Source organism: Melozone crissalis, unplaced genomic scaffold (assembly GCF_028551555.1).
Source record: "Melozone crissalis strain CALT ecotype California unplaced genomic scaffold, PUWL_Pcris_2 ptg000016l_1, whole genome shotgun sequence".
NCBI lineage: Eukaryota > Metazoa > Chordata > Aves > Passeriformes > Passerellidae > Melozone > Melozone crissalis.
This window is the reverse complement of record NW_026535794.1, coordinates 27,581,040-27,824,832: the sequence shown is the minus strand read 5'-3', so window position 1 is coordinate 27,824,832 and position 243,793 is coordinate 27,581,040. Positions and strand designations below refer to the sequence as shown.

Here is a 243,793-nt window from a genome sequence, read left to right as displayed (position 1 = left end):
GTTTTTAAAACATCTGAAAATATAATTTACACAGAGAGGATAAAATTGGGGATGGACACTATTTACAATCTGATTTAGCACTCAATGCAAAAAGTAAAAGTATAGCAGAGTAGGAAAAGAAGCTAATTTTTTCAGCTGAAATAATTTATTTCTCCCAAGTATGATAAACTTCACTGAAGGGACTTCAGTCAGTGTTGTTTTAAACCCAAAAGTGAGATTTTTTTTTTCATTGCAATCTGTGAAGCTATCAGGCTATAAATATACCTCTGAGTTTCTTGTACATTCCCATTCAGTGACCTGCACAGGCTGAAAAGCAAAGGTAAATTGGAAAACAAAATTAGGACTATAGGAAGAAAAGTTATTTTACATGTTTATTACTCACTTAAAGGTCTAATGACACAGAAAGAAGTTATTTTATTTTGTTAGAATGAAAAGAATGGCATGAGGGAATTAGACCTGGGTAAGATGGCCTAATCAAGACAAAAACTTGACATTCATTAAAAGACAATGATCACATGAAGATGGAAAAGGTTTACATAAGGAAAAGTATAATGCAGCAAGAAACCGATTAAAAATCACAATACAAATGCAAAAGTAATTACTTCTGAAAATGTACCATACATATCAAAAAATTCTTGCCTCTACCTACTCTTCAGAAACATTTAATCACTGATCAGGAGAAATTTCAGAACTCCTTTAGTAGAACATATTTATCTAACTTTTAAGAATCAAAGCTCTTGCTCAGAAATACCAAAATATGTCTGAGTTATAACTATCCTTTAAGGATAACACTGTTTTGCAGAGTAAAACATAAAATTGCCCTATTTGCTTAGTAAATGCTACATGTGATGAATAACCCATCAGCTTTCTATAATGTGTTCAAAAAGCTTTCAGAATTTTATTGGTAAAGTACTCAGTTCTGACAATTCAGCTTTTAATGTAATCAAGAATATCACCAGGAGCTACTTAATTAATTCCCCAGTGCACCATGAATTTAATTTTCAATGACTTTATTGAGAACTTTTTTTCTTAATTTTACAATGAGAAACTATAACCACTGTTACACAATTTGCAAATATTTCAAACAAGACAGCAATCTCCTATTTTTTTGATTTTTTCTGTTCCAAATTCAGCTCCTGAGATGGATTTTCTGCTTCAGCTTCATTTTCTTCTTCCTGTAAAAGAAAATGAAAACCTGAACATTAATCAATTTATTGAAAAAGTATACTTTTTTTGCTTATGCAGATGTATGGAATTCAGTACAGTCTTTTGCTTTCTTTTGCCTGACTAATGAGCATAAAAATAAGCAGAAAGTCCTTTATTCAAGTGATTGATTTTGCTCAAGTGTTGAAATAAAAGTGATACAAAGTTTAAACAAACCTAATTGCCTACATTTATAGCAGAAAAAAATTTAATGAGTAAATATTCTGCTGACCATTTTACTGGACAGTTACATAAAGAAATTATTAAATCACACACAGATGACAATATATTCAAACACCTGCAGCAGAAAGTATTACACACCTTTCCTTTGTTCTTGACCAGAGGTTCCCACTAAATAAGTTCTGAATGCAAGAACTTTCATCATTGTACTAAAAATTACTTTTGAAAAGCATCTGCCATTGAAAAATGTTTCCTTTTTTTGCGACCAGATATGTTTACTTCACCGTTTGATAAAAGACAATAAATTTAACTTCAGAGACACTTTATGTGCTGCAGCATCGTATTTTTGTCCCATCTAGCATATTTTCTTGACAGGTCTGCCAATTTTCCAATTACTTGTACCACCATATGTTATCTGAAGATCAGTCAGGTCTAAAATAGGAAACATGAGCATGTCAGGCAGCAGCATGCTTACAATATTCTACAGCTTCAGCCCCAAGAGTAAGGCTCATAATTCACTATGGGTTCCTCTGGATCTCACTGAAAAAATGAAGTGACATCATAATGCCTGTTTCCATAGGAATGGATCCTATTTTGTGTCCAGTACAAAATCATGACCTCCAAAGTATAAATTATGGAAGAGTGAGAAAACTGTTTTGTAAGACAACTTGCAACTCATTACATCATGAACAGTCCTTATCACAATTTCAGAGTATGACCAGTTTTCTAGTCTGCATTTTAATTCCACTTACAGAGAATCTTCCACATTCCAAAAACACCAAAAAGAAATGAACATTTTGGAATGAAGAAGCATCCTGGCTGCTGTAACAGTACTCATCACAAGCCAACAGCTGAGAAAAAGGAAACACCAGGGACATTTAGGTGGGACCCCGTAATCAGGTGTATTTTCCTGATTTAAAAGAACATTTTCATTCTTGTAGGAAAATAACTTTATCCTTTTGCATCCTAGCCCTTCTTTCAGCATCAAAACATGCTTTGTAACAATAAGTATAATATTTAGAGGTAGAAAATATATAGGAAGACTACATCGGAAGCACAAAATAGAATGGCAGTAGAAAATTCATTTAAAAATGTGATCTGTTATGTAATAAAATGGGAAAGCAAGTTGTTCTGTTCAAGTAGCAGATACTCCAAGCCATCCCACCTCTGAATTCTCCCCCTTTAGGAGTCTGCCTAGGCACTGAGAAATCTTTACATAACTGACCTCTAAAAGCTTTTTTTCTTCTCTTTCTGGACTGCCATCTCTTCAGTTACCTTTAAAACAAGTAGTGCTCCCTGTGGCTCTTCTCATTTTGCTGAGAAAACAAGTGTGTGCATGTGTGTGAAACCAAACACTGAAGATTTGTTGAAATTAGAAGTGTAGAATATATTAAAGAGAGTGCAATGTATAGTATCCATACAGAGGTCAAACTTCAAATGAAAACACGCAGGGCAGAATCAGAAACAGCAAAGGAGTAGAATGTTACCAAGCTTACTGCTTACAGGTTTCAAAGGAGTACTGTGGAATGAAAAAACACTCACAGAAACTTTTGCCTGCTATGGAAAACCAGCCAGGTTATTTCATGAAGAACATGTTACTAAAAGAACAGCAAATCTGCATGTTTCTGAAGGTCCCTACCTACAGCAGTTGTATTCCAGCTGACCTCAGAGCCAACAAATCCACCTTCCTAGCACTCAACTTGACATTATTCTGATGCCCTGACTTGTGCTCCCTCATACAGGAATATAAACCCTACAACATCATTCTTTCCCAGAACTCTCCACATACTGCTTAAGGCTTCCTCTCCTCATGGATGGAGCATGCAGCAATTTCAGAGACGACAGGGCCATACCTTCACTGAGGACTACAAGAGGGTTAAGGCACATTAGGCTCAATACTGAATATTGGCTTCCTGGCTTATTTGATGGCAAAATAGTTTTTTATCCAATGAATGAGGCTTTTTTTAGAGAATCTTCTGCCTTTGTATAAATTTGAAATGTTTAATTCTGTGCTCAAAAGGTCATGCTTGCACTCTGGCAGAATTCCCAGGTTACAGAGCAGCTGCAGTGATCAGTGTATTCTGAGATGCAGAAATGATGGCTCTTGGTGATGGTAGCTCCAGGATTTGCTTAGGTTGAATACTCCAGATGGAAGCATCAACTTTGGGATATTTTGCAGAACTAATACTTTTCCTTTGTTGACTTCCTGTTGCTTCAAACAAGTAAAACATATTCAAACAGGTAAAATCTACCAGTAGAACATAAATTTGACTTATGTGGGCAGATTCCAATGTACAAGTCATCCAGATGCCTGGCTGATTTTTTTAATTTATTGGGTTTTTTTTGCATTTTTATGCCCAAAACCTGTCTGACTAGCATTGCACAGAACCAGGCTCCACATAAAACATCATAATTTTGTACAAGGTTTTTCACTCCATCTTGTTTTCCAAGAACAGAAACACACCTCATTTGGAGACAAAAGTTTGGTATCTCTGAACACAGGTGATTGCTGTGCAAAGTTCAGAGCAGTGATGTTTGATCTTCCTCACACCATGACCCAGCAAGGGGAGAAAACATTTTCTTTGTTAGACATGCCCTGAGCCAGATCAGTTCCTAGGCTGTGCACTGGCACATGAACAACAGTGCCAGCACAAACAAGATGGCAGAAAGGACTTTTGGGGAACACTGGAAAGTATGAACCACCAGCTTTGGCATTCATGCAGCTTTCTGCCAGAAAAGAAGTGACAGCAGAGGCCTCAGAATGGCAATGTCAGAATAATTTGGGACATGAACCTCTACAAATTATCAGAAGTGTTCTATTACTGCCAGTATGCTTGGGGAAGATCTGAACTGACAATTTAGAGCACATATTAACCATACCACAAGATGTGAAAACCCACTATTATTTCAGTTTGCTGACAATGCAAGATTTCTATGAAATGCTTTATCTATTTTATAGTAGCCCAAGAGGCAGCACGATGATTGCACAAAGAATAATGAAATGGTTGGAGTTTCCAATGTCATTAATAATGTTTGAATTTTCATCTACATAGCCTATATAGCCTAATTATCAAGAAATTATGCAAAACAGGCTGCAGATTAAATATATTTAATATATTTGTTTTAGTAATTACCACCTATCGTTATCATTATAATGCTTTTAATTCTGATGAATAGCAAAGGAAAAACTTTTATTTTTATGTTATGTTATCTGTTAAAAACCAGTCCATGATGGCAGCGTGCAAAGTTTCTATTACCAGCAGCTACACAGCAGACAAAATACTGAGTTCTGGTTTCTGCCCACAGAAATTCAGTTCACATTATTTTTATTAATATCTAACATCTCTTTTTATATTATTATTCGTTTTTCTTCCAGCCACCTATGACTCTTACAGCTATTGCTTTCTGCTCTAAAAATCCTAACATCAAAGCAGCTTTTCCTGGCAGATGTCACAAGTCAAACTTTTAAAGTAGTTCTCACCGTCGGATGCCAAAAATCAAACTTATCTCAGTATCTTGTGACTACAGAAAACCATAGACTCAAATATTATATAGTGAATACACTCACCAAAAAGATGCCTCTGCACAGATCTGATGACTGGAACAGCCAAGGGATGTGAATCCCTCAAGACTGTACTACTACTCCTAATGAAAAAGCCCAAAGATTATTTTAATATTGAAATGAATGAAGTTTACTAGTCTGGAATTGATGCTATTACAGACTTATAAAAGCAACAGGGATAAGGAAAAGTACAAAGTGCTGCTAAACCCAACACTTTGCACTGAAATGCCAGCTCAGGAGCTCCTCAAGCCACTGGACACCTCATCTGCATCCTGATGACATTGGTGGAGAGAGGGACCTTCCACATTAGTTTTCTTACATCCTTTGCCCTGGAATTCCATCCTTGTTTTCTCTGATGGAAACAAGGTACTGGATTAAAGAGTCCTTTGGGTGCTCTGTAGGTGTTCTCAAATGTCCTATGAACATCTCTTCTTTTTTAGTCCATACTTGGTAGCTGAGCATTTAAGAGTCACAGGAACAGAATGGGACCAGGAATTTAGAAACGAGACCCTAGAATCTGCCACATAATTAAATGTTTGATCTATTGCAGTATTAACCACTCAATAGCTTTGCTGAAGTTAATGAGAGCACTTCAATATTTAGATATCTTTAGGTGACAAAAACTAAAAAGGTAAGAGTCTGATTTTTTAAATTCTATTTCTAAAGTTTTGAGCTGACAGTTGAGAAAGACTGTGATACAATTGCATCTCCTTTGAAACCATTTTTAAGGTCAACCACATTATTCTCTGACCAAAGAATAGTGGATCTGAGACAGAAAGTTAATTTTGTATTAATTATTCCAGAATACTCCCCTGTAGACAAATTCTGGAATGAAAAAAGAAAAGAAAGAAAAAAAGCCTAGAAATAGGGGTTTGAGTATCCCTTTTGCTTTTTACCCCCTCCAACAAATTTCCTTCAAAATGTCTGAGAATTTATTTTTCCATGAGTTAACAAAATGAAATCTGGAAAATGACAGTGAATTAGACAATTCTTAACTCTACAGGAGATCTGACACTCTTCTGCAAATAGAACAGATCACACCTTAAGTAACTGTGCTAGGGCATGCATCAATTCCCAGTTCTGTTCATTGCACCACACCTGTAATATCTGGAGTTGCATTACAATGCTGACTATTTTGCCAACTGTAATCGATATTCTAAACTTAATAAACATCTATACATTAAGGATTATGCAAAGAATCATCTGAATAATAAGAAAGTATGCAAAACACAAAAATGCCTTGCTATAAGGAGGAATGACTAAAGAGTTGTCTCTGCTAGCACATAATCTAGAAATTGCATCTCAAAAGCACTCAGGGCCAAATTCTGATACCAGTACTTTCTAAAATATCTTAACCCAAAAGACTGTAATATAACTAACAGACTAAATTATTAAGGATCCCCAGCTGGCATTTCATCTACTGCCTCACAGAATCTAGCTAGGAAAAAAACACTTGGAAGTAGGTAAAAATACTTTAATACTCTTAAAAATAGATCAGGACAGAAGGAAATTTATTAAATACTAGAGCTTTTATTTGTGTTGTGCTTTGAAAGTCTAGCTTCCAAAGTCACAGGCCAAATTTGGAAGAAAATGAGTGTCAGGAAAAAACTGGGAGCTAAGATAGTGTCTCTGTTAAATCACCAAAAGGAAAGTATCCAGCAGTAAAATTCAAAAGTTATTTTAATTCCAAAGCCTATGTTATCTTCTTCAATAGTATTACTGACAACCCTTGTAATGAACAATGGTGCAAAAAAAGAGTACAAATGGAACAGTTCTTTACTAATGGATATTAGTAGCAAATATAAATTTCTTGTGATAGATGACAGTTTTCTGTAACCACAGCTCTGCAGTGATAAGGCAGCTGTTTGCTTCCCAAGAAAAGGAGACCCTTGCTACATGGATCATTTTCATAGTGACAGCCTTGACAAGTTTGACATTTGCTTCATGAAGAATTCTAAAGCAGCCATCAAGAAAATGCCCCCTTTGGGACCACTGGATATCTGACAGTTGTACCTTTTAATGCGCATTGCCATTAATTCTTACTGTCAGAGCCCACCAAAGTCCTACAGCACAATCTCTGCTGATCTGTACACTATAAAACAGAGGCTACGAAGGGACTAGCCATTACAATGTAAGTAAACATGACATCAATTAACTGGAAGCAGCTCTCCACCCCACTTTGTTGAGTGAAAAGAGCAATGCTGCAGTTTCCTTACCAAGCAGTACCAGCTGCTGAGCTCTAGGTGGCAATGCAAGACCAGCAGAACTACTTTTACACTAAAGCTCCTCTTTAAGAAGCTACAAGCAGCTGCATGTTTATCACAAACTCCTTTAACTCACACTGCTAGAAGAACTTTTAAAGTCTTTTGGAAATGTTTGTCAGTGTTCTGTATTTTCTACTTCCTTGTTGCTAATTCTGATTATACAGATAAATGTACCATCGCAAGAGCCCTTACAGTCAAATTTCATTTAACGCTTAGTACAGAAGTGGAATTTCATGCCAGATTTCAAATCTTCCATCTGTTCCTCTCCTTTTTAGGAGGCAACCATTCCACTGAGTGGTCCCTTTGGCTGACTGCCACTACAGTTGGGATGCTCTTCAGGGCAGGTGGTGCTTGAAACCCAACCATTGTTTTACAAGTTCAGCTGGTTCTCCTTGAAGAAAGTAGAGGAAGATGTTTCCTCTTTAAGAATTTGAGTCTCTGAAGGTTCAGGTTTATGAACATTCAACTGCACCTATAAATGCTTAGATATCACAAACCTGCAACATCAACTAAGAAAAAGATGAAAAGCAGCTTTAACAGGATTGTACCATGCCCATGTGGGACCAGTCTTCTTAATTTCCACTCCAGAGTGAGAGGGCACTCTAGTTTTTAAATTTGACACTGTCATGAATAAGATAATTTCTAAGGGAAATTTGTCCTTCAATTATAATAATGGCATCTATGCATATATAAACACATACACGGACAGCAAAATAGCACTACTTATGTAGCAACATAATAACTATTTTTATGTATTGTAAATTTAAAAGAGAAAGTTCTACTTTATATATATATATATATATATACATATATATATATATGTATAGTAGTATAATATATATTACATAATTTATATAGTATATATAATTATATATACTATATATATAGTGCATATAATATAGATACTATATATACGATATTCTGCAATACTACTACAGAATAATATTTCATAGCCTAGAAATGCATATAATAATGAAGATAATTTTAAATATTTATGGTTATACTCTCACCATATTTAGCCTATATATTTACTAAATTATAAGAAAAAACCTTATTCATGTTTGTATTCTTTATACTAAGAAATAAAATGGCTTCCTCTTACAATAGTTACATGAGAACAAAAGGTGCTCTAGCCAACAATAAGGAATTAATAGCTCTATTTCTTAGTACTACTTAATGGGAAAAAAAACCAACTAAGAAGCACAAGTTTAATTTTTAAGAGCTCAATTGTTAGGCTATACATGTATCTTGGTAGGTACTAAATGGCAGCTGAAGATTTTTTCATGCTTTAACTGTTTGCTCAAATAAGTTTGTGAAATATAATCTGCATATTATATGTGTGTATATATATATATATATATATATATATATATATATACTATAGCCCTTTATCAGAAGGTCTGAATGTTCTTTGTTTCAAAAATTATTAACAACATTAAATGGAAGGAATTTAACTATCATATGAAAGGAATAAATTTATCTCAATAACAGAGAAAATACAGACCCTAATGAAAATGTTTTAGGAAAAATGAGTGCATTGCATGCTTCTGACCAAAATTAATTAGAGTTTTAATGTTTTACATTGCCTCCATAATTCTTTAAATGGTGCATTTATTTCATAGTAATAAACATTCGGTTCATTAAGTAAAGTTCAAAATCTGTGTTACTCGCTACATTTAACAACCTTTGGCCCTCTTCTTCTGTATTTCTTGATTCAGGTTTCCAAAGCATTGAATAAGCAATTGAGGAACACAATTAAATTTCATGACTCTGCATATTTAGGATTCTTATTTCATCGAAGACAAAGGGCAATTAATCTACCATTCTGTACTGAATTTCAACTTTAGTGAGCCATGATAGATATTGAAATGAACTTACAGGAAATGCTTAATTAAATTACTGTAAAAAGCATAACTAAAATTTTTTCCTTCTATATGACAAAAGAAAATGCACATTTAATTGGAAAAACATACTGCAGTATTATAAATTTAATAACTTGGGAACTCATGAAAATATTGCTATAATGTGACTGATAAGAATTCAGAAAGCTTTTTTCTTCTTATTTCATCGGAACATTTCACCTGAATACAGCCATGAAATTCTGTTCAGGTTCAAGGCATAAAAGCTGGAACTTTCAATGGAGTTAATGTGATGACATTGCCTTCACTTTGTCATTTATTTTGGAAAATGTGATATAAGTAAATGTTGTAGAAATGACTTTATATTTGCTGTAATACTGAACTCCTATATTTAGTCACAATTCATGAAGTTGTCAACAAGACAGAAATGAATACAGCTGTAGAAGTAGATGAAGGCTAGACTGTGAGAGCAAACAGAATCTGTGCTACTGCTGAAGCATTTAAAAAGACTTATGCTTAAAAAAAAACAAGCAACAAAAACCCTCAAAATTTCTTTCAGCAGGTCCCCCAAAAACATACTGCTATTTAAATTTGGAATTCAACAACTATAACTAAACAAATGTTTCATTTACTTTAACAACTTTAATTAATTAAAATCCTCAAAAGAGCATATTAGGACCAGATCTGTAGCATTGCATTAGCAGTCCCTTCCATCTCTCATGGAAGATCTACTCTTTTCCTACTGTCCTCATTCATTTAATCTGAATTAACACAAGCATTACAGACCTACCCAGAAGGTAAAATCATTACTTTCCAACATGTACAAACACAGTTTAATTTGACTATATAGAATCATAGAATGATTCCCTTCATCCATTTGGCCACGGACTTGAAACCTAACAAGACAATAAATCCATGGTTTTAAAGGTTTGACTTCAGTTGGTTTGATGACAAAGGAAGTGTTGTAGGTTTGTTTCTATATTTTGACTTTATTGCTCTATTTGAAGGACCCTGTTCAGAGCCTGTAATCATGCCTAAACAGTCCTGTTTCACACAATAGTTCAGATCAGTTGCCTTAGAAACATCAAGAGTATATTGGTAAAAAACACATAGTCAATTTGGAAACAAAGTTGTAACATTTCATATACCAAGGTTTTAACAGTTTCACACTGATGAGTATAAATAAATAAATAAATAATAAAATATAATATGAATATAATTTTATTATAAAATTATACAACATATAATTTAATAATATGTATTAATAAATTATAAATATTATATATATTATAATAAATAATAATAGAATATTTAATCATATTATTTATATATAAAATATAAATAATAAAAAATTAAAAAAGAAAGAAAGAAAAAGTATCAGATTCAACAGCAGATCTCCTTAAAATCCTTTCCTCTTTGCATTTCCAAGTGAGGACTGAAAGCCAAATGTTATTTAATTCAGTGGGTATACTGAGGAATGTTTTGGTAATTTGTCATGATAGTGATGTTGCTTCACTGTAATTTTTTGAAGTCAGAATCAAATTAAATTCTTTCAACTACAAATAAGGTGATGTCCAACCATTTAAGGTTTCAAACATCATCAAAAGGAACTTTACCAAAAAAATGCCCTGTAAAAGCAGCATCTGCCTTCAAACATACTCTGAAATCCCTCCAAAACCTTACAACATAAGGTTATAACTTAATATCTAATAATATTTATACACTTCATGGAAAAAACCATAGTTGCCTTTCAGAAAATTAGAATCAAAATGACAGACCTCATCATGGTGCTGGCAGTCACTGCAAACAGGGCTTCTTATATGTTCATTGTGCACTGCTTTCTGATAAATTTGTAAGTCACTGTTTCACTAAAGCACATCAAAGTCATCTTTTGGTTTGTCAACAGCTTGCTTTCCATCTCTGCCTACCCTCCAACAAATCACACATAACACTCTTAGAAGAGGGGGAGAAAAAATACTTTGATGTGATTCAATTACTGAAAAGCTATATTCCAAAAGATTCCCAAAGCTGGGGAAATTTGGCTATAACTAATTAGTGTTTTGCATATTTATGAGAGAAGAGCTCATTACAGAGCTTACATTATAAATTGTTGTTTATGTGCTTTTTCCTTGACAGTCTGAAGTCACTTAATATCATTCACTGAAACTCCTTTTGAAACTCACTAAACTCTATGCCTCAGAAGGCTTTTTGTCTCCCATTTCATGATACCACAGTGTTTCCAAGACATAATATTCTTCACCATATATTCTTAACCATTAAGGGGCACAACTTGCAATCATACATGCATTGTTACATTTAACCCATCTGATTACTGAGCCGAACGCTACCACTGACTGGGGCTACGTATGAGCTACACCGTAGAAAAATGCTTCTCTGGAGTGGATACCAAGTTTAAACAGCCCCTGAATTAAGCAGAGTAATTTAATTATGGGCCATTTAAGAGGAAGTTGAGCTATTTTCAGATGTCTTATGTTTTCCTGTTATCCTAATGTAGCCACTCAATTGTCTCTACAGAGTTTCTGTCTGTCACCTTGCAGAGGGTCAGCTACGGCCCCATGGTGATGTTTGGTACTTGCTGCTCTCTGCTCTTGCTCAACAGCTGCTCCTGTACCTGTCAGAGTTACCTAACAACACCAAGCAAAAGCTTCCATCTGCATTCATTTTACTTAGTTGCAATCTATTTGGTTTCCTTCACTGGATTTTCTCTTTCTGCATATACAGGAACTGGTTCCCAGTATGGCTAATAAATGAAGAATGATTAAAAAGTGGCTAGCATCAAAATGTATATAAAACTATTTCAAATAGAAATATTTTATATTTTTTATAAAACAAATTGATTGTACAGGACAGACAAAAAAACCCCAAACAGTTATTGTAGCTATTTTATCAAAACAATACTGAGGCTTGAGTCAGTCTGTAGAGGTGTCCTTCTGAGCTGAGGTCATGGGGAAAACTCCCTCTGTAGGAAAAGCTGAGGAAACCCCTGGATTTCTGGAAAATGTCAGTGAAGAAGTAGAAATGGAGAAGTGGTACTTAACAGGTCTTCTAATCTAAAGGAGAGTCACTAACAGAAACCAGCATAAAGCTAAAGCAAGGTCTGAGACTCAGATGAGGAATTTCTCAGCTGATATCTCTGACATTTGAACCCCTACTATAATACTTGCTTGGCCTGGAGGGTGTGGAAATTGAACTCACTACTAGAATGTTAAAGAACTTATCCGTAAAATGTGAATAATAATACTTGCAATGTCAGGATGGAGCTCTATGCATGAAAAGATTTATATAAGTACTAAGTGCTGTCATTGTTATTACATTCAGTGAGTACAGAAGACTTTAAAAGCATTAACTTTTCCAGCACAGAACATCACCCATTCTTTCTGAAGCCAGAAAAGAAGACATAAAATGTGTAGTTATTCCAAGAAATTGTCTGGTTTTAAGTTCTGATGCTTATTTTTTGTGTCTAGAAAAAGTAAACAACCATGAACAGCAGGAATTTTATGATACATGCCATTTTATAATATTCAGCAACCTATAAAGTATATGAAAAACAGTTTTACTTCATAGAAACTTGTTTTTTGCCAGCAAATTATTTAATTGGAAAGATGCTTTGAGAGCAATCAGAAAGCAATACATAAAAAAGGTGTCTGGTTTGGAACAATGAATAGAGAATGGAGTCAATTTTTAAAATATAATGTAATAAGGAAGTAACTATCAAGTCTGTGCTAGTACATCAGCCAGTAGGATCAAATGAAATTGATGTGGCTCATTTTCCTTCTCAGAAGGAGAACCACCTGCTCTCCAAGGAGGACCACATTTTAATGGAATTTAACTTGTGGTCTGTCATCTCTCTGTGAAAACTGGCCATCTGAAGTTGGGTAAGTTTTTTTACAGGAATGTACTTTCATTTCATTTAAAAATTGTTATGACTGATCAAGAATTACATCCTTGGGAATAGAAACTTTTGGATATGCACCTTCTGATTTTTGATTTTTAAAAAGTATAATTTATGTTCCATCTTGCACCTAGAATTCAAACTTTACCCAATGGACAGGGGAAGTTTCAGACACAATATTCCTTTCATCCAAGAACAGCAATCATTCATTTGACCAAACAACATCACATTTTCAGACATGGTGAGCATTATCTCTATATATAACCCATATTTTCTCTTGAAAATCTTTATTTCACTGAGAGAAATAAAAGGCAGAATTTTCTTTCATATATTTAAAACTTTAATTACAGAAGGATCACTACTGATACTGCCCAACACATTAAAGTACTTTCTCTGAACAGAACTGTCACTACTACAGCATTTAAATTTACAAAGTGATTTCCACATGAATGGGATTGTTCCAGGCCGAAAACATTTTTAATACCATAAGCAAACAAGAGATGAATGCACAAAATGAACTGTTTAACAGAGGTTTATGTACCCCCTTGTGCATTGTATTTGGAAATGAAGTCCTTAAACTCAGGCAGAGGATTCTCTGTGGATTAGAAGAGAGACACGTAGTCCTTTCAGCAGCATCCTTTTATACAAAATTTGGCACTAACACCCTGTTTGCTTCAGCAAATTACTTCATGCTTTGTCCTTTTAATCCAATTTCCACCATAATATAGACTGAAGTGTTGTGAAAATACTAGAAGAGGATGCCTGGAAATTTATTGCATTAGAAATCTAATCCAGGTGGTAATCCAATCCCACACAGCACATTTCTCATTAACTGAGATGTTTGACCCACAGATGGCTTTATACAAACCAGCACTCTGCACTAGCTGTGGCTGGAAATAATTCTCACACATCAAGACATGACTCAACAAGGCAGGTAAGAGGCTAAGTCTGACAAGAAAAGGAACAGTGACTCTACTGAAAGCTACAATAATTGATTGTAACACTCATCCCAAGTTGAATAGCTCAGATTTGCAGGTTATTACAGCATTAGGTATTTTGCTAGTGCAGTCCATGAGACTATAAGCTCTCCTATCCAGCAAGCGCTTTGTCATTAGGTACTGTCACCTCTCAAGTGAAAGCACCACATGTACCTTAAACAGCCACCCCACAGCAGGCAGGAGACCACTCAGAAAAACCTTACTAATAGTTTACCATCACAGAAAATAGTAATTTCCTAGAATATAAACATTGCTATTTTTGGCTTTTATTTCTTGAACCGATTCTTTCCTGAAAATGACAGATGCTTGCAGATGCCAGCAGCTTGCCATGTATGTGTTCTGGCCAGAAAACCAGCATTCCCATGTTCTCCTTGTAGAAAGTCTGGGTCCATTCATGTCTCAAAGGCAGCACAAGGCTGCTGCTCATTGCTTCTGAATATTTGATTAACCAGGGATTTAAATAAAAAAATAGAAACCCAACAGTCTTTAAGAAACTTGAACATGATGGAAGCATGTCACTAAGATATTCCCATCACAACAGTGTCACATACCTTTTTATCATAGCCAAGCAAGGATCTGTTCATAGAAGTGTTTGTCTTTAACATGTCTTGGGCAGAAAAAGGAAAAAGAAAATGGTGTATACCCATATTAAAAATTTCTATCATTTGTGAAGCAAACATTTTCTTAATGTAGTTTCTTTCAAATTTGCCACTGTTACACTCTTCACAGAAAGGTAAATTTGTTCCTTAATAATTTCTGTAATTTTTCACAAAGTATAAGGTTTTGTGTATAAAGGGCATTTCAAAGGTATGCTGGTAAAAGGAAAAAAATGTGCAAGAAGGAGGAATACCCAAAACCCACATTCCCTGGTAATATTCTTTCCAACATGATTCAAACTGCATTTGTCCTGCACTGTGTCTCAGTAATAAGCCAGCCTTACTGCTTAATGAAAAGGATTTGCATCCCTGGCCTATGTAAAAATACAGGCTGTGTCTGTGATTCTCTTTTTCCTGTTGTTTCTCTGAGGAACTGAGGTGACAGATAAGATTTTTATTTTGTCTGAATAGTGCATTAAATGCAACACAGCCCTTCTCTACTCCTTGGGTTGAGTCCCAAACACATTTTTTCATTTCCAAGGTCTTATCCACTACAGAGAATAAAAGGGAATTTTCTCCATGCTCAATTGGTTGCTTTGAGCGGACAACTAGACAAAAGCTGATGAAAATAACGTGTCTCAATGTTGCTCCACTTTCCACCCACAAACTGCTTTCTTAATACGTGTAGAAATTCATACTTAGGCTACTTTCACCACCTTCAGGCTTGTTTCCTTCTAGCTTTCACAGCCTACTTCACAGAACTATCATCTTTTAACCAGGAAAGTTCCTGGAGATCCTTAGGATGACACTTAAAATCTTAGTATCATTTCCTTCAGATACAAGCTCTTCTTTCTTTCTTTGTTGCTGTTCTTCATCTACTTCCTTGAAAGAACATCTCTGGGTGCAAGAATAAGGTAGACATAACAGCTTTCCACTTATAGGTATGTTCAAGTTAGAGGACTGAATAGATTTCCCTAGAAAGGAAATTTCTGGCAGTTGTTTTGCTTTTTTAAGATTCAGAGTCATAATTTTTCCTCTAATCTTACATTTAAGAGTATTAAAGTGAAGAAACTGAAATAGGCACCAGTTTCCCCCCCTCTCTCTCTAAACAACTAAAATGTATTCTGGGACTGTGTTCTGACCAGACAACCACCACCCATGCAAACACAGTGACATATTTTTGTTGTCACTTTCAGAAGCCAGATATTAAAATATTTTAGAACTCTCATCATATTAATGTTTCATCACTCAGAAAAATTTCTTAGATTCCACAGGAATGAGGCCTAAGCCATGACACATGTCATGAGATATGCAGCAGAGGGATTTCATGAGATGTGCCACACCCAGCCCCTCTGATTGCTGAGGATGAGCTGGAAAGCAAGGGTGTTTATTTGCTGCCAAATTTCTATACTCTTAATGCAACAGATTCTAACAGTAATAACAGAAGCTTTTGTCTCAAGTGGTACACATTTTCTCAGGAGTGCAGCAGGTTGTGATCATATTTATATAAACTGAGATAATTTTTCTAACTAACTTCTATACATAAAATACATCTTGCTTTTACCATGCCAGATGCATGCGCCCCGCTAATCCAAAATATATTAAATGCATAATTGAATTTCATTTCCTTAGGGCATATGATTTCATAACCCATGGCAGGAAAGGATGAGAAGAGTCAATTAACAACAAAATGCCTGTCCAAACAAATGAAAGGCCAGACCTCCTCAAAAGCTTGCCTTGTGCCTTCTACATGAATGTTTATGAAGCAGTGATCTATCAAGCCCTTCAAAATCAAGCAGTAGATACTCTGCAGTTAACAATTTTTTTCATACTCTCTGAGAGGCACTGTCAAGGATATGTTGCTTAAGAAACTTTCACTTCAGAAAGCTGTAGGTGTATCTCTCCTGAAAGTGTCACTGAAATACCATTTTCAAATGCAAGGCTGGCTGACTCGCTGAAATTTCTAAGCCACGCACTTGCAGCTCGCTGGAATGCTGGTCATGAGAAGACCAATATGACCTCACTTCTGACATGTGACAGCCTTCCTTAATGAAGTTATTTGTGCCAGAAGATGTGAAGTGAGCTCCTCTGAAAACATTCTGAAGATGCTGGAAAACAGAAGCCACCATCAAATCAAACTTTAACAGATTTTATGATTCTGGAGTTTGCTTGCCTCAGAAGGATTGATGTATGTTTGAAAAGAGTGAGGTACCAGGAGTCAGCATGCCTGCTCCCTCTGCCATGAAGACATCACATTTGTTCTGCAAAGTAGACAGGATCTCATGGCTCTGCAAAGGATGAAGACAACCAAGGTCTTTCAGGACTTTCATTTCAAAGCACAAAAAGCTGACAAGTAATGAAATAAATGCATCTGATGTCTGAAGATACTGAGTTTACCACAACAAGAAAAGCCTCTGATATGTGCAGCTATACATATTAATAGCCTAATTCAGTTTTTGTCTGATGAACTCTTCCTACACTATCTAGAAGGCAATATTTTGAAAGATACACTGTGAATGTAAATTTGTCAGCATGGTTCTTCATAGCCAAAAGCCAAATGGATGAGCTGGCCTAAATAAGTGCCTGATTTCCAAGGATAGGATCCCACACTTTGATAGCCTCATACAGCACCTCCTTTATTCTGAGCCAGAAAGCAGTGGAACCTACCAGTCAAAGCAAGTTCTTATCCTGCATGTAGGCAAGCTGTTTGGATTGAAGTACTGTGTTATTTTGAGCCCTCTGACATGGCTGACCAGTGTACATAAAAAATATAATGTTAAAAAAGCTTCCTAAGACAAAGCATAACCAAAGGTAATAAATTAATTTCAATATACTCAGATAGAGAACCACTGTTAATTTCAATTATTGTGAATCAAATTCTTCTTTGCTTTGAGCTCTCTGAAAATTTGGAAATTTGCTTTCACAAGATGCATTTGATGGACAATAGAAGGAATGCCTAGAACATAACTCATCATCCTTATGTTCCATATTGATTTTAGGATGCAACAATGCAAAAATTCCCTAATACATATGGTACAAACATTCTGGCAAGAACAGTTGTCAAGCTGTTCTACAGAGTACCCATCCAAGAGTAAATTGCACTCTGTCTGCAAATAATCACAAAAGGTACAGATTCAGAGTCTGTAGGAACTGGAAATGTTTACTGAAAGAATTAAAATTGAAATTGCAAGTTGCTTTCAAGCTACTGATCATGAAGTATTAAACAAACTTTACTGCCTTATCATAGCAATTAATTTTTGTTTCCCATTAATGACATTCTTATCATGCCTTAGATATTAATGCAAATTGACAACAGCAAATACCATAAGATCACTTATCCATGTCACATGTGGGGACAAATTCACAGCTTTACATTAATGACCTTTCAAACGTACTAACTTGCTTCTACAATGGACTGCTTCTGTGATCTCTTCATAGAAAGATTCATTCTCACATTGTCCTTTAATATCTGATTTCTGAAGAAAACAATTATCACATTTCTAGGCAGCAGTTCTAAACCAAAACACTGGGTATACCCTACAAAATTATATTTTGATGCTTCTTATTAAATACATGACCTTACTAAATCTCCCAGCTTATTTCATCATCAACATGATCTGATACTAATTAGTGATTAAATTTATTGCTGGAAGACAACATTTGGAGTTCAAAGTAAAATTCTCACATACATCAGAAACAATAAGACTTCATTTCAGCTTTCTGCTTGTTTGCAAAAGAGATGTGATAGATGCCTTGGGTCTTTTGTGATGGGACTGGCTCTAAAAAAGCAATTTCACTTCTGACCAGGTACCTTGGAGAGTGCCTCTCTCAGAAGACTGCAAAGCCACAGCTGGAATTAGGGAGACAATAGCCATAAATGTGAGAGTTGCTGCTGCAGGACTTGGGAAAAGAGCATTCACAACAAAAGCACAAAACTTAACCACTCACCATTCAAAAGACTAGAGAAACATGGGATATGACATTTTAAAGTATTACAAATCAAATGGGTTTAAAACAATAATAAAGGGACAGCTGCAAATTCCACAAAACAGATGCAGGGTTTCATCACATACAACTTTTCTGTTGTTAGTTCCTTACAAATAGTACCAACACTTCCCTGCATTTTCTTGCCAAAGAAGCTGGAAGCAGAACTGAAAATGTGGTGAGATACCATAGTACTTAAAAGAACGGTAGGATTTGTATATAAAATGCTTCATTACAAGTGTATTTTGGATTCTAATTATTATATTATATTCTTATTAACCCAATTACTTTTCCATGTATTTATTTAAACATAATTATATACTGTGATACGTTCTTCTCCACCACTACATTTACTGCTAAGGCTAATTTCAACTAAATTAAGAGTTCATTCAAATACACTCAGTATACACATATTTAGTATTTTTTCCCCAGACTGTATTACTATTGTACAAAACAGTAAAGTGCTAGATATATCTTTAGTTTTCTGTAAGAATAATATGGGCACCTTTAAATTGACACTAAATGTGTATCATATTTTTCTAATGTCTTCTAAACATAATATTTGCAGGATTAGTAAGAAGTTTACTGCAAGCTTGGTTTAACTTTGACTTGACCTTCATTTTCTTTTTAAAAAGGTTTTCGTATTCATACATACATGCCCATTGAAGACAGGGTTAAACTTGTCTGAAGTATTTTAATAAAATACTGAAAACCTCCTTTAATTTATGGCATATATATTTTCAAGAAGGAAAATGCTGATATTATCTTGGTTATAAGCTTGCTGCTGAAATGATTTAGATATTCTTTTCCTTTTGCACAGTATCAGTATAAAGCTTTTCTTTGCATGCAATGAATTATAGTTGACACTTCAAACCTATTCTATCAGTATCTTCTAGTTCAGAAAAATGAGAAAACATAAATATTTATTCTATGTATAAAGAAAAGACACAAGACTCTGATAAAAATGATCCATTATGGAGTGATGAATAATTGTTACATGTGTCACACTTAGAACAGTAAAGGGCAAAAAAATTTGCCACTTTTTAATATGAGGATTTGAGGTTATTGTGCAAATAAAAATGCAGTCATTTCATCATAGTGAACTGATAAGTGTTTAGGCCCAGTGATTTTTGATGACATTCACTTCATGACTCTATGGATGATGAAGCTCCTTGATACAGATCCTTGGTCTGACTTGATAAAGCCTATTAATGACGTGCTTTAACAGTGGAAAAATATTTATACAAACAACCTTCCATTTTCCTGGTTGATATGTGCAATATCTCTCTTGTTTAAGCTTAAGTTTACCAATTAATAAGACTAGGAATTAATTTGTTCCATTCTGTGATCACTGTCTTTAATCTTGATTCTATTACTAACTTAAGCTTCTACATTATGTAGAGAAGTAGAGGCTATTACAACCTGCTCAATAATAAACACTGTAGGAAAAGAACTCCATGTGAAATTTCCAAATGTTTAAAAAAATACTATCAATCTTATGATCAGTCTTTCATTAAAAAAAAAAAAATTAGATTTCTTGTATTAAGTCCAAACTCCAGCCAAAATGGAGCAAAAATAACAAAAACAATTTTTTTTTTTTGTTTTTTGGATCCATAATGTCTGGTTTCATACTAGAAATGAAAACTCCTTGAGGTAATGATTTTCTTTTTTTTTTTTTCTTTTTGATTCAGTGTTTTTAACCATATAACTCTGATTGCAACACTGAAATGAATTCATGACACAAATTATGGAGCTAAAAACAAATACCCAAAATTACAAGTTATTGGGGTAAGATTGCCACAAGGAAAGTATAATATTTAATTGCATAGAATTATTTGCTAATCTGTGTTATGGGAGCTTCACAGACCATAACTCTGAAACCCTGTGCTTATTAAATTCAATACATATTGATCTAAATGAAAAGAAAGTAACATTAATGCAGTAAATAAAAAATAAGGAAGCTGTAAAGTTATAATACTCTGGAGAATTGGCTAAGACATTTTCTCAAAGTGCTACGCTTGTATTAAACAAGAAATCACAATTCATAGATGCTAACTAAGCTGAAAAAAATCCAGCCTGGAATCAACACAGCACATCTGCAATACTGCATTTGAAAAGTTTTAATTTTTGGCACAATTTCTTGGCTTCATCACTTCACATGAGCATTGGCAGGTTACCTTGTGACATAAAGAAAAAAGGAGCTACAATGGAGAGCAGCAAATATTTCTCTACTCCAGTTTCTTGCACATACAATGGCCCCACAGAAGACTGCATGATGAAGGGATGAACAAATCAAATTTACCCACATTTGTTTCCAAAATTAAATATTATATACAAGTACTTCAGAGATAAAGAAATTCCACCTGAAACACTTAGTATCTTATGAAGAATTCAGAAAACATTGGCTTTAGGAATAGTATTTTAAAGACCACACCAAGCTCTTCCACCTTTTGATTTGAGATAAAATAATTGAAATAAATGCCAATTCCAGATTTTCTCTGAGTTCTTAGTGCTTTTGCATGAGATCTTAAGGCAGGGATGGGAGGATCAAATGTATTTCACTTCATGGCATAAGAGAGATCTTGCAGTCATGCATGTTGTGGAGAAGGAAGTTTCCTCTACTTCATCTTTCCTACACTAACAGGGTAATTGGATTTAGTTTTTGGTAAGGTTTTAAAGTGCTTCCTCTTTTTGAATATCTTGATGCCTCTGCAGACACTAAAAGCTTTCTCAAGTAATACCATGACTTCAAAATTGGGTTATTTTTACTCTGCAGCTTATCAGGCTACAATATGAAAAATGGTGACTTTAGGATTATCTACACACTGAACAAAACTATCATCTTTGCCTCAATTCCCAATTCAAACATCACCCTTGAAACCACAAAGAGACTGTTAAAACAGGCAACATTTTGCAGAAAAAACATCTAAAAGTTTGCACAGCATGCACACATGCACACAAATTATAGTCTGTGGGTGAGTCTGTTTTTAAATGCTGACTGAGATTTTTTTTCCCAGAGCTAAATATATAAATAAAGACTGTTAGAAAATGAGAATAAAAATAAGCATCTAAAATGCCTTCAAAGTCTCTTCTCCTTCCCTTATGTTGTCTTTCTTCATCACTTAGTACCTTGTCTCCTATTTTGAGCATTATATCTCCCAGATTCAGAGATATATTAGACCAAATGCACCTTTATTATAACTGATTTTTTACATTTCTGCAATGGGTATTTTCTAAAGGCCTGTCTTTATGCTCCTAAACTCTGGACATTTATTTTCATAATACCCATGTGACAATATTGGATTAACAGAGTTTAGCTATAGCTAGTGCCTATAGGCAGTGGACAAAAAGTCTACTGAAAATTTGGGGGCAACTGTAGGCAAGTACAATCAAAGGACTGGAAAATATACAGGGAATGGTTCTATTGTCAGCTGTACAGATTTAAGGCAACTTCCTCCACTGGCAGCTCATTTTGGAATTTTGATTATAAGTCTCCCAAAGATTATAAGCTAGTACTTGAATTTTTTTTTCTGCTTTCAGATAGAATTCTCAGGTCATAATCCTAGATTTGAACTCTGAACTCATGGAATTATGGAATCATTTAAGTGGAAAAAAATCCTTTAAAATGCCTAAGCCCAACCATTGCCCTGCCAATGCCAAGTTCACCAGTAAACTATGTCCCTCAATTCAAGAACTACAAGTCTTTTTTTAAAATATCTCCAGGGATGGTGACTCAGTTATTTCCCTGAGGAACCTTTCTTTCAGGACATTTTTTCCTAACATCCTATCCAAACCTCCCTGGGCACAACTTGAGGCCACTTCTGGTCATGTCCCTTGTTAGCTGGGAGAAGAGACCAACCCCACCTCAGGGCAGTCTCCTTTTAGGTGGTTGTAGAGAGTGTTATGGTCTCCCCCAGGTTCCTTTTCTCCAGTCTAAACACCCCCAACTCCTTTGCTGCTCCTCCCAAGACCTGTGCTCCAGACCCTTCCCAATTCCATTGCCTTCTCTGGACATCCTCCAGCACATCTGTGTCTTGCAGTGAAAGGCCCAAAACTGGACACAGGACCTGAGGTGTGGCCTCAGCAGGGTCAAGTCACTCTCCTGGTCCTGCTGACCACAGTAACCCTGTTAAATCCAGGAGGTCACTGGCCTTCTTGGCCACTCTGTTGGCTCATATTCAACTGCTGTCACCAGCACCCTGAGACTCTTTTTTGCTGGGCAGTTTTCCAGCCTCTCTGCACCCTGCCCCTACCATTGCATTGGGTTGTTGCGACCAAGAGCAGGACACACATGGATCCCTGTACCTTGATAAATCCAGATCAACACTGGTAGTTTTTCAACAAGCAAAGTGTGAATATGCCTCTGCCCACTAATAGTCTGACAAGATTTCTCCTGATAACTATCACAAAAAACTTCACAAGGATGCAAGTGTGAACTCCAGTCCTTGTCGTTCTTGATATCAAATAGGAGTCTAAATTTTGTGTAACTAATCATCTTTGGCAAAAATTGATCCTAATTTGCAGAAAAAAATCAGGATTTTCATTAGTTACAACATTAGCTCTTAATTTCCGTCAATCTCCTGAGAAACCTAAATATTACAAACCTACTCTTGAGGGGTAATCTGGAATATGGCTGTTAAATGGGAAAAAAGTGTTCCTTCTGAAGGGATAAGTACAGGAGAACTGGCTAATACAGTAAATCCAGAAACACTAGTGAGTATTTTGAAGATTATTCTCATTTATTTTTTCCAGAGCACCCAAATAACAACAAGATCTCAGTGTCAGCCCTGGACCATGAACTGCAGATGCTGACACTGAAGAGGGAGCTCATGGTCCACAGCTATGCATGTCCTTCACCCCATGGATATCCCTCCAAGGTCTGCCACCCCCATGGATATCCCTCCAAGGTCTGCCAGAGCAGCCCACTGACACCCAGCTCACCCATCTGCTGCTCCAACAAGAGCAGCAGGGCAGGCAGTCTGTGAACACATCCTGCCCTTTCAGCAGCACCGTGGGCTCAGTCTGGTGGCCACTGAATTGCAGAAACCATCTCAGCCATACCTCTAGGTTAAAGCCTCTTCCAGGTACCCTGGGAATTCCTCTGCAAGTATCTGCCTTGGAAGCACTGGCAGAATCTATGGAGTTTTAGGCAAATAGCTTTAGCGAGGTAAGTCATGCAGTAGGCATACCTCCATCTTTATCGTGCATATGCAGAACTACAGAATAATACAAATCAGTCATTATGAGAGGACACAGAAATGTCTTAATTCATAGGAGGTGTGTGCTATTTTCCTGTGATGATTCCAATCACTTAAACAAGAATCTCGCCATAGTAAAACACCCTAGGACTGGCTAATGGGAAACCAGCTTTCCAAAGATATCACTCCTCACCACGGTCTAAGTCTCTCTGAATTTAACTGTATTTTCAGGAACACCTTCAGTTTCTAAGTAAAACAAAGACCATAGCTACAGCATAGAATATAGAATATGTAGTTCTGAATATTCCAGGTCATCTAGAGATTTTGGGAGACTATGATAGCTATGTAGCCATACTTAAAAATTAAATATAGGAAACTGTTCACTTAAAAAGGATTTAGCAATCAATGACAGCTATCAAAGATAATAGTGCATGTTAACCTACTTGATAGTCTTTAGAAAATAATATAAAATTAGTTTTAAAAGATTTTATATTCAGTATATATGTCTATCACAAAAATACACATTAACAGCAAAAAGATGTACTCTAACAAATAATAAATCACTGATCCTACTGTGCTGAAATATTTAGGCAATATGAACTCTTCAGTGTGTAAATATTTTGTTTAACAGTGAGAGGGATGTAAAGTAACAATAGTTTGGTAAAGCAGCATTGGGACACTATTGGGATTGCACTGCAGTTTAGAGATAACCCCAAAGCAACTGGGTAGAGAAAATCTATATAAGCTACATTATTAATGACTACTGACTGACCTCTGCTTATCTTCACTACCTTAAGGACATTGGAATCTTTGACTCTGTTCAAAGCTTCATTATCTCAAATCTAGCCTGTAATAACTTAAAAGGGTTCTGATGATATTTTCAACCTATCATATTAAATTAGGAAATTTCTGATATTATTTATCATCTACAAAAAAGATCACTGTTTTGTTCATGTAGTGCAGTGTGAGCCCTAATATTTACACGGCATGCAATGATCAAAGAATATATTAGCCTAATTTAAATATTATATTTAAATATTACAGGTAAGAGAGAACACAACAAATCCCTCAGGAAAGAAACAAAAAATAGAACATTAAGAGTGTGCCCATAATATATTGAAGAGAGAAGCTACACTTACTTTCCGCCAGGAAAGAATTTCCATTGTGCATTTCATGGGACACACAGGAAATGACAACAGTGGCTTACGTGACATTGCACCGTGCCACATCATGGATATCTCAAAGCAACACAGTCAAAGCTGACCAGATAGTGCACACAGGTCAACTGAAGCTCACTGACATCAGTACAACCATCAAAATCCTCAGCAGGTGGGATGCCCTAAACTTGAACTTCTTCCTATTTTCCCACCTAAAGCTCACTTAATTCTAATTTTCCAATCAATTTTCCACTCTCTTCCTCTATAAAAAAAATAAATCATGATTTAAAGCATGTCTTGAAGCTGAAAACAAAGCTTTCTTTACTCTTAGAATATAGCAAGTTGTTTAAAGCTCCAATAACTTTTTAAAGGGACTAAATGTAACAACATGCTAATTTCAAATTGAATTTACAAAAACTAAATTTGAATTTACAAAAATTAAATATTTCATTGTAGAAGCTGTTAAAGAAAAACGTGTCTCATAAAATATACAGTAGCTATAATTTAATTGATTCTTCCTATCCTATCAATTTTTAAATTGCTTCAGATTTTTTTAAATAAAAAAAGAATTAAGCATTATTTAAGGAAAGACTTTTTTTGCTCTTTGTAAGAATGCATATCAAACTTATCTGTCTTCAGAATATGAATACAAATTTGTACACAAGTGATTCTAAATGCCACTGCCTTCCTGCTTTCAATGCTGCTATTTTTCCAGAGAATATATCCACAGATCAATGACCCTTTCATATGATCTGGAAATGCCAAAGAATAATACCTCAGGGAAAATATTGTTTTCACTTGAGTTAAAATATTAATTTTTACAACTGAAAGAAAGCAGAAATCCTAAAATCTTTGAGAACGCCATCTAGAAAATGAATAGACCTGGCAAATTAAAAAAAAAGAAGGAATAGAGTAATTGTTCACAGAAAATAATCTCAAAATAAAGCCACTGTAATATTAATGAATCTCACAGATTAATAAACTGCTCATTTGGCAGCAATCACTGTAGCACATTTTTGCATGTTTGGCCATTTTTTCTTACTGTTTATTAATTGCATCTACTTGGAATTGATGATCTCCAGGGTACTTATCAGTGCTTATCAAGACTGATGAATGCATCCCAGATGTTGGAGTCATGTGGAGGGTCTATCCATGCACAGATCTGTGCTGAAACCCTGAATGTTTTCCTGCAGTGAACTTGCAGGCACTCCTGACAACAGAAATGCAGCTGACAGAGTAAATTCCAGGAGTGTCTCTCCTTTCCCCTCCATCACTGCATGAGAAAGACATTCTTATGCTGATGTGTGAGAATGTACAGATGATGGGGTATTGCTTGCTGCTCTAGGGGTCTTTAAATTCTTTTCTCTACCCCAAAGGAGGCTTCAGTATCACATTATAACACTTAATGAACTTCAATGCTGTGCTTTTCTCTGGGGTCCATGTGCAGACAGGATTTCTGAATTCAATTTTTTGGGTATTGGGGAGAAACCTCACAACAGTTATTTTCTAAATTTTTAGCACGCTTTTAAAATCTCTTTTAGAAATACGGATGTATGTCAGGCAATAAAGGAGAAAACTGCAGGGATTTTAATGGCATCTGCTTTGCTTATTACACAATAGATATTTTAGTCATCTATATATAAAGTATCTTTGTGAAACCCTTTAAAATATGATTTCAAACCAATGAATGCCATTTTCTATTTGCCTTTAATTTCCTCTCAATAGTAAGTTCATCAGAGTGTAACAATTAACTAACTTAATTAAGCTAACTTAATTATGTTCTTTCATAGGTCAATATGTAGAGGTACTCAGATTAATAGCAGAGCTTGTAAAGTTAATCTTCTTGTATAATGCAAATGATGCCCACTCATGTATTAAATACCTTCCTGAGTAACAGATGATATAGGACTGAATGTACTTTAAAGAAGGGCAGAGACTGTGAAAAGGTTAAATAAAAAGATGTCTTGAGTTTGTGGAAATTTTGAACAGATCTAATTCATTTTTTAAATTAATAATGTTCTTCTAAGAAGAACCCTCATTTCATAAGGCCATTTTATGCTTAAATATACATAAATAAATTTTGACTTCAAAAGCAGAACTGCATGACAGCATTTTCCAGCCATCTTGCGACCTTTATATTTAGTTATTAAGAAGATTACATAAAACAGTCATGTGAAGAGATTAGCAGGAAAATATGAATTCCTAACTCCAGAGCATTTACATGCTTAACTGTATTTCCCAGTTTATTTTATGGAAGAACCACTTCAGTAGTCAAAGGTATTATGTTCCTTTTCTCAGTTCATTATTAATTCACTTTTAACACAGTTAGACTCTAAGGCTCTTTAAGCAAGTGGCTTACAACTTTTGTTCTGAAATATTAATGGGAACTACAGTAACAATAATAATTACTTGTAGAAGCATGAAAAGTAAAATCAAACAAATCTCTTGAGTGCCAAATGATCTGAAAATGTGACTCAACTCCCTTGTTTTGATAAATGAGTCTGATGACTGGAAGACACTATAACAAGAAGAGTTGGATTATGGGCCAAATCATCCATAAGTAATTCTACAAGGAACCAAACATCAGCCTTTTCTACAATGAATCTTAGATCCAAAAAATATTCAAAATGCATTCCAATCCCAGGTCTGTAATCTGCTGCAACTCTTCTGCTGTCACTCAGAGAAAACAAAGAGGAGGAGTGCAATAAACATTATGCAATAAACACCTTCAGAATGTTTACTGTGAAGGAGCATAAAGGAAAAGAACCCAGAAGTATGAAAACCACCACTGCTCAGAAGCTTTAAAACCAGAAAGAAGTACTAAGAAATGTACTGGAAGAATCCATCCTATGTCTACCAGGATATGGATGGTGCAGATGATCCAATATGTTTCCTTCTCTTTGTTAAAATATGCCTTTTTTTTGTTTTTGTTTTTTCTTTGTGGTGTTTTGACTGTTTGCAGATCTCAGTACAGTAGCAGGTTCAGAGTACAAAATCACATATCAGTATCACTGCTGATATAAATGGGAATTATTTACTTACGATACAAAATAAGGAGTAAGTTATCACTTATGATTTTTCATGAGGAAACAGACTGTTAGGTGCACACAGCATGGACATTTACAATTATTTTTCTTAGTGAGGAAGCTCCTCAGAAGTTAAACAAAAAAAAAATAGTGGTCAAGATTAAATATGAGTCCAACTCACCCTATGTCTGTCACTAGTTTTTTTTTTTTTTTAATTAGCAATGGGTCAGAAAGAATGCATTTATAGCAACAACTGTCTGACACAAATTTTGTATTAAATGCATTCAAGCCAGCAGCTATACAGAATAGAGGGAATATATGGTTAGGCCAATGAAATTTAGAAAAGAATGCACAGGCTTTTCACAAGTGCAAGCATAACAGCTGTGCATTTATACATAAAGATACAAACACAAATATATTTTATCTAATACATTCTTGTGTTCTTTAATAGTGCAAATAATCTCTCTACTTCTTGATGGTGCTTATTCTTCATGATGATTATTTTCTGAAATGAATTATGCCAGTGATGGAAATTCAGTTATTCAATAGTCTAATAACAGCAGATGGAAAAAGTTATCACATGATGATTATTACAAACTTTCCCATGGCATTACTTTCAATTCAGTCATTTCAGAACATGTTAGATCATATTTTGTTTAAAAAGTAAAAATCTCAGTGTAATAAAATACTGTAAGGATGGACCGGACACACTGCTGATGAAATTCATAGCTTTGGGTTTAAAAAAAATTCTTTTTGTACTAACTTGAAATGCAAAAGGGACTGTTTCGGAAAGATTTCAGCCCAAGATCAAGGAAGGAGGATAAATCAGGAAACAAAAGACAGTATCAGCAGCCAATTGTATTAACAGAAATCATGCAACATTTCCTTCCCTTTTATAGGAAATAAAGCAGTTAAAACTGAATTATACAATCCTTTTAGGATGCTTGTACCATACTTACAACTAATGGCAGATGACTTTAGTGTGTGACACGTCTTTTTCTATCAAACAAATCACTATACCTTAGCTGTACATTACTTATGGAAAAATGCCTGTGCTCTATCCAGATAAACTGGAAGCACTGAATGTCTAATAGTTCAGAACCAGGTTAGAGGGTACCTATCTTAATCCTTCCTTAGCTAAGAACCACAACAATTTGCACAGCTTTTACAGTTTGAATCCAGCATCCAAAAAGCACCCCAGACACATCAACTATTCTGGTTCATATGCTATGAAAATATAATTTATATTTTACCCTAAAGTGCTCCATGCTTTGTATGCGCCTTTTTTTTTTCTGTTTGTTTGTTTTGGTTTTTTGGTTGAGGTTTGTTGGTTGCTGAATTCATTTTTCTATCCAAGAGAAAGGATAGGACAGCTTTTCCTCTGTATCTGTACTGTTCTGCAATGCAGACATTCAGATTCAGAAAGATTAGCTGTTAGCCTCTAGGCTTACACTATTAAAACATGATTAATTAATTTGCCACAGGATTGGCAAAGGAAATTAATACACATAACTCATGTACTTCTATTTTGCTTCTAATTAAACAAGAGAATATGCCTCTTATGAGACTCACATTTAAGGGAACTGTCAAAATCAGTATTTTCTTACTTAGATAACAAACCACTGACACCATCATCCCCCATGGACTAAAGGGCTGCTTATGAGAAATGGTATCAAGAAGACAAAGCCCACCCATCTTGCTCTTTAGACACATGAAAAAGGCAAAGTAAAACTACTTCAGCAACAAATCTCCACTTTCTTCAGCATCTCTGTATATCCATCAGAAACCAATGTAAATATATGTACCAATGCAACTGCCAGATGCAAAGTGAAGCTGACCACAGAACACAGAATAAGGGTCATGAAAGCTGATACACCAACCTTTCAACTTTATTGAACAATTGCAGTGTTATTCAAGGAAGTGCATTTGTGCATTTAAAACATTTTAAAAGCTTGCATCTTAAATAATCACAACATCCAGAGAATTTCCTTTCATCCATTCATGGTAAAGAATGTGTAGTATCAGAGAAAAAAGGGCATACTAATGTAACAGTGATGTAGTTCTGAATTTTGAAAGTCTTGTGGGAACAAAAATTCTACCCTAAGTATTATTACTGGAGGAAAACTGCTGAAACTATATAAACTGCTTGGAAATTTAACAAAATTACACTGAAATTAGGATGAGACACGTCTCTCCCCTTCCAAATGCACTGAATTCTTCTTTCAACGATACTTTTCAAATCCAATTCTTAAAAACTCCTAAGAAATACATACAATATTAAATATCAATCACATCCTTATTTTAGGATGGACACTAATTAAAATTATTCAAGCATTCAAATCTATACAACTTAAATTTTACAGAGGCTTGCACAGCTTTTGGAAAGACAATAAACTATCTTTCTAACTTTAAAGTCAGTTGAGTTACTTTATAACACAAAAGGTTTCTGCGTGCGAAATACACTGATGAATACACACACTTTCCTGAATCGCTAACAGATGATTCAGGACACCAATGAAATTCACAGAAAATTCACAATTGATCCAACATAGAATTAAATCTAACTTTGGAGCATCAAAAGTGGCTGGGAAGAAGGGCAGCAGTAAGAGGAGTGGATGCCATTCTGCCTTCCTGTTGAGGAGAACTCAATATTTGACCATCATTTCTAATAGGAGGAATGACTGGACAACAAAACAAGACCTCATTTGAGTGATTAAATTGCATCCCACAAATAATATCCTACTGATGACACAAGTAACTGAGGGTAAGATTCAGACTGTCGTATCTGAGAGGAAATCAAATTGTAAGCAGGAAATAAAAGTGCTTTATCCAAATTAATGTGGCAGTTCATGGGATTTTCCATACTTTCTCCTACTAGAAGTTGTGTCCTCACATTTGCAAGCCCAAGACTCTTTTTGAACACCATTCTCCACAACCTTTTCAAATTTTCTGCACCTTCCTGAAACCCTTTGCTGTTAGCCACCCTGCCTTCTTTACTCTTTTCTCATATTTCTCTATTCCACAGCTGCATTTGAGCTTTTCTTTAACAGCCCTCACCAATGCTGATGGTTTGAATTCAGATGAGTCATAAATTATACAAATATACACCAGTCAGTAGTCAATTCCACATATTAACTCATTAAGCAGATATTGAAAGATGTACCAGAAGACTTCAACAAAATTTAAAATAAAAAGGCATTAGCTTAATTCAAGCTCTGCAAACACTTTTTGGACCTCTTTTTTAGGGTGTAATTCACAAATGTTTGTTTATCATGGTGACTTACCCGTCAGTAACTTAGATGTTTTGTTTCATGGTGAGTTCTGAATTTGGAAATTCAGCATACTGCTGCTCCCCTCTCAAGGTCCCCTGCAAATCCAACCACAAAACTCTTTCTGACTCGCCTCTCTCTCTTTTGTACAAACTGCAGTAAATATGATTGGAGAAAGTCTCATTCCCTGATAAACCACATCACCCCACATTCAGTAAAACAGCTTCAACAGGAACCATTACTGAACTGTTTGTAAAATTTGAAAGGTGTATTTCCATCTTTTGATTCCCTGAAGCTTCCTCTCCCCCACAGCTGAGCTGCTTTCATTCCACAAAAGCAAAAACTGTACACCCATCTTCCTCTTAGTCACCTTAACAACTAACCATATTTCATTCCTCTTTCTGCAGGACTTTTCCTCTCTTTTTATTTTAAATCACCATCTGTGCTCTCAATTTTAATTTCTCCAGTGGAGTGAGGTAAATTGACACAGCTGAGAATTGAGAGGTAGATTCCACATCTCTCCACAGACAGAGGTCCCTTTGCTACTCAGGAATACACAAAAAAGTATTACTAAAAGCTTGTACTACTCTGTCCTCAGGACTGCTTAGATGTCATAACCTGACTTTCTATCTGGGAATATGCAGTGATATCCCAAAATAAGTGAATCTACTTGGTCTTATTCAAGGAGACACTCTTAAGAATTCTCCTGGCGTCACACTCTGGACCTTCCCTCTTCTTCAGACAAAGTGACAAGACTATCAGAGAAATGAAGATATTTATCTAAAGGCTGCACTAAACTAATAAATAGCATTGTATTTCCTATGACTAGCACTTCATACTCTCCTTTCCTGCAAAAATTACTGTCAAAAAAAATCTCAGAAAAAAAAACAGCAAAGACTAGTCCTTATGTACCTGGTACTTGATGTATTTTGAAGAGTAGTAATACAAACTAAACTGTTTGAATAAGCCAGGATTAAATGTTAAGGCTACTACAAAGGAAGGACTTACATCTCACAGGAAAGGTTAATTTAGGGATAATAATGGTTCTCTGGGAAGATGATTGCCATCATGAAATGAAGTTATGAGTCTGAATTCCACAGACAACATCTCCTCCAGCTATAGTGTAATATGATTGGGATGCACAGCAGGGACAGAAAACACCCTGAGTCATTGGCTGCCCTACCTTACAAGCACCTTTGCTTACAAAACCAGGATGTATGAACTTATGACTACATCACTACTACTACTATGACATCACTTTTTGAAATCAAGAAAACAAAGAAAGGCCCAATCTCAGGAAGAGTCTTTCCTTTGCACAAACCAGAAGTAAGACATACAAATTTTGTGAAGGATGATAAAAGTTTATATCTACCTACATACCAATGCACAGATTCTATTTCTGACTCTCCAATGTAATGAAGTTCATTTTGCCAGAATCTAACAGGGCTCCTGTTACTGTCATGGTGTGACAGATAGGAAGGATTTAAAAAAATCCTAATTACTGACAGTAAGAAACAGTATTTAAAAAGTAGCACATATTATGGAATATACTTGTAGGTACCATTAATAATAGTTCTCAGTTTTACCTTGGTCTTGCATGCTGTTTATATGGGAGTATAAGACAGAGCTGTAGCTTTAAAAAGTCTCTGTTATTAGTAGTACAACACTAGGCATGAAAAACAGAGGCAAATGTGTATTCCCCACCAGTTAATCTTGGAAAAAAACAGACACAGAATGTCCTACCTCTTCTGGACGTTTCTGTGCCACCGATATCAGCTCTTCAGAGCTACTTCTTGAGGTAGAGGGTACCACGTTACCTGGGGCCTCTGAGACCACCTCATTTGACGGCTCGGAGTCCTGAGGGCAACAGACACAAACAGACCCCTCAACAGCGTGTTGATGTGGCACGCCAAAAAAATGAGACTTCCCAGAGGAACTGTGCTTTAAGCACAGCGAGAGAAATAAAAAATACTTGAGGTCTGAAATTCTATTCTTTTTATTCTGGGCAACTTCTTATGCTCGAATGAAAAGCACCTGTCATATAATTTCTTTTGAAATAATAGTATTTTCTTCATTAGAGAATTTTAAGACTATTAATTAGTTACAGCATTTCAGAATTGCGAAGTTCTGAATAAACATGGTTTTTTACCCATACCTACCCCTGCTCCTGAACCGCAAGGAAGGGAATATTACATTTTGTCCACTTATGGCAGATGGATGCTTCTGCAAAACAGCTGGAGCCATGCTAGAAATGCCCCCAACAAATGTATTTTACCAGTCACTGCAAACCAATATAGCACACAACCTGGTAAAGTTGAAAAACTTAGTAGAGTTTTCTATCTTTTAGTAAATTTAACATTACAGTAAAATAAATAAAAATTCTTAAGTAATTTACATTCTATTTTCCAAATTGACTTGATTTTGCCACACAACATGACTGAATCATTCAAAATAAAAAAACACTTTAATACCTGCACTGCTTCACACAGAGGTTTTGATAACAGCATAGTTTGAGATATTTTAATGCAGAGAAAAAATCCATTAGTCAGTACAATCTCTACTGTGCTTGTAATGCTCATACAGAAAGTATTTTAGATGTCATCGCTTAGCAAGCAGAGTATCTGCTTTTGATATATCACTTTCTTTCTACATTCACTAATTGCAAGGAAATCAAGATTATACTTTTGGAAACTGCAAGCTGCAGAGCTCATTATTAAGTTTTCAAACATAACAACCTGTAAGAAGTAAATTAAAATTTCATAATGATAATATTCAGCAATTGCAGTTTAGCCCATTGCATAGAAAGGGAAAAAGTGAGCACTGGTCCAACAACCATTACTGAATCACACAGACACAGTAAAAGAATTAACACATGGAGGGAGTTTCCAAAGACTATAAAGTGGGAAAAGTACTTCTGTGCTTAAATATTTCCAATAAAGATTTTTTTATACCTTTTTCATTGTATCACCTCTCTGAGACTTAGAAAAAGGATGCTCTGGACCATTTTGTGCCATGACACTTTAAAATTCAGGTTTGGTATGAGGAGGATACTTTAGGAAAAAAAATAGCTTTTAGTGAAGACTAAAGAATGCCATCAATTTAAATGTTAACAGTGAAGTCCAACTGCCATTGCACTGAACTGTTTTATGGGCATAATGCTGGATCTGTGGAACAAAAGAAAAAATGAGGTATCTTGGAAGAATATCTGCCAAACAGAGTGAGCTGCAAGAAGAAACATCTCTAGCATTCAGATAATAAAAGTCTGATTTTCCCCATGCTATATATGCAATCAAAAGGAAATTTATAGCATGTTTATCTTGACAGCTCACTGGTTTCCCTGGACTTGTATAGGCAAGCATCTTCTCTCTCAAAGGCCACCTCAGTTTGGTCCCAGTGAACTATGATGTTGAAGATATTTTTCTTGTTTACCCAATTAGCCATGAGCTCATTCTGAGTATAGAACAGTACTGTTTTCTCCTCGAGAAAGTTAAATCAATGCCACTTATCAGCTCAATATGTTTCCAGAAGCTCTTCTGTGCTTCTTACAAAAACAAAAGTAACAAACACATCTGCTGGAAGAAAATTATACACTTGTCTGAATCTGTTGGTTCAGTGATTTTTCTCCTTGAATTCTGCTTGTATTTTGTACCTGAACAAGCTTTTGTTATGCTGCTATTACCTGTGGCCAGATAATGGTGGCAACCATTTTCAGTTACTTGCTTTTTTAAAGTAATAAACAGTGCTTTTCAAAAATTATCTGAGCAACTACAATTTGGTAAGCTTACATTTCCTGTTACATTTCTTTGTCTCAAGAAGTCCATGGATTCTTTTTTACATCAAATCTTGAGCATCTTCCTCTCCAGCAGCTTGGCCATCCTTCTCCTAAGAACCAGCTGGCTAATTTAATACTTCTATTTTTAGAAAGATGGATGGAAACCTAATTTGCTTTATTATTCAGAAACCATTCCAAGCAAATATGCTTCCCTTCCCAATTGCTCTGGTTTTATTCTCTCTTTTCACATTGTTTGTTGGTCAGAGTATGGTGCTAATGATGCCAAGGTCCTGGGTTTGATTCCAGTATGGGCCATCCACTTAAAGAGCTGAACTTGATGATCCTTGTGGGTCCCTTCCAATCCAGACTATTCTGCAATCTAAATATGCAACACAGGCAATCTGTGTTGCTCTGAACTAGTCTGACAACATGTGAAATACAGCTTTCAGAAAGAGACATATTCAGTAAGTGGAATGAGATCCTTTCACAGATCCATGATACCAATGGTACCAATAAAAATGCTGCAAGGTGCAAATGAGAACTTTTACAGAGCTGCTCCCAGGTGTGTTATGAATATGTGGCCAAGTGAGCAACAGTTTCGGTTAGAAATCCTGGTACTTTTATTCTGGCAAGAATACTGCTCTGAAAGAGTATTAGTATCATTTACACTTGTAAAGTTGAAAAACCACTACCACTGACCTGAATCAATATTTTTACCACGGAAGTGTTAAAAGGAAAAATATACTTCAAAAATAATTAAAATTTACTCTCCTGAAATCACTTTATTATTTTTTCAAGGTCCTGCATGATGAAAACAATGACAATGACACTATCATTGATCTGTCAGCCTCAGCTGTAGTAGTGATGGACGTGGTGGTTTATGGACATTTAATCACAGTAACTATTTTGGTACATGTCTTTTCTGGTGCTTAAGCTCTTCCCACTTCATTAACTCATTATTACATGTTCTAAACTACACAGGAAAAATCACAAATCTGTATTTTCACGTCAGACAGATCAATACATAGCTTTATAATGGATCACAGTATTTAGTTATATTAATTAAAAAATTATGGGGGAAAGCCATTAAATGGTACTTCCAGCTTCCTAAAAATGTAGAAATACTTTGTGAAAATACAAGTGCATTATAAAAAAAATAAATTCAAAATTCTCAGTAATCATTTTTTTCCTGAAAAATGCAGATTTTGATCAAAGCTCCTCAGAATACGAACCTTCTTGGACTTACAAAACCTTGAAGAGGAAATGAAATGTGTAGACATTTTGACATGTTTATGCAAGAAAGATATCCCTGCTTTTAACAATGACTCTTCTCCTGTGACCTAAATGCTCATGCAGTCTGATAACACAACTGCATAGGCTTGATCAATCTCTTTTCTGCAAAAAATCATATTTTAATTACATGTTGACAGAAATACATAACAAATCAGATATTCTAGTCCTGGGATGGAATGCTTACGAGTTTTTGCAGTATTCAGTTCTCTTCTTCCCTTCACTCCAATTGGTGTATTTACTTTTTGCATCTACCATACAGGAGCACACATTGTGCCTTCAGTTTTGTGCTTTTCTGTGCAGAAGGAACACTGACACAGTATGCTGAAAAATCAATAATGCATACAGAACAGATGTGGATTTCATCTGCAAGCCACATGAAAGTGATAGATTTCAAAGGGAGATGTTTATGTTTTATGCTATGCTGATGTTGTGGCTTAATTTAACAATTTCACTATTCTCACATTTTGCTTTTCAAAAACCAGACCTTTAATTCCAGATTGAGACACATACACAGGTATGCATGGTATATGAAAATAGGATGCAGATATGTATATACAAACATGTGTAGTCTGTATATACATATACAGTCAAAACACACAGTGAACATCATGGTAGCAAAATGCTGTATTTACCAATCCATGTTACTGTCAGCACAGATACTGACTTAACAAAATAGAAACCAACATTGCTTCTTATTGTAAAGAAAATGAAAAGCCAGTGTATGTTTTTATATTTTTAAACTATGCATAAAATACTTTCCTAAAAAGCTCAAGAATTTCCATTTGAAATACGATGATGGAAAAATAGTGTCTTAAACAGTGATCACACCAGCCTAACAGCCACTACCTTTTCTGCTAATGCTTCTTTAGAACAAAACTAAAATAGGATTGAAACAAATCCTTTATAGATGATTTCAAGCTGACAGGTTTGAGTACATTATGTTAACTTTGCATCGTTTTTCATCTATCATCCTTTACCTTGGTCCAGTTGAGAATTACACAAGTCATAAATTAGCTTTAAACAAGTTTTGAATCAGCCTGGAACTAGTTTTCAAATTAAAGAGCCGTCAGTATATTACATCGTACTGTCATTTTATTACCCCAATCAATTCTGTGTGGCCTGAGGTAGAAAGAAAATGGATGCTGTCTTCATTTGCAGAGGGTTTATCTCTCACACCAGGCTGTGAAAACATGACTGCAGTAATGAATTGGACGCCAAAGTTACTAACAAAGACTTCCAACAGCAACAAAGCAGAAATACTTGTCCCCCTTTAGACTTACAGAAGTGAGCAGGAAAAAAAGGCCTTTCTGAAACATGAAGACAGCTTCTTACAGTTGGAGCACTATGGGATGAAATTAGCACGTTTTTACTGAAGTGCTAAAGTGCTCACAGAGTGTCATTTCCAGCACTGAACAGAAAAAGCCTTCCTGGGTCAGACTCACAGCGTCTCTCCAGCCCAGACCATGGAACATCATTCCAGCAGCAGAGCAACCACTCCTCCTGTTCTTATTCTCATACCCCGGGGGCATGCTTTGAAAGTATTTGCAACATCTTAGCCAGAATTTCAGAAGATCTGCTGCAGACAAGATATCTGCTCCAGAGTTCACAGGTGGCCAAAGCAAATCCTCAGGGAGAAACACAGAGTTTATCTCAATCTCCTCACACGCAAGATCAATCACTTTGCTGTTCCTCAGATTTTACCCTGTGTTAGTTAATGAAGCAAGAATATGGGCTTTAAACTTTTAAGTCATGCTCCACAGTTGTAAAATTTCCCTTTGTCTTTTATTATGCCTTTGTCATTCTCTTCATGCTGCTTTTATTCAACATCTGACAATATCCTCTCTTCTTCTGCCCTCTCCAAAGATAGGAAATTACAATTGCAACCTCTAACATTCGTGGGCTAACCTCCTATGCTGCCAGTCACAGAGGCAACACTGTTGTTATGCCCTTGGCTATTTTCTCTCTCTGGAGAAGGGGATGATGACTTCTATGTTTATACACTGTTAACACAACAAGGTCTCTTTCTCAGCTCACTGTGAAACCACCTCAGTTCAAGCAATAAACGTTAAGCTGTCTCTAAAACTTCTGCCTTCTTTTAGAAACAGAAACAAAAGAAAAACCTTTTATAGTTATCTCTTTTCCAAATATAGAAATTAAATTACATTCTTTAGCCTCACACTAGTTTTGCTTTTTTCTTCAAACTCCTTTTGCAATATGAAGGACTTAATAAAGGTAAAGGTTTCCATAAAATACCCACCTGTTCCAATTTATTATCCCTTTATCTTCCAATAAACTACAGCACTGACAAAGTATACTTACATCTTTGAAATCTACCCAACTTTCCAAGTGCAAAAGGTGAATTCCCACATTAACTTTTGTTTTAAAATAAGCATGCTACTACTGTTAGTAATTTACTAGAAGTGTTTGATTAAACTATCAAAGGAACAGGGTCTTCTGTTTTCTCTGGATGCCTTCTTCAAATAGAAAAAAAATTATATCTATTTAAAGCTAGAAAGAGCACTCTCAAAAAGTTTTTTTTTTATCTATTCTTCTAACTTTATCACATGCAAATAGAAACAGAAAACAGAAGAACATTTTACTGTTTGAAGGTATTATCATTCACTGACCTCTGGAACCTGAATTAGTTTCCCCTTTCTAGCTCACATATTTTCTACATTTCCATTAGTCAGTGTTCTAATCCTACCTCTCATGGGACTGAATTCTCCACCTTCTCAATCAAAGTCTCCTGGATTATTGTATTTCCTTTTCACTTTCTCACCATTCACTATTTCCCAACATTCAAAAGTTATTCTTTTAGCTACCCTTTCAATAGCTGCCTTTTCTGATCCCAGAAGTCTTTGAACTGTATTAAAAATTATCTCTTAAAATGCTGTAATTAATAAAACCACATTAGAATACAAAAAAGGGAATTAAACTTCTAATTATAGCCACTCTAAACACTAAACTCATCCTGTGTGTATAAAATAAGGAATACAACTTCTCTGTTATTGCCATGGATTAAAACTACTGACCACAGATATAGTACAGCTTAAACTATTACCAGAAATTTCTGTATGAACATGTATGTCATCATCAGGAATTTTTAGAATTTCTTTTCTAAAGGAAAAAACCCAGTATCTATCTTTTTGTATGTGTGTTAAATGTCCTATATCCTGCATAGTTTGGTAATTATCTGGTGCACCAGAGTAACAGATTTTATACTAATATCCTTTTGCAGGATATTAATATATGGCAAGACTGCTGTATTATGCTATTATCAGTGCATGTAAGAGTAATTCAGTACTTTCTCCCTTTCTTTGTCCACACCTCTTCCTTCCTATGCATTGCTCTGCTATATTTTTCGTATTGTGAATTAGGTTACAGGCAGATGCCATAGCCTAAAAAGTTATTTTTGTCCTCATTTTATACTTGATGGAGTTTATAGACATTATTTTATTTAGTTCAAAAAGCTTTTAATGACAGTGCACACATAATTTATTACAGCTGGATCAGGATATTTAATTTTCCCTGTGCCTGTTTGGTACAGCTCTGACCTCTGCAATCTTTTTTTCCCCCATCCAAAAAAAAAACCTCCCAAACCCAAATCTCAGGAGCTGCAAAATAAATTCTCAAGCACAGCCCAAGCATCTAGAGCCACAGTAAACGTGGACTCTTGATTTTGCTGCTGCTGTCTCTCACACAGGTGATGTGCAGTTCACACACTATAGGTGTATGTAATATTCATCTGGTACATGTTTACTGGGGTATAACTCTGGGTACATGTTTACTGTGTGGCTGTATGTATGTTAGATAGCATTGCAATTACTGACTTGGACATATTTACAAAATTACATGGGCATTTTACACCCAACATTTAAAACAAGACTTTCTAAACAGCAGATGTACAAGATCATCTGGTATCACTCCTGGTGAGCAGTGCGGCAGCTACAATAACTCTATTAGTAAGGCTACATTTGGGGTTGCAATTGTCTCCTTCCTTAACCAAAGGAATTTTATTTTATTTCTTTCTTTATTTATTTAATTTTATTCCTGCAGAAATGATCAGGGGCAGATCATAGCATCCCTTCATATAGTCTTTCTAGAAGAAAGTTTGACCCAGCTGTATTTCTTTTCAAGCCATTTTTAAAATGCTCCAAACTTTCTGTGCTTTTAGATTACTGAGACAGTGACAACTTGGGAGTAAGGTACAGAAGAAAACTTACTTTCATCTCTTTGGGTCAAGCTGCACATTTGCACTATTTATGGTCAGAATAGTTTGCTTTAGTCTACTTCAGCAGCTTGGAAGAAAGCATACACAAAATTTGCTCACAATATTTGGCTAATTCTTAACTTGAATGAGAAGATTGAACACTTGAGAAGATCTCTGCTCCAAAAAGCAGCTGCTTTATTCTAACAAAAATAGAATGTAGCTCAAAAAAGGCTTTCTTTCAAGCACACAATCTTCAGATATTATGCATCAGCATGCAGAGTGTGTCTGTCAGATGTTGGAACAAAGCTTTAAATTGTACCATCTAACTTAATTCTCAAGATAGGGTCAGCACATTCACAGGGTTGTGGGGGGGTTTTTTCATCTTTGAGAAGTCCTTTAAGTAATATTTATTTAGCTCCTTACATCTTCATCAGCACTGATTCTTGCTTTTCGACTCCTTGAAGTCCAGATTTTCGCAACATAATGCAAAACAGGGTTATATTAAAATGTGTGATCACTAAAAGAATCACAAAATTGTCAAAGGCTACTTTTTAAATCAAGACTTGTTTTCATCTCTCCCCACTTCCAGAATTTTCTTCCTGTAGCAAGATGAAATAGAAAAATAAAGGGAACAGAATAAAAATGAATAGAAAAGAAAGGGATTGCTCAGTACATCCTTTTTTGCAGTTTAAGTTTATTACATAAGTTTTATAGCTCTCTAAATTAACTCTACATGGCACCCACCTGTTTTTTTCAGAGGTTTTCTATAAGCACTCTACACTTCTCCAGAGGAAAGTTCTCAGTGTGTCCTCCAAATCTACCTTTCCACTTTTGCTGCAATCCTATTTCTTAATTCATCCCATCCTCCCCTGTAAGGGTTTCTGTGCATTTTCCAAGTGGAATTTTCTCATTCTTATGAATGCGTGTGTGCTTACAGCTCTCCTTTTATGCCAAGGGCACTTCTTGTAGTCCCATTGTTTTTGCCTTCATGCTTTTCTCACTCCTGCTCTTTCTGTCCCTCTCTCTTAAAAACTACCATCATTTATTTTCAACTGATAAAGCAGAAAAGCAAAACATTAATTCAAAGCTATATTAACATCTCTAAAAGAATGAATTAAGTATAAAAAGCTTTCTATAAAAATATTTCCTACACAATATTAGAGATCTCTCTAATATCTGAATGTTATATCATATATGTAATATATAATATATATGATAATGAAAATATATGATATATAAAATATAATAATATTCTTTACATCCTTTGAGAAGCTTCAAACAAATGTCAGCAACACCATTTTGTGGGTGCCCTTGATTTTTTCATTCATGCTAGTCACTAGAATAATGAAAGAAAATTTCCATTTAACTTTATACTAGTAAACAGAGATACATACACTTATTAATTAAAGCAGCCAGATAAAACACTAGGATATTTTATGCTGGCACACTTAGCTGTCCTGACAATACGATGTTTACTAAAAAAGGGAATGAACAGCCCAGTTGACACAGTTTAAGATGTGATATTAATCAGGCATCTTTTGCTGAGCTCATAGGAATTGAAAGGTTACAACTATTGCTGCAGCTTTAAAGTACCCTCATAAAGGCCTGGAATTTCCTCATTCCTCCCTAATTAAGAACACTGCAAATGATACATGGAATGATGAGGCTAAATTCACACAAAATGTCAACTTTACTGCCTCATTCCTAGAAGCATATTTATATTTTCCCAGTGGTGTTTTTTTCCTAGAGATTACTCCTACCAGACAAAAATCCTTTTTTTCTCATCTGTACTAGAAAACATACAGCAAGTATCTTACTCTTAAATATGGTTCCTTATCACTGTAGATCAGATGCTTTCAGTTAAAAGCATACAGTGCTTATACAAATGGACAAATGATGAAATTTGGTACTCTAGCAATATAGATATGTGTGTTAATTTTTAGGCTTTTGATCTTGAGACTAGTAATACAGATTTCCACAAATTATCTTATCAAAATAGGAATAAAACCACTATTTTAATAGATGAAACTGAAACACAAATATACCTTTAATACTAGGAAACTGTGGTGCGACAGGAGCAGCTCTTTAGAGCAAAGCAGTTGGTGTTGACGACCAGCCAGATGCAGAACACATATTTCAAAGATACAGCTGGTTTGGTCATGAAGACAGCATGCCCATTAGCAGTCAGAATAGATCCTAGGCTTTAGTGCCCCTTGACAGAAACTCACTTTGCACACTCCTAAAACCACTCCATAATACGAAACAAAGCAGAGTCACTGGTGGCAACTTGGTAATTCTTTTCAAAAATGCATTTCTGACCTTAAACTAAATAAAATCCATCAAAATCAGCATATCAGAATGTAGGACCATTCAAGCTAGTAATAGGATTTTCCAAAATAACAGGGTATTTTAAATACTAGCTTCACTCAGAGTACAGCAGTGTAACCCTGGATCATCAACAGTTCCTCTTCCTCCTCCTCAGATTCACTGGAAACTCTCTGTCCCCACTTTTGTCCATTTTAATTTTTCCCAAATTAAAAGAGAAAATATAAGAGAGACAGACATATTTTATGCCTTTTTTTCAGACAATGGTTTGACTGCTGCCCTGAATTAACTGGTGAACACATCCCATATCATAGGGAATATCTCAGCTCACTTCCCTCCTCCTCTTCTTATGAGGGTTCAAAATAATATCCCCAAGGGAGTGCCTAAACCATTTTACTGTTCTTTAGCTGAAGCAGGTTGTTTTGCAGGGAGGGATGAGTCAGTGGGTAAAATGATTCATTGTCTATTAGCCAGCATATCTATTGTCTTCTGACAATTTTACTATTTTTATTTACAGGAGCTTTTCAGTCTCTGCCTATGCTATACTCAGAAAGCACATGAACAATCACAGGTCAATAGCTCATTTATTGAGAGAACTATTAACAGATTAATAGACTACAGCTCCCAAATCTCAATCTTTTTGTATTTTCTCATAATTACCTTTAAATGTTAAGATTCTTGAAGTTATCATTACATGAAAACAAAGATTTTAAAGACATTCAAGAAGTTTCTTACCACCAGCAAGTTACAAAACAAAATATTTAGAACATCAGTGTGTTCTGCAATTCCTGTCTTGTGCAATACATTTAACTAAACAAGCAGTGGAAATATCATGCAGTAGGAGAATGTGGTAGGGCAAATGCATATTCATGTGATATAAAATGTGCTTGTAAATATTAGTACCTCGTATGTATCCTTATTTATTGCATTGGACTGGTTACAGATTTAATATTCATTATGCCAATGACTGTATCACTCTGCTGACACCCTTCTATTTCCAAAAATAAGTATGTGATGTGATTACCTCACTCAAAGTACACTTGTGGGTACCTTCCACAGACATGGAGTTATCCTGCTATTTTATCTTCTTTTTGACACTTTTCTTTGCCTATTTATATCACATCTGAAAGGATACCATCTGCCCTTCCGTCTTCATGAGATTAGAAGCCAGAAAAAATTTTGATATCTACAGACTCCAAGGTTTTCCACATATAAAATCTTTTGGTAATGTTTGTCACAGCTTAAATATACTTAAGACTTTTCAAACACGCACAAAGATGTTTCAAACCACTGAACTAGATAATAATTTTCAACGGTTACCAGAGCCACATTTACTAAAACATTTAAGATAAACTTAATTACTACTAGAATTTAACAATGCTCTATACATTCTAAATGTTTTGTGAAAATCTTTTCAAAAGCCATCTTAAAATTCCATATAATTATTGTGCATTTTCTTGGTAGAACTGATTGTAATGCTCTTGCAGTTATATTCCCACACAAGCTATCTGCTGAGCCAATTTTAAGAGGATGGAGCTTTTCTGCTACAGAATGCTAAAATCCAAGTGATGAGACACTCCTTTGCAGAGAAAGTGGCTGACACAGCACGAATTGGCAATATCCAGCTGTCTTCTGGGAAATGTGATTAAATGTGGCTACTACTAAGAGAATTTCTGTTTGAGAATGGCAACTGAACCTCACTTCCACTATCTAACACAATGACAAAAAGCAAATCTTGGCTGTACTAAAATCCATTACTTACCTAGCACTTAATAAAATGGCACTTTTTTTGGGTTTTCCCTCTCACTTTTCTCTTTCCTTGTTCAATATGATTAGATTTGGCCCAGGCAGCATTAGCAATTTATACTGATGAGTGACACATTACTTAAAGTGACATATATGGCTACATTTCTTTGAAATACTTGAAAATAAAATCAACCTTGAGAGTAAACACGAGCACTTAATTGGGTAACTATGATAATGTGTTCAAATCTTATACACAGACCAACAATTAAAGATCTAATTCTTCTTCTGTCATACAGAATATGATTACAGGTGATGTGCTAAAATAATTTGCAAAGTAATAAACCTGGACTAATGAGGAATTAAAATATATAATTCTTCTTTAATTACATACCTTCTAGTTCTATGTAAAACATAAGACAAGAAATATATTCCTAGGTTAAGAAATTTATCTCAGAAATCTGTAAGAAACAGAACAGTACTTTGCAACATTAGGGTGCAACAGGATGCCACCAGCCTCCAGACATACCTTTGCACATCAGGAGTCCCTGTTTATGTCATTGCAAAGCACACACCTTGCAATCTCCTGTTGACTGCTTGATTCTTGATGAATATTCAAGAATTACTCACAATGGAAATGTAGGGTTTTTTAATGCTGCTGTCCTGGAAGCCTATCTCATCTAACTCAAGAATTTAATCAGGATCCAAAAGGTTTAAAAATTCAAGTCAGTTACAAGCTTTTTATTCATACTTTTTTCCCAGACATTACCAAATTCAACACATTCTACTAACTAAGTATAACAATTAAATTTCCGAACTGAGTATTAACTGGAAGTAGTGATGATCAATTACAATTTATTGCTAAATTTGTTTATGGCTCCACTGTCAGCATGAAGTCCCTAATTATCAATACCCAAAGAGCTCCTTATTTTAGGAACTCTAGAAGTAGGAAGAGAACTGGATTGATAAAGTAAATCTGAATGTACATCAGTGCTGTAAGCTATGATTCTTGGGAAGCTACCATGAAGCAATTGTGACACATATGTATCTTCCTTTTGTGACTTCGCTTGAAAAGGAATGTAAAATGGAGAAAATTTGCATTAAAAACCGTACTTCCTGTCTTTTACATTTCAATATAGCATCTTCAATATGCAAAATTCATTGTCACAATACTTCCCAATATTGTACATATCTAGAAATCAAATTTCAAAAGCAAGAAAGAGAAAGCCTACAGTTCTGTAAGGTGCAAGTAACCTTGTGTATTTTGCCCTTCCTATACACTACTCCTCTTTCAGCCTTCTCACATTCTTTGAGAATATGCATAGGTGCACACCAAAGAGGATGTATAAAATCTTCCTGTTGTGCTGTGCTGCTCAGAGCTCAAAAACTGCTTTTGTTTTTTATTCTCTCACGCTGTGTTAGCATAAAACCACATTTGGTGGCTTTATTTCAATCATGACACTAGGTGATTTCTGGATTTTTGTCAACTGCAGCTAGCTCCCAGCAGAGATTTCTTGCCACTCCGTACTACAGCAACGTAGGCTGTAATTTCATTTTGTCATGGCTTAGGAAGAGTAAGTCACGATTCAGCAGCAGAGCTATTACCCAGATAAACCATAACTGTAAGCAGATTTTCTTAGAAGCATAACCTAAAGAAGGTACAGAGTAGCAGCAGCATTTTGAACAGCTGCCCATGAAGAGATTTTGCTTCCTTATTCACTGCCTTAGAGTAAGTAATATTTATTATACATAAACTAGAGCTTCAGTAAATTAAATATTAGATTGTGTATGTTTAGATTACATGCATTAGAAATGTACAACCTCTATACGGTTTATTATTTGTTTCCAGTATTATATTAATCAGGTACCTCTTAAATGTTCCACTGGCAATTGGACTTGGGTGTGTATTTAACCAAAGCAATAATTAATAAATGAGTTTGTTTCTAATTTCAGCCATCCAGCTTTTTACTTCAGTAACGTATTTTTCATCACAACAAAGCAAAATGATCAAGACAACTTTTGAAAAGTAGGACTACTTCAGTCATAATTTGATTTATGTAATACAAAGCCTCATAAAAATAAATCTGCTTCATTTTTGTATTGTGTTTGTGTGGCAAGGTTTTGGCAGCAAGGCAGGGGGCTGCAGGAGTGGTTTCTGTGAGAAGCTGCCAGAAGCTTCTCCTCCATCTGATGGAGCCAATGCCACCTGGCTCTAAGAGGGACCCACTGCTGGGCAAGGCTGGGCCCATCAGCAACATGGATAATGTACTCAAGGATAATGTACTTCAGAAGCAGGAAAAACCTGCACAACAGCACCTGGAGAAAGGAGTGAGAAGAACAGCTCTGCAGACACCAAAGTCAGAGCAGAACGAGGGGCAGGACGCGCTCCAGGTGCCAGAGCTGGATTCCCCTGCAGCCCATGGTGCAGCCCATGGTGAGGCAGCTGTGCCCCTGCAGCCCAGGGAGGGTCACAGGGATGCAGAGATCCACCCACAGCCCATGGAGGGTCACAGGGATGCAGAGATCCACCCACAGCCCACGGAGGATCATGGGGATGCAGAGATCCACCCACAGCCCACGGAGGATCACGGGGATGCAGAGATCCACCCACAGCCCACGGAGGATCATGGGGATGCAGAGATCCACCCACAGCCCATGGAGGGTCACAGGGATGCAGAGATCCACCCACAGCCCATGGAGGATCATGGGGATGCAGAGATCCACCCACAGCCCATGGAGGGTCACAGGGATGCAGAGATCCACCTGCAGCCCACAGAGGAGCTCCACACCAGAGCAGGTGGATGCCCAAGGAAGGCTGTGATCCTGTGGGAAGCCTGTGCTGGATCAGGCTCCTGGCAGGAGCTGTGTCCCCAAGGAGAGAGGAGCCCACTCTGAAGCAGGTGTGCTGGCAGGACTTAGGAACCCACTGGAACAGTCAGATCCTGAAGGACTGCACCCTGTGGAGAGGGACACAAGCTGGATGGAGCAGCTTGTGAAGAACTACTGCTCTCACACTAAGACAAAGAACACTGTGCAAATGTTCAGCTTTGGAGAAAACTCTGTATTGCTGGGTTATTTATGAAAAAGAGCAAATGAAGGTAAGCAGCAAGGGATTTGTTCCTTCTTCTGCATAACAAAAAATAGAAGGAAGAAAACAAACTTGTAAACGAAAAAAATTTTGGACCAAGTCCCATTAAAATGGCTCTTTTCTTTTTCTTTTTTTTTTTTTTGTTGTTGTTTTTTACAAAAAAGTGTAATTTAAAACTGCAGTGCATATTTAAATCTCAATTTTCTATAAACATACCACAGGGAAAAGAGACTCTTAGCAGGTTTATTTTAACTGCTGGTTTTTTGTCAAAGTTTAATGCAAAAAAAAAAAAAAATATGTATTCTACTTTGCACTCCTAATTGGCAATTTATTTTTAGATTACTTTTTTGATCTATCCCAGTGTTATCTTTCAGAATCAGAAATTTGGTATTGCATTTGAAACAACAATAATACATTTTAAAAAATAGCCCTATATTACAATTTCTTCATTCTTTAAACATCTGGCTGGTATTAGCTGCACTATCATTTTTCAAAGGGAGACTTTTTCAGACGATGTTTTTTTTCATGTGAAAGACAATGCTATATTGTGTTTTTCATTTTCTGGCCATCTTTTTAATACAGTTAAGCTGCACCCAAAAAGTACAAGCACTAGAAGCCCCTGATGAGGACCTGGCAGTCAGCACCAGGAAATATTTGAACTGGTAAAATTGATTTTGATGCAGAGAAGAATTAAAATACTAAAAGTAACCACCTGTTCCACAAATTCTTTCCAGTGCTTAACCTTTTTTTTTGTTTGTTTTTTTTTTTTATTAAAACCTAAGCCTCACACCTAGACTACGGGAATCTTCTGCCAACTAAGTGCATCTGAGTTTTTGGATTAATTTGGGGATTTACTACCAACAAACTTATTCACTATTCATAAATCAAGTTCCAACTTAAGTTAATTTCAAGGCTGATTATTTTTGGAACATTTTATGGTATAAATTATTCATTACATAGATGCATGGTACCTGTGTGCCAGAAAATAACAGAGGCTGTGCCAACTCATTTTTTTAAAATATGATACCTGGGAAGCAAATATTAAAACACATTTGGCAATACTTCAGCCAGGTGATATTGCAATACACTAAAAGTCCACCTTTTTTTTTTTTTTTTTTACCATCTTGGTAGTAAAACCCATTTCTGTGCTAAGTTTTTAAAACAGGGCATAAGTGATGTAAGGGCTTGTTAAATTTTTGTATGGCCTTACAGATTTGGTTTATTTTCTCTTGTTCAATTTTAAGGAAATCACTCCAGTGACAATGTTTTACTGCTCCTCACAAACCTAGGAAGACAACAACTTCAAAATAATCAATGTTATCCAGTTGCTATATTAAAAAACATCTTTCTTTCTACGTCACACAAGAAACCAAAGTGCTAATTAAACTCTCCTAAAGAAACTTTAAAATATATAAATAAACACAAAAATGTCTAACTCTATCATTCTTTAGGACCATATCAAAACATAGATCATAATATTCACATCTGTAGAAGACAAATAGAGTTAGTGAATTCCACTATGTAATTTTTCTGTAAACTACCTTAAAATACTCCTAGGTTTTGGCTGAAAAATGTTGCATAGAAACTGAACATTTTTTCCCATTATATTATGTTCTGCTTGAAGCAGCAAGCAGATTTATTAGGAGTATTCTTTTATCATTTTTCAGCTGCAATGCTGGGTTCCATGATGGCAGTACATTTGCTTCTACGTTCTGTCCTCAAAAGAAGGTGAAACAATCTCTGTGATTTAAGGTGACAAAAGGAGGGCCATCCTTTGTCACAATACGTAACTGAAGCAAGTCTGAATTAATTCAAAAGACCTGTACAGATTTTTTTTTTTCATAGTTTTAAAATGTATTTTAGATAAAACTGTGTAAAATTGCATTGTATGGAATGATAAAATAAGCACATGTAAAACATATTTAGGGCAAGATTAAGCACTATATTACTACTGCATGCCAATCTCATCTGTTACATTCAAATAGGGCTTTCTTGTGTATACATACACACTGCCTCCCACTTCAGCTCAGAAAATTCAGCATTTTTACACACTGGGCTAAGGGATACCAGTTGGGCAAGAGAAAACAAGGAGAAGAAATTACCAAACATTTGAAAATGTTAATTTTGCCTAGCACTCATGTAGCTCTGAGGTGAGATGAAGATAAAATTCAATTTGTTTGTAAAAACTCAACTACTTCAAACATAAGGTCAAACTCCTTTTTTTCCCCAGTTCTGAAATGATTGCTTTAGCTCTCATGCCTTGCAAACTTTAAAGACAGACTTTCTCCTAATTCTCAACCCAAATTAATCCCTTTTAGTGACACCCAACAGCTAAATCATAAAAGGCAGGGGTCTTAGGAAAGAAAATTAAAAAATCATAGCATGAAGTGATTAAAGGCTGCAAAGTCACACAAAGCCAAAAAAGCACTTAAAGCACTGCATGCCACCTCAACTTCAGTATTTCCTACATTTTGGGAGGTTAACATTACCTCCCAAAATGTAGGGTTCATTGTTTAATTTTCAACACACTTATGTGAAACTACATATGTGAGGAAATGCTTCTCATGTTTGGAAAAAAGTCATAGTGAAAAGATAAAATTCCATAAACCATAATGAGATTGTCACCTGCACAATGCAGGAGTAGATCAGACACTTCTGCACTCCTCACAGACTTTCTTAACCACCAACCTTGTTTCTGATTAGAATAAAATTCCATGGACTACGGGAATTGAATTGTGTACTTTTTCTTTTCATCTGATCAAATTTAAAGGTTTGAAATACATTTTGCATATTAAAAATTCTTTTAAACTTAAAATATTATTTCAAACATTTAATAATGTAATATTACAGTGTCCAAATACATTTGCATATTCACTGTGTGAAAGCAAAATATACCCAAAGAAATACTTCTACCTGGCTAAAAAGCAAAATCATCCAAGATTTTTTTTTTTGAACACAAAATGTGTACAAAAATATATTACTTGCCAGGGTTGGTGTGTTGTGTATTTGCAGTTCCAGAAAATATTTCCTGAGGGGTTTAGATGAGAATTCCTTGCTGACATGTATACTGACAATTTATTTCCACTGAAAAAATGCAGTACAGTAAAGAAATGAAAGGAAACTAAACAGAAGTCTAGAGATGAGGCAGCTGATCCTGCAGCACTCAAATAATGACCTGACACATACACTCTGCAGTGTTTTGCAAAATAGATTACATGCAAAGGTGAGCAGATAGAAACTTAGCTAGCATGGTCAGTGTAACCACCATGATAACATGTTTAAACTCCTTACTGTCTTGGTCCTTGCTAAAGATTAAAATTGGAAGACATATGTCAAACAGTATTTTTTCACTGGAAGGCAACAGAAAGAAGCCCACATCTAATAATAATGACACCTCATAGTAAGATCTTATTGTACATAATTGAAAAAATGGTCACGCCACATTTATTCTTGCCAAATATTACCATGTCATGATATTGAATTATTTGGTTTACATTCTGTTTATCTTAAATTCAACTAAAACAAGTTGAAACAAGTGTCTATATTAAGCCTGAATACCACTAATGAAAAATACCAGGAAAATAATGATTGACAGTGCTGTTTGGCAGTCCTGAAAGTGCACTGTAATCCCTTCACAGGGTGAATGGACAGTGTTATAGAAATGGAGACCCTATAAGTTTATTTCAGCTTTCATGTGATATAACAAAATCTACAATGTTTTTGAGATGAGAGAGCTTGTCAGACCTTAGTAGTGAGCATCACCCATTCCAAAGAAGTGACAGCAAGTATTACCAGCAGAGAAGCTGCTGCCCTCATGCCCTACAGCAAAGTCACTGTCTGTCTATTATTTGACAGGCAGGGTAATATGGGAATATGCTATGCTGGTGGAAAAACTGACACAATTGCAGGAGAGTCCTGCAACTAGGATGAGCAAAATGGAAGTAGCATGGCCAATGTCTGTGCTAGATAACAATTTAAATCACATGTTTGTTACTGCTAAATTACATGCCTTGTACTGCTGACACCTGCAAGTGCTTGGCAAAATCTGAGAATAAAAAAGCATTATTTGCTGTCAGCAGAATGCAACTTTTCCTAAACATCTTAAATTGAATTTCATAATTAGAAGTAAAAACTAACAGCCATTATAATCTCAGCACTATGACCTCTCTTGTCATTGAAACAGTGTCATTTACCTACCAATTCTTTTCAAGGCCCTATAGTGCTAATGAAGATATGTTGTTGGGGAATTTTAAAACATGTATTATAAGGGGTTTAAACTGAACCAAAACAGATGAACAAAGTCAAAAGAATGAAAACTAAACAATAGTCTCCTTGGCCAAAGCAGAAAATTCAATCCCATTTTGCCGCTATAATCTATACTAGTAACTTCCCTGTGACACATCAAAAATTGGATGCAGTGAGTGACTGAGAGACTGAAATCATCAGTAGCTCAGGCTTGCAATTCATCCACAGGTCAGGCAGAGTGCAGGAAATTACCCAACTTTCTCTACACTTCTTCACTTCTGAGCTCCAAGCACACATTTGAGGGAATACTCCCTCTGAGGAGGGGTAGAAAAAGCCTTATCATATCAGCTCCTCCTGGCTGTGAAAAATCACAGATATGCAAAACACAATCCTAAAGCCATGCAGAACAAAGAATTTGAAAATTATGAAGTGCTGACAAGACAAAGCCCTAATCCTTTGAAAATAGGCTCACATCATGGCTGAAAGGAGTTTAATTTGCTATCATATTTTTTGAATTTATTACACTGCATAGTATAAAACAGAAAAAAAGCTAGCAAAAAAGGCTTTGGGGAACATATAGGGCAATACAGCTTTATCAGAGTAATTTCCCTGCACAGCTTTCTAGAAAAGCTACATGAAAGTGACTAAACAAAACCACAAGGAGTCCCCATAAGACAATTTTTTCAGTATCTTTCATATTCATCACATATTCCCTCAAATGCAATTCCACTTGCCTGTACTTGAAAGTGCAAGAGACTTTATTTAGATTTACTCATTAAAAATCTTTATGAATGAAAATCAGACACAAGAACATTTTTAAAATTTGTAATAATCACTGATTAACACAAAATGTATAACCATTCTACTGAAAAAATTAGTTTACTCTTTAAAACATTCTAGTTTTCAACACACCTTAGAATTAACACACATCCTGCAGGAAGTGAAGTCCATCATAATTAATTTAACTCATAAAGTAGCTAAAAAATCCTACCTGATACACAATGTACTAATCTCCAGAAAAACACAACTAGAAACTACAAACCTTTGGATTTTTCTGTTTGCTTGTAAGTCAAGAACACAAGAGACACAAGATTTTAACTCATGTTATCAGGATCCCATTTTACTTAAAGCAGGTGACAGAAATTCAATAACAGTTTTAATTCACTCTTGGGATGTCTCTTGCATGTAAGTGGTACTCAAGAAAGATTGCTTGATGTCCAAACTGTGGTGGACAGCTAATTTCCTGTGTCTGTCTCCCTACCTCCTTACAAAAGAACAATTTGATTAATCCCCCAGGGGAAACTGAATAACATATTTTTGCAATTGGAAAGGGACACTAGCAAGCCAAAAAATGATACCACTCCCTGAACATTCTGTATGTGCCAATCTTAAAAGTAAATGCATGACAGAGTTTAGGTATCCAAGAATGCTGACAAGTAACATATGAGAACATCTCATCACAGCTGTGTCCCTGTGTATCCAAATACTGAGGCACTTACTAGGTAAAAGATTCTGTGAAATACAAACAAAGTGGCAGCAACATAAAAATCTTGAAGACATTTAGAATACTCTTGTTTTTACATTGAGGTATCAGATGCATTTATATGCTTAGGAGATGCATAAATACACTTATGAAATAAATTGGAAAGTGTCTCTTCAGAGATTATGGTGATGACAGAAAAGAATGCCAGTGCTAAAGAAGCTTCTGTGCAGACAAAGAAAGAATCAAAATCTTCATTCTTTGAAAAGTCAGTACCATAAAAGAATACTATTACTTTCAGTATTATTAAAGAGCTAATCCATGTCAAAAATCTAGTTTGACAATGTTATATTTGAACAAGGCATGCCAATCAATATAAGGTATTGATAACCTTCATATGGATTTTCAGTGAAAGAAAAAGATTTAGTAATTCAAATCACCTTCCTTTGTTTAGAGAACACATGCATTTTCTCTGTCCCTAGAGGTTTGTACTGTGTAGTACTCCTGAAACACTTTTTCTTGTCAATATTACCAATGCTGATACAGTATCTGTACTCACACCTTTCTCACAGAGAGCACATCAAAAACAAGCATTTAACTAGCATAGTAAAATTTTCTTTACTGATTAAGAAGATTTCCATTTTGCACACACACTGTGTTTCTTGATACTGATTTTGAAGACAATCAGAAATCTTTGTTTTATGACCTTCTACAAGAACAAACCTATGCACATCATTTCATAAAAAACTCCATAAACTAAGTAAAACTCTGAAAACCAGGATACTTCAACTATTTTTAGGGTGCATTAACTTACTTTGGAGGATGTAGAGTCACATTCCTGACAAATCCATCCATAGCCAGTCTGTTTAGGAGACTTTTTCAAGGGAGGGTCGAGACAGCCAAAATGATAGCAAAGCCTGCATTCATCACACCTGCAAGAGAAAAACAAAATACATATTTATATTAAATGGTACTTCTGTACTATTTTAGACTGAGCTTCCCTGCAATCCTCAGCAGAAGATTTCCTGATCCATTATCATAATAAAGAAAATCTCTTTTCTATCAGGGGCAATTTTAAACAGCCACTTCAAGTGGATTCTGCTTAATCTGGAATATTCTGATGCAGACACTCACATATCACCTTTGTCATCATCTTATATAAATGACAACATTTCAAAGACTTGCAAATTAATTTTAAAAAATTGCTTACATTTTTAGATAATTCAGTGTCATTCACTGCCTTTTTCCCCCAGAGATTTTAACTTTTTTTAGACAGTGACAATATTTATTTTTCATAGTTTTAAGACACTGTTTTGCACATGTTGTTTTTCAAGAAAAGCTTTGTGAAAAATTCACCAACATATTAACTAACTCAAGTATAATTTACAGTGATGAATTACATTTTTTTACACCAGGATTATGTGGTTGATAAACAAATGTACAAAATATTTTCTCATTCACACTGAATTTTCTGGGAAGGGCATTAACTTAAATGGATTTCACTGTAATCTCTCACTTATGAATAAAAGTGCTTTGTGTACACACAACAAATTTATATTCTTTTTTAATAAACCCTTCCTTAGTGTTTTGCACTATGCATAGTCCACACAAAAAGTTCAAAACATACAGCATAGCTATTGTTAACCTACTTTTAATGTACCACAAATAGAAAAAATACTACAGTAGAACAAGTGTTTCATGAAGGGATTTTTAAATCAGAATAATAATAGGCTCAAAATGAGAAAGAGATTTTTTTAAAGCAAATTATAGAGTTTTTCCTATACCCTACTGAATTTCTCTTTATTTGCATATTCCCCTGTATTCCTTTGTATGAAAAGGAAAGCTTTTTTCAAATTTACTTTGCAACAGTCTCTTCATTATACAGTCTTAAAGTCCCACTCTCTTTCTCTACTTTCCTGGCCACTCAGTTTTTCCTCTATGGTATGTGCAAACACAAAAATGTCCAAAAATTGCAGTAATAGCATGGCACAGGCATCTTCAGATCAAAGACAGAGGGACATAACATTCTGTTTATCAACACAACAGACAGTGCATCACAGAAAGAGGATTCAACTAACAGCACATACTGCTGCATTAATAGAACACATTAATGTGGCTGCTCCAAGAATTAGTCTCCAAATAAAAACAAATAACTGTTTTCAATAAAAACAAGTAACTGTTTTCAATGATGATTGCTTAACTTCAGTGAATACTTTGTCCTTGCTGCCAAGGCTGGGCTTGCTAGCAGTCACAGGTAACACATGAGCACTGGTAAGGGTATGGCATGTAACAGAAATTAAAAGCAATAATCTGACTATCCACAGGATTCAACACTAGACTGACAAGGTTTTGATAATTTTTTGAAAAGGAGATACACCTTATTGCAATATATATCCTTAGGATGGCTTAGCAGTGACTCAATCTAACTCCAGCACAAAGCAAACACTTAAAATAGAAAACCATCCTCAGTTTTTAAAGACAGAGGAGTTTTAATGTTGAAATATATTACATAAAATCAGGAATATGTGTAGCTTTATTTCCTGTGAAAGGTCTATTAAAATAATAAAAAGGTTGAGAATGGGAGATGAGATAGGTCACACTCCTAAATCCCAACAGTGTATGTGACCTTCAGCAAAAGATTAAGCCTCCTCTGGGCCTCAATGTTCTCATCTGTAAAGGAGTATATTTTTACTAACCTATTTCTATATCTGGAATCTTATGCATGTAAGGGCTTGCACTTGAGCAGTGCTTATCAGAACTCCCTTCATATAAACTTAAGGATTCTCTTAAATAACTGAGAATAAAGAAACATACTATTTCTGACTGACTTAGGGTATTTTCAGGGTTTAATCCTCAAATCTACATAATTTAAACAGTGTCAATTTAGATTTTTTTTAATGAAGTAATTGCTTTCTATGCTTCTATGTTCAAAAGAAAACGTTTCCTCTTTAAAATTACACTTTGGCATCTCTTACATTTTTACCATTTTTAATGTAGAATGTGGTACTTCCTGACTGCACTTTCCTCCATGTTTCCTCAGAGTAGGCTGAGGGAGTTTGCAAAGCGGGGTTGAAATAACCATGACATTGTGAAATTAAATATAATTCTAAAATGCAATGTTTTTAACATTTATTGTCATCAATTTTTATCACTTCAGAGTGTTTAGTTCGGTAAAAGAAAATTTGCATTTTCCTAGAATGAGTTAAAAATATCCATATGAAGGTTTTCAGATACTAGTAACTTCTATCCTCATCTGCACAGCTGAGGAAATGCAAATGAGTATTTTCAGATACCAAAACATAAAAAGCTGCATGGTGATAAAAGACTAAGTATACCAAATATTTTTAAATGCTTGCTTCCTACTGCTTATTACTGGAATGTGAATTCTGTACTGGAAAACAGAAATGCACTGATTCTGAAGTTCCCAGAGCGTGATACTGGGAAAATGGATGAATACCACTGTACCTTGGTTAAAGATGATGCTCTAGCTGTCTGGCAATCATTGTCTGCTGAGACTGACTGGGGACAAAATGTGAAGCTTACACACATCACAGTAAAAAAAAAAAAAAAAATTCTAAATTCCTAATTCCAAAAGCAAACATTGCATCTAAGTTAAAATGGCACTAATAAAACAAGATTAATCCCTCAAGTGTATACTATTAGCTGTGTTCTTTTGTCTAGCAACATAAAAACGATAGAAATGCCACTGTCACATTCAGAAAATGAGAAAGTGACACAAAATACAGTGTATTTTTGACTTAGTTATGAATGAGAGAATGAAATTGCTGGGTCACAAAAGATGTCATGCTGCCAGTCTCACAGCCTGTCAGTAAATGCACTCACAGACCCATCACATTCCGGGCACCTACAGACCAAAGCAGTCGTGTGGCACCATCATTTACAAGAATCATCCTCCTATCCTGAACTTGGCTTAATGGGACAAACAAAACTGTTGGGATGGACAGGGGGGAAAGGAAAATAAGCCAATTCCTCCATATTACAGGCTGTTGAAATTTTTATCCTTGTGCATTCAAGGTCACACATTCAAATTTAAACTAGCAAATATTTTATCTTGCTGCTATTTGTGGATAACTATTTTTGTGGTGAAGCACATGATTTACAAAAGCCATTAAGTGGTGAACCATGTTCAGCAGCCTGGTTAGCTGCTGTACTGAAAACTTGTGGAAATAAAAGCAGAGCTCCACACAAAGACAACCTAACCTAACCTCCTAAATTACCTCTAGCTGACAGGTAATTGCTTACTATCACTGTTATAACAAGCCTGAAATTACTTTATGCATCAAAATTAAAAATCACTGTGTTCCTCATTCCAGCAATTAATGAGGATAGATACATGCCCACTAAATACAGACAAAATGGAGTGTGAAGAAGAAAGGTGAATTCTGAAGTAGTTATGATAAGAAAAAAGTTTAAAAAAACCAAAACAAACATTTTTTACTTAAAGAAGTATGGAATGGTCAGCTGCATCTTCGCAGCAAGAAAGCTTGATTAGGGATTTCCATACCTGAAGTACTTTTGCTTTGTTCTTTAATAGAGTGATCTCCATCTGCTCTTGCCCTTGGATTGTTTTTATTAGTTTTTTTAGCAGTACAGCTGGCTGTGCTCAAGCCCTATCGTGTTCATAATTAACTAATTATGCTCTAATCAATAGTGCAGATACTGATTTTACAATGTAAATGAGATAAATGAGATAATGGCTGGGGTCAATCTCATTTTATTTACAAAGCTCAGCACACACATCCAATTTCATTACATTGCATCTACCTGCACAGGAGGGAGTCTTATCAGTTGGCCTGCAGAAGTCCTCTTGCAAGCACTGGGGAAAAAGACCTGTGCTTTTACAGAGGAGCAGTGAATGCAAAACCCGCCCATCACTGGCACATCTGTAAGCCACTGGTTAATAGTATCCAAAACCACAAAGAGCTGATTCAGCCAGAGCGAGGAAACCTATTTTGCATTCACGAGACAGCATCACCCATCTATAGCTGTAAAAGTAATTACCTACATGTCCCTGAAACACAACATTAATAAGCTAATCTTTAAATACAACTTTCCAAATATGCTTCAGAGACTACAGAAAAATCTCACTTATGTACGCATCATTGCACACTGCCTGCAGTGTCGTGCCAAGAGGTACTGTGGTGAACAAAATACAAAATTGCAAGATATATATATATACTGTTCCTCATTTGTCACAACAGCTTGGAAAGATTTACTTTAATGGAAAAAAAAGATAGAAAACATTGATACATATCTCACCATTAGAAGTAGAGAGTTTGTCATGTAAGCCTTACTCGACAAACTCAGAATTAGTCAGAAAAAAATTAGAAGGAAGCTAATCCAGAATTTTAAACTCCAAGGGAACTGCAGTGGGATGCATGTGCACATACCCACTTGCTGAAGGCATATCACATAATGGCTACTCCAGCACCTGTGTAGATTTAACTACTGATAAGCATCATCCTTTGCTGGATTGTTTTGGACCCCATTTCTGACTAAAGGCTCTTAGCACCTTAGGAAGAGACATCTGAGGAACAGAGGTTTCTTCTCAGACACTGATCTCTCTCCCCTTTAATCCCTCAATGTCCAAGTGCTGAGTCACTCTGGAACTGCAAACAGACATAGACATGATTTGGGGTTCATTTTAAATTGCAGGACATTCTTGATTTCAGATGAGCAACTTAAAACCAGTCATGACAGCGTAAGTCACTGTCAACACTTGGTTTCATATTAGCAACTGTACAATATACAATAGAAAGGAGCACATAAGCATTCCCAAAAACCCAGAGTAAATCAACGTAGCTCAAGTGAATTCAAACTCTAGAAACAAAATTAATTACTTCAGCCTGGAGCAGCTGAGGAGTGCTTTCTGTGGCACCTCACTGCAACCAGACCACAGGAGTGATAAATTCTGGATGGCAAGAATGAACACTGTGTGGTGGGTTGCAGCAGCAACTCTTACATGACACATCAATGAAGCCACTTTCCTGTGCCCTTATTTAAACAGTAAAATTCAAGATCTAATAGTGAAATAAATGTATAGTCCTCTATTTAGTGCACTGTTATTAATGCTGTCCAAAAAGTACATTTATTCTAGTTACTGAGGGAGGAGCCCAAAAATGTAGCATGTTTTCATTATAGAATATAAGGATAATACTCATCTTTTGCCTGACATTTCTTGAAACAAAGTGAAAATAAGCAAAGGTATGACTTTGTGTCTTACTCTACCATTCTACACCAAAACTCTTCAATTCTGCCCAATTAATTCCAAAACAAATTACTTTCGTTTTGCTGTGATATGTCACAGTCAAACACAAACCAGAAGTGATACAGATTTATATTTAGACTCTGGAATATAGAACATAGATTCTTATCTACTCCTTTGTTTTTAGACAAAAAAATGATAAAATAATAATACTCTATTAGGTATAAAACAGAAAAAATTGGTTCTCCTTTTCCTGATTGCTACACTTTTCCCCTTGCCTATAAATGGCCTAACAACTAAAAATCAGTGGTCATCTTGCAGGTTCTGTTCTACAGAACAGTTTTAAGAAGTCTTCTCACATAGGCCAGTCAAGCTTTAGGTGACTTTACCACCAGGAGTGTGAGACATTTCTGCACTAAAATTCTTATGTGACTGTATATGCATAAATGGTTGATTAGCAGACCAGGATATAGACCAAGTATATCACTTCATCCAGGTACACAGGTACTTGTTATCCTGAAGGGTACTCAAATACACAGGTACTTGTTATCCTGAAAGGCTCTCTATCTTCATGGATGCTAAAAGTTCACCCACATTAAACTTTAAGGAACCTCACCCAATTTCAAAGTTAGATCTAACTTTGCAGTCAGGCATACACTGAGTGGCTGTAACAGGTGTCCTTCAGAGACTTCTGGATTCTAATATTTTCATAATTTTCATAATTTTGATTCAGGTAAATGAAATACTCTTTTCTGGGAAGGATAATGCTATGGTTTTACACTAAGTAATCGAGTCACTTTCTAATTTTTATTATGCCAGGTACAATGCAAGTATACAAAAGGAGATCTCTTATTTACATAGTTTATAATGGGAGATGACAGAGTAGACTATCACTCTCTTCTGTTATGCCTGGAAGAGAGAGGCCATGGCTATTGCTGAAAGGTGAGAGATTATACCAGATGAGGGGTGACTATTGCATTTTGTTTTTTATATCTACCTACTGCTGATGAAGGCCAGGTATGGCAAGATGGACACAAAGCCTGTCAAAGCATGGTGAGCTTACTGATCTTCAACTAGGAGTAGTTTCATGATAAGGTATCTAAGTGCTTTTGGACATAGGAAATTGTCTGATCTCCCGTTTACTTAAATTTCTGTCCAATCTCAAGGGCATTAATAAAAACAAATAAAAAAAAAAGAAGTCAATTATACCACAAAACAGCAAAAGAAAGCAAGCATTAATCTGGGCAGACATATGTGTAGCTTAATTTATTATGCTAAACCCAAAATTGCCACCTAACTAATTTAACTGATTAAAATTATTATTTTAATACTAAATCAACCCCCCCCCCCCCCCTATATCCAAAAACCTAACACTGATTATTCATGGGTGAGGAAGAATCTGCAAGGGCTATCATTGTATGTCATTCTTATGTAACCAAGATTTTTTCTGAACTGTCTACAAAAAATTTGGTTTATGAAACTTAAGTTTCCATGAACAAAATGAATTCTTAGAATGCTGAAAAAAAGGTGTATTTACTATATCTGTATGAGAACAGCTTTCTTTCAGCAAGAAATTAATTTTTCTCTCTCTCAGCACTGCAAAACCACACAACACATGGCTTTGTGAAATTAGTTTGCAAAATTCATTAATAGCCCACATATACAAGTGGAATAGAATGTTATGAATACTACTTCAGATGTGTTTGCTTTTGTTAATATACAGCTACAGTACAGAACTCCTATTTACAGAACTTTAATGTTTAAACTAAGAATTTCTGTGAAGACAATGACTCAAAGATAAATCGACAATGCATTAAAGGAATGCTACACCAATTACAGACACTGAAACAGTCCTTTGACAAACTGAAAAGTGTAAAATTTAAGAAGCTATTACCAAATGCTGCATTTGTTATATTCTAGTAATACATGATTGCATCAATAGTGCTACTCTCAGGTGTTCAGACTATTTACTCTACTGAATGTGTACTGTTTATGAACTTCTAGAAAAGTCCATTATAGTTTTGAATATTGCCATGAAACATCTTCCAAAAGGTGAAACATCAAGTGTTTGCATCTGGCTTTCAACCTAATGATATGGAGGAGAGAGGGAGAGAGAGAGGGAGAGAGAGAGATAGAGATAGAGATAGAGATAGAGATAGAGAGAGAGAGAAAGGGAGAGAAAGGGAGAGAAAGGGAGAGAAAGAGACAGAACAAAACTCTACAAGGAATCTGTACTGGGGAAAAACATAAAAAATACATCAGGAATTCAACTAAGGTTTTCAAGCATGCCCAGGAAAATATCAACAATACCTGAAATAGTATTTAACATGCATTAATCTGTCCTTAAAATCCTCCAATAGCAGAGATTACAGAAGTACCCTAACAAGAATCTCTAGTACAAGTATTCTTATTAGAAAAATTATTCTTATTAGAAAAAACCTTTCTATTGGTTAAATCATCTTGATACAATGTAGTTTATTTTTGGTCTGATCAACTCCGAAGAATATTTTTTTTCCTTCTTTGTACCAACTTCCTTTTTTAAAATTTTTATATTAATTTAGGCTTTTTTAACAGATTTCCTACCTTCACTAAATTAAAGAAATATTACTATTTTAAGCTATTTTTGTTCTTGTCTCCTGTGGTCTTCTTATCATCCAGTTCAGTTTGCTTTGGACCTTCCCTGTTTTTTACCAAAGTGGAAAGGATGCTAGCTGAGACTTTTCAAAGGGTGAGATACTGGACTTCTGAATATACAGGAGTATCTCAATGTGTTAAATGCAACACCCCTCTCTGTATGTATCAGGTTTGATCAGTTTGATCAATGTTCTGTGATCTGTGATCCAGAATCCCCCATGATTTTTTTTTTGAAGTCACTCCTGATACCATAATCACAGTGATCTGCCTTTTCCTTTCTGCATTGCATGCTTTTCTGAATACTTTCTTAAAATTTTCTTTTAAATTCTAACACTCTACTTCCTCACATCTTACTGTCATCACCTGCAAATGTAACCAAACACTTTATTTCATACCTAATATGCTAAAGTAAAAATTAACAAAAATATTGTAATACTGAATCCAGGAGAGCTTGACTGGAACCCAGAGAGCTGAGTATCATCTGACAGTGAGTCCATGGTAGCTGATTTACTTTCCTAATCAGCTACATATTTTATTGCAGCTTAATTAACAGAGTCTCTAACTTATTTAAAGGACTGTCACACACAGAATTATTTTGAAAGTCCTACTAATGCCAAGATAAGCCACATTTATCATTCTCTCCTATCCACAATACCTAGACTGTTTTTGTTTAATAAATGATCATTAATCCAAGTAAACATTACTTTTTCTTTTTTTGTTCCATAAACTCAGCATGATGTATGGGTAAACTTTTTTGCCCCCTTTGCTTACACAGCATTTGGACACAACCTTTTACTTTCAGAATACTGCACAAATGGTCAATAAATCTGGGTCTTTTCTTCCTAGAAAGGATTCACAAATATCCTCAAAGGTCAAATTCCTGCATTAGCATCTACTTCCTAGTGCAAATTTCTTTATTTTTAAGCCTAGTGCAAATCTCTTTATTTTTAAGGTGTCTTTGTATTTTTTGCCAAAACAGAATGATAAGCATTTCTGATAGTTCCAACACAAATCTTAACTCTGAGATTCTCCCATCCCCTTTTTAAAATGAAACGACGTGTTAGACATCAGGGTACTTTTATTTAATATAATATTCAAACATGAAATGCCCTGGTAAGATAAGACTCGTAGATAAGTACACATAAATTTGGATATTCTCCTATTACTTATTACAGCATTTAATTTTTAATTTTTAAAAAATACTTTCAAATGGAAACGTGCCTCGATAGATGACAAATCCCACCATATCTCAAGAAATTCAAAGATTATAGGTCATAAAGTTACAAGTGTGATTGCATTTGAGCAGAGCTTTTCCGAGCAAGTTCAAGATGAAAACGATGAAGATGTCAACACTCTGATACTGCAGATTTAAGAACTGGATCTGTACCATTTGAAGATCAAAATACTATGTGTGCATCTACCAGGATATATACGGACGGAGACGAAGATCTCAGCTGTCACGCTGTGTGATCAATTCTTCATTCCTTCCCCAACTTACAAAACAATTTCATGTTTGTATTGGGAGGACATAAGCTTGTACTGAACACTGCCAGAGAAGTAAGCCAAATGAAACAAATGCCTGCATATACTCAATTTTTTCTTATTTTTAAAAAAATTCTCAGACAGAAGTGTAGGTATAGTTCTGTTCACTCAAGTGTCTGGAGTCAGAAACAATTGGTTCATACTAATAAGCATAAAATCAATTTTTCCATGGCAAGTCTATTCTTCAAAATAGTATGTCTGAAGTGTTTTACAGGTCTCATTATCACCGAACATTTATTTTTTTTTAGGAAACAATCCTTTTTACAGTAAGGTCTATGTACAACACAGTGTTCTATATAGAAATGTTCTTATTAAACTGAAAATAAGTAGAGTGGCAGGCAGACGGCAAACCATTGCTTATTTCTTTCAGTATCACCATAGAGGAACACACAATATTTAAGTCCCACAGGCTTCTGTCACTCTTCAATGAATCCAAGCATTGTATAACATCATTTGCCAACGAAGCACAGGGGAAAGAGACATTACTTAATAGGACAATCCTGACAAGACATTTATCCGGGATTTTTCAACGATGCACATACAAAATGTTCCTGAATAGTGCAAAAAAATGCAGGCAAATTAACTACCTTGTCAGTCCAAATAACAAACCAATCAATTACATTCTATCCAAGCCTGACAAGCAAACTCAATGTTTTGTCATAATAAGCTTATAGTTGAGACAAGGTAGCTGTTCTCCTTTACTTTAGGTATTCTATTGAGAGCTTTATCCACATTTAAAAATCCTATTATAAAAGGTTTCCACGATTGCCTCCGAGGATGAGTTGTGGCAGAGTTGTGTCTCATGAAGGGTATCTACACAGTAAAGTGATAAGAAAAAAATATTAACATTGAAAGATCATAGCAGCTCTCCTCTGTCTTATGAAACATTTTAACATCACACTAAATTTAAGCAATGTTTATGCTCAAATACTTAGACACCCACACCAAATTTTCAAGTTTCCGAGTGTCAAAACATTAAACTGAGTTTAGTATAGCATCCTTATAACTCTTATAACTTTTTCTCAATACAGCTCAAAGAACAAAGGCAGTCCACCACAAGACAGAGAATTTTCTTTTTTTTTAATCATGAAAGCAACAATTTAATAGAAGTACGCTTGATTGTGAAGCTAGCATTTTACTCAGATTTGCAACCCACAGTAATGCACCATGAGAATGACTATAAGCACAAACATAGGTACTATGCTACAATCTTAAAAAATGCTTGTTTTACAGAATAGCATTTGAAAGAAAACAAGTCTTAGGATTTAGGAAGGACTAAGTAAGGGACAGTTTCTTTCAAAATGCATTGTAATAATTCAGCACATAAAAGGCTTTAGTCACTTCTGAAAAAATGTCTTTGAGCCAATAATTCCAAAGCCTTCAAAACTTTTTCTTTTCCTACTCGTACTTCCTGTCTTTTGACACTCATGACATACATACTTGTCAAGAACACTTTTTTAAAAATCAAGACAATTTAAAGTGCTGATTTTATAAATTTCAACTGTTTAAAGTACTCGTCATACAGCAAATGAATGTATCTTAGAGCATTGTGAGATTTTAATTAGGAAAACATCTATGTTGTCTTTAAGCTGAGCAGATACATTTTGAATGAAAGACCAATAAAAAGTCTCCATCACTACATTTGGTGGTTTGTTGTTTGGTTGTTTCTTTTTAATTTGAAATTTATTTAAGTATAATTGTAAATAAAAAAGAAACTGCTGTCATACTTGGATAAAATGTAACAGTCTGATGAACAGGAGCCATCTTGTTGCCTAATGTTCAAACAAAAAATCTTTTGCAACTGAATTTTAGTTTTGAGTATAAGGATTTTGAGTCTAAGAATTAGAAAGTACTTCTTCTAAGAAGTACCATATGAAAATCCACTCCCGATTCTCACTTCATTTCTTATTTGAGACATGACTGAAATTTTAAATTGGGTGTCTTGAACTGCAATCTACCGTGCAATTTTAAACTTTTCAAGAAAACTGAAGAAAAGCTTAGCTGCAAGACAGAAATACTCTTCATACTCATCTCATTACAATCTCCTTCCCTTACTGAGTGCAACTAGTTTTGTTCTGACAGCCTCAGTGCACCCTCACACGGGTGCACACTGAAATGCAGAAGCTTAAAGGGTAGCAGAAAAAATCAAGATAACCTGAAGGTCTCTGTGCCACCTCTACCCCCTCACAGCAATGTCAGTGGCGACAACTGCACCATTTCAGTCAGGTCATCAGACTGTCACAGGCTGCCCCATCTGGGCTAGTAGGGTTTGGGCAGGAATACAGCAACCCATACTTCAAATACTAGGGGTTTTATTTTGATTTCTCAAAATGAGTCAGTGAGTATGTAAATATGTGTATACACACACATATACATGTATGTATGACTACATATAACTGTACTGACATATAAATTTATATTTATAAATTATTTTATATAAAAATTTTATCCATGTAAACATGTTTTGATATAAAAAAACCAGCTTCACGGCTGAACCAATAAAATAATCAGTTACATTTTAATAAGCTCACAAATAAAAGTAATTAGGTACAAACAAGGATCTCAGAGGAAACCTGTAACTACTGAGAAAAGATCCTAATATTTTGTAGCACCTCAGGTAAGGCTGTAAGAACACAGACATCAAGTAGGAAGTGTAAGTAACCTACACCTGCACTAGTTATTCCTATTACGTTTTTATTGGTAACAACATATCAAGAAATTTAAAAGGATATTAGAATATTTACTCATATATTATAGGAAAATTATTTTTTTAATAGTTGGACAATTTTTCCATTTCTACTCTATTGAAAATTTAACTTGACATCATTTATTTTACACGTTCTAGGGTTATCTTCACCCCTCTCATGTTTGAAGCATTATTAATTAAGAAATCACTACTGGCTTTATTTAAAGATTTTTTTTGTTTTGTTCTAGCAAGTGAAATATTGGTAAAAGACAAAGGAATATGAATGCAAAAATACAATAGCTGGTAATTATTGCAGTTAATTGTATTATTGTAATAAAACAGCAAACTCATCTGATAACTGACTACTGCCCTGAGACCACTCACATTGATGACATTTCTCCTGCTCTAGTCTCTCCTTCTGCTCTTCTTTCATCCCTACACACCATCTGCCAGCCCTTCCTCAACAAAGAACTGCTCCCATTCCTGTACATCCATTCAAATTTCTACTCACTGAAGTAACCAGAATTGTCTGCAATAGCCGAACAGCCTCACTTAGGAAAAGGATTTAGTGAGCACAAAAATCTGAAATAAGGATGGTGAGCAAAACTGAACAGCCTTCTTCTCTTACCAGTAGATGCAACAAATATTAAGAAAGAAAAAAGCATCACAGATAATGCCATAATAGATGCTTTGAACAGGAAGGTTCTCAATTGCATATTTGGTCCTTTAGAAGAGTTGTTCTCTCCCAGCTCTCCTTCAATCCAAGACAAAAAGTAATTATAAAAGCACTTTGCTTCAAATTTTGGTACAGGGAGGAAGAAACATACCAACCTCTCTCCTCCCTAACCACACATGGCATCTGTTTCCTCACTTAAGTAAATATTATGTAAAGGGCAGGTGTCTAAGATCTATGTGCAGATTTCCTTTTCAAAAGACTATAGGACAAGAAACCCCACAAGTTATTTCAATACTTCGTAGTTTTCATTTATGTAACAGACACAGAAAATTGCAAATCACAGACAAACTTCATGCTTATGTCAGCAGTTTTGACCCTGATTCTTTTTTAGCCATTTTAATACCTGCCTTCATCAGGCTCAATGGCTATTGTAAGGGCAATGTTTCTGGCTGCTAACAGGGCACGAGTAAAAATACATTTTCAACTACAATGTAAAATCAGTATATCTTCAAGGGTCTGAAGGCAAGAAGCTGCATTAGTGTACCTTAGCAACTCTGAAAAATTAGGAATCTCCCACCAGGTTAAGTCTGCTAAGACTAAAGAGGAATTTGGGGTATTTGCGAATGGCTTTCACAAGGTAAAGATGCTAAGTAATATGCATTTTTAAAATTCAGGCTATCTCATCTCAGAAATTCATCTGTACCCAGCAGCTCTATTAAGCGAATGACTGAGCTCTTTAGAGGGGAAAAAAAACCCAAATCAGCCCCCGAAAACAATGAGCAATGATTGTAGACATTGCTAATTACTTCCATGTTCTCAGTATTGATCATGTTATAAATATTAATAAATGCTTCCTGAACAGTTACAGATTTATATCTGCTAATATACACACTGATTAGCTCGTAAAAAAGTTCTCTGCAGGGCAAAAGACCACAGTATCTGAGGTACCAATGGAACAGAAGAGCCCTGCTTTGTCTTAGTAATATAGTATTTATGGTAACATAAATACTATACATTTAGTGCTGGTCACTGTATATACGTGTTGACAGTCATGATTGACAGAATTCTGTTCTCCAAGTACTTCTATACCCACTTCAAAACAAGAACAGATTTTCAAACTACTTCAGAGGAAAACTGAAACCATTTCACATATATGATACCAATATTTTATTTAGTCTTTTGTATAGGATAAGTCATTTTCCTTCATTCTGTACTGTCTTTGTGAATATGAGCTTCCGAGAACCCATGAAAAATACACAGTCAATACGTTCAATACCCTACATGAAACCCAGCTTTCTCTTTTAAATGACTGCATTTACAGACCTTGTCACAACAAGGTCCCTGATGTTATCGAAGCAATTTCAAGATACTTTAATCATTGGCAAAACTCAGTGACTTGACAAGAGAAATGTGGGCCAGAAGACTTCAATGGCTTGAAAGGAAGGTTATTGAGTGATGTAATTTCGTTTGGATGGGACTGATTCCAATTGATCTGTTTTTGCAATGCATATCTTGCCTCTGCAGCTGTCTCTATCTGATTCAGTGCTTAAACTGCAAGGAGTGACTATCCCTTTCCACTTAAAGCAAAACCCTTCCTTCCTCCTGCTATTATTTTGAATGAGCATGAGGAGCCCATTTTCGAGTTTAATCTCTGTACTCACTGCAAAAAAAAAAAAAATACATTCAACTGAATGCCAACCCATGAATTCAACTGAGTCTTGTGATTGCCAGCGTATGTGTTATGTAAATAGAAAAACAGATCATAGAGCATTATGTTTATCATCATTATTATTATGAACTGAAAATATTGAGTTAGGTTTTGTATAACACAATCCCAACTGCACACTATCATGTAATCTACACTGTATTAGACTGTACTTAATTTCAGCTGAGTACTTACAGTCAAAAGAAAAAACGCCTGCTTGGTATGTACTAAGTATAATAATTAATAACTGGTTACGTTACATATGAAATCAAGTACACTTTTCCACAGTTGTAACAGAAAATAAGTGTAACATTAGGAACCTCACAATTTAAGTTAATTTTAAACTGCATAAAACCTAGGGGGGGTAAGCCATATATAGGGAGCTACAAAGCTTTGAGAGGAATATTGATAAATAATGTAATCATCATTATATGCTAATGAAACTGAATCAGGATGTGGCCCTAGATGTTGCCAGCAATATGTAGCTGACAGGTGAGCTAAGTTGCCCTTTATTCACCCAGCTTTAGTTTTATACTGTCTGTGCACACAAAACATGCTTGGTTAACAAAATGTGATTTGCTGGATTAGACATAAATGCGAGCTTTCTTCTGATAACTTAATGAGCAACGAAAATGGAGTTAAAGATCAGCTGCCAGTCCTTCACTGCCTTCCCAACTTCTTGTATCACAGGAGATGATAGCTCTGCTCAGTTTCACTTTTTATGTCTAGTCTATATAATTCCAGAGTTTAAGAGCTTTCGGGTGTCTATAGCAGCAGCAACATTCAGGCCACCCTGAATGCACACCAGACATGCCTGCAGAAACATTTTCAGAGAAAACACAACTGACCCTCAGTACCAGTCACTTTCAGTTCTGTTGACAGTAATTGATACAGAGTATCTTCTCTGTAAAATTACGTGTTCCAAAAATGGTAAGTAATTATGAGTTCATCTATCAGTAAACTCAAAAGCATAAGCTCAATAAAGATATGTACATTTTATATATTACACAGCTTTGTATTATGAGTACTGTCACTCAGTGTAACTGCTTCTGTTAATATGAGGACCCTGTACCCCTTCTTAAGTATTGTATAAATATATACTAGCATACCATTAATCTTACAGATCAAATATTTTATTGGAAGTAAAAATCTAAACTTCCTTCGAATGCAGAACTTGCTTATTATTTACAGACCATACTTTGAGAAACATTTTAACTAGCAGAGCCGTATAAATAAATTAGATTATAATATTCATTTGAAATAAAAAACCTGAATAGATTCTTTTAAAATAAAAGAAATGGTGGAAAGGATATTTTCCCCATTTCAGTATCTAAATCAAAGTCTTAAGTTGTTATTATTATATAATAATATTATAATTGTTTTCTTTATTTTTACAGAGAAGTGGATTAAGTAATTTATTGGGTTGCCTCTTTATCAGTGGGTAGGGATGAATTTTGTCAGATAAATCTAAAGTTTACTTAACTTCACTGTTTCAGTTTCAACACTGGACAGTCAACATTGAAGTCACTGGACTGTACAGTTTTCATACTAAGCATGACTATCACAAATGCTACAAAGCAAGCCAAGGTAGGAATTCTGGTTTCTTGCTCTGCTCCTCTACCAAGTACAAATATAAAACACAGATTCAGAGCTAGGAGATGGGCATTTTTTCCTCCTTTCAAAGTAAATAATTCTTCAACATATTTATAAGGGTTTTTGCCTCTCAAAACTCCCACTCCCATAAGCCTTAGAACTGTAACAGTTCTGTTGTGAGACATTCAAAAGTCTCCACAGGATCCCAGGGAATCTCTTCATCAAGTTCCGTATATCACAGTCCACGTCAAAACCTGTGCTCCTATGCTTAAGAAATCAATTATGATCCACTTTTATTTATAAATTAGATTGAAAATATTAATGACACTAATGATACTTTATGGCTTATTGGAACATTGAATCTAGAAACGAAATGAGGTGTAAGTACAATCTCTTACCACTGCTATGGGTTAAAATTACAGAAGAATTCACCACTTCTGCGTAAGGAAGACCACAGACAGCTGTATCATGGTTTTGGAAGAGGAAGTACTGGCTTGTCAAAGGCACTGCTAGGCTGAAGCTTGCAGGAAGTTGTCATGAAAGGGAAGGCTGCCCAATGAAAGGGGCATTTTTAGAAGAAAATTTACTCAGAGCTCAGAGAAATAAAGCAGAAGGGGCTATATGTATGTGATGCCTTTGAGCTCAATCCATCAACAAGCACAGTGAAAATTTGGCCTGAGACCTCCATGCCTACCAGTGTGACATGGGACAGAGAAGGACAGCTCACAGCAGGAAAGCAGGAAGTAAGGGTCTAGTCCATTTGGATATATCCCAGTCCACAGGAATTATTCAGTGTTTCTGAAATGGATGTTTGTTATGGCTGTCAGATTCCAGTGTAAAATCTAAGAAACACCATTGCAGCCAAGGCAGGACTCTGAAAACTGAAAAACCCTAAGATGAGCCCATCTTAAAGAGGTGAGATATACACAATAAAAAATTATAGTAAGCAGTACCTAGGAAATCATGGGTTGGTCCGCCCTGTCCCTGTACTGGGAAAGATCAACGGATCCATTGTCAAATACATGAAAGTAACTGAGAGCACTCAGCAAAAATTTAAGAAGGGCAGAGGGGTTGCTCATATTTGAAATGACAAATGACATGCTCTGTGAAAGAGGGAAGAGCAATGGTTGCAACACACCCAAAGGTGTCCAGTATAAGGCTTTTCTATCAGCCTGGTACAGCACCTTCCTGTACCAGAAAACAAGGCAGGCTGAATATGTTGAAAGCCAGCTGGAGTCAACAGAAGGCAATAGCTTGAGCTGTAGATGCTGTCCAGTAACAAAGTACCCCAGGGAGCCACGGGGGAGAGAACTGGTGCATCAGACACAGCATTGCCAGCCAGGCAAGGCGGGAATGGTCCTGCTCTGCTCTGCACTCACCTTGAGTGCTGGGGGCAGTTTTGGGTGTTGCAATTCATAAGAAAGATATTAAGCTATTAGAGAGTGTCCAAAGGAAGTCAATGAAGATGGTGGAGAGTCCTCAGGGGAAGCTGTACGAGGAGGGGCTGATGTCACTTGGTCTGTTCAGCCTGGAGAAGAGGAGACTGAAGTGAGACCTCACTGCAGCTACAACTTCCTTGTCAGGGGAAGATGAGGGGCAGGCACTGATCTCCCCCCTAGTGACCAGTAACAGAACCAAGGGAATGGCCTGGAGTTCTGTCAGGGGATGTTTAAGTTACATATTAGAAAAACATTCTTCACCCAGAGGGTGGTTGGGCACAGGGACAGGCTCCCCAGGGAAGTGGTCACAGCACAAAACCTGGCAGAGTTCAAGAAGTGTGGACAATATGCTCAGGCCCCTGGTGTGATTCTTGGGGATGGTCCTGTGCAGGGCTGGGATTGGACTTGATGATCCTGAAGAGTCCCTTCCAACTCAGCATATTCTGTGATTGTGATTTTGTGGCTCACAGTGCTACCAAGCTCTCATTAGTTGAGAGAGGGAGGGCTCTCACCACAAGGGCTCACAGCCACAACCTGCAGCTTAGAAGTTTAGAGGGGACATCAGCAGATGCCTTTACAGCACAAAGAATTGTGCAGTGAGCTCAGGGGTACTTATGTATCAGCTCTATGGGAACAAACAAATAAGAAGCTATGATAATTGGTTCTTGATATTCTAAAAACTTTCATTTCCAGTATTAGAAAACATTGCCAGTTCCTGTAGTCAGGATGGGAAGCCACGATGCTGAATAAAATCCTGTGATGCCCAGTGCATGGCTAAGTAGTGGATTTCTGTCAGTTATAAGGGATAAGAAATTTCCTTTCCAACCCTCTTACAGATAGTATCTGGCTCTATGTAAGACAATAGTGCACTATAAGAGGCACTGGAAACTGATTTATAATCAGTCTTGTTGTGCACAAATAGTAAAATATTGTGTCCTTGATGCCATCTTAAAATTCAATGGCACTAGTCATATTAAAGGCCCTTTTCTTAAGACTGACAGATGATTTCATATTCTACTGAAACCTAGACACTATAAACATTTCACCAAATAAAAGCCAGAAGAGGTTATACACATAAGTTTTTTAACTGGAAGCATATCTAAAGCATTTTGATAGCCATCCAAAAAAAACCAACCAAACAAGCAAAACAAAAAAAAAGCAAAAAAACCAATCAAGCAAAAAGCCAAAAACCCCACAGAAAACTATTATTATTCATTTATATTTACAAGTCCACAATAAAACCTTTACACATAAAGTGGCCTAAGGAATAATTTCACAGATGTGTTTACAAACAAAATAAAGAGTAAGAAAACAAAAGCAGGGGAAATTTAGTGCATTCACTAGAAAAGTTCATACAAATACCTGCATTTTAAAATAAGCACCTTAACACTGGACCTTTTTTTAATGGCCAAAAAATTTCTCAAGTTGATTGACAGATGTAGAAAAGTTTAACTTACAAAGCAAACATTTCATATATTCCATCATAATTTCATAGTTAATTTTCAGTCTTCAGTATTAAAACTTTCTATAAAGATAACAGTCTCTAAGTGGAAATGAACTATTTCTGAAAATGCACAAAAAATGAATTATGATTTTCTTTCACACTAGTCCTTAAGCATGCAAAATTTAGTAATAGTTTTTTTTCCAGAAGAAGCCAGAAGTTAACCAATAGGTATAAAGAATGGATGCATTTGTGTTATATCATAATCAAGCTAAAAGCTTGATTAAAAATCCCTAAAAGCATTCCTGAAAAGGACTATTTCAACAATATACTTAGAACAACATTTGTTTTAACACAGTTTGTCTATACCGTGGCCAAATGCATGCAAATAAATTTCAGACATAATACATACATATTAAAAACAATGACAAAGATAAACTGTATTATATACAAAAACCTATTAATTAATAGCATTTAACACCATGCCAGAAGTTTGGGAACAGTGTACCAACAACATGTTCTGTTTGTGAAACTCATTGCTAAGTATTAAAGAAATCACTTTCAAAAGAACTAAAAAAGTTCAGTGAAATCAAATACCACGATGTCCCTAGTAACAAGCTTACTTAAAATTTTTCTCAAATAATACAATAAAGGACCCTTAAGAAAATTATTTCATCATGACAAAAAATGAAAGTCAAGTAAAACATTATGCAGATTTTTTGCAATGTCATTACCACATACACAACTGTATTCGTGAATATTACTTTCAGCACGTCCACCAATAACCTAGTCTAGATAAAGCATGAAGTTTGTTTCAACTGAATCAAAAGAGAAAACTACCTTTGTAGATAGGAAAATAATAATTTGTTTGGATACACATATTCTTATTATATTCTGTCTTATTATATTCTGGCAGTAAAATCTATACGTAACAAACCTAAACCAAATGAAACCAGTAGGAAGAAGGAATGTCTCTACCCTGTAACATGCTGGGCATAAGGTGAATCAAATTATTCCATTTGATATTTAATTTCACCACTTTCCTAAACTTCTGTTAGTGCTGTTGTAGGGCACTTTCAGTCAGATCAGTAACACTGGTTCCCTCTAAAAAATGTCAGATCTTTAGTCCAGGCAGAACTTAGACAACTTTTAAAAACCATCAAAAGGAAGCTTAGGCTTAAATGCATTTCAAACAATGCATCTATAAAAATTTCTATCTTTAAAACTTTAATTTGTGAGAAAGATATGAAATAAAAATAATATTATCTATCATCCTGCATGACTTTGGAACTACAGGGTAGATTTAGCATTTTGTCTTATTAGTGGTCATAGTCAATGTGAAATGCCCTTGCTCCTCCATATTCCTTTTCAGTATTCTTTCCTCTCTAGAAGAAAATAACACAGAATGTGACTCTATCAACCCATTAGAATGACAGGCAGACAAAAGGTAAAAATGATGGAAACAAAGAAGTTGAAGAACTCAATTTCAGAAAACTACAAAGTGCTTGAATCTGTGACTAGACTTTACTAATTTCTGAAATATCTCCTTTCGTACTCATTTTTGGAGAACAGAGGAAAATGGAAAAAATGAAAATATTCCAAACTACTCAGCTACTTTATTTTTTTAATTAATAGGTCAAGATAGATGAACAACAGCATGTAGCATCAAGGAAAATGTCTAACAAAACATGGAACTTCAGAAAAAAACCCCTTTTTAATGAGGGGTGGGGATTAATTAATTAATTAATGAAGTTGTATATCAACATTGGTCTGCATTTAGAATAAAGAGTTTTAAGTATACAAAATAAATACATTGGAACTGTAACTATATAAGTAATGTTAATTATGCTTTAGCACAGTTTTTTTCATTAAGGCTTGATATTCATACTTTTTTTCTTTTTAATAAATATTTCTTTGCTACTTTTGTAAATGTTTTATTATAATTTTGCAATCATAATAAATATCTTCTGCTACCTGTAACAGTGAAGTAGTGAAAAAAAATTTACTAAGATATTATTTTCCAGTCACCCACTCCCCATTTCAGTGTCACTGACTTGTATTGACCATAGCAAACTTCTCATTTTCACACAGGATGCCTATCCACAACTATCCCTCACTGGTTCTTTAAACAGTTTCAGTATCCTCCCTCCTTTGACTAGGTGGTTTTCTTGTTTCAGTGTCTTTCTCTAATCAGTCCAACTTTGCACAAGTCCTGAAGCTTGAATAGCCTGGATTTTGCTGCCTCTGCACACTATTTAAATTCTATTTTTTTACATTTACTATCCACATTCAGGTCCTTCTCTAGTCCTAGTCCCACCATGATCTCCATACTGGGCTGTACCAGACAAACACATCTCTAAGCTTTGTCTGTCTGTAACCCTGTTTCATGCAGCACATCTGCAAGACTTGGGCTTAGCTTTACTGAAGAAACAAGTGTATAGTGCAAATGCTAAACTCTGGTAGGTGAGTAAAAAATTTCACCATGCCTGTTGATATGAAATGATACAGAGCAGCGGCTCAAGAGGAAAAAAAAAAACAAAACAAAAAAACCCCATGAACATTAAACCCTGTGAGAATACAGTGGAGAATCTGAGGATGGCAATTCAGCTAGATAAGGATCAGCCTGGTCCAAGGAGCAGCAGGGGCTGAAATATCTTCACCTTACCAAACACTGCCTGACCAGCAAAGCTACATCACACATCAGCACTGGGTGAGATATTCATACTGAAGCTTAGCCTAGCAAAATGCTACTCCTCACCACAAACGACTGCTGTGGATTCTTGAGTTCTGCACATCCTGCTCACATCTCTCATCAATGACAAAAGATGACCCAAAAGAAGGGAAGTGACACATGTCTCAACACTCACTGCCCCACTTTACTCTTATCACCTAGTGCAGCATTACCAGTCATTGATACTGTCCTTAACATCTTTCTTCTCAATCTACATTTCTGCTCCCTGCAAGTCTTGTAGCAACTCCAACTGTAGGGATAAGTACACTCAAATATCCCACAGCACACCAAGCACAATGACAAATGATCTAAAACCTGCCATACCAGGACTCTGAAACTATTTCTATCACAACATCCTTCAAAGCTTCCTTTTTCTCAGATTTCATGAACAAATTTCTCCTCTGTCCTCGGGAAAGAAAGGGAGGTCTTTGCCAAAATTCAATTTACTGATCAAAGACTTCAATTCACTTTTCTTCTTAAAGGTATGGGGAGAGGGACACCTGGGCAGACACGACATTTACTCAAATCTCACCTTAAAAATTTTGCCTGAAAACATCCAGCCTAAAAGATACATAAGAGACATGAAGAATTCTGAGTCCAAGTGATTTAAGTTTTACAAGTTTTTCCAAGTTTTAAAATAAGAAACTGAAAATGGGGTCTGGTACCACAATTATTACCACTGCCCAGTGTAGCTAACTTTCATCTGTATCAAGACTAGTTAAAAAATTCCAGAGAGTGGAACTTTGCTAAGTTCCAGTCATGGACATTTTGCTTGATCATTTCCCCATTTCTACTTTTGCTGGCTGTGAGTCAGTATTTCCTAACATAGTCATTGTATAGAATACTGTCTAGAATACATATAATCCATCATTCTTGATGGAACTGAGTGGTTAGATTTCTCTAATTCAGAAACAGAAATCAAAGCATGAATTTGAAACAAATGAATTGAAGCTAACATTCTAAAAGAAGAACCAAACTTTCATTAAAATGTCCTCCTGAAAAAAACCCAAACATTTTTTAGCTCATTCAACAATGACTTCTCTAATTAATTCCAGATTTTTTCCCTTGTTGACAAAGACACAAAGTCTCAAATACAAAGGCCAACAGAACCTGAGGCACTGCCTTTCCCAAAGGTCTGGCGGCCAAGACTGAAGGAATTCTTTTGCCTGTTTTGCCATTTGTATAAACAATGACAATGATGCGTATGTCTCACAAAATAGCGAAATTAAAAATAACACGTAAGACTCTATTAACATTCACAATTCTGGGGCTGGCAGAAAACATAAATACACTCAAGCTACTGAAAAAGACAACTACAGCAATATTAAATATTTTTCATTTTCTTCAACTTACTCATTAACAGTATGTATTAAGCTCATTGTCAACTCATTATTTTGTTTATGGCGACTAAAATTATATTTTGAACCTTAGCAATTTAACTTATAAAACCTACCAGGCTTCACATGAACTTTTCTACATGTAACTGTCAAAGGAAACCTACTTCAAAAATCTGGAACATGAATTAATCTACACTGAAAATACTGTGCTTCTTAATTTCAGAGTTGTATCAATCTTCACAACGAAAAAATTAACCACCCATAGATACACTTTATACAAATTTAAATACAAAAATGGAGGAAGCATGGCAATTTTTGAGGCATCTTGTCAAACAGTGAAACTAGATTTGAATGAAATATTAAAGTATTTTTGAAATGGGGATGAGACAATAAGAACTTAATAGTTCTTATTCAATTTAAACAGAATTAAATACATATAATATTACATGAAGTTTCAAAATAAAAGCCTTTTAAAGTTTTCAACATAAAAGTATTTCATGCTAAAACTTTCTGAGTTTTCTATAGTAAGCAGACCAACAGCTTAACTAATAATTATTATATACTACATAAAAAAGCTTATACAGAGATCTAAGCTTCTACCTACAATGTGAAAAAGAGGCCACAATAGTTTTGGTGTAGTTTAGGAATTCATGGCACAAACTGTTCAGATCAGGTCTCCAAGGAACTAGAAGAAAAAATCTTGCTGTTAGTACTCTTCCATCACTCCACAGAAAGCCAGCTGCTGTATTCCCAGCTTTGCTTCGAATTAAGAGAGTAGAAAGTTTAATGCTTAGCGTGTGTAAAAACTGCACCCACTACCCTACTTTGTGGGGTACTCCAGAACCCACAACAAGGGATGCAAAGGATATTAAAGGCTGACAATCCTCCTGCCCTCATGTTCTCCATGCCCCATGAGGGACCTTATTCTTCTAGTGCAACACCACCAGATTTTCCCTCCTCGTACTTCGCACTTCTTTTTTAGCTAAGTCTGGAATTTTAGCTGTGACATTATTTATGATTTTCTGGGGTTGGCAGAATTGGCAAAGAGCCCGTTGAGTTTTTTGAGTTTGGTGTCTCAGTCTGCTGCCAGGTTAGGTGATACAGCTTTTTTTAATACAATTTGACAGGCGACCCCTCAAAGCTATTGCTAGGGTGATATTCTAATTTAGTGAATTTAAAAGTGCATTTAAAAAATGGACTTTTCAAAGAGAGCAGAGGAAGGGAGTGGAACTGTGGATATCTTACCTGAACCTACATAGTGGAACCTCACAATAAGATGCAACTTCCAGTGGAAAACTGTAAACATTAGCATTGATAATTCTCCAGAATATTGCTCAATGAATTCAGTTTTTAAACTACAACTACAAACTACAGCTGTGACATGACTTTCCCAAGACATGAATTTAATAAGCAAAATTACTTTCTCATTCTTCAGTAGTGTTCTGAATGCTTGCTATATTGACTACAGGAAAATGTTTCTTTCATAACAAACTAAATTTTACCTTTTATATATAACAGATTTTTTTTAAATGGTTTATTTTTAAGGACAATAAATATACTTTTTCTTTTGACTTAGCACTGCTGGAATCACACCAAGAACCCTGCATCCAATTTCAGGGTCCCCAGTACAAAAAACATAATGGAGTTACTGGAGTAAGTCCAACAAAGGGACTATGACTGGCTGGAGTAAATGTCACACAAGAATAGGCTAAGACTGGAAATTATTTAGTCTGGAGAAGAGAAGGCTCAGCAAGAAGCTCCTCAGTGTTTAAAACAGCTGTTAGGGGAAGAAAGACAGCCACACTTCTTAGGGGTGCCCAGGGAAAGGACAAGGGGCAACAGGCAGAAAAACTGAAATAAAGGAGATTATTAAATATAAGAATGCTTTGGGTTTTTTTTTTCCACTCTGAGGAGGAACAAGCAACAGAACAAGTTGTCCAGAGAGGTTGCAGAGACTCCATCCTTGGACATATTCAAAACTCCACTAGATAGTGCCCTCAGTAACCTGCTATTTTACTTGTTTTGATTTGGGGGGCTCAGACAAGACCAGCTTCAGAGGTCTTTCCCAATCTCAAGCATTCTGTGACTCTGTTCTTAATAAAAGGAGAAATTATTTAGAAAACCTTTCAAATTTAAAGAAAATTGAAGTCCTGCAGTTTACTTATTGTTCTTTAATGTGAAAAACTAAGATTACCACTAGAGTTTTAAAAGCCCACTGGTTTTCTTATCTCTTTTTCACAGCAAGTGTTATTAAAAGAACTGTCAGTAGATACTAGCAGACAGGCTGTTTTTATGTAAATTTAAACAATTTTTACTATGACAAAATAGCACTTTTATTTTTCCTCTTTTCATCTGCTCTGCATTTTCAGACATTAAACTGCTGCTTTTGCAGTTTTTACATACCCATAGTTGCACATTCTCTCCAAAATGCAGAGACACTTCAAATAAATATTACTGTTCTCATCACTCAATAAAACTACTAAAGCTAGCACTACTGATTTTACTCAAGTAACCTTAATTTCTTAACAGATATTACATTTTTCTTTTTTCTTTCAAAAGAAGACAGTTAAGTACTTTTTCCTCAAGTGATCTTTTTAAACATCCCTCTACAAACTCACATACACTATGGCAGTTACAAGCTTCATCAAGGGAAAAAAATCTAAAACTTCCTTTCTCCTCCTGTCATTTATTAAGAAATGGTCCTCAATCCTGAAGTAAACAGCTCAACAAATAAGGTTACCCTTACCACTATTTCTTATGCTGTTTCTGAATCCTGTTTGTTACTCTTTCTGAACATGTACAAAAATCAACTGTTCGTTTTCAAGGCTAATCTTTTTTGTCCCGTTTTGTACCATTCTCAAATAACTTAACTTTTCCTTTTCTCAATTCCTGCATTGTGAAATGTTAACACAGAATATGCACTGCCAGGAAGCTGTCCTCAGCAGGGTCTAGACTGGATCTCTTCTAGCTTTCATGTGAAATTTTTGCATTTTCAGATCTTTGTTCACGACTTCAAGATTTACAGGATTTGAAAACTCGTTTCTCCTCCATTCAATAATCATTTACTCTCTGCCCTTGTTTTGCCTCATTTCCTTTTCTCAGTTTCCCAGAAGCTCTGTCTTGAGCAGCATTTCTATATTTTCCCATTTTTCTAAAAATACTTCAAGAAATACAAATAATTTAAATAGAAATATAATTTAAATATCCTAAAACCAGTTGAGGTTCCAAGTAAAAATTTCCATGGACTTGCACAGACTCCTGCCAATTAAGTCAGCAGATGGAATACTCTATTCCATCAACTTAGTGCCAAGTTCAATAACACTTATAAAGCACATTTTACTTCCAGAAAATTCTTCCACAAATCTCCTCATGTAGTCAGAGTTTCTATACAAGTTAGAGGACAGACAATTCAGAAATGCATATAGATTCTGTTCCCTCAGAAATAGCCCTAAAAAGGAAATGAGAATGAAATTCACAATTACAATGGACCTCACAATTTCATAAAGACAGAGTTTAGAGATGAATTTTTTTGTTTCTTTAATTTGTCTTTCTCCAGGCACAAACCACAAGTCTGGGTCAAGTCTGAGACAAGTCTCAGACTTGGTTGTGCTAACGAGCATGTTTTCAGTGAGATGCAACAATGCAGGCATGAGTCCCATCCATTAGCCGTTATGTTTTATTCACCTGGAACACTGAACAGAGATGGGAATGCCTAACTAAGAAGTCCATATCAAAAGGTCCAAAGAGACTTCCATTTTGAGTCCTGGGAAGGCTTAATACAGGCATACTTATAGAATAAAAGATTTAACTCCTCTCCTCTATTTCCCTAGGCAGCAACATCAGCACAAGGCATAATTTGTCTCTGACTTTTACTAACAAGAACACTTTAAAAAGCTATTCAAATTTATGAGATTTTTAAACCCAAGGATAAACTCTGGCCACAGTTTACACTGAAGTGAGCATTTTAATCCATACAATATTTTCTTACCAAATTATAATCAAGTTTCTGCTATGCAATTTTGGTGCTGCTATGCTAGCTTTTATTGCTGTATTAAATTGTTAGCAAACAGCTAGAGGCTGCCAGAACAATTTCATAACATCTATTTCATTTTTAATAGTCCTTTGCACGAAACAGCTCTGAAATTATTGTTTACATATTATGGTCAAATAAATGCCAACAAATTCTATTGTTTAGCTTACTGCCATTAGGATTTTTGCAATTATTTTAGTCTTTATTACAACGATATTTTTTAGAATTTAATAATTTAACTATCAGTCCACTAATATCACTGAATTATATTTGTTTTTACTTCTCATGCTAAAACTGAGTGATTCTTCAACTTTTAAGTATTGGTACCACTTTCACCTTTGGCTATCACTACCATTTCAGCTTCCTCTCAAAAACAAAAACAAACTCCTCAAAACTGGTTTAGCATATGTAGGATGCTGAAGCTTTTAGAAAGTCCTGAAGTGCTACCAGATGCCATGCAGTTTTTCCAAGACACATTCTACTTTTAAAATCCAAATGTACACATTAGTTTTCAGGAAAAGGAGAGAGCTAGTTGCTAGTGTTTCACTTCTAGTTACAAATATTTAAATTACAATGAACTGAGGTTCTCTTCCCAGAAGTTAAGACTACTTTGAATTTGTCAAAGTCAGCATGCTTTTTTGGTCAACGATTAAATAATGTGACAAATATATTCCAACATACACATTTTCTTTCAAGTAAGTTAACTGTATATACAAAATTCTGTTTATTTTCAGTGACTTTGCAGTCACTGAAAATAAACACAGATGCCGCCTCATGGAAACCGATTAACTTCCAATGACAAGAACCATCATCCAACACATTGAAATTGGATGGGAGAAGGATAAAATAAATGAGGTGCCAAGAAAACTTCACACATCCTTAAGAAAACAAAAGCAAAAGCTGTGTTTTTCAAAGATAAAATTGTATACTGTGCTAGAAACAAGCAAGGCTTTTCATCAGCTCTGAAACACGAAATAGAAAGCTGCCAAAGGATGCATGAACCACACTTTAGACAAGTAATTCTTTTGTCCGAGTATTCTTACATGTATTACTTTAGATGCAGACAAGCTCCTGTACAGCATGAATGGAGAGCAGCTCTCTGCTTCCTCAGTCAATAAAATTTTATCCTTTTCCAAGTGACAAGTGTTGACCCTTCATTGTATCATGTCTGCCCATGGTTTGCTCCCTTCTACAATCACTTCTAGCAATATACATCAAAAATGACAGGCAGAAATAACTGTGCTGCATGTGCTGTGTTATATAGCTGATGTGTAAGATTTCTGTGACTGTTAATTAGAAAGGATACTTTACTGAATTAGCATACTTGGCGTGTAATTACTGCAAAGCAGCAACATAAATTAATCTTACAGATCAAGGTGTTCAATATTGATGCCGGAGATAAGTGTATTTCTTTTCCCCCCAAAATCTGTACAATCCAATGTCAGAAACAACGTATATTTAGAGGGCTTTTGGTTTTAACTTTAAAGCAGAGATTTCTGTATTAGAATTCAAATGCTTGGCCACCCTCCCACTACTTTCCTAACCCAACTTTTGTTTCTTTTTAATAAGAAAGGAAAAAGTCAGCAAAACAAAATGTCAACATTAAATCATTTCACAGCATTTTGTGTCAGAAATGCAAAGGAAAATGTGCACATCATGGGAAAGGTTACTGTTCTTCCAGAACATCTTTTCATTTGGTTCAGGGCTCATCCTTCTACATAACTGTGCAGGCACTACCGATGGCTGTTCTCCCTGGGCTTAATTTGGCAGTTGAAGGATTGTGGCATTTTCAGGAAACCACAGTGCAGTGATTTTAGTGGTTATCCATCTGAAAGTAATGCTATGATTTAGAATAATTACTCTGTTTATGTGCAATGGTAAAAGTCAGTTACTACACCATATTCCAAAGTCAGCTTACACTTTACTGACTATTTCCCTAATACAACATCACATCATATGTCCAAGGGATCTGTCCAAGTCAGAATTAGAGGGATTCAGTGCTCCTGTTCCTCAGCAGTAAGTGCACGTGCAGTGCAGTAATACTGATGTGCTTTAACTGACAACTGGGTAAGGAAAGGAGCAGGAGGGAATGGGATGAACTCAGCTAGTTAATCAAAGCACTGCACATTAATTTACACTTGACCTTTGCATTGTTACAACCACTGATATGAAAAACAGAAACATATTAGTCTTCACTAAGAGCTTTTTCATATTCTTGAAGAAAATGTGAGCTTTACTTCTTTTTTCTTGCATATCCTTTCCATATCCTTTCTTCTCAGAATTAAATGAATGTTTAGGCCTTTTTTAAGATGAAATCTGTGATAGGCTTAAATATTTATCTGTGACTTTATAACTCTACCCAAGACAGCATGGCAAAATTCTTAAACTGCATGTTTCTCATTTCCACAAGACAATATTCAAGAAACACTTATTCAAATGACAAGATACGAAAAAATCTATTCAAGGGTAGATATTTAGGAAAAAAAATCTCAAGAAGACTGAGATTGTTACGAGGTAATGAAGTACTACTTGAAATATTCAGTGATACTGAATTCCTATCTTAATACAGAATCTTGTCTTTGGCATTTTAAATGGCTTGAAGCAAATCAGATGCAAAAATTTAATTTCATTGAGACAAGAATGTTAAGGAATGACACAGTGTAAGTAATAGCAATAGTCTCAGCTGTTGTAAACAAGATTCAGTTTTACTAATTGAAAGCAAAGCAAAATCTGAATCCAACCTTGTATATGGCACAGATGAAAGAAGTGAAAATTAATTTTAAAAAATCCACAAAAAATTTAAAATTATGCAAAAGAAAGGAACAAAACTAATAAAAAGGCAGAAAAAGAAATGAAAAATATAGAATTCTATTTTACCAAATCCTAAATTTTGCGTACAGAAAAAGTATTACTTTAGTAATAGCCATTAGTCTAGATTATTCCATCTGGAACTTCAATGACCACACTAGCAGGGAACTATGGTAAGACAAGTAGACCAAATCTAGTGGACATCAAATTCATGCTGAAGTATAGGAAACAAACCCTACAATTCTATTCCTTTTCCCAAAAACCAGACATTTTATAAGAACATTGATATTAATGTCACATTTCTCAAATTATCTATTTAGATGCTTTTATATGTAAATTATTTCAGCTATTTCAAAATAAAGTTCAATATTAAAACAAGGTTTTTCTTGTTATTTACACTGCCAAAAAAACCATGTTTACCAAATATATTCTAACACTGAAGAAGCTTTATGGCTAAATGGGGTTTTTATTGTTCTTTTTAGTTTTTTTAACTGTTTAAAACTATTTTCTCCAGTAAGAAGCTTTGCAATACCTCAGCCTATAGCACACTTAAGCGAAAAACAATAACATCCCAAATACATGTAGATTATCTTCAGCCTCTCAGGGAATACTACTATATGTAAGATTCTTAATTTACACCCAAATTAGCAAAAAATTGTATGCAACTGTGCTGCATTGATTTATTAATGAAATTATTGCCACTAATGCAATTAAAACCATATAATGGTATTATATGCCATATTAATAATGTGAAGAATAGCTCTGGTCAATGCTGAAAAAAGTGACTCAATATCCTTAAGATCACTGTACTCTAGCTCCTTTTCACATATGGGCTTCTTGGGTAGAGCAAAAAACCCCAAAACACACAAACCCCCCACTCTCACACTGTTTCAAGACAAAATTAATTTTGAGTACTGTAGATGAAGTTTTGCACCCAAACTGCAGGTCACCTACTATCAAAACCCCACACAGAGTAACTAACCACAGATCAAAGACTTGGAGAAGTACTGGGCAGCAGTAACAAAAATGGTAAAAAAACACAAGTGGAACAGTAAACATTATTCTTTTGCATATAAAGATTTCCTTCTCAAATAGCCCATAATTTACACTACAGTTCTGTGAAGAGATATTTAATTCAGAAAAGTGACTGCACAGATGCTCACTTGACACTAATTGTGACAAGTCAAAACTGATGCTGCAACACAGCATTTAAATGGTTATTGTCTCCTGCCACAGTCTTCTACCACATCATTTTATTACCTGGACATGAAAATTCTCATGTCATAAATTTTCTAACTATAAATTTCAGTCTTGGTGCTTATGAAGCAATGGCTCACTTTAACAATGCAAAACAACTGAATTGGTAATGAATTTGACATTTGCTTTCTGAGCATGCTGTACTATGACATGTTCTGATGTGGATAAGCTCGCTGCACTGAAAGTGACTGAAACTGGTTGGCCAGAATGAAAAAGTGAGTGACACATTCAAATCCCAACAGAATTGAATTATTTGATGCAATGTGATGTAACAAAAAAATCATAAGAATACCCACAAAAATAAGAAGCTGCTGACCCCATCCAGGTAGGTATTTGTGCAGTCATAACCTACTACTGGTAACCAGACTGGGAAATAATTGATAAGTCATCAGTGTCTCATCTTCCATCACAAACTGCAATTTCAAAATTTCTATCTTTTTTCATGAAATAATTTTAATCTTCTGAAAAAACAGCTCATTCAGTGACTGCTTCATCTAAAGCATTCACTCATTACTTATAGCCAGGAACTTCTATATTGTATTTTTTAATTTTATAAATTATTATAAATCCTAGTAGTTATAGAATACAAGAAAAGGAGCAAAGGTCTCTGATATATATATTTCCTAGGGCAAGCAGAAAAATAATAAATTTAACCTTGAGATATATAGCTGTCTGGGGAACAGATTACAACTGCGAAATAGAGTTTCAAGCTGTAATTTACAAACCCATGATTGCAGTAAAGACTTGGTCAAGCAGCTGTAACTGAAGGGGAAAAAAAGGATAATCATATATTAAAAGTTCAATTATGAAAAAATGGTAAAATATTATTTATTAATGGAAAACAAAGTAAACCTGTAGAAAGAGCCTCTTATTTACAAGTGGTTATCTTGTTGCATATTTCTGAAGCCCATGACACTGGTACAGAAGCTTTCTGTATCAACATACTTCCAATATCAATACTAAGAACTACAATTACAATTACTATAATACCTGAGGAGAATAAACCTCTACTGGTCACTAAGTTTCAACTGACTAAAGCCCAGTATTAACTGCAAGAAGATCTGACTGACAGATCAGTAAACAGCCCAGAAAAAAAGGGAAGAAAAACCATTGGGGAATGCTCACATTGCTCTCTCCTACTCACTTCTAAGAGGAACACCAACAAACCTCATCAAATATCACAATAATGCCCCAACAGGGTTTCAGAACTTTCCTAACACTGAAGAAAGACAAATATTCATTTTTCCTCTGTTCTTCCCAGCGTATTAATAGGAAATGTCACTAAATAACTGCCCCAAAACTAAATTAAAAAACCCCTTTTGTGGAGTGTACAGGGGGAATCACTTTCTAATTTTACAGCAGCCTTTGCTGTACCTGCATTTGATCAGAAAGCATGGCAGGCCAGTATCAAGAAACAAACCAGAGATGGAATACACATCAAAAACCAAAAGATAATCAATAACCAAGACCTGAACTTCTATTCTTTAGATTGTTTAAATTTTCCTAAGAGTTAAGCAGCAAAACAATCAAGGGAAAATAGTAACCTGGGCTTCAATTCAGATTTTTCTGTCTCATTTCAGGAATATAACAAACAAGCATACTAAAGAAATCCAGCAGGTACCAGGTAAATGGACTGATGCCTAATCAACAGAAAACCCAAGGGTCTGCCATGCACTTTTTGCAAATGTTCCAGGCATGAGCAGCTTCAGGCAGCTGCACAGCCCAAATCCAAATGCACCCAGCAGTCTGCTTCTAGAGAAGCCCTGAATGACAGCAGTACAAGTTTTATTACCAGACCTATGACTGACTTGTAGGCACTGGGCAAGAGAGCTTCAGAATGCCTACAGGGTTTTTTTTAATGTCTGCCCTAGCATATGAATTTATGGAAAGTGCAATGCAATGCAAATTTGGTTTGAATAAAGTCCTCTGTGAAGAAAATGCACATTTGTCATTGTATGTACTATCCTGCTATCTAGAATAGAAAAGAAACACTTCTCAGAAGGCAATACAATAACAAATTACGCAAAAAATGATCTAACAGGTAAGTCAAGCAATTAGGAAGTTAACTCACAGAATTAATCCCAGTAAATGATATAGCAGAAGTAAACTATACAAATAAATGTTACATTTTCTTTCATTCCCTTAGTTTATTCCAATAAAATAATGCATTTGTAATCCTCTGTAACACATAAGATTGCTGCAAACTGTGCCTTAACTAACCTTTTCCTTGTGATTAATCCCTACATTAGTGGTCCTGAACTTCTGCTGTAAATAATAGGCTTTCAATCACTATGATGGACTGTGAATTGCGTTGCAATGCATTTAAAGTCATGAATAATTAATGTACTTGTTCTGGAATAAACTTTGGCTCATGAAGAGATTCAAAACTAACAGCTGAACAAATAAGGAAGAAATCCCTAACTTGAAGTTTGGCATGCTCCTTTGCATGGAAATGTAAGAAATAAAAATGTGAAGATAAACCTATACGAGACAAATACAATTAAGGAAATCTGGTGAGAGACATTTTTGGACAGAATACCTCCAGAGGATTCAAAACAGACTGTCTAGAACAGACTTTCTGTCAAAAGCAGAATTAAAGCTGACCACTGTGTGCAGCTAAGCATGCAATCCTTTGCACAGCATAAATTACCATCCTAAACTTGTGATACATACATTTGTAGCACCAGAATTACAGAGGTCACACACCTTTAAAAGATTTTTCAGTTATAGTATGATTGGATAACTCATACTGTAGTCAACCTTAGAGTTAATTTTCCTCCATATTTTTTTATTTAGTAAATATGAAACTGCATACATTTTCTTTTTTTCCTTTCCTTCTTCTCACCTTCTCTGTCTGCCTTGATACAGTGACTGTATGTTCAACACATTAGACTGCTTGAAAAGTAAGAGTATATTGCAAAAAATAAGTACTTTTACATTTAGCTTATTTCCTAGTAAATATATGCATTAAAAATAAGTACTACATACATTCTTGATAATTTCCTTTGCAGATTTATGTTTTTTGAATACTTTATAACCAGCACTCAAATCTATGTTTTCAACAAATTCTATTTTCTATTCTTTCAAATACATGACCTTCATCTTTTGTACTCTCTCTGTAATGCTGAAGTCATAATTCTGCCTCAGTTACTGCAAAGCAAATGAAACAGAAAATTCTAACTTAACTGACAATACAGCAGAAAAACTCAATACACAAAACCACAAAAGAGTGCACTACAATATGCTTGCTCTAAATTTTTGGATGAAGAAATTGAATATTTCTCAGAGATTTCCTTAACCTGATTTTGGCCCATACAAGAATGATTCTGCCTCTCTCAAATCTACTATTGAGATGTCAATTTTATCTAATGAACTACATTCCAAAATATCACTCAGGCATATCTTAAAGCAAACAACAGATACGGTATTTAATTTTTTTTAATAGGAGCAGTTGAAAACTGGATTATTTTTTGAGAAGAGGCCACTTCTTTATAAGTGAAATCATTTAGAGGTCCTCTCTTGAAAATTTTTTAACTGGATTAGCTTGTGGATTCTTCTTTACAAAACTATTCTACACATTAAAATTACAGAAGTTCATCTTAATTTTTCCTTTTACCAAAGCAGATTATCCAGTAATACTGTGCTAGAAGCACTTTGTCTGTACAATGCTACCATATGGAGGGCAGGTTTTCCCTATCACATATTGAGCCATCTGAAAGACACTTCTTTATCCATGTTTCCACTAAATATGGTGACATTCTAAAGAGAACTATTGGAGAGCTATTTTTAAAGATTTGCATCAGTGAACTACAGCCTCATTAAAAAAAAAAAAAAAAAAAAAAAAAAAAAAAAAAAAAAAACCCCAAAAAACTAAACGGGAGGTACTTACAAATAAAGCAACTCCTCTGCAAGATCTATCATTCTAAGCAATTCAAGCAAGACTGTAATTAAGCACTCAGGAAACCTTTTAAATGTCTAAATCATATATATGACTTAAATAGTCACAAAATGAAAATAGAAGCATCATATCTAAATGCCTTCTGAAACAAACAGCAAAGGTCAGCTCTAAAAACAAAGAGAATCTTTAAAATTATTTTCTGAGTTTCTCAGAAAATTTACTTTTTTTCTCTTTTTATAAAGTGCTGCATCTTTATGCCTGCCCCATATCAAACCTATCTGCATCAAATATAAAGTATTTTAAAACCTCCATCTTTTACTATTCTTTCTCTCAAAACTCAGTGACAGGTCATTTGAGTAAAAAGATAAGTCAAAATCCACGCTTTCCTCTAATTACAGCTACAGCTTTCTCACTTATTTATAATGACAGTTACAGATTCAACTTTGCCTCATTTAAGTACGTGGTTTCAATTAACTTTTCACTGTTAGATCTGTAAATCTTGACACTAATTATTCTTGTAAAAGATTAAAATTGCAGGTTTACTTAGTTCAATGGAATTTACACAGACATGTATAGAAGAATTTATAAAATAAGTTCACTGTAATTTCTTAAAAAAAAAAAGGCATCACATAATTATCACAAGACTGATTCTTTCTAGTGGACAAAACCACAAAATCTAACCTTTCAGTTCTAGTGCATGCTACTATACTGAAAGAGCCTATCTATATTATCTGACATCCCTGATTAAATAGGCACTATCTTGACATGTCTATAATACATATATATGCTAAACTATTAGCATAAATAAATGCAATATGTCAATCAATAAGTTTTAGACAAAAGCTTATAATTAAAGATATCCTAATTTTTATCACTATAGTCACTAAGGCATAATTCCATCAGTTAATAGAGCATGATTCATCAGAATGAAATGCACTTTTTAAGAATAAATCCTTTCATATTTATTGGTTTTAAACCATATGAACAACAGGTTAAATAAAGCCACTGAACATATAGCAATTAATCCCTTAACCACCCAATGCTACTTAGAAGCACCTGAAATTGTGACTAAAAACCAATTCCAATAGTCATACAGTAAGAACTAGTTAGATTATATTTTTTGCCTCAAATTCATTGGTAAATAAATTATTATTATTATAAATTATAAATTTCTGCTGCATTATTTGAAATATGAAAAAATCCCTTATCTCCTCTAATCGTTACTCAGACAGCAACTCTGGAGTGAGGGCCAAATAAACTTTAGAACAATCTACAATTTTTAAAAGCAGATTGCCCAATTGTCAATTAACCAGCCCTGTTTGTGGTAACAGACAGCAGAAAAAGAGAGAAGGCTCTTAAAGACTATTTCCTAAATCTGCAGTTTCACCAGTTGCACACTTGTGCTTAAGTTAGTGAGGAACTTTTATATTCAGAAAAATCTCTTGTAAAATATAACCACAACCCCCCTTATCTTAGTTACAGATGGGTTAGAAAGAGGGAAAATTAAATCCAGTAATTTTAGCGATGAACAAAGACAATAATAAAGATCTGAGAAATTTTGGGCTTTACTAACAGATAGTGCCAAACAAACAGCTATTGAAAAAATACTTTGTTTTCCCTCCTTAACATTTCTTGCTTGCAAGAAGTCCTAAAATCTTGCATTTAAAACACTATTTCTACCACCACAAAGGAGTCCTGCATGATGGAACAGGGAGAAAAAAAGCACCAGTGCAGGCACAGCGTCACTCAGATCACTTTGTGATGATGCAATAGAAAAGAAGCTTCTGAAAACTTTCTCTGACATAGCAACACTGTGAGTCACTCCCCTACATCTTAGACTGCAGAGTTAACATAATTTAGAAATTATTAAAAGTAAGCCTCCACAGCTCTTTAGAAGCAGTGGTAACCTAAACTGGACAAAGTTCAAGCTATTTATAGATATTATGTGAAGAAAAGGAAGTTTTAATTTAAATATTTTTTAAAAATTAATAGAGAAAATAGTAAGACTTAAGGAAATATTTTTCAGATAATTATGAACAAAGGATTAGAACATAAACTCCTTCTCCTATGCAGGAGTACTGTTCAGTACTTAGTAATTACTTGGCCTAACTATGAAGGTGATTTTTAAGAGAACCTGTTGGGTATTGGTATGTAATATGTTTATTTCTGGCCCATCTAAATTGCACCTAAAATCTTTTCCTGTAGTAAGCAAAACACAGCAGTTCTTTCTACCATTATTTTTAATCACAACTTAAACATCCAGCTCCTCATGCCATTTTGTCATCTTATCATTTATGTCCTCCAGTGGGGTATTTTTAACATTTCTTAAAAAAGCTTGAAGAAAAAAACTAATTCACTGCCTTTTTCACAGTAAAACACAGCACATGTTTTACCAAGATTCCTTCCCACAACAAAATAGTCTTCCTGTCTCTTTTATTTCTTGTAAACCATAGGGCTTAAGAAAGCCCTTTATCTTGTCACGGGCAGATAAAAACCTGCTGCCACCAGTCATCATCAGCAGAACTGCATGAGCAATCCCTGTAACACCCCCCTCTGTTTCACAGTCTGGTTCTGAGCAGGATCTAAGATTTCCCAGCAGCAGTGGCTTGTCTGTATATGAGAGTCACAGTTACTGATGAGCTTGTACACAGGCACTCTGCCTCCAATTTGGAAATACAAATACACTCTGGCACACAACCTTGGAATTTTATCAACTGCTATGGTAAATCATATGTTGTGGCTGATACTAAAACCAGCTATTCTGAGTATGTACAAGGCATCTGTACCTGTGACACATCCTGATTATAAAGCTGTGTCTTGCTTGCTTATGTCATTAGTGACTCTGACCTTTCTCATAACTGTGACTCCCAGAAATAAACTAAAGTGCTTATTTTGGAGTACTCCTACCAGTTAAAAGCAACAATTATATCTGACCTAAAGAGAAGAACTTGTCCAGAAACATCTCATTGAAGCATACAGTACCTAAGTACAATACACTTCTTTAAATTTGACCTTATAAGATCATCCTAATGAAATCTCTGTAGATGCATTTTAAACCCACTTTCTCATTGATAATGTTCATGATTCTTCTTTCAAGAATTGTGAACAGTTTTTATAGCTTTGCAAAGATACTACAATGTGAGCTATAAAAAATCTGCAGGAGTTGTGGTCAATGGTAGCTATTTAACAGCAGCTATTCTATACTTTAATTAGATTTCTGCACCTACTAAAACATCATTCAATGGACTTTTTTCATTTCTTTTTCAGATAAGAAACATGATTATCAAACCCTTTCATGATCTGCATTAATGGAGGTAGCATTAATACCTTTTTAAAAATATAAATTCTTCACAATCCACATTTCAGCTCATAAAATTGTTGATTATTTTAATTTAATTACTTTTAGGATGCTCATGTAGCTTTAATATCATTAAAATGTTGGTTTATCTTTCTGACCTGCTCTAAAACATTGACAATTCACCCTGATGAGAGCAAATTAATTCTCCTGTGTTAGAAAACCAGATTATCTTAGTTATTTAAAATATAAATGTTTTTGGCAGATCAATAAGCGAATCAAGTCAGTATTTCTAATGTAATGTTACTCTAAATAAGGGGAGGAAATGTATCGTGTTTTCAAAAAGTACATTTTCATCATTTTAATCATGACAAAGTGTTAAAGATGGGACTTTAACTCCTCATAAGGTCAGAGTATCAAACCTACCTGACTAGATTTTCATTGTCTCCAGTGCCTTTGCAGGTAGCACACTCAGTCCTTAAATCCTCTGACTTGGGCTTCTTTTGCATCACAGACTGTCGTTGCCTTCTTTCTCTGGGAATACGTTCCTGTCACAGCAGAAGGCAAAAAGAAAGGAACAGAGGGGAAAGGAGGGAAGGAAAGCAAATATTTTCAATTATGGCATGGAAAGTAACACTTCAGCCCCAAGTTTAATTTTTTGCGAAATTGTTAAAAAAACAAAGAAACAAAGCACTATATTCCAACCTCAGTTTTTTCTTCTTCAGGCACAAAGCTTCGTTTTCGTCCTCTAGTTCTCTAGAAGAGAATATATTTAAAATGCAATGTTAGGTAACAGAAGGTTTTTGTTATTAATCTATTATTCCTAACAACAAAAACGTATCACAGGAGATAATTTAAAGCATTAGCTACAGAACCACTGCCATGCAACTACACTAATCAGTTTTAGGACAATAGCTTCACATTTTGAATATAAATCTATAGAACGAGCCAAAAAGTAAATATATACACTTGAGTATGGTAAGTCTTATTTTTAAAAAAACTGTCACTACAATTACAAATCTCTTACAGACTTTGCACAAACTTCCCAAAACTAGTAATTTGAATATTGATATGAACAGTGTATTAAAATCACTCACTGAGCACTAAAATGTGCTCTATTTAGAAGCCAAGTGATAAAACTAAAAAAAAAAATAAAGAACTTTACCAAAACAGGAAGGCAAAATACCTTACAGATTCTGAGGAGCAACAAGAATTAAAACTTCAAGCTTAGTACAATGGGTATATGGCAAATGCTCATAAAGCTGTAGCATATACCAACATATGACTGGTACACAACAGATCTTTCTTATGATTCTACACAAGAACTAGAAATTTTTTCAGTACTGCAGTTGGCAAAAAAGGTATTAATACCACCAATGTGGAGGACAAGGGGTATCCACGGACTGTACCAGTAAAAACCAAAGGTTTACAAGCACCTTTAAAGTTACTACATACAACGTGCACGAGTTCAGGTTCAGTCACTACATTTTATCTTTGAAACAGCAGCATTACTAACCTGCCAGTGTTATATAACTGCCACAAGGTGACAATATCACTCTTTCCTTCTTGTACAAAAAGGGAAGTAAATTAGAAGGAATGTGGAAGGAAATCAGAGACTATTCCAGTAACCCAAAATTTGTGTCTGACACACAGACACAACTAACATAAATACATAAAAAACCCATGAAAATTCTTGTTTTTATGTGAAAAAATCACCACATTAGGAAGCAATTTATCATATGATAAAGAAAAGCACTGTCTACTTTATGGTTTCTTAAAACTTTTTCTGAAGCAGCTGGTGTTCACCTCAGAAGAAGTAAAAAACAACTCATCAAAAAAATCTTAGACCAGTTTAGAAGCACAAGCAATCATAAATTCAATTCCAAAGAAGCTAACAGTATAATGATTCTCCTGTTTGGGTCCTCCTTGAAGGTGATTTGTACTAGCTTCAAATTGAAGACAGTTCTCTATTTTAAACTGTTTTACAGATTTAAATACTGCTACACTGCAAATAAACCTGCCACTTCAACACATCTATACCTTTATACTTCTGCAGATTTTGATCTGTGTATGTTAGTAACATTCTATTTTGGAAGATTTTTAGACAAGATTTAACACTCTAGTAGCAATGAACGTAGTGGAATGGAAAATTCTAGTCTATTTCATGGCTCTTTAGAATACTTTAATTGCCATTAGGATTCTCTTTCACATTTCCCTAAGGGTGATTTATAAAAAAATGTAAAACCTTATCTATTTAATACAATATATTAACTATGCATCTAGTAATTGAGGTGTTCTACATTCCACAAGCCATAAGCAGTGCCAAAATCTGGAAAAAAACATTTGCTACTGAAAACGGAATTTATCAATGTAATATTAGAGGTATTAATGTAACATGGGCTATGTGTCAGCTACATATTACACAATTCAAGGTCACTGCAAGTTAAAACTAGCCAAAAAAGGAGTTTGATCAGACAGCAGCACACTAACTGCCAATTTTACTCCTTTCAGCCTCTGGAATTAGTCCTAAGAACATTTACAAACTTGGACAATTTTAAGCTATGGATGCCCTCCTGAATGCAGCTGTGTAAAGATTATAAATAAGGCGGTATAATGGTGCATGCCAATGAAGGCAGTATTAAGGTCCTCACTCGTCATGTTTAAGCAGCAAGAGACAAGGAGTGCATGCCTTGCACCATCAGAGTAATGCTGTCTTGAAAACTTACACATAATTTGGAAATCTAGGTAATAATCACATTACTTTTGACTCTACACAGAAAGTATTACAAGTTAATAACTCAATTTTAAGGAATAATTAAACATATTTAAACTTCAGCAAAATGGAGACAAGGTTTATAATCAATTTAGGCACTTTTGCCAAGACAATGTTGATTTTCACCTGTTTGCTCTATAATGCATGATGCATATGACAAGGAATGTCACATTAAATTATATTTTCATTGTGCTTTCATCAGCTTTCTAAACCTTCAAACATACTTGAGTTTGTTCAATAATCACTAGGAAACAAACATTAAAATCAACATCTTAGTACACAAATTTGTAGGATATTTTACATGCTTTTAAAATAGCAATTTTATACTTTTTTTTCCAAATGGGCCTCCATAGTTAAACTTATTTTCAATGCTTCTGCTCAGATAATTTTACTATTGTCAGCATTCAACATGAAAAATAAGACCAAATTAACAACTGAAAATTGAATATTCTTTGATTTTCAGCAACCGCCCTTCAGTAACTTGACATTTGTAATTTTAAATATGTTGTCACTAAAGTTAACTTACAGGTCAGCAGGAAAGAATCATTTAAATCTGGATTACTTTATTCAGAATTATTCATTGCTGTTTGCCTCAAAGTACTGTGTTTTAAATTGCTCTTAATAATTTCTGTCATTAGCAGACTCAGAATGAAAACATCAGAGATTATAAATATAAAATATTAATGCTGCATGTACTTACCATAAACAATTTAAGTTTTGTTATTTAAAAGCAGCTAAGGGAACTTTGCTATTAAATGGCATATATTACAACTGAGATAAACTTGTTCATATTCAAAACTTGTGATGTTAATCCAGAAAAAGATGCCCATAAAGACAGTGATTTTTTAAAAATCAAAATACCTGGAAATTCGATACTACAGAGATTCCTTCAATTGAGGATTTCCCTGTACCATAAAATGGAACAAGACAGTTTTGTGAAATTTGTCCTGGCATTTCCAAAGTGTTTAAACAGTAAGTTGGGAAAGCAAAGTCATGTTATCAGCACTCAAGCAAAATCTCAATTAATGCCAGTGCTATCCCAGCAGCTTCTTTATTTTACTGCAGAAGGTAGAAAAGCTGTAAAACTTCCACCATTTGGGACAGACAACTCAGTCCAGATCAAAACAGAGCAAGGTGTGGATTAGAGAGATACAACCCACACAAGGCAACTGTGACAAGACGACACTTCAAAACAAGAATACTAATTTCAAAAAAAGTACCGAACAATGTAAAGTGGCTCAAAATATGTACCTATAAAGTTTTCTTCATGTAGAAATAAAAGATTTCTGTGAAAAATTATTTCAAATGTTGACATTTAATGACTGCTGACTGGCAAGTCTTTGGTTGTGTCTCATCCAAAATTCTGTACTGACACAGCTTTGGAATTCATTCAGTGGGCACTCCAGTAAGGGCAAAGTGTGTGATGTGCTCAGACACTTCCCTTACCAGTAACACTGAGACTCCAGCCACTGAGATCTGGAGCCCACAGCATCAGAATGGAATCACCATCCACTTCTGCTTACCACACAGGCAACTGAGGATTTAAAATTAGATGCCTATAGCTAAGGGCAGATTCTATATAATCTTAACTGCCCCAAAAACTCAGAAAAACATGCCAAGGTCATAATAAGTGCAGACTCAATTTTTCATTTAATTTCTTTCACAATTATGGTGGTGAAATAATTCAAATAAAGGAATGAATTGACACTAAAACCAGTTGAATTAATAAAATTTGACCTCCTGAAACAATATTTCTATTCCTCCCCTTCTCTAGTGACTTAACTTCTTCTCCAGTGCATCTAAACCGTACCGCCCAATGTATCCCAAAGTTCTCCGTGTGTTCCCCAGCTAAAGTGAGAACCTTTTCCATACTCAGGCCTCATCTTTCCCATTCAGCTGCTCCAAAAAACACTCCAACATTTTATCACCTTGAGGCATAAATAGCTCTCAATCAAATATTGCAATAATGTGTCTACCAATTACTAAAGGCAATGCTACTATAGTAGTAGACAAATGACTAACTTATTTTCATTAAAAAATCAAGTTAAAACTTGTAATTATTTTAAATAAACACATTTAGCTCCTGCATCACAAAGAACATATTTTACAGTGAACTGAAAGGGAAAAATAGTACCTTATTTCATTAGCAATACAACCCAAAGTAATCTGAGCAGACCAAGAAAGGTGAAGGAATTAAAACTAAGATGCCAGCATAAAACAGAATTATTTTTAAATAAGAACAAAAGAAACACTTTGATAAAAAAGTTAAAATTGCAAAAGATAAAATAGATTAAATTCTTCTTATTAGTCTCTTTTAGCATAACATTTTGAGGGGAAAGACACACCTGATCAAATAAACTGCTAATGAAACTCTTTAAAATCCTGTAAGATTATTTTCCTGGGGTAAAGAAATGGAACTGTTTGATTCAATGAAATCATCAAGATGAAAGCAAGCCATCTTTTCCAAGAATATCTTACCAAAGGTTTACCCTTCATAGCAATTTTAAGGCTTGTCCTCTGAAAAGAGCAATGTTCTGTATAAATGAAACTTAAAGATTGGCAATGTCCTTTTTTGTCTTTTAGTTCAAGGTTTACTATCTGTGGAAGTTAGAGAACAATCCCACAGTATTAAAGCATTCCCCATTTCACTTATTTCAGTTATTTCATTAACTCCTGATTTTTCATTTAATAGTTGGAGAAGATAAAATCCTACCTCTCTTGCTTATTGTTTTAAAAATTCACACAAAACATCACAAGAGTCCCTAGAGAGAAGCAGTGGTGGGCATCGCATGCAAACAGCAATTAAATCTGGAAAGAAAGAGCAGTAGGAAAAGGTCCAACATTGGATCATTCTGTCTAATCTAATTTGTAATTATCTAAGTTGACAGTTTCTACAATACTCCATAAAATATGTATCTCTCTACAATATAGAATGCAAGAAACAAAGCACAATTAAGAAAGAAGGTTAGAGAAAGCCTTGGAAAAAACAAAGAAAAAACAGGAGAATTAGAGCATACACTTCCCCAGCCAAGGGAAAGATAAAAAATTGGTTTCTTTCAGCCATTGTGTTTTGTGTCACAAAAGTATCCATATAAGCTGTGCAGCATTCTGCTGTTACAGAGTGGAAACTTGCATGTTGGCATAGGGAATTAAAAGAATCATGACTTAAATGGCTAAAAAACAGAATACCAACACAGTCAATGAATAATGAATGATGAAGTCATAAATGACACAATGTGACATAAATTAAATGAATGACGGATACAGGGTAATGCATGGGAGGAAATAGTGAACTCAAGACACTTCAAAAATAACAACATTAAAGAACACGGTCCAAAATGGAATGAAAATATGCTGAGGGAAAGTGTGATCAACAATGGGTTCAAACCTAAAAGTAGGAGAAGAAGAAAGACTGAAGTGACAGTCTCCATTTTGAACTTGGAAAAGCTGGAAGTGAATGCTTACATTTTGTATTTTTGTTTACAAGCAACAATATGAAAGACATAAAATGAAGAAGATTAGATAATGCATTAACTAAAAGATTTTGAATATTCTCAGAAAAATAAATTCTACACATGAGACAAATGAAAGACATCTGTAAACAACAAATAAAGCCTAGGATGAACCCTATAGTTGTTGAAAGGAGACAGAATGTTTGCAAAAGGAAACAAAGCAGCAAAGCAAAGCTGCAAAGGAAACAGTCTGTTTGGCATCACTAAGAGATGCCACAAGCTGACATGTTAGCTTCCAGGTGGGAAAGCACAATGGTGAACAGGACAGAAAGGGTGCCCACATGACCCAAGACCACTATGGCTGTCACCAAACCTCATTGTTATGTTTCACTGTTTGTGCCTTAAACCAGTTAATCCAAAGAGAGCAATAGAAGGCAGGATGTTCCCTTGGAGCACTTCTGTTTTGCCATTTGGAAGAAAAAGCCCAACACGATTGATCCAGAACTTGTAAACCAACCAAAATAGGAGAGGTGACACCCAAAAGTCAGAAGTATTTGCTCCTCATGAGCTTTTTTTTTGAAGTGATCCTAGAGGATAAAAGTGCATGCTGTCACCTATTTAATTTCTTGTTTTTCACAAGAAGATATAGAGGAGTTAACAATGTTAACAATACATGGAAAAGAATATGAAATACTGAAAACAACTGTGGTCAGTGGCAAAGGTTCAAGTCCACATAAATTGAACTAGTATGGTTCTGTATTTGATCTCATGTGTCACAGTTTTTCAGAAGATCAATGGTGATTTCTGAGTTTTTTCAAAACATTCCTTGAGAAAGAAAATATAAATGTAGCAGGTATTGGACTACAATGATATTTAAGATACATCTGACTTTCAAAACTACTCGTACTACAGTAATTTCCTTATTCTGCAGAAAGTCTGCAGGAGTTGTTTTGTGTTTTAAGAGGGCAAAATGTGAAGCGCTTTAGGTGCTTTGATTTTTGGAGATCTATAAACGTCACACTTCTTGTCAGAAACATCAGCACATATTGACTTATATTTCCCTGCCAGACCTGTGGCTACAGTGACTACTTGAAAAAGACACACAGCTGTCTTTTACACATGCTGACAAGCACAGCAAAGAGGATCAGTACAAGATTACAGCCATGATTTAATTCTGGATCCTATCTAAATTCTTCAGACATTTGCATTTCTATCTTATATCAAGTTGTAGCTGACATACTGACATTAATGATGTACTTCCACAGTTTGTTTTTTTACCTTTTATCAAACTATGGTTCATAGATAGATATAACACATATCAAAAACCTCCAAAACTCAACCATCTCACTTATGCAGCCTTTATCATATACTGCTAAGGATAATCCAAAAACAAATAAACAAAAAAAATCAGTAAACATTAGAATGCTATATAATCATTCCAAACAAAGAGGTCAACGCAGGGGAATTACACCACTACAGAACAGAAGATAACTCTGATATGAAACACAAGCCAAACAGAACACTCAGAAAATGGAAGTGAGGAAACTCACTCTACTAAAAAAGTGACTTAACGAAATCAGCGCACCATCAACAGCGTGCATAAAACAAATCACAAAAGCCTGTAAAAAAGCCACACAGGTAGAAACTGCACAGATAATATGTTCTCTATCCTGTTACACATTGACCATGATCATTTTGCCAAGACAGCAATTATTAATTCATGATGTCATCTATTCCTTATGAAAAATTAGAAATTGCAAATTTCCTCTGCCAATGAAAAGGTTATGATGAATCCAGTTGCAGAAAAAATCCTTTTGACTCCCTTTGCTTTGTTAAAAGGCAGAAGAAATGTTCAACTGATGGCACCCCATAGACATAAAATAATTTCAAAGACAGGTAAGGACTGCCATGTAGACACCAGATGGCACACTTGTTCAGTACAGATTAAAGTGAGTATCTTAAATGGTATATATCGCTACTATTCAAAAAATATCTCCGAAATAATTATTAAATTTTCCAGGAAAATGACAGTAATAAAAAGGAACTGTCAGATGAAAAGAAACAGCAGTTAATCAAAATATGATTATAAAAAGAAACAAGTCAACCATGAAGCTTAATTACATAGAATTACAATTTTTCTCTATTTCTTTTTTAGCTTCCATTGTCTTGAGAACTTTTTTCCTAGAAAATCAAAAATTTTGCAACATTCCTGCTGTCAAGCAAAACTATCACTGAGTCTATCAAATAATTTGTAACTACTGTTTCTCAAGCTGAAATAAGTGACAGAATTTGAGAAAGAGCAGGATTGACTTCTATCCTTTTTAACACTAATTTTCTCCAAAGTACATGTTTAAAGAACTGAAACAGAAGCAGAAAGACAAGGAGGCCAGAAAACCTCAGTTTTCAGGTGTTGATAAAACAAGTGATTCTTTCCTGGAAAACTCAACTTACGAGAACTTATTTGCAGAATTGACAGATACACTGGTTACCTTTACTTACAGAGAGACCAGTATTGACACCACTGGAATACCATTTGGAATACATTCATTTCTCCATGCCTTTGCTGCATGAAAAGCAAGTCATTTTTCATCTGCAGGTCTTTTTTTTCTTTCTTGCTTTCTTAAAAATCAAACCAACCAACTAAAACAATCCCCAAACTCCAAACAAAGCAAAACAAAACAAAGAAGGGGAAAAAAAAAGTCAAATTGATACACTCCATTTGCTTCAAGCATCGTGGAAGAGCTAGATCTTACTTCACTCTATTCTGAATTTGACCTGAAGCCAAAAGAGAGTCCTACATTATCATGTATCCATGTATTCGGCAAGCTGAAATAATTAGTTTATATATTTGTGACGTTTATGATGTTACGGTGTCATAGCCTCAGTTGAGCTTTTCTATTAATTGATAAAGAAAACAAAGTTATTTTACAACTTTCATTGTAATGAAAACTTTAAGTTTCAGAAAGTTGACTGAATACCGATTTTTTTCTAGAGCACACATGTTCAGTTGACAGCAATTAATCTTTAAATTCTGTATGTCAAAATCATAACTAACATAGATTTTTTACTGTTAAACAGAAAAATTACTGTGTGTTTCTCTGGATTATATACAATGCAATTACAGAAAAAAGATTTTCAGGTTTCAAATAGCAAAAATAAGTTTGGTATCAGAGCATCAGAATATTTCATTTACAGGCTTCAACAATTAAGTTACCAAAATTCTTTAATTTCACCTTTATAACACTGGGTAGATACCTGCTTCTCAATAAAAAGGAATTCAAAATGGAATTTCCACAAAACAAGCCACACAAAAAAACCCTTTAATATCCTCATTAAGTGTACCAGGCTCTGACAGCATTTATTGGAAGGTGGAATATTCAACAACACAAAGACGGAATATTGGAAGATCGAATATTCACAACACACTACTTCCAAGAACACACCAAGTGTCCCTTCCACTCTTAGAGCACACAGCCAGCCCCAGCAGCACAAAATTGCTTTAGAAGATGTTGTATGTATATGACATACAGGAACTGCATCATACTTCCAGACAACTGCATACATTGTAGGAAAAGCATGGGTTATGAAATCTTTAAAAGTATACTTAAGTTCATTTTTAAAAAAGGACAAAGGGAAAACCTTTATTTTGCAAACGTAAGACATCAGGCTAACAAAACTACTTTAGCAATGACATGTTTGATAAAAAAATAATCTGTGTATTCTTTTTTATTCTAGGATAGTAAATGAAGTCGAGAGATTTTTAAAAGCTGTGTTTTTATAATATAGATCACCTCAAATAGACTCTGAAAATCTGTCCATACCTAGCTGAGTAGAGTAAAACCATTAATCTCTCAATTTACTCCTGAGAAATGCTATTTGCATCTCTTTAGAGTATTTTCCATAGAAACAATCTATTCTATAATATTTATGAGGAAAAAAAAGTGAAAGAAATGGTACAGGCTAGAAAAGCAAATGTTAAAAAACATATTCAGATTTTAAGAAATATAAGGAAAGTGTTAATAGATATCTGGTTTATGCAATTAGCTATTGATTTATCTTAGTTATTTGCTAATCATTAACTATTAATTTTTGTGAAATTATTTAGCAGCAGAAATAATGATTTGTGATGCTTATAAAAGTGTGAAATTGGAATGATAAAGATAAAATTATAACGATTTTAAATAAACCTGGCTTTAAAAGCTATGCACCGAAATGCAAAAAATCTTCAAATGGTCTCTACATATGGCTTGAAATGTATAAAGCATAAACAATTCATTAAATTCTGTCTGCAAATACAGCCACTATACAAAAGAATTAAGTATAAAGCTTAATGTCTTGTTTATTTACATTCATTTGTCATTTGTACAGAGTAAAAGTATGGTATGTTTAAATTTACCCTTGTATATTCACTTATTTGGTCTAGGGAAGTTCAAAATCAGAAAGGTCTTGTAAACTTAAGTTACATTTTAATGCACAATATGATAGCTGCTGTCTCCAAAACAATGGAGTGCAAATGGCTGGGCTTTCTCTCTGTCTTCCCACAAAGAGAAACACAGACAAGGCAGAGATGTTTAATGCTTTCTTTGCCTCTGTCTTCAACAGCAACAACAGGCTAAGGGGGTCCCAGTGCCCTCAGCTGAAGACCATGGTTGTGAGAATGCAGAATTCCCAGTCAGCCCAGAATTTGTGTGGGATTCACTGCTCCAGCTGGTAAGTCTATGGGGCCTGATGGGGCCTTATTAGAGAATACTCAACTGTCTGATGTCATTACAAAACTTCTTTTGATGATTTTTGAGTAGTCCTGGGAATCCAAGGGGTCCCAGTTGACTGGAAGCTGGCAAATATCCCAGTCTTCAAGGGCAAGGAGGACCCTGGAAACTACAGGCCTGTCAGTCTCACTTCAATGACTGGTAAAATTATGGAGATTTTTCTGGGAGATACCGAAAAACCCTCGAAGGACAACAAAATCATCAGTCAGAACCATCATAGCTTAATAAGGGGAAAGTTCATCTTGTCCAACTTGATTTCCTTAGGTTATAGTGAGTGGGGTGACATCAGATTGGTGACCTGTCACTGTGAGGCTCCAGAGCACTTCATATTAGGCCCAATTCTTCTCTGCATCTTCAAAAACCACTTGAACACAGGACTTGAAGATATACTAAGTAGGCTTGCCAATTATACTAAATTGGGAGGAGCTGCTGACTCCCTCAAAATCAGAGAGACCCTGCAGAGGGTCCTAAATGAGGTATCTGGGCAATTGCCAACTGTATCAATCTTAACAAGGGCCAGAATCTGCACCTGGGACAAGGCAACCCTCAATGTATGGACAGACTGGGGAAGGAGAGGCTGGAGAGCAGTGCCACAGAAAGGGACCTGGGGGTCCTGGTCAATGGCAAGCAGAACATAATTCAGCAGTGCCCTGGCAGCCAGGAGGGCCTCCTGGGGGGATGTCCTGGGGGGCATCAGGCACAGCATCAACAGCCAGGCAATGGAGGGGATTGTCCCACCCTGGTCAGCACTGGGGCAGCCTCACCTCAAGTGCTGTGTGCAGTTTTGAGCACTGTGATATAAAAAAGATAAAGCTATTACAGCTATCAGAAAAAGTTCAAAGGAGGACTACAAAGATGGCAAAAGCCTAGAGGGGAAGACATTAAAGGAGTGGCATGTTTGGCCTGGGGAGGGGGAGACCTCATTGAAGTCTCCAGCTTCCTCACACAGGGAAGAGAAGAGGCAGGCAGTGATCTCTTCTCTCTGGTGACCAGTGACAACATTCAAGGGAATGGCCTAAAATTGGGTCAGGGAAAGCTTAGGTTGGATATTAAGAAAAGGTTTTTCACCCAGAGGGTGGTTGGGCTCTGGCACAGCTCCCCAGTGAAGTGGTCACAGCACCAAGCCTGACAGAGTTCAGGAAGTGTTTGGACAACGCTCTCAGGCACATGGATCAGTTCTTGGAGCTGATCCATGCAGGGCCAGGAGCTGGACTTCAGTGATCCTTGTGAGCCCCTTCCAACTCAGAACATTCTGTGAATCTATGAGTCTATATACATATACTGTGAAATATTTGAAAGGTAAGACATAGAAATACATAGAGCACTCACAGGGTTCTTTAGAAAGCTTATCTAGCATTAGGATACAAAACACTGTTCTGGCACACAATTAATGTAGAGAACTGTACAAAGGAGAAGCACCAGTCCAGACCCTGCTAATCTGCTTCAGTATTAGTCCTCTCACACTTCCAAATTACAGAAGGAAACTGAGTCTCTAATGTCATGCAGAAGCTGTGAACGCTAGTGTGCTCCAATTGTCACAGGTCTCTGGTCAGATGGTCTGGTTTTGGCTGGGATAGAGTTAATTTTCTTATTAGTAGCTGGTATAATGCTCTAGGATTTAGTATGTTTGGATTTAGTATGAGAATCACAGAATATTCTATGTTGGAAGGGATCCATGAGGATCATGCAAGCCCAGCTGTTAAGTGAATGCCCCATACAGGGATCAAACCCACAACTTTGGCGTTATTAGCACCATGCTCTGACCAGCTGAGCTAACCTGGTATCAGCAATGCTGACAGAATAATGCTGATAACACATGGATGTTCTGGCTGTTGCTAAGTTATGTACACCTCAAATCAAGGACTTTTCTGTGTTTCATGCTCTGCCAGGGAAGAGCTGCACAAAGAGCTGGAAGGGAGCACAGCCATGACAGCCTGACTGAACCGACCAAAGGGATATTCTACACCACACAACATCATGCTCAGTATATAAACTGGGGGAGCTACCCAGAAGGGGCCAATCACTGGAGGGGGAAACAGTCAGTGGTCAATGTTTCTCTTTTACAGAGAAGCCCTGCTGACAGGGCAGCAAAGATGTTATCTTGAAAATCTGTATGTTGAAGAAAAGCAGAGAACTGGAGAGAACTGAAACAAAGACCAAATTTCAAGCAGAGGAACAAAATCTTAGACTGATAGCAGTGTTTTTCCACAGTGTAACACCATACAGTGACAACACAGTATGCCACAGAAAGTCAATTAATCTCTTTATTACATACTACAATGTGTGTAGATATATTATGTAACACACCACAGCATGAGGGAAACACTTCAGAGCAATCAGACTTGTCTCCATTTTGCAGAGAAGAACTTTGGCAGTTATTACATAGGCTTTAGAACAAATCAATCTTGTATTCCTATGGATTTCTGAACAATGGCATATATTACTCCTTTTTTTATTACAACTATGAATGTCTTTCCTGCAATAATTTTAGTTCTCTTTAGTCCCAGAATCATGATTCTCCACACCCTAAGAGCACTACATCAGGTATAAAAAGAGAGAAGAGAAAGAAAGAAGAAAAATGGGATATCAGATACAAAGGGTTCAGTAAGCAGAACAGCAGGCAAGTCTTCTTTCTGTATGAACATAAGCATAACAACACTAAGTTCAACCTACCCAGGCAGCTGTAAGATTCTATGAGATCTTATGCTTTAGGAGAAAGGGTACTTTGCCTCAATGAGGAAAATAAAGAAGTTTCTCAAAATTTAATTTTGGATTACTCACACTCCTAACAGTCTGAGCTAAATTAATCAGCTTGGCTTGAGTCATTCCTAAAGTTCTGAGTCACAGACAAGGAAAGAGAAGCCATTAGGTAAATCAATGCTGTGGCCCAAAATTAAAACAAACATTTAAGACTGGGTCAGGAAAATACTTGCTTAATCCTATCAGTGTACATTAAGTAAGGTATCTGCTAGTATAATCATAAAATGTCTAAAAAGCTTTATGAAGAAAATAAAGTTGTGCTGCATGAAAGATGAAGTTTATCTAACTCTAATGTGAGAGGTTGCAATATTTCCTGATATTAAGAAATATACTGGAAGATGAACCACTTATGTCTGAAGGGATATGGGAACACTACTCATCCCATAACCTGGACCTAAATGCCCTTTGATATTTTTATGTTCTTTTTAAAGGTGGTATGACACATCACACATGAAAAGCCTTGTTTTCTGAACAAGTAGGAGAGAAAAACTTAAGGAAAAGTGTACAGTGATCAATAATAAAGCACTGCTTTCAAAGGAAGGAAAGATGCTAAATATTTCATCAGTACAGGAAGCAAGAGGTTTTGCTTGTCTTCTCAAAATTCTATCCACCATGAAAGTTTAACAAAATATACAGTGACTAGTAAGACTAGGAAGCCAAACAAACTGAAATAACAGGGTCTTGTGACAGTCATAAAATGTGCAGCCAATCAGCAGGCTGCCTGTAGATAAGGAAATTACCAATTATTTTACAGCTATAATTCAATATTTTTAAATCTACCCTAACAAGTGTCCTTACTACTACAGTGAAGAACAGCTATTAAAGCTAAGTTTAAGTGCAAACTGAATTTTTTCTTAAGCTTGTACAGCTCTTCAGTTAAGTACCGTTTATCCCAGCTTTCTATTTTAGCAAAACAGTATTTACCACAACTAAAAAAGAACTAAAATGAGAAAATGGAATACATAACAAAAAGAGAACATCAATCTAATTGAAATCCCTCAATTCAAAATGTCCACAATGTAGGTCATGTGAAACAATATTATTATGAATATGAGCCTCAACACATCACCTCCACCATCATTTACCGTGTTTCTGATTGGAATTTTCTTCGGTTCTGTTGGCACATCCTGGGGAACAAATTTCACTGGTTCCTTAATTTGCCTCCTTGATCTTTTGGTCCCATCTGGTAAGGTTTCCATGGCAATATCAGCCTCCATATCGCTGCTACCTGCCTGGTCACACTCTGAGCATTGCCTGCAAAGCAGAAGATTTTCTTTTAAGACTGCAGTCACAAGAGCAGAAAAAGAAACATATTGAAGTTTTGTGTTTAAGATAAATTCAAAAGTCAAAGTCAAGAAATCAAATGGACATCTAAAATGTACATTTTAAGCAACCAAGTAAAACACAAGTAAGATGTTCTTATTTTCCTGACAGTACTTAACTTTGAAAACCAAGATTCTGAAAGTAGGAATTAATCTTCAGGAAAAATGCTCCCTATTTCATTATTTTCATTCTACCACATCTTCATTTTTAAAGCTGCCCACTGATCTCTAATCTATTAATTACTGTAGCTGCTGCTGCAGTTTAATTATAGAATTATACAGTGGTTTGGATTGGAAGAGATCTTAAAGATCATCTAGCTCCCACCCCCCTGCCATGGGCAGGGACACCCTCCACCAGATCAGGTTGTTAATCTTTACAATGACACGCTGCTCAATTCATTCCAATAAGAGTATGCTTTAGTGGCAGGGATTTGGAGGACATGATTTTCACGAAAATAAATTTTAATATGCATTCCCTAAGGGAGTGGGTTTTAAATCTGAAAAAAATAGTTAGGAGAAAATTACAAATAAAGAAGCTAAACACATATATTAACAAACTTGGAACACTAAATTGAAAAAAAAAAAAAAAGCCTACTGAGTTTCTGAAAAAAATACAAAAATTAGGGATTCTAAAGTAATTCTATTGACAAGACAGGAATTCATCAGGATTTGGTTTTATTTGCAAAAAATCATTTTATGCAAGTCATAAATGTGGATGTTCAGTAAAAGCATTATATTCACTGGAAGAGCCAGTTTTAATTACTTCTCACACTACACTTCCAATTCAAAAAATTACAAGTCCATTCAAATAAAGTCCAATTCATCACTGTTCTTCTATTAAACATTTTTTTTAATAATACCAACCAAAAAAAAATCAACATAATCTTGTGCTATTAACTGGCATTAACAGGGATTAGCACATTAAAATTATCTAAATGATAGAGCAAATTTGCTTTGGAAGGAGACAAAACAAAAACCCCATGCATTTAATTATTTGACGTTAAATTTTAATACACATTTCCAACAAGAAGGCATATCCATCCTATATAAACAAAAGCACAAAGTCAGATACACATGTTGTATTTGAGTTTATTTGTTGCAATTTACACATTCAACAGGAATAGTTTTCCTGTGAACTTCAAGTGAGTGCTAACACAATATCACGTCCATCAACTTTCTATGTTTTTTAGTTCTTTCAAAGTAATCCAAGCAGTACAGTCTCAGATCTCTCCTAACTATACCAAAAGACACCAGGAGTCACCATGGTTTGCTACACAGACCAGTGGCTACCAAGTCAGAACAGAGGGAATCTAGTCATGGACTGGGTAACAGATCAGTGCAACCCTGACTAACTCAAGAACTTTCTCCTTTAACTTTTCCATATGTAAATTTTATAGAATTGTGGCTACATTGCAATGTTAAAAACATTTATTACCTCTTATCTCAAAAGAACTTAAGACAGGGTGAATAAGACCAATGAAAGTACTTGAAATATTTGCTGGTCTAGAAAAGCAGAAGAACAGGGTAGATTGCAGGAAAGATAACAGTTTCTCCCCTCTCTCATGTAAGTATGGAGTCTTTATGAAAAGCCAAAGCACAAGGAAGACAGTTTATATCCTTTTCAAACAGTCTGGGGCCAGCATACGACAATATAGTCCTGTATTCTTCCTCCTTGCTCTGGTTACAGAGCAAAGGGGGATGGAATTTTCAGCACTGTTTAATTCCCCACCATGCACATCATCACTGGGGGCGTGGGTTCGGCAGCAAGAGCCGAGCACCAAAAAGAGAAAATCTGCCATCTTGCTGGGATCTCTCCAGAGAGAAGGTGCTGGCATGAGCCGGCCCCAGACCTCTCTCCACCATTGTTGGTCCCCTTTTGCATCCCAAGCCCCTGCTGAGCTGATGCTGCAGAAACAGCCGGACAGAGCCCGAAACCGCGGCCAGAGCTGGCAGTGCCAGGGGTGCCAGTGCCGGGCGCGTGGGACCGAGTCAAGCTGGGCAAATGCTGCTGAACCCAACCCAGCACTGCGCTCTGGGAAAACCAACGGGAAGCACAATGCCTGGGATCTGGCTTCTGAGTTTCAGCCTGGCTCTTTGCTGCTTTCTTCACACTGGGGAAGGGGAAGGCTAAGCTGCAAGGGCTTTGTCCAGCTTAAAGCCTTTGTCCAGCAGCACTGTTTTTGGGAAACACTGTTTTTGCACCCAGAGGTGAATACCCTTTAGTGTGAAACACCCTCTCTATCTCATATACCTTTTGCATTTAATACTGTCTGTGGTTATTATTTGCTTTAGTAAATCTGTCCCCATTGCTCCTCCATTATCAGAAGGGGTGGGACAAAAGGGAGTAGCTTACTTGGAGTTTTGTTCTCTGTGCTTGATAAAATGAGCACATTCCTCTTTACAAGTCTCACTTTGCTACACACACAGTACTTGTTAACACCTCCAGGACTTAAGACACTAGAATATAGAAAAATATAAGGTACAACAGCTTTCACAGTGTCACTTTCTACAGTTATATGTTTGCATAAATTTGTGTGAATATACACACACAAATATGTATCCACATACACTAAAGTCAATAAGGGCACATATAGACCAAACTCCTATTATTTTAAGATATTATGGAGAAAGGCACTCCAGTGATGAAGGAGAGAGAAGCTTTAAGTAAAAATATTCTCTCCAATAATCTTCCATGTCTGCTTAGCTATAAGTTACTTTGAGTTTCTTTATTTTCATAAGATGCATTGTTCTTAAAGCAGTCCAACCCACAGCTTTAAGGTGAATTTCTATTTAGCAAGCATCAGAGAGCATGGCCCTCCATAACACTGCAGAATCAGTCATGTCATTAATTTATGTACTGGAAAGCACAACTGAAAGTAATTACTATGATCTGCTCATGCAGATGTAAGCAATTTCTATGAAAATGCTCAAAAATTCTATGAGCTGTTCTTAAAAAGCATTTATTTTGGTAAAAATATGTGCCATGTATAAATTAAAGAAAAAGCCTCCATAACTTAAGAGCTGCACTAAAAATGACACTGTTAAAAGAGAAACAAATAGTCATAGGGTTTTACAACAGTATTTGGAGTGGAGAATCCAGTTTCTTGGATCTACCACTCTGCCTGTATGATTTAAATAACTCCTCTTCTTTATCTCTGTTATTACAAGGGAAAGACACCATTTTTCTGCTACCTAGGTTCAGACAGTTCTGTAGAAAATACCCATGCAGATCACTAAAATCCTGAAGCTGCACTATTATCCTATTTAAATATCTTTGTGAAGCATTGTAATTTTTATGTTACTGAGGAAGACATTAAACATCTTGACCAAAAGATGAGGTACTGCATTCAACTTACTTAAATTCTGTTTTTATGAACAAGCTTGCTCTGAAACAGGTTGTGCAAGTGTGAAAGCAGTCAAAAATCAAATGCAATCAAAATTACAAAAACCCTAGATCTAGAAAAGAAAAGCAAAATCATACTATGATGGAAGTGAGAGTGTTGTGTGAATCACGTAACAAAACTTTATATAACAAATATATCAAAGGTAAAGGGGGAAAGGAGTTATAAACATCAACTTACAAGCAACCTCTTGATTTACCAGAATAGGCTCTACTGTTATAGTCAACCATGTCCTCCCATCCCTATTACAAAACAGACAAAGCAGTTTGTCTGTTAGCTCCCATAGAGCCACAGAAATGCTACTACAGATACACACTCTGGAAACAATCTCTTTTCAGCTCTTCTTATAGTTTATTCCAACACGGTTCTTGAATTTGAAGTACTCTTCCCATTCTGCTGTTTAATCCCAATACAGTAATAGGAAACAGCCACATGACTTCTTTTTGGCTGTGACACAGTCATGCTCACTTAATTTCAGCTCTTCAAGGACAAGCAGTGAACCTGCCACAGCAGGTCACCTTCAGAACTACTGCAACAATCTTTGCCTACCTCTAAATTAGCAAGCATTGCTATGCAGCATAAACAAAACAGCAGGAGAAATGGTGCCAAAGACTCAACTTTCAGTACACAGGTTTTGTTTTGCTTTTAGTCTAGACTTGCCTAATCTAGACCCACAGGGAAAATCAGTAGCAGGCAATAATATGCCTACTTCTAAAATGTGCCTACTGCTAAATTACTGGAAGTTTGTTCCATCAAGAACTCTCAGTACTGATTTGAAATCTCTTAATCATACAGAAAGTCTGATTAAGCACTAACAACCTACAGAAGAAAAAAGAAATTGGGTGATTTTGTTGTTTCTTCAATCTAACTTGGTATAAGAATCAGAGATAACTTCCCATTTCACAAACATCTTAAGTCAGTAGCAGTGAGTTGGGAAAGAGTATATTCAAATTGCTTAGCGAATACCACTACAGTGCTTCCAGAAAACAGTACTGGAACTGGTGTTTGGTGTTTAAAAAGGAAAATAAGCAGAGCTTGTTTTCAAAAGGAAGACACAGGTCTCCCAGACACACTCTCTGACAAATCACTTCTCACAATGTTTACAAGGAATTAAGTCACTTTGAACACAAGAAACAAGGACCACAGCTTCAAGATGACACCTAGACTCTATAAATTACACATGTAAATGACGTGGTGGAGGTGGAAAAAAGATAGGGCTGCTTTTATTCTGGAGATAAAAGCAGTTTACATGAATCTAATACAGCTGTCAAAAAGCTTCAAAGAGCACCTTAGAGAGTGTAAAGTTACAAAGTTTAAAAAAAAAAAGAAAATCTGCCATTTGCAACAACCTAAACATCCCTCAATTCGGACAACTGACAATACATAAATATGTAAATTACATTAAATGCATGTAAAAATGTATATTATATTAAATGTATGTTAAAATGCAAAAAACTCATGATTTAAAATTATTAACTTTATACAAGTTAATAATTTTATATCATTATCCAGTGACTCAGGATGAAGAGGTGCTGGATCAGTACTGAATGAACAAGGTCAGGAATATGAATGAATGTCCAGATACCACCTGAGTGTTCATGGAACTACTGGCCAGGAACTCTACAGCTCATTCTGTCCTGTGGCCAGTACTCCCCACAGCAGTCACCACTAAAATAACTTGGCCTTCTAGAGCAAAAATAAAACCAACCAACCTTAATACAACCATTAGTCCTTGTTTTGTCCATCTCAGTCCCCAATATTTCATATGCTACCAGAAGTTACCACCTTTTTTCAGCAATCTCATTCCAACAGAAGAAGCTAATCGTTGTTAGTAGCTGCCAAGTATTTTCTTAATGAAAATGCCAATATTGTACAATTAGATTTTGATTCATTATATTGTCTGCCAACACTTGTGCATTGCTTTAGTACCAGTTAAGAACATTCTCTACCAGGAAAATGCATCCAGAATGGTCAGGAGTATAAAACCACACAAGTTGTCAGCAAGAATGCTAAGACTTAGCATTATGATAACATGCTAATCAAAAAAAAATTTAATTGTTTAAGGAATAGAATTTCTAAGAAACTGAAAATCACAAATTTTTAAATGGAAGGAAACCACACCCTTTCATTGTATGGTTAAAAAAATCTGATCTAGGAGTTGGACTCAATCCTTCCAACTCAGGATATTCTATGATTCTACTTTGAAAGCACAGCATCAAAACAGGCATAAATTAATGCTTTAATGTACTATTATATAAAATAGTTTCTATGCTCCTCATCTCAAATCCATCTGAAATGAGGACAGGCTTTGAACTTACTATGGTACAAACTAGTGCAGGGTGTTCTGTTACCTTGAACAAAACTGTTACACCTCCAAACATGGAAAATTCTTAGTGTTAAGTGTTTTAAACCAGTTAAAGCAGTAAGCCATGAAACACTGGTGCTCACCAGGTCTAAATTCTTACTATGATTTCACTAAGACTAAAACTGTTAACTCATTTTAAATTTAACACTGAGGTAACAAAATATAATTTGTGCTTTCTTCAACAAATTAGCTTTTAAATACATAATATGCTTAAAGTTTTTCTCTTATATACTATTGGGTTTAATTTAACAATTTCAAAACCCTTTTTGGTAAACTGTAATTTAAACTATTAAATGCTGAGCCTGAAATGGATAAAAATTATAACTACAAATTACTCTATGTAACATCACACACATAACCTGTATCGCCTGGCATCCTCAAACACAATATAAAAGGTGAAGCTGATGGAATAAACTCATGTTAAAGTACTCATTGTTTAAATAAACATAAATTGGTAAAGTACATGACTGTAATCATAAAAACTTTTACAAGGGCTCAAGTTAGCTATTCTGAGTAAATTATTAGCAGTGATAATGGAATAGAAAGAAAAATACAAAGAAACAATTGATTCTTGATTACTATTTTAAAAAAGAACTAAACTCAATGTTTTTAACCACTCTTAAAGTCTTTCAACCTGCCTAGTGTTTCACGGAATTTCCCACTACACCAATTTTATTTTTCTGCTATGTTCCTATTACATCCTATACAAATATCTGAAAATACATGGCCCTCATCTAAAAAATATATGTCCTTTTCTTCATATCTTAATCAAAAGATAAAAAATGTATTCAAAACAGCAGGGGAGGAAAAACCTGCTGAACTCAAACTTGGATTAAGGGTCTGTTCTATGTGCTCTCCACTGATCCTGAAAAGAATACATAAAGGAATGTTCAATGATGAAAAGAATGCAATCAATGCAGCTCAATTTGTCTGCTATCATCTCACACTCCAGAATATGCCTGAGCTAATTAGAAGTAAAAGCCAAGTTTGTGATCTGAGATATAACTGAAGCATGAAATTTACAACAAAGCTAAGTTATAGCTTTGAAATGAAAGAGCTTTACTACCTAACCTCACCTATCCTTCCTTTTACACCTACTGAGAATTAGTCTTATATCTTTTGTACTGATAGCTTTTAGTGAGCTTTTTCAACTTTGTTAAAAAGCAGAATAAAAACCAAATCTCCTGTGTAAATGAAGAAGCTATCTAAAAATTTAAAATATAAAAAAAAGCTTCCACATAAAATAACTACTTGGCAAATTTGACTAAAGAGATCAAAAGTCTAACAATACAATACATTAAACAATTAAAAGAAAATTAGGTTCAGGAAAGTATTGGTGATGGTGAAAACCTTTTTGAGATTTTCATTTTTTAAATTTACTGAGGTAAATCCAGGTTTTGTAACAATAAGATACAAAAAAGAGAGGCCTCCCATGTCATGTACTGGCCATCTTGTTCTGCACACAATCTTCAAAACTAGCCAAAATGATGGCTGAAGTAAATATTTTATGCAAGTTCTTTAACAGAAAATTTAGAGACATATGAAGAAAAACAGAAACTACTCTTTTTCTGTTAAAATAGTTTTACTGTTTTAGAAGAAATTCTTATACTTTTCTGACTTTGTACCTTAACATTCAGACAAGGTGGTCAATGACTCCTCGAGATGCTGTACTCTAACTTCTTGCCAGCTACAAACTGTTTCTGAGTTTGCTGTAACACATTTCAGAGCAGTTTAAACATGCAGACTGCTAACACCATAGAGCAGAGCAAGCTAATTTTATGACAGTTTGGAAATCAGATTCTCTGCCACCTTATCATTTCTCCACGGCGCAACTTAGCTTTTGTTCTGCTCCACAAGCATGAAAGAACTTTAATTTGTGGAACTGTAACTGCAGTAAGTACAGTTATGAACATCTGTCATTGTACATTTGAGTCCTAAGACAGCAGTAAACCCAATACTTCCCATAGTGCAATAAACAGAGCTACTTACAAGTTTATTTAAAAATATTACAAGTATTTGCCTGAAGATCTCAACAGAGAGTTGCTTATCTCAGTCCTACCATAAACAGAAAACCAAGTCTTTCATTTCCCAAAAGTATTAGCCTATAATTTCCTACTGCTATTATACTGCAGTAATAACAACCACAGATGAATTCAAAACCCAAGAAAATTACAGCTATAACCTATTTTTACAAAGTGGCTAATAATGAGAAAATCTTTATAACTTCTTTTTTTTAACCTTGAAACATCACTGCTAATAACCTGAAAATAAAAATACTCCTCAAACTGCATTAAAACAATGTGTAATCCACTCAGAATTTGCAAGTGTGTTCACATTTACATCCTACTTTAAGTACAGAGACAGCACAGGACAGCACATTAACTGTGTTCTTACCAGTAACTGTTCTTGGTCTTCCTTGGCATCCTTGTAAGAGGTGGATCCAGGCAACCAAGATGATAATGAAGTTTGCAAGTGTCACACAGTAGCAGCAGGTGTTGATCATGGTTCTTCTTGCAAATTCCACAACTTTTCATGCACGCAGCAGAAAAACATTATAATTACATACTCATAAAGAACAAACTATACACCCCAGCACATTGTCCAGTTTTAATACAAACACTTGGCAACTTCAATTTGAATTTATCATTTAATTGCATAATTATGTTTTGGATTAATTTTGGAGGAGTTTTTTTAAGGAGCTTCTACCTATGTGCAGTAAAAGCATAAAAGGCTACTAGTCAGTGTTAGCAAAAAATGGCTTACAATTAAATTTTTGAGGACTTCTAATAAGTTAGTAATCACTCAATACTTCAGCAAAATATACCAGTGGCAAGTGAAAAAAAAATACGATAAATGCTTAAACAGAAAATTATGCTGCTAGTACCAATCTTGATAATCAATCACACACTTACTTATTCAGGCAACCACCTTGAAACAGGTCTGTGCTGCTGGTATGCTGGGCAATGTTACTCATTAGAAATTACACTTCCTTTTTGTTATTATTTTAGTGTAACTGAAACTTTAGTTGTTTTGAAAAGATAGGTGTTCACTGATTGCACTACAACATGGGAGGAACTGAGTGCATTTGAATGAAACAGAATTGGTGAAGCATGACTCCAATTATTTGCGTACATCAAAACTGCCAAATCCTCAGCCCACTGCCACATTTTCAAGATTTCTGGCAGCACTAAAATTAACTTTTGCTTGTGTAGAAATCATCCTCTTCCCCTTAGCCTTCTAGCTGGGCAAGACACTATTTGCTGTGGCTGGATGTCTGGCTGCTGCTCTCTAGATAAGCAGTAGGCCATGTCACTCCCCAGCTGTGGTGAGAAAAGAAGAACCTAGATGACATGTGTGTATTTTGCACAGTCACAGTCTGGGATCCTATTACATTTAATAAAAACCCAGTCAGTAGCTTCACCGCTTATGGAAGAGGAAAAAAGCTACAGCAGAGTAAGTCAATACATTTCATAACCTTGGGAATTAATAAAAAAATAGAAGTAGCAAAATTTAACACAAGCAAAAAGTGAGAATTCTTATATGGACAAGTGTTTTGTGCATCCAGGAATCGTGACTGAACAGCATCATCTCTGTTCTCAAAATCATCCACTCAGATGACAGCATTCAAAGAACAAAGTGCAGGCAGTTCTCACATCAAAAAAAACAAAGGACTCTTCTACTTCAGATGCAACAAGACAGTTTTGTCCTTAAAGCACTGCTAACAAATTAGCAAAAACATCCAAACTTTACTCATGTGTGATAGGGTGAAGAATTGACTACTATCCAACTTAGCCTTCAAAAATAAGTAAAAATGTGTCAACAACTTTAAAGCATTTTTTAATTAAAACCTGAAATAAACAATTTCCTCAGAACACTTTCCTGAAACTATAAATTACTAGATACTGTATCTATGCCGTTAAAATTTAATTACTTGCCTATAAAGTACTGCCGGAAGTGTGGATGCCTTTTGTGCTCCTCCTTCCTTTTTACTCGGTTTCCTTTCCTTAGGAGCCCGTAAAATTGCTGGTATGTTCAATTTCTATTGGATTTGAAGAAATGCAATACACATGAGTCTTGACACTTTCAAAGAATATTCTTCTCATCTCAATGCATGAAGAACAAGACACATAACAAGTGGGAGATTGCTTAGGTAACTATTTTACAGGCTACACATTTACCCCACTATGATTCTGTAAAATAGTCTTACAGTAATTTTTTCAAGTCAGTAAGAAACACACAGAAGACTAGCTTTTAAAATTTTTCTTCAAGCTTCCAATATAGGAATGGACAAGGATGCATTTCTCTAGGAAGCTGAAACAAGCAATGGCAGATTCATGCAAGTGGCAGAATACTCAGGCAGTTTATTTTCCCCAGCATTGCAGCTACACTGGTGCTCGACAGGTTAATTAGAAAAATTATCTTATTGGACCAAGCTCTTCACAAAGCAGACAAGACCCTCGTTGGGTTTCTACTATCTGCAGTGTGCTGGCTTCTCAGACAGCAACCATCTATCAAAGTCATTTCTCAGCAGCCCCATGGGTCTGCATCTGTTCAACCAACTGGAAAAAAATGTCATGCAAGCTGTGTAAATGAATTCTGCTCAGCTTTTCTTTCCTTTTTTTTCAAATTGAGTAACATTTGCATCAGGAATTGTATTTGCGAATACTTACTCAAAGGAAGGAAAAATAATCTTGGTTTAAAAGATATGTTATACAAGAATTCTTCTTTGCAAGCAGGAGAGGTAGGCAGACAAATGGAACTAGGAAAAGGCTGCATATCTTAGGAACTATTACTGCATAAAGAAAGTGTAAGGTTCGTTTTTGGAACAGTAGCACAAACTCAACAGCAATAAAGGGTGTACCAAAATTGTGAGTAATTCTATGTCTGCATTTCCACAGTGAACAGTTTCTTCAATCTTAAATCATAACTGGAAACCATTGCAATATCCCTCTCAAATCCAAAATGTCCATTGACATTTAATATCTCTGACATAAACATGTATGAAAACACTGCAAAAATTTTCACTTCTCTTTTTTCCCGTATCAATGGGAACAAAGATAATTGCTGTCAAAAGGAAGCAATCCACATCTTCTGTTGTCCTAGATATTTACATTCATTTGATCAAAACATTCTCCTCTGCCTAATTACACTTCATTACATATTCCACTTAAAAGGATTTTTATGTCATAAAAGCCATAAAGAGTTAACTTATCATTTGAAGCCTACAGTAAATAAAGACAACTGGAGATAAAAACCAGTAGGATTAACTCATGCTTCATGCTAAGGTTCATCACAGGTCAATCACTTACACCAAATGAAAGAATTTGCAAACAAGCACACTATTACAACAACAAAATTAGGCTACATGTTCCTAGTAGGTGGTTTGCAGAAGTCTAGGTACTTCAATCAGGAAGCATTATCCCCTGAGTAAAGCCTGGGTCTGATCAAATCAAATAAATTTATTCGGCCATAGAAGTGAAGTGGCAGAAACTAAAAGGCCTGTTCTTGGAAAACCTGTTCTGCTGTTTTTTTCTGTAAAGAGGGGCAAAAAACCAACCAACCTGTCCAATGATTCTACCCAGCAGAGCCCAAATTCCTTGCCCTTCATTTCGCAGTTTTCCATTCATATTTTGTAGCTCTTCCAAGGACTCACAAAGCTGAAAAATTAAAAGAAAGAAAATAGGCAACAGGAATGAAAATCCATTAAGAGTTATTAAATAAAATTTACTCAGCCTCTTACTTACCAAGGGTGCATTAATTTATTGTGGGATTAGAAAAACAATGAAACTCATATCAGTATAGCTGAGATTAGTAGAACCATTCATTAATTTAACAGAAATGAAACAAGAATTCAGAGCAACCACTTGCTTTGTAAAGTATTGAAGTATTTCAGCATGGAAATAAGTTTTCATAAAGTCAAATGGAAAGCAAAACTAAAATACAGGAACATCTTATATGCGAAGTCCACACTACTTAGGCAGCAAGATTGTAACAAGTGAACATATAAATAAATCAAAACTTTCTTTTGCCACACTCACAGAAAAAGAAAATTTAAAAGTAAAGGCTGTAAGCAAAAAAATAAAAAGTTTCTTTTTCTTCTGGAAGTAATTGTTAGGTTGTGTATTTTGGGAGGTAACTGTTAATTTGTTTAAAATCCCCAGACACAATTTCATTTCCCTTTATCATCCCTGGGCAGTTCACAAGGATCTCCTGCTACATTTTCCATATGTTCTCACTTAAAACACACACTAAACAGCTTAAGAATTAATAGGAACACCATAGTAACATTATTAACTATCACTTAATAGGCTGTTGAATTCAGCAAGAACTGCAGCATGTCATCTGTCACAAAAGGCACAGTATATCTATGTTTCAAAATAACTTAATATTAAAATATTTGGTAAAAATGCAAAAAGTTTTTTTAATCATAAGGATTAGTTCATAAAAAATTACATTAGCAACACTACGGGAGAGCATAGCCATAATTTATGGGCTTCAGATTTGTTATACCCTAAAAAGCATGCAGAGGACACTGTGGAGGTGTGAATACTGATTATTTCTGTCTGAAAAATTAGTCAAGTCATTAAACCTAAGCCCAACCGGAGTTGTAGTTGACATAAATAAATAAATAACACTTTTGAGTATCACAGATTACCGGTGATCAAGTGGGGCTACAAACAGAGAATCATGCAGGTTCAAACAGGTCCATGTGCAATTCGTTAGTGGAGCTCTCAGTAGGGTCATTTAAAGAACTTGGGTCCAGTCAACATATCACATTTCAGAAATTAGTATTATTTGTATGGGAGAAGACAGACTACTGAATATTTTTAAAAGAAAAAATAAGTTTTTAAATATTACTTTTAAAAGATCAACAGTTTGCATCTTATGTTTTTCTCCGAATTTTTTTCCATGGAAAGAAAAATTCTATCTAAGCTAATAGCAGCAATACTAAAATGGTACAAGGGTTTATCATCGCTTTTTCTTTACCTTATTATATTCCACATGAAGCTTTTCTTGCTCATTTTCTAACTTATCTTTGATGTTCTTCTGTTCAGCCATATTCTCCTGGATTTGAATCATGCGCATATTTCTCTCTATTTAAAAGAAAACGGCATTATTTCCTACTCTTGAATATACATTTTCAAGTTTTATGCACTAAAAAAAGTGATGCAATCTAAAGTAAAAAACTATAACAATATTAAGACACAAAGCTATGGCCTAGAGGTTTACTACACAGACTGAGTAGAATGAACAGTCTATTTGTATTTTGCTGCATAAATACTGTAGTTGTTTAAACTATGAACTTCAATCAGCATCTAGCAAAGAGTCAAAAGGTCATGCTATTCCACATAAAAATGGAGAAGAATTTAAGGAAAAAATATTATACCAAAAGTTACCTACTTCCTTCTTAAAGACAGTTCAGTCTTTTGTTTATATTTGAAAGATTTTACTCTTTTCTAAAGTGTCTTTAAAAAAAAAGGTTTCGGTGTAAACAGACACCACAAGCAATAATATATCTGACCTAAAATGAAGTCATAATTCACATTTATCTCCTATATACAATTAAGTACAGGGAAAATAAAAAAGCCAATGAAATAGCATAGCACAATGCAGCAAAGTGTTCTCTTTTTATTGAGAACAATAAGCTATTTTCACCCTACCAAGGTAATAATTCACAAAGTCAGCAGTGAGAGCTGGTTGTTTATGTTTTCTTCTTCCATCAACACTGGAACTTGTATCTGAAGTGTCCACTGGGAAAATGTCTGTGCTGATTCCCATCAGCTCGGCCTTGCGCATGAGTTTCCGTATGGCCGAAGCGCTGCTGGTCAGCGGCCGCGGCAGCTTCTCCCGGGGCACCCAGGCCTGGGGCCGGGTGGTGCGCGCCAGCTCCGCCTTGGCACGGTACTGCTGCAGCCTGGCATTGATTCGAGCCTGCAAGGAAGAATTCCACCCATTAAAAACATCAAGGAACGATTCAAAATTAGTTTTGAGCTACAATTTGGAACACATCTGCATTTTATTTTCATTTTAAGTGTTGCACAATCTAATCAATGCCATTTTCACTCCGGAGCTCTACAACTCAAGAAACAGACGTTGATACAGACATTCCATTTTACTTCAAAGTGCACACACAAACAACATTCTCCTTTCACTAGAGTTTTGGAGCTATGTACACATTTCTTGATGAGATTTCCCCATTGATGAAAGCAACAGATGACTGCTGGCTTTGAGACAACTCCTTCTAATAATGATAATTTGATAGAACTGTGAAAACTCACAACTGGTAGAAGCTTTGGTTGACCTACCACATATGCATATAGATACACATTAAATTGATGTTTATGTGAGCAACAAAAGTTGATGAAGAGCATTTGTACCACATTTGACATACTTTTGTAGGAATTCCTTTCTTGATGCCACTTCTCTTTATAAATGTTAAACGTACTGATTATAATTTGTCAAGAACACAACCCAACAGAAGTGAAGCAGACAAGAGAAGCTCACAATGTATATTGTCAATGACATCTGTATATTTGTGACCATCTGGGAGATCTACCCCAGAAGATCAAGCTGTTACTGACAGTTGGAAAATGCTGTCTTGAGGGAACTCTATGAAATGGCAATTCTGGCAGAAACTGACATCAACATACAAACCTTCAGAGGCAAGACTCCAGCTGACTATCAGTTAGAAGCTGTTTACTTTCCTGCACAAAGAAGAAACTAAACTAATGTGACTGCCCCACCATATGGTGTAAGATACTCCTGAGACAAAAGCAAAGGTGCGCATATACATACACACTATTGTTAAGGAACATCTCTGATTTCAAACAGAATCAATGAAGGTAGTACTGCAGACAGTTGAACATATTACCTTATCTAGGTCTTGAACATTAATGACCAAGAAACAAACCAAATACAGCTTACAGGCCAGCTCTGACCCCAGTGGCTTTTTTCTTGGACCCACAGGTGCAGATCCACCTACAGCCACTGCTGTACAACACCAAAGCCACCAAGAGTGAAAACATGTGGTTGTACAAAACATATGCAAGTGGTCATACTTGTATCAAGGTGCCTATGACACCATGTCAAGTAACTGCACCTGCAGTTTTCAGCAGTCATTCTTCAGTTTCAAAAAATTTAATCTAAATAATTAATATTAAAAAATTGCAGAGTTTTGGTTTGGGGAAAAGAGGAGAGAGAAAGGGAAATGCCGAGAACTTATCAGCATTATCAGCACTGCTTAATACATGCCTGAAAACAGAGCTAATATGCTCTGCTGGATCCAAACAGATATTGCACAACCAGCACTTACCATGATACTGGGCAGTGTTCATATTATTGCAATGTCTCTACTACACAGGTGCATTTCACATAACTGAGAGCCGAGTATATTCAGCAAGCATTATGAAACCAGTTTTAAAACAAGCTACATGAAGTTCAATATTCCAAAAAATATTTTATTCACAATTCCTCTACAGTATGAATTTGCTCATGCTCATTTTCAACAGCACAGATAATTTTAAATTAATATTCTCCTAATCAAAGATCTCTGAAGAACTGGAAAGGCAAGATTTTTTTTTAATAAAAAGTTTGATACTATGAAACAATATTTTCTTATCATTACGCTATAATTCTCACTTCAGAAAAAAAGCAGACAGTCCTCTCCCATAAATTATTTCCATTATTTACAGCATCTGCTACTTTCTACAAATAAATCAGGCATGTTTTGTTCAGGTAACAAGCTTCTTTTCTACACAGGTGTGATTTTTGCACGGAATGGAGTTCAGTCTAAGCAGTGAAGCAAAGTATGCTAGAAATTCCTCAGAATCAGAAAAAATAAATAAAAGACACACATTGAAACATGAAAGTATGTAGATTGCCTCAGAGGAATTGAAACCTTTGTATCAACAGGACTTTTATCAGCTGAGCTTCTGCAGTAACTAAACAGTTTTAAATGGATCTGTCACTAGACAGGGATATAGACTTGCCTAAGGCTTTCAGACAACTCCCACGCAGTAGCACAGACTCACTTCTTTGCATACATTATTTCTTTTCCTAGGAAGTCATTACTATGAAAACACCTGGCACACAGAATTCCATTTAGACCTACAAAATTGGAAATTTAGATAGAAATAGAAATGCCTAATTTTTTCTGGCCTTTTTTCTTCAGAATCTTGAAGAAAATATTAAACAAAATCTATGAATTACAATGAAAAAGTAATTACCAACTTTTTACTTCAAAAGCAAAGTAATATTTTTAAATTCAGACAAGCACAGATATTTGATATTTATTGAAACAGATATATAATATATATGATATATAACTATATAAAATATAGAGATAATTGTTCTTAGAGACCAAACCCTACAAACAGGTCAGTGTGCTGTTAAATGACCATGCACTATCAATATATTCCATATCTAATTTTCTACTATAATAACACTTTTACCTTCTCTTAATTTCTGTCTTGTTTAACATGGATGATTAATTCAGAGGCATTTGTGTCACGAATACAATACCTGAGCTTCTGGTGAAAGCTGCTTTTCTCTTTCCTGCAAGGACATTTTACAGTAAGATTGTAAAGCCAAGTAGTTCTTCCGCTTCCATTTTCTGTCTAACCTGTCCGCATGCTGTTTACAATAAGCAAAAAAAGGGTCAGCTATATCCTGTTTCAGAAAAAACAAAGGGGAAGGAATGAAAATAGAGTGAGACAAAGTAAGGCCAAAGGGCTCTGAACAGCAAAAACATTCTGGCAATCAGTTCACTTGTTCAAATGGGCATGCTTTTAAAAGCAACTAAAAAATATGTTTCTAAATCAATTTTGTCATGTTGATGTAATTTACAATATAAGGTGTTTTTCCATTGTTTTCATTGCATGATCCTAAACATTTCTAAAAGCATTAACAATTTAACTTTCTCCTAGTCCATCTCTGTACTATATTTGCATTCCCAGGAAAAAAATTCCAGCAAAATAAATTCCTAAATACAAATTCCTTCAACATATAACATGCATTAATTTCCTGTTGATTCACTGTGCCTTTTAAATGAAATCCTACAAGTGCTTAATAATTCTGAATAATATCAAAGGCAATATATTTGGTTTCTCTAATGTTTTTCCAATCATTTTGGTGGCTATACCCTCCCATTTTTCATTCCATCATATCTGCACACTATCATGGCTAGGTTTATAGCAACTTCAGCATCTGCAAACCCTGCAAGCAGACTACAAATAACTGAGCCATGAGGAGACATGGTTTGAGAAACAGATTTAATTGCCTTTGTAATTTCAAAAGTGTACAAACAACATCATAAATCTACAGACTAACAAAAACTTAAAGCAGTTTTCCTTCATAAAGTAATACAAATATTAATAAATACCTATCAAATTTTCCTTTATTCCACTTATAAAACATAGAGTAATAAAATTTACTCTGACTTTCCTTACAAGCACATTTTATTTTAAGATTTTCACAGTATGAGACAGCTTACTTCAAAAATTAGCTGTGTCCTAAAATGAGACTGTGTGAGACCTTGATTAAAAATTTGACTGCAGACAACATGTATCAAAATTTTAAGGTGGAAAGGCAAGCAGATACATATATCCAGAAGGAATTCACATAGGGAATTTAAAGACTCAACCTTACAACCTTAATAATCTATTAAGGACAACAACAATGAGGCTATCTTCCTATTTAGCAGTCCAACAGAAGAAAGTATTTTGTGATTCCTTCATGAATTCCTTAGTGGTCCACTGTTTGCAGAAACAAAAGTGTCAATATCAACAGTGAAAGTAATGCTTGTTTTTGTGTTACCTGTGCCACTTCCTAAGGCAAAAAAGGAAATTGTGATGCTATGAACATGACAGGCTTAATCCAAATGATACATATCAGGATGAAACTGGACAACCTAAAAGTACTTATACCATAAAAATGAATGAGGAAGTAGGAACTGCTAATCTGAATTGCTTTAGATCATATTGCAGGGGAAAAAAACGTTAAGAAAAGACATTAAGAAGTTATCAGGAGGTTATAAATACTTGCTATTTATTCTGATTCCAAAGATTAATGTTACAAGAAGCAAAGTCATAACTATGTACTAAAATTGAAGTAAATACTAAAAAACATGCATGAAAAAGTGGCATCAGAAATGTTTTTAATTTCTCAAGTTTCCTGTTTGGTATGAAACAGAGATTACTGCATGACACAAACAGCTAGGTAAGTATGTCACCTGATGTGAAGTCCAGGAAATAGAATGCCTGTCTGTATTGACTGACAGTCTGTTAAGCCAACCTCTGTGTTAACTTTCTCTGTCCTTTTTTTCCAGTCTGTTTCAAAAAATGCTCAGAGTGGACAAGTTGGTGAAGGGCTCTCCCTGAGCAGTTCCCTTACTCCCTCACTTGTTACCTACTTAAAAACTTTGTTTAGGACCTGTGAACAAAACAGTTACCATTTCAGGTCATCTCCATAAGCTTTCAAAAGAGATCTTTTATTCTATCTTTTCCATACCTACCTCTTCTGCTGCTGCTTCTGAGAGGAGGCCTTCCTTCTGAGCACAGGTCACATGGAAATAAGCTCTGCACATCCCAGCATCACAACTAATGCAAACACCAGTTCTGGCAAAACGAGGATCTTCACAAAAGCTGCACTCCTTCATAAAGAAGAATGGAAAAGGCGACAGTAAATTTTTCAGGTGCACTTTGCCTAATATTTGATAATTTACGTCATATATAGAAAAAACTAAACTGGTAGGTGACTCCTGTGTGGTACAGAAACCAAGTATGCTCCCAACAGCTGACACTACTTAAAGCTTTCTGCTTTCTCAACTCCCACTATTAATTTCATTCTCAACAATGCTTAAATAATCTAAACAGCATGTTGGATGAATTTTTATATTAACCTGCATGTACTGCATGTCCCTTCAACAAAACAACAAAATACCATCAAAGCAATTCAAGCACAATTAGTTGTATAACCATGGTATAAAAAAACCACCACTCCTCAGCAAACGTTCAACGAGTTCTGAGGACAAACAAAAATAAAAGAGCAGTGCTCTGAATGACTGGAAACCATAGATAATTATGTACATGTCCCTTGATAAGCAATGACAGAGATGTAAACAAGTGACAGTGCAGAAAAAAATACTTAAAAATCATAAATATCAGTAAGATGTGATTCACTTAATTAAGAAACCCTGGCTTCAGATATGTGCATTCTAGGCACAGTCACTTGAAAAACAACCAACTGACATCCCCAAATGCAACCTGGAAAAAAACAATTAACTTGTTTTTCAGTCAGATCAATTCCTCGGTGTCTTTCTCCACAATTTCAGACCAAATCCCTGTGCCAGCAATCTAGAGAAAGAGCAGATAAGCAGGAAATGGGAACACGCCCTGCTTGAGCAGTGCTGCTATCCGGTGCATAAAGATGATCTAAAATTATACAGGCATGCATTTCCTAGACTTCTACTTGCTGAATAGAGAGCAAAGCTGTCTATCACCTAGAGAAAATATCTCCATGCAGAAAGTTAAACAACAGAATGGAATGGTAAGGAAAACTCACTGACTGAAGAATCTCAAAACATCACATATGCCACACTAGAAAGGCACCCTTTAGCTGTGTAGCTGCAACACTTAACAGATAAGAAATTAAATGAAAAAACCTAATATATTAAGCTGGTTTTGAAGGAGGAATGTAGTAAAATAAGCTGTAACTTCCACACTTAATATAACAAACAAGATTCACAGCTTTCCAACAGTAATGAGTCTTCTTCACCTGTACAGGTCAGTTTCACCTTATTCACAGCAAGAAAAGATGCCCAAATTCTTTTCCCTGATCCTATACATCACTTATTAAAAAAAAAGAGTATCATTCATTTCAACAGCAATTGGCAGAGTCTGGCATGCTTGCCCCAACCTTTTACAAACATTTCTAAACAAGGCTAAATGCCTCAGCAGGCCCAGGCTCCTGATACAGATGCATTGTACATGGGCAATCCAAAGTCTTTTAGTCTATTTTATATATTGCATCCATTTTTAACACTGCACTACATATTTTCATTTAGTATTCTATTTAACAAGTAGAAAAAATTCAAGAAAACAAAAGTGGTTTCGCAGAAATGAAGCTTTAGAGCTGCAGACTCGGAACCAACCATATTTCCTCACATTGGACTGACAGACATGGCTTCTCCACACTGTCTCCACTGGCCAAACAGTATTTAGCAAAATAATGAATGCTGTCCTTTGCCCACTACAATGGTTTTCTGTATGGTTTGTTCATTACTTCTTTTGATCTGGACTGAAAACATTTACATGTAAAACAATTTTAACTTTAGAACCATGTATCAGTTCAAGTTGAGGGCCCTGTGTTGCTGTGGATTTTGGTAAACACTGCTTTGGAACAGCCTGTTGTATGCATACTGGCTTACATATAAACTCTAAAGTCATTCTTACTGAAGTACATCTGCCCCTTTCTTAACCAACTTAACCTCCCACTTCTCATCTTATGAATCCTCCTCGCTTTCCATTCACATTTTGTCAATCGGCCACTGACTTCAAAAGAAATTAGCACCTCTGTAAAAAATCAGGGAAACTGGGCAAAAACAGTGACAGAAATTATGGAGAATGGAACAGATAGAAAGATGGAGGCAAGAGCAGGTAGGCTGTAGGTATAACAACCATTTAATAAACTTTATCTCATTTTTAGTCCTTAACCACACTACAAAATTGCTACAAAAAAGAAAAATAAAGTTGGGAAGATGCATTTTATTCTATTACATGTAAAAACATAAAATACAGCTACTTGTTGCCACTACATCTCTTCTAAACTTACCTTTGCACCATACTTGGAATAATTCATTTCTGTTAGTGTTACCGGCCTCAGCTTGTCAATATCTCCAAATGCCACTCCTGGAACATAGAGGGCACAAACAATGTGGACCCACCTAAAACAGCGGACAAAATTAGGTTACTGTTACCAACATTTTGATCCTATATTATACTCACCATTTTCAGATTTCAAAGTGCTGTGTAAATGTTGCAGATGCTAGCTGAACCACTTGAAGGAAAGAAGATTAAAAGCAGGGATGGAGTGCCTATTTGGAATTCAGGAGCTCAGACACTGAACCACGGAGTAAGGCCTTTCAAAGGCACTGGGATTGCTCTGCCTGTCTGGACCAAGGGCTGGGCTACCACCACCTTTACATTCTCATGGTTCTCCCAAGGGCTCCACACACTTTTCAAGGAACATGAAAGGTGTATTAAGATTTTGATATTACTTATAAAGCTAAGGCAGACAGACATTTTCATAATGTGTCAGGGGGTAGGAAGGGAACAAACAAAATTATACAGGTAGTCACAGCAACACTGAGCTCTGATCATATAGCCATGAAGCACTTAGAATACAGACTTTCCACTGTTAGTTGCACTTGTTAGTTTCACCAAAACAAACTAGTTTTAAGCAACATCAAGAGGACTTGCATTCAGGAATAAACATATGTGAGTAGTATAACAGAAAGGCCTATCTGAAACTCAGATAAACAGATGTAGTTTACTTAGTTGTTCCCTTCTTCACTGGTCATAAAAAACTAGGGAGTAGGAGGTCTAAATCTTCAGCTCTGAGGGGCAGAAAATGAATCTGGACCTCAGAGTATAGTAATCAAATGCCACACGATGGTAAAGACTTCAGCCTCAAGACTGCTCTTGACAGGCATCTTCTTTACCTCCTGAAGCTCTCAGCTACTCAAAAATAGCCTTGCAGCATTCTTCTCTTAGTCTTCTTCGTCCATTGCTTTTGTAATGAACACTTTCTAAAAGATGCTCCTACTGTCACAAACCATCAGTTAGTGACAAACTCAAAATCTGTTCTGCACAGCATGCATGACTCAAATTAACTGAGACAAACTACTGCAAATAATCTTACTGTTTTATCAAAATTCAGGAAGTATTTGCTACTCATTGCATCAGGTGGGAAAAAACTGTAATAGATAGAGGGTCAAGATTGCTATTTTTTTGTTATTTTAAGATATGCAAGAAAATGGCCTTTCAATTGCAGACATTGTAGCTAACACTCTAAACCTATAAAGTCCCACATGATATATAATACAACTAGAGACTTCAGACATAACTGAGCTGAAATAGCCTCAGCAAGTGTGTTAATTCAGCACTTTACAATCTTCCTAGTCATTACTGTTTAACAGTAAATGTAACACTAGTGAAGACTAAAACTCTCTTCTGTTCTAATCAAATAATAGAATCTACTCCCTGTATTCAAGAAGACTCATGATGATGTGAGAAACATTTCTTCCCTTGTCTCTCTTACAGGGATTCAGTACAGACCTGTTACCACCTGCTAAAATCTGCACCCATGCTGCTGTGCTCTTTTTCCCAATCTTCTACCACTGTTTAGCCTATCTCTTCTTCCTCCTCCTTCCTTTGTACACCAATTTAAAAAATTCAGTTATACTGAATTATTCAGCAATAACATCCCAGACTGAAGTGCACGTAAAACAGCTGCTGTTATTAACTAGCTGCTTACAGAGGAGAGAAATACTGAAGTTTATGGTTATACAATTCAGGAGCTCCATGTAGCCCTAAGCAGCACACTTCTCATCAATGACCCTTAGACCTACAATGTTGGTCTTTATCACACTCAGATTTATTAATTTTCATGTTATTTATGAATCACATATCCCATCAGAAATTCCAAAAATGCGAAATGTGAAAGGTTCTGTAGAAAGCTCAAAAATACATTTATATTTCAGTCTTTACAAAAGAAAACTATGATCTTTCAATGTACAAAACTGGTGAATAGACTTTACTTACCATTTTCCCCCAAAACAGTCCAAGATATTAACTGGATAACAGAAAAATCCCAGTAACAGTAAGAAACTACTTAAAAGCCATTAAATTGCTTCACTCTGTAAGAAATTTCCCAGTAAATCTAACAAGTCTCAGCATTGACTGATCCATTGTGTCATATCTGACAAGATTCTTTTTACTTGTGTATTTAAAAACAAGTATTTATCCCGTGGTTAAATCACTCACATTTGGGATGCTAAGTAGTAAACTGCCTTAAAACATATAAACTTAAAACAATTAGAATGATGTATATCCCAAATACACATTTATATGCAAGAACTGCATTGTTTTGCCTCCACAAATTTTACTAGTGTTCTTCACATCCACAAAATTATTTGGTCACAGCACTGTTACCATAGGAAGAAGCAAAGAAAACTTAAAGATGAGTTACAACCTTGTGTTTAAACAATCTAATACAAATATGGCAGCCTGCTAGCTGCCAGAGAACAAGCTGAGACACTCAAGTGTTCTGCCAAACTTCTTGCTGCTCAGAAAGGGAGAAAACCTCATCAGTGGTTTTATTACAGTAGAAAGACTCCAGCATGCCACCACAAATCTCTAACTTAATACAATGTTACAGGTAAAATATCAGATTCTTCTCATTAGGATATAAAAAGTACATCTTCTGTCTGACTCCCCAGAAAACCAGTGGAGGCACAACCTATCCCTGCAGGGGAGCAATGGAGCACCAGGTACCACCTCTGCCCTTCCATGCTGTATCCAGGAGTGGCAACAGCTTGGCCTAAATCACCGCCATACTTTTATGAAATGTTCCTCTACTAAAAAATGCATATGCATGTGCTTAAATGCACATTTTGGTAAACAATATGATTTACTAAAATAAATACCTCATTGGCATGAGCATATTGTACTTGCTTTTAAAAGGAAATTTTAAAAAAAAGCAAAATATAACACACAGAATGAGACCTGCAACCTTGAGATAAATAGACTTCTTGTTTGTAAATAAAAACATCTGAATTCTGTACAGCTTCTTTTCTATACTCTTGCTTTAAATTAAGGTGTGTAATAGAGAACAAATCTTTATAAACAGAAGTTCTATATCTCCCACAATTATTATTCTTAACAAAAATCCAAGGTTCTGGTTGGAGATTTTTGATAGTAAGTTTTAATACAGTCTACTAAACATACTCTCTGAAGTTCAATATAAAGATACACATCTACAAGCAGCTGCTTTCTCAATTTAATTTGCACAGTTTTTTCATGCTCCACTGGTGTATTTAATGCTGCTGCACTCTGTAGGAGTTTATCTATGATAAACCCAACAGCTGGCTGCTTGCTTCATACTGACCTTCTCAAAATGTTTTAGTACATGTCACCCAAGTACTGCAGCACTACAGATTTAAACTGCCATTTCTGTGTGATTGGCACACAAGTGCCTCATTTCTTTAACCACCTATATGTGAACTCAGACCTGAATCTTTATTAAAAAACATACACAAGTCAGTCAAGTTCACAGCTGAGGCAGCTTCAGCTGCTTTTAATACCAGTTCTAAATATTTTCCTGCTCATTTATTTAGCTGCACATGTTTTAGAAGCTTGTAATTAAGACAAATTGGGTAATCAAAGAAGAATAATCTTCCTTGTTACTTTACCATCCATTTAGCTTGGAGCAATGATGACAGATGTTGATTAGGAAGGAAGAAAAACTCCACACTGAAACAAGGACAGAATTTATATTTTTGGAAAATAGCATTTTAAGAAGTAAAATTTCATAAATTCACATTTATACTTGTGAAACTGAGAGATTAATGTGAAAAGACTTCTGCTGAGAAATTAAGCACCTCACTATTCTAATTATTCACCTTTCATGTAAAAAGAGAGAAATTATTCCAATTCAATTATGAAGAGAAACTGACTAGGTTTGGTTTGTGTTATTTTGAGCACTGATGCTTATGGAGAATTTATTTTTAAAAGGTGGTAAGGGGATGAAGAGCAATGGTGAGGTAAAGGAATCTGTTACTCAGCAGTGCCTTCCTAACACATCAAGAATAGCACTGAATTGGATTACAGTTAACTGAGTATAATGGAAGCATAATAGACACTGCCCCAAGACCCTACCCCTAGTCTATGGTGCTCCCCTACTCTTGAGAATCCAAATTTATAAATAAATAATAAAAAGAGAGCACAGGAATTTTCACATTTCAACTAGTAAATAGCAAATTATATTTGGTTTTTTTTTCTAGTATATAACCTTTTCATCTGGGAGAATAAACTTATCCAGGATAGCAATATCATATTATCCAACAAATAAAGATACAATAACAATAATAAAATATTGTGATAACACCCACTGTCACCAAGGCAGGCATGTGCTTCTGCACAGACAACCAATGTAACAAAGAAAATACTTCCAGGTTAACCAAAAGAATACCACCCCTTCACAAGGAAAAAATTTAAGCAATTGTTAAAATGCTGACTTATAATTTCTACTAGGATAGCATGGAAAGCTATATTTATAGGGCTTAAACTGTTTGTAGAACACAGGAATAAAAAGGTTGAAATAAAATTTGCCAGCTGATATCAAGTCTCACATTTCCTGTTACACAATTGACTTATAGTCTTCAAGAGTAATGTTCTTGCCTTTAGAAGCATTATTATCACTACAGAAAACAACTGGAAAAGCACAATTTGCTTAGTTGTGTAAAGGCTTTATAAGGAAGATGCACATACATTCTTAAACCTACTACAGACCAGACACAAGGATCTGAACCCTAAAACCTTTTTATTGCTTTTTTAAAAGCATTAAAAAAGCACTAATACCTCCAAGGTTCAAAATTTTTCACTACAAACCTTGACTCATTTGTGTAACTTTTTTTTTTTTAAGCTTATGAAAAGCCCAGCACCTGAAAACTTTGCTTTTTACCACACACACGCAATTTATACAACCATAAAGTGTTTGGAAAAAAAACCTTAATTTTCATGGTCTATTGAATAAAACCAACCAAAGCAAACCGAAAACAAAAAAACAAACAAACAAAAAAAAACTTAAATCACACCTATGAAATCATGCAGCAAAACCTAGCAACACTAAGCATAAATCAGCCAGCACTGATAATGCAGCTTTTGCCTTTAGTACAGATAATTAGTTATCATTAATATGTATATCTTATTTTCAAATGTGACAGGAACTGAAGATATCATGAGAATTAATCTGCTTATTCTCAAATTAGACATGAATTCAATCCTAAAAAGAAGTAAAGAATATTCTCAAAAATCAAGAATAAAATCTTCATAATTCTAAACAATCATCATATACAAGATCTGTCTGAACACCTGTAGCACATTCTCAATATCATTTTGTTATGCTACTTTTTCTCATTGCCTGGCATTACTGATCCAGTCTTTTGCTCTACTAAAATAAAAACATGCAGTTTTTCTCCCACTTACAACCTACTTGAAAGTAGGATGAGCAGAGTCTCTACAAGGTATAGGAAAAAACTCAATCTTTTAAAGGTTAGATTATACCAAATTCAAAACATCATTTATTCAGTCTTACCTGCCTGCATCAGTCTCCTTGAAGATGCCATCCTGGTTGGGACACAATTCACAGCTAGGTGTGACACCACATTTGCATGCATCACAAAACCAAGGCTCTGTGGAATTTTCTGAAGCTGAACTCATGATAGAGTCACTCTCTCCATCAACCCCATAGCAACCTACACACAGGACAAATGGAAGATCAAACAAGAAGAGACAATTGTAGAAGCAGCTACTTGCCAGTTATAACTTCAGAGGGAAACATACACATATACAGATTTGGGGGAACAATTCAAGAGAAATACTTAGATACTCAAGAAAGTTTACAATTACTTTTGAAATTGTTATGGTTAGAGCAAAATTTACATTTTAAAGCGATTTTACATTTTACTTTACAGTAAAAATTTTACATTTTCCTTTACATTAAAAAATCACCTGTTTTATATGATTGTATTAGATTACAACAAAAAACAAGAAGAAAGAAGACTGTTTCACTTAATTCTTCTAGCTACATTTTGTGTTCTTACAGAATATCCATTAGGAAGAAAAGAAAGAAAACAAGTCTTGAAGCAACTAAAGATTTTTAAAAAACTCAATGCATTTTTTGAGTAAAGAAATATATTTCAAGAAAAAAGCAACAAGCTCTTCTCCCTGAAAATAAACATTTTTTGCAGGGAAGGAAGAGTGCTTGGATTTTCTTCTAGAGGTTCATTATGTCAGTAGAATCCAGTCAAAAATATGCATTCCACTTTTCCACTTTGCATTCAGCACGCAAATCAACTACAAAAGAATATACACATGAAATAAAGACTATTTACCTACTTTATGAATTGTAGAACTGACCTTAAGAACCCTTGTGTAGCTTCAAAACCAGAGTACAGTTTGTGGAGTACAAACTGACAATTCTGAGACACCACAATGGTGATTGATGAAATATATATATTTTTTTAAGCACTCTCATTTATACCTGGTTTTAAATTATAGCTATGTTCAATTATTCACTTTCTCCATTCCTCTTCAGTACAACTAGGGTATTCTTTATGACTGCTTAGGCACCTCTGCATGCTCAATTACCACAAATTTAGGAAAACAGATTCTTTAAAGTGATTTGTTACTTAAATTTTGCACAAGTGCAAAAGTTGTATTAGTACTACTACAAATGACAAAAAGATACTAAAGCTAATCACCACAAAACTGTTTTTTCATATCCCACATATTGAACATTTAGCTGCTATTCAATAAGAGAAAAAAATACCTAATTGTCAACACTTAAAACAAAGTGAAGACTTTACTAAAAAATTACTTTCAGCTATTTATCAAAGGCAGCAATCAAGTCAAAATTTGTGCTTTCAAAGCAGTAAAATTACTCAATTGTGCAATTAAATAGCAACATGATTTTTTACTTTGTTTCATTACCCGCTGGCTGTAATGAAACAGCAACAGTGCTCCAACTCCCCTTGCGACAGAAAGGAGGTCTGCATAATATACTGCAACCACACTCAGGAAATAAGCAACACTGCAGGAACCACTTAAGAAACATAGTCTTCCATTACAGGATGAGCCTCATCAATAAGAATTAAAATAAGATGACAGAATGTTTCTTTTCATAATAAAAAGCGTCCTAGAATGAAAGGACAAGTCATGTGCAGAAGTGCATTCACAGACAAATTTCATTAGGGATATACAAGATCATATAGCTCATGCGTAGAGTCACTCCATCTTCCTTATAATGTGGTATCAGCTTAAAGCAACATTCCACAAAGTATTTTTTTTTAATTCTAATAACACAATTTGGAATAGATGCCAGCAAATCTCCTTTTCAGCAATAACACTAATGTACAAACACATGGTCCATTGATATCATAGAGCTAATGAACCTATTAGTAATTCATTTAGACTTCAAACATTTTAACATTTTCTTAAAAGTACTCACTAAAAATTTCTTAACATTACCAATGAAGCAATTCTGTCCTCAATCCACATGGCAAAATAAAATCAGTTTCTTTCAAACGCTGATGCTTCTTCACCAATTGAAAGTAGTTAGATTTGCTTTTCTAGCCTAAGTGCCATCAGTCTACTAAAATTAGAATGATGACCTCCCCAAACTGTCTTACCTTCCTTCTGAAATGGTTGCTTTATAATACTTATCAGTCATTTATACCTGATCGTTTTTATCCTTCCTCCTAGAAAATGACACAAATGTGCTGCAATTATTTAGATCCTTATCACACGTGCTGGCATTAAACATTATTTCTATAACAATATAAACATATTTCATTTCTTAAAGTGGGGGGAAAAAAATGTCCATCTTTTTAACCCAATTTTTTTGCCCCAATTTGTATACAAATCTTAGTTTCAGCTTTAAAGAGTTTAAGATCTCTGACAGATAAGGAGACATTTACTCTTTTACCTACCTGGAATTTAGTAAAAGCTAAACACCACATTGTTACAACTAAAAGGGGTGGTCTTTAGCTGGAGAAAACAAACTAGATTACCATTAGTCATTGCTGATAAAAACATCAAAACAATCTGGTCCACCACAAAGCTGAAAGAAAGGAAATCTAGCATCTAAGACTGTTGCTGCCAAATAAAGCTGCTGAATCAAACAATACAAAACCTGCAATACAAAAAACTGCAATACAAAGCCTTGTTGGCTCTGAAGCTAGGTTTCACAGAACATACTTTGTAATTGTTCTTGAGTGACTTCTGGTAAGAGCCAATTTCAGTATACTCTAAAGTCTAAATAAATCATTAATATAAATTAAATTCATCATTTTAGAACCCTTAAAATGCTGAGTACAACAAAGGTTCAACTTACTACTACCTGCCTTATTTTGCCATGCTGGAAAAATTATTTTGTTCCTATTAACAAAAATTTTAAAAAGTATTATTTTCACGACTTCAAAATGCATAGATATGCAAATACAAAGCTGCTACTTGGTAAATCATTCCATCCTATACTGAAGATCAATTTAAAGTTGATCAATCTAATGATTCGGAATGAATTATTGGGAATTGCTGGTGTTGGAACAGAAAGCAACCTAAGGGCTTGCTTAGTAAAAGCATCAAGAGGTAATCTTTAGGCTCCCTCTAAAAGTAACCCAATTGTACAGACAGTATGACTACTTCAGGCCTGAAAGGACAACAGGGGGAAGGATACAGCACCTGTAAAGGACATTTCTGGTTCCTAGTATTATCACTGCAACTCTGACCTATTTGGTATTAAGTCAACCAGCTGCCCCTTTGACTGGAAAAAATCAAGTAACTTTTAAACACTTTGCTTAAAATGCATGCTGCCTTTCCTTAACATTCACAAAAATTCTGAAGTCTGGATCTTCAGAACACTCCTAAGAGCTCCTTTTGAACTTAAGTTCAATAAATCCTCATGCCTGCATACTCTTAGATTTCTGTATCGTAAATCCATTTCTGACACCTCTTTGAACACCATTAAGACTAAACAATAAAACCAGTTTAGTGTAATACTAACCTATGAATTCAAACACATGAAATTCAAGAAGGTAAAATTTTCACACCACTTACTAGAGTTCCATTAATGCCATCTATATATTACAATTACAGCCAAGTTGTCTGTTGAATGTATGTCATTAGACACAGAAAACAGACCTTTTTATTCCCTAATTTTGATATCATTTTACTCTGCCAATAGCTTATATTTTCATGTGATTGTTAATAAAAAGAAATTGCACACACTTTAAAATAATATCATTAAAACAACTGTACTGAAATTTATACCGCTGAGGGAAACAGAAATAGAGACCTAGTTCTTTTTGTGGCTGCAGCTGGTCCTCTGTTTCTCTGGGAAGGTAATTTTTTTGCCAGGGAGGGTATCTGCACGCACCAACTACATCTAGATATACTCTGAAATACAAACCCTATGGTAAACCCTACATTTGCAGAATTAAATGTTGTGAGATCACAATATTCAAAATATGTTTTATTCAAATTTTAATTGGACCAACAGTATAAAATAAATACATTAATAATTTCACGCATCATAAATTCAGAACAATATTTTTATTTAGTAAATGGAGAGTACTAAAGTATGTGATTTTGAAAAATTGATTTTTGTACCAGACAGCAGCAGACCACAGTAAGGGGCAAAATTAAAATGCAGAAATGTTTTGCTACACTGTAGAGCATATGGCAACTACACTCGCTTTTAGCAAGAGAATTTTTACTCTCTGACATACACATCAAAGTACAGTAAGAAACAAAGATGGGAGATGGAAAAGAAACTGCTCAAAAAACGTAGAACTTTTCTCATTTAACTCACAGCAACTAACCCAAGGACAACAACTGGCAAGCATGCTACCTACACTTGTGGCACATGCTACGATGTGTGCCAGACATCTTCAGACACACTGCAATCAAGATGTCAAAAAAACTGACAACACAGTTGGAGGTGTCCTGTTATTACAAGATCTTAGCACAAATGCGTTTATCCAAAATGACAGATTGGTGTCTAAAGAAGACTTTTACAAAAAGAAATGACAATTATCTTCATACAGAAGTAAAAAGTCTGAAAAGCAACTATACAAATTCAGTAAGAATGATTTTTTTTCTTGTTTTTTTGTGGGGGGAGAGGGAAGATGTGACAGGGATAGGCTGATGTGTGAAATGAGAACACATTTTTAATTGATGGACTTATTAATTAATTACAGGCTTTTAAAACTAACAGATGAATGCATTGTGTAAGAGTGGGTATGAAATTAGTATTGCACATATGCTACTTATGCAGTTTTAAAGGCAGTTACAATTCAAACCAGTTATTTACTCCACTAACCACAGATTTTTGGACGCATGTCTGCAGTGCAAAGACAGCTTTTGGATAAGTGACGGAGGCCATGCAAGTGATATGAACCTCACAGAGCAAACAGCTGTATTAGAAAGTAAACTGAATTTCTCACAATCTCAGAACTTGTCAGCAAGTCAAGTAAAGGTTCATTAAAGGTCCATGACTTTAGGTCTGAATGAAAACTCCCCTCTAACTCTTGGCCATGTTGCTCCCTCCATGTGAGCTCTGACACATGTTCCCAGAGGCACTATCATCCCTCTTTTATCATGGAAGACCTTATGTAACAGCTCATTAATGCAAGCAAGCAATCCAACAGGAATACAAGTCACAACTCAACAGGCAGCTGCTTCACCAGGCCCTCAAAAGGAAAAGGTGGTAGCATCAAATACCCAGGAGGGAGCCCTGGTGTCCAGAAGAAGTAGGTTTGACTCAGAGGAGTATTTTCTCAGCTAATGAATAACTTCACTTTAAAATTGAGGTGGCTGTCATAGAAAAACCTCTCCCAGTCACCAGAAAGGTTCTGAGGACAGAAATTTCCACTTGAACAGAGCACCAAGGCATAAGTCAAGCGTGTAGGAGCCCCTCCCAGTGAAGAAAACAGTAGTCAACAAGGAGAAAATAAGGTTTTCAGGGGAAGAACAACAAATTGTCAATATCATCATTATATGGGACCCTGAATGGGACACCAGTAGGATGTGAAAGGACATAATTATTTACCATGCTATAGAGAAGAAGAGAAAACAGGCTCATAATACCACTTGAAATTGCACATAAAAACTATGAAGAAAACCCCGGTGGTATTCCACCAGCTTGCTTTGGGCATTTTGGAATAAATCAGATTGCAGGAAATTGGCATATTTCTCCTCCTAAGTACAGGTAAACATCACTATATTGATTTCTATCCAACTCATAAATAAGAGATTCTTCCTTCAATACTGTGCTCTGAAAAATGCAAAAGCTCAAATATTTTTAAAAATTTCTAGACACAGCATGATACCTGCAGCCACAGCAATATATCTACTAAAGGAAAAAATAAAACCAAATTCTTGGATTTCAATATGTTTACAAAACACACTCGCTCATTTCTGGAACTTATTTTTCAAACTACCAAGCAGCTGCACATGAGAATACAAAGGACTATAAATACAGTCTATGTCTGTGGTCTGGGTATACATTTCCAAAGTACAGATCAAAGCCAATGCTATTGAGAGTAATCCTTGCTTCTATTAACATTAAAAAAAAAAATAATTCTCAAAGTTGCAAGCCATGTTTATATGATTAGATAGTAATTACTTTTTCAACTACTTTTCAATTTATTTTGGAAATCAGCAAAATTGAATGATTAGGCAGACAGGACCAAAAAGTAACTGCTGCATTGCATTTTAGTTTTGACTCCAACTTCTTAATGACAGGCTGTCTTCATGTATTACTCGTGCATTCAGAAGGAAATAGTCAGTCAGTGACCACTGGGCAGGAGTGCAGAAATCTCCAAGTCATTGAACATATGTGTATATATAAGATCACTGGATCAAACTAAAGCTTCAAAGGTTCCATTTTTTTTAATAATTGCTCTGCTTTTGACTGGAGTGAAATTAATCTTCTTCACAGCAGCTAACATGTGGCTATGTTTTGGATTTGTGCTGAACACAGTGATGATAATGCAGAGATGCTTTTGTTATTACGGAGCAGGATGTGCACAGAGCCAAAGCCTCTTCTATTTCCCCTACTGCCACACCAGCAAAGACGTTAAGGGTCCATGACAGGATGGGAGGAAACACAGCCAAGACAGGTGACCCCAAGTGACCACAGTGATACTCCAGACCATGTGACATCATGCTCAGTATATACAAAGTGAGGGGAAAAAGGAGGAAAGGAGGGATGTTTAGGGTGATGGAGTTCGTCTTCCCAGGTAATCGTTACATGAGACGGAGCCCTGCTCTCCTGGAGATGCTGAACACCTGCCTGCCCATGGGATGCAGTGAATTAATTCCTTGTTTTGCTTTGCTTGTGTGCATGGTTTTTGCTTTCTCCATTAAACTGTCTTTAACTCAACTCACAAATTCTCCAGATTTTACCCTTCACATTATCTTCTGATCCTGCCAGCAGGGAAATGAGGAAGTGGCTGTATTGGGCTTGGTGGTTGCCAGGGGTTTAAACACAACAGTAATATTCTTATTTGCTGCAAGCAAGTATTTAAAAAAATTACTGAAAAAAGCTCAGATTTAAAATAGCACTTGCCCTTACTTATCATTATAAGTACAGAAAAACACAGCAAAATAACTGTCCATTTCTATTGAAACTATATTCATACATATATAGCAATGAAACACACAAATAAAGTGTCAAGTAAAACTCCAAATCATTCAGCTTCAAATTGTTGCTGCGAAAATTTACATCTATATCACAGTCACCAATTACTTTCACATATACAGCTTGATTATTTTTCTCTAAGACTTCACCTATTCAAACAGAACTTCACAACTGCTTCATGTACACTTTCAAGTATTTATTATTAAAATGAATTGCAAAGAGCTAACTAAACATTTGGCCACAAATGTGAAAAATTAACCAACATGTATAGTCAATTACCTGGTACACCCTGTAGAACTTATCAGAACAAACTAAAATTAAATATTTTTCATTAATCTATTTTACTTTGTTCCAATGACAACAAAAGAAACACACATATTACACTCTTTGTATCACTGGGACTACAGGGAATCTTTGCCTGGAACACTGGAAAAAGAATAGCAGTAATTACTTTTAAACAGATTTTGAACTACTAAAATTCTAGTGACTTTTGAACTATGGGACTACTTTCCTCTAGAGGAAATCCAGCTATAATCTTACTTTTGTAGGGACAGAAGTTTAGTAAACTAAGTAAAATGAGGACATGATCTTTTGGAGATTTTTAAAGTACTCCTCTTGAATAAAAACAAAAAATTGCCATCATTTCATTCTAAAGTGGCAAAGGATCATTTTTCTATCACAATCATTCTTTACTTTAGGAACCATTACAATCATTAAATAAATCTTATGGAAAAATTTTCAGGGAGCTCCAGAACTTTAGAGTTTGGATGTACTGACTGGATGTAATGTTTGGGGAACTCTCAAGCATGCACTTATAACTATCAGCAAAAGATCCCTTTTTTTGTTCCGTGTGAGTTAATATTAGACTGTGCTGGGGAAAAATAAGATCTATAAAGATTCTATAAAACTAACTTCTAGATAGTTGCTGTATCTCAAATCAAATATATTCTACACATTACTTTCCAAAAAACTTCATGGATACAAAAGAAGGAATTCTGTATGACACAAATTTAGGATCCTAACACTTCTAGAAGGCACTAAGACCTGACTAATGCCCTCAAAGGCACTTGGAGTGTGATCCAGCTCATCATAAAGTAGGTGTCAACTGCTCTCTAAGTAACACTGGCAGTGTGGATTAGCACTTCAAAAGACCCAACAGGTTCAAGAGCTAGAAGCACATACGGACACACAATGTAGGGCATGTGAACAACAGGACAGAAATTCCATCCAAGGTTTCCTAAGTGACGTCAAGCAAAGAACTGAAATACATCCCAATGCATGACAGCTACTGTTCTCAAAAAGTTTTCTATCTTGTATGAGAAAATTGAAGTGTGAGTATGGGATTTACAAAACCACTTCCTACCTAGAAAGACATTCTAAAAAGGTAAAAAAACCCATAAATTAAGGGAGTCACATTAAATGAATGCTTTGTGTGCTTCAGAAAAATAAAAGCCTATTTTCTTTTTATTTCAAGAATTGAAGTAGTTTAATCTCATTTTCCTGGGAAAACTTAAAAAAAGGGGTGAAGGCCTGAAATGTACAGGATATGAGGAAAAAAGCCCCAACCTGATTAATGGGAAAAAAAGGTTTTGCTTTTTAACAAAAAAGGTGTGCCTCTCTGTGTTAGTATCTCCCCTAGCATCCAACCTCAAGAGAAAGAGCAATAACACACAATACAGTCTTATCTTCCACATAAAGCTGTTAAAATTCCATACATTCACCTAAATTATTATTCTAGTGTATTTCTGTAAAACCAGATCACCTACATTTATTACACACACAGTCCAGATATTGAAGGAATTAGCAAAACAACACCTTGAGTATGTTCTAACTTCAAAATTCTCCTGTTTTATAATGTCAGTGGAAATTACGAGGAAGTTGAAGACTAGCTGTTTTCACTTATAAATGCATGCCATGGAGAATACCCTTCTTCTTCCCTTCCTCTCTGCCATTTTGGTATAGCACAAATATAGGTGAAATAACCTTTCCATTAAGAAGGCCTCCTATTCTCTTATCTCCTATATGATAGCATAATTACCTTTTGTAATTATGCTATCAAATTCATATACTGAAACAGGTAAGACAAAACACATTAATAGAATATCCTAAAGTGAAAATACAGTGTATAGCTCCAATATTTGCACACTGTCATTCACTGTGTCAGTATCTGTAGACCACGTTCCATCCCACAGGTTCTTATATTTGCATTGCCAAGTAGAAGATGGGTGTTATAACACTAAAAAAAATCAACACAGTATTACAAAAAAAATACCCCCCAGTATTGAAAGGTGTTGTTTGAAGAAAGCGAGTCAAAATTTTATTAAAAGCAAAGCATATGCTTTCTTTCTGCAACAAGAATGAAGGGTTGTATTACCTTCATGCACTGTAATTCCACAGTTGTCACACTGGATTATTTCATCAGCATCTTCACTGTTATCTCCAAGACAAACGCAACAAATCAAAATATGGTCCATTTTCTGGGAACTCCAATTTTGAGACTTCTCAAGGATCAATGAGTCCTGATATTGAAAAATGGAGACACACGGGTTATGTCAGGAATTTCAATTTTATTTAAAGCAAGCAGAAGAGCTGTTATTTGCTCAATTTTTGAACAACAATCAAAAAACCATGGAACATCATTTTCAAAGGCTAGAAGCTTCTGTCTTGTCAAAATGCTCAAACAGTTCCTCCACGAATACAAGAGCTGGGATGCATGGATGTCAATGCAACCTATAGACCTGTTAAGATCCAGAGCTCAGAGGGGAGTCAAGACAGAAACCTCAATACAGAATCCTCAAGACAGAAATGTGTATCTTTGAACCATTTATAGTCTACAAAATGGAATATCTAAGAAGCCATTTAAAATCGAAATTTAAAAAAAGGCCAAACTTCCAACATTCAGAAAAGTTGTTCCATCTTCTTAAAATTTAAAAAAATCACATGGCTCTGAAAAATCCAAGAATACACAGCTAATGCAAGCCTGTCAAGTTTTCACTTACAAAAATATAACAAATTATTGACTCTGTATGGTTTTGTTCTAATGCAAATTTATGCATATCTGTGCAAAACCATACAATAATTTGTTAAAACTACACGTTCTTCTGATTACATATACAGGAGTAAGGATTTGCCCTGTTCTGGCAACCTACAATATGAAACACAGCTCTTAAATAAATTGTGGGTTTTCATGGGGAATTTTTCTAAAAAAAACGTGGAGAAGTGCTTCATAAACCAAAGTTTTATGTAAAATTAGTTTTCTTAATAAACATTGCCTTCTTACTATTACCATTGTGAGACAGGGCCACTGTCTCTACTGCAGTTTCATGGCCTCCATACATATTCATTTATTTTTATACTTGAGCTTGAACTACCTTTATTCCTAATATGAAGGCATATAAGGAAGTACGAAAATAAGCACAATAGTGAAAAATAACCACTGTGGTACAAAGAAACAGTAATAGCAGAAGCTGAGAGTTTGAATGAGTTTTTACACATTCAAAATGTGTGAAAATATTCCACAACTGCTGTGGCATCCAAAAAAAAATCAGGGTGAAAGATGCCCTCTCAAACATTTTTTTCTGTTTCCACCTCACCATTTATAAAATACAGCACCAACACTATGCCCAAGGGAACGGGAGCTCATGTATAAGTAGAAAAGAACATCCACAGAGTCACACTGCTTACAGGAAGGCAACTAATTGTGAAAAACAGAGGATTCCCTGATATGGAGCTCAGACTTATGGAGCATCTGTCCCAACATCCTCCTTTTAGGACAAAGCATTTTGAGGAAAGAAATAAACCTGGACATTACTGCAGCCCATCATTACCCAAAATACCCATGCTTAGCTCACCACCCACATTACAGCTGGGAAAATGGCAGTGGATGTCCCTAACTTTTGCAGATTAACTGTGCCATGGCACAGATTTCTCTGACGCATGTCACAACTCAGATCAGCTTTTTCTGAGAGTAACTTTGATTTAAACTGTTATTTGGCTTCACTGAGAGAAGTTTAAAAGACACTGGTAATCTCTACTGTTATAGAAGCCCAAGGTCTGGTAATTAAAAAAAAAAAAGAAAAGAAAACCAAAGTATTACTTTAAATTAAGAAACAGCAATGCATTGTAAAAACACTGAAATAACACCAGCTGTATAGGCAGTGAGAACATGGGCCAAAAAACATGGACCAAAAAACCTAAACAAAAAAGCAATGATGAAAGGGCATCAAATTTTTGTTCTAATGTTAGGATCCTCAGCCATTAAGGTTCACCTCATGGGAAAACAGCTACCAGGTCAAACAAACCAGCTGAGCAGCTTATTTTTCCATGCAGGCACGGAGAGGGAGTGATCTGCAAAGTGTGCTGCTCTCCTCTGCTTTTAGTCAATATAAGCACCTGAGAGACTCATCCAAAACATGGAAACTTTTACATATAACAGTAACTGCTGCAACTTCTGAGCAAGTCCTGCTCCCTACTGAATTGGGAGAAATTATTTCAGCTGGATCACTAAGCAACTCCCATTTCTGTGGTATTAATGAAGAAAGTGAGCCTTTCAAGCTATATGCCCACAGACTTTTAACTTTAAAGGGGAAAAAATTAAAAATACAACCACCACCTCACTGAAAATAGAAGAGTCCTATTTTTATATGAAGTGGTCCTATAATTATGAAGTGGTCATAATTATAAAAACAGAAAAGCACCATTTACCTACTAATGAAGCTTGACCTCATTAGGAAAGAAAGCTAAGTTTATATATTCTGTGCATAATACAATAGAGAAGTGTGTAGTATTTCATTACAGCACATTAAAATCAAAATACTCTTGTAATATGTAAACAAATAAAAACATCAGGAAAACAAGAACAACCCCTCCCCAACACCCTCCCTGGTTTCCATCCTCCAAAAATAAGCCAAGGAAAGAAAGGAAGAATGCATATAAAGGCCACTGCAATATGTTCAGAACTAATTACCTGGACATTCTTTCCTAAATTTATTATGGATTTGACTAAGAACTCAGTTTTCTAAGAACTCAGTTTCTGCAGTGTGATGAGACTTTGATAGATATATCTGCTAGAAGATGTTTTTTACTCTTTTCCATTTTTACTACTTTAAAATATTGTAGCAGTAGAAAGTATACTGTTGCAATACAGTATATTAAGTATCAGAAATCTGAACCTTCCAGTCTATAATTCAGTCTACAGATACTTTTGCAGAACTTCTTGATAAAGACCTAGACATACACAGTACAGCACTTAACATGCAAAAAAGATAAATTATCAGTTACAAAACTATAATCTGAACTTCACTTTGATTTTATGTTCTGATCACTGTTCTAAATCTAAGGCATGAACAGAATATGATATCCATGCATCCACTAAGAAGCTTCAAAGAAGATACATCAGAGACAACTCTGGGTTTCTGAAACAGGTCTGCTTTTCCAAGCCAATGGAAATTAAACTGAAGAATATATCACTAAAAATGTAGTTGCACATCTCCACTTTGATATGGGAAGCAACTCAACAAGAAAACTGCCTCTCTCTGTTACAAGTTCTGATCATTAGTATTGGTAGAGTACTTTCAGCTCCTGAGCCAAGAAAATGGAGGAAATAATAAGAGAATCACAGAGCCTAAGGAAAGAAGGAAAGAAGATAAGGAAAGAAGATGCCTATACAAAAAGTTTAAAAAAGAAAAAAAAAAATCAAACAAATCATGCTTTTTTTTTCTATCCCAATTATTACTAATTGCCAAAACAGCACAGCTCACTAGCAATAATATATAAATATAAATATATATAATACCTATCAAATTATCTAAAATGGACCAAATCCAAATACTGTTTAGTTCCCTGTCATTTTACACATTAAAATAAAGTTTAAAGGGAAAAGCAGAACTTTTAATAATATCATATCACTATCATTTCTCAAAGGTTATGTTGACATTGTGATTATATCCCAAAAACCGAATATAGATTTTATAGCAATTTTTTTTATTTTGTTCAGAATTTTGCTATTGCAGAACATGAAGTCAGCCACAGTGACAACCTGGTATCTTAATTTTTCCACAGGCACAATCTTCAGGGCAACTGTAATTGTGCATAGGGAAAAAAAGGTTACTTTATTAAACATATATATAATATTCACATTCTGCAATCAGAAAATATTTAATATAATAATCCTAGTACCCAAATGCTTTAGGATGGTAAGAAATTAGTTCATTTGTGACTATTATGAGCAAATCCAACATAAATTATCGTAATTATTCTATTTGATTTTAAACCTAGTGTGCATTCTTCCATAAGTGAACTTTGTTCAGACTTTGATGTTTGTCGCAAAGAATAATGCCTCATTCATCTATTTTATGATTATGTCACAGATGCTCTTAACTTTCATATACAACACTTATACTAAAACAGAACTAGAATACTTGCCAACATAGGTTGGTTTGCATACTGGACCTCCTATTTGTTTTAGTACTAGTCCAATCTCCGTAAAGCCAAGAGAAGTCCCACTACTGACTTTAGTGGCATTAGACTGGTCAAATGGTCCAAGCAAGGTTATTTAATATGCAGTGCCTATTTAGCATAATCTTTCCTGCTTCACTTATTATTCACTAATTATTGTGGGAACACAAGTCCAGCTAATCAGTTTAACTTTTAATATTAACAGAATAGCTACTGGGGAGTAGTTTCCATTTGTCAACAGATATATTATAGAAAGTTGGTTGCACTACCTCATTACTCTTGCTTTGTGAAAGAGCCAGGCTATCATTTGTCAATTCCTCATCATCTGCATTATTCCTGTTAAGAACTTTACTCTTCTTCTTCTTGGATCCTCCATCACTAGCCGTGCTGCTATTATCTTCCTCATTAGCTTCCTCATCATTGTCATCCTCATCACTTCCACTCCCATCATCTTCATCATCTTCGTTATCTCCATCACTCCCCTCTTTTTTCAGCGCGTTCTTTCCTTTTCTTTTCCCAGCAGTAGGCCGCCAGTCATTGTCATCTTCGCTGTCGTAGTCATCCATATCATTCAGCTCTTCCATCGATACAAAATCCAGCAGCGGTCGGTTCCTGCGCAAATTCCATTTTTTTGGTTCATTTGTTTGCTCATCAGCCACAGGATCGGGTTCAGCTGCTTTCTCCTTCTCTTTCTTCTTTTTTGGCTTTTCTTCTTCATCTTCCTGCTCTTTCTTTTCAGTTTTAATTACCTCTTTGTCTGTTGTTGGCACTTCTTCAGCGGAGGCTTTCGGCTGTTGCTCTTCTACTTTCTCTTCTGCCGGTTCCTCCTCCAAGATATTTTCTTCTGATTCAGTACAGGAACCTTCACCACTGTCCTTAGATGCATCTTCACTCCCATGACCACTTCCTTCAGAATCTGTTGAGCATATGAAAATTTAAAAAAAGTTCCGACACAAATGAACCCCCAAAAATAAAATTTCTTGAAGCAAGTTGTTAAACAAAAGAATGATGCATGTTCCTCCCTCATAAGGTATTCCACCTATTTTTTCAGCTGATGTCCAAATATTGCTATTTCGAGTGCTATGTTGAGAATCTGTTAACATGTGTGCATTTTAAGATGCCAAAAAAAAAAGATGGTAGAGCTTATTAAATGAGCATTGTATGTTCCTTTGAACTGTAGCTCATATTAACAAAAAGCAGTAGCAGTAATTTCCATGTGAAGTCACATCTTAAAGAAAGAACATTCCAGTTTTTAATTTCTGGAGGTGTTTTCTACATCTTCAAAATAAAACAGCTATTCAATAGAAAAGGTTTGAAATTACAAAATGAAGAGTTTACACAGCTAGTTCTCATAATATTATGGATAATCCCATACCTTCATTTTTAATACATCTTTGTTTTTCTGGGTTAGAGGGCTCTTTTAATTTTTACGGTTAGTTCACTTATTAATGCCACATAAACTACGCCTCACTCAACATTGCAGCTGCACTACAATGCACTAACCTTACACTACCCATACAGTACTATTCTGCATGTACTCACTCTTTCATTAATTAACACATGCCAACATGAGCAACAGAAAAGAACAGAGAAAATAATTTCTATAAAAAAGAGACATTTTTACTATAAAGCATATGTAAAAAATATTGAAAAATTACATGTGAACTTTTTAAACCTTATAAAGAGCATCCACCTTGCTATCTCTCATCTTATATGAATCTACTGTTTTTCATTCATAGCATTGTTTTAATGAAGGAAAACTCAATATACATTTTTTTTAAAATTTTTAAAAGAAAATATAGTTTCTTGATCCAATGCAGAGATCAATTAGGCAGTGGCTGCAGTTTTCAGTTTGCTCAAAGCCAGCACTGAGTTCTTGATCCACTGTCATGCAGATGCAAAGATGGAGCAAGTCGATACTCACAAATTTATAAAAAGCCACAAACTTAATTTCTTTAGTTGCAACCCAAAAAATCTCCACCACTCAGGATCACCTTACACAGATAATTTCTCTGTACACTCAGCTCTGTATAAATCCAAATAAACAGACATTGTGTGTCATTTCCTATGGCATTTTTTTCCACCCCAAAGAACATTGCCAATGACTAGCCAGTTGTTACTTCAATATAATGGTCAGTTTTGCCTTCTTCTGCATATACCTGCATGTGGAAACATTCAGTGAGGAGATTATCTAACTACTGAGAAAAAAAAAAAAGCCCTAAGTGCTACCATTACCGATCAGGACAACAAAACTATCCATCCCCTTACAAACTAATAAAAACTAGAAGTTTCCAACATATGTTCTAACATTTAGAGATCCAGAAAAAACACAAATTTTTTCCACAGTCTTTGAGAAAAACATAACTCCATACCTATTAGCCTTAACTGTAGTAATCAAAGTACAAGATAATTAAGTGAAGTTTTGAAAGAGTAGAACACGAATCAGGCGTACACAAGAACTAAAACCAGTATTAACTAACAGGCAATCCAAAATAACTGTTTTCAAGTTACAATAATTTATTTGGCTACAGAATCAGAGGATGAGTAAGGCTGGAAGGGACCACAGTAGGTCATCCCAGAGCACATTGGCCAGAATGGCATGCAGACAGTTCTTGAGTATCTCTACTGAGGAAGACTGCACATCCCTGGACAATCTGCCCACTGCCCAGCCACCTGCAACTAAAGAAGTTTTTCTTCAGATTCAAGTGGAACTTCCTATGGATCAGTTTCTGCCCATTGCCTCTTTTCCTATTGCTTGGCACTCAAAAGAGCCTGGCCAATCCTCAACGCCCTCCATTCAGACACGGACAGACATGGATGAGGTCCCCCCTCAGTCATCTATTCTTAAGGATGAACCGAACTAGTTCTCTCTGCCTTTCCTCATTAAGAGAGAGTACCTCCACAGAAACACCACAAAAATGGTGAGAAGGCTACAACACACCATGAAGATATAAATTTAGGAGTCTAATTGCTCAAAGAGTTGGGGTGGTTGAGCTTGGAGAAGAGAAGGCTCCAGGGAGACCAGAGCTTATTAGAGAGATTTTTTACTAAGACCTGTGGTGACAGTAAAAGGGGAACCAGTTTTAAACTGAAAGAGGGTAGGGTTTAGATTGGACACAAGAAACTTTTCAATGTGCATGGTGACACACTGGAACAGGTTGTCCCGGGAAGTTGCAGGTGTCCCATCATTGAAAATATTCAAGGCCACATGGGATGGGGCTTTAAACAATCTGGTCAGTGAAGTAAGTTTCTGACCAAGGCAGGGGGTTGACTCAGATCATCTTTAATGGCTTTTTTATCATGGGTTAGTTTATGGGATACCAGGCTTGCTGGCAACACAGGGCACACTAGATACAAAGAGGGGGAAAAGGATCCTTGCATAGTTAGCAGGGCTCACTGAAAGGCTGCATTAGATTTGAAGGGGGAAAGGAGTAAATCCAAGTTCCCTAGAGATAAGCCTGGGGACAGCACACCACTGTCTGGGGAACAACATGCCAGAAAGGTCTAGCATGGTCTGTCACCTCAGTGGAGGTAGGGAATGGAGATCCCTCCAGCAGTAAAGACACAAGGGCTATTACATGTTAGAAAACATAGATTGTTAAATTGAAAATGATCATGGTAAGACTTAGAGCTTGTTCCCCCAAAAAGCTGGAGAGATCAATGGCCCAACTGAAGTACCTCTACACCAACATACTCAGCATAGGTAACAAACAGGAGGAGCAGAAAGCCACTGAGCACCAGTAAACCTATGACATAGCTGCCATGCAGTAGACATGAGATAACATGGACAGCCATAGTGCTGCACTGGATGGCTATAAACCCTTCAGAGGAAACAGGCAAGGAAGGAGAGGTGGTGGGATAGCCCCACATGTTAGGCAGTGTTTTGATTGTCTAGGGTGTAAGAACAATATGGCTGTTTAAGGGCAAGACTCAGGAAAGTCCAACAAGGCAATACTGGCGGGAGTCTGTTAAATACACCCCAACCAGGATGAAGAGGAAAGCAAAATAGTCTATAAGCAGTCCATAGTCTCACAACCACTAGCCCTCATTCTCACAGTGGACTTCAAGTTACCAGATGTCTGCTGAAAACACAATACAGCAGAGAGGAACTGGTCCAGAACATTCCTGGAGCATGTGGAAGGTAACTGCCCGACATAGACAATGAGGGAGCCTACTAGCAAAGACTTCCCACAGGACCTGTTACTTGTGATCAGAGAAGGCCTTGTGGGTGATGTGATGACTGGAGGGTGTTCTGGGCAGAATGAACTTGAAATGATAATTTTCAGTTCTCAGAGAAGCAAGCAAGGGGTCAGCAGAACTTCTATCCTGGACTTTCAGAGAGATGATGCCCTGTTGAAAGGCTTGGTCAGCACAGTCTCTTGGGAGGCAGTCCAGGAAGGCTGGACATTCTTCAAGGAAATCTTGAAAGCACAGGAGCAAGCCATCCCTATGTACTGAAAGATAAGCCAGCAGTGAGGAAGACTGATGTGCCTGAACAGAGAGCTGAGAGCTTTGAATGGAACTCAGAAGAACAAGGAGAATTTGGCTCTTTTGGAAGAAGGGGCAAGCAACACAAGAGGACTACAGGAATGATGTGAGAGTGAAATATTATTTTCAGTGAAAAAATTAGAAGGGCCAAAGACCAATTAGAACTTAATCTGACTACTGTTATAAAAGATAATAAATACATAATCAACAAAATGAAGACTAAAGACAATCTCCACCCTTTACTGCATGAGGAAGGAAGCAGCGTCAATGGATGAGGAAAAGGCTGAGGTACTTAATGCCTTCTTTGCCTCAGTCTTTAACAGCAAGACCCATTGTTCTCTGCATTTGCATCCCCCTAAACTAGAAGACAGACACAGGGGGCACAATGAAGCACACAACCCAAGGGGAAATGGTCAGTGATCTGCTACATCTCTCAGATGCACACACATCTGTGGGCCAAAATGAGCAACATTCAATCATTTACCAGCAATTCCTGGCTAAACAGGGAGGTTCCACATGATTAGAAGTTTTTAAAAAAAAAAACGTGATACCCATCTGCAAGGAGGGTCAGAAGGAGTATCCAGGGAACTCCAGTCAGTCCTGCCAGCCTGACCCTGGAAAGTCATGGAAGCACATCATCTTGAATGCCACCAAGATGACAGAGCACAACAGACTGGGGCAGAGGAGCTGGAAAGCAGCTCAGGGGAAAAGCATGGTGGGTGCTGGTTGACATTTGGCTGGACAAGACCCAGCACGTGCCCAAGTGGCCAAGAAGGCCAGTGGCATCCTAGTCTGTACCAGCAATAGTGAAGCAAGTTGGACCAGGGCAGCTGCTGTCCCCTTTACTCAGACTGGTGAGACCACACCCCAAATCCAGTTGAGTGTCCAGTTCTGAGCTCCTCAATTCAAGGAAGACACTGACATGCTGGAGTGTGTCCAGAGCAGGACACTGGAGCTGGTGAAAGGTCTGGAGCAGAAGTCTGGCAAAAAGGAGGCTCAAGAAAGACCTTACCATTCTCTACAACCACCTGAACAGAGGGCATAGCAAGGGGTGGGCCAGTCTCTCCTCCCAGGTGACAAATGATGGAACAAGATGAAAACAGCTTCAAGTTGCAACAGGGGTGGATTAGGTTGGTTATTAGGAAAAACTTCACAGAAAAGGCTGCTCCTCAGGGAAATAGCTGAGTCACTACCCTGGAAATATTTAAAAGATGTGTAGATGTGGCACTTAGGGACATGATTTAGTTGTGGGCTTGGCAGTGCTAGGATAATGGTTGGACTCTACCTCAAAAAGTCTTTTCCAGAGTACACAATTCTAAAATTTTATGATACTCGCCAGTTCCCATAAACATTTTACAAGTAACTCCTAAAGCTATACTCTCATACTAGACATATCACAGATTGTATGCTCAAAGCACAGTGTATTTTGTATCTCATTTCACAGGTGCCAAGTGTCTATGTGCACTATTTGTCTTACTGTAAATAAGGTAATACAAAATTTTGTCATGTTAAAATTAACTGAAATTTTTAACTTAGCTTTCATTATTTCCCCACTGTAAATCTATGACAGACATCTGTTTTGATGCTTTAACTGTGCTGATGCATTTCTAAATAGTCTTAGATTTCTTGTCAATTTAGGCTTTCATTTTGTTTTGGAGGGAATAGCTTGGTATAGTTTGACCTCTAACAGCCCTCGAATTTACTAACATTGATTCATGTACATCAACAATACACAATGCAATAATTTAAAGCAGAGAGCAAATAAGCACTACTTTCACTCACTTCTCTCCTTCAATTTCTCTTGCCTTCTGCCTGCACATTTTGCTTTCTACTCTCCTTTATATATTCATATACACACCAGAGATATCTCTCAGTAAGAGATATCTCTCCTTGATCTGAATGCATCCACTGTGATAGGTGCTTTTCTAGAAAGAGCTATTCTGTGGTAACAGCAATTTTTGCAGGTCTTCTTCTGTCAGCTACACTTTTACTGAGGAAGCGGCTGCAGTATACAATTTTCTCCTTGAAAGAAATGCTTAAAGAATGGCTCTTTCAAATTGGCAACCATATCATGTCATTCCCTATAGGAGAGAAGGAAAGCTACTCTAAGTGAAAGATGGGGCTAGATACACCATCAAATAGTGAAGAATACAGAGTTCCACTGAGGACAAATAGGAGAGATAACAGCTGGGAGAAAGACATCATTTATTCCTCTATACCTTGTATCTTTGGCTGTACTAAGCACAACAGCAGGTGGCACTCAAATCTAAAGAGGATAATCCTGAAAAGAACAGAACATTATGCTACAGAATTAACATGCAAAAAAAGAAGTGTAATAAAGAAACACTCTGCTCAGCTGTGGAGTCTTGTATGTAACATGTATGAGGGACAAGACTTCAGGATAAACCTACTGAAATCATTACATGAGTCAACAAAAAAAATCCTCCCAGGGTTTTTTGCAGGACCATTTTACAATTGTAAATATGATACCCCACAATTTCCAGGTATTTTTTCAACATTCTAAGAAAATTAATGCATACAGAAAGCAAGCGCTGCACTCCAAAAGTACCTGGCCAACCACTAACAGGAGACAGTCTGGTTCTTCAATGCAGTAGTTAGCTTAATAAGCAGCTCTTTGAAAAACAGCTTTATTGATTGTTCTAAGTGAACTCTAAAGGATAAGCTGGTTAAAGGCAATCATGGACTCAATTTTGGACTTGGCTCTTCCACTAACAAAGCTTAACAAATTCCAAATAGTAGACAAGAAGTATTTGGAATCATTTTAGAAAGTTCCTTTATTTGCACCAAATCCTATGTGGCTGAGTCTTTCCGAAAAAGCTACCTACAACAAATATAATCAAGGATCCTGGAACATTAAAAAGTTCATCATGCAACACAGAAAGCAACTACCAAGTTATCGCTGCTAAATAATATTATTCAATAATAATCTAGTTACCATGTGACAAATAGCCTACAGTGGCCTTACACCCCCTTTTTGAGAGCAGTGACAAAAACCAGGATGCAGGTGAGGTTAATGTCACACCACCACCACCACCACCATCTTATCTATTGGTCCTTTACCAACAAAGGTTAATGTCACACCACCACCACCACCACCACCATCACCATCTTATCTATTGGTCCTTTACCCTCTTGTTCCCCCACCACAAGGCAAACAAGTAGCCTTTGATAAGATATGTGAAATTACCTGGGGATCTCTGCTAAAACACCATGTCAAGCACCACATACAAACCCCCACCCAGGTGCATCCTGATGGATGGGAAATGTGGAAAGCACTACTGGAAGTGTTTATCAACAGCCTCTGGCCATAAATTTCCTTACAGAAAAACAGATCCAGTACCACAAAATATCTTTGGCATAAGTGCCATACCAAAGATACAAAAGCAGCGGTACCTCCTACACATCTGATCTAGATATCATAAATAAAGACTCCATAATACCTTAAGGAAATGCTTAAACTAACTAGAAAGCTACAATATAATAACTGGGAAAAAAGGAGGCAGGAAAACCTAGGTCATGTATGGAAAATAAGAATTTTTAAATTACCAAAGGCTGAGTTGTGTAACTGGTAAAACTGTGACTATATCTGACTATTAGACACAGAGGTCCATTATGCTACAATCAATAAAACTATAAGCAAGAACTAAAGGCTTAATACCTCACTTGCAACATAGTTCCAAGAAAGAGAATCTAACACACCAGTTAGATACATGCCCCTGGCTTTCTATGCTATTTTGCTGCATATGATGATTAAACACTGGCAGACTACCAGCAATTCAACATCAGTGGTGCTGGCAGTTAAAAAAATTGAACTGTCCAAAATAACATGATTAAAAACACACAAAACCAAACCATTATAGATTAAGATGCTACAGCCCTACAGAGAGAAACTTTCTTCTCAAATAATGTTTTGAAAAGAAGTATCTAATATTTATTAACTGCAGATGGAGACTGGGCAGAGCAGGAGATGAAACTGACCACTGATCCAAAATTACACATCCCAGAAAACAAGTATTTAGTTTTATAGAAAAAATGATGGAAAGAGAACAAAGGAAAGTTATTTAGTAAGCAGCTTCCTCACTTTTACAGTAGCAATAATTATGTCACATGGCGTTTCAGTAGATGTACTGAAAACCACTCAAAACTAAAGAGTGTCAATTTTGACTTAAGTCATTAGGAAGTGCCTCATTTACAAGGTTAGAACACTGATGAAATTGGGTTCCCGACCAATTGCTTGTCAGCAAGCACCTGGAATAACAGAAATCCTAGTGTTTACAATGAAAATGGAGGCTGAAAATCTTGTCAGTGACTCCAAAGTTTTACTTAAGAGTAGCAGACATAGGTTTTACCTGGAATGAAGATACTCCAAAAGAACATATATGCTGATATTTTCCATTTTCCGAATTAGAAAAAACTCTTGTGAATTCCAGCCTCAGGAACTACACATTAATATGGAAATACATCATCATTTACTAACAATTAACTAGCTAATATCTTCTTCTACCTTCACTGTCTACTGAAACACCTTGCAACTTTACTCTTACCTAACATTTTAGTTTAGTCTAAAAAAACAAATATATTTGTTTCTTCATCAAGATTTCAGTACTGTTAAACACTACAGTATTTTGATCATTCACAATCATTCCTTTATATTACAATATTCTGCATAGGAAAGGAAAAGTGTAATCTCCACTGTGCTAAAAGGAAACAAGTTACATAAAGATAATGATATTTGCAACTTTTTATTTCTAGATCAAGACACAGGTTTTTTAAAATAGATAATATATGCATGTATATAGATAATTTCTTGTTTTAAAAACAGATTTTCCACTGACTTCAACTGCAAAAAAAGTACATAAGTACATAATATATATGCATATCAGGCTTCACACTCAACACCAAAAAAATAAAAAATTGAGTCAACAAGAGTAGTAGCAGAAGTAGTGACAGGATTGAGTTCTTCACAGGCAACATTCAGTTATTTTCTTCTCAGCTACACTGCAATAGGAACCAGTCCTTAAATTCACACGTGATTGTTGCTCAGGGACCACTACATTCCTCTGTATGATTTCAATTTCAGTAAATGCACTGAGAAAACTGACTGAATTTACTGATGAGAGAGAAGAAAAGTGGCAAATTCTTGCTTTGGAATCCTGCTGGGAATGACTCTAAACAGGTACTCTGATTTCTGACATCAGTGTATCTCCAGCTGCTCCCAATGCAGGAAAAAAAAGAAAAAAAGGACTCCCCAAAGCACGCTGTAGTTAACTTACAAGAAAAACTTCAAATAACTGACATGTATTGTAAAAGATACTATTAAAAGCTTTAGATTGAGTATATTTCAGCACCACCATTTCAAGTCACATGTTTGTACACTCGGACTCCAAAGGGACAGTTCTTTGATTGATCCCATATTAAGATTACATAGGACAGTTTTTCTCATGAAACAACTTTCTCAAGATGTTTACAGAAATCAGAAGAATACAGTACTTCAGAATATGGCATCACTAATGGAAACAGAGAAGCCATTAAAAATTACTTTGTTCAGTATAAACATAATGAAAATCCCGGAGGCCTGAAAACTATTTACATTAACTAAATGTACAAGAATGTTCAGTTCTAAAATCAATTTCTCTAAAGAGATGTCAGAATGTTGAGATCTTTTAAGCAGAAAAGGCCAACTGACTGGTGGTATGACCTAAATCCAAAAGAAAAGAAATTAATTACACTGAAACTAAAAGTCCATGTTGCCTGTGGAATATTTGGTGGAAATACAGGTTAGGTGATTTGAAATATTTTTTATAATGAAAAAATGTACCAAGGTGCCAGGACTCTGAAAACAAAAAATCAGAAATGCCTGCTGCTTCCTAAAAGTACTTAACAGCAAAGTACTCCAAACCTTACTGCATTGCATATTGCCAGAAATCTGGCAGAACAATGAAGGTGTGTAAAAGTTGAGGTCTTCTGGGTTTGGTCCCCATATATTTGCATAGTATCATCTACTAGTACATATCACTTTTAGGAGATCCTAAAGCTCACACATATGGACACAACACAGACATCAGGGAGAAAACAACTTCAGAATTCTTTTAACTCCATATTTAAATAATCCTTTAACCTAATTTTCAATATTTTTTTGTTATTTTAAACACCAATACGTGCATTTGTGAATGAAATAAAAATAAACCTATGTCATGGACCAGTGGAATTACCAGAGTATAATTTATGCTCATTCTCAATGCAGACTGGTTCTTACTTCTGACACACTTCCTTTTGTAAGCAAACTATACAATGTCATTTTGAATTTAAACAAATACTAAACACTGATTTGCAACAGACTGTTCATGGAGAGTCCTATATTTGTATGTGTGTGTGTATATATGTATGTGCGTGTCTAAGAAAATCCCTTTATTTAATCACTTCCTTTAGCCAAACTGAAATTCACTAAGTGCAAACAAATTTAAAGGTATGTTATACCAACTTCATTTTAAACCAGTACAGATGTTCTGATTCAGATTTCCTGCAACTATTCATTTAAACTTGTATTACATGTAAGAAACTCTTACTTGTAGTAACTTTCTATCCCCCAACTTCTCCAAGCCTTCACAAATTTCCTTTTCCACACTGATAATCTTCATATAAAGTATGAGATGTGAAATTCTCTTGCTGTTTCAAAGTGTTATTAGACAGAACATTAATTTCTCCTACAAATGACAGACACGAGTTTGGAAATGCTAAAACAACACTTCATGAGAAATAGCAACACAAAACAGCAATTAGAAAAAAACGTTTTTAGTAGAACTTGGTTTTTTTCCTCATATGCTTGTTTCAATTCAGTGTTGCATATTTAAAGGAAAATCCATTCAACTTCCTCAAAATGAAATTGATTTTGAAATACACTCAAGGCTAGATACTGACCAGCCCCCTCTGTATATATACAATGTCCTAAAAGTCAAAAAGGATATCAATTATAAATGAATCTTCTGCACTCACAAAATGCACTCACTCAGAAAGCTGTACACATTACTTTTAATAAATTACTGTCCTTTGACCAACTGATATACTGCTCTGAATCATGTGTTCATCACCCATACTCCCTTTCCAATCCTCATCTTCCCTTAAATCCTGCCTACATTATTGTTCCAAAACACAGAGATTTTCTTTAGTAATTGAAAATCATTTTCTTTCATGGCAAATTATATCCTAATTCAAAAGAAAGGATCAAAAAGCCTCAGAACAGAATTAAAAGAGTAGAGGAAACAAGCCCCCAAAAGTCTGAAAATGAAATTGTAAGATGACATCAGTTTTACTCTCTTAAGCCACTGCAGCCTGCTCTACCAGAACAACCAAGGGAAATATGTCTAAGTCTAGGGGAAGAGGTGCTGAGAAGAACAAAACCAACCACCCAAACCAAAACAAACAAGGAGCACTAGGGGATACTTTAAACCTGACATTGGGTGAATTATTATTAAGAATTTTTAACTTCATCAGAGGAATGCAGAGGAACTTACCAAATGCTAAAGAATAAGCCTTTAAATGGGAATATTTTTGCACTATACATTCACACAAAAGATACACCAGCATCCCCAATGCAGAAATAACAAAGTCCAGTTATTTGACAAGCTGTCATAACGCTTCCCTCACATCTTACACATCCTGCATCTTGTTAATTTCCCTCAGCATACACCACAGAACATCTAATGTGCAGTTTATTGACCAACATGGTCCTATCCCTTCTTCTCCTTTCCTTCAATATACTTGAGTTTACTGACTTTATTTTGGTCATCTTGTCTATTTTCAGTTTTTGTGAATGTTCACTGCAGATATAGGAATATGCACATACAGAAAAGACTGCAAAGCAACAACTCTCTGTGATAAGGACTTCCTTCTAGTATGAAATGTGTACACTTTTCTGCACATTTCTATCTGAATGGACACTTGAAGTTTGTCTATTGTAAAAAACAATAAAAACCAGAAGAGATTATTTTTTTGCTTTAGGCTCTTACTCACCGAATAGAATTAACCTTGAGAAAAAGTCAAGTTCGTAAGTCCAAAACAAACTATTATCCAGACTTGTTCAAAACAAAATGGCTTTAGATTCTTATTTCAATACTAAATACAGTGACTATTCCAAAAACTATCCCTACACTGAAGAACCCAAAAGCAGCAAATACAGTTAAGGCAGTCTGCACAAAAGCTACTCAAATGTTTCTACCAAAACTTGCTTCACAATCATGAGGTTTCTGTTGTAAAAAAATAATCACGACTGAAGTATTGATTCCCAGTTATCCTACCAAGTCACTCCCTTCAAGGGACTCCAAGTCCCAGCAGACTCACTACAATTCTGCCTCCTAAATGATATTAAATGAGCAACCATAAACCAAAAATGAGGTAATTCTGAAGAGAGGAGATGAGAAAACATATTTACCTGAAGCATCTCCAACTTTAAAATCACTGTCATCAGAGCTATCATAATCTAAAGCTTCCAGCAGCGAAGCTGCCAAAGGCTTCACCTGTCTCCTCTTCGAACTGCGGTCCACTGCAGGAAAAAAAACAGTCTCGTTACTGGCTGGCATAGAGCGCTCAGCACCGCTAAGGGCATTTAAATTACAGGCAGCACGGGCGTGCCAGGCAGGGGCAGTCCCAGAGCAGGCGGCAGATGCAGCCGCAGGGTCCGGGGACAGCCGCCGCCACAGGTGAGGCCGGGCAGGGTCGGCCCCGCCGGCGGAGCGCGGCTGCTCCCTGCAGGCGCCCCGCACCGCCCGGCTCCGCGCACCGCGGGCTGCCGCGGCCCCGGCAGGGCTGCGCGGGGGCTGGGGCCGCCACACGCCCCCGGAGCGGCCAGCATCCCCCGGGGACAGCCGCGCCGGGATCCGCCGGGCAGGAGACGCAGGGGGACGCGCACCGCGACCGTGGGACGCCCAAGAGACGGCGATGCGCCCGCTCCCCCGGGGGCGGGGGCGCTCCACGGGCACGGAGGCGCCCCCGCCGGGCACGGCCGGCAGAACCGCTGCGGATCACTTACTAAAGCCTGCGCGGGTGGGCGGCGGGCGGGCAGGGGCCCTCGGGTGCAGCGCCGCCGAGCCCCGGGCCCCTTCCCCAGACAATGGGCACGGCGGCGACCCGGATGCAGACCCGCGCCCGCCCCGCCGCCCGCCCCGCCGCGCAGGCGCCGCCCGGGCGCGTGCGCACGGCGAGGGGAAGCCGGGGAGCGGCGGTGCCCGTGGGCCTGCCCGGCCTGGCGCGGAGGCGGCGGCGGGGCCGCCAGGACCGGCGCTGATCGCACACGCTCAGCGCGGAACCGCTCATTGTCAGGGCACTGCCTGTAAAAAACAGCTCTAAAAACCACCCCGGCACTGCTCCATTTCCCCGTGTGGAAACGAGAAAGCGTTACAACTGCTGTTCTCATTTATCCCCTGCTCGAGGAGCTGAGTTTCTCGTGGGCTCTGTTGCATTGGCAAGCTCATTCCTGAGCTTTTAAAGAACAGCAATCCAGTGCATTGGGAAGAGATGTTCAAGGATAGGTTGGATGGGGCACTGAGCAACCTGGTCTATTTGAAGGTGTCCTAGCCCGCGGTTGGAACTTGGTGGCCTTGAACGTGCCTTCAACCCCAAATCATTCTGTGATTCTATGACAATACAAATCCCGGGGATTGTTGTTTGACCACATCACACGAGTATGGGAGCTCAAAAGCACAAAACAGTTATAGGTGGACAGCAAAGACAGCAAGGCTGGGCCATTGCCCTTGCAAGAGTCCCAGCTTTGCCTCGGTTGCCAGGGCTGTCTCTGGCCCCTGCGTGCACAATTTCCGGAGTTCCCTTTGCCTCTCCCCAGCACACCACCAAAATGAGCCACCTGCACAAAAGTTTTAAAGGAACTGATGCTCTGGCTCACAGGTATTTTTAAGAGCTTGAGAATTGGGAATAGTACTAAACAGGAAAGCTTGCAATAGGATTGTAATAGCTTTAAAATTGGAAAATGTGTGTCTGTGAGAAACGACTGCTCACTTTTTAAAATTTTAAAGGTTTTTTAAACCTTAACAAAAAAATATAATAAAAAGACTAAATAAGGAAAAATTACAATGCTGGGAGCCCCTGTGACTCTCAGCCACAGGCTCTTCAAAATGGGTATTTCACATTTTATACCTCTAGCCCCTCCTAAAGTCTTGTGAGTCGACTCCTTCCTTGCTGTCTAGTGGTGGAGATCACTTTCTTACATCTTGATTGGAGGTCAGATATTGCTATAGTAACAAGCCAACCCTCCCCAGACGCCCTACCACCAAAGCCATCCCATGATAACAATGCAAGGGGGAAGGACAAATTACATTAACATAACTATACATGTACAAAACTTCTCTTAACGTACATATAATGTTCACCCCTTAATTGTGAGAGCCAACTGCCTCATTACTCATCTATAACATGTTTAATGATGGATAAATGTAGGGCCAAACTCATTCTGTGGCTGTACGGAAAATCACGCTATGAAAAGCCAGTGTCCATAAAGGAGACACAGGAATCCTGTAACTATTCAAATAAAGGGAGACAGTCCATTGGGGCACACAAGCCCGCAGGATTTTCTCTCTCAGGGTTTCAGACGGCACAGCCTTCTCTTATCCTAAACTCCCAGCTGCGTGTTGCCCTGTTCCTCTCCCCATTGGCTGAGGTACTAGGGAGGTACAACTGCCTACCACACATGCCCCCCTTGAACCTGTCATTTTACCCCAAAGTTCAGAAGTTCAGGTTTGTGCAGACCCCCTTCTCTGTTTCAGGAGTCAAACTGGGCTCTGTAGGAAATCTGCTGCCCAAAATTCAGAAGCTCCCACTTGTTCCAGGAGCCAAGCTGGATGGGCTTTGTAACAAAATTATGCTTGAAGTTAGGAGAGACATTAAGACCCATTTCAAAGATGTTAACACCCATACCTTCACCCATGGAATTGTTTGTAAAGACATTAGCACACATCTTCCCTATCATGGTGAAGAGTGGAGGGGACATAAAGTTTGGCAAGTATATGTTCTGTGGCCAGAGCTTGGGCTACATTTAGCATAGTGCTGCATGTACCAGAGCCAAAACTCCTCCTGGCATTGCAAAGATGAGTAAGCTTGTTGGTGGTGTATAAGTTGTTAAATATAGCACAGAGATGGCTGGTTAGTATATGATATAATTATGCAGCTGAAATACTTTCAACAATAATTTTCTGTGTTTTTGACTTTGAGTATTTTGGAAAGACAGAAAATTCCAAATGTAAGTGTGAATTCTGTTTTAATTCTGTGCTTGAGTTTCTTGGGGTTTTTGTAGCATATTACTACATCCATAGCTGATGTGTTCACACTGCTCCTGCTCCCTCCATCAATTCTTTGGCTACATAGGAGGTGTGGCTGCAAAGTGAATTCTTTTCCTGAATCTGGTTTTGCCAGCCCTACCCAAATATGCTATTGGCCCATGAACTCTAGTGTTTTCTTCCAAACTCTGACCAGCTTTCCGGTTCAATGAGGAGTTGTGTATGTCAGCTTTTCACTTCTTGTGCATTTTTTTTCTCCCCTTTTGACTGGTAATCCCTATCCTACTATTTCCCTTCACATACCATTTCAGTCTTAAAAGATAAGTAGCAGGGCTTGGATCCTATTGTTGAGACTCTTTAGATCCATGATAATGGAACATACTGTGCAGCAGCACGTTCTGCTGAACCTCCTCCCTGCCAATGGACAAGCCTCTGCTTTTGTCCCATGCACACTGATTGGCACGACAGCCCAAATCACAAATAACAGCAAGGAACAGTAAAAAGAGCTGCCTCCAGATTTGGCCCAGAGAGAAGCTCAGGCTGAGCAGTGCAGACAGCTTCAACGAATGAGAGCTTTCAGCACAGACAGTGGGAGAGGAGCACCCTGTAGAACATGGAGGAATGTACGAATCCTTTAAATAACAATGTCAAAGCAGATGTATGGATGTTCAGCCCTCTGGGACAGGCTGCAATGCTAGGATTATTCCAGACTCTAAGGATATAGTTCTGGCAGGAATAGGTGATCAAACAGAAGTTAATTAATGGCTGCCTGCCTCTGCTCCTCATTAGCACCTCACATTCCTCAACTGCTCCTTCCTCCTTTGCTCTTTTATACTCTGTCCCATGACTCAAGCCCTCTTAGCCCTTCTGTCTTACTTTTTCTTGTCCCAAATATTTTTTCCTCTCCTTTTTTCCCTCTCCAAGGGCATATTCACACTTTCATTTCTGAAAATAACATGTACACTCTTTGTTATCTTCTGTAGTCAGCTTGCATACTTGCCCTCATTCCTCAACAGGAAAAAAACCCACATCAATAAAATGAAAAGAACTGTGAAGTGCCTAAAATTTATTCACTGTTTCTCTAGCCTTCTGGGCACTGCAAAGACAGGGCTTACCAACAAATCATCCAAATGTAGTAATTAGAGGTAAATAAAACACAGCACAGAAATTAAGTAGAACTACCGGTTTGTATTTTCTTCATCATTCTTTGGAAGTTTCTGGCTATTAAAACAACTATTAAAAGGTAATTCCCCCTTTGTAGATGCTAGTAGAGTCAGATTATTTCAAGTAAGGGAAAAAGAAGGGAAAATTCATGCTCCAAATAAAAGAAACATTCAGAATGTCTGATCTTATTTCTGCAAGGCCTTTGCCAGTCTCAGCAGAAACCCTGGGATGTTGAAATGTTCAGTTGCCTTTTTGGTAGAAGAAATGTGGTATTACTGGCAAACTGCTGGGAGCTGACATTGCTATATATATCCATTAAATAGATTCTAAGTTTTGCCAGTTTAGCACCTTCAAGTACTACCCTCATGCACATACAAAAATTCATCTCAAAAGATAATTTTTAGCGGAATATTGTAAAGATCTGAAATAGTATATCTAGTGTGAAAATGTCATGGGAGCTCCATCACTAACATAATACCTAAAAAATGCCTAGGAATATTTCAGTATTTCAGGTCATGTCAAACACATCAAGTCTTTGAATTATCTCAGCATTCCAGTGGTTGTCTTCAGGCTGAGCCTTCAGTGTGCAGCCTGTTGCAAGAGTAGGTATCTGAATCTTCATTTCAGTGCTGCTGTTCAACTGCTGGAGAAGGAGAGAAAACAGTATCTTCTGCACGTACTTTTGTCTTAAGAAAAAAGGAGTCTTTGTTGTGGCTCAATAAAGACTATTTTAGAAGGACTTACACAATAGCAAGTCAGCAGAAAATACAGTCACACTCAAATAAATTATTCTTAGTTTACTGAAATTGGTAAGTTTTCAAAGGAAAAATTGCAATATTTCCTCAAGTAGGGGATAAACTCAAGAGTAAGTCTGTTTTTAACATCTGCCAACTGTAAATGGAGAATAATAGTATGAAATCTTGTATCTGGTTTTTTTCCTTTCAGTGAGCAGACAGTTAAAGCCATGACCTACCTGTCTGAATCCAAATGGCAGACTCTTTTTTTTGTCTATCCAAACATCACCATGTTTAGTATGGAGACTGACCTCTTCAAATATCTTTCCAAAAAGAAATCTTACAGCTTTTACACTTTAACTGTGCCATTACAGCAAACTCTTTCAGTGATCTCTTTTGTCTAGTATTATATGGTAAAATATAAAAAGACTGAATCAGATGTTCTTGCTTTTTAAATTATGAAGGGGAGAAAATTCAGTATGAACAGCCTCTGAACAATAAGACTTTGAAATAAAGTGCAGACAAGGTTTACTTCAGTCAAACACTACCAGGAAAAGTTCCCATCAGACATTGAGAGATTTCTTGCATTCCTAAGGAATGCTCAGCCTCATTCAATTAATTATGAGGGGGTTTTGATTACATGGTACACATGTAAAAGAGTCCAGGAAAAGTGAAAAAACCCAGTAAACCCAACAGTATGCATCTTCAGTAGAAAAGCTTTCTGAACAATACAGATATATTTGCATCCCTATTACCCTGGCTGTATGCCTACCTACTTAGCCACTATGAGACTGTCACTGTCACTCATACCCATACAGAGGACATCATCCTCAACTCAAACCTCACTGCAGATTCTGCCACTGAAGTCATGCCTGAAACATTCCATGTAAAACATACCTCACATGCAGCTTTCCTATCTCCCATTCAGCTAAAATTCTTGTCTAGGCTCATCTCGCTTCTCGTTTCCATCAATCTTCTCTTTCTCTAGTTTTCAAAAATGCAGCTCTGATATTGCATATCTATTGTAATGGTTCTCCTCAGCTTCTACCATGTTCCTTTTCCATTTTTATCTTTCTGGTGAATTTGCCTCTGCTACATCAGTCATAAACTTCTTGAGTTTGATTTCAGTACATTTCACAGATTACTCCTTACATCTGCCATTTCTTTACAGCAGATGAAATTTGCCATACAAATGTGTTTAACACAATATATTGGCCTCTAGTTTGCTGTTGAAATTTGTGGGCTCTTTTCTAATCATTCATCATACTTAAAATGTATTCGATGTGTAAATACCTGCAAACTAGCTTCATTTTTCCTCACAAATACCCTTCTACCACCATGCTCCCTAACAATTTTGTACAACCAAATGAATATTGTGTCTCATGTTGTCCCATAGTTTATTTGTGGAGCTGTTATACAAGTGTAGCAGTATAACAAGTATATGCTGCTATAGCTGCCTCAGTTTCTGATTCTTGTTCTGTGTGTGTATTACCAAACAATTTGGGGCAGACTTAGTATTTCAATTATTGTATAGTTTTTCTGTCTATGATTTATATCAGATGTGGCAGAATTTTGAGTCATGATTAAAGTTCCCAGACATAAAAGCTGTAAGAGGAATATTAATAATTTCATCGTGTGACTTTCAGACAATGAGCTCATCCAATAAGCCATGTTCTTCTTCTTTTAAAAAATATAAATATGTCCCAAAATATTGGGACACTGTATAAAGAGACTAGAATACTAAATAACAAAAACAAAACAAAGCATTATGAAAATTTTAAATTATACAGATGTTTTTCTTGTTCAGATTATAAGGTATATCTATCCTAAGTGGTCAGCCAGAGGGAAGTAGGAACAGAGCAAGTATATATGATATTATACAGTAATTTCTCAACTTCTAGTTATTTTCTATGTTGTGTCTTGTTTCTTTTGTAGGTTGTCCATTTAGTGGCCTGTAAGGGGTCTTTCTTCTAAGAACTTGTCCATTCTCCCTTGTAACCCATGTAGAGTTCTTTAATGCCTCAATATTATTACACAGAATCTACTGCTTTCTGTATGAAAACATTGTTTTGTTTGCTTTGAACCTGGCTCATGTTCTACCATACCTCTCAAGTCATCTCTTTCCCAAGCTAAAGAATCCCAGCCAACACAGTCAGTTCTGTGTCTGAGATAGACTTCAATTCCTCCAATGCCTTGAAGTTCCTTCAATGAACTCTTCCCATGTATATAGACAGCCTTTTGGTAGGGAGAGGAGAGCACTGGAATGCAGGCAAATAGTGCATTTATTCAGTTTAATAATAATGTTTTCTCTTTTGTTCTCTGGTTTTTGTTCTCTATTTCTTCCATGTGATTTTTTTAAATTCTTTTTTCTTGGGGCATTAAGGGAACATTAACTGCACGGAAATGACACTTCCATAAAACTATAATGATCCCAAGGTCTTGTTCCTAAGCCAAAGCAGTCAATTCAGAGATCATCATTTTATGTGCAAAGCTAGGACTTCTTGTCTTCAGAGGCATAGATTTCTGCATATTATCTATACTGCACTTTATTTCCTTTGCCTTTTTCTCTATTGAATTTCATCTTCTATTTTATTTACTGTCCAGTCAAGTAAGAATTTACACCACTAGTAGATGAACCACTTTATTCCTGAACTCTTTTAGAGTTTTTGTAGTTGTGCTGGTTTCTATGTATTTTATCAGACCATTTAATCTTTTTTTATTTTTTTTTTTTTATATTTTATCTGTAACTGCTTCCACAATAACTTCAAATTCAGACATTGTCCACTGAGCCCTCTCCACCCAGAGGACTGCACTTTAGCATGGGAACATCTTCATTTCTTTTTCATAAAAAATACTGATGGAGAAAATTCATCTCTCTGAGTACATTTCCTACAAACTATCTGCTGGGGCAATGAATGCTGGCTTTATTTTCCTGTTTCAAATATATCTTATGACTAATTCTGATGGTTTTATCTTGTTGATTCTCAAATTGCTTTTCCATTCTGACAAATTAATCATATTTAATTTAATTAAATATCAGATTAAATATGATTAATTTTAAGTAATATTGATTAATTAAATAATTAAATAATATTAATTAACATGAATTAATATTAATTAATATTCTTTTAATTTTCTTGTTTTAAATACAATTTGAAAGATTCCTTCCTGCTCACAGTAGTCTCCCTAACTTTGCTGAAAAGTGATTTTGGCTTCCTTTTATATTTCCTCTTTCATTTCCATAGGTGGTAAACACTAATGCTGTGATTCCAGTATAGTGTCATCCAGTAGCTTACATGACCATCAGAATTTTATTCCTTGGACTATCCTTGGAAAGGGGAATTGGAGGCACTTGAAAGTAGAGATCATGGGTGGAGATAAGAACAATTTACGGGAAACAACAGTGAAACAAGAAAATGAACAGTAACAGCAACAATATTAATCAAAAAATGCACAAGAGAGAGATGAGTGATTCATGTGCAAAACATTCACCACGGGGCCCGAGCCGACCACACCATACTCCCCCAACCTGGAAGTGAGACCCTTCCTCAGTCTCCAGAAAATTATGTGCGGTGTTACAGAATAACCTTCAGGTGCTAGCCATCCCTCCTCCTGGCTACTTCAAAAACTAACTCTGGCCAAAATGCTGTCATAGAAACCTGAGTCTTTAGCTTCCTTGTTTGCTTAAATGTTCTTCCCTTTTGTCAGTAGTACTGATACACCGCAGGCAGTGGTGTAATATTAATTAACACCTTCCCAGCAGGTCTTAGGAGCCTTTGCAGACTCCCCCAGGGTGTTTGCCAGCTGGTAGTCACTGTGCAAACCTGAAAGTCTCATGAGATCCCAAGCCTAGCTGTCCATAAGTGCCATGACAGATTCTTCTGCCAATGCAACCTTTCTCTTCCTCACTGCTGGAGAAACAACTTATGTGCAATACAAGTAAAGAATGTCATTCCATTATTTTTTAATAATCAAGACTTACTCCCTCTTAACAAGATATGAAAAATGTGAACATAAGCCAGCAATTCCCACTGATTTCAGTGGGCTCTGGCTCAGGCTTTTAATGACGCTGACGGATACACTTTTTCCAGATGTAGTCTTTCATCCATCAAACCATTCTGTTGTTCTGAGGAAATCTGGGATGTAAAGAACATCTGCCACAATGAACATAAAAAGCACAGACCTGCTGTTACTAATGGGAAGTATTCTAAGGGCTTGGATTAAAAAAAAAAGTTAATTAATTTTACAAGAATAATTACTTTGAATGTGAGTGCCAATGGCCCTTCTCACATAAAGCTTTTCCAATACAATCTTGTTTTGGTCTTGCTGAGGACAAAAAAATGGTTCACTTGTTCTGACAAAAATCTTTGTGAATAGCTGTAAAATAAATTCTACTGAAGGGGTTTCTATAGCTTCCTTTTAAATTCTATTTACTTATTATCTGTAAACAAAGAAGCTGATTGGCTTGGATTTGTGTGATAAATTATAATGAAATAATAAAACCTCTACACAATCAAGAAAGGAAATAACTGCTTTTAATGTCCTCTGTTAAAAAGTAATTGTGACATTTAGGAATCAATTTGCTGCTTTTTCTAATATTCATTATATCACTCATTAGCACAATGTTTAGCAAACACAGAAGATGTCTTTTACTATAACATTTTATAGCATCTAATCTCTTTTTAATCTGGTTTTGCCAAATTGCGCAGGTTTTTTTCTTGGAAATTTGTATTTTAAGAATTTGAGCTGATTTAAGATCCAATTTATTGCAGAAGAAAAGACAATCAGTTATGCTAGAGCTCCCCTTTATCTAGATGTATATACAGTTTCCTTTGTCTTTTAAAAGGGAAAAGCAATCGCCAAGACATGTCTTTGTTAAGGTTCCCTGCTGGCAGCATATGGCAAAGTTACTGGCACCTTGCCTGGAAAACACAGCAAGAACTGATAGATCTGAGCTCATTCTGGGGCTGGGGAGAAAACAGATTACCTTGAAGGCCACTCTTACAGCCTGTGACCGTCCGTGGCTTGGCAAGAAGCACACGTTCCTGAAAACAGATCTGGGAAGGTGAAAGAGAAAAAGATTTTACCCTCCTGAGTGACGGCATAGCCCCCAGAAGAGTCCATGCTAGTGCAGGACCTTCAGAGGTCTTGATGTAATTCTGGTTTATGTGCTACTGTGAAATAAAACTCTCAAGGTGTAAATCTTTCCAAAATAATAGCATTTGCATGCGTACAAATGTTTAAGAAATAATACTCTAATAATAAAAATAACAACTATTTTATTAAAAATATTATTATAATAATATTATTACAGGTTGCTCTCAAGTTTTTATTGAGAACTGTGATGAAATCCTGCAGCTGCAGAACTTCTGAAAAGAACTCCTAATTTTCTTCCATACTGTCATATTGCTTGAACCAGACAGTAAGAGTGAAGATCCATTTGATGTAAAAAATAGACTTATTTTTTCTTATTTGAAATTGGCTTGGCAGTATGCAGTTTTGAAGGGTTTAGTGGTATTGAATAGACGGGGAATCTGCTGCAATTGTGATGTTTATTGTGACAGTGGTCACAAGGGTTCTTGGATGAGGGAAGAGACGAGAATGTTGACTCCATGTTTCAGAAGGCTTGATTTATTATTTTATAATATATATATATTACATTATAACTATACTAAAGAATAGAAAGAAGAGCTTCCTCTCAGAAGGCTAGCTAAGCTAAGAATAGAAGAGAAAATAATGATAACAAAAGGCAACTCTCTCGGACTCTGTCCGAGATAGCTCGGCCTTGATTGGCCATTAATTATAAACATCCAAGATGGGCCAATCAAAAATCTACCTGATGCATTCCACAGCAGCAGATAACCATTGTTTACATTTTGTTTCTGAGGCCTCAGCTTCTCAGAAGGGAAAAAAATCCTAAGAAAGGATTTTCACAAAAATATGTCTATGACAGTTTATTAAGCAGAAATCCTGAAGAGACTTGAATATCTCCAAACCCAAACTTGGACAAGACTTCTAGCAATAAGAATCTACTCCATTCTTCCATGAAAATACTTTTATGCTAAATATCATCCTATAGCAAAGATAATTTTTATGCTTATACAGATTTACTAACCATGACAATTATAGGGAACGGAATTGATTTCCAGATTGCTTTAATTATTTTTCAGACTTTAAAAATGCTGTAAAAATTAAAATAGAAAGGTTCTTTTCACTTACACTGGCATGATTAATATTTTTTTTTTTAATGAGAATGTCCAGCCACAAAGATGTCTTCTCAGTCCCAATGATGGCAGGGTGCAGTTTCATATGAAGTCTGGCATCTTCCGTTCTCACAATGTGACCCCCATGGCCCCCTCCCATTAACTGATACCAAATTTTGCAGTTATCAAACCATACACTGAGCCAGTTTCAGATGTGACCCTACCAAGGAGCCCTGTGGGTCTAAGACCAAGTGATCTAGTGCAAGCCAGGGGCAGGGACACAGGGTCAGGAACATGAGAGGGAAGCAGCCAGGAGTGCCCAGCTCGAGAGCAGCCCATGTCACATCAGGTGACAGAGCTGCTGGCAGCTCCATGGACAGACCAGTCAGGCCTGCAGTGAGACAACACAACCCCATCACCCCCTCCCATTCACTTCTCCTGCATGTTTCCTGCAATTATATCCTTTACATTTGCAATTAGCGCTGACCTGGAACTGGTCCAGATAAAACCTTTTTGTTCATCTCTTTTGCACAGCCCTATGTGAACTGGTGCTGAAACATGAGCATCCAAGGTCAAAGGATAGATAAAACTACCTCCAAGTAGCACTTTCAGCTTACTGTGAATTAAAATGACTGTGTTACTTTGGCCTAAGCAATTCATTGCATCCTTTACTGTTCCATTTAATAAAAGCATACCTGTCTGTGTTCTCACTATTATTTATTTGTATTCTGTGACTCAAGGTGGCTCTAAAGAAAAATTATTTGTAAAACTCACAATGCAGTCTTTTCTGCTGCTCCTCAAATGACTCTTCTTTCTCTTCCAGATTCTGCAGTCATGAAACTGTATGCCAGCAAATCAATCTAAAAAAATACAACCTTGAAAATCATTCTACTTCCCCTTCCAAATCAAATAGGAGAGCAGAGACGTAGAGTCATGGAGCAAAAATTCCCACTGTACTGATTTGTTTATTTAAAAATGCAATGTGGATTACATCTTTTAAGATTCATTGCACTGGAATGTCCTGATTTTCAAATCACAAGTTATTTCAATTTGGCCAACTTTTAATGAAAGCTTGTTTTGCACAACAAACAAATATACTGAATTCAAGTTTGATTGGACAGATCGTTCTTGTAAGGACTTACTTATTTTAGTTTTAAAAAAATAGTCCATCTCTAGACTGGCCTCTTGCACCAATTTTTTTTTAATTAGTTAATGATTCTGCTGAGAAGAGGTTGTGTAAATATATCCCTATATTTTTGACAAGTTTATTACTTTTTAGAGCTCCAGCATTTTTAAATTATGCTTGCAGAAGATACCAGGTTTTAAAATTTATTAATTGCATCTGCATCTGTTCTGCATTCCACAGAGAAAAGACAAGAGTATTGGGTGCTTGGATACTTCGGGGTACTACATGTGTTTGTTAAGAGTTCTTTCACATAGTGTTACTATTCTGTTTATGTCTCCTTAAGTAGGATGGCAGCCTGAAAGAGGTGTTTCTTCAGGGCAAGTCCCAAAGTGGAAAAAGAGATGGGCAAAGGCAGCATCAGTGGAGTAACATCTCAAAGTATACAAGCTTGTAAGTTTGTCAGGTTACAAATAAATAGGTTAGTGAAAGACAGGAGTCAACTGTTTTGGACCACATATGTTCTGAAACCAGCAAGTAAACAAACAAAATATTCTGTTGTCCTTAACCTGATTTCTTCTGTAATGTAAGGAGAAAACAGCTTTTTACAGAAAAAAAAAAAAAGAAAGTATGCTATGAAACTCCTTTGTAGTTAAATATGCTAACTCTTATGTTCTGCCCGTTCCCAAAGAAAAATTTTGATGGCTTAGTACACACAAGAAGAAATATCAAGACATGCTGTAGTTTTCCCCTCACATAATTTTCATTTCAGTCAGCAGTCTGCTGTTCAAATAAAATAAATTCCTGCTCAGAAGTCTGATTACAGTTATATATTTCATGCAATCACACAATGTGAATCTTACAGATATGCTGTATACATTATTCAAAGGAGAAGGATGAGCTCAGTCCGACATCAAAGCACATTATTCTCCTTTTCCCATAAATATAATAACACAATTTCCTACATTGACATGAAGCTGTATTTAAAGAAAGGATAGTATGGAAATACTATTTCTCGATAAGTGGTACATCACACATTTTTAACCAAGTAGGAGTTTCAAAAAAGAGTAAGTAAAACTCAAGAATAACCAGAACAATTACTTTCATGCACTTTTTGATATTTTTATTAAGGAGAGATATTGGGATACTTTGTATTCTTAAGATTAGAACATTAAGTTTTATACTAATCTAGACAAAAGCATAGACAAAAAATGTCATTCTTCAAAATATGTGGATGCAGCACTTTAATTTGCATCCAGGCTGAAACATGGTCTGTCTTCCTTCTCCCAAATAGAGAGAGTACAGCATATTTATTTATTTATTTATTTATTATTTACCCAGAAAGGAGACAAGCTGGATTTCATGTTCCACTATGCTAGAAATTGTCTGCATAAAGTACTAATCATTCAAAAAAATGTAATAATTCGAGATATTGAAAAAGGACAATGGCTTAGAGCTTCTTTACAAGAACTTGTCACTGCCCTCCCATGCCAATTTTGTTTATGTCCAAATTATACTTCATCTGGCAAAGCCACAGAAAGGTTTAAACCATTGCTAACATTGCTAACCAACTGCTTATCTACGGTTATATGCCATGTCTGTAAAACCAGGCCACTTACAAAACTTATCAGCCGTTGCAGTGTCTGATGTTATAACCCTCACAGGAGGAACCCCAAAACCAGTGTTTTTGCACAGCACAAACCATGTGAAAATAGCAAGAAACAGATATTATTAGATGTTCTGCACAAGCACTCCAAGTCTCCCCAGGTTCATATCAGGATACTGCAGATATCTTGGGTTTGCTCTGAAGGGTAATGCAAGCATGAGATTTACCCAGAAACATTTTCTCAAATGCAACTGAAGTCTATCCCTGTGCATCAGCTTTTATCTCCAGTGATTTTGGCAAAGGCCAAATATGACTTGCTGAAAGAGTGATTTATCCTAATTCTACCTTAGACTGCCTCTGGGAACCACCCATATCTTTCTACTGATTTTAGAAGCAAGATTTGCTAAAACTAAACTCCTAACTTTTGTATTTCTAATGGAATGCATTACCCCCAGTGCATTGTCACTCACTGAAACACATGCAAAACACACTCCACACCCATCCTTTTCAGATGGGTCAGTGCTACCCAACAGTGCCAGCACAGAGACTCCTAAAGTAATCAATAATAATTCTGTCATCTGGTATTAGCAGCTGGAATGATGTATCTCTTTTTGCTGCAATGCATAAAACATACTGGATTTTTCAACTACCTGAAAAATATTCTTTTGCGATTTCTATTCAGTAATCCTCCCCACTTCACAAATACTAACCTTCTTCTAAACACTACAGCAGAAAAGAGTGGCAAATAATGTACATGAATAACATCCTTACTTCCAAAACAGCAGTATCTGTCCCGTTCATAAATTGCAAGAATCCCTTGTTACCCTGTCCATAGAGAAAACAAAAGCTCTTGTTAGTGGAAGACAGATGAGATTTTTCTCCAGCCTAGGTTTGTGGAAAATAGCTTGATCAGAATTATGTCTCATCCTGTCCTCTAAAGGCTCTATCACTGTCGTAAATGAGAAGAAGTTTTGGCTTATTGAAACTGTTAGATTTGGAAGCCTTATTCTTTCTACAAATTGTGGTTCCATTAAAAGTACTGGCTTTCTCCACGGCATTAAAAAATACAGGAAAATAAATTAGAATACAAAATCTATTTATTCTTTTCTAACTGCGTAATCCTTTGTTGGCACAGCTTTTGCAAACAGTCCCACAGCAATAAGACTATTCTTTATAAATATGCACAGGTTTCATGTTTCTTTGTTATTACTATATTGTTCTCTTTAATTTTTGGAATGTATAGTGAATTTGTGACCTCATGTATCATTCCTGCTGCACAATTATACTTTGTGTATGTGTATGTGTGTGTATTTCTACATTTCAGAAGCTGCCTGTAAGCAGTCTGCTCTCTTCCCAGATTGTCTGAGTCACTCCTGTGGCATCTGCAGCAGTTTCTCCTAAGCAGCAATGTGTCCTGGAAAGGGCTGTTAAGACCAAACTATTATTTTCTGGCAAAGGACAACAGCTTTAATCAAAGAGCAAACCCTGATCAAATTTTTATAAATCATTAGCCAATAGGTGATGAAATATGATAGTTTTTATTAGTATCACTCACACTGTCATGCCAGACCTGGAAATCCATGACTTGTCTCAGTTGGATAGATTCCCAGCATTTAACAAAACAAAACAAAAAACACCAAAAAACTACCAAAAAAAACCCACCAGCTGAGATGAGAGAACATTTTGCTAAAACTATGTGCAAACAAAAGATGAACCAAAGGCCAGCTTAAGTTTTGAAAATGAGAGCAGAGGACTCATAAGAACTATCTATTTCTTCTCCAGCATATGTAAAAGAAATTACCCAGAATGGTCCTGAACTATTACTCAAGCATGTTTCTCCTTACTCCATAGCAGAAACTAAAAAGCATACTTAAACCTTCTGTATTAAGATGAAAGATCAAAAGCCTTGAGACAATGACAGGAACTAGAAGCACCTTTAATTTACCTCCAGTAAGCTGTTACTGAATAGTTGAAGCAGCATCTAGTTAAAAAGAGTTTCAGGTACCAGTCCTGCTTACATTTTTAGTGAAGATTTGGAATTTGTATTGATCCATTAAACTCATCTTTTATTTTTAGAGTCCAGATAGTTTTTTAAATCAAATACAAGAGCAGCTTACAGGGAAATACTATTTATGGATGCAATTCTATGAAAGAGATTATCTGTAAAAGGGCACTGGATCAGTGTAGTTTTTCGAGGGACCATTCCAGTAATTTTTTGCAGTCTTCTGGTGACATTCAAGCCATCCAGTTGGGTGAAAGCTGTGTGAGGCCTGTATTTCTGCATCCTAAATTCTGGCAGATTATATAACTTAAAACAAAGTATATTTTAAATATAAAAATCAGCTGTTTTCATTTGCTATTTTGAACCTAGAAAGTAAGCAGGAACAGGGACCACAATTAATTTTAAGTACTTCATTCTCGGCTGTTATGTTTTTGCCCTGTCCTTTTTTTGTGTACTTTTAATGGATATATGGAGACAGGAACCTTTATCAACACATATTTTTGACAGACATAAATGAGAGAAGTAGAATATTTCCATACTATATATCTCAGAACGATTAATTTTTAATTTCTTCTTTGTTATATCCCTTGTGCTGTTAGTTTTCAAATTTCCAGTAGTTTACTTCCTTTCACCACAGTTTCTTAAATGCTAGACATATTTTTTGTTGCAGTTTAAAAAAAAAAATCTTGTTTCTAATCTTAATTTCTTTCTTTCTACTTTTTCTTTCCTATAAGCATAGCATTTCATTTAACGAACATTCTGAAATTCTTAAGCTTTTTTTTTTTTTGCAGAACAATTGCAATGTTTACACTTAATGGAAGATTTTATCACAAGCTGCTATATTGAAATGTTAGTGCCTTTATCCATCCACCTCATGTCCCCCATGTCTCCTTATGGCCACTAGACCAGGCATGCAAGAACAGAATATGCAGCCACTCCATTTCACAGAGTTAGAACCCAAATATGAGTCAGATGTTAAGGAAGATGTCACCCCAATGGGCTTGGCAGAGGTCTGCACACATAGATCCTGTTCTGCTGTTGCCCCCTGCTAAGTGCAGAGAAAGGAGTACAAGTATGTACAACAGAGGGAACAGACAGTAAAAATAAAACAGAAACAGTAAAAAAATGAAATCACAAAAATCCCTGTGTATTTATCACAGGTAAGCTATGCTTTACATTTTTACGTATTTTTGAGGTTTTTGAATATATTTTGTTCTCCTATAATTCCTTTTCTCTGCTAAGAACATTAAAAGTCCTTGCCTTTTTAAAAAATCTGATGAGGCCTACAGAAATCCTCAGTTTATTGTTCAAATTAACAGAGAAATGTCCTGATGCTATAGGACAATTCACAATGAATTTAGTTTCTTGAGCACTAACCAGTTTGAACATCTCCAAATCTACTAATCTTTCCTTCCTATTTTCCTCCAAGTAAAAAAAGTAACTTCAAATTGACTATAATTTTGTCTTTTTTTTTAATGAACTGACTTTGTCAAACCTTAAGGGTGCAATTCTTCAAATAACCTGATTTTATAATGACTTCTGATTCTTGTTCTTTGGGAGATCAGACTTGATTATATTTGTGGCTAAAATCAGTTGCCTTAAATTAAGAAAAATGAGACATACCATACTTGTTGAACAGATTAGAAATCTGCAGATTTCTATGAATCAATTCATATTGGCAGGTAAGGTTTGAGGAATTAAGACTTTAGAAACAGGAAGGCCACCATAAACTAAAACAAAGCATCTGGAATAGAAGAAAAGTTTCTGAAGTCAAAAGCTCAAATGAGCCTAAGCACAGGAACAAGGTCCAGTGACAATCAAGGAGGGACAGTGGGAGACAGAAGCCATGACGTGAGGCTGTACAGGAGAACAATAGACAAGAGGAAAAAATAAATGACAAAGCATCAGAATAATCTGAGGACTTGATTTTTCAGCAGTGCTGAGCACTACTGCATGTTTAGCCCCTAGTTCTTCATGGACTGGTTCATCACAAAATCTTGCCAAAATACCTGAAGCATTTATGCATCCACTTATTTAAAAGGCAAAAACCTACACAAAAATAACTTAGATTAAAGGAAGCAACATGTCTAACTAAAGGATAATGAATTTAATTGTCAGATGTGAACATAAAGGTACAAAACCTTAAGAAGGAATAAATGTGTTTACTTTCAGCTTGTGTACCTAAGTGACAGATAAGAGAGTGGCAAAATTATCTACCTTTATCCAGTGTTTCACTGTCTTTCTGGGAAAGGATTGATAAGTCACAGAAAATTGCTAGTCTTCAAGTATGGCTAATCTATTGACAGCATTACTATAAATTAACCCATATAATTTATATAACCATAGCCTAGTACAAGCACTCAAACTTGGCAGCTGAGTGGGTATTTCTTAGAACCATGGATCCATCATCAAGATGCCATGAGGTACTTTGAGTTTACACTCTGTATTTTGCCAAGTGATGCAAGTGAGGGGTTGCATTTTTAGCAATGCTGCATTGTGTGAAATTTAAAAATATTAACTTGCAATTTTCAAAATTAGAATGAAAATGTCTGATTTCTGATTGTTTTAAACTGTAATTTTTTATGTCTGCAAAATTCATTCCCATACCCAAAATTCCAGGTGTTACAAATAATAAGGCATGTATAGAACAACAAAACAGCTGAGCCATACAGGCCTAGGCAATAAAAGCTGACATACAAAATGACAAAAATTTATGAAAGCCCATGAAATGCATGACAAATGTTGCAAATTGATCAGGTCCTACACCACTTTAAATTCATAAAAGCATAAGACAGCAAAAACTATAAATCACTGTGAAAAAAATTATACTGAAAAGCATATAAAAATCATAATGTCTTTCCTAAAAATATGTGCTCAAGACAGAGCCTAGTGGAAATAATGCACCTCTGATGCTCTTCCCTTAGTAGTGCAGAAACAGGATACTTGTAGTCTCCAAATTTTCCCACTTAGCCATATGTTGGCTGGGCATAAGGAAGCAGACTCTTGCACTCTGAGCAGAGCTTTGCTGAGCAGCCCCAGTTTCTGGTTATCCATCTACCCTTTGGTTGCTCCCTGGTTTTCCTGCAGCAACTGGCATCTCCTGCAATCCAGGTATATGGTGAAAAGTTCAACTACTCTGCTAGAAGGGGAGCACTGTAACCTTCCAAGTTACTCTTTCATGCATTTCTCTTTTATAGAAGAATAGCAGCAATAATATTATTTTCATAGTTTTAACATAGGCAAAATATTCTTTCCATTAAAAAAATGGAAAAGTACTGTTGTCATGACATAATGAATACTGGAATAGAGTAACAGACTCCTGGAGCACACCAACTATAGATTTTTTCTGTTTATGAACTCTGAAACAAATGAAGGAGACAAGCAAAAGAATTACATTGCTCCAAAGATAACATTGTTAAAACTATTTTTTTCTTGTGACATACAATGACTTGTCAAATCCATTTGTACAAGTTCCTGAACTCATCTGTTATCCAGGTTAAACTAGCTCTGGCAATCTGGAAAAAAAAAAACCAAAAACCGATTTTTGAATTATATGCAAGAAATACACTTTTTTGGTAGAATTTATCATAATGGAGGCAATTGGAGATAATGGCTGAAAATAAGCAGAAGCCAGTCTGTGGAACTAGGGAGTGAAATAGAAGACATCCACTTGCTTCAATATATTTATTCTCTGCTACTTTGTTATCTTTTACTTCAGAATTTTACTTTGTTATACAGCCACAGAAACCAAGAGCATTCCTGCCAAGTTCTTTTGTGTCTAACCTACAACAAGGACTATTTCTGTCTTAGGTTAGTAGCATGATGATATGCCCTTTACCTAATAATGACTTTTTTAATGCCTGGGCACAAATTTACCTTTTGGGCTACCTTTTGTGAAATAAATCACATCTCAGAGTAGCTGGTGATACTATCCAAAGATAGGTATTAGGTTCCCAGTTTTGAATAAGATACATAATAATGGAGAAAAAAATAGGACAGCACTTGGACACAGCACCATACAATAAATAGCTATGTTGCTCATTTAAAATTATACAAAAAGAAAAAATAATTAAATTCAAGCCACATTTAAATAATTAAAGCAACCTTAGTCAAAATATAATGGAATCATAGAATGGATCAGGATGGAAGGGGCCTCAAAGGTCATTTAGATCCAGGTTGCTCAAAGCCCCATCCAATCTGGCCTTGAACACTTGCAGGGATGGGGCATCTACAACTTCTCTGGACAACCTATTCCAGTGCCTCACTACTCTCTAAGTAAAGAATTTCTTCCTACCCTCTGTAAGTTTAGAGTAATTCCTCCAGGTCCTATCCCTACATGCCCTTGTAAAAAGTTCCTCTCCCACTTTTTTGGAGGTTCCCTTCATGTACTGGAAGGCTGCAAATGGGTCATCCCATAACTCTTCTCTTTTCCAGGCTGAACAATCCCAAGTCTCAGCCTTTCCTCTATCCCTCTGATCACCTTTGTGTCCTCCTCTGGGTTTGCTCCAGCAGGTCTATGTCTGTCCTGTAATGGAGTACTCCAGGTGGAGCAGACAGGGAGAATCCTTTACATGTAATATATCATTATAATCTGCTTTTGGAAATGAAAGGGCTGTCTCAATGCCCTGTACATACCAACCTTTTGCCAACCTGACCGTAGCAAAAATTAAGTTGGCAGTTCTGTGATGAATTTCATTCCCTGTATCCTTTTCAGGACAATGAAACTCTAACTGTTTTGCCTCATCTTTAAACCATCCCTTTGAGTTTTAACCCAGGTTGGTGAGTGCTCAGGCCTGCCCTGTGAAGGGAGCCCAGCTGAGGGCAGACACAGGCGTGGAGGTACCCATGGCTACAGAGAAGGGAGCAGGCAGGCGCCTCACAAGGCCATGGCAGGCTCTGCCCCAAGAGGCAGCAGCTCTTGGGCGGTGTGAGGGCAGCACCAAGAAAGTCCTGGTGGACAACGAGCTGTCCATGAGGCAGCAGCGTGCCCATGCGGCCAAGGAGACCCGCGGTATCCTGGCGTGCATTAGGAATAGCATTGACAGCAGGCTGAGGGAGATGATCCCGCCCCTCTATTCATCCATGGCGAGGGCTGCACCTGGAACGCTGTGTCCAGTTCTGGGCTCCTCAGTGGAAGACAGGTCGCTCCTGGAATGAGTCTTGTGGAGGGTTATTGAGGACAATTAGGGAAGCATGTCTCTTAAGAGGAAAGGTTGGGAGAGCTGGGCCTGTTCAGCCTCGAAATGGAATGAGTGAAAGGGAACTTAATAGACGTCTATAAGGGATATCAAGAGGATGGAGCCAGGCTCTCCTTGGTAGTGCCAAGCAATGGGATGTAAAGTAACGGGAAGAAACCGATGCACAGGAAGTTCCACCTGAATACGAGGAAAAACTTCTTTACTGTGCAGTTGACCACACACTGGAAGAGACTGTCCAGAGCAGTTGTGGAATCTCTTTCACGAGAGATATTCCAGACCCGTCGAGATGCAATCTTGTGCATGTGCTCTAGGACGACCCTGCCCGGGCAGGGAGGACCAGATGACCCACTGAGGTCCCTTCCAACCTGGCCCGTTCTGTGACAGGGGCGGCAGGCGGGTGACCCTCCACGCCGGGCGGCCGCGGCTGCCGGGCCCTGCCTGCCGCGGGCATCCCGGGCGCAGGCGCTGCCCGGGCGCAGGCGCTGCCCGCGCGGCAGGGGCCGGCGTGGGGCGGCGCTGCCCGGCTGCCCCGGGGTGCCCGGGTCGGTGCCTGCCGCCGCCCGCGGTGCCCGCGCTGCCGGCGAGCCGGGGCCGCGCTAACGCCGGGGTCACACGGGCCGAGGAGCGTGTCGGGGCCGGCGCGGGGCGCCGCTACGCGCGGCGGCCGGTGCGAGTCGGCGGAGGGCGCGCAGGCGAACGCCAGAGCTGCTACATCCGGGCTGCGGCGGCGGCACCTGCCGCGGCGGGGGCCTCGGTGACATTGGGGCTCGGCGGCTGAAGGGGGAGGCAGCGCTGCGGAGCCCGCAGACAGCGAGATCTTCGCCCGCACCCACCACACCACCACCACCCCGACACCGCCGCCATGGTGCTGAGCACCATCCTCACCCACGCGAAGAAGCACCCGGCCGTGAGTACCTGAGCCTGATACCCGGCCCCGCGCCCGCCCTTCTCTGCCGTGGCTGGGTGTCCCCGGCCACGCCGGTCGCCTCCTCCTGGCCCATCCGTCTCTGGCATTGCTGTGCGTGCCGAACCCCTGACCGCCCGGAGTTGGCCGAGCAGACACGGCCAGGTCCCTTTGATCACCGGTTTTGCGGCCTCGCTCGTGCTGCGAGGCTCGAGGTGGCCGTTTCCGATCTTCTTGCCCACCATTTGCCTCCAGTCTAGCTCTCTCGTGTTTTTGGTTTTGTTATCCGAGCACAGACGGTAGGGGCCATTTTGGCGGTAAGGGACGGTTGTCTGTCGCAGAAACGCGATGTAACGGAATGTTTGGTTTGGTTTTGGCCTCTCTGTTGTAGGACTGTTTTTCTCATCCCTGCCTCTTCATAGCTGCTAGTTCCTCAATGACCCCAGGGATACCTTGCGAAAAAGGAACTTATCCAGGGGTTTAGAGGGCCACGTGTTTGTAAAATCCGTAAGACTGTTCTTTGGCCTGCCATAGCTGATGTCAGGAGTCCTGTGTATCAATACTATTTTGCCATATTGCAGGATGATACTTAATTTTTTTTGTGTTATTATTCCAGTTGATCCCTCTGTTTGTGATCATTGGATCTGGAGGTGTTGGTGCAAGCCTGTATCTGATGCGTTTGGCAATGTTCAACCCTGACGTTAGGTATGTATTCAGTAATTCCCAGTGCCAGTCCTCTTGCTGCATATGTCACACTCTGCTGCCTTGGGTTTTGGTTTCTGGACAACTTAATGTCTTGGTCCAGTATCACCTGGCATTAAGTGTGTGGAGCTTTCCTTGATTTGGAGATCTCTTTGTTTACCATGATACCTAGAGACTGCTGACAGGACAGTGCCTTTTTCTGCGGAAACTTGCTTGGATGGGTGATCAGATGACCTAATAACCACAGTACATATTTCTTTTTTTTTTGCAATTTGAAGGTAATGTTAATATTCTCTCACATCTTGCATTTCTCTCAATAGCTGGGACAGGAAAAATAACCCAGAACCTTGGAACAAAATGGCTCCCACTGACCAGTACAAGGTAAAATGAGAAATACAGATTTGCAGGAAGCATCATATTAGAGGTGTAGCCTACTGCTATAGGATGTTTGATTATATGGGAGAGCAGTTGGATGAGTGATGTATTCCTTTTGTGCAGCGTTTGTTTGTCTCTAGAACTCTGAACAGAGATGGCTGAGTTTGAGGTTTAAAACTCTCCTGATGGTGGTTGATAATGGGGTGAAAAGAGACTGTATGAAAATAGTCATATTTATTGCACTGAAAGGAAAAGAGCAACTGTAAGTGAGAGGAAGAATTTACTGGCTCATAATACTCAGAAATAAACTACAGGGAGAAGGACAAAACCCCAGAAAATCGGTTTTCTAAGCTCTAAGCTGTTGGCCTTTACTCAATGAGAAGCACTGCAGGAAAATGTCAGTGTTTAATGTAACCATGAATTCAGGTCTGCAGGTCTTGATTTTTTGAAAACAAAACAATGTTAACAAAATAATATCAGTAAATAACTGGATGCAATAGAAATGTTCCTTAGCTGATATTCAGCTAATTTCATTGAACTAATGAGGAAGCATGCAAAGATGTCTGAAACATTTGGTAGTTTACAGGTGTTCTGAAATCGTAGACTCATTTATGTTGGAAAAGACCTTCAAGATTATTGAGTTCACCCTTGGACTGAACACCATGTTGTCAGTTCGACCATAGCACTAAGTGGCATGTCCAGTCATTTCTTCCACGCTTGCAGAGATGGTTACTCTACCCCCACCCAGGGCAATCTGTTTCAATGTATGACAATCCTCCCAGTGAAGAAATTCTTCCTGAGGTCCAACGTGAACCTCCTCTGATGCAGCTTGAGGTTGTGTCTTCTTGTCCTGTTGCTGGTTGCCTGGGAGAAGAGGCCAGCCCCTACCTGGCTACATCCTCTTTTCAGGGAGCTGTAGAGAGTGACAGCCTCCCCTGAGCTCCCTGTTCTCCAGGCTAAACAACGGCAGCTCTCTCAGATACTCCTCATATGACTGACTCTCTGTACCTTTCACCAGCTTTATTGTCCTTCTCTGGACATGAATCGTGTTTTAATCATGCTTTACTGAAGTACTATGTTAGTAGTATTGCTGTTAAGAATACTTTAAGATTATTTTCAAGCTTCAAAAAAAGCAAATCTACTGTGTTTTCTAAGATAGTTTCTTGTTTGGTACCATATACTACTATGAAAATCATTGAAATAAGTAGAAAAATCCCACACTTCCAAAATAAACAGGTTGCAGTTCCCTTAAAAGTCCAAAAAGAAAATTTCATTCTTTGTTTTCATTGCCAGTTCTGGAATGTTGCTGGTTTGTAAATATCTAAACGTGGCAAATCCTGCATAGTGCACAGCACAAATTCTTTTAAAGAGTGCATGACTTGTGTGGCATTCCCCTTCTGCCTTAACATACAAACACAGCCTCAGTGTTTGCCATATTTGGGTGTGAGAATCATTGGGGACATTTTTTCCAAATCTGCCTTGTGGGAGATGAAAAGGACATATATTCTAATTTGAGGATGACTTTAGTAAAAAGTTCTTGCAATACAAGTCTTGCTTTTGATGGGATTTTTTTTCTATTGTAAACTTCTTTTTGTCATATTAACTTCCTCACTCTTCTTCCAAAGTAAAGAGTTGATGACCTGAGCATTACTGTAGGAGTTGCAGACAAAGCTGTAATTTGAATGTGCTGTAGGCTGTTGTGTTTTCTTTAAAAAAATTTTTAAAAATAAAAAATTGGGTGTAACTAAAAATAATCAAACTGATTGTTATGTGCTTTTCATCTTTTTGTTTTTTTAAGAAAAACTGTACTATCACATGCTTGCTGTCAAGTCAAGCTGGGATGCCAAAATAGGCAGTTTGTCTGCAGTTAGTTTCTCATGCATATGAGTTAGTAAACTCATTGTCCTCCATCACTTTTTGGGTTGTTCTGGATTGCTTGTAACAGGATCCAATTACAATAGTATAGACTGAGCATGTGAGAGGATCCGTTCTGACTTTAATTCCTCCTTATCATCCTTTGCAGTTCTAGATGCAGCTTCCTAAACCAAACTTGGCTTTTGTAGCACTGCCCTAAATGTTCCTTTGTGCCCCTGTCTGTTCACAGACACTGTGCTTTGCACCACATGGCAAGCTGGCTTTTGCCTTCAGTATACAGGAGCCATAGATTTTGAGCAAAATGGATAAACTCCTCAGTACTGTAAAAAGTTCCTCTGAATGGGCTTCTAATTCTGGGGGTTAAGAGGAGACACTGTTGGTTTTTTCTAGTGGAAGACATGACCACTCATTTTAAATGCAGAGCTTCTAATACTGGGTATAGAATAAATAGTAAAAAGTTACTGTTTATCAAAGGTTTTTGTTTATTTATTAGTGCCCGGTTCACAGACTCAAAAAATGTTTTCAGTTTCCTGGTGTAAGTTCAATGATGTATATTTTTAGTAAGTACCAGGGAAAATGTGCAATCAAACTTCTTAATTAATATTCTTTCCCTTCTCTTTCCTAGTTTGTCGCGGTTAATATGGATTACAGTCGCCTCAAAAAGGACCGTCCTGACTTCTAAAAACACAACAATGTCCATAAGCTGCACAGAAAGGTCTTCCGGAAGCTGTTCGCACAAGTGTCATGTTTAATCATCCAGGAAATAAGTAAATTTGCCTCACACAGCACCAGGTCATGTGTTTGAAAGTGTTTTGATGAGGCTTAATAAATGTTTAAAACTTGAAGTGTCTGCTCTTTCATTTTGCAAAATGACAATATCCTCCTGTTAACAGTTTCTGCTGTATGGTTTGTCAATAGGCAAAAGCCAATTCATGTTTCCTCTACAAGAAATCAAAGTTGGTGTGAAGTTATGCTCAGTGTGTTGATTTCAGAAAAGTAACATGCTCATGCAGCTATACCAAACTTCAAGAACTTGAAAGCATGTATTTATATGTATGCATATAAATTTTTCAATATACCTGAATTTATGTACTTGCCCCTTTAAGAAGTTTTGATTGCAGAAAAGTCAATGCCAACAAGTCATTATCCATCAGGGAGGGAACAGATGTTGCCATATGTTGCTGGAGGGAAGAAAAAAAACCACACTGAACTCTCCAAAAGGTTTTGTTTCTTTTCTTTCTTTTTTCTCTTCAAGTTAAGGAAGTTGTTTTCAAGTTGTTTTTTAATAAACAGAAAGACAACTTTCAATATTTAAAAAAAAATTTCTACAAACATTGTCATGGTTTCCTGTGGATCACAGATTTAACGAAGGGAAGCACATAGCAGAAGAGGGTACAGGTTTTGGGAAATAATTAGCTATGTAAGAACAAAAAACACCTTTTAGAAAGGGCAGAATCTTATACTTGCTATGGGAAGACTAAAAGAAAATATCTTTGCAAGTCTGTAACTTATGGGGAGTTCTTTGTGCTTTACTGTGAACATCTGGCACTTCCTTGGATAAGGGGTATTAATTCTGGACTATCTGACAGAGTACAGCTGTTCTTATCTTGATACTCTCTGCTTAAAGTTGACTCCAAGAATATAGATAACTATAGCAACTATTGCAAGTAATAAAGTCAAGTCAAGCAGCAAGAACTTGAAGAAGCAAGACTATGCTGTGGTAATTGCAAAATAACAGATACTTGCAAAGACTTCATATTTTATATGGAACGACCTTGTAGGTAAAATGATGTAGTTTATTTGGTAGCAGTTCATATTATCCTTTTGTTATGAACTGAACCACTGGATTCACTCCCAGTTTTCATTTACTTGAAAGGCTCTCATGAAGTGTGAATAAGAAAATGTGTGTTAAGACAAGAGGCATGGTTACAGTGGTAGGCAAAGCCTGTAGGTGTCTTTGGGGAATGGTTCCTCTCTGGATCCAAATAGAACTGTTGCAACACTTGTTCAAGTTTAAAAGTATGTTGTAAAAACAGAAAGTGTTTTATAAATTGATAGCTGGCCGTTCATTTGAATTTTATCTCTTCAAATACAGATTCTCTGAACATTTAGAAAGACCAATATTCAGGAAGTTAACCTGATTCTTAGGTGAGACAAGGCTATTCCTTTTATACACAGCTGATGAAAGCAGAGGTTCATGTCTTTCTTAATAAAGGCACTTCAATGCTTATTTAAAATATATTTTAACAAGTGCTTAAGGTATTTAAATCTTTAAATACAGATAGACTAAAAAACAAAAAGCAATTAATTCAGTGTTACTTGTCTTTGCCTATTACACCATACTTGCTCCTAAAAATACACAAAACTTAAAGTCTTCTAAGTTTAATTATTCTAGAAGTTATTATCCTGAGGGGACACTTCCTCTTTTTTCTTGTAGGGATATACTTCTGTCCTACATTAAATGTAGTGGACAATAGTTGCCATTATTTGCCAAACTTAAAAGTAATAAATATCATAATAATCTTTCCTTCCTTTCCTTCCTTCCCTCCCCCCCTCCCTTTCTTTTATAGCATGCTGTTGAAAGAGAGCCAGCTTGGCAATATTTTGTCTGTATTAAAATACTCAAGGATCTTTAGAACTGCTTCTTTAAAACCATCACCTACCTCTTTCTTCATGAAGCCAAAGATGGAATTCCCTGAAAACAGCATGAAGAAGTGACTGCAGTTTGGAATCTTAGGGTTACATCTTACATTTACCTTTGGCTATTAACTTTTATGAAACAATGAAATCCCATCATTAGTAGGAAAAATGAAATCATTAACGTCATGGCTTGTGTTATCTGAAAGAGGCTAATAATCTGTTGTCTTAGATTTCAACTGAGATGGAACAGCCACCTGATTTCATTTGTGGCACATTTTTTTGGAATGATGAGTGTAGATTTGGTCTTCATGTCCTTTTCATGAGTCACATACAGAAGAGTCATCTCTTATTTTTGCATTAAAGCATTGTGCATGCTACAGCGTTGTGCTTGTATCAGATTTCTGTTAACAGAGTTATTCTGTGCCTCCTTATCAGTGATCCTGATTATGCAGCAGGATGATTAAATCTGAAATTAATTCTGCCCATCTAGGATAGAAAAATTTACAGGTTTCTGTGTTCTGGCACATGAACACATATTTTATACAACATCTTAAATTTTTTTTTATTTGCCTGCAGTAAGGAAAGCTCCTTGTAAGTATAAAATATCTAGCTCCCTCTAAGAAATTAGAAGGGTGTGCCTGATATTAAAAGAATAATTTAATTTTTTTGTGGGATTTATAGGCAAATGTCATCTGAGGAATACATTTCAGATCTGTTTTCAACCCCTGCTTTACCTTTAAAATTAGTTTGGAGTGTGACAATTGAATGACCTTTAAAATAAGGAAATGTATGTTCAATGCTGACTCGCTTTTAAAACTTTGTCAGGAAGAAAGATTGAGAAGTTATTACAGGAATTTTAGAAATGTATTTTGAATGAGTTAATTGAAAAAAATTAGAGATGTGCAAGTGCAGACAAAGTTATTGTTTCTACTGACTGGCCAGCCTTACTATGGGTGCAGCTGCATGAGCTGTAGAACCATTTCTTCAGTACAAAGTGAAGCCCAACAAGTCTGTGACCACTACAGAAAAGAGGTGTTTATTAGCATCGTTGCCACAGTAGGGTTTTTAAATATTACTTAATACAAAACTTCCTCTTCAGTCCTCTCTTTTGAAATCCAGAAGTTGGTTGACTTGTTGCTCTTGTGTTCCATTCACTTTTCCTTAGAAGTAGTCTTGAAATCAGTATTTAGCCATGAGAAGTTTCTGTGAAGCTCAAATCATTTCATATTCTCCTCTGATCTTTAGGCTTCTTAAGCCTGTCTTTGGACACTGCTATGATGGCATATTTCCCAAATGTGTGCTGGTTCTGGTGCTGTGCAGTTTGGAAGAAATTTGTTGGGTTTGTTGGGTTTTTTTTCCCCAGTAATTTCAAAGTGCTACTGTCTGGGATTGGTAAGGCTTAACAATTTCTAAGGATGACATGAACCAGTATAGTGCAAGGAGATACAAACCTCTTCCATTCTTGAGAAGTAAATCCATTTTTAGCATCCAGAATGATGTTTATCTGAACCAGAAAAATAATTTGCTTTTTTTTTTGTTTTTCTCCTTTTTGAAAGTTTCATTTAATCGAAAATATAAAGTAATGTTTAGACTTTCTAAGCTAACATAATTCTCACAGAAACAAGGTGAAGAGGCTAGGAGATCACCACACTTCAATTTTCTATTTTTAGTCAGAATCAGTGGTGCTTTAGGTAATGGGAAATGTGAACATGAGTATGCAAGTAAAGGCAAGAAAAATGTATTCAAACTTTTGATGGTTTACTATCAGCATTTACCTGACATTCATTTCCTACTAGAATTGACACAAGACTGGCAAGTGGAACTCCTGCAAGAGACAGCAAGTTCTGAAGATGATCAGAAAATAGTTTATTAACACATGGCAATGCATACATTACAAAGAAGAAAAGAAATTCTGCTGGTAATATTCATGGGTATTGTCAATGCTTTATAACAGTCACCTAAAATAATATTTCTAGGGTCATTAATTTGAATTACTTTGGACAAAATAATGCACTACACCATTTACAGTTCATCACTATAATGTAAAGACAACTTTACAAGAGAACTGCACAAGCCATAATCCAATAGACAAATTTATAGACTTGTTTTTTTCACATTGGAAGCAAACTAACTATGAACATGAAATGTTTTCTAATTTTAGTTTCTCTACTGCAGGCAAATGAAACAAACTGCTGAGAAGGTAATGAAAACAGATTACTTAATGGTGAAAAATTTGAGTGCCATTCTTTTTCTACCAGTGGTGCCACTGCTGGAATTTAATGGAGTGGCACCAGTGTGTCTGAATGAAGATTTTGATCCCAGCTGTTTAAAAATAGGGTTGAATCTAATAAGATTTCCTCAGTACTGATAGCTTTATTTTTCCCCCTACACTGAGAGCAGGAAGATAGAACTTGTTATTAACATGAAGAAAGTGGAATTTCATCCCAGTTTCAAACTTGCTGGTCTAGTTCCATGATGATTTATTTCAGATGTTCTTCATGTTAGGTCAAACAAATTTAACTTCCTAGCTTTTTTTGAAGATTAAGGGAGAAAATTTCAGCCCAGCAATAAAGATAATGTGCTTAAAATGACCAAGGATAATTGAAGCCTTTTTTTAAAATTTTCATGTGAAAGTCATCTCTGTCCTACCCCTTTATGAAAGCTAGGTAAGTCCAGGAAGTATTCCAGGAGGAAAAAAAAAGAGCCACAGACATGTGATGGGATAGACAGATGGAGCTGCATCAGGTTTTACATCAATTACAGTAAATTCTTGGATTTAGTGCAGGAGCTTTCTTAGTTTATGTCCTTCAATTTCTGCATACATTTGTCAATGCAGAAGTTGTTTATTACACCAGCCATGACTGCTTGGCCTATTAGGATGCAGTGAGAATTAGGCTGAGAGTAAAGACAAAAGCATGATATTCCAATGGGTTTAAATTACTGTGCAAAATAATAAAGCAGTAGCAGAATAACTGCAGAACAAGGTCTGGTGCACTGTCTTCTGAATTTAGATTACTAATGACAAGTTTGTATTAGTGCCATAGTGTGAAATAAAAATAAAAAACAATTTTATGGGTCATTTTGAAAATAGCATTCTTTCTTTCTGCATTGCCTTATAGAAACACAGTTTCTAAAATGTTCCAACAATATAAAATAAGCACGTGAACTGTGTCTGAACTGTATGCATTTCAGTTTATGCTTTCTCATAATGACTTAATTCTCAGTAACCATTTATATTAGTTTAAGCTCATAGTATTTTACGTCTCAACCTATGTTATTGTTTCTGGACAAAACTTGTCTTACGCTTTCAAATAGAAAAGGATTTCAGAAGGATTTCAAAATTTTCTAATTTTATTTTTATGTATGAAAATTAAATCCTGCATCACCAGAAAGAGTTTTTCAGCAGATCATTACTCAAAGCATTGGAGCAGGTACCCTCTCACTTTTTCTGTAAGGAAGTGTAGCAAAGGAGGCAGTTGAGTATGACTCTCCCCAAAACAAGGAGAGATAAAATTTCCCGGAGCTGTTTTATGCTGGTGGCACAACACCTAAATATGAAAGTACTCTTTTTCACAGATGGATGGATGGATTCTGAAGAACCACTACCTAACCTCCTTTTTATCCAGGTCCCTGGCAATTGTTTGCTTTTGTCAATCCCTGGCAGAGGGGAATAAAGTCAGGAGTTGACTAATGGCCCAGACTACAACAGCTGGGTACTTAAAAGTGATCTAGACTGCCAAGAAGCAGTGTTTACAGAGTGAGGATAAAAAAGATGACTCAAACCTTTCCTGCTTCCCATATCAAAGCAAATCTTTCACAGCTGGCCTGGTAGCGGGAGCAAAGAGTTGAGTTTTTACAAATTCTACAATTTATTAACCTGTGTTGGGCTGATAATGCATAGAGAACCATGGGCAAAGTTAAAATGAGATCCTCAAATTTAGAGCATTTTGCCAAATAACTATTTTGACCACAGAGCACAGTATGCAGTGGTCAGGCAGCAGACATGATTTATATTGTACCTAGCAGTAGACCTCCTAATCCTGAAGTGTAGGCGCTTGCCCCAGCAGTCAAATGAGTCACGTAGCTGCATTTACTGCCTCATGGAGCTTCAACAGTCTGCTTCAGGAACAGTGGAGCTCTTCTGAATGAAGTTTAATATTCCATTATCTACCTTTGTGCACATCAAATGCAAAATAAACAGTCCGGTAGTGTATCTGAAATTCTATTTGGACGTGTTTTACTGTTTCTCTGTCATTACAGAGAGCTTTTATGTGAAAGAAGAATGAGCTTTCGGAGGCCCTAGAAAGAGAGATTTGTTACATCCAAAGCAAGGAGAATGGAGAGACAGAAACAAGCAGCCTACTCACTCAGGCATAGGAAAGCGGAGGATGTAAAATGTGCAATGGAAGCATAATGAATTTCTCCATTACAAATTATTGTCACAGGGAAATGTTTTTGTACATGAATTCTGACATAGAAAATTGGATGGATTTTTTTGTTTGTATGTTGCATTTATTGAAAATGAGAAAAGCTCAGTGACAGCAGTATATGAATGTGTATAGGTATATTGCTTAAGGGCTCCATTTTTCTTGTCTTCAGTCTTTATTCTCTCATCTTCTCCTCAGCTAGATAGCCAGGGTTTCTGCTTACTACCCTGAGAAATCCACTTCACTCATATATCTTCCGCTTGTCAGGAGCTTTCCTTCTGTGAGGCTATGCTATTTCCTGACATGCTGGAATCACTGGCTACTTTTGTGTTAAAAAGAAATAGCACTTTTCCCCATCAACATCTCATTACAGCTGTGTCACGGATTTCTGAGTAAGCAGAAAAGTTAAGTGATCCAAGTAAAACTTTTTAGAATTTGCAATAGAAACCTCTCTAAAATATTTACCAACAAATGGATGATCTGATGGAAGCCTAATCTCTCTGAAAGAGATGAGATCTCATATCCTGGGAAGAACAGTATCACTGTACATTAAACAGATAGAACATTGTCACCTCTTTCAAGATTTTATGAGTGTGCTATTTGGTAGCATAAAACCAAATAAATTTAGTGCTATATACAGAAAGAATATAGTAAATATTCTATTTAAAAATGCAAGAGTAAAGGACACAAAGATATCTGTATTCTGTACTGTTTTGTTTTCTACTGAAAGGCTGTTAATACCAAGTAGAAATCTATGTAGATCCAGAAAGGACACATACAGTGTTTCTTGTCTCAAACCAGATTTTGTATTATTGTATGAGGTACCTGTTGAAATTAAAAGACAGTTCCCCATCAGCTGCAGCAGGCTTTGTATTAAGAGCTTGTTGACTATTTTAGGTTCCGTGAGGAAGGAAGGAATGTCTATGATGACATTTCCATGTGTCACTGTAGTACAAAGAGATCAGCATTTCCCTTTAGGACTGGATTTTCAGTAGGATTTGGTGGTGATACACTCAATTTTCTTCATAGTATCTAGTATGAAGCTGTGTGTTGGATGTGTGCTGGAAACAACGTTGAGAAGGATGTTTTAGCTGTGGCAGAGCAGGACTTGCTCAGTCAAGGCCTTTCCTGCTCCTCATCCCACCAGCGAGCTGGGGATGCACAAGGAATTGGGAGGGGACAGAGCTGGGACAGCTGATCTGACCTGAGCAAAGGGGTATTCCACACCATATGGCATCCTATTCAGCATGTAAATCTTGGGAAGGAGCAGAAGGAGTGGGATGTTTGGAGTGGTAGTGTTTATCTTCCCAAGTAATGGTTAGGTGGGCTGGAGCTCTGCTCTTGTGGCATGGTTGAATACCTACCTGCCCAAGGAGGCAGTGAATGAATTCCTTCTTTGTGACTTCTGTTCTACCTATTAAGTTGTCTGTATCTTAACCCATGAGTTGTTTTGTTTTTACTCTTCTGATTCTCTCTCCCATTCCACCAAGGGAAAATGAGAGAGATGTGTGGGACTTGGTTGCCACCTGAGGTTAAACCCATGAAAGGTAGAGATGGTTCATAAAAGCTGCTTTACAAATGCAAGGTGTCAGAGAAGACTCTTAGAGCTACTTCATATATTTACTATTTTGTGCGTGCACACAAATACATTTAACGTTAGCAAGTTCAGTTGTCACACAATTTTTTGATTCAGTGATTTTAATTCCGTAGAATGCATACTATTTTGCATTTTATCTCTGTTTCCTAAGCCAAATAAACCTTGCATTTTTAAAGCAATCCTGACTATATTAATTTTCTTAGGACTAATTAATGCATGCAACTTCCAACAGTGAAGAAAAATTAACTTGGGATTTCTAGTGAGAGGTGTACTTGGATGTTCTGGCTAATGCTGTCAATTAAAAGACCACACAGCTTGCTTTCAAGTACACCCTAAGCCTTAAGGAAACTTGTTCAGCAAAGTCCTGTGCCCCACAGCAGTGTGACTTTGGGCAAACAAGCCTGTTTTTCACACTAGTAGCAGTCCAGCCATGACCGCAGCACACGGCGTGACTACACCTCACACTGCCATAGGGCCACGGCTGCTGTGTCCAGGCTTTCTGAGAGCCATCTCAATTACTGAAGTGCAGCACTGCCCTCTGTCTTGTGAATTTATGTGGTCTGGAATACACTTTATGATTTTAAAGGGCAAGACTGATGGATTTAGACCAATTCATGAAAAAAGAACCATGGGAGTTCTGTATTTTTATGCTTGCAAACTGCAAAATGTAAACAGGAAAAAGAGTGTTCATAACAAGTAAGTGATTTTTTTGTACAACTGTGAGTCTAAATACTTTCTACCAAAGTATGCACATATATGCACACAGTGCATGTTTTATATATAAAAACATATATATAAATATATACATATATGTTTATATATATATATACATATAGATATATAGATATATATAGATATAGACATAGTACACACATGAAATATTTTTTAATATTTGCCCTTCAGGTGATATGTTCCACATTAATTAATTAACGCAGCCACTACAGAACTTACATACCCTGTGATAATTAAATGGCATATGGTCTTCTCTACTTCATAAGGATGGTGTGTCCTTTTGCAGCTGAATCTCTACAGGGTCATCAGTCCTTAAAGGAGAGTCCCTCATGTTGGGGAAGCAGAAGGCAGGATTTCTCAGCTGAGCTCTGTGTTGCTGGGGCTGGAAATAGTCCACCGAGCGCTGCGCTGTGCCAGCCCTTCAAGCCCTTCCAGCTGCACCTACATCTGTGCATCATTACAGCAGCAGAGGCTGCCGCACTCACCCAGTGGCTGTTTGTAAGCAGCTCTCTTGCCATTTCATTGCCTGGAAAGGAAAATTTCTCTTTATCTCCTCTCCACTGAGCTCCCAGTTGTGTGAGGTGTGTGAGGTGTGTGAGGTGTAATGATTATTCTCATAGCGCATTACAGGCAATAAGCCTATTTCTTTGCGTGTTTTAATATTCCATGTTGGTATTCCAGCATACTTGAAAAGTAAATCTTGATGGTGTTTATTAATCTTTCTCCATTCTTGCATGAAGTTCATGAGTTTCTAAGTAAAAGAGGACTGTTTATTAACATTCTTTTAGACACAATTTTGCTATTCTGTGGAAATGTTTTTCATCTTGCTATAAAAGGTGCCTACTTGAGAACTGATCTATTTCACACAAAATTTTAGGGTGTGGTGATGTTATAAATGGCAAAGCTTTATTATGAAACCTTAGTTTCTTGAAGTGAATATTTTCTATGAACAGTCAATGCAGGCGTAAGCATGGATTAATCTATACAAATTTTAAGGAGATTTTACTTAATAGTAAAAAGCCATATATCTAGATATTTAGGAGTTCAACAGTTTTAGCAAAAATAGTTATCAGCATATTCAGTGCACTGAGATGAAAAAAATTTGAAAGGGTTTGTATTGTGGCTAAAGGATAGAGGTAAAATTTACTGTTTCTTTAAATGAGACCAAGATTTCTTTCTGAGTTATTTAAAAATCATTAGTGGAAGCTTTTGCAAACTGAACTAGTGTTTGCTTAATCATTGAGTTTTCAGTGGAGAAACATTTATGAAACATGCATGAGATGTCTGGTTCTTGGCAGGAAGAAACCGAGCTGCTTTTTTTTCTGCAAAGCCTCTCAGCCTTGGCAAAACAGCAGTAACAAGCTTTAAACAGATTAATAGTTTATCTGATTTGGTGATCATCTTGCTTTAGGATAGAGTTAAAACCATCAGAAACCTTTCTTGATCTTGCTCAGAAAGCATACACTGAGAAGGGAGAAAGCTGCTTTTAGTGCAGATGTGCTATGACTGAAATTAATGCTGTTGGGTGTTACTGTGGTTTGCTTTACTTACTTGTTACTCTAGCATAGCCCCATTTTTGCAAATAAGTATCTATATAATATATATAGTATATATACATGTATGTGTGATTTTTTTTCCTTGCAACAGCTTTTGAATATAATAAATATTACAAAGCAGAACTTTGAAATCATGCTTTTTTGTCATCATTTTTTGTTGTTGTTGCTTGGTTGGTGGGGGTTTTGTTTGTTTCTATATTCACAAATAAGACCTGTTTAAGAAAAAATAACACATGCAGTCTAGAGGGAAATGTCAAGTTCTGACAGTTTCAATCTCAATTTTTGTATGATTTTTTTTAGTGGTTAATTGTTCTTTGAATACACTTGTGGTCCTTGAGATCAAAGAGTTAGAGGGCATGTATTTTTATCAGTTGCTAAATTCTCCTTCATTTCCCTACTTTTTGTGTGGTGTACTATGCAGTTTTAGAAATTCCACATTCTACCAGCAGCTATAAATCTTTATCCCTGTGTTTATTCAATCTATTATTCAAAGACTCAATGTTAAACATTTGCACTATGGCAGCTCCAGGATCCAATGCATAGTCCTAATACTAGACTGACCTTTCCAAAAGAGTATACAGTCTGAATAAATAAGATAGAAAGGAGCTGGAGAAAGAGTGCACGTTAATCTACACATACAAAAATAAAAGTGTCAGTTTTGTACAACAGCACACAACCATTCTTTTATTGAGTTGATTGCTTCACTTTCATTTGCTTTCATTTATTGGGCCTGCCATATGGCCACACTTTTTCTTCACAGCCAGTGATACAATCTGCTTTTCTGTGCCAGTGTCCTAGCCCTTGAGGTTGTTTATCCCTGAAAAAAGAGAAGATCAAACTTGTAATCCACTGCAGCAATAGTCTTCCAGACTCAATCAGATTTCTCCTTAATCTCCTTGACAAGCACGAGTGTAGCTTCCTCTGCCTGAAGAAAAGCTTAGAGTTCACCAAATCTCTGGTTCCCAGCATGGATGGTTATAATTCTCACTTTTGAACTCTGACAGCTGAAAACACCAAGTTGGTCCAATTCATTTTAACATCAGAACTGATAAACATTGTAAAATTGCCTCAACCCTAAACTCAGCATTGTGGACATAGTGTGAATAAAAAGAATAGGAAAAGTAAATTAAATAGATTATATACAGAGGCAAGTGTAGTGAGTGGAAGGGAGGGGGGGAGAGGAAGAAATGAGTATTTTATTATTTTGTACTTGATTTTAAGCAATTTCTTAATTACCAGACAGCAAAAATCCAGCTGATAGCATAGATGTTGAAAAGGGTTTCTAGACCTGCAGAGGAATAAAATGAGGTTCTATTTAAGAAACAGGGACTGTGAAGAGCCCTTTTGGATGAAGGTTATGCTCAGCACCACCCCTACACAGTGCTAAGTCCTCTACAAAACTCATATAGATTTCCTTTCCTAGTGCTGCATTATTTCTTACCTCAAGCAACCCATTCTGTGAGGAAAAACTAAAGTATTATATCTAATTAAGTACAAAATGTTCAGGCAATAACCAGAACTGCATTGTTATGTTACAGAGAAACCTAGTTACTATCGCAGAAACAAAAAAAACTCCTAGACCTTGAATATGAAGTTGTACAAAAGTCTGCTGATTAAGAAAATGTTCAAAACATTTCTTCTAGTGTCTGCGCCATTTACAAAGTATAAACTGGAGTACCTAATAAATTGTGGGTAAAGCTGAGAATTATTTGTCAAGGGTCCAACAGACATAGGAAGTTGACTATTTTTCCACTAGCCTTGTGCACCTGAAACAAGGCACATAGAAACCAAAGTCACCGTAAGACATCCCAAAAATTGTAATTGCATGCAGATAGTCTTTGCCCTTATCCACTGTTGGAAGAGGCAGCTGAGGAGAAAACTGCACGATAAGCAGAGCTGTTGGATACCTGGCCAGGCTCAAGGGCTTGTTTTCCATTTCCAGGGGCTGTCAAGGTGGGGAAAAGTGCGATAAATTTCTGTTCAATGACTCTTTCTCTTTGTGAGAGAAATGGAAAATCTGAAAGCTTCATGGTGAGTTTTTACTCCTTTAAGAGAAATCCCAAGGAATTGTACATTGAATTCTAATTAAGCAGTGATTTTAGGTATACTACTTCCTGATAAACTTAAGGCAATATAAAACTTGAACTTCTGATAATTTGTTGAAGTATTTTAAAGCACTCCACTTTATACCATGCACAAGGCAAAACAGGAAATAGGGTAATATTAGTACAAAAACTTACAAAATTGGTAGAAATGTGTTGTTTTAGCTGTGATTCAAACCAAAATACTTAGATACTAAAAATAACTGTGCTCTTTTTAATAGTAGTTGCACTAAAATGTAACCAATTAATGGAAGTCAATTTATTAAGGAACTCAATAATTTTGGTTTGTTTTTTTTTTTTTTTGTTTCCAGAACTTATTGATATTTGTTACTTGTCTATATGAGTATCCTGTGAACTGTATCTGTCTGGGTCAGTGTATGCCTTAGCACCACTGGGTTCACTATATGTTTACACAGTTTAGTGTGGCTTAATAAAACATTACACAGCTTAAAATTTTGAAACTTGTGGATCTACTAAATACCTACAACATCATTCCAAATCAGTGAAAGGAATTCATTTTATTAATTTCATGGCTGATATTAGGAATTGCATTTGTGAAAATGGTGAATAGATTCTGTTAAAGTTCTCTTTAGAATGATATGTAAAAATATATGCACATATATTGCCATCAGTGAATACACTGTGCATACAACATTTGGGGCCCTGGATATGTGCAGTTAGCTGAGGTTCAGGTGAGCCTTGCTTCTAGAAATGGGTAGAACAAGTAGAATTATTTCTGAACGAAGAAGTTGACATTAAATAAGAAAAGTTGCTAACTCATTTTTTTCTTTTTTATCTTTCATACTTGGGATAACACAACTTTCCATTCTTCTGCATCTTGGTTTTGTCTCAGTGCAACTTCCTTTCCCTGCCAACCGCACCAAATGCCCACAATGCCCAGATACACTCAGACCTTTCTTTTGACAAGCCTAACACAGATCTAGAGAAATACAAGTGCTCTGAAGGGTCAGCATTAAAGGTTTGGAGGTACTTTAAAGCCCTAAATGGCTCCTGTCTTGTAGTTCAAACCCAAATAGGAGCAGGCACATCCTTCTGACATGAAATAGACTGAGAATGAGTAGCCAAAAAATGGGGTGATGAGCCCAATGGTCTCCAGCGTCTTAGATGTACTTACACTATCAAAAGAAATTTAATAATGATAAGTTCTAAATGGATTTGCTTAACTCAAATTAGCGGACTTGCACTGAAGCATTGGGAATTTTACCTAGAAGCTTGTATTAAATTCAACAGTGAAGTTACAGTTTTCACTTAGTTTTCTGGCCTAGTTAAAGCATAGTTGCTTTTTTTCAGTGCAATTTCAACAGTTTGACTTGTTCTGAGAATGTTTTGAATAACCACATAATTAGGCCAAGATGGACAACTTTTAACTTAAAAGCCTAACTTATTTAAAATAAAACATTTCTCTTGCTGTGAGATAAATGCTTAAAAATTACTTCAAGAAATTATTATGGTGGACTAGAAATAGAGCAAATTCATCTGCCTAGCAAAAAGGAATAAAAACAAACACTTCACAGTTTTTGAACCCACTTTAACATAGAAAATTACATGTTTTCAGGTTGTCACATACTGAGGCATGTACTTCTGGGGTAACACATTTTACTGCATTTAGTACGTAAATTGAACCAAACCAATTTTTTAGTAGTGCTTAACTATAAGGAATGATGAGGAAAAAATAAGGTGATTTGGGAAATAATTTAGTCAGTGAGAAGCAAAATGAGTACAAATGGAAATAAATGTCAGAATGAAACTAACTCTGGAGGAAACACTACAGTCTATAGATAAACTCCCTTGTTTAGTGATGGCTGTGGAGATAAACTGATGGTTTTGTGGCTATCCATCTACACCAATTACAGCATCTTTTTGCCAAAGCTTTTACCAAACTACATAAGCGTCCTTGTTAGAAGATGAAAAATTGTAGAAAAATGAAGTCCAGAAGCAATTCTTTCTGTTTGTTAGTTTGTTTACTTATTTAAATGACAAATATAGAAGTAGGGAAGGGAAGCCAGCTACTTGAAATTTATCTGAGTTATAGAAATATATGTGGGGAACTTTATTTTGTAAAGTGGCTTTTTCTTTGGTTTGTATAACCAGTAACACTGTTCAAGAATATTAAGTATATTGCATGAAGAGAGAAATAACTGAGACATGAGATCCAAGTTAATATATGCAAAACAATGTGCACAGCTTTGCTTATGTGACTATCCTCTCTGTAACCAACACATGCACCCTTACATCAATAGGCAAGTTCTTTGCTTGAGTATGTTTCCACAGGATCAAACCCTTGAAGTGTAGCTGCTGTGCAGCTGATTCCAACTACAAATTTCGTGTAATTGTTTGACAAAGAATGTCTTTTGCCGGGAAGCACAATGTAGCTTGTGCATCCCATCATTCAGTACATAAATCCCAGCAGCAAATCAGCAGTGCCTCAAGGATTTGTAGAGGTTTGTGATGAATTACAGGTTAGGGAGCAGGGTTGTTGAGTATGGAAACATTGAAATGGTTGAAATTCCTTTGTGCTGTTCACCCAAAACTTCTCTAACTGCCCATCATTGCACCCTCCACAAGAGACTTTCAGCACTTTATCTGTGTCACACGCTACAGCAATTTTAAAAATTGGTGTTAATAAGATGTCTTCCTATGAAAGCTCAGAAAACGAAGGATGAAGGATATATTTGGGTAATAATGTAATGTTCAGGGTTTTTTCTGCTTCCCCATGTCTGCGCAGTCAACCAAGAGAACTTAGTTTGCAATCTCTTCCAACTATTTTACATGTGAAATTTGCAGTGCAGTCATTTAGTGGCACAGGAAACTCTGCTGGCTTGAATTGCTTTGTTATCCCAGAAAAGTCAATCCTCTTCTGTGCAAGTTGTTGTAGGAGCACTGGAGCTAATGATGCTTTCATCAGAGAGCAGAGCATCTGAGCAAACAACAGCATAGCAGTCATGGTCGTCTTCTGCATTTGCATTTTTTTTGGTGCCATCCATACCCCTCTTCCACTGAGCAATCACAACAGGTTTCCTGTTCTCTACTTCTGAAGACTTCCAGCTGATAGCTACAGATTTCTCAGGAAGTATCCACAGATGGGCTTTTAGAGAGAGGTGTTGGGGAAAAGAGCAGGCAGAGATGAGCAGAACAGAAGATGGACACTTAGGCTGTTTTTATGCTTCCCTGGCTAGCTCCGTACTGGGATCAACATTATTTCATTCCCTGTTGCAGTCAGATGTGTGCATCTCACTGCGGAATTCCCATTGCCCTGCATAGAAGATCTCTGATTCCAGACTTCCTGGTGACCATGGTTCTGTCTCCTCTCAGTTATCAGAGTAAAGGCTGGCATTTATTTTTCAAGATTTGTACACTGTGGTTTGTTGCCCCAATTTGGGTTTTTTTTCATTATTTCCTTTCATCAAAAAAATCAGTACTCTTTCCCCACAAATTTTCCCAATCCTGTCCTTATAATCCATTGTAACATTAAGACAAATATTCTTAGAACTAATTCACCAATTTTCATTTTTTCTTCATTATTTTTCTATTTCCTCAAATTCAAGACATATGTACGTGTATATATATATGTTATGCATATGCATATATATTTTAGAACCAACCACTAACTGTAATACCACAGTAACAAACACTTAAGTAATAGCTTATAAGAGCTCTAAAATACTTGCAATTCTCTATTAAGAGCATGAAACAAAATAACGCCCATTTCAACAGCACCAATGGAATGAACTGTGGGAAATGTTTGTCCTGACTGACAGGTGACAACAAAAAAGAATATTTGAAGGAAAGACAAAATAAAAGTCCTTGAGAAATTACTCTTTATTTTTTTAAAAACTGCCATAGAATTCTGGTGACACACTATGGTAACATTATTTCAATTGTTTTAATATATTTGAGTCTAACCATTGTAGTCATTAATGTCATTAATTAAATTTTCAAAGCTTTGCATGTAGTAGTCTCAGTAATCTTGTTAAAAGCAATGAGAGCAGTGTTTCTAAATCCAAAGAAACTCCTTGGAAGTTTAGTAATTATGTCAGATAGCTTCATCATGAGAATGATCATACTGGAACACATTAGGGAGACAGTGGTAGCTTCATCACCAATCTCAGCATTTTGGAAGGAAGAAAGGAAATAAGTCAGAGCTGCAGCCTATAGTCTAATTTCTAGTCCTATATGAGTAGATAGATGTTCCATAAATAGTGATATTAAAGCCTTTCTTATATTGCACATAAAAAAATGGTGTAATGATTTGAAATAAAATCTTGTTTAATAGGGCTTTCTTCCCAGAAATTGCTTCTCTATCTATTTAGCTCTTAGAAAGCATGAAGCAGCTACAAGAGTAGTAATAGTAGTAAAAATAATATTAGTAATAGTCAAGCAAACTTGCCCCTCAAATTTTTCTCCTTTTTTTCTTTAATTCAGTATTTATCTCAAAAGATTTTCGTGTCAAACAAAAGGATCAGCCTGACTCTGTTAAGATTGCTGTAATGAACTAGGGAGAAGGAGGTGTGGGAAAGGTTACAGTCAAAAGCTCTGCAGTGAGGAAAGGAGATGGAGAATTCTCTTTTGGGAAAATAACATCTTCTTTTCTTTTATACAGTCCTCGACTTACTGTTAGGAATTACTTTTTCTGGGAATCTGAAAGTACCCCATTGAAATCCACTTATTCCAGGAACATTTTATTTGTTTGCTATGCACTTGTAACAAATATTCATATTGAAATAAAAAACTCGTGAATATGTTTGAGCTTTCAAGTGTATGAATAAACACAATAAAAGCAATTTATTTTGTGGGTCATAGAATTATTAATAACTCCTTTTGCACAGAGTTTAATCTTGTCCCCTAACTCTTCCAAGAAAAGTGAGCCCAAGTTTTCCATCATGTCATGACATGCACCAGGAGCACATGCTGTGTCTAGCCAGGGTCCTAGATGTGTGCTTGTGCAGCCATCTGTCAGATTCCAGGCACAGTCACTATGCCTGGAATCTGACAGATTCCTCCTGCCTGAATTCCTGTCTCCCTAACCTCAGAGATGTTGGTTGGGTCTCCTCCTTCCAGCAGACAGGTTTCATGAAGTTTGTAGTAATCTAATCATTGTAGAAACTTAAGCTAGTCTTCAGTCTCGTAACAAAGTGGATCAACAGATCTACATTTTAGTGGAGAAGAAGAGATGGGCAGATATAGAAACAAGGTCATAATTTGTTTTGTATGAGAAACCTTAATTTTATTTCAGAAGTTGATTAGAAACAAAGCACAATTGATTACCAGACAGATTTTATTTATTTAGGCACTGTTTAAGTTGAATCAAGCAGGGTAGTACTTCTTAAGCACTGGAAGAATAAGAAAGTGCTTCTCAGCAGTGGAGAGAGTCTAATAGATTTGGATTTTAAAGCAGGAATAGTAATAAGAACATATTGCTGTGTGAAATTTGCTGTACTGGAGGATACTTCACAGGGTTTCTGTCCCAATGGACCTTTAGCTGGAGTTGTTTGTCATTCATTCATTCAGCTTTCAGGAGCATTATACTGCTCATAATCTATTAGCTGTTGTCCTGGAGACCCCTGGTTCTAATTGAATCATGATGCCATCCAGGAGGCATCAGACCACTATATTTTGGAGAGTTTTGTCAGAGAAAAAGAGTTTCTACATCAGCAAAATGTTCTTTATTGTATTCTGATGGATCATTACTACCGAGTGTTCTATTTCATGTCAAAATAGTACTGAAATAATTGATCTTTTCGTTATTTTGTTTCCTTTACCAACATATCAATGTTTAGTCTGTGACCAAACTGCAAATAGACATTTTGTTAAATTGTTCAGGGAATTTACTGATTAATTTTTTGTACAAAAGTCTCCTCACTAGGTACAATATAAAATACCCATCTTTCAGGATGAAGGACTCCAGAATGTCATTCTCAAAGCAGCTCAGAGCTTTTGATCCATCTAAACTCCTTCTTCTTTACAGAAATAGTGAGAAACATCAGGGGAAAGTGCAATTCAGATCTGGAATTAGACACCCACCTTGATACAACCTCCTTTCGAGTAGTCAGAGAGAGGACTTAACAAACATGTGGTAATACCATGATCAGATAGTTTTTAACTCCCTAAGCCCACTCATAAACTTAGTAAGTGCTATTGGGTGAAGCTCAATGCTGGATTGTATTTCAAATGGATTTGAAACAGAATCATTGTACTCCTTCATGCCTTTCATCAAGTATAGAGGTTGTAGAGATTGTGCAATATAAATGTGAAGTCTACTTGACAAAAAATAAATAACATAGAAATGCTTATTTGTATTGAAGCTTCTATGAAAAATATTATTTTAATAGTCTATAATAAGTTGGAAAGAAATAAGTATTTTCAAGCAAGTGCAGAGCTCAATAGCAGTCAAATATGCTGAAATTCCTCAAGGCCATCATCATTCTCTGCACAATTTTTAGCTCAGATTCAGGCATCCTACACTCTATGTGCACTTCCAGTCTGACATACACACCATAACAAAACCATCAGCTCTCAACTTATACTCAAAAAGTGTGATGTGCAGACCTCATCCACAGCACCATTCTCACTGTCATCCTTGCCCTACATTTATCCAAATATGCAGCTACAACTCTTCACTTTTTTCAGACAGAGGAAGGGTTCATGCCCAGAAGATTTATAACCTATATAAAATACATGTGAGGGATAAGAAATTACATTTAACAAGGACAGTAATTTATCCTACTGCTCACATTATTATTGACATTTAACATGAATGTTGTCATTGTTTTTTAATACTCAGATGATAACTAGGCTGGTGTTTTTTGGTCTTCTAGAAGAAATAATTCTACATATACAGGCAAGGAAGATATTTCACAGATAGAGAAACATAGGGCAGCTCTGAGACAAACTAACTCAGGAAGCCTATAAGCATTAAAAGCAGGAAAACTTAATAGAAAAAGAAAAATAAAGATTAAAGTAAAAATGAAGAGTTCTACTCAAGGTTCTCACATATCTTCTAAGTGTTAATTAGTGTGAATAGATGTGTGAGTAGTTGCCTTTATTTTCAGTTCTTGTCCATATGGTATTACATATTTGAGGTTTAACAGAAAATTGTGTTTGAAATCACAATCATCAAAAACACATCTGGCAAGAACAAACCTTGGGACTGCATCCAGCATGTGTTTTCCGTGTCAAAGGAACAAACAACTTAATTCATTTTTGTGGTCCATCTCCAAATATTCATGTCCACTCACTAGCCCGTGGCCTAATGTGGTTTAAACTCCTTTTTTTGTCTGAGTGCATTGTGTGATTTCCCTCATTGCCAAGGTTGTTATAGTAGGACAAATACTGTAAAGCCATAAGGATATCCAAGGTAAGTCATAAGTCATATGGGCCAACAAAGCCAAGACTTGGCCTTGCCTTTGTCAGAGGCTGTAAATTTGACAACACTGACCTACACAAATGGGCAAAGCTATTATTTAACTCAAGTACATCTCATGAATGCTCTGCAGGGCTAAAGCTGTTCTCTTCTGGCAAAGTTTTTGAAGCAAGGCAGAATTGCCATTATTCTTCTAAGGGTGGTGTAAGGTGCAGCCAGACTGAAATTCACACTGAAGCTCGCAGTTGTGCAGACGCAAACTCAGAGAAATTTCAGTAATTTTAACATTATGATTATGTTTATTCTGCACCAGTGAATACTATTACTCTAAATATGCTCCCAAAACCCTGTTTATAGACAAAACCATGGGGTATTTTCTGCTGAAAATCTCTAATTGAGGAAAAGGAACTTCAGCAGTCAAATAATGAAAAACCCAAGTAGATATCTTGTTTATTCTTGCTATAATTGGTCCCCTGTAGTGCTGCTAATAAAAAAATGACAGGCAGAAAGAAGTGAAAAAACAGAACATCCACCCTTTTCTTTGCAGCAGCTTTCAGGAGGCCCTAGGCTTAGATGATGAATGGTTGCTAAGTGAGAAAAGAGATTTTCTTTGAAAGACCAAGCCTTCCTTTAAGCTTTTATCTGATATTCAGGCAGAAAGATTATGTGCAAGTTATAAACAAAAAAAATCATGTAAAGCAAGAATATATTTATAGACAAGAGGAAAAAAAAAGGATAAATATGTAAATATCCTGCCACTAATTAAAATGAGGAATTTACTTTCCTGTCGTGTTTCAGGGCTGCTACTATGTGACAAGACTTATTAATTAATACAATGCATCAAACAGTGGGGATACCAGAAGAATTTCATCCTACTTGAGAAATACAACATGTAATTTTATCAAGGCTTCTTATATATATATTTACATAAAGCTATTGAATATAGAAATTGCTAGAAGTAATACTGAATAAGGGCTAAGTTTTCATGTTATAATTCTGGAAGAAACATAAGAATGCTTAGGAGTCTTGGATTGCTTCTGGTGGCTTAGAAACTTGGTGGTTGCCTCATTATTCTCTTAAGAAAAAGTTACTGAAATAAGGCTTCACACTAAGAAGGGTGTTTTTTAGAAAACTTGTTATAAGCTTAAAGCATTGTTTAGCAAAATGAAAAATGAGTTGCTTAGACCATATATCCAGCAGACATTGACAAGTCTAATCTTTCTGATTATCTCTTCAATAAATCTTAATTTTAGAGGAAAACTGCCATTTCAAAGTATTTTTTTTTTAGCTAGCAGAACAATAAAGAGGGTGATGGAATTCCTATTCCATAAATCATATTGCAGAACATATATCCAGCTCAAAAAGTATGTCTTTAGCAATATTTTTCTGATCCTGTTTCAGATGGATGAATCCTTTAAAGACTTTCTTATATCTTGTAATAATCTAATGGTTTGCCTGTGTGTTCAATAATTCCTATCAATACTCATACCTCTCAGACCAGGTCTTTTTTGCCTGAACATTTTATGATATTTTGTTTTTATGAAAAAGTCCAGGGCATGACTTAACTGTCTGCTACCTACCATAAGTCATGCCAGGAAACCTGTAGATGAGACTACAGCTGCATCTTAAATGCCTTTATTACTGTTTTCTTGACATTTTCAGCCTGAGATGAAGTCCAGTGTAATCATACTGTTGGAGATATCACTCTTATTTACCTCAGTTTGAGGGCAGTTGCCAATGTTATTTCTTCAGCTTCACACATACTACAGCAATGAAACAGCCTCTTATTTTCTTTCTGCATTAAAAAACCACCAAAAGCAAACTAACAAATAATGAAAAATTCATGAAGTAGTTTACACAAAAATACAATCCTTGCAGTACCAGATTTTTTCCAGTATGAATGGGTTCTGGTTGTTTACCTAGTCTGAGTCCTTATCTTACATGCATCACGTATTTGAGAACTCGTAGGTAAAAATTTAAGATTTGAATATCTTTGAAGTAGCTGTATCTTGTGACCATTTAGTAAATGAAAAAATACCCAAAAGAATCAAGGTATCTTCACAGCACTCAAAGTGACACCATGACCAGATCTGGTTAGCTAAATGTCAGTACTTAAATAGTGCATTTTCCTTCTTTCATTTCTTGAAATTATTTTAACACTTATATTCTGCTATACATTAGACTAGATTTCTGATAAATATTGCCTGGATATCAAGACTGCTTGTATACCCCCTTTAGTTACCTATTAGATAGTGGACATTAACCTTGCATGGAATTTTATGAATATTCTGGGGGAATTGATCCTTTGGAGCAGGACTGATGATGAAAAACGTATGGTTGTAGCTTAACTGTACTTTTGGATTACTCCTATATTTGTCTCAAACTGCTTTGTATGAGCTATTCAATTCTAAGATTTAAGACTAGAAAAGAAAATTCCTTAGTCATTAGTAGAAATATGCAAATCACCTTTGGCTTGCATCCAACTTGACAGGTTAATAAATATTACAGCTAAAGAAAAAAATAACAATTCTGATTTAATAAATTCTAAATTGCATGGCATCTTTACACCTGGATTTTTTCCTGTGCCTTGAAAAATATTAATATGGCATATTATGTAGATTATTTTGTATTGTCAACTTTTAAAATATACTCGTTTGTTACATATTATGTCCATGAAAAAGTATGATAGCTATGAACCAGAGAATTACTTCAGAATATAGTTTGATTCTGATGGTACACCTAGCTTGAATGTTACTATTTTGGATGTAAAATTATTTTATAAAAATTATTTTTAAAAAGGCACAATTTTGTAACAAATACATGCATTTTGTAACAAATAGATGCAAGAATCATTTCTATTTAGGCTTAACTCTAAACTGCAGAGTCAAAGGCAATCTAGCAGCTGATGCACAACCTAAGAAACCCTTCATAATGGAAATGACAATAAATGTCAGCTTGCATACTTAGGAGGGAAGATTGGTAAATTTCAGTGCAAAAACATTCAACTTGGTACTGTACCAGAGAGACTCTACCTTTGAGAAGGTATCTGCAACATCACAGTGTTAGTGTTGCTGTTTTCAAGAGTGCAAATTGTAAGGCAATTTTAAGTGTTCTGGCAGTTTGAAAGTTCTCCTTCAATCTCCTTTAAATAAGCTTATCTGCATTTCCACATTCTATTTCCTGAATATTATTTTTCTGTAATATCTGTTTATATACTGTTTGATTAACCTTTTTATTTGCTTTATAAACATAAAAAAATAAAAAACACTTTTCATTTCCTCTTTTTGTCTTCTGTAATACTCTCTCTATTTCTCATCTGTATGGTACCTATGCATACAATTTGCAACCGGCTTTTTTCTGTACAAACAACTCATGATTAATATAAATGAGCTCAGATTCAGATACAATAATATAAATGAGATTCAGATACAATAGGGGCTGGAGAGTGATGGCTGATGCAAACAGGAAAGGGGATTAGCATTGTTCTTGCTGCATGATGAATTGCACTACATCATGCATTAAAACAATGAATTGTCCTTTAGGATATCAAAGACATTAGCAAACAACATGATGGCAAATATGCAGTCTTTTATCTGATGGGGACAGTATTCCTCACAGAGGGTGCTGAGGCTGGAGGAGCATCAGCAGGATTTTTGGAATCTGGCTGCATGGAGGCAGAGCAGCTGCTTGGTCTATGAAACATACTGCCTGAAGTGAACCTTTCACTGTGAGCTCTCTTGCTGCCTTTTTTTGAACAGTTGTGCTTTAATCATCATCATCATCATCATCATCACTATCTTCCTCAGACGAGTGAAGGCCCAATCAAGTCAGTCAAGGGTGGAGATTTTTAAAAAAGCAGTAATGTGCCAGTGTCACAGATGAAGCCCCTTGAAACTCACTGGCAATGTTACAGCACTAGCATGTGCTGGTCCATAAGCACCAGGCCTTTGGTTTGTAGACAAAATTTTCCACTGCTATGTCAATTGTCTTGTCTTAAATAATAATTTCTTCATATGCAAGACAGTATTTAGAAAAATGGGCTATGCTACTACAGCAGCTTGCCTTTAAAGTGTTTTTTCTTGGAGTTATTAAATTTCCTTTTTATGAATATATGACACTGCATGAACATTGCAAATTACGTTTGTATTGAAGAATAGCTGATGAGCAAATTTAATTGACAAAATGCACCTCCAGCACAAATGCAAGAAAAGAATAAAGCAAACAAAGTCTTTCACCTTTAACTACTGTTTCCAGTGATCTGGTGGCCTGTTTACAGAAAAACACTTGTGTTATAGCTCACAGTCAATCAGACTCCTCCTGGGGCATTGCACTGCAGGTCTAATTGCCTCTCTCTGACTGTTATGGAGAGTTCAAACACCTTCATTTTCATTTATACAAGCTATGATGAACTTGTTCATCAGTGGGTGTTCAGAACTTTGTCAGAAATTTAAGCTCACATGCAAATGTAGGAAATCAGGACTTCACACAATGAGAAATATAAAACACAGTTGCAAGTGCACAGTTTTCACTTTACATAAAAATGGTACCCAACACCCTACAACAATTTTAAACCTCATTCCTTTATTCCTTCTGAGCAGATAATTAACTTTGGTGTTAGGCAATATTTTGCCCAATCAAAAATAATCATTCCAATCAACTCTAATGACATTATGTTTGAAATGGGAATGTTTGCTTGATCAGCTACAGGGTCTTAAAAATTATATTTCCTGCTAGAATAACTACATTAGTTCTTGTTCACTTGCTTAATTTCAAGGGAAACTCTAAGGAAACAGGCCCTAAATTTTTCATTTAATTGGAATGCCAATATTTAGAACTCTGTACTATTTAAACATTTCAAATTTCAGCAATAATTTTCAAATTTTCGTAATGACCTATGTTGTTTAAGACAGATATTGAATATTTTTTCACCTTGTTCTGTCACTAACAGAGAGGTTTTTTAGGTGAAAACATACTTTTAGGAATGTTTGAAATGTTTGAAACATTTGTTGTGATTGAGTGATACTTTAAAAAAATTCAAAGTTCTCTCTAATAAATCTGATCTGTCATATACATACCAAACCCACAAAGAATGACAAAAATTACCATATTGAATCCCTGTAATGCACAAACTACTCCAGTACTTGTCCTGCAGCTCCAGATGTGGAGTGGTTTTAAAATCCTATGTTTAATACTCAAACCTTCTCCATTATGGATATCTCTCTGGATTGAGGAATCCAGGGTTGGTCCTGACTTTCCTCCTCTGCTTTGAAGTCATTTACTTTTATCTGTCTTGCCTGAGACAGCTGTTCCATTTCACTGATAGATGTTATGTCACCTCACAGCTATCTTGGGCTTCTTTCACTTTATGAAGGCTGTTTTCATCTACACATTTTCATTTCAACTCTTGTCTTCTTATATAAATGATGAGCTCTTTAAAAACATACTACTGTAATCTATCGGCACAGATCAAGAAGTGTCTGCAATCCACAAATGAAACTGGTGTGTGGGTTGTGGTTATCTCAACTCTATTCTATTCTAGACATCAGAATCATAAACTTTGACATTTCACAGAGGAAATGAAATGGTCTTGTATTTTATCTGGCATAACTATACCCTCATTTGTTTCAATTGCCTCAAATTACACTGGCAATATATACTGTTTGTAGCAAGGCCAGTTATATCAAAGATAATAATAAAAATATGTTTGCTTCAGACTGAACTGCATTTTCAATTTAGTTGCTTTCCAAAATAGAGCAGCAGTAGATGTAGTATATTAATCTGCACAATTTAAGCTTTAATGGGCTAGGAAACATGCTTTTACATTAATATGATTTAAACCTAAAGTACAGCAGTTCTATTAAAAATAAATCAACTTCTGCATGGATGTCTGAATAACCAAAGTTTTTTTTTTTTTACAATTAGCATTGCTTTTTCTTTGCTCTAAAAGGCAGAGACAATCCTGAAGAGTCTGACGCAGGAATTTCAAGCTGCAGTGAATAATGAAAACCATATATAACAGATGAGGCATAAAGCAAGTACTCTAAGTTTCCTTAAGATTTTTCTGTTCTCAAAAAATATAAAGCAAACAACATGAATTAGGGGGATTTTCTAACATCATGTTGTTGGTGCTCATGTAGATGCCCGGCTCAGTGTAGGGTCAGCCCACAGCTGCCGTGCCTGGTGTAGGCACACGTCTCCGGCTCTGAGTCTGTGCAAGTGCCTCCCTACAATGCCTTTAATTTTCTCTGTTTTCCTCTCTCCTTGCCCAAGATCCAGTTTGAACCTGCTAGTTTTCTCAGTCTACTGTAGATACAGGTATTTTCCTTTCTGCAGGGGCATGAAAGCTTTTCCAAGGGCTGTGGCAGAAACCTGAAGAGGGTGATCCCATTCACCAGGTTGCCAAAGTCATGGGTGATGGAGAAGAGTGTAAGCAAGAACTGCAGGAGGGAAGACAGCAAATATGAACTGGGCACTGGAGTTTCATTTTGGAAACATCATAAATTTTCATGACTTTTTTTTTGTATGGCTTTTGTGAAGATACAAATAGGAAAATTACTGTTGTGGTGAATAGTGCAAAGCAGTGAAAGATAACAGTGGGACTTTTTTCCCAGGAATCAATGGGAAAAACCAGGCTGGAAGCTTATCTTAATTTGGCACTGATTGTTAACAGCATGCATCAGAGAAACTAAAGAAATATTGAACTCCATTTTATGAACACAAATCTACTCTTTATTAACATCACTGCATAGGGAAGTAGAACAGTGAAATGCTGATGTTGATGTAGTAGTATATTTTTGGTGTCTTATTGGAGGGTTATTTTTTCTACTTCAGTAATAAATAAATTTATTATAAAATTTATTTTTTATTTAAATTAAGCTCATAAGAAGAGGTACATATCTTATGAGAGCAGCTTTTACTAATATATGAATTATACTAAATTTTTTTCCTTCCATATGGGCTTCTTAAAAGTGGCAATTTTATAATGCTTTGCCTTTACTGAACCTTAAGTACTTGTCTTCCACTTCTAGAATGTGATGAATACAGCTGTGGCCTGAAGTATATCTAAGTATGCTCTAAGTGGATATGACAAGCTCTAAATATTCAATAAGAATCTTCATTATAAAACTCTACAGAAAAAAACTAAGATGTTAAGACAACAATGCTGAGATTATAAAGCCAAGTGTTTGCAAGTAGAGACACTCCAGTGTGCAGTGGGATTTATCCCCCTTTCAGCTGTTAGTCACTTATTAAGCAATTGAGTAGTCACCTTTCTAACAGTCATTAGTGATGGTATGATGTATTGCTTTAGCAGTCTCTGGAAATTAAAATAATTAGTAATAAATGGAACGCAGTTCAGTCATGTACACTGCTAGTATTAATTCTAGAAATTTAATCAATTGTTCAACTAAAGTGACAGTGGTTTTGCACCTGAGTTAGGTACCATTTTAACCACAAGAAAGAAAATAGATTGGATTACGGAGTAGTCAGTAATCAGGAGACTATCCTTGTTCATGGACGACATCTGAATGTGGATTTGAGGCTTTGTACCAAGACCAAGCACACACACCAGGAAAAAAACTGTTCACAAAGTGTTCACTTCTAGCAACTAATGAAACATCAATGTTATGTTCAGGACAATTGAGAGTGTTCAAAAATTCTTATGAATATGGATTTTTAATATTTCGTCTCTAAATTTAACCATTAGATAATCTTTTCATCTTCAGAAGCATTAAATCATTAGAAGCTCCCTTGCCAGGACCTGGCACTAAAATTCTTCAGAAACTGTTAGTGTGGCAATAATTGTCTCTGCAAGTTCATGAATAAAAGACGGTAAGTCTATGAGAAAATAGGATTTCTAAGTTATCTTCTGGCTACTCAGATACTGTGAAATCTTGAAGAGATGCAAATCCAGTCATTTGATCTCCAGCCCAGGCGGGCTAAGCACTGGGGAAGGAGTCTACATGGGACATGTTTGGTTTTAAGTTGTTAAACAAGAAATGCTAGAGGTCGCCTGTAGTTGTGCTTATTCCTTAAATCCTGTTCCTTCACTCCTTGCATGGATTAGAGCTTGGCAATAATGGAAGAGTTGAGATCTCTCCTTTCTGCTACTTTCTGCTAATACGTTTATCATGTTTTAGTTATATGACTGCTATCCCTACTCCGGAAATACTTTATTATAAGAATAAGACAAAGAAGATATGGACAAGTAATCAATTTCTTCTTAATGACTCTGTGTGGTAAATGACAGCTATTTTAAGTGTTACATGTAAATAAATGTGCAGAAATAAGTGGGAGGCTTAGGATTTTCATAGGTAAAAATATGGAAAGGACTCGTCTGAAAACCAAAGAAACAGGGTTTATTTTATAATAAATGTGATAAAAGAAATTATTTAGACTGGGACAGGGTGTTTTCTAATGAAACCTCATTAGCAGTGTATTATATAGCCACATTGAGACTGAGGATCCAGTCCTACGAGTGACTGAGAAGTGATAATTAATCTGCATTTTCTCTGGCTCAGGACAATTGTTTTCTTAGGCAGTAATTAATGAAAGATCTATTTAGGACTCATGAGCTTTTAATATAACAATGAGTAGGTATTCCACCTTAGGGTGTAGCACAGATGAATAAAATTAATTTGCTTTAACAGACAGCACCTAGTCTCAATAAAAACATTTCAAATAGAATTACATTTTAGCCTATGCATTTAGAGAGCTTCTTGCACTTTCATAGGAGGCCAGATAACTACAGTGTTTCCAGTGACATCAATCAGCTTTGGATTAGGACTATTGGATCAGCAGTTATTGTCTTTATCTGTGTTCAGGGCATAAAATTATGGTTGAACATAGCACAACATTTTAATTGCTTAAAAGCTCAATGCATGCTTAACATTAGTCACAAAATTTACATGGGAAAATTTTTTGTTTGTTTGTGGCAGGATAATTTCCTGCAGCATAGTTTTCTTTGTCTCTTGGAATATACTAATGCTATCCAGTTAATTTTTGTCATTAAACCCCGAAGCTTTTACTGAAAGGAAAAAATTATAATTCTATCCCTTACACAGAATTGAAAATTTGCAAACCTAAGATTAGGTAGAACACATTAGCATGTGCACAAGTACTTAATTACATTAGTGATGCAAATGTTTTGCAATACTGTGGTTTTGTAAACAAAATAATCTTGTTATTATGGAGAATTTGCAATGTGAAGGAGGCTCAGACGCTATGAGAACTGAAACACACTACCATGCTTAGTCTCTGAAACAAAGGTTTCTTAAAAATCCATTGAATTCCCAAAACAGTATTTTTTAAAAAATCACTGTTTGTTTTTGAATAGTAAATTTTGTAAAAAACATATTTAATTTTATTCTTGTTTTGTATGGATTACTTCAACTTCAGTTGAATAATTACTTCAACAGTAATAAATTCAACTGTAGCAATTTTTTTCCCAGCTAAGCTTTAGGATATTCTAAATCCCCAACAATCAAAGCCACGTGCAAATAGAGGAATAATTTCACATCTTCAACACTACAACTAAGGATATGCATTGATACATTTACTTTGCAGAATATTAGAAAATAAATTGCGTGACATGAAGTATGCTGCAATGAACAGCTATAATTTTTAGGAAATAGGGGATCATTTCACATTTACACCTGGTAGATTATAATGTGAATCTTGAAAACTGATGCATACCTGTCTAAAATATTGACATTATCTTCTATTAGCATGAAGGTGTTTACTTAGTTTCTTATCTTAGCATTAAAGTGTTGATTATAATTTGTTATTAATAACAATTTTTTCCTTTCCTTTCTTTGGCCAAATCTCCTGAAAGTCTCCATATTTTTCATTGAGTTCTATGGGAATTTGAATTGAACAAAGGTAACAGATTTAACAGAAAAATACTTTTCTTACTCAAATACAAGTAATTTTGCTAGATTATCAAGAGAGAATCTGAATGTAATTCTTCTTTGGTGACCTTTAAAGCTCAGCATGGTATTTGCCAGAGGCATCCATCCCAGTTTCACAGCTATCGACCCCCTTTTGCCAGGGCATAGCGAGGGCCTGCTGCTCCCTGAGTTACAGGGAGCCAGCAGCAAGGCAGGATGTGAGAGGCATTTATGCTGGGCAACATGTAAGACTGTGGGGAAATCTATTTAAAATTAGTTAGATTGCAAAATCACATTCATGGAAGTTGGGGTGCGCTAAGATACTTCAGCTGCTTCTGTTAGCCTCATTCCCCTTCCCTGTGTGAACAGCTTGGGCATGGAAGAAAGACAAAGTGTTATGTAAAAAGAATGTAAAATTGATTAAGCCATCATTAAGATTTTTACATAAAGAAGCAGAAAATGCACATTCAGCACTTTTAAAACATGAAACAGCGGTTTTGAAAACTAGCCCTCCATTGTTTACAGCAGAACTTAGAGCATTAATTTTTTAGTTTCTTTAAAAGGAAAGACTTCAAACCACTGCACAATCCTATTTTTCCTCATTTGGCTGTGAGTTTGAAAGCTGTGACCCATTTGGGCTGAGTTTCAGTATTTCAACCATGTGTCAAGGGAAACCTAGTATTTCACTGTATTTTTGCAGGAAATATGTTAGGATGCCCAGAACCTTAATTGGCACCTTTTATGACTTTAAATCTAAAAAAGGTGGGTTTTTTTCTGAAGGGATAACAAGCCTGGGTTTGTGTCCAGAAATGCTGTAGAACTTCCAGCATTTCATGGCATCCCTGGTATGGCATATCATGAGGGGACCAGCTCTGGAACATTTGTTGGGAAGATAGCCCAAAGTTTTATGAGGAATCCAGCCATTGCAAGACAAACCCTGATTTTACCCATGTTCAATAAATAAAGAAATAAATCCAGCTAAGATTGTTATTTCAAAGCAATCTCCTTTTTTTTTTTTCTTTTTCCCCTAAGGATTTTCTCTTTGCTTTCTTGGTATTTTCATGTTGCATGAAAGGAGGTAGAAGATATAAAAAGGCCATAGAATATTCTATAATGGAAAAAGATAATCAAAGGTGCTCTTTCTTCCAGTTTCCTTATACATTTCTGTACAGAAGCACCTTCATCTATACCATCTATATCATCTATATCATCTATATCGACATTCATATATGCCCACATGCAGTGCCAGATCCTTGGCAGATGAAAACAACAGTTGTACCAATCTGATTTGTCACAGGATGAGTATGGGTCTGGTAAGGACATACACAGGGTCATGAGCATAAATAATAAAAGTTAAACAATACTCTTTTATTTCTATATTAAAATGTAAATATAAATGTGCACCTGTATAGATATGCAGACATATATAAATATGTAGACGCACAAATATTCAAGAGACTGCTTTGCAGCTATCTGTCCATTTATCTATGTAATTTCAAACAATCCTGTAATACTGTGATGCTTTACTACCATGAAGCTCATTTCATATTCCATCAGTCCCTCTGAAAATGATGAAGTGAGATCATTTACCCCATTCTTGTTAATGGGCTGGGCTTTTTATTCTTGCTACAACAAAATGAGAGAAGAGCTTGGCAAACTCATATCCATTACAACAACAGATGTACTGCAGTGATATTAGTCAGATCATGTTTAATATTTGTGCTAATAAAGAAAAATATTCTGTCATTTGACAAAGTCTGAAATGAGAAAAGTTGGTGTATTTTCTTTCTGTTCTGCAAAGGCTCAGGTTCTGACTGAAGGTAAGCCTGACCTCCAAATTTCATATATTTTTGTGAATACTGCAAAGTTCAAGAATACTTAGGCACATATGGCCTTACCTGGGACTTGTGTAAGCCTGAAGATACTTGCCTATAGCATGAGATTGTAATTAATGACACTTTGCAGGCATCCAAATACCTCAAAGTCCTCTGCAAAAATTTAATTAATACAACAACCTGGAGAAGTAGTCATGGGAGATAAAAGGATTTTTTCACATGAATTGAAATGCAGCTGTCCTTGGCCTGGCATGTAGCAGCTGTTTAACAGGAGGTGGAAGCACAGATTAAGGCTGAAGATGAGCTAAAATCAAGAGGAAATTTCTGTAATAAAAGTATGGAATTGAAGGTTAGTTGAAGGTGGGCATTAGGTCGAATCCTCTGTTGACTCTGTTATGATTTCATGTGTGTGACTTATGATAACTGTATTTTGTTGTAGATTTATTAGAAAAACAGACAACTAATAGATGCCTTCTATCTACTCAGATGGACATAGAATTAATTAAATTAATCAAATGCAAATAAAATTTTATTTTTATAAAAATTTTTTTTTTTTTAAAATTGTGCACTTAACAGGTTCTTCTGATTTCCCTAATGTGAGAAAAGAATTGCAAATCAGAATAAATCTATACCACTAGTATTGCAAAAGTCTCTTAAGGATCTGTGGAAGAGCAGAATCAATATGCAAAATAAAGCTGTCATCTTAGTGCTCAGGTAATAAGATGTCAATAAAGAAGATAAGGTCATTTCCTATCACAAGTTCACTATTGGTAGGGGTATCTTAAACATTTTGGAGGTCTTGTTTGCAGTAGTGACTGGAGGTCTTTGGGCAGGTAAATGTGTTCACAGAACAATTCTCTATAATATGCAATTTGGAATGATGAGCATGTGAGTAGGAGTTATCAGAATCATCTCTCTGTATAGAATAGTCCCTTTCCAGAGTTTCTGGCAGTGAAAGATGGCTTGTCATTATGAAAAGACTGATGAGAACCAGTTTTCTCAGTGTTAGAGACACTTCTCCCATAGTACCGGGGAACCTTTGGAGGTTTACCAGAGATCCAGGCCCATAGCCCGCACCTTTGGATGACTCTGCCTAGGAGCTGCCTTTATTAAAGCATCCACTGTAATTCACTTTCATTACTGCCAAATTAAAGACTTAAAAGCTAAAACAAACTCCATAACTCTTCATTTTATGCTCTTGCAGTTCATACAGCGTTAATATATTAAATATAATTTCTTCAAATGACTTGTGATAAAGGCAGTCAGTGATACTCCCTCCTCTGGGTTAGTTTATTCTTTAAAGAGACATGCTGCTGCAGAGCCTAAGTGGCAATAGTATTTTGACAAACTGCTCTAAAACAAGAAAAAGTCCTGCTTTCCAGTATTAATCCATCAGGAATCTGTTAGGGATTCATCTTATCTGAAATATTCATAGGCAGCAAAATGTCCTGAATGCCCTACAGAATTTGTGCAGAGTCAGGCAGGTGATTGATAGTGAAGTTCTGTTCCGAGTCACTCACAGTGTGTAACTCTATTTGTCTTGCCAAACACTAAAGAGCAACCAGCTCATAAAATGTAAAGGTAACAGGGCTCATATTTTCCCCAATTTAAGAAAGAACGTGGTGTCTCCACTTCACTGTACGTCACTGAAACTAATTTCCATTAAATCAAAGGGGAAAGGCACAGTGTTCCTAGCAGAGAACATAGAAGATGAATTTGGCTGGTGTCATTTACTGTGTTGTATATATTTGTTTATATGATTTTTAGAAAAATTCTTCACAATTTTGTATTTTAAACAGCTGAATTACAGCTGAGTTGTTGAACTTTTGCCCCATTTCACCAAACTGAGAAATTAATTAAATACCAATGAAAGTCCTCATGGGCTTCCAGAGGTATTCAGGGCATTCCTCAAGAAAGTGGACCAGGTAACATGTTGCTTTTGTTAGTGTTACTTTACATGTTACTTTACATGTTACTTTACCAAGGTACTGGATATTAGTGCTGGATATTACTGGGTAAAGTCCACAGTAGCTAAAAAATGTTTTCTGATTCTGGTTAGCAGTCTGCATGTCATGGATGAAATTTGGGAGATCCAGAGCTCAAACTGATTGAAACTGGTGACATTTTTAGTAGGAACATTATGCATTTCCCCTTGAAAAATGTGTCCCACATTTTCTAAACATCGGTGCTCTAGGTTGTGGGGAGGGAAATATGCATGCTCAGGACCTTGTTTTCATGCCAACTGTGTAAATTCAGCTATTTCACCTCTTCTGAGGGCAACAGATCCTGTGAAAGCCTGCAGGATTTCTTGTCTTCCTCTTAGGACTTGTCATCTTCAGTTTCCTACTTCTGACTATAACCAGGTAATGCAAGTGCAACCTTATTTCTTCAAGAGTGAAAATGCCATAAACAGAAACAAAGTAGGCATTAAAAAAGTGCTTACTCTTGAAAACTGGTCCTATAATAAGATAAACCAAGATATACACTCAGTTTTGATGGAAGAAAAGGAAAAGTAGGGAAAAAACAATAGAAGCAACATGGGGTTTATCCACCCTTTACAGAGGGAAAGTCAAATTAGAGGTAGAAAGGAAAAAGCACAGAATTAAGGTCAGGGTGCTGCAGAACAACACAGAATACAACCCTATCCATAAACCAACTATTTTTTACCCAGCAGCATCTTTCTGTGGCTCGACAATACTTGTGTTTAGATAATGTCCATCTGTTAACTTGTTTGTTGAATAATAAACTGTTTTTAAAAAAAGAAAATCACTTGGCTCTTTTCTCAATTTGCTTAATTTTGCCTGTTAAATGCATGGAGAAGAGTGTGAGGCTTTCTAACTTTATAAAGAACAATTCTATCTGATGGTAAAATTATGCAGGGCACAAATGGCTCACAGAATTACCCCAAATTACAGACCAATTCACCCTCCCAAATGTAGTTGAGATGAACCAACAAATATACTATAAATTCAGAAGTATGTCCACATGTGAGCCTCTTTTGTTGCATCCTTATTCCTTTAAGCCTTATTGAAATCACTAATGCAAACATCCTTTTCCAATCAGCAGCAAAGACAATTGAAAAAAATTACAAAAACAATAAACTGTAAAAGAAGGTTTAATGCCTTCTGGCAAGATATTAATGGCACTGATTACACTCATGTCTCAATAAAGAATCAAAGGCCAGATTCTCAGCTGACATAAGGGGTATCAGCAGAATTGTGTTGCTTTAATATCCCATTTGAAGATCACACTCTATTTAGGGAAAGCCTAGAGTTGCATCCTTAGTTCCAGAATCTATTTAGGTAGAAATATGGGGGAAGAGCAGAAAAGCATGTTACTTAATAGGTTTGTGTCTGAGCAGATGAAGGGTTTATTGCCTGCTTTAAACTGCACTGTAGTTAAACAGAAAGATACCTGTGGAAGGTGCAGCTGGCCAAAAATTACTCAGCTGCTTCTCTGCTTAAAATTTGAAAATAGAAAGAGGGATAAAACTCACACTCGGCACTGCCTGGATTCTGGGTGCCTCATGAAGCCCATGTAACCTCTGCTCTGTGATCAGGCTGATGGATGAAACTTTGGTTCATTCCAGTGTGACTAGTATCATGTTGTGAGAAGGTTAGCAGAGAGATCCAGGCTGTGATTTCTGTGCTCTGGGCAAGTGCAAAAGAAAGGAGAGTAAATGCTTTCTGAAGCCACTTTTGTGGGCAAAACTGAGTGGCAAAAGGTTAATTATGTACACAGTCTGCCAACGGTGTAAGAACAGCATGTGTTCAGGACAGGAGTCAGACTCCTGCTGAGGAATATGATCAAGATAAAACAAATGCCAGGAGACTGATAGAACAATGCAAACAACAGCACTTGCCTAGCTCGGTAAAGCAGGTGGAGCAGGAACCCCAATAAGGTAAGGTCATTCTACAGGGAAGTCACTGAATAGAGGCAAGACTGTCTAAAATAAAAAAGCTTGATAAACGACAAAAAAATAATTATCACATGAATAGAATACATGTTAACACAAAATGCTGTGGTGTGGTATGTTGACAAGTGCTGTAATGAAGAGTTCAGTAAGGGTGAACAATCATTGGGTGAGCTCTGTGTTGAGGAACAGAATTTTGACAAATTCCAAAAGGCATCAGGAATGTTCAAACAAAAAAGCTTCTGGTATCAATCCACTGAATTACACTAAACTATTAAACACACAAAGGGAGCATTCAAATAAAATCTCTACAGATTGATTTTATGCCTTTTGGAGGTTTGAAAATAAACATGAGTACCCTTCAAAAAGAAGTGGCCAAATACTTAGTTTTGAAAAAGGGAAGATAAAAGGGAAGAAGTGGGAAGGTATTCCATTCCTGTTTATGCTCAATAACAGCCATTCTCTGAGGTCCTTTTACAATGAGTGGTTCATCCTAGAAAGCCAATATGTCATATCACTGTAAAATTAATCTGAATTCCAGCAGAAGATGCTCAAATTCAGTAGCTACCTGAGAACAGTAAGTATAACCAGAAAATGCACATATTATTATATCATTTTCAAAAACAGATAGCAAGGTTCCATGCAGTAATTTGTGACATGTAAAAAAAAATTTAGAAACAGGTATTAAAGTGATTAACTTTCCAGGGTTGTGTATTTTTGGCTCAAAAAAAGGCTGCAAAAGCAAAGAAAAACATTTCTCTTTTGTTTGATGGCTGGATGTCAAATCATGGACAAGCCTAAATATGCGATCATACCACCCATTTTCAATACTGAGATAGTTTGCTATCAATTACTATTAATTACTTATAAAAATTGGTGAGGAAGGAAGTTTAAGCATGGATAAAGACATAGAATTCTTATTCTCTGCTAATGGAGAATTATAGCTCCATTTAAATACTAAAAAAGGCACTATTTCAGTTATGCTGGTCCAGGTATTTCATATGAACAGGACTTGATCACTTTACTAAGGAAAATAAATACAGGCAAGTACATGAAAATAAAAGGGACTGGATTTTTTTGTCTGCTTAGTCAATATGGGAAGACACAGTTCTTTTAAGAAGTGATAGGAAATCTGTGCAAATCCACACATAGCAAAAAAAACCAGAACCCAGCTTAGCTGGAATATTGAAGAGAGTTTAGATAAATGACATTAGATAGGGTTTTCTGATGGTAATTGAACTAATTGAACTGATTGTTTATTGAAGAGCAGGATGGAGAACAGGACAGTATCTAAAAGCAGTGAATTTGAATGACTAACAATAAGAAAGGTTGGGCTGATGAGGGAGAGGGCTGCAGCAAATGCTCAGATTCTATGAGGAGTCTTCTCTCATAAAGGACCTTCCTTGAGACTGGAAATGAATGTGACTGTAGCAGCCAAACACAGAAGCGTTTATGTTAGCAAAAATTTAGCCACTAAGTGCCTTAATTATTGCTAGCTGGTTAGCAAAATATCCATGGTGTTTTATCCTCAGATGTAATTTCTAAGTATTTTTTTTTTGTGCTGTCTGATCAACTGACACTGATGTGTGTATCCATGAGCAATATTCTGCCTTTGTTCTATCACTATAACCATCCTCATCCCTGTTCCCTGCCTCTGTTACAATACCTTTTTCACTGCAGATGTACATATCACACATACACCTTTGTAGACCTTATTGTCCTTTATATTTAAAAGGAAAAAGTAACCCCTCATTTCTCATTTTGAACATCTTCTTCTCTATTCTGGCAATGGCTGATGCAGAACAAAGATTCCCCTCTCAGGGAGAGTTTTTTTTGGCTTACCACGTTATCCACAGATTCCCTGTTTTTCACCTTTGGTATTTCAAAAGGCAGAAACTGAACTGGATTTGACACATTTCACTTCATCTGAGGGGGAAAAAAAAGAAGTAGAAGGTTGAAAGCTTAAAGATGGACAAAGGGTTATGGGAATCTATGTATTCTCTTGCAGCTTTGTCTTTTGTAAGGTTTTCCTCAAGAATTAAGAGCTGTTGATTCAGTATAGCAGAAAAAAAAATGGAAAGTCTCTCTATGTGGAGGACTATTTTGACTGCTTTGATATATACAATTTGACAAATCAATGTGTTTATAGCACTGTGTGTTCAAATGGGTTACCAAGTATAATGTAAAAAAGAAATACACTCACTCACCGGATACGGGGTTTTCTTCTCCCATTTAAAAGTGGCTGCTTTTTTTAACCCTGTGGAGCTATTTGCTTTGAAATTGTAACAAATAGAAATAAGACTTTTTCTTATCCTGATACCTTGAATTTTGTGTTTGGTATCTGACAAGTCCCTTTCCAACAGTTTTTCTTGATGTTATTCTGCCTTCAAATACTGAGAGTGTTACAATTTTGGTCTGACTTACAAGAGTTTAGGAATGTGTTTTCCCTTCCTTCCCAGGGGGCATTGTTAACGTTTAGCAACTCCATTGTCTGGTGCAGCAGAAGGAAGCTTACCACTTTGATGTGGATTCCTATTAAAGCAGTGCAGAATATTAAACTAGTGATCCAGAGCTGCAGAGAGTTGAAAACAAACAACAGTGCTGTTTCAGAAAGCATTCATGAATTCAACTTCAGGAAAAAAATGCCCAAAAACCAACCCATGACCAAAGGATAGAATAGCAGTATCAAATTTGACATTTTGATGGGTAACTTCAAAATTAGTGATATGTATGGCAGCATTAATGAGTACATAGTTTCCTTACAATTCTATTGTTATTCACCTGGTGAAAAAAATCTTATTTTCTTCAATTTCTCCTAAATTATCTATTTCATAAATTTGAAAGAGGAAATTAGTTCTTTGGAGTTCTTTGGAAACAACAACCCTTTGGTTGAGACTTAATTAAGAGGAGCCATCAGAAATTTCATTTTGCATATAATTAATCTTTTTCTACTGAAATTGTTTTAGCAAATCACATTTCACAATTTTCCACTTGTGTTTGACAGCTGAATCCAAATTCTCTGGGATGAAACTGTTTGCTCTAGTTTACTCTCATGTATGGATGGAAAGTTAAATTGCAGCCAGTTACCACCTACTTTGGCACAATTGTATATGAAGAAAGAAAACAGAATTAGAATAACTACAAACTAGGAATTAAATTAATTATTTCTATAAAGATACATTTTGGCACAATCATGTTATTATGCATTGCTTGGACTCAGTAGTAAGGCTTAAATTCTGAAGATGTGTATACCGCAGCCAGAAAAAACCTCAACTATACAAATTTCTATGTAGAGTGTAGGACCCTGCTTCTAAAAACCTTCACTTAAACATGCAGATGTTAGCTATGGAACCTGGCTGAACGAGGTCAGGCCCAGGGAGGCCAGGCACTAGTGGTGTACCACAGGGGTTGGGACTGGGACCAATGATGTGTGACATCTTCATCAGTGATGTGGAGCATGGGACAGCATGAGCCCTCAGCAAGTTAGTACAGAAAAAAAATCTGGGATGGGTGGATGTCACCTCAGGTCCCCAGCCTGGTATTAATTAGCATTGACTCCATGATTCTCAGAAGGCTGATCAATCCCCTCATTATACTTATTAAGAAACCCATTGCCCTTACAGACAGTCATGACATGGGTGGACCCAATCGGTCCTTCAATATAAACACCATCACCATTGGCCAATCAAGAAATCACCCTTTGGTAAACAAATATCTATAACACATTCCATGTGTTCACAACAACAGGTGCAGCAAGTGAAGATAAGAATTGTTTATCATCCTTTTCTCTGATCTTCTCACAGCCTTCCCCAGGACAATGCCTGGAAAGTTGTGCATGGCTCTCTGTGGCCAGAGAGCTGCTGCCACAGGTGGATGATGCAGCTGAGAGTTGTGCTGTGATCTGGAGGAACCTCAACAGGTTGGAGATTGGGGCTGACAGGAACCTTTTGAAGTTCAACAGAAAGAACTGCAAACTTCTGCATCTGTGGAAGAATGTCTGCCATTGTGTGCTGGGACCACCAGCTCGAGAGCAGCTCTGCAGAGAGGGAATTTGGGATCATGGTGGATGAACAAGCTGTGAGCCAGCACTGCACAGTCATGGCAAAGAAAACCAGCAGCATCCTGGGCTGCATCAGTAGGAATGTTGTCAGCTGGTCAATGGAGGTGATCCTTCCCTTCTACTCAGCCCTGGTGAGGAAGCATGCCAAGCTCTGGTTCCTGTTCTGGTCTTCTTGGTACAAGAGAGACATGGATATGCTGGAGAGAATCCAGCAAAGTGCCACAGAGGTGATGACAGGATTGGAGCAGCTCTACTGTCAGGAAAAGCTGAGGAAGCTGGAACTGCTTAGCCTAGAGAAGGGAAGGCTCAAGGATATTATCCGTGTGCAAAATAACTGATATAAGACAATGTAGAAGAGAAAGCCAGGCTCTTCTCAGTAACAGGACAAGAATCAATGGACAAAATGAAGAAATATGAAATTCCATCTGAACACAAGAAATGAGTAATTCTGGTCAAACACTGGAGCAGTTTGCCCAGACATGATGTGAAGACAGTCAGAAACTGTCTGGACAGTCTACCTTCTTTACTTAACTCTGCTTAAGCGGGGGGGTTGAACTGAATGATCTCCAGAGGTCCATCCAATCCTAACAGGCTCTCTGTGATTCCTTGTGATTTGATGGCATATTAAGGATTTTGCATCACACTATTCATTCAGAGCTTTGGATCAATAACAACATTTGCTTCAAAGCTCAATTTTATGTTAATATTTCTGGACACCTTTCTTCACATTCTCAGTTGATGTACAACAGGTTTTACCAGACAATTCAATGGAACCCATTGATAGAGACTCAAAGACAAAGCCAACACTAGATCTCTGAAACCATGTCTCATGCCAGGGACAACAGACATTAGTTTTCTGAATGAATATACCTCAGAGCTGAGCCAGTGCTGGTTTATGCCCTTAACCATAGGCATAAACCCTGTGAACAAGCGGCAGATATGATATTCCTGGCTGGGAAAGCAGCAATTGAAATGAACATTAGACATCTTACCCCATCTTTTGGCTGCTTAAGTTCATACACATCTCTCAGTGTGGCAGTATGCCTGTTAGCAGTGCTGTATGCCAATTCTTTGGGTCTTGGGATAAACTGGAGATCCATGTGGGTGGGCAGCTTGAGCATGGCACTAAAATACAGTCTCTTCTGCAGGGGTCATTGCTTGGATGATGTCATGAAGATGTCAATGCCTGCCTCTTGGGATTTTTACTTACTGACATAAATGCCCAAAATGTTATAGACAAGTAGTAAAAACTAAGAAAGATTTTAGGAGCAGTAGGAAGGACAGCTTGTATTTTGTGGACAGTGTGAAACATCTTACAAGAAATGCAAAACACAAGCTTTGGGGTCCGGGAATATTCATAACATTTTCTTCCAAAGCTAAGCATAGGCTGTACTTTTATGAAAGGAATTCAATACATGATTTCAGGTACATGTATTCCACACCATCTCCCAATGCTATTTTGTGCTGAGAATTTGGCTGCAGTGCATTGAGTCATATCAAGCTGTGATTGTTAAAAAAATATTTTGCTGGTTAACTTTTTTAATCTCTTTATACAGATACATTTCAATCTGCTCATAAATGCTTGCTGTCTATAGTATTCCTGTAGTGTGGATGTCCTTTAAAGAAGGGAGTTTTGCTTTTACTTCTTGGTATCAGCTCTGCTACAAGAAGGAAATTACGTTCCTAAGATGTTTTACTAGAGATGAATTTGAAGTTTGGCATGAGTTTAAGTGTTTTGTTGAACTGAATGCTGTGAGTGTAATCTTCATAAATTGCTTGCATTAATCAAAAAGTGCTAATTAGTAGCTAAGCTTCATTTTTGGAAAAGACTGCGTTTATTTATTAAGTTAAATAAAAAACCTCTTCCATCTGAGTAGCCCATGTAAAGAGGGATGCAGATCACAGCCCAAATATTGAGAGGAGCTAAAAGCTTCTTAATAACAGTTTCCAACAAGTAGATCCCACTAGGAGGAGGTGGAGCTGCCTAATGCTCTGTTATGTGTTGAGTGTTGGATATCTGTGGAGAAGCAGGACAAAACAGCTTTTGAATCAGCAGCATAAATGTTAAACTTCATGCAGCACTGTTTTTTCTTTTTTTTCTTCTTTTTCACATTATGGGCTGTGTGAAACACTATGAGCTGAGTGCCTCAGTCCTTGTGAATCATGATTAAATGGATCATATCCATTTGAGCCGATGGTCAAAACCTGTTGTCTGGGACCACTGAAAAGAGCAGACCTTATTTTGCTTTGGTCTGTGGGCATGGAAGCTCCATGGAAGCCGCTATCAGCATGTTCTGCAAGGCTGGGACTATGGCATAAAACAGCCCTGCATACTGTTGGAGCTGGAACTGGAGGAACAATAAGAAAGCGCTAGAGGTGCTTCCAGAGTTTGAATGGATTTGCATAAAAGGTTTAATGTAGAGGACTGACAGTGAACTGTAACCATGGAGATGCCTACCAGTTTTTAAATTTAAAACAAAAAGAAAAAAAGGAAAACAAAGTATTTCTCTTTTAGGAAAATTGCTGAAGTGACTGTCTATTGGAACTAATCCATCTTCCTCTCCTGTGCATGTGTGCATTCCTGTGTTCCCCATACGTGGTGCAAGAGCAGCTTGCATATACAGCCCCTGACACCTTGTTTAGTTGGGCCCTTGTCAGTGTGGCTGACTTCCACAGGGATCCCTGAAAAGCAGGAGCACAGATAGTTCCATATGTGAATGGTGACATAATATAGGATTTCAGCTGAGGAGTGGGTTTAGTCCTACTTCTTCAGTAATCCCTGACTCCTCCTCTCCTGTTTACATAGATCCAAGTAGTTGCAGCTTCACTCTGATTGATGAGCTTTGTCAGGGGACATCTGGGAATTGGAGAGAAGCTGCAATACTGTAATGAGAATCCAGGTATTGTCATGAGAGGGGCCTTCAGGCCACCCTGGGAAAACTGTGTCTGACAAAGAACAAAATACTATTAAATTTTCATTGCAAGAGGACGTACATGTCTGCTTGTCCATCTACCTGCAGGTTGCTCTTCCACTGTCCTGGTGAACAGTGAGACAAATTCTTTGTATATCCAATACTTGAATTCTCACATCCACCCTCTCTACTCTCCAGTGCAAAAATACTCCTATTCCCCTTTTATAGATATGAAAGCCGCCCTTCACACTGGAAAGCAAAATTTGCAGTAAGGATTTTATTTTTTGCACAATTTAATCTCTACAGGGAGTCCAGCATTCATGATCTAAGCTGAGCAGTCCACTCAGCTAAGTACTGATCTCCTAGAAATATTTGTAATGAAATGAGCAGAGAGAGAAATAGAATTTCTGTCTGCATTTTTCATGACATTGCCACTCAAACAATTATTGAACTGTTCAGCTTGAGACTTACCAACTGATTTAGCAGGAAAAAATCTCCCAGAAATTTTATGATATCTTTATTCTTCCAACCAGCATGTGAATATTGAGTACATAAAAGTAATCTTCTGCCTGTAGTTTTAGATAACTTTAAGTTTTATTTTTTGTCTTTTTTAACTCTTTGAGATGAAAATTTACTTCCTATGACCAAACTTCTACTGCCTTTGATAGTAGTTTTCCCAAAATAAAACTGTGTTTCCCCAATGACCTTGACCAACACAAATTTTCATTAGAAACAGTTGAGGATGTTCTTTTAATATAAAAAAAATCTAAGAAGGACAGTGTTTGAACATATGACATCTGAAACAGTTTTATGAATAGCAAACAGAATCAATCAAAAAGAAAAAAAAATTATTTCAAAACCACTGATGATGATAAAGGAGATAAAGTTTTAATCATGAGGTTAAAAGTTATTTGTTTTATTTATGCTCTGTGTTTAGAAAGTTAAAACATTCTAAACACTGAGATAGCAATAATTTAACAATGCAAATATGTTGGGTTTTTTGGTTTATGATTTTATCATAAAGACTGATTTTTTTACATCAATGACTGATCACTTGCTGGTTTCTTTAGTGCAGTTTTCTGCTTAGTGTCTTTAGAGGATGGGTTTTAAAATACTGTAAAATTTAAGTTAGACTAGGTGAGCCTTCAGCTTTTGTACACGTCAGTAGCAGAAATCGAACAAAAATTAAAAAATCAAACCACATTTCCAAAGGAATGCTGGAGAGCTTTCTGTCACAGTTGGCAGATACATAAAGGCATTATTCTGCAGATATTATTGTTGATAGGTTTGATATACAGCATGGTTTGTCTGAGCCAATGGGATATTGTCCTCTTAACAAATCTCATCATGCCAGCAGTGTTGCTTCTATAGGATGGCTTATCAGCTCCAACCAGAGTCTGCTACACTTGCACTTGCCTTCATAGCCTGAGAGGAAAATAAATTGTTCCCAAGCAGTTAATAAGAAAGAATTATTGTGAGTGAGATGCATGACATTATGAGAAAGCATGGTGTTTTACTGACTAAATGTTTCTTTGCAACCATCCCCATCTTCCCTCACTTGGCAACATTCCCTCTTCTCTCCCCCTCCCTCCTAACAAAACAAAACCAAAAAAACACCTCAGGTTTAGTGTAAATGAAATGAACATTTCATTTTTGCAACAGAGGCTCTTTAAACATTGTTACTGATGTGCCATTCTATTTCAAGAAGTGTATTTATGATATTTCTCCTCTGCATTTTAATATAGACATTGGAGTGAGCTGGAGAAATATTCCAATATTGCCACTGTTATGGCAACATGCATCTTCATTTTTGCTATCTGTGCAGCTAAAAATGAACACACGCAAATATATTACATAGTGTGCAAATATTAGATCTGAATACAACTCTCTTTTTTCTGTGTGTTAGTAGAGACACTCCTGAAAAATTAAAGATTTATTGCACTGAATGTAAGCAGTTTATGGGCCAAATGCTTCTTACCTTACATACGTAAGTGCGTCCATTTAAAATAATGAAGCCACACAGGTAATAAGAATGAGTGACATTTGCTCTTTTAGTGAATTCCTCACAACCATTGTCTGGGAATCCAAAACAAAAAACAAGAGGTCTTTGGTAAGCTGTAAGTTTATATGGAGGCTGGCAAATACAAAGGGAAATGTAGGCATGTTGTTGTAAAGCTTTATTGTCTTTTATTGTGCTATATACCTAATGTCTTGCTTAGCCAAGCAATTAAGCAGCTCTTTAGCTTAGTACCCGTGGTCAAATCCCATTTTGGGTAAAGAGAAATGCAAGCTATTTTCTTAACTGTGACTTTATACAGAGCATGTATGGAAATCCGTTGTCATATTTTTAATTTCATTTATACAATTCTGATTGTTCACAATTCAGCCATCTGCCATTTTTATCCCAGTGCTGGCTGGCTTGTCAGTGCAGGGTGTCTCAGAAAGCACAGAGAATTCTTATGCAGAAACCTCCCTCTGAGGGAATTGTTCAATATTTTTTTTTTGCTTTGAAATGGAAAGTGATTCTGAAGATCAAAGTACAAGAGAAAAACACTGATAAATACAACACTATTACAACTCTGAAATGTTCTGGACTTCCTTAGTACCCGTAATCTTAGAGCTCAAAACATTTTCAGATATCAAACCTTTTGACATGTTTGTATACAGAGTTATTGAGGTTTATATGTAGATAAAATTAGAGGTCAAGATGATCACCTAGTCTGTCATAGGCACCAAATGACACAATTGCCCAGGGTAACAGGGGACAGACTGAGAAAGTACCATTTAATTGTGCATATTTTTGAGACCACACAGTTAGTTTCTAAGATAACTAGAAACTGAACTTGTACCTTTCCTGGCAGTATTCCATTTCCTTTATCCTGACTTTTGTTGTGTTTAGATTTAGAGCCTGTCAAACTCATGATGGAAATTGCAAAGATCATGAATTCAAACAGATTTGATTGTTTTAATGCAATTCTGTATAGATTTTTTTGGGTTTTTTCAATCAAAATTGAGTTTGTTAAGCCAATATGAAAATTTCAATCTTAGGATGCATATAATTTAACGACAATATTTTGATAACCTATGGGCTAGTTTTGGAACTTCTTTCAAATTCAGCTCAACAAAAGCTTTTCCCGACATCAATTTAACAGTAGAAGAAGATTCAGGCCCCTTTTCCAGTGAAGCATGCCACATATATATAGGATGTGTGTGTATAATATTGAAGCATTGCACCAAACATGCTCATGTTCACATACTTTTCTTAGGACTCTAGTTGAATCTTATCTCTTCTGACTATATATAAGGAAAGAAATGATTAGGTGTCTGAGATTTGCAGAAACAGTAATCACACAATGCATCAAATCTGCATGTGTTGGCGAAAATAGTCACAACAAAATGTATTATGCAGAACAACTGGTCGATTTGATTAATTCCTATTCAAAATAGAAAAAGAGTAGGAAGATTTATTTCTTTTTATTATTCTGCACTACTGAAGCAAGTAGGAATAGAAGGGGATAAAGGATAAATTGAATTCAAATTGAGATTGAGACAAGCAACATTCAGAAATTCATATCCATGCTGTTCTCCCAGAGCTTCACAACTAATTGCTTTGAATTTTTTCTCTTGTTCTTATCTAGGCCATCCTCCATATGGCTCCATATGCCTGGGTTTTCTCACCTTGAATTAGTTCTTTGTGTTTTCTCCCCTCCTAACCATAGCCTTTCTTAAAACTCATATCTGAGAACCTTAGGCTTATCTTCCTTTTGCTAATAAAGCACATTTCCTTCTGTTAATAAAGAAAATATTTCAAAAAAAAAAAAGGTCTTTAAAACACTGTCTCAGTAGATTTTTGGCTAAAATATCCGCTCAGTTCTAATGTAGCAATTTGCAGTCCTAGTCAGTATATATCTGCATATCTCTAATGAATTCAGCTCCATGCTGATTCTTTAGTATTGTCATGTCCAGTTCAGAAGTTTGAAACAAAATGCACAGAGTAATTAGGAAATCAATGTCTTTCCAAGACTATTTTAATGCAGAGTAATATCTGGGCCCCTAGAAGAGAGTCACAGGGTTAAAACCAGGTGGGAAACAATATACACTTTTTTTACCATGTTGGAGCAGAGGAACATCCCATAGGAAGTTTTTGAAAAAGGAAATAAAATTAATTTCCTAAAATGGCTTATAAGCAATCAACCTCAGATAAACAGATAGACGCAAGTAGGTGAGAAAGCAGGAAGACGAGAGGACAGAGAGTACTGCAAGGGGGCTTCAGCTCCAGCCAGGGAGAGGAGCTGGGGAATGACTGAGGAGTGCCATGATGTCTCTCTGCTTCCACATTCTTGTTGTTGATATGAGGGATGTGTGCACGTGTGTGTGCTTGTGCCTGTGTGTGTGTCCGTGTGTCTGTTTGACTGTGGGTACAGACACTCGTGGAACATGGCTCTTTTGCTCACACACAAAGGGTGATAATCCTACATAGGGAAAATGGAAGTGAAAACAACTCATAAAGGACTGGATACAATTCTTTTACTCATATTTTAAGGCAAAAGGGCTAGCTTCTGGTTAAGCTATATGATAATCCCTTGTTCTAGAGACATAACTGCATTTAGCAAACTGTACTAATACTATACCTGGTAAAACTTTCAATATTAGTAGGCAGACTTTTTCTTTATATGTTAGTCTTGGACTGTAACTATGTGACAACATTACTATGATGTTCATGAGAATACAGGTTTTTTTGTCTAATTAAGTTGATCCAAACTTCCCTGAGACGGAAAGATGCATTGTACCAAGCAGAGGATAAGAAATTCAAACCTACATTTGAATGCTGAAGAACCAAATCTAAATAAAAAACCTCCCAATTTAAGTCCCTTGCATGTTTAGACCTACTTTATTGAAGTCTTAACTGAATTGTCTTATCTGTGTTTAGTGCCAATGATAGTTAAGCTTAAAATTAAACATGTACAAAATTATTTGGACATGTTAAACAGATACAACAGATACAGCTAATGAAAGTACATTCCAGTGCAGTGAATTTGCATTTCAAGGCTATGGAGTTATCCATTAAGAGGCTGAACTGCAGGATGCATCCAATGTAAAAGGAAGAACTGCAGGATGCATCCAATGGAAAAGGAGGAAGTCTTTCTTCCATTTTCTACTGGATAAGGGGATACTGTGAGAGATAAATCTCAAAACTGATTCTAGCTTCCTGAAATCATAAGTTCCCACCAAAACACAGGCCAATGCATGCATGCATACAATTAGGTAAATGTTTTTCAGACAGTACCAAGAAAAGTTTCACATTAAAAGCTGTTAAGGGAAAGAAAATTACCTAAGTATTTCCTATACGTGCTAGACTATATAAGGCCTCAGATTTACTATGTAAATCTATTTAATAAATTACTATTTAATGGTACATAGCCCTAAGTTCATGTCTTCCATTATCAAGAAATTTGGGTTAGGAAAACATTACACTATGATTTAGACCTTCAAGTCCAATATAAACTTATTTAAACTAAAGTCTACTTTTCTAACATGGAATTTTAAAATAGAAGAAACTGTATGAATATTGCAAAACAAGTATACAAAATTTAAAATATATTTTCTAATAAATCAATATCAAAACCAATTTGAGAGATGTTTCAGAAACTTCCTTCCTGGTTCTTGAAAGGGGGTTGGGCTGCATAAACAATTAATTAATTCCACTCATCAGGTGATGGAATCTCCCTACAAGGCCATAGGAATAAAAACCAGGGAATTTGCCTTGTCTCATTTAGTACAATGTTGCCTAACCCACTGACAAAAGTAACAAGCTAATCTTGCTGGTTCTAACACAATAGGAGATTCTACTCCATTAAAGCACATATACAACATCTTCAAAATGTATCAGAATGAATCTTATCAGCAGACAGCTCTGGCATTCCCTTTGTCAGTGTGGAGTAGGCATTCAACAGTAAGTTTGTATTTGAGGAACTGCTGTTTTTACCTTGCTGTTTTTAGACATTTAAATCTCAAAGCACCAGCTTATCTGCTGGATTTGACACACGGTTTAGCTGTATTCACTTATTTTTTCTTCTTACCACTGCCCAGCTCTGGTTCATGTACAGGCAACTGTCCATCTCATGTCTTGAAAAAGGCTTAGGTTCCATGGGATATAGTATGTGGTTACCCCATTTGAGACCCTGCAATAACACATGTTCTCTGTTATCTCTATAGGAAAATTCAGTCTTTGCTACTTTCCTAATTAAGGTACACATAATATTTCTACACACCTTTTCAGCCTACAAAGTGTTATCCTGCTGAGCTAGGTGCTGACACTAACCTCACTAAGCCTCAAGTCTATAGCACATGCAGGCTGAATTAACCAAACTAAGGAAAACTTAGTTTTGCCATTTCTTGATTTCTGAATTTTCAGTTAGACTATTCTTCCATGTTCCTTTTTTAATAGTAATTTTCTTTTAATCTCTAGCAGTGATCCCATCTGTCAGTTGCCCTTGATAACAGTGCCTGGTATCCAGCTGTGCAGCTGCATTGGGAATGACTGGATGCTTCTTTACACCAGCTATGAGCCTGGTCTCCTTCTGCCCACCAGGAATGGACTCATCTACTTTTCCTGGCCTGCCCTCTTTAGTTAATAGTATCCCAGGTTCAAAATACCAATGTACCATATCAAAACCTGAAGCAAAGAAAATGTGAAGCAAAAAAGTTTAATCACAACCACTTTGGCTCACCAGAAATGTGCACCTCTAGCCTTCTCCATAGACTGTTCAATGCAAGGCCTATAGCACATGACTAAAAATTTTTTCAACTTTTCTCTCTAGGCAATAATCACATATTATCTTCGCTTAGACTCCTTGCTTGTCTTAGGCCATGATCATTAAAAAAAAGGTGGTAAAATAATAAAGGATGAAAAGCATAATAAGAATGGAAAGCAAAAGAAAAGGTAAATAAAAAGAAGAGAACCTATAAGAGCTTGGTCATATCAAGAGCAAGGTGAAAAAAAGGGCAAAAAGAGGAGAGGAATGAAAACACAAAAAACAATTCATTGTGCTATTGCGTTTCTTGCATGAAGGAACAATATATAAATCTCAAGAGTGAATATGTTTTAAATATTATGAAATTAATGTCAGAATAGAGATTTATGTATTTAGTACAATGTTCTACTACCCTGGGATTTGAAAATGTAGAGTGATTATTAGCTAGGCTTCTGTTTTTATTGAGTAGGTATCTTTTCTATTATTACTCTGTTCCAATATATGATCACATTTTTTGTATAATTTAGATCTGATATATGCAAGTGCCTCCATTTTGAACAGACCATATGGAGAGCTCCATGAGTGCCCAGGGAACCAGAAGTATGCAATGATTAACCGTGGTTTCTGTTATTTGTTAAGCAGATGAAAAGAGCTACGAAATAAAAGGCATTTTGTGATGGTTTCTATGTCCTTGTACTGTCCTTTGTTTGGTTGTGCTGCACTAGGGGGGAAAAAAGAGGCAAGTTTTAATATAGCAAAGGAAATTGCATAGCCATTCACGAGATCCAAAGCCAGAAACAAAGGAAAAGAGGGCACTGGAAGAAAAGGCAAGGATCCATATAATAAGTCAGTGATGCTGAAGTAAAGGAGAAAAATCTGGATTGCACATGAATATATTTAACCTCTATTTAGTTAAGACTTTATATAAGGCAATTTTATTAATTTTGTCTTTCAAAAGAAAGAAATACAGCATAGTAAGGCTTTTATGTCACATAACATAAATTAATATGTCTACATGTTGATATATGTGGCAGGTATTTTAAGTTGGAATAATATTACTGTGGCAACAGAAAGTTGAGCATTAGATAATTTCCAGGTAATCCATGGGCCATATTTGTCTTTACATTATGCATCACAAAGGATGAACAGAATTGAATATATTTGATGCAGAAGAGATGAATTTTCACTTTTGGATGTAGTTAGGGCACCATGTTATGTTACCTGCATGTTAACTATGTAGTCTGTTGCTGCTAATCTGATCTAGAGACTTTGGCTGATGCTTTCAAAATGGGAAATATTAATCTCTTGTAAAGAGGAGGAAATATACAAACCAGTAGCAAATGAAACATGGAAATTAGTGAGTGGAGTAAATTAAATTATTCAGGTTAATTTAAAAATTGGAGAGAAAAGAGAAAATAGAACTGAAGACATGTAGACATTCATTGTGTTTGATGATATGAGATAAAAGGAGAAATTATTCTGATTTTTTCGGCAGACAAGAAAGAAGAGTAAGGCTCAATGATCATTTTTAGCAAAATGAGTGAGTACGTATCTGTTGTCCTAGAATTAGCCCTTGGTCTGATGTTTGATTTTTTAATAATATTAATTAAAGTGTTGAATACTGCAATAGATGAGACAGTAGTATTTAGCTTCATTGAGACTTCAAAATCTTGATGGAAAAATTTGGGCCTGATGCAATTTATGATGGTTAAGTTTAAATAAACTTGTCTGTTAATAAAAAATTGTGCATTTTTTTACTCTCTTTTTAAAAGAAGAATTTTAACCAAAAGTATTACTACTATTATATTTTAGCATAGGTGTTAGCATAGGTGGGCCATGTGCTGTATTTCCATGGGCTTGAAAGCTCTAAGTGTTTTGTCGCCCTTCTGTGAAGCTTCCAGCTTTAGCTTTTAGAAAGGATCTAGATGCCCACACTAGAATAATTCAATGTAAGTGCAAAAGCAGAATTCCACAGCTCAGAGAACTTTCTAATCTAACCAGTTGCTTACTGAGATTTGGGGACGATGGGAGATGTAAAGGTATTAAACAAAGGTTTTAGAGACATAGCTTTGACACATGGTGCAAGAAGTGTATGATATGACTACTTTTGGTGTCAAAGTTTGCTTTTTAGATCTCTTGTTTCAGTAATTATAAATTAATTAATCCAGTGTCTCTCATTACATTGCATCTGATCGACTTGATTGTCCAGCTTTAGATATTTAAGCATGATAGAACAAAATCATAGTATCATTTAGTTTGGAAAAGATCTCTAATGATTTGCTGAGCACTGGCATATCCACAACTAAACCATGTCTCTAAGTGCTACAGCTACATTTTTAAAAAATCCTAGAGGGACAGTGGCTCAACCTTTCCCCAGGCATCCAGTTCCAATGCCTAACAAGCCTTTCTTTGAAGAAATTTTTCTTAATGATAAGGAAATGAAGAATGAGACAGCAAAAGGAAAAAGATTTTATATTCAACAGCTATACTAGACTTGTTTGTTATAATTTATATGGAAATTTTTAAGATTGCTATTTCTTTCTGTATGTGAGATCACTGTGCATCATGTTCTAGTTGGCCTAAATACTTAACTAGCAACATATATAAAAAATAATGGAAAATGCTCCTCTCAGGAACTGGTTATAGATCTGGAGAATTTTCACTGCAACAGAGACAAAAGAAGAAAGAAGAGACCCATAAACACTGACAGAGAAAGGAAGAATGCCACAATTCATCTTGTATGACATAAATGCTAACTTTGCCAGTACCGGGAGAGAAATCTTTATTTCCTTCTGAAGCCCAACACTTGCATTCTTTAAAGACAATTCTGTATGTAGGATCTATGACACTTTGACAAGTGCTCAACAGCTTGTTCTAAAAACTTGTTTTTTGAGAGATTTGATGATCAGAATTATACGTTTAAGAGCAATTCTGTCAATCAAGTGTCATACTGCTTATAATCTTGAGGTTTTTAATTGGTATTACTTTGTGGATTTTTTTACTAAAACCATATTTTGTTTATCCATTGAGAGTAATTGAAGGAAATGAAATTTTTTTTCCAGTCGAAATTAAAGAATCATAAAGGGTTTGAATTAAAAGGGGCCTTAAAGATCATCTAGTTCCAAGCCCCTTGCCATAGGCAGGGAACCTTCCACTCAGCCAGGTTGCTCAGACCTCCATCCAGCCTAGTCTTGAGCAATTCCAGGGGTGGGACCTCCACTACTTCTCTGGGAAACCCGTTTTGGGGCTTCACCATCCTCACAGGAAATAATTTCTTCCTAATATTTAATCTAAGCATACTCTTAGTTTGAAGCCATCCCCCCTTGTTCTGTAGTGACAGGTCACTATACATGCCCTTGTGGACACTATATATGCCTTTGTGAAAAGTCCCTCTCCAGCCTTCGTGTAAGCCCCCTTAAAATTCTGGAAGGCTTCTCTAAGTTGTCCCCAAACCCTTCTCTGCTCCAGGATGAGAACAGCTCCAAAACTCAAAGCCTTCCCCTTACAGGAGAGGTGTTCAGACCTGTGGTCAGCTTAGTGACTCCTCTGCACTCGATCCCAGTGGTTCATGTCTTTCTTTGTTGTGGGCCCCTGAGCTGGATGCAGTACTCCAGGAGCAGTCCCTCAAGAGCAGAGGGAGAGGAATCATCCTCCCTCACCTGCTGCTTTTGGTGCAGCCCAGTTGGCTTTCTGGGCTGTGACAGCACGCTGATGAGTCATGTTGAGCCTTTTGTCCATGGACACCTGCAAGGCCTTCTCCGCAGGGATAGTGTCAATCCACTCTCTGCCCAGGCTCTGCTTGTGCCAAGTCAGGTTCAGGACCTTGCACTTTGCCTTGTTGGACTCTGTGAGGTTCCCATACACTCACCACTCAAGCCTGCCAAGTTCTGTTTAGATGGCATCCCTTCCTGCCAGTTTGTCATCAGCATCATGCAACTTCATGTTGTCAGTTCCACTGTCCATATCACCAACAAAAATGTAAAAATGTGCCAGTCCCAATACTGGCCACTGAGAAGCACCAATCATTGAAATCTTTGTAACTGCTTTAAATGAAAATGATGGATGCATATCTATGGCACCTTTGCAGATTAGAATTTTCTGAGGCCATTGTTATTCCTTTTATCAACTCTTCAAACTTCTGACTTAGTTATGGACAGAAAACCATGACTGATTTTTCAATATCTATTTTAGACGGCTACTTTAGGAGTCTTATAAATAGAAAAACCTACACTTGGTCTGTTGAACCCTCCCTAGCAAACATACTTTATAAAACAAGAGGTTATGAGACAATAAAAGGCACAGCTCTTTCTAAGAAGATGTAATTTTCTCTAGTTGAATGACCAGCCTAGTATCCAAATCCTGAGATGTGTATCTTAGGAAAATTTTCTTTTCCCTGTGGTCACCTTTTAGAATGGAAGAGGGAAGAATTCTTTGGAAGAGTAGATAAATAATCTCTATTTGAAATGTTCTTCAAACTATGAAATACAATAATATCTCTAGCATATATTAAACTTACAGATAGGTATACTAAGAGTCTACTTTCCCCCTCTTCCTTGACAAAAACTCACCTTTGTAAACCTTAGTAAAGCATTTGAAAATGCTCTTTTAAAGCATTGACAAATAATCTCAGGCCTTCATTCTTCAAAGGTCTGATGTACACACATTTTACCCTGCTTTCAGGAGAGATAAAGCATACAAATCTGACCTCACAGTCTAAAAGGGGTGCACCACAAATTGTCAAGTTCCATTAAGGCATATTTGGGGGCATATTCATAACATGTTGTGTCTAAGTGAAAGTCTGATGGTAATTAAAAAAATTTAAATCTTATTTTTGAATGGATTGTGAGACTTTACCAGGTGAGTCTAAAAAGAAATAATAATAATGCTGTATATGCAGAAACTGATCACTGATTCAAGAACCAAATTGCTACTTCTCAGACCATCCCATAAGAACACTGAGATGCTCAAGGATGATATTTTTTAGCAAGTTAATCCTCTCAAGACCCTAAATGAATCTCGTTTCTTCAGTTCTATTCTCAAGAATACTACAAAGAGAGACTTCTATTTTCTCTGAACTGAAATTCAACTTTTATTATTCCTGTTATCGCTGTATTCTCACTCTCATTCTCATCCACTATCTCTTTTGTACAATTTACTTATTTCAGCTCTACAGGAAACAGAAAAACAATACTCGCAACAAGACAATGAAGAAGAGAGAAAAAAAATCCCAACACTTAATTTCAGGATGCAGAAAAATGTCTACCATGACATAACAGAGCAAATATTGCATTTTTTTTAAAGAGCACTAAGATCATTTTTTCTGCAGCAATTTTAAGAACAAGTTGAAGTACTGCTATTGTTGCAAGTGCTACCAACTTTTGATCCTTTTTAAGTGAGCATTTGTGGAGAGATGTTAGCTGACTAAAGTAAGGAGAGCAAAAATGTGAAAAACCGGAATCTGCTCCTTCCATGGAGCATCCCCATAGGTACTGGAGTATAAGGTCACACTTGTATGCTTTCTTCCTCAAAGTCCATAAAGAAAGAAGCATGCAGCTCTTTTAAAACTTAATTTTCTGTTCTTATGTATGCAGCATTTGATGTTGTTCCTTTGTGCAAATGATATCATAATGTTTCTACCTTAGGGATACAAGCTTCTAATAGCTGAAGGGAAATACAGTCTCTCAAAGGAACTGATGCAAAATCAGTTCGGGTGTAAACAGATTCAACCAATTATTTTCAATGGAGCTGTATGAATTTTGAGCTAAATTACCTATGATTGGCCCAATACTATAATCATCAGGCAAAATTCCCATTATTATAATCAAAGTTTGTAGGATGTAGCTATAAAAAAAGATGACTCAGAAAGCTGCATGTCCCATTTGTCTTTCAAAGGCAAATTCTGAGCATTTTTCCCTTTGATCACAAGGTCAAAAAGTATTTTTGCCACTTGACACAACATGAAAATACAAATAATGAGCCAAATCTGTAGCTGGTGAAAGTAAGTCCAAATTCAATTACACCATATCTGAGTTTAGCCTCCTCATCTTTTTACTGGAATTATTAGTGATGACATAATTAATTATCTTCCCCTCCCAACATTAATGTGCAAAGAAAGCAAATATAAAACAAAATTATCAGTTCTCTTAGCTACAGTCTCAGGGTTTGTACATATCACACTTCATCCAGGTTATTTAACTCCTGAGTGCACCAATATATATGATCTTTTTGCCTGTGGAAGCAATTGCATAATTCTAGCCTAATAGACTGCACCATCTTTTCAAGTTAAGAACCTTTCTGTAGGAGTGTTGTTAATACTCATGATTTTATTCCAGCTCTCATGGTTTTCCTTATCTTTTTTTTTTTTTTAGAAGCTCCAGCTTCCAAGGATGAGAGGCTATGTAGAAATCACTTTTTTCTTTTTTCAAACTGAAATTCTTGCCCTCTGGGTTATTATAAAGTGTGTAAAAATAGGACCTCAGTGAACTTCAAAATAAATAAGAAGAGATAAAATATTTTAAAAATCTATTTTAAAATACTTTTATTTTTAAAAACCAATTTCATTTCTTATTAAGACCACACTTGAGATTTTTTGAAGACTTGAAATTGGTGGACTTCTATCTCCCCACAGCTGCCAGGTTGAAATTCTTTCCTTACCCATGACTGGCAGATACTGAGAGAGCAGAAAATGAGTATGCAGCCTCCCAGTTGGCTTTCTGTGAATTATTTATAGATGACAGAAACATTAGAGAAGTCCAGACAGCTGGACTGTGTGTAAGACTTTCAGTGAATGATTTCATTTAGAATGTTGTTTCAGGGTGATAATGTAATTAATGTAGTTGGGAGATGAGAAATCTCACTCGCTGCATCTGGAAGTTTCTCCTCAGGAAATCCTTGTAGCTCGCTGTTTCTGTCAAGCAGGGTAATGTGCCTATAAAACGCTTTTGACAGAAAACATATTACTGCATCAGCAGAACCAGAAAACGACAAAACAGACACAAAGTGGAATGGCGAATGTCAGTGTCTTTCCACCAAGACACAAACACACTCATGTAAGCAAAAGAAACCTAAATCAGCTGGAATCTTGTAAAGAGAATGGAAGAAACAACCTCAGCCGAGATGTTCCACTGGTTCTTTTACTAGGTAAACAAAACACTTAGAAAAAATGAGGAATATCATTATTAGCACAGTAAGCACCTTTTTTTTGCACAGAAAATGACAGATAGCCGCTGCAGCAGGTAGCAGGTTTGGGTTTTAATTTTTTTTTTTTTTTAATTTTTTCTGTTGGTTTGCCATTGTAACTGCGAGGAAGCAAATAAATCTGAAGGCATATCTGTATACACATTTTAAGGTCATTAAAATGGCAAATTTGCAAATCTGGGTGTTCAAAAGGCTCCAGAGAAAATAATCTGTACTTAACTCTTATTTTGGCTATTGACTTTCCTGCCTTTCAAATTACATTTTCAAGCTTTTACTATTAGCCATGAATCCAGAAATTTACCATGACTGTAAGGAAGTATTGAAAGTTTGAAAGAAAAGTCAAAATTAGAATACTGTGCTCAAGGGTCAGTGGCTGTCTTTCTTCAAAACAAAAAACTCAACCCCTCATCAAATTCTAGGCTCTTCTAAAGCTAAACAAATGCTCTATGCATACAGTTTTTTTAAACTATGAAGATGATATAAAAGAAAAAGAGCAATATAATAGTCCCAAGAGCAATATAATAGTCCCACAGATGTGTTTTTGATGAAGGTGGAATTTGATCATATCATTTAATTTGAATTACACACAGAAAGAAAAAGAATCATCCTTATATGGAGAGGAAAAAGCCAAAATCGATCAGACGGAAACCTGCTTCAAAAATATGTAGGTTTTTTATTAATTACTACTTTTTGTATTCTTGATATGTTTTATGCCTCAACTTCTGCAACCAGAGAAGAAGAAATACTTATTTCTCTACTTACCCAGATCTCTAAAAGAGCAAAAAGTTAAAGTGGTAGTCTAAATGAAAGGACACATTTTATAAGTAGCAACCTCACATTTCAGACTGAGTCTGTACTAAAAAATGTAGTCTTTTTAGTAACAATAGTAATTTTATTTAATAATAATTGGTTTATGTATTATGCTTTCAGACTGTATTCATCTTTCTTAGACATATTCAGGGCTCTCCTGGAATAACCCTAATTTGTTATTACCAAAAGATGGCAGCACTCCATGCAACATACACTGCCTTCCACTCTTATTTATAGTCACAGATTTCTTTGCAAATTCCATTTTATTGTGCTGTAGTTTAAGTCATCCTAGGCAGAGAAATGTTTAGAAAGCTTTCAAAAGAGAATACATGCTTATTAATTTGGGAAGGTTAACATCATTTTGGAAAGATTAAAAATCAGTTCCTTTATTTTTCTCAGTATAGTTCCAGACTAGTCAGCCATCGGTATTACATAAAGGGGTCTGAGAAGCTCCAAGCTGAAGTCTGTTTTAGGAAAACCTATTCTCATTTTCTGGGGACTTAAGCACTAGGCAGTTTGTCTCATCTAGGTCTCCTGACTATTTTCAGAATATTTTTTCCTTCTTTTTTTCCCATATCTTCTTTTTGCTCATCTTCTCCTCCTTGTCCTGTCTCATTCTTTACTGTCCCATGGTCTCCCATTGGGCAGATCTCAGCATTTGTGCCCAGTATGAGCTCTGTGGTGCAAACATCTCCTTTATTGGATATCACTGCTCATCCCGTGGCTCTGTGTTATCTGATGTCTGCACACAGCTGTACCCACACCTGTCCCAGTCCGTGTTCCACTGTGAGACCCAACAAAAAACAAAGCACCTCTTTCCCAGTGCTACCAGAAGTTGATGGGCGTGGATGGCTGGTGGCTGTGTGGCCTT

General features: G+C 36.2%; 2 protein-coding genes across 5 annotated transcripts; one reads left to right on the top strand and one right to left on the bottom strand.

Annotated features, from left to right (window-relative positions):
* Positions 1-349: 349 nt before the first annotated feature.
* PHF14 (PHD finger protein 14) lies at positions 350-161,061 on the bottom strand. 4 transcript variants are annotated; one of them, XM_054273575.1, is made up of 19 exons: positions 160,976-161,061; positions 160,379-160,489; positions 147,711-148,357; positions 143,360-143,504; positions 133,879-134,038; positions 128,335-128,446; positions 126,017-126,154; positions 124,027-124,173; positions 121,167-121,437; positions 120,493-120,599; positions 119,067-119,162; positions 117,441-117,544; positions 115,900-116,031; positions 107,503-107,671; positions 93,369-93,419; positions 93,090-93,211; positions 54,180-54,297; positions 32,953-33,066; positions 350-1,175 (listed from the first exon to the last, which is right to left on the bottom strand). In XM_054273575.1, coding segments are annotated over exons 1-19 (2,820 nt in total). In that variant the 5' UTR covers positions 160,977-161,061; the 3' UTR covers positions 350-1,100. The 4 variants fall into 4 exon arrangements, with proteins under 4 accessions (XP_054129550.1, XP_054129551.1, XP_054129549.1 ...); XM_054273576.1 differs by lacking the exon at positions 32,953-33,066; XM_054273574.1 differs by lacking the exon at positions 160,976-161,061 and having other exon boundaries at positions 160,379-160,526.
* A 20,939-nt stretch (positions 161,062-182,000) lies between these two features.
* NDUFA4 (NDUFA4 mitochondrial complex associated) lies at positions 182,001-185,963 on the top strand. Its single transcript, XM_054273571.1, has 4 exons — positions 182,001-182,169; positions 182,783-182,871; positions 183,189-183,249; positions 185,744-185,963. The coding sequence occupies exons 1-4, from the start codon at positions 182,125-182,127 to the stop codon at positions 185,798-185,800; spliced, it is 252 nt and encodes an 83-aa protein (XP_054129546.1). The 5' UTR covers positions 182,001-182,124; the 3' UTR covers positions 185,801-185,963.
* Positions 185,964-243,793: the final 57,830 nt, after the last annotated feature.

What these genes read in the sequence shown, in the direction of transcription:
- PHF14 (XM_054273574.1), bottom strand. Translation starts at nt 160,526, where the DNA reads ATGCCAGCCAGTAACGAGACTGTTTTTTTTCCTGCAGTGGACCGCAGT. An exon ending in TTCATGTGGAATATAATAAG is followed by an intron (nt 119,163 to 120,492) that starts GTAAAGAAAAAG and finishes TTAATTTTTCAG; the next exon opens with CTTTGTGAGTCCTTGGAAGA. An exon ending in AAGACCAAGAACAGTTACTG is followed by an intron (nt 107,672 to 115,899) that starts GTAAGAACACAG and finishes TCTGCTTTGCAG; the next exon opens with GCAATGCTCAGAGTGTGACC.
- NDUFA4 (XM_054273571.1), top strand. Translation starts at nt 182,125, where the DNA reads ATGGTGCTGAGCACCATCCTCACCCACGCGAAGAAGCACCCGGCC. An exon ending in ACGCGAAGAAGCACCCGGCC is followed by an intron (nt 182,170 to 182,782) that starts GTGAGTACCTGA and finishes TTATTATTCCAG; the next exon opens with TTGATCCCTCTGTTTGTGAT. An exon ending in ATGTTCAACCCTGACGTTAG is followed by an intron (nt 182,872 to 183,188) that starts GTATGTATTCAG and finishes TTCTCTCAATAG; the next exon opens with CTGGGACAGGAAAAATAACC.